Source organism: Cyprinodon tularosa, unplaced genomic scaffold (genome assembly GCF_016077235.1).
Source record: "Cyprinodon tularosa strain WSP-4 unplaced genomic scaffold, ASM1607723v1 ctg2, whole genome shotgun sequence".
NCBI classification, from domain to species: domain Eukaryota; kingdom Metazoa; phylum Chordata; class Actinopteri; order Cyprinodontiformes; family Cyprinodontidae; genus Cyprinodon; species Cyprinodon tularosa.
Window position 1 is genome coordinate 2897852 of NW_024038733.1, and position 265763 is coordinate 3163614.

Genomic DNA, 265763 nt, shown 5'->3' on the forward strand with positions numbered 1-265763 from the left:
GAACCAAGACAAAGACCAAGACTCATAATAGTGTTATTTCATGCAAACAATCTTAGGACAGATGATAGTCGACTATTGTGTTCCTTGGGCATAAAAACATAGTCACTTTTTTAAGTATTTCTGCAGTAGAAACTAGCCAACTCACCATCACTCGGAACAATGTCAGAGACAGGTAGGGGACTAGAAGTATCTAAACTGAATATCTAACGGTGCATCTTAACTTTGTCACAACTTTGTAGATAAATATAAAGATACCGACCTTAAAAAGAAACCTAAGCTTTTCTTGTGATGAGCAGAATTGGTTTTGAAATCCCCACTAAACCACCTTTTTGTTGCAATTATATGACAACCAAACTTAACTTTTAAAAGTCAAAATAATAAACATAATGAAGACCTATTTATTCTTGAACCTTCATCAATTTTATACTCTCTTCTTTGTGTCATATTTATTACCCAAAAAAGAAGAACTGGTCAAAATTAGATTTGACTGATCAGTAAGGATGGGTTATCTGGAGCTTTAGATGTTGCAATTTGTCAAGCCCATTTTGTCCAAAAAGTAAGGTAACCCACATCTGTCTTGCTTTGTTTAGCCTGTTTCAGGTAAGCTTTTAATGCAAACTAAAGGCATGAATGAATGAGAGCAAAGTGTGTACTGTAGAGTAAAGGCAATTTGGAGATGCAAATCCTTTGCCTAGCAGAGTTTTATCCGGTGCCGTAGATTTGTTTCTGGAGGTGAGCATACTGTGATCTTTACTTCTTACTTTCAAGTCTGTACCATGTCTTATATCCTACTCTTATATTTGCACAGTACTCGGTATCCCTTTTTAATTGCAACAGAATGTTATCAATAAATTAGGAATTTTTTTTGTAATCCAAAATCCAAAAAGTATCCTCGATCTGATGGGATTACCTCTAGCTGAGTGGTGCAACATCTTCACCTAACAAACTGAAAAACAAAGGGTGGTCCATAGTTCTACCTAGCTGTGCCAAGGCCAGAAAACAACATAGTCAGCTTGGGTCATTGCAAACAGAAGAAACAGCCATATATTGATGGCAAACTTGCATAGCTGGGTGAGTAACGGTATTGAAGCAAACCATAATCTGTACCAACAAAAGACAATATATTATTAACCTTAGGTCACTTGGTAAGAAGTGTGTCTGTTATCCAGAGCCGTCTAGGGCTTTGCTTTTAACCAGAGCTACCATAGTATTTTTTGTCTGGCAATGGCAGCAGGTATGGTATGAAACTTCTAATTGCCTGTACTCTGCTGATTCCAAAAACAAAACAATATGCTAATTTAACCTCCTATGCCTTTCGTCTCTAAAAGTTGGAGACATGCAGCACATGCTCCACAACAACCCTGTAAGGATAAGGAGGTGTAAACAATGGATGGATAGAAATTATTCAAAAGTTTTAAGGGGTTTAGAATTTTCACTATGCACTACATTATGAAAATGTATTTTATAGTGTCTTCCACTATTGTCTGGAAAACTAAAGATTTTAAGATGTTTTCCTAGTTGAAGGAAGTTTAAATAAATAAAAAAGAAAACAGAAAATATAAATATTTAACAGCATATTGAGACAAAAAATTTTTTTTTTTAATCTGTAAGTTTTGTTGTTTTTTTTCAGCACTTTTCTGCAGTGACTGATAAAAAGGCTCCCCAAGCTTTGGTTTCTACACCCCTGCCTTGGCTGTCAGAGCAAACAAGGCTCCTCTGATGGTCTGCTGCAGCGGCTGCTACAACTGATGATGCTAGAATGTCACCAATGCTCTATTACATGAAGAAAGCTGTATTGTTAGGACAGATTGGTGAGACCTAGCTTTATTTTAATGATTAGAATGCAGTCTTAGGCTGTTTTCACATTCATTGCACTGTGGGGATTTATGCTCTATCAACCGCTACTTTATACTGAACAAAATGGAAGAGGGTTCATTTGTGTGAGTCTATCCACAGATCATAGGTCATCATCTAGAGCACAATGAGAATGAGAAGTCATTCACAACATGTATTTCCTTGACAAATTTAAGACACAGGGGTAGTGGATCATTTATGAAAAGATGAGTCAAAAGAGCATCTTTTCATCTCTGATTTAAACAACCTCTATTTTCCCGTAGAGTACAGCCCTGGGTTCGGTTATGTTCAGGATCATTTTTTGAGTTTTGGTGTGTGTTTGAGGCAGAGGTAATACAGTGGTGTTGAATCCTACTGTCATAATCTTGGCGCTGATGACTGGCTGGATTACTCTTTTCGTTCACCTTCCTAACTCCACCCGTTTACGCATCGCTGTTCATTTGTGTTACCTGCTCCAGTCTCTATTTAACCTGCCTTCTTCCAGTTATCAGTGCCAGATTATTCTTGAACCAGTGGTGAGAGTGATTCAACGTTACCTTAGAATTTCTAATGACCTGATCCTGACCTGTTATGTCTTTCAACCACTGAGCCTGCCTGTTCCCGTCTGATCTGTGTGCCTGACCTGTCTTTGGACTCCTGCTGGATTCTGCCTGTTTGCTGAACTTGAAGCTGCTTCCTGTCTGGGTTTCCCTTCGGTACCTCTTCGGACTACTGATCTCGTGGTTCTGAATCCTTAACATGTCCTCCACACCAGCTTTGGCTTCAGCCTCTGGATTATCCTGCCTTCCTTTGTTTTCTCAGATCTGATCTCCTGCTTGTTATCCTTCCTCTGCTACTACAGCATCTGGGACTCTATCGGCAGCCCCACTTTTTTGACAGCTGACCAGCTGCAATCAACCTTGTTCTCAGGGCACGGACTGAACTATAAAACCAGGTTGGTGACTCACATGTTCATAATCATCCTTCATCAGTATAACGTGATCAGTAACCTGAGGTTTCCTCCTGCAGAGGTTCCTGCCTTAGACATCCTTACTGTTACTGCAGATCTGCTGTTTTTAAATAAACGCTTATGAGATATCTGACTGTCTGTTTGCCTTTAAAAACAGCGTCCCCTGTTCCGAGCCTTGACACCTACAGACTGTGTGGATGCAGATTTAAAATAATAGAGTAAAGAAAATATAAATTCTAAAAAAAATATTGAGTATTGTAGCCATGGACCAAAGGTAAAACATTTAATGTCACGGTAAAGGTAACTTTGTCCTTATTTCAAGTCCACACTTGTTTTTTTTGTGCGATGCGATATATGCATCATAAATGACACACAAACTTGACTGATGCAACAGAACTTAATCTTTCACTAAATGTTCTTCATGGCAAACATAAGAGAATGGTAAACTTCTTTAGGTTGGTGTGTTTTCCCCCAGAATAGTATCTCTGTTTCAGAGTTTTCCTTTTGGTAATGACAAACCTTCAACATACCAATTTGTGGAATAGAACTGAGCTGTTTCCACATTTGTAGTCTCGAGCATAGTGCCCTCAGCAAAAATGTGTGCATACTGTATAGGTGCTATTTTCCCTTAAGTGGTGATTAAATTCCTGATTACCACAGACATGGGACCATTTAACCATTTCCTAGTGTATTGAAAAGCAAAATGTTTGCAAGTTTTTTTTTCTACAGGGAGAAGTAATATTAAATCGAGTTACAAAAGTATTTTCCAGTTTAAGTTTTGGGTTACCAAGAGGGTAATTATAGCAAGGACACTGACAGGCTAAAGAGAGAGTGACTTTAGAGCATGTGCACAGCATCTAGCCTGAAAAGGGAGAGGGGACCAACCTGACGTTGTTACCATAGCAACCTTGAATTCAAAAGTTGGGATCCGTGTAGAGCGAAGAGGGGGGAAGAGGCGTGCAAAAGAGAGAGTGTTAGGGAATAGCAGGGATGAGAGATGGAAATGAAGCAGAAAAGGGAGCATTTTCAGTCACAAACAGTTGCTGGCTTAGTTTTAAAGACAGATCAAGACATCAAAGCTGAGTTGGGAAAAGTCAGCTACTACTATAGCCCAGATGCTACCAAATACATATTAGTTGAAAATGTGATTTGCAATGAAAAAAAACTCAGTTAATGCAAATGCAAGACAAAAATGTCTTGCAATCTGATCCCATCTGATCTAGAAAGACCTACCACCAAGATAAAGGATCAGAAGCAGCAGCACAGGGCATTCGATAAACAGTATTTAGAAGACATAATGCAGTTCAGTCAAGTCTGTTAATATTTAACGATGCAATATGGCACCGTGATCAAAATAGGTTACATCCTGTTTGCATTGTAAGACCCAAAGCAAAGCTGCCTCTGAGACAGAAGGAGAGCCAGTGTGTTTTGTGTGTGTCTGTTTTTGTGTGAGCATATCCTCCTCAGTGTATCTGAAGATGGGTCTACTCCAATCTTTTTGAATCCCAGTAATATTTCACTCAGTTCTCTATGTTAGTCACTTAGCCTCATATCTCTGCATCCAGACTCTATATTATGTAAACTGTCACTGCTGCGTGACTTATTTATTATACACAGGGCACCCATATGTTTAAGCAATGACACAGAAACAGTTTTGTGTTTTTTTTTTTCTTTTAGGTGTTTTTACCAAATTAACATACTGTCTTTCCAAGTGGAAGAAAACAAAATGGATTATACTTCAGTCATGCCTAGTGTGTGAGCTTTTTTGTGTGTGTATTTATCAAATGGCCTTAAGAATAACATAATATTTCATTCCTCAGAGCAAAACTCCTCTGAGAAGCAGACCATAACTGTAATTTAATTATCTGTAAATTCTACTGTTCTTTAATAACTTAAAGTATGGGGGAGGATCATTTATTTCTGGGTGGATCCTCTAAATAAGTGGTCCTTCTAAATGTCAATTATTCTGGTGATATGTTTACGTCGTACATGCTCGTCCCGTTAGCTATATTTTTCTGTGCATACTTTATATCTGTGGTGGGCTACGGTTTCAGACAGTCATTGAAGCTCACCTTTTTTACTGCGCTTCTTTAAAAAAGGCCTGAGGGTCATAAGAGAAAAAGTGTCTACGAACTGTATGAGAAGAAAAGAAAGGCCTCAGAAGAGGCAGATATATCCTGGAATGCATTGCGCAGAGAGCTCTCCTCGCAAAGCATTATGGGATTTGCTGTCACAGCGGCCTGCTGTCGCCACAGGCTGCTGCTACCCAACAGCGACAACTAATAACAAAGACGGTGCAGGCACCGCCCAGTGTAGGAGGAGTTATCTGACCAACAAGGACCAATAGCAGTGATCATCTGTCCAAACGTTAAGTAAACAAAATTTACTATATAGTCCCCGCTCTATAGGGATTTAGTGGTTACGGTGGACTTTCAGGCACAGTAAGCTTGTATGAACTATGAGAACAGCAACTTTTAAACAGAGCATGCACAAGGAGAAATGGGTTTGTGCATGCTCTGACATGCTTTTTTTTTTTTTTTAGTGGAGAATCTTTTACAAAATTCGAGAAAATCCTCCACAATACCTTTAAGAAAGAGAAGGAAATGAACACTGTTAACATGACAAAAGGAGCATGAAAGATCAACGAGGCAAAAAGAAATGAGTTCATAATACCCCTTTCCCAGAGGTCAAAAAAACAGTTTAAACTATTGAGCAATCAGCTTTTATTGGGAGTGGGAAAGGCTCACTGACCTGCATCGTCCCACATCAAACAGCAAGCAATGCGGGTTAAATTGACTTTATACAACTCAGCTCTGATTAGCGTACATTGGGAACGCCAGACCTGCGCTGACCTGCTAATTAACACGATATCCTTGAGTATGGACGTCACATCATCTCACCATCTGATATGACAGCCCAAACAACTCTTCTGGCATTTGATCAACATAGTGCATCACTGGCAAGAGAGATTCGAATGGATAAAAGATGAAGACAACAAAGTACACTGGCTATGCCCTGGCTCCCTTCCATGTTGCTCTCCATTGTTTACCTTGCTGATTTCTGTTGCGTTGATGAAATCTTTAACGCATTTGAAAAACCCACTTTAACTTGCTAATTTCAGTGGGAAATCAGTTTATGCGATGGGCAAAGCAAGGAGAAGGCTGTAACAATGTCATATCTTAGGGTACTCTAAGTATCAATGGGCAGCATATATATACGTTTTGTGTAAGAATGACTACATTTTCTCATTGGAATACCACCCAATGGATCTTTAAGTATATTCTATCCTGGTTTGCTGAAATTTTGGAAACCTTCATTCTTAGTGATTGTTTTCTGGCCATCAAAGCTAAATGCAATGGATTAATTAATTTCACAAACTTAATTTCACAAACTTAGCAGCTTTACCTAAATTATTGGCAAAGATAATTTCAGGGCTTCTCTGTGACTATATGTCACACTTTACAATAAAAGCAAGGGCAAAACATCCAAAGGTTGGTAACCCATCAAATAGACTAAAGGTATATGCACAATTTAGAGCTACGCATGCTTTTCCCAATACAGCTTAGGGCCCAAGCAAATTTAACAAGCAATCATCTACAAAATGTTCTTTTTACATTTTTTTTCATTATGTGGGGAGCAAAAGTGTGATTATTTTATGTGCTTGGTGAGATGCTTTCTTTTGCCCAGAGCACATGGCACTTAGCTCCTGCAGTTCCAAAAGCCTAACAATAAATAACTTATAACACTCAGATCAAAATGTGGTTACACTGACTTTAAGTTAATGTGATCATTTTTTTCTCAAGGGTCCTCAATGCTGTACCAAAGACCCAGATATGCGGTGATCATAATGAATCATCATACTCTCCTCACAGAAGTTTTGTGTACGCTTGGAACAGCTGGGGAATACCCAATTTACTGAAAATGTACTATTTATTAAGGGAAGATACATGGAAATTACACTTTATTGCTGTACCTGTGCCATTTTTGGATTAGCATTTTGAAAATGCTTAATCGATGTTGGTCCGAGTCTTTGACGGGTTATTTTTAATCTTCCAAAGGTACTGTATACATAAAATGTTTACAGGTTTACTGGTAATACATAAACCAGGAGTCGGAGCAAACATGTCTCATAGAAATTAGTTTTACACAGAAATTTGCACCCATTGTTATGACTAAAAAAAAAAAAAGTAAGTAAAAGCAAAAGTAAAAGCTCTCTCTTTTTCTTTTAGATTAGAACAAAATGCACAATGATGGATAATTTCATCCATCAAACCAAGGCCCTTAAATGTATGGTGGAACAACATTTTTCTGCTCACAGTTCCAGGAGGATCATTTTCTATCATAGTTGTCTCAATTTTAGTGTTTTTTAGGTACAATTTTAGCCATTCAATGTAGCTCTCCTCACAAACTTGCTGAGAAACACAAGAAGCAAACTGTCTTAAAACTTAATGAAAAAGAGAAGGTGTCAGAAGAAAGAAATAACACCAGGGTGTGATGGCAGAGGACAGTCTCATGGAAAGCAGGGCCGAACTCAATTTGTGGCATAGTTTTCTGGTAGTGGCACCTCCGGTGGCAGCTGGAAAATAGAGGCACTTCTGGTTGCACACTCACTGGCATGCGACTGCCAAAAAAAGTGCCACAGCTATTGCAGAAACACCTCTTAGTCTATAACTACTTCCAAATAATCATATTTTATTTATACTATTTCTAATAAAATTTTGTGGAACTTTTCCCAGCTGCCTGCCACAAGGTGTCACAACGCCGGCCGTCCAGGTGCCGTAACTAATGGCAGGTCCTCTGGCACCCTGTGGCAGCTGCATGCCACTGCAGCTGCCACAGGGTGTCACTAACCTGGCTGCCCATCTGCCGCACTTCCATTGCTGTTCATTGGCAAACGGTTTTATTTTGGGGTTATTTAATGCCTGGTCTATATTTACTTTCAATTAATGATGTGCTAAATTGACATAATTTAATAAACATTTTTAAACGATTAAATAAAAAAGTTATAAGGTAACCGTTTGTGTGAGTGGTTTGACTCGTAATAAGAAAAACTAATGTGGTGATATGAAAAAATCTAGTGAAAATACACTGGTGAACTTATAAAGTCAGCGGCCGTTGGGTGCTATGAAGATGCCCCGATAATGCCAGAGGATGCCAGGCCGGCTGTAAAATCCTGCAACACCCCATGGCAGCTGGTGCTGTTTTCACGGATGCTAATAATTGGAAAAGAGGGTGTCAGGATAGTTATGAGCTACTATTAGTAAACAAGGACTTTCAATTGATGAAAAAAAGATTTAGACCCAAAACATAAAGTGACTGTACAGGCCTACTTCAGATGTAAACTATATATCCTAATAGCACTGTTTGTATATGACAACAAACAACAGTCAGTTTATTATACAGTGGGAGAGCTTACTTTAGGTTGCTACATAAAAAAAGAAAAAATCATTTAAAAACACGCTGGTACTCAGTAGAATTCCTTGGCCACGAAGACACCGCAGGATGCCAGAAGATGCCGTGGTTCTGTGGTACACACAGAAAGTGTTTTCAGTTACATTGGCTGCAATCACTTTATTATTGACAAACCTGCCACTAAGAGTAATTATTGTTTCTAAAATCACACAATGCTCGTGAAAGAGTTTTCAGTTTTGGTCGATTTTAGCTCCCCCAGTGGACAAAAGCTGTATTAATTTGCCTGAAGAAGACAACATTTCCAAGGAGGAGCAGCGCATAGAAAATCTTGATCTCTTTGTTGTCTGCAGTTAGATTTAACTACATTTCTGTCTCAGGTGGCTGTTTGAAATATGAATAGCGACGAGGTAATGAATATCACTGTGGCTAAACAATGCCTTATGACGACGTTGAAAATCAGAAACTTTTAACTTTGTATTGTACCGTGTTCCTGCACCGCCTCCACTAACTACCCCCAAAACTGAACCGATTCATTGGCAACTGATGTGTTTTGTTGTCAAAATAATCAATGTCGGTATCAGACTTAAAAAAAAAAAACCTGCATTGGTTGATCATTAATGTTAGCATCACACAGTCTTATGTTACACTTGGATGTTTCCGTCAAACTAAAATGCAAATTTTAAGGGAACTTTTCAAAGTCTGAAAAAAAGAAATACAAATTTGTGGTGTTTCCATTTGGTTTAAAGCGAATTAAACAAGTACCGTAAAAACGTAATACAGTCTGTCTTCATGCATGCTTTAATAAAATGAAAGTAGAGGCTGTAATCGGACCACAGATCAGTAATAGAGGACATTTATAAAGAATGTGTTGCTATCAGGCAAGTTGTTCTTACATCAACATGTCAGCTAGTAATGGCAATGTTGCTTCAAGCCATGCCTATGTGCATATAATTATATTATTGGATGCAGTAATAGAACACTGAACTTTAATTTCAGAGTCAGTTGAACCTTTAATATATCAACATTCAAAAAGAAGCAGAACATTTGTGATTTTTTCCATACCCTTGATCCCGCTGTACTTGGTTTATTCAGAAGAAAACTATTTCATGAAACAACACGCATACTTTGAAGATGTGAGAGGACTGGATTTTCCATAGAATATACACCATTTCCAAATTTTAGACACATCAGCATATGTGAAAACATAGAAAACAACAGCTTTCATACTCTTGTGCCGAATTACTCATGAACAGACTGGAGCTCATAGCATGCCTTCCAGGTTTGACATCACACCTTTGATGTTAAAAGCCAGTTGTGAGCCTCTTTTGCAGCCTGCAACCTTTTGTATCTTTGCTTCTTTTTCTATGTCTGCTTCTGTCTCCTCGAACCCCAGTAGGCCTTGGCAGATGGCCACTCACACTGAGCCTGGTTCTGCTGGAGGTTTCCTCCTCTTAAAAGGGAGTTTTTCTCTCCACTGTCGCTAATAGCATGCTTGGTGTGAGGGATTAATGAGAGCTAATGAGCCGCTGCAATCAGCTGGTTTTATTTAAAAAACTTTGAACCAATTTGATGACATGATCTGGCTGAATTTTCTATGTAAAGTACCTTGAGAGGACGTGTTGTGAATTGACACTAGCTTAATTGAATTGAATTAGTGTTTCTTCTTTTGTTAGTTTTGAGTTGTATCTATGTAGTAGTATTGGAGTACTTGCTTGTAACAAGGAGTTCATTGTGTTTTATAAATGTAAGCATTGATAAAGTGGATATGTCTGGTTATTCTTATATCAGTGATCTGCTATTCTATAGGCTAGTGCTGAATTACCTCTTTTGTAACAACATAATAATATGATGGAGACAATTGCTATTGTTAGATAAATAATTGATAAATGCCAATTGCAGTTATAGATTAAAATTGTCAACATTTTCTAGTGGTTAAGCAAAATGTAAGTCCACAACTGATTTTGATAACCACATTTGCTAATCAAGTTAATAATTGTTAATTGATCATCCAAATTGTTAATTGTAATCAGTAAAGGCTGATTAACATGTAATCACAATTATCCAAAATATACATTCTTTGTGGACAAATGTTGATAAGAATGACAAGCTATTAATTATACTTAATAATAATATTCATAATCACGTAAAAATTATAAAACTATACACTTAGGTATTTTTGCTTTGTTGAATATGCAGTAATTCAATTCAATTCAGATTATTTATATAGCACCAATTTACCACTTATCTCATCTCAAGGCACTTTGCAATTCAACCAGATTATACAGTCAAATTGATTCAAAGTTTTCTAAGGAAAACCAGTTGACTGCATCGACTCATTGACTCAAAGGCCATCCCTCACACTAAGCAAGCGTGTAGCGAAAGTGGAGAGGAAAAAATCCCTTTGAACAGGAAGAAACCTCCAGCAGAACCAGACTCAGTGTGAGCAGGGGTTCAAGGAGACAGAAGCAGACAAGGAAATAGAAGCAGAGATACAAAATGCAGCTGTAAAACAGCTCCACAGGCGGCCCCGTCCAGGTAACACACAGCCGGGCAGCAAGCTCAGAGCCAGCTCCCATGTCAGAGGATGGAGAGAACACATCCAGCCAGCCACAGCCAGAGAAACAGGACTACTCTGAAAAACAGACCAATCTCGGACAACTATAAACAAAGGTGTTGATGGCAGCAGCACAACTGATATTTCTCTCCAGGATGGTGTCACAGCCAAACAGGAACAGACCAGATGAATCTACTATGAGAAAAAGTGGAGAGAGCAGATAGATACGATTTAAACCAATCTAACGCTGTTCCTTTAATTTCTAGGAAAATATTCAAGTCTTTCTGAATACTATGATCCACTGTGTCAAATGCAACACTGAGATCTAACAGGACAAGTACAGATACAGTCCATTATCTAAGGCAATGAGAATGCCATTAGTGACTTTCACCAGAGCTGCTTCACTGCTATGATGAACTCTGAAGCCAGACTGAAACTCTTCAAAATGTTCATTATTTGTTTGGCAACTACTCTCTTAAGAATTTTAGATAAGAAAGGAAGATTGGATACAGGTCTATAATTGACCAAGTCATCTGGGTCAAGAGATGGTTTCCTACGTAAATGTTTAATTACAGCAACCTTTGGTACGTATCTCTGTAACAGGGAGTGAGTATTCAGAAGCCAATGTTTAATTTCTCTAATTCCTTTAACTCTAATGAACTGTATTATGTTTATTAGCAGTGTTTACCATAACATAATCCTATACTAGTTTAGAATGAGTCAAATGGTATGCCTAAAATGAATGTAACTTCCCAGATGTAAAAACAAATTGAAATTTCCCTAATCCTAGGCCAAGCTGACTGCCTATTTGGTGTGGAAAGAAATCCTGGCGATGCTATAGGTGTGTGTATAAAATGTAGCTGAATGGGTTGATTTTAGCTTGTGTTGGGAATAAGAGAAAGTAAGCAGAATTACAATCTCAAGGGATTTTGGACTTCTTCCTAATATTCTGCACAAAAAATCAGTTAACAGTCCAAGATAAAGTTATCTAAGTCACATGAAACTCATCTGATATCACTGTAACCCAATTTTATTACATTTTGACCCCAAAATGTGCTCATCCTCTTGAATACTAAATGTAGCATATTTTATTTGAATCCCAGGCTAAATAAATTACCCATAATGTTATGTTTTTAAGGAGAAAAGTGTATGAAGGTAGGTTTTATAGAATACTCCATGTTGCATTCAGGGTGCTTAAGGTGATGCTTTTTATAGTACATCTGTTTCACCTAGAGTAGAACAAGCAGGCCAGAGGCCTATTAGGTGCAGCAGGACAACTGCAGCACCAAACGCCAAAAGCCAAGCTTTGGAAGGCAGTGACCGCAGAGCCTATTACAAAACCAGGTGCTCTCTTGTCAGAAAACTTCAGATGAAATCACATCTACATGCATGAGTCATTCCAAGCATGACAGCACACTATGTTGTTTTTGGGTACCATAAGCCAACCCAATGTGTTGTTACTCTTATATCAGAGAAAAAATCCCAGAGGAGATTTGAGTCTTGTAGCAGCAGCTCTATATTAGCTATTCATTGCATAAATCAACCACCAAACTGCTTGTTAAATAAATGATCACAGTGAATAAGTCTTACACATATGTTAAAGACATCGGTCTTCTGTTAGAATTTGCATAAAGAAGTTACATCAGCCAGGAAAATGCAGGGAAAGTTGAAGAAAAAATTATTTTTTTTGAAATATTACAAGTCTCATTTACAGCTGCTGAAAAATACAAAAGGTTTTACTGAATGCTTGAACAAAAAGAAATAAATGTGCTAAGCCTACCTAAGATAAAAGTTTCTAAAAATATGAACTGTATTCTATTCTGAGATGGCAGCAGAGGGAAGATTTGCAACTACATTAATAAACATCACAATTACTCTGAGCAAAAGTAATTTCCCATACACCTGAGCTCACCGCTGAAACGCTGCATTAATTCTATTGCAACACCTGTATTCATGTCAGCAGAAACACACATGTGCAGGTGCACAGCACCGTATGTATAAGCAAGCAAATCTTTAGGATGCAAGTGCACACCCATCCTTAAACCCCCACAACTGTAAAAATAAAACAATGGAAATCAAAAATAGGTCATACTTAAAAGCTGCTTCAAAGAACAGAACACTAAGCCAGAGTGAAGAGTCCGCTAAGGTCCTGACACTACATGTAACCTAGCATTTTCCTCAGTATTAACAATTCTGCCTGTGAAAGCAGTGGCAGGGACACCTTGGACTAAAAGGTTCTCAAAATAAAGTGTTTCAGAATGACCTGATGCTCATAAACCCATGGGCCTGCGCTTAAAAACAGTAACCAGAGCAATCATGCACATGAAGTACCCTCACTATTTGCTATCTGTGGTGAGATGGGGCATTAAATGAATATATTTTATGCAGCAGGAAAAATGTTAAATCAAAAGTTTTTACACTCTATAGTGCAACTTTCCAAACTGATCAAAATCAAATTGTAGTTCTTCATCCCAGAAGATCTACAAAAATATATAGAATTTTGTAGTGATTTTTCTTTATTCTCTGTCTAGCAGTACACTTAAAACACAATATTACAACCAAACTAGTCTTATTATTGCTGTAAATGGATCTGTAATTAATTAATATGTTAATATTATTTCTAAACTATTTGGTTGCTTTACAGGTAAATCAAAAAAAGAAAAAAAAAGAGTATTTTGTCACTCTATTAAAAATAGAACATCAGATATTATATGGCTCAATCAACATATTGAAAATATTTCAAAGATTACAGATAAGGAAAAGCCTAAATTCTGTGTCTCTGTGAATTATGTCACATGAAATCCATAAGATGTATATTTTAACAGAAACAACCAGCACCTGAGACAATATTCATTTCCATACTTCTAATGTTTGGCCTCCTTTAGCATAAATTCCTGCATTAATGCAGCATAGCATGAAGTCAGTCAGCGTGAGGTTAACAGAGGTGTAATGAAGGCAGCGATTGCTTTGATTGTGGCCAAAGCAGGTCATCTGCATTGTCGGGTCTGGTGTCTCTTCTCTTCCTCTTGACAATCCTTCATAGACTGTCCATGAGGTTCAGGTCAGACCACTTTGCCGATCAATCTAGTACAGTAACACTATGGTGACTGAGACAACTTGTGATACCTTTGACAGAGTGGACAGGTGCCAAATCATGCTGAAAAAATTAATATGTATCTCCATACAATATTTCAGTATAAGGGTACATAAAGTGCTCTAAAATTTCCTAGCATTGAACATGGATTTAATAAAACACAGTTGCCCACAAACAACAGATGACAGGGCACCCATAATCATAACTGGCAGTGGAAACTTCACACTGGATTTCAGCAGCTTTCAGCTGCATTTCTTCCTCAAGACCCTGAGACCTTCATTTACAAATAGAAGGCCAACTTTACATTCATTTGAAATGAGCCCTTTGGACCAAGGAAAGATACTTCAATCCCTTGCATCCCTTTGCACTGTTTATCATGGCTTGAACATTACTTATATGTTTGTTTGTCCAAAATGAAAGAATTTTGTCTGACAATCACCTGGAAGCTGAGATCATCCCTGATGTTGTGTACCTTTCCCTGCGGTATTTGATCTATACACTTGCATACAGTAATCTGTAAAAAAAAAAAAAATAAAATAAAAAATTACTGCTTGTGGTTTATGCTCCTTGTTGATCTATCAAGTCAGCTGTCTCCCCTATGGTTATGAGGGTCATAAAATGGTTATTATAGAACATTTATACATTAAAAATGTCTTTAAAAAATATTTTAAATATTACATCAACAATTAATCATAATCTTACATATGTGTTTACCTTTTTGAAATGACTGAAGAAAGAAATTTTAACTTTATAACGATATACATTATTTTAGATGCACCTGTATAGATAGAAGGAATAAAATGTCAAAAATGTTTAGGGTTGACAGTTTTTTTTCTCCCCTTATTTTTGGGGCTAAAAGAAAACACCATTACACTCAAAGAAAACTATTTTTTTTAGCAAAAGCAAATGAATACGGGTTATTGTCTTTTACAGCTAAAAACATAAAATGAAAGCAAATAATACGGTAAATAAAAGACACATGCTTATCAAAAAATTTCAGTTTTTAAAGGATGTTAACTGGTTAAGTGACATTAATAATGATCAGTAATGATTTTGTCCTAAAATATGTTTAAACCTTTCTATCAATTGTCTCTGTGTGCCAAATATTTGGGCAACCTAATTATTTGTCATATAAGCACAATATCTTTTTTAGCGGCACAAATGTGGCTAGCACTTAGGACATCCCTGTAATAGTGATTTCAAGGTATTACTGTTAGTGTAGCAAATACACAGCATATAATCTTCCTTTTTTAAATATTTTTTCTACTACCAGCGCTACAAACACACATAGTATGGGAAAAATATCCGTCATCAACAGAAAGAAGTCTACTGGAACTGAGTAAAAATGTGTTTATAAGATATATTATGTCCCTATGGCAAAGCATCCAAAATGTAGACAAATTTTTTTTTAGAAATTGTTACATCTTTTCAAGTGTGATTGTTCGCTGATTGTTGATTAAGAATCACGTTTATGGTAAAGAATTTTCAGGCCTTCCTGTACCTGGAAACCGGTATCTTAAGGATACATTAAAATACTTTATACTAAATGCATTGTAAATAATGTATTGTGCAAGAAATATGAAAGGAGTTTAAATGCATACAAAGTCATGTGCAAGTTCTTAACTGCTTTAATATGAGGTGGTCCTCCTTAGTTCTACAGTATCAGCACAGTGGTGTAATTTTGCTCCTAACTGAGTAGGCTGTTTTCTTCAATAGCTTTACAAGGTTGTTAACTTTATGAGAATACCCCGAATCCTGGGAAATATCGCTTGAATCCTAAAATGCTTACTAGACACTAAAGAGTGATAACTACAATGAAAGTATCTTGGTAATATAAAGGATACCTTTAGATGCATAATGGTGATAGAAATAAATAAACTGCAAGTTAACACTTTTTAGACAATTTCTAGAGCTTAACATTGACATCAGGGCTATATGTCATTACAATACATAATCTAATTAGTTTTCTTCATACTGAGACAAGGCAATTATATATATGCACATATGATGGCTGATGGTAGGAAGTTATTCTAAAGCTAACGGAAATATTTCTGTTGAAAAAGTCAATTATGTCTAAAATTTGTTGGATTAAAACAATTATCATCTTTTTTCCCAATTTCCTAATGTATTTAATTCATGTCGATGTTTGGTTAAAAAACAAACCTATTTTTAAAAAATAGGATTTATATGTCAAAGCCATTACTGCACATGGGTCTCCTCAGATTAGCAAGCTGATAGTGAAACACATTGGTGAAGGCAGTAGCTATGAGGCCTTCATAAAAAAAACAAAAAACAAAATTCTATGTGTTTCTGAATTCCCTTCAGCAAAGTCTGTGAGCTCTAACCTCTCCAGACTCGTATGGGTTCGCCTCAAGGCTTTCTCTGGATTATGTCAATTGGAAGGCCTTTTTAGCTTATTTTCACCAACCCATCTCAAATAATATCTTTCATTGCAAAACTTTCAACATGACTGGACATTACGTATATTTTGAAAACACGTTATTATAGTATAGTGCTTCTAATCATGAATATGTCTATAGTATATGCATATAGTCAAATTCAGTAAATTGGAATATAGGTTTTGATGAAATGTTCTTGTGAGATTAAAAATGTTGTTTAACAATAATCTTTAAATAAACCTTTCATTAACCCTACATTTTTGTGTTGAAAATGTACATTTTGAAAAGGTTTTAAGAGGAACATTTTGCGTCTTCTTTGTTAAATGATAATGACATGAGGGGATCTGTTGGCTTAAGGTTTGCACACTTGCAGTTATTGTAGCATGTAAGCTAACCTAACAACAGTTTTTGGGACAATATGTAATCTGTAACTATGGTGAACTTTATTTAAAAAAAAATACTTGACTAGCTGCTACTTCAGAGACATTTACTTCTTGAGATTGCTTGGTTTGATCAGGCCCAAACGGTGACTTTTCAGTTCAAATTCTGATATCAGTGAATGTATCACCCTGAGAGCTAAATTTTAACGGTGACAGAAACACTGTTTAAGTATTCAATGGGGGATAAAGCCTCAATGTTACTTCTTTTTATTGTTAGTGATGTGGTTGAAATGGAGTCAAAGGGTGTGCAGATAAAACAAAAAAATCTTTAAAAGGAGGGGGAGAAATCTTGTTTTTATTTCCTACAAGATTTAAAGATATGTATGCCATTTTTTTTCCGACAGCCAGAGAGAACAAAACTTTCAGAAGATAATAAGATGGCTAAATTCTTGTGAAGTCATGTGGAATATGCTAAAACGGGAAATGATCGCAGCTTTTGGGAAACTCAGAGTTTAAACGGAGATCAAAAGCTTACAGAATATACGAGTCTAGACAGCTGCTTCAGAAATACTTGCTGTGCTAACAGGCTAATATTTAACAAAAGATGCTAAAGTCATTTAAGATGCTTTGTTGTATTTCATTATATCTGTCAGTGTTATACGTCCCAATTAGACGTATATAATCAGGATCAATTACAATCAGGACAGGCAGGTCTAAACTGAATGAAAGCAAGGTTCTGCATGGAAGGTTTTTTTTTTCTTTACAACCGATATATTAAAAATGGTATTAGAGACTAAAATATGATCTGTCTACTTTCACAGAGTAATGTAGCAAAATGTCCTGAGCAATGTCAGAATGCAATTTGGAATAAGTGTCTTTAAAATATCATAATTTCAATCAAGTAGTACCATATTTCAACACTTGATATCTTGTAACATAGTCCTGGTAAAATAGCTGCCTTCCTGCAAAAAATCAGAAAACTTGTACAATGATGCACAAGTCCTGAACTTCTGAAGTAATGGGTCATACATTGGGTTTTGAATTGCTCCTTTCTAACTTTCCATAGCATCTAGCTACAGTGCAAAAACGAACTTGAATTTCAACACTGAGTGAAGAGGGGAGGTCCAATTTCAGCTGTTTATTCTTATTTCGCCTCCCTCTCTAACAGCTCAACCATGGCGTATCTACCAGTGCCCATCTGCTCACTGTCTATGCTTAAATATACTGTAAGCAAGCTAAGGTAGCTGCCGTGTCCTGAACACATCCTCACACTTATTCTTGCCCCTTAGGGTCTGTTGGCACTCACCACTTTGGCGGCATTTTCTAAAATGTGTCTAGCGGCCGGGTTATGTTCTTCAATCTGGGTGAGTTACACTTTGAGGTCACTTGGTCATTCAAGTTTGATTGCAGTGTCTTTTTTGTGGGAGGCCATAATTTAACAGGGACACCAACATCGAAAAATAAATGCGGAGATATTTCCCTCTGAAGTGAATTAGAAAACCTAAATAGAAAAAAAAAAGTTCCTTCTTTGAGCAAATATCAATTTTGTTTTCTAATTCATGAATTGGATTCCTGAGAGTTAATCAAACTTATACTCAAAACATCATGTTTACCTGATAGGTACACGCCTAAGTTGGATTATTTCAATATTTTGGATTGCTTAATTTGTTTGAGATCTTGAAATATACTTAATTGAAACACACAGTGCTGTCATACAGCAGAGAATGGCTTTTCTCTTGAGTCTCTGCTTGACTAAAGAGTGAGAGAGTGGAACAACTCTGAAACCTTAGACTACCAGGAAAATTGCAACAAAGGCATTGATCCTCTGAACAATAGCTACATGACAGATCTGATGATGGCTGCAGAATTGTTTCCCTGCAGAGGGGAGCAGAGAGTAACAAAAAGACCTGACCACCCAAACGGTTATATTAGAGCAAAAAAAGCTCAGTAAAGCAAGTCAAAACATCCAGAGAGATTATTTCCGTTTGCTGGAAACCACTCGAGTAATAGATGATTATGATTTGGCAATCATTAACGCAAAACATAACCCCGAGTGGGCTACGCATCACTACAGTCTGTAGTGAGTCACCTCACAGTGTAAGCAGCAGTTCTCTGAGCCAACTGAGAGGTTTCGGTGTAATCCAACATCCACAGAGATGATCATCAAGGCCTCATGGATCACACTGAACTCACATGGCAGAGAGAAACACACAAGCCTACCTCTCTTTCTCCACACAGGGTAGATTGGACTGTTTGATATAACTATGGTAAAGAGAAAAATTACAAGCAGTCATGAAGTGGAAATAAAATGCGTGCAACTTATTAGGTTTATTAGTTTGTAGCATTGTGGCACTATTAGCCAAAGACTGAGTCAACACCCTGAGTAATAAACAAGCTATTATCGGCTTGTTATACTCTATGAGCCCTAATAAAAAACTCCCCTGTTGTTCAACAGTCCAGTAGGGTGCAAAGCCCATATGCAGCAAAATGAAGTCAGCTATACTGTACCTATCCAACACAGTTGACTTGGACTGCTGGCAGATGTTGAGATCCATCCCACACCTTTGTGATCATGCTGACTTTACACACAGACAGTGACAATAATACTCCAATTCAAATAGACACACAGGATACACAGCAGACAAAGAAAACTGTAAGCCAGTTCAGAAATGGAGGAAAAGACAAAAAAACAAAAAAAAAACGGTTGTATAGAGAGGGGAGATATGCTGCTTTCCCCATGCCAATAATTAATCTTCCATGGACCACAAAGATGCAAAAAACTGAATTGATTTCCTGTTAAAGACTGTCTAAACGAGGGCATGATTACCCTATGTAGTTAAAATTATTCCTATTCGAATGGAAGGAAGTGATTTAGCTTATCCAAAAATAGTATGAATAGCAGAGTGCGTGCTGGTGAGATCTCGCTTACAGACAAGGACAGGTAATAAACAGCAAAAAATATCATATTCTATGCAGTAGTTGAACACATTGTTTTTTCTTATGTCTCTTTACCAAAATCAGGAGAACGGTGAAATAAGAAATGTGCCTACTAAAATGTCTATGCATTTAATTTGCTTGCTTGTTTCTTTCTCTGTTTTAAAAACAATTTATGTAATTTTTCTTAAATTTTTTTGGCCTATATGATAATAATGATACCAAGTGTTTCATTCAAGATTATGTTAGCTTGAGAATCCCATCCCAGTCTGTCTTGCCTTCTGACATTACTTGAGGTCTTTTGAGTAAGTAAAAAAAACAATGTTTGTCAAGAACATATATAGGCCTATCAACCAGGTGGATTGGTACTTAAAGTGCAGATTCTGATGGACACCTATTTAAACTACAGAACTTTGTGGTTAGATCTCCTTAAAACAGAGTGAAATGAATTTGTTTGCACATAAAATGACAGGTTCCAATCACATTAAATATTGGAATAACTAGCTGATTTTGCTGACAGAGCATAGATACAAACTCTTCACTGCAGCAGCACATTTCTCCATTTAATCAGCTGCATACATGTGAATACTGATAGTAGTCTGGCATGCATACATTTCCAGGATGCATCAGATGGCACGATGTGTTCCATCGGTTGGAGTTATAAAATATTTTGCCCTGCAATGGACTGATTGGAGCAAGCAGTGCAGACCTGTGATTAAATCAAACACCTTTACGAGTTCAGAGCTACTGCGCTGACAGCGTGCATAGAGCTAAGTTCTAGTCATGCAGACTGCGGTGCATTTATTAAAGGAGGAAGGCGCACACATCACCATGCATGCAGAGGCTAGACGGTGGAAAATGGATGCCAGCATCAAACCTCAGAGCAGACAGAGAGACAAATCACATGTTAGGACACGGATTTAATTAAACCATCCACCGCAAAAAAAGTAGCTGTGCATTTGTTTTGCAGAACCAACAGATATTTCAGCATCATACCTGCAGTGTGAACGCAAAATGGGAATGCTCCATCCAAGCGTGCAGATGGGGTTAAATCTGCATAAAATACGCTGTAATCGCTAATTATAGACCCGCGCAAACAGACGGAAACATTTCTCAACAGCGTCTAATTAGAGCATTCGCAGAAGTCTGAGGATTACTATTATTATTTGTCTGCGGCTGTCACACTGTAGCACTGTTAATAAAGGTGAGTGAAGCAGATTAATGCTACATGTTAACTACATGGGATGAACTTGTAATCCGCAACACTGCAAAGTCAAAAACAAACGCTGTCACAGTGAGACCATTAAAAGAAGCATGCAGATTTCTTACCTTCAGTTCTCTCTTATTGGGAAATTTCACAGCATCGTTTAACTCTCCAAGAGAAAGAGATGGAGGGAGTGGAAGAAGGGGGTGGGGGGTGTACTGTGGAAATAAATAATCGAAGCAATAAATAAATAAATAAAAAATATTGATATAGGTATGTATTTTAAAGGGATTGTAGAAAGACACAATGGAAAATAAAAGCACCCAAGGATGGGTTGCAGCAATTTAAATGATTCTCTGGTGGGAAAGGGTTGAACATGCATATAAAAAAGGCTAATACAGGACACGTCACTGACCACGGATTTGTCTGCCGTGGCTGTGGCCGCTGCTTGTGTGTACTGGGGAGAATGCGTCTCTCCCGCCCCTCCGGTTGGTTGGAGGAGCGCTCTGAGCTGAAGTTGGTTTACGATTTGTACCTTTACTGAAGGGCCATTTTGTTGCCTTTACCTTTAGAAAACCCACAGTTAATCCTCTATCCTATTTCTCATAACATTTTTACATTGAAATATTTTATACTCTTTTTGTTAAACAAATTTGTTACTTTTATCTTTAAAACTAGACCACACTGAATAAATAAACTTGGCATATCCTCAATGGCAAACAATGGAAAAAAAAATAAAACTTTTTTGTTTTCAAAACACCCATTTCTAATGTGAATAATAATTATTTTTTTATACAGTTTTCTTTGGTTTTGAGCAACATCAGAAGAAGCTTGAAAAATATAGGTATACTGAAAAAAAAATAATGCAAACATTTTTGGCATTTACTTAATCATATTTCATTACTTAAATGCAATTGTTTCATGTTAGCAGGGTAGAACATACACAATTGTGTAACTAAGTGACTAAATATGATTAAGTAAATGCCAAACACGGCTTTATCTTATAGGCCTCCTTGCTTTCTTTGGCTTGTTATACTTGTGTTACTTGTGTTAACGCCACGATGCAACAATCTGATTGACCTAAACCCATTTCATGACCTTACAGAAAATTACTTCTGTATAATCCTCAATAATTCACTGAGTCCCTTTCTGAAGACTCTATTTTTCTTGTTTAGCAATTCCATCAGAATACTGAGGATCCATGGTTTATTATTAGGCAAGCATTTCACTGTTCCAGTGGGCGCAGTGTTATTCAATTAATTTCAGTTTATTTATATAGCTCCTATTCACAACACATGTCATCTCAAGGCACTTTACAGTTCAACCAGATCATACAGTCAAATTGATTCTGTTTTCTATCTAAGGAAAACCAGTTGATTGCATTGACTCATTGACTCAAATGCAATCCCTCACACTAAGCATACTTGTAGCGACAGTGGAGAGGAAAAACTCCCTTTTAACAGGAAGAAACCTCCAGCAGAACCAGGCTCAGTGTGAGTGGCCATCTGCCGAGGCCGACTGGGGTTCAAGGAGACAGAAGCAGAGACACAAAAAGCAGCTGTAAAAGGCGACCCCATCCAGGAAACACAAAGCCAGGTAGACGAGCTCCGGGCCAGATCCCATGTCAGAGGATGAAGAGAGCACATCCAGCCAGTCACGGTCAGAGAAACAGGACTACACTGGAAAACAGGCCGATCTCCAGCATCTATAAACAAGGGTGTTGATGGAAGCAGGACAGCTGATATTTCTCTCCAGGATGGTGTCACATCCAAACAGGAACAGATGAGGCAAAGCTACATGAGAAAAAGCAGAGAGAGCATAATGTTAGAGATTGAACTAACAGATTCTGCAGATTGAGAGAATAGAGACAGAATGAAGCAGGATGATGAAATAGGGGTCTCTATGTCCTCTAGAAGTCTAAACCTATAGCAACATAACTATAGAGATAGCTCAGGATAACATGTGCCACTCTAACTATAAGCTTTATCAAAAAGGAAAGTTTTAAGCCTAGCCTTAAGAGTAGACAGGGTGTCTGCCTCACAGACTAAAACTGGTAGTTGGTTCCACAGGAGAGGAGCCTGATAACTAAAAGATCTGCCTCCTATTGTTTTTTGTTGAAATTCTATTAACCACTAGTAAACCTGCAGATTGAGAGTGAAGTGCTCTGTTAGAAACACAAGGAACAATCAGATCTTTGATATAAGATGAAGCTTTGCCATTTAAGGCGGATTTGATGTGAGAAGGAGGATTTTAAATTATTTTCTGGATTTAACAGGAAGCCAGTGAGGAGAAGCCAGGATAGGAGAGATATGATCTCTCTTTTTAATTTTCATCAGAACTCTGGCTGCAGCATTTTGGATCAGCTGAATGCTTTTAACTACAGTTTGTGGACTTCCTGATAGTAAAAAATTACAATGGTTAAGCACTGAAGTAATAAATGCATAAACTAGTTTTTCAGCATCACCTCTGGACAGGATATTTCTAATTTTTGCAATTTTCCCCAGATGAAAGAAAGAAATTCTAGAAACCTCTTTGAAATGGGATCTAAATGTCAGATCCTGATCAAAAATAACGCCAAGATTTTATATTTAATTATCTGAGATCAATTTAATCCCATCCAAATAAAGTGACTGACCAGTTTATTTTTTAAAGACTCTGGTCGAAAGACGTTAGCTTATGTTTGTTCTGCACTGGAGCAGAAAGTTAAAAGTCATCCAGGTTTTTATGTCTTCAAGACATGCCTGTAGTCTATGTAATGGGTTAGCTTCATCTGGATTTATAGACAGATATAGCTGAGTATCATCAGCATAACTGGAAATTAATCCCATGCTGTCTAATAATTCTACCAATTGGGAGCATATATATATTAAAGAGAATTTGCCCTAGCACTGAACCCTGGGGTTACTTCACACGATACTCTGGAAGATGAGGTAAGTTTGGTGTTTTAAATTGCCACTATGCTTGTCCTAAGTTCCTGTCAAGAATTAGGTTCAATTCAATATCCTCAAAACTTGGTCTTTGTGTTATTTTTATTTGTCCTGGCTCTGAAACAGTTTCTTAAGTGCCATTGTTGTGTAGTCTCTTGCTTTTTGTTGAATTAGATTTTCTGCTTGGGTCTATTTTGATCTCATAGATAAGTTGTTAATAATTAACTTCTCGGAAGGTTCCACTGTTCTATGTTTTCTCCATCTGTAGATACTGTCCCCTGTTCTCTCAAACCCCTATAAATGGCATTGTAAAATTGAAAGACTGGTTAATCAAAAGGAATTTGTTTCTCATCAGTTTTAAAAATTCTTTGAAATAGAGCATATGTTCCTTTTGAAAATCTTTAGGCCTAATTTTTGTTTGTCAGACAATTTTTAATTGAAATAGCATGCAGGTCCGGCTGTGAGGAGACTTGGTTGTTGCTGATGAAAATTTCATTTTCAAGGAAATTTGTTTAAAACAAAATGATTTATGATTACTTTTACATAAAAAAGCAACATTGGTTTGGAAAGCATTTTCCTCATGGAGTTATTCACCACTTTAAAAATGTCCTTTGTACATAAAGTCAGAATACCTCTGTTTCTTTAATTAACATATTTTTGGAGGACATAAGGCAGATTGTTGTGTCTGTAATGTTTCTTCCTGTTAAATGTGAGTTTTCCTCTCCATTGTCACTACATGCATGGTCGGTGTGAGGGATTGTTAAAAAGTCACCAACAAAATGGGAATCTGAATGCATTGTCTCTGCAAAGTGCCTTGGGATGACATGTGTTGTGAATTGGCTTTATATAAATTAATTGAATTGAATGACATGCCAATATACTTTTTTAAAAATGATTCCCATAATTGTGGGTTTGATTCAGTGTGTGACCCTGAAGGTCTCGCATCATGAACATGCTCTTTTTACTATGTATAATGTAAGGTTAGGTCATTACAAGCAAAAACAAAAGAGTTAATAACTGCTCATTTGAGCTGCACAAATTGAATAATATCATGAATTACAAACCATATTCTCTGAACATACCACATAAGACTACACCCATAAAATAACATGGTTTAACGTGTTAGAGCAGGAGTCTTCAACGTTTTCCAGGCTAAAGACCCCCAAACTGATGGAGAGATGGAGCAGGCACCCCCTAATTTTATATATTGTGTTATATCAAACTGGTCCTATAGTCACTCTATTACAGCTGTATTCATGTAACGAAAGTAATTTCACCCTGGGATAATGAAAGTATTTCTGATTCTGATTCCTGGTTGATGGGACAGGTGTTGTAAATGAAACGGTGCCCAGTTTCAAAGAGCTCCTGTGTGTCACTGAATGTGTGCTATGATGACTGAAAGACATCTTCTGCCTCTGTCGTGATTTTTATTTAAGGTCTGACCCCAAGATGCAGAAGACCAAACAGAGAGACCAGGGAAAAGTTTAACAGGTTTATTTAAGAATGGAGATGAAACCAGTGCTGCTCAGAGTAGGAGGGAATTAGTCCAGTGTTGCTCTGAACACTGCTCAACAGGGACTGAAATGTGAGGGGAAGACACTGCGGTTAGTTCAGTCTCAGTGGGAAATCTGAATCTTAGAATTGGAGGAACAGGTTGCAGACTCACTTCTCCAGGGAAAGGTGTCCTTTATGGAATCCAGACTGAGAGGAATGTACCAGAGAGTGTCTTGCTTGGAGATGGGTGGACTGAGTTACTCAGACTGCGGTTGTTCCTTGGTGAATGAATAAGCTGACTGCCACTCAGATTTCCTGCAGTACCTGAACGGGCTGTAGTGCTGAAGAAATCTTTGATTGGTGTGAAGCTCAAACGACCTCTTGGGGAAAGTTGATCCAAACTTCCTGTTTGGAGTGAACGGAGAAGCTGACTGCCACTCTGATTTCCTGCGGTACTTGAACGGGCTGCGGTGTTGATGAAACCTTTGCTTGATGAGAAGCTCAAACGACCTCTTGGAGAAAGTGAGTCCAAACTTCCTGTTTGGGATCCCAGCTCAGTTAGAAGCTCAGTACCTCTTGGGGAAAGTGGGTTCTGCCAAGAGGCAAAGACAAAAACAAAGTTAAGACTCAGGTTGACAAAAACTCAGCTTGGCTAGAGAATCCAAAACTGGCAAACCAAAACTCAGGTTAGACTCTGCTAAACTAAGCATGGCTAGAGTGCACAGTATTGGCAAACACTCTGGCCTCGAGGTAGTGGCAGTCAGCAGCTTAAGAACACACCACAGGTAATGAGGCAATGAGCTGCAGGTGTGCAGGGAGAACCAATGAGGACGGGGCACCACCTGGTGGAGGAGAAAAGGAAACACAAAAACAGCCCACACAAACTGGATTCCTGACAGCCTCCATTTATCTGTTTACTACAGTGTGTTGACGTCATGTAAATATGTGTTTAAAAACATTTCAATTAACTGAAAAAAAATTGCAGGGTGAAATATATAAAAAAAAGTCTAATCAACCAAATCTTTCGCGACCCCCATACAGTACCTCTGTGGCCCCCCAAGGGGTCCCGGACCCCCAGTTGAAGACCAACTTGTTACAAATAAATAGAGCGGAATAGCCCTTTACTCAGCATGAGCGTCCTACACTATAAATCGGATACTAACTTCTAGTTGTGTCTTCCTGCCTGTATGCGCCTCTATTTATTTTAACCACATCTCTCCAGACGCGAAGGAATTGGTCGCACTCAGAAAAACAATCCAATCCTATTAAATTATTAAAAATAATAAATAGGCTAAATTTGGAAGGGTAGTGTGAGATTTAACACAGGTTAGTAACTCCAACAGTCTGCGGACATCAGCAGGCAGGTTTAAACCCTTTCATTTCTCTGTCATTCTGAGGGAACTGCAGTCTGGATGTGCTTACTGGGGCATGTGCTGTGCGCGCAGGGCTTAGTAAATAGGCCTACCGTTAGACCAGGTTCGGTGTGCGTGTGTGTGTTTACTGTCATATTGTGTTACTAGAACGCCACTGCGGGACACTTGTCCTGCGTGGGAACGATGCTGATCATTGGCGATCTGGGAGATGGAGCAAGAGCGCAGCCCTGCAGAGAGATGCTGAAACATGGCAGCACATCCACAGGTTAAGATGTGGAAGTGACTTAGACAGGGATACTAATGTAGCTAATTAATAGCAGTTTACTAATAATTCCACTAATAAAGCTTAACACTGATGTATCATGTTATTTCATCATGGGTTGGATCAATTCATAAGTCACTTAAAAATAACTAGCAGTTTTGGGGCATTTGGTTGTTATGACCTTCAATTGGCATAAAATGGGTTTTGCTACTCAGTCCACCCCCTCTTAACCCCCTCCACACACACAAACACCCACAGCACAGTCACACACAAAACCCCACTACTGCACACTAATACGCACACACACACATAATTGGAAAAGGGGAGAGGCCAAGCTTGATAGAGCTAATCCAGAGTGACAGGTCTTTCATGCAGTAATGGTGAGGGTGAAAAGAGAGATCCACTCAACCCACACACATATAGTGGAGAGGCTTCACACTCACATGGCTAAACAAAGGAAAGGGACAGTAGAAAACCCACAGATAGAGAATGTGTTATTAAAAAAAAAGTGTATCAGTAACAAACCTATTGACACAACCACCAATGTTGAAGCTTTGCAGAGCACTCACGCTTTTTTATTGACCTGTGGATGTTTGATGTGTTTGACTTTAAGTCCGCAACACACATAAATGTCTCCACAAGGCTTTTGATTTTCACTTACATAATAGTTCAAATCAGGTGACAGCATCTTCTTCCTTCATGACTCCCCTAAAACAGGAAAAATATCTTTTTTTAAGATATCGTTTAACCTTCATTTACTCTTTAATTTTAGGGTAACCATTTAAATAAACAAATAACCTTTGCACAAATGCATAGTGGCAGTTGGACTCATGCAGTCATACCCAACTCTGATCAATTGTTGGCTCAGGGCTGTGGTAGCTTGGCGTGACTGAAGAGGAAAGCTGGTATACACCCTGTGGTTCACTGCAGTGCACCAATTACAGAGATCCCTTTATTAAAGGGAAAAAGCCAGAAAATAACTATTCTTTTGCTTTCTTATGCCAAACACCATTAAAATAAAACTCATTCTGATTTGCATTTTGTCAGTACTTTTCAGACAGTAAATATAATTTTAAGCTCTGTACAAAATGTCAAACAAATTCAGTCACCTGCATACTATATATATATATATATATACATATATGTATTTGAAAATCAATAAAGATGAATAGGGTATAACATATATAAAATAGAACATAAAAACATTAATTTAAACTATTTACTTATGATATTACTATAACTATTTAAAACGCTGAAAATTGTTTATTTTCACTTGTTTTGCGATTATAAATGATTCTCCATGGCAAATTAACATTGGGTTGATTTCTGAGGCAACCATAAACTCCTTTGAGTATACACATAAAAAAAAAGTGAATGTCCAGATAAAGAAAGAGCAAAGACATTGAGAAGAGTAAAACATTATTAAAAGCTTTTTATATATATAAAATCTGAAATACCAACAAATTATTAGAAAAAAAGTGTTTATTTAAAGCAAGAACAAAGCAGTTATCATCCACTGGTTATGATCGAGGTTGTGGGAACCCAGAAGTTACAGGACAACTGGATAGCACAGTTTAATTTAAATTTTTGCAAATCCAATGACTGGAGAAATTATTTTTTTTAACAAAAACTGTACAAGTGCTCGTGGCTAAGGCAATGAACTGCATAAGGAAAATAACAATCAAAAACCTGGGGCTGGAGTCATGCCAACTGCCTAAACAGAAAACAGGCAAAATAAATACAAAAATAAAAACTGCAGGACTTTGTGATACAATATTAATCTCACTTCGTACTCATCTTTGAGTTTTAAAAAAAATCAGTTTTCCCTAAACTTTTATAGTAGGAGTCGCTTTTTATCTCAGAAGCATTTCAGTGACAATTCAAACCAATTAGTCCCAGGCGGCAAATTGTTCTTTATTTCACGTTACAATAACAAACCTTTACACCAGGCATCTCCAAAGTCTGTCCTAGAGGGCCGCTGTCCTGCTGGTTTTAGAGGTTTCTCAGCTTCAACACAGCTGATTCTGATTATTGCAGTTCAGCAAAAGCCTGTTAATCAGCTATCAATGGAAATCAGCTGTGCTGAAGCAGGGAAACCTCTAAAATCTGCAGGACAGCGGCCCTTTAGGACTGACTTTGGGGATGCCTGCTTTACACTCACACGCACCCACACACCCAGACACACATAAACATTTTTTTAAAGAAAAAAATCCAGTAATTTTCCAAACTAAATCCGACTCTTGGTGTGCAGGTAAATAAGTAACTCTCAAACGTTTCAGTTAAAAAGTTAAAGTTTATTTCACATGTCTTCCTCTTTTTAAAGAACATGTTAAAGTGTGGTATTCAGGAATTGAGTTTAAGTGTTACTTTCAATTGGAAGTAATTTGCAGTCAAAATTCCTTATGTAACATGAAGTCTTGAAGTGCCAAACAAACATATTGATACTACTGCAATGTATTTTAGATGTATTCTGTATGATAGAGCAAAATTAATTATATAATTGCGAAGTAGAAGTGTGTATTAACAACATTTTCAAACTGAATTGTCAAAAACTGAATTGAGAAGTAGTATTAGGAAACAGGACTGATTTTTGCGAATAAGTTGACAGCATAACTGTTGGTCTCTCACTCGAAAAGCCTTGACTTAATACAGCTGTGGTAGAAAAACAATTAATTGTCCAAAGAAAGCCAAAATATACTTGGTTTGTATTTTGCCATAACTTATACTTTGTAGTGGATAAGGTACATGTGGTGGAAGATGCTCTGTTCAGATAATAAAAAAAAATCATACTTTTACTGTACATGCCAAAGTTTGTGTGTAGTAAAACGCTAGCCATTAACACATTATCCATGCAAAAAGTTTTAGATTTGTAAAAAAAAAATACTTTGTGTTGGCCTATTATATTTACCCACAATACATAAATACAATTATTTAGGTGTATTGTGACAAAATATATGCTAAATTTTTGCAAGCCACTGTGGCTTATGATTTAGTGTGATAGAGAGAAGTTGCTCAAAACTCTGAGAAAAAGAAAAAAAACATTCACTATTTTCTAAATCCTCATAATTGAAGAGATTGAAGTTAAGATTTATGTTAGTGCTATAAAAATGTTTAGCTAGTTAAAATATATATATCTCAGCCAAACACTGTTTGATATGGATGCATCATTAAAAAAGGCTGTGAAACTTTTAAGAGAAAATTGAGTCTGACATATGTGGCTATAGGTAATTTTACAGTTTATTTTAAAACTATAAAGATTGCTTAACACATGTGCTGCACAGTCCTCATTTGTGTGTCCACTAATACTGGCATTTTCTGGGTTCAAAAGTTGAAGTTTACAAACATTCAATCATACAAAGTAGAAGCCAGAAGAAAAGAAAAAGTGGAGGAAGAATTGTGATCCAGAAACGTCTCATCCAGGGATTGTTCACAGCTGAGACCAGTAGAGGGCACGGTACTCCCGTAAAACCGGAGAAAATAAACATGCTCGGCAACCTTTTGCATCCGCTTCTCTTAAATCCAAAGCAGAATGAGCAAAGACAGTTTCTCATTGTGACATGTGTAAAAGCTTCGTTTGCAATTTCATAACACAAATCCTGACGTGCAGCTATGTACAAGAAACACAAATCTGAGTCTTAAATATGTAAAACAAGAAGTTGTTTGAATGATATTTCTTAATATTATCTGTGCATGTTAAAAAGCCCAACAACATTCATTCTGTGCAATTTAATTTAACCATTATTGTATGAACTAATACTTAATAACACTGGGGGCACTATTATGGCATTGTAGGTGATGGAATCCAACTGATGATGTCATAAATTCAGACAAGAATAGAATATATTTAACCACACTTCACCATTTGGTAAAAACATTAAATAGTCCATATCTCGTTTGACTTATAGTTTAAAAAATCTATGTGCAGTCAGATTTTTCAGATCAGTGTTTTGCATTGCACATTTTCCAGTGTATACACAGTCCTGCAGCACTGCAGCATCTTTGTATAATACTGCAGCCTCTCTGCCTCACTCTCCCTCCCTTATACCTACTGTCATTCAATCTAACCTCTAATGTCTTTCTGAAGAACAGTTTCTCTCATTGTAACGTCACAAAATTACTTTCTATTTAGCTGCTTTGCTTTATTTTTTTTGTTACGTTTTGTCTGTTAGTTTCCTTAGCTTTGTCTCTCTTTATTCATAAAGTATCAAGCTACATTTTCTGCTTCATTGAAAGCCTGATCAAAGCTCAGCCTCTACTCTGATCCAGATCTAAATGTTCAGCTTATTTGATAATGAAAAGTCAGTGGGTCGTATTCCCGTCCTGAAGCTCCCGTTTCCTAACAGGGGGAGGCGCTCATGTGCACATGTGTGTGATAGTGAGGGGGAGGTACAGGCGATGGGGGCATGGCCATGGGAAGAGCCTGGCCCTGAGGGTGTGAGGAGTGGGACCTGGGTAGGGTGTGTGTAGTGGGGTAACCACCGGACTGTGGCTGCATCTGGTAGCTTCCTGCAGAAGAAGACACAGAGGGAGGACTTCCATGGCTGCCGACTTGGAGGGTACATTTTTGTGGTGCTTGTGATGTCTGGTTAAGCTGGATCGAAATGTCGCTTGAGGCCTCTGAGGTGCTGCGGCCTCTCTTTGGCGGGGGCCAGGAGGACTCGGGGTGGAGGTACTGGCCACTGTAGTCGCTACCCTCAGACAAGCGGGGGCGGTATATAGCAGGGTGGGGGCGGTACATCTCTTCCTCTGCATAGCGTTTCATGAATAGATAGACTGACAGAACTCCAGCCCCCTAAGAGAAAATCAATTACAAGTCAGGATTAGAACGTATTAGGAGCACAATTAGGAGTTAATTATGATTTGCTATGTTGGGCCTGAGATTGTGAGAATAAGTAAGAAAGCATAAAATTCCTCTATTTTGATTTCCAGGTTGTTTTTCATGTTAACATCAAGGGAAAAGGGGCAAAGGAAAGGTGACCAAATCCCTTTAAATAGATTTAATTGATAAACTTTACATAAAAGGCTGTACAAATGTTAGTTTCTGCTGCCATATCAACCATTGCAGTTTAGGTTTAAGTTGACTTGGAAGTGTTATGCTTGGGACTATTTAATAATTTTTTTAAGCACAGAATTTTCAAAAAAAGGTATTTTTTAAGACATTTCATTTAGCAATGAACAATTTCTTAATTCTGATATATTAAATTTTCTTTAATTAATACATTAATAAATATAACAAATTTTGTATGTAGAATGTCTTCAGTCAAAGGCTTTCCCAGATCCAGTGCAAAACAGACCTTTATAGAAGATCATTTCTGTGTAAAGCTATTTACATCTACAATTCATTGAAGCATTTATTTTAATGTTCCCTTGGGGATCAATAAAGTATTTCTCTATTGAATTGAATAAAACCATAGCCATTTAAAACTTTTATTAAAGGTATTATTGGCCTCCTTCTGGAGTTAAGAAAAGAATATGGTGAAACAAGAACAAACTTAATATTTTTGAAAGTGCGGAAACATCCATTGAACCAAATCAGACAATCAGGGGTAAGAAGACAAAAGATAGTACCTATAGTTGGTCACAAAAGACTGGTTACTTTTCAGGGTCACTCATATTCCTGCCCCATGGCTCTCAGTTCCTCTCCCAGCCAAAGAGGGATTAGCTTCCAGCTCTAAAAGTAGTTCTGTTTGCAGCTAAAAGGCCTCTCCTAAAAAGGCAAGCCACATTGGTCTCTTATTGTTCACAGGTTTGGGATTTGGGATGATGGGTTTTTTGAAAGCCACTGAGGGATGTAGAGAATGTCCGAGAGAAAAACAAACTTAACAGGAACTTTACACAAAAAAATTACAAAGAAAGTAGCAAATCATATGCTACAGAGGAACATTTATCTCATCCATATTTGGCAAGTTAGTTTGGTTGGTTCTTTGTGTCGCAGACTTCAGCTGCCTCTGTAGCAGACAGGTGATGGAAAGGATCAGGTCGGATCAGCCAGTCTGCCAGACTTGGAAAACATGTAGCCACACATCTCCAGTCAGCCAAATATGATAAATGGAGTGTCCTATTTTTTTTTTTTTGTCTGCAACATTTCTTCCTCTTCTGAAGTTGGAATATCAAAATATTAAAATTCTCATAATTGATGAAAGGCTTTTATTAGACTGAAGCTGCTTTATTCAAGGTTTTGAACATAAAGTTGTTTCATTGCATAAAGAAAATTTGACTCATTAAACTCCTTATAGCTTATCATTTATGGAATATGTAAGAAACTTGTCGGAAATACTAGATTACCAAAATAAGATAATTATTATTAGACATAAAACACCAGTCAGAAAAACATGATAGATGCTGGGATTTTGGCAAATATAAAACTTAAATCAAGAATATTTGAAAGCACATTTAAAGGAGAAGCTGAGTTTTTGTGACTGACAGGTCCATTACGTTGTATTCTTTAACACTTCATCTGGATTATTGACTTTCCACATCAACACACACTCTGATACATACAGACATTTTGTGTCAAACACAAACCTAAGACCACGCTGAAAACTATACTGATATTAAACAGGGGTAAATCTCATTTGTGCTACGCAGTTATGTTTTCTGTCATGTTGCTTCTTTATTTGTTTTTTTAGAGACTCAATTTCATCAAGGCAGCTGCAGAAGCTAAGGATAAAACAATGATACAGATTTAATCAAACAAGCAATAGCAGAACAAACTATACTTCCAAACAGAAATCCTTGCACGCAGTCATAACCCACACTGACCTCTTTGAGTAAGAAGGAAGAGGCAGCGAAAGCGAAAGACCAGCCGTAGTGGTAATTGAAGAACTGCTCAGGCTCTCTAGGCCGGTTCATCACCTCGTCATTAATGCTGGAGATGTAGAGTACAAGGCCCACCACCAGACTTAGGCCTGCATGTAACACATTCACAATGACAGGGGGAGAGGAATACAGAGTCAGATACATGAAGGTCCTTTATATCATGATGGAGACAGACAGACCAGTCTGGCCAGAGAAAAAGAGAAATATATGAGTGGACTAGGGCTGGGCGATATAGAAAAAAAGCTTATCGATAAAAAAAAATGCATATTGATCGATATCGATAATTATTGAAAAGATTTGAAACCATATTTTATGTGCAGCTCTGCCTGGACTTTTTATAATATTGCTAAATGATTTAATTTTAATAAAAAACACAAACACAGACTTCGAATTAAATCTTTATTTAACCAACTTTTTTAACCATAACAGAATTGTTTTAAAGAAAAATAACTTAAGAGACCTGAGTTATGTTATTAAATACTGACAAAGAATAAACTAAAGTGACCAGAAAAGTGACCAAAATAAATATAACAAATAAATAAATGCCCCCCCACCGCCGCCGCCCCCGTTTCCTGCTTTAACCTGAGTTATTACTTTGAAGTTTCTGGTCCCTCAGCATTTTTATCTCAATTGTTAGAACTACGTGGGAAACTGCCCAGAACTGAAAATATATATATATTTTCCGAAGATTCCTCGGAGGGGAGCCGCACCGGGGCCTACACAGCTCTTACTCCTGCGGTTGTGAGCGGCTGAGATGATAAAAAAAAGTTGGTTGTGTTATCAGACTTCGTTTTCTCTGGTTCCCTACACATTTTCCAGATGACTGTGGTTTGTTTTTGGTCCGACTTGCCATGACCGAAATACTGACAGACTGCCGAACTACAGAAACCTTTCTTTGAAACAATTTCCTCCACCTCTCCTTGCTGCATCTTCATGTGCTCTGTGTTGTGGTTTGAGAGGGCGGCGCTTGGTGACAACATGCCTGGGTCCGCGATTGTGATTGGTTGGGAGGAAGCAGTGACTAGCATAAACCTACATGCTAGGCTACAATGAGAAGGAAGGAAAACTGCGTTTCTTTTTTATCGAACTTTTATCGACCCTCTTTTTTTCTATTGCGCCACACGTCTATCGATCGATATATATCGTTATTGAATTATCGCCCAGCCCTAGAGTGGACCATGAAAATTGTTTAGTCTTTAATGTGATAATGATTAAATAAGGAATCAGAGAGATGGAAGATCACTGTGTAAGAAAAAGGTCTTCAGAGTAAATTTTGATTTTTGAAATCCAGCTACATTCAAATTTCTTTTAATTTTATTTTAGTATCATATGTTTGAAAGCAGGGCTGAACAGTTGTGCAGTGGGTAGCACTGTTGCTTTGCAGCAAGAAGGTTCTGGGTTAGATTCCTGGCCCGGGTTCATTCTGCATGGAGTTTGCATATACTCCCAGTGCATGTTGGGTTCTCTCCGGGTACTCCGGCTTCCTCTCGCAGTCCAAAAACATGATGGTTAGTTTAATTGGCCTCTCTAAATAGTCCTTAGGTGTGATAGTGTGTGCATGGTTGTGCGTCTTTGTGTGTCTCTGTGTTGCCCTGCGACAGAGTGGTGACCTGTCCAGGGTGGACCCCGACCGTCGCCCATAGACAGCCGGACATAGGCAGCAGCCCCACCTTGACCCTGACAGGACTTAGCAGGATAAGATGGATGGATGTATGAAAGATAAAAAAAAATGCTTGAAAGGTTTAAGGAGTTTTCACAGTGTGATGCAAGAATAGTTTTTAGATTTTATAACCTTCGCATATATTCTTTCTATGAGCAGAATTTACATGCACAAAGCAAAGTAAATTTTGTTTTTGTGCCAAAAGGGGGACGATACTTTTCTAAAGCACTCAGGTGTTATGTTCTATTTGAGTTTTGGCAGTAAAAACCTTTTACTCATGGGAAACAAATGATGGTGCTCTTGGCTAAAGGAACAGTTGTGATAGATATATACAAAATGTTTTGTGCAGCAGGAGGCATTTAGAGACATTCAAGAGTGTGTTTGCATGGGAGTCTTTTATTCTTCAGATTGACAATGATTATAAGCAGGGTTCATTTTGAGTTTTTTGAAAATATAATAAAAGCCACAGCCTTTGCTTCAACTTGACCCACTGCTTTTGATGTTTTATGATATAAAGAGAGCCGAAATGCTTTATTTTATCTGGATGTACTGCAATCAAAACACCTTGATAGTTATGCTATACATATATAATGACAAACCTTATTTTACTTTCATATATCATAAATGTACAGATATCTATAGTGTAGTCCTGCTTTTGTAAATCAGCTTACTTTTAAAGCATTTTAAGAACTTTAAGGTGACATTTTGAAATAAAATCATATAATATAAAGGAAAGATATATTACATAAAGGACAAAAAAAGTATTTTCTTAATGATGCTGTATGTTTTATAGTTGTGGTTGGATTGAATTTGAACTAATATTGTATCGCAAGAAGCTAGATAAGATATAGAATGGAATTAAAATAAAATCTTTGAAGGAATTTCATAATTTAGATAGGAGAATGGGGAACTAATACTTAGATTGCTTAGAAAAAAATGTATCTATTCTTTAATTGATAAAAGATTAGTAGGATAGTCAAAAAGATGCTGAGGTTGGCCACATTTTATTCCTGTAAAATGTGTGACAGTGCTATAATACCATACTTAAAATAAAAATAAAAACATTTAAGCTTGTATCCAAGAACATGTTAATTGCACTTAATTGCTCCCAATTAAACAGTTGAAATTACGAACAGTGATCTCAAAATGCTTAGCATATGTTTTTTACTAAATTCTGCAGAGTAGCAAAACCAAAGATAAAGATTTGGTAAAGCATGTCATGCAAACTGCTTAAGAATGGTGGAGGATCTGTGATGCTGTGGGATATTTCTTCTACTTTACACACTGGAAAGCATGTTAGATTGTATGTCACTTTGGATTTTCTATCTTTGGATAGACATCTCTTGACTATGCAAAAAAAAGAAAAAAAAGTCAACTTATTTGTTACTTTGGTTGGATAATGATGTAGTACGATTTAATTTATGAACACAGAAACAGCGCAGATATCCTCTGGAGTGAGATGAAGAAAGCTTAAGAAAAGACCCAGGAATTAGTAGAAAATTTGTTCAGAGAGGAACTACCAAGGACTTCTCTATCGCTATGCTTCAATGTTGTAAAAAGACATGCTACATGCCTTATTTTATCGGTTGCTGTTATTTTCAGTATTTATTTTTTTTTATTCAACTAAATTCATGCTCCTAAATTAATATCTATATAACATATAATACATTCCTTTGATTGTATTTTACCAGGTTTGCCAAAAAATGTGCCTGTCGCCATATAATATTTTTAATCCAGATGTAGTCCATCCATCATTAAAACCCTTCCATCAAGAAACACAGACATGCACTCTTCACTGCCATTAAAATGTTAAATGCATGAGGTAAAACATATGGCACCCATCAAAGAATCAATATTCAAAGACAGCAGCCCCACTGTAAGAACCAGATGTGAATAATATTAGATTTGACATGGACGTTCAAATGTGGCGCAGCGCTGTCAGGAGTGTTTTTTTTTTACACAAACAGCAGGTCTAAGAGGTTTTCTTGTCAACTTAAAGTTTGAAGGCATGAGAAATGCAGAAACCATGCTACTGTCAACTCTGAGGTGACATCACATCTTTATTCAGGCATCACAAGTGATATGAAGAGAGAAAACATTCCCAACAAAAGAAGATGGCAGAGGAGACATAAGAAAACTAAGGTGATTTTTCCAAGGTGACATGCATGACTGACTTAAACGGTATTTTTAAATCTCTCTGCCTGTATTATGTTCTAATAATTGGAGCTTAGATTTGATCAATGCAAATTGCAACAAACCACCGCCTCAGGAATACAAACAGAATATTCTGAATAAAACATATGAACCACTGAAGCTGCTAAAACCATGGAAACCAAGGAATGCATGAAGTGATAATTTACTGCAACATCATAATCAAGCAGCTGAGTGTAATTACTAATTACTATTATCATCTTACAAACTCTCTACTCTATAACTCTTTACATTTTAAAATCCCCATTTCACCCTGGTCCCTGGATGTTAAAGCTGTTGTTCCAGAATCTGTGTCATAATCCTTTCATCTTCTGTGTCTCCTCTTACAAAGAATGTCAAAGAGAAAAACTAAAGCTGCAGTGAGCCTCCTAACAGGTTTTACTCTTTACTCCAAAGGGGAGCATTAGAGCCACCTGCTGCTCAAGAAACATCACTACAGCACTGTGGAGAAACCATATGCTAAATATTTTTGAGGATCAAAGATTCTGAGGCAACTTTAAAAGTCTATTTTAAAAGAGAAGAAAATCTGAAACCCTTAAAAAAATGAACCCTGTCACTGTTTCTAATGACATCTTCTACACCTGTATTCCATTCCAAAAATAGCCATTTACAAAGCATCTCCAATGTTTGACACAGGAAACAGCAGGCTGCTCCAATCGATCATAATAAGATGTAGCGATGACAGCACAACATGAGTAATGGGTCCAACCTGAGAGAATGAAGAATATGCCGGACACAAAGGCCAGGATGGTTCGCTGAGGCCGGATGTGCCCAATGTTGCTGATGACGAACGCTGTGAAGACGAAGAGCAGTGACACCATGGGGAAGGGTGTGGCTGTGCGAACCATCTCTGTGGGAACAAAAGGTCGCAGCGTTAAAAATAGCTCATTGGATTTCCCTTGGAAGTCTTGACTGAAAGGATATTGCTATGGAATAAACTTTATTTATTCAAAGGCTGTAAAACACAAAACCTTATAAAAGTATTAACTATTTTATGAGATAGATTAACATGCAACAGCATAGGTTTATAGTGAGTTAAGTGCTACTTCTTTGCCATACAGTTGAGCTGTTGATCTCTGCAGCTCCTCCGGAGTGATCACTAGCCTCTTGGTTTTATCTCTTATTAATGCTCTCCTTGCTTGTCCAGTACGTTAGAGGAAAACTATGTATTGGGACGTTTGCAAACGCGGAATTCATCTGTCATGTTCTAATGTTGATTTGAACAGTGCACCATAAAATTTTTGATGTTTTTTAACCTAACTAGCCTAACTTTTGATGGCAAGTGGTTGTGTCAGACTTTATCGAAGGGTATCAGATTAAAAATAGCTGTATACGAATTTCTGCTTAACTTTACAGTTTTTCTGTTGTAAATATCCTTAAAAATTGTGTCATCTTTACCTTCTATTTTAAAACTTTATGCACCTTTTTGTTGGTTTATTACACAAAGATGTGATACAATACAGTAAAATCTTTATGACAAAATATAGATAAAAAGTTAGGGTTGATAAATGATTTTATGAGGGAACATTTTTATCTAAGAAGAAAACTAAAAGTTGTACAGTAACAGATAGATTGATATGCAATTTTTTCCCCCTCTCTTTGTAAAAACGTCTAGTTATCTTTTATTGACAGTCCAAGAAAAAAAAAAAGAATGCACCAAACTATACGTTTCAAACTGGTTAGAATGATTAAGCATCAGTTTTTAAAACAAAAAAACACATTGAACATTTGAACTTAGGGTAAAAAGCAAGCTGCAGATATTAATTCCCTTCTAACTTGTTTCTATTAACCTTTTTTTCTGCTATGACATCTCACAGGTAAAGCTGGAAAACTCCTCTTTGAAAGACCTCCAACTCCTTAAGTTTCACTGCATCTAAACCTATTTCTTCTTTCTGCACCTTTCACTTCAGATCCTTCACCCTTTCCTTTCTCCAGTCCCATTTATCAGAGCAAGTCAACAGGCCATAACTCAATATAATATCTTTTTCATAACAAATAGCAGATATGTAATATCACATCCATCTTTTACTTACTTAGGATGTTTGCAGTGTTTTCAGTGGTTATCTCTATTTCCGGCTCAGTGAAGTACTCCGACGCAACACACCTTCCATTCTCTGATCCTGGGAGGAAGCAGAAATTGAGCAATACTAGGTTTGCTTTTAGGATCTGAGTTGGTCATGCATTAAGAAGCACGGGTCTCTGTGGCCTCTCTTGCTGTTAATGATCATGTTTTGTGACAGATTTGATTCCAGAAGCCACAGGCTCCCCTCTTTCTGTCCTCTCTGCAGCCTGGATATCTCTCTACTTGCAAATCTTTAGCATTTGTTCATACTTGTTTGTTACTTTTTTGCCCTTGGATATGGTGCATGTGAGTAAGTGTGAACATATGCGCACAAGTTAATGAAATATTCCTACCAGCCACAAAGCAAACTCTCCAGAGGCCAGAATGCAGAGCCATCTTCACCTCCATGCTCTGGTTCTGCTGCAGGATGATTCCCTCTACCATTATCAGCCAGTAGTCAGTGGACACAGCCACCCCCACCAGCAGCAGTCCGCAGGCTCCAAATACTGTGGACAGGATGGTCAATGCACGGCTGCTGCATGAACTCATCTGGAAAGCAGAGGGAGAGGCAGAGCAGTAATCAAACATCAGAACTATGGAAATAAAGAGAAGAAAGAATAAGGGATCACAAAAAACAGAGAAATACTTTTGTTATGTGAATCTTATCCATAAAGACTCAAGGCAACTGGCCATTCTTCTTGTCTGGCCTTGTTTTGCTGGAGATGATTTAGCTACAAACATGCTGGCAGCCAATCACATTAAAGGTCGGAGTGGAGCCAGTGTAACAGATGCTGACCTCCCAGACTAAGTTAGACAAGGATTTTGAAAACCCAGCTTTGGAGGGAACAGAAGCATAAAGAAGACGGTGACTCAGACATAGGCTTTCTGTGGCTTAGTTCTGGCTGAACTGCACATGCACATTTGAGCGAGCTGTCTGTTTAGATTCATGTGTCTCAGTGCACGTGTGCTGCATGTGGTTGCTCTGCTTCTGGCATCGACTTAATTTGGACATGCTATTTAGTTATTTCTGCACAACAAATAAGTGAAACGTATAATAAGTAGACATGTTGTTTACTGTAACTACAGTGTCTTGTAAAAGTAATCAGACCAAGTATTCAGACTTTTTTGCAAGAACAAAGCTTTTATGTATCTTACTTTTTTGGTTTTCTGTGGTAGATAGAAAGAACACAGCACATAACTGAAATAAAAGTAAAATAGTCTTTTTTCGTCTAACAAATAAATATCTGAAAAATGTGCTATTAATTATTATCATACTCATACAAGTCAATACTTTGCACGGGGTGGGTGGGGTTTAACCAGCTTTTCAGATCTAGTGTATGACTTTTCAGCAAATTCTTCTTGACCTCATAGCTTTCCTTCTAGAAGGAACATTCCCTCCTGTCTCACATCAATTGCCGATTATTCTTCTAGGATAGCCCCGCCTAAAGCTACATTCATCCTCCCATAAAATCTGTGAGGAAAGCACCCCAATAGCACGATGCTGCCATCCTCATATTTAATGGATTTAGTGTGCATTGTTAATTTTTCATCATCAACTGGTTTTGCATATTGGCCAATAATTGATATTATGAACTGATTAAATTGCACTCAAATCCAATATCTCAGTTTAGATGCATTTAATTCTGCAGTTTCTGCATATTTAATCCCCATACCTTCTTTGTGCATGTCAGCTTCAAATTATCCTTCTTTTTTTTTTAAGAATACCAATGGGTATTCAGGCTTGTCCGCCGTAAATTCTTCCCCAAAAGCCAGCCAAAAATCTTCAAAGTCACTATTAGCCATTCAATTTTGGTGTCATTTGACCGTATTCAGATTAACTTATTTACAAATGGACAAATATAGTGTTTTACGCATTGGCCAGAAGTTCTTTAACAAGTCTTTGATGCTTTCACAGAACATAATTTGAAATCAGACACAAGCAGATGCTATTTTGCAATTAGGATATGTCCGAAGGCAGCTGTTTGCAGTAAAATACATTTGTAAGCACCAAAGTAAAGAGTTATAAATTTGAATGCACATTGTATTTTCTTGTTTTTATTTTTTGTTCATGAAAAAAGGTTAAATTCCAATTTTTTTTTTCTTCAGTTTACAGTTAGGCGCAACTTACCGGTAGTATTGGTCTGTAATTTCAATTCCCAATAAAATACATTACAGTTTTTGACTGCAGGAGGACAGATAGGAAAAATGGCAAAGGAGTATGCATATTATATCTTACATGTAATGTTACTGAATTTCGGAAATATATTACTGTGAAAAATCTACAATTATCATTCTTGTGGTTTCTTTTTTCAATTTCTTCAGGGCATGTTTCTTCCTTAAATATCTTGTAATGTGGTAAAGGAAGGAAGAAAGATCCCAGCTCATCTGAACTTGCCTTCACTTATTACACTGCATTACACACAGCAATAAGCCCAACAAACAGGAGGGAGTGCGCAGCAGACTTCATCTTCATCTGGTTTTGCCTCTCAGGCAGCATAATGGCTGTCTCACCTTATTAAAGCAGATTTTTTTAAGGAAGGTAGAGAGGCTGAATCACCGAAACCAACAGACTTTCTTTCTAATTGTGTGTCTCATCTGTAATAATTACTTTTTTCCCCCTACATATACAAAAAGTGGCTTGTCTTTTTATAAAAATAACAGCTTATAGAGTTTTCAGGGTGATACACTTGACAGTGATTTAACTGGACATAATTAGCACTGGCTTAATGAGCAGCTTGTTTGTATTTGACCTCAGTCCGTAATATAGCATTTGAATGCTGATGTCCATGATTCTCCAAACTTGGTCAAAATTGATGGTAATCCTGTTTCATAAAAGAAGAATCCACAATGGTCACAGAAATAACATAAGATTGACAGATGTAATAATGAATAAAAATTCTATCAACTGAATAAATAAAAGTTACACATAGCTTTTGAACCTAACAGCATTTCAACAGATATAATTGAAATAATATATTCATGACCACATAAGAGTCATTAGCTATAGATGGAGAAAGCATAGTAGAGGAGTTATATCTTCCAAAGACCAAATTTACTATTAAAAAAAATGCTCAAAATAAAATTGCTGTTGTTGATGAAAAATGTATTTCTGCTTTCTAGTACAAATCCTGAAAGAGTCAGTTTATAAACTTAAACTTATGTGCTCTTGGATTATGCAGAACGATGATAAAAAAAAAAGAAAACAAAAACTGTCGAGTCCACATTTAAATGTCTCAAAAAGAAAGTTTTGGAGTTGTCTAGTTAAAGTGTCACTGCCTTCAAATACAGTTGGATCATTAGGGTTCTTATTCTACACAAAGAAATGTCTCTGAAATGCCTGAAACGTTTAAAGTTCTATTTGAAAGCGAAAAATGATGCATGATTTTTAGCTCATAACTTGCCTGTAAGCTGACATGATAGGAAGAAAACGGTGCTCCCTCCTGCTTCTATTGAGAGTCATAACTGTCCCCCAAGTGCTGTATTCAATTATCATTTCTCAATTTTTTTTTTTAATAAAAGCTGAGAACAGCTTTATGGTATCACTGCTGTTTAGAAGAACAATTAAGTTTTATTTTTAAAAGTTTTACTCAAGGAAGGAAGGTGATCCGCAGAAGGAAATCAGAGAATGAAGAAGAATGTTCACGTTGTTCTCATGAGAAGAAAACAAAACAACAATTTTTAATGTTCTGTAAATTTCTTTGCTGTTAATAGTTTATCTTTTTTATCAAATGAAAAGAGAAATTTAACAAACATTTTTTAATGGGCAGTCTTCGAATGTACAAAAGCTGTTTTTTTCTATTTAACACTTCCCTTAGTATTCTGTTCCTAAAATGTCAATATCGATGAAGTAATATATTGTCAAAATCGACATACTTACAATAAATATTACAAACTCTCTGTCACAGGACCAATCTTTGTGTTATGAGGAAGAAGGCAAAATATATGCTTGTTCAAGTCATCTATGAGTCTTTTCCATAATTACATTTAAAAATGAACCCCTATTTAATCCATTCATTAAATATATCAGGGGTCACCAACCTTCTTAAGGCTGAAGGTTACTTCATGAGTATTGTGTCTTAGGAAGGGCAACTAATAGTGAACAATGAACTGGAGGGGTCAGAGTTCACCTGAACTAAACATAAAAAAATATATTTGTTTTGTTTCTTGTAATTTCTAATTTTCTTTAAGATATTGTCATTTTTTTTTTAATAAATGCCTAAATGCCCTACATGATGATATGCTCTATAAATTATTAGAAAAGAAGAGCAACAGCATAAAATAAAATTTCAAACTTAGGCCATTGCAGAGTTTTTCTGTTTTGAGAAGATGCTGAGGGCACCCCACTTAACCTTTGAGGGCCACTTGGTGCCTGCATGCACCGCTATGGCCACCATTATGCAAAACTATTTATGATTTATTGAGACAGCATAAAAACATAAATATATGCATACATCTTTCTTAAGCTTTTCTGAATTATTTTATTAAGTTGTGCTTAAGTTTCCTATGAGTGCAATGTAGTCTGTAGATTGACTGTGAACTGCCCCCTGCCTCTATCAATTTTTGGAAAATTCTCATAACACATTTGTCACTGTCTGATCACTTTTATAAAGTTTCACCAACATTTTATTAATAAGAAAATCTTCTTATATGACCACAATAAACAATTTCTACAAATAGGAAGCTACTTAGAGTGAGACTTTCATGCAAATTTGTCATAAAATACCATGCATGAAATTGAATATAAAAAATCTGTATGATTTCTACCCTTCTTTTTATATATCTCCACATTTTAAGGGAGCAATAAACCACAGAGTAAAAATTAAACTATTCATGAGTTAAGCTTTTTTTTTTATAAACTGTAGTAGGAAAATGCAAATCAGCAGAGGGAGAATTGTTCAGCTACTGACTGTGCAGAGAAACATTCTATAAAAATGAGCTACAAAACATCAGGTAAATCTTAATGATGCCTTTAACCATTTATTAGTAATCTTCAAAACTGCAAAAAACAACAACCCTACAACACATAAAAAAGCCGCTTCTTCATTCTCTCTCATCTTTATGTGGTTAATACTCGAAGCCTTTACAATTGAAACTATGACAGAAACAGTTGTCCAACAGGGGAATAAACCCTGAAAGGCTAAGCACGGTCTCATCTTATCTGAACAGCCATTGTGGGATCTGTGACTGCAGGAGTTATTTCCCTTTCTATGTTGCTGCAACATGGTTGAATATTATTTCTTTATCTCTGAGCAGTAAGAATGAAAAGTATAAAGAGAAGTAAACGGTGCACTTCAGAAAAAGAAACAAAGCACCTGAGAGTTTACAGTTTTAATTAATCAATTCTGGAATCAATTCTAGAATTAATTTATGCAATTCTAGAGTAGGAATCAAGAAAAGTCCAGTAATAAATAAGACAGACTTTAAACAAAAACGTATTGACAAAATATACTTAAGAAAGTATAATCAGGTATATAAAGAAGAAATGTCATTCAAATAAAACAAACTTATGAGTGCTTGATAGCAAATTGGTTCTGTCATCTAAGGCACCAGGGCTTAAGAATTGAATAAATAGTTAGCTACACATCGGTTTGTGTCATACCTGTTCTTGTATAGCTATCTTCTACTTCTTCATCTTCATTTTTGTATTTTTTAATCATCCAAATCATCCAGATTTATAGAGCCAAACTATGTCAGAGGAGGTTATTAGAATAATACTTCAAAGTTCACATAAATGACAAGGCATGACCATGTGCACAAATAGAGTACACAGAAAATATTATCAGCACACATATAACGCTCAGAAATGAATGGTGATATGAATAAATAATCTGAAAAAAGTCAGAAGGAGGCAGAGACGGAGAAGTGTCTCTGAGTGAAACGTTTTTCAGCACCACGGACAGCACCTTCCCCATCAGCTTCAGAAAACTAAACCAGGTTTGGTTTTGGCTTATTTTAAATACAATTTTTATTTATTTCTTTTTTTAAATAAGAACTATCAATCAATAGGTCATTGAAATACTTTTTGTTCTGCAAGACATGGTGCTTTTCTATATATATGTTTTTTTAAATAAATAAATAAAAAGACATGGTGCTTAAGAAGATAAAAACAAAGCTCTGCGTTCCTACTACAAACACAATAAACAGGTCCAGAAGATTATTCATAAAATAGTGATCTAGAAAGCCAAAATACCTGGACAGAGCCTATCCAGAATTAATAGAACATGAAACTTCATGCAGAGAGGCCGCAGTTCGGGAATCAAACCAAAATCTTTTTCTCTGCACATGCTACCAGTCACTACACTGTGCAGTGTCACATTGTAAACTTTGCAATACGCAAATAGAAAATGAAGTTCCAAAATACAAATACCAATAAGTAAGACAGTACTCATAGAACAAGGATAAAAAAGCCAAAGAAAAAAAAAACAATTCTACAATTAAAATCTTTTTCAAACTTGTCTACAATTGGTTTTGATATCAAGAAGATAATATAAAATTATATATATTAAAAAAATAAAACATTTAGAAATTCCAGGTAGACTCCACAAGCAGTAAAGGAAAACAATTACCTTCACAGAAGTGCGATAGCAATCCCATTTTAAGGCTCTGACACTTCAGCCTTCTCTGTCTCTTTCTCCAAGAAAGCAATGAACCAATTTAACTGGTTAGATAGGAGCCACAAGGGGACAAAGGGTTTAATTCACTCTAATCTATCTCAATCTACAGATTGGCAGGACTTTTTAACTTACAGGACAAAGAGATGCCAAGCAAAAGGAGAGTGAAAGTGTGTTGGATAACAGGGAAGGATAAGGACAGTAGCAGGTTTTGATATGGAGAGATAAATAGTTTTCTGCTCATGGAGGCAAGATGGGGTGCTAAAAGAAAAAAAAACTACCTTTCAGGAAACTGATTTTCTATTGCTTACAATGATCCCCTCCTGCAATAGAGTTATTAGTGCACATAACTGATGATTGATGATGCTGATGTTAATATATGATTTGGAGATTCGGTTATTGTGTGATTTAGGACATGTGGAAGTATAGCACAGAACAAAAAATGTGGTAGTGGTTGCCTCTAGACAAAAAAAAATGTTTGGGAAACACTAATGCCCCCTCCTCTGTAATGTGCATGGTGTAAGAAACTGGAGTCCTCTGTGTAATAAACCCTAAAACAACTTTTCTGTCACTTATCCCGTCATTGGAGAGCAGCTGCCCCCTTTATTGTGCCAGGAGAAAATACTGTCAGAAAATATGACTGCACTTTGCATTCCATTAAAAAACAACAACTTACATCTGATTTATGATTTTTATGCAGATATAAATGACTGCTTCACTGTCATTTATTTTGTGAGCTATGTTTGATTAGCTGATTTGGAATGAGAATAAGACAATTCTAGATTACACATGAATCATTTGAGACATAATCATGAAGTTGCTATTGTATTTGAGGGAAAAAAAATACATTTCAATGCGTATCTGAGAACCATTAGAATTGAGTCAGGCATAACACCTCCAGTAGGCCAGAACTAATCATTGACACCACCTGACATTAGCTAGTGATGGACTGGACTGAATTGAAGTGATACATTTCTCTATTTCTTTTGTAAAGATAAGAATAGGGGAATAAAACATGAGAAACCATGAACCTTCATTTTATGAAGATGTGAAAATATTCTGAGAACATAGGAAGATCAAAAAAAGAAAAAAAAAACTTGAAAAAGTCAAGAAGATATAAGACAGAATCCAACATGGGCGCGCACGGCAGGAGTGCGTCCAACTATATGCTGAACTAATTATCCCTCTGAGCAGCGTCTCAAAAATCCGGCTCGGAGAAAAATCTTTGAAATCACTCATTGGGAAATAAACGACTTCACGTGGACTAAACGCAGACGGACTGGATCAGAGAATTGGATCCTGGTAAACGTTTCCTCTGTGCGGCAACACGCGTGGCAAAGCATTTCCACACAGCAGAGAGAACGACAGCTGTACATTCCCACTGAGCCACCAGAACCTGAGGCAGAGACTGCGCACAGAGTTTGTGAGGATGTTAAAGGCAGAGCGAGAAACATGTGAACGCCGTGAAACTGCAGTGGAGTTATTTGAGGATGACTTGGCTGTCGGAATAAAACCGTTTCCCTGTGCGCCCTGAAACGAGCTGCTGTCTGTCTTTATTAACACGACGCCAATACGCGTCATGAATCCTGCTCTTTTCACAGCTGCCTCACACACACGCGCGCCTACAATTCAAATGACTCAGTAAGCATCGTGATTACTGCCAAGGAAACACAGGAATCCAGAAGGAAAAATACTCACAGTGTCTCTAAGAGTCGTGCGCACACGTCAGAAGCCAAGAAACCCCACTCCAGGGGAGGCTGTGCCGTGCTAGGGTTTGGGTCCCTTTTCCTCCTCCTCTCTGTCTATTCCTCCTCCGTTTACTCCTAAGTTCTCCTTTCCATCCCTGAAATCCCCCTTCTTTCTCTACGTCTTACACGCAGTCAGTCCCAGGCACTGCGGTGGATCGTTCACTGAGCCACTTTGGCTACAAACACGGAGAGATGCTCTAGCGGGGGCATGAGAGAGGAGGAGAGAGAGAGAGAGAGAGGGAGGAGGAGAGAGAGCTTTACATATACTCTATTCTGATTATTGGGTTTATTATTCTTCAGCCAACCACGTCTTCTAACAAATATTACCATTAAGAGCGACTTTGTTAGTTTGAGTGTTTTATGCAACTTGTGCAATTTGCACTGTAAAAGTGTCAAAATTGCTTTTGTTAAGAGAAATTATGGTTTTCTGCTTCATGCTTCTGTCTTTTGCTGAACAATTACTAATTGCACTATTGGTTTAATGCAGCTGGCTGGGTTAAAATTATCTTCTTCCAAAAAATATGATTAAGTGATTCAATTCAAAAGCAAAGACGTATAACTTATAACAAATGGAAAAGAATGAACACAAACCTTTTTATCCATCCATCCATCCATCCATCCACTGAAAAGGCACAATACCAAAAATCTTTGCATGCCAATTTCCACACCCAAAGAATTTCATACTTTTGTTGTAGGGGGCAGCAGAGTCTATGGTAAATCTTTAAACTTGCAATCTTTGGCATTTTCACTGTATCTATTTATTTAATTTTGTTGATTTTTGTATTTCACCCTGCCCCAAGAATATGTTTCTTAAACAGCTGTGCCTCGTGCTTTACTGCTAAAGAGATGTCTATACCTTTCATGCACACAGTAATACCTTGAGAATGAACTTAAAGGAAAAATAATCATGGAAAGCATCGTCTTCTGCTTACTTGCAGTAAAGATTGTAAGATTCAGACTGAGGAATTTGTCAAAAACTGCACTATAGCACATGAAAAAAATGTATATTTTGCATTTAACTTGTATGTTTATCAAGATATTTTGGATAAACAATTAAATTTTGATAGAAGTAAAATACTCATTATGCTGCTCTGAAAAGTTCTGTAATCAAAGTTTAAATAGTAAACAAAGGTAGCACTAACTTCCTAGAACTTTTTAGCAATTGAAAACCACTGAATTGCTGATCCAACTCTTTTCATCAGCGTGAACCAAAGTTAACACAATTTATTGATATTACCTTAATGATAGGGCACAAACAATTCTTACCAGTCTTACCTAATCCTCCAGAAAAAGTTCAATGACATTGGTCCAGTTGGTTCAAAATGGCAGAATCTGAAGGATGATGAGGCTCCTTCTAATCCAGTCCTTTATGTTACCCAAGAAGCCTGGCCCTGATGTTAGGTTCAAACCACACATCTGTCCCTACAGGATGAACAGAGCATTTACTTTAAGGGGAAAAAAAACAATGGTCTTTACATAGTTGTTTACAGTGCTTTTTTTTCCCGCATCATTTATCATAGAAATGTTGATATCCTTTAAAATGCTTCCTTTTTATGATATTTGCAAGCAGTGTTTTATGATTATAGTATACATGTAGAAGAATGCTTCATCTTTTGAAATCTTTGAAATTACTTTCATATAAAGGATTTCGTTTTAAATATATAACATGGTTAAGCATAACTTTTTGTTCAGGATGGGCATTCTCTCTGGTCTGATGTAGAAAACAGTGTATTTTCTATTTTGACACCTAACACTACCATTGTGAACTAAAGTTGCTGACATTCATTGAAACTGTTAGATTTACACAATAAAAGTTGTAATATTGCTTTATTTATATCTAATATGCGTACACATTATTATTTATTTCTTAATGACTATGCTGCTTTGTGGAATGCCTTTGTAAAAAGGGATGTTCATCCCCAATGATGCATTTTCTGCAATACTAAACATTAAGTAAGCATAACAATGACCCATTATTAAATAGTGAAAACAAAAAAACAGATTGGTGTGTTTGTCTGTCACTGTTAAAGGTCGATTCAAGAAATACACCAAGTAAATAAAAGGCATGGTTTGAATATATATTTTTATTGCAATTTAATGGAATAACTTTTATTCAGCTTGACATTGTGTTAAATAGATGAATGCTTGACTCTATAGGACCAACATCCTTCTCTCCTTCTGCCCCCCTTCTCCTTTGTCCCCTGTGAGCCGTGTCCCTTTATTCTATTTATAACTTGGCTGGTGGAGAAATCCTATATTTTTAGTAACGATATCAATAGTCTACAGCACACTCTGACCTCAGGGCATGGGAGACTCAGAGAGTTAGATAGGAAGAGGAAGAGGAGGAGGAGGAGAGATGAAGGATAGATAGAAGTAAAGGAAGGAGGCTGCAGTACTGAAGAAGCGGGACAATATAATCTCACAGCAATTGACAGTGATAGGGCAGGAGTTCGTATCGCTCCAGTTAGAGATCAGGGTTTGGTTTCATGGATTATGATTTTTTTCAAAGAGACAATTTTAGATACATTTTCTTTCAAAGTTTGACTTACTTTGGGCTAATGGTCAAATAACTCTTCTAAGATTGAATAACTGACAGGATAAAGGAACAAGATCTGCAAAGTAAGATATTAGTTCTAATTATGCATCTCAATACATTTTATTAGGGTTTTAAGTAATATACAACCATAAAGAACGCAGCATTAGTTGAGGGAAAGGAAAATAACCAATAGTTTTTTTTTAAATATTATACAAAGAATAATCTGAAAAGTGAGGCATATCTTTGTTTTTAGCTGTCTGAATACAATGCAATAAAACCTCTTCAGAAAACAGCTATTAAACAAATTACTTCTGTGTATTTTAATCTAAGTAGAGAGCTATAATATCTTGGTGTGGATTAGATCAAACCATATTATCATGTTAAAAGGGCTTAACTCTCAATCTTATCAAGGATATGTGACATTAATTTAACATGTATGTTGACAGAAGCTCTATTCAGTCCAACTGAGCCCTTATTCTACACAGAATAATAATGAAATCATTCTGTCAATAGAGGTGAATGCTGGTAGGGACATTCCCCAAAAGACTTTTAGCCACAGTAGCAAAAAACATTGCTTCGCTACAATATTTTAACCCATAGGGGCTGACTTATGTCACAGCGTTTCTAATTTTCTTCAGAAGGAAACAATGAATTAGGTGACCACGTACCATTTACTTTAATCGTTGCAAACATGAATGACCCGTTTTGGTGCATTGTATAAAAATTAACTAAAATCCTGTAGGTTTGTGGTTGAAACATGACAGCATGAAAGGAAAATGAGAAGATCTTGAATTTTTATTTAAAGAAGCGGGAAAAGTAGGAACCTTTCCCATTTCTATGCTAATTTCCTCTTAACAGTAGAGAATGACATATAAAGTGTTAGTTCTTAAAGGTATGTATTTGACAGTAACATTCGTCTTGAGATTGACATCAGTTTATTTTTCAGAACATTATTGATTTCTAAAGGAGAAAAAATTCTATATCAACAGTTGATTCAAGATCAATGCAATTCTTTGACCAAAAATGTGTTTGACTATACAGTTAGCAGAGCATGACTTACAGTAGAAATGAGCAGGAAAGCACGAGCTGTGCAAATCCGTCAGAAAAGTATAAAAGAGCCATGAAGGACGTGCAGAGAAAAAGAGGGAGAGGTACAGAGGGAGATTGGAAGTTGATGAGATTTTAATGTGAAGGTCAACTTGTTATAACTTTGGATCTCTACAGGGATATTAGTCTCTGCTTGGTGCTGGAGGGGCTGAAGAGACGGGGGCGGGTGTGGGGCAGTTGAGTGAGAGGAGGAGGAGGAAGAGAAAGTGAGGTTGCCTCAGAGGAGAAGGGAGTGAAACTATGATGCCGAGCAGGGCTGGTTTTGCTGACAACTCCAGCCTCACAACAAACAGAGCGGTCAGCATCTTCTCTCCCAGCATGTGTGTGTTTGATAGAGAAAGTTAACATGCTGGAGATTGCCCTTTTTTGTTGTGTTTTGTGTGTGAGTATGTGTGAAAATGAAGGAGTGAAAGAGAGGCGTGTTGGAGAACACAAAGCAGGAGGCATTTCTCTGCAACTTCACAGGATAACAGAATGGGACACGTCACTGTGACTTTCTCAGTTGGTTTATTTTAAAGTTATTTTTCCTGCTCATAAAATCAAAAACTTTACTCAACTGGCAAATAAATCAGCTAAACATGATAGACTGCTGATTATTACATGTTTATATTGTCTGTATTGTATAGTAGCCTGTCTGGTGTGACAGAAATTTATAATTAACTACAAGCTCTGCTAACAATGTATTTCCATTTGCAAGATTCTGATGGAGATGTTAGAGCCACCTGCTTTGATCATATTTAAATAAACATACTGTTTGAATAATTTTTTTCCATGTATTGAACAGTCTCACTGAGCCTCCCTTTTAATTACTCCCAATCAATGCTGTGTGCTGTATTTCATTACACAGCAAAAAGCTTTCTGGTAAATGCAGATGAAAACACAGGTTTTTGTACTTTGTAAGCTGAAAAGCTCGTTTGTAAAAGACAAGTTGCAATAGTGAGTTTTCGTAATCTGCAGTGAAATAAAAGTTCTGAATGACGAGCCTTGAAAAAATATTTAAACCTGTTAAACTTTTTTACACTTTTTTCTTATGTGACTGACTGATATAAAGTAATGCATAATTGCAAAGTGGTAGAAAGAGGATACATAGTTTTCATAGATTTTTGAAATTAGGAATTAAAATGTCATCAAATAGTACTCATTCTGATAACTGTAAATGACATCCAGTACAAACAAAGGCCTTCAGAGGCCATTTAAGTAAGGATTAAAGCCCCTTGTGTTTAGTTTAACCTCTATATAAATGCAGCAGTTTCATGAAAGCCTTAGATATTTCCTTGAGGAATTTATTGACATTATATAGACCGAGGAATACACCATGAACATAACTGGGCATGCAAGGGGTAAAGTATTCAGAAAAGCAAAGTTTCTGATAATACAATCAAAGCAATGATGGTACACCAAGGCATACTAAGGCGTCGGAATAGCCTACTCAAAGTCCAGATCTATGGTAACCGTTTATTCATTTTTATGTTCTTATTTGGTAAAATTGTGCTTTAGCTTATTTTATTAAAAAGGAGAAAAAAAAGGTATGGACCAAATATGCAGTCTCTAGATGTGCATATCTGGTAAGGACATATTTCAAAAAGTTGTAATTGGAGCAAAAAGAGGTTCCAAGTATTGATGCAATAGAGGTTAATACATATGCCACACTTTTTTGCGAATCATTTGTCTTCATACTACTTTGTATCGGTCTCTCACTTTAAGTTGCAAACAAACACCATAACATTTGTGGTTATGACAAATAAAACTGCAAAAAAAAAGGGCTTACAGAGTATAAATACTTTTGTAAAGGGACTGTGATAATGTGATCAGTGATATAAATTAATGCCCCTCAAAGTCCAGCAGTTTTAGTGCAGCTTTGCCATCTGTTACTGTCACATTGTGCCCACTGTCACCGGTGTACCTTCATGAATTGGCTAAGGTCACGCTTTTGACAGTGAACTGAGACATTGAAGCAGCCAAAAAGGGTAAATTAGTCTTTCAAAAATGTATAGCAATTCGCTTTGGAGGCCCTCTATGATGTTAACACCTTTGATCTGAATAGACATGTAAAGAAATGTTATTTATTTATTTATTATGAAAAGAAAAATTGCTTTGCATATTATATTGTCTGTATAGCTGTAACAATAAAGACGTCACTGGTAAATTGCCCATTCAGACAACTGAGGACTTTTTATCTTCTCTCTACCTCTATAAAAAACTAGCTGCATGCAGTTTTTTGTGCTTCCATTTATCTGTCTGACAGTACAATAATCTTACAGCAGGTTAATACAGACTTTAAGAAAAAAAAAAACTCTATTGCAGCAAACTATAACACTGACTTGGTTAAAACACATCCTGTAATAGAACATACATATGTCATAGAGTGTAAAGGAATAAAACAGGATCTTGGCAGTTTAATGTAAACGTTAGAATTTTAGAATTTGGTTACAAGAGGTGAAATGTTTGTTGCTAGTGATCATGTGTGACTCTCAGCTATAAAACTACTGTCTGATAAATAACATGGGGGGGATGGAGGGGGTGGTTATCAAATAGCTGTGAGAGGTGAAGGAGCATAGTCTGGGTTGAGGAAGGAGAACCCCTCGAAGTCATCCTGGTTGATGGCTGCGAGCACATCTGGATCCGATGGAGTGAGGACGGATGGGGCTCCTGTGAAGAACTTGTCAAAGTTTTCACCTTTTCTTCCTCCCTGATGAAAAAACGCAGGAAAACGGACATCAATCATCTCGGCAACCCTAAAATGTTACGGTTAAACACTAAAAAGAGCCCCAGCCTTCTCAAAAAAACTGTTACCACGGTCTGCCAACATGTCTCTCCTGCCCACCCACACCCATCTAAGGATGAAAGTCAGCCACATATCTTCTCCACCCCCTTAACCTCGCATGACAGCCATTCTTCTAGATGAAATGAATCTCATTTGGCTAATGGGCCTGGCCTCTAACCTCTGAGCACAGTCAGCTTCCTCCTGCAATGCTTCACCATTGGCCAATGGGATGGCAGACTAGCATGCAGCGAGCTAATGATGACATACATTTGCATATGGAGGAGTAAAAACAGCTCTGGGTTCAAAGGTCCTGTCTGTTATGTCCTGAACTTTCTGAGTGTGAGCACTCTGAGTTAGGGACCAAGAACCTGCTCAGGTTATGAGAGATGGAACAATGGTGAGCAGAACTGACATAGAGGAGAGTCAGAGAGTGAGCATTCAGATAGAAGAATGGGGTAAAAGAAGAGGAGTTCAGAAGAAAGGGGAATAAAAATAGAAGGTTACAAAAAAAAGAAAAAAAATGAAAATTTTCAGCTTACAGTCCTGGGTTTAAATGGTGGCTGTATCTCCAGTCTCTCCAGACGGTCCCAGTCTATCCAGCGGAAGAATGGATGCTCCTTTATCTCCCTTTCAGCATCCTCTCCTCCACCTAGACGCTTGGCGGGGTGCTTCGTCAGTAGCTGAAGTGAGAGGAGTTTGATAGAACATTTCAGACTTTCGAGGATTTCACCTTGTATACTAAAATCTACTGTTTTTAGAGGAAAATTATCTTCCATTTAGTTAAAAAATATTTGATAAAAAGTTCCCTTAACTAAGAATGCAGAAGGCTAGCCCCTGGAGCTGACAACCAATCTTACTGAGTCTGGTTCTCTTGGAGGTTTCTTCCTGTTAAAAGAGAGCTGTTCCCTTCCATGGATGCTCAGTAGGTCAACAACTTTATGCAATCAGCAAGACTTCATTGTAAAGACAAATTTAAGAAAAATGACATAATAAACTACTGCTATGTCTTAGGTGAAACTATACCTGAGTTTTAATCTGTGTTTGGGATTGGAGTGTGCAGGCTTGATGTGATCAAATATTTCTGACTGCATTAAATACTTGATTAAATATTTCTGGGTCTAAACATACAGTAAATGTGTGTAATTTGACATAATGTGATAAAATAATAAAAATAACATAAAATAATAGATCTATAAGGATCTGGTTGACCTGAGCTGAACTGGTTTAAAATAAATCAAATGCATTTAAATGTAACTACATGGAATTAAAGTGAATAGATTTAAAATAAACTGAACTCAACAGAATTTAATTTAACTTAATTGAGGAAGTGAATGAAATACAGCTGACCTGAACTGAATGTATATTAGTTATGTTCAAAATAATCTTGACTTGTCAGTCTTTGATATTAAATAGTAATAAAAGAATCCATAATTTGGATTTGTGACATGTCGCAATAAATGCATGTTCAGTGAGTGAGAGAACATAAAAATAAGCAAACAGTAGAAGCTTGGTGTCTAAATGCATAAACATAAACATTTAGTTAATCTTATTTTATTTTTTTCCCTTTAATTATTTTTTGTTTTGTTAGTCTTTTACTGTGTCTTGTTTTATTGAGTCTTCCACTGTTTGTCTAAGCTGGCAAAACAGAAAAACAGAAATCACTCAGGCGTGAAAGATGCTTAAACAAACACAGCTCAGGGTTCTTCCTTGAATCAAAGGTCTGAAAGCTCATCCAACCTGCTGCACTTTGTCAACACATTTCTTTGCCCCCTCCTTTCAGCTTTACATATGAAACAGAGGACATGACAGTTTCACTGATACAACATGTGGTTGTCAATGAATGGTGAAATGGTGCAGAAAGGAGACCAGCTAGGCAGCCAGATATATGTGGGTAGATATATATGTGGATGTGTTGAAGGATTCAGGGAACAAGTCTATGCACTATATAAAATCAGCTTGGCCTGAGAATATTTACAGTGAAAGAAAGAGACTTTAAATAAGCGTAATCTGTGGTGATGAGGGATTTTTACTGCTGGGACAGAGCAGACTTACTCAGACTTACACAGACTGAGGAGAGTTGATGCAAAATTATTCCACGGATTCGATTAAAGTAAAGGCTAAAATTCCTGGGATTTGCCCTTAATGTTTTGGAGAAAACTCTTTTTCCACATCACTTAAACTCTAATCCTAATAAGTTCTTCATCGTCTCACTATCAGCAACACTAACTTACCACTGACTGATTGCCTGCCTTAGTTTAAAAGATACGGTTAATCATATATCACAGTATAATTGATCAAATATTGATCTTTATTTTCTCAGTGTACTGAATATATACAGTTTTTACTGTTTTACACCGAAATACTAGGCAAACAGTCTTGCTTTTCTTGTTTGTTTGTTTCAAAAATAGTGTTTCTCTTTTCATTTCTATTACTTATATTTTGATTTTCTTTAACTGCATCAACTCCCTGTAGTGGTCTGGAGCACTTCCTTTTTTTAGAACAAGTTTACTGCTGTTTTTACTATTTGCATCGTCTTTTCTATAATTGCAGCATTTCATTTTTGCCGTGACATTTGTAGATAGCACCTTCTTTTGTTGCATTTTTTTTGTGTGTTTGCGTGTTTTGGACTTTGCCTCATACCTGTGCTTGCATCTTGTTTCATTGTTTTCATTTTTTTACTGAGCATTTATACCAGTTGTGTATCACACAATAATGGTGTAGAATAGTTGGCAATGTTTTAAGATATTTAGTCAATTAAATTATTGTATGAATAAATTATTTCATTTATTTATCAATACTAAACATTTTTTTATTTTATAAATACACTCATTGTATTTATAATTCCAGATTCATTTCCATTTTAAATCAGTAAAAGTCATTATATAGTCACTTTGATTGTGCATTAACTGAGTTACTAATTCACTATTTCCTGGGAGAAGTAACTATCGACTATGACTACCTACTTTTTAAAGTAACTTTTCACCAATCTTTACATTTGAAAAAGCAGAACGCTTCTGTTTAAATCTGGCAAAACATTGGTTCTTGTAACAATAAGGTGTTAAAGATTATCTGGTCTGCAGTATATCTCTTATCTCTGCAAATAGAGCAGCATAAAGACCATAACACAGTCCAGGAAGGAATAAGACGCAAAAGGTGCTTGAGGTGAGTCAACACCATATTCAGAAGAGAGTCCTCGACCCAGAGGAAGAAGTGAAACTGCTTCATTAAGGTGTAGAGCCCTTCAATATCTCTGCTGACAAAGAAGAACAGGTAGAAGGGTCTTCCCTTCGTTGATCTGCCTTATCCTTAAAAAGCTCTACTGTGAAGCAGTAGATCAGATCCCAGCAGGAAACTGAAGTGAGTTGAGTCAAAGAGCTTCAGCAGAAACAGCAGCAATAGATCAGGAAACTTAAGAGGCAAGACACTAAGCTGGGGCAACTCTCACACAGAAGAACACAATGATTTTTTTCTGCACAAGTAACCCTTACTGTCAGCACTCAAACATCAATAACTGTCTTCTGAGGTACTCTAAGGACGTGGTAGCAGCTGTGTCTGAGCTCAGAGATAAACTACAGGACATCCTGAAAGACATATTTATCTAGATCTCAATGACAGTCATTGAATGCAATGTTTTACTGTCGGGAACAGAACAAAAGAGCCAATATTTGGGAGAAATCGCACTGCAGATTATAGTGTATAAGTAGAGTATAACTTATACTCTATAGAGAGTATAAGTTTAAGTTTGTGTTTAAGATGTTCTCAGGCACCAATAGCTTGTTTACTACTCTTTTGTATGTAGCATTCATTAACCAAACTTTGGTTTTCTTATTTGGAAAGCATTCTCCTGAATACTTAAGCTGGCCAGATGGATTTTGCAGTTTAACAATAATGAACCCTTAGCCTGGACAATAGAACCACCTCAGCAAGAAAAGCTGGTCTTGCCAACAAACAAATGTTTTCTTTCAGTCCTTCTAAAAAATGTTTTGTACTAATTTGTTTGCATGAAATCCATCATTATGTGATTAAGGCACTATACAGCTGTCTTCATAATGCTGCAAAGAAAGTCCAAATTTTGCAATCTAAACCTGCACAGCTGCAAGGCTTTAGTCTGTTGGAAAATGCACAGAAAGAGCTACACTCATTTTTTTCCTACTAAGAAGACATTCACACAACACTGCCACCAAGACTGGGTGGATTATTCTTAAGGGTGACTTTGAATTTTTCTTTTTTCTCACCCTTTTCAAACAAGTAGTCATAACACTGAGTTAGAGCCTTAAAATGATCATGTTCTTTGAAGACTCTTGCTGACTTGTAAGTTTTTATTAAACTTAAGTTTTTCAAGAAAATACCAGCTCATTTAACATTTCTACACGAATAGAGGGAAATAAAATAAGGGAAATAAAATGGTCTCGGAAATTAATAGCTTCCATCCATCCAGGTTTTCTTTTTTATGTTCTATTAGTTCACCAACTGAAACCAAAATGGTTTCAGTTCTTTGAAGACTCTTGCTGACTTGTAAGTTTTTATTAAACTTAAGTTTTTCAAGAAAATACCAGCTCATTTAACGTTTCTACATGAATAGAGGGAAATAAAATAAGGGAAATAAAATGGTCTCGGAAATTGATAGTTTCCATCCATCCAGGTTTTCTTTTTTATGTTCTATTAGTTCAGCAACTGAAACCAAAATGGTTCCTTCATAATCTGAAATATTCTAATTAAGTAAACTATGGTAAATAGTCTGTTAGTGCATAGCATTTTATTAAGTCCAGGGACTCCATTGTGGCCATACGCCAGCCTGGCGACCTGTCCCGGCTGGACCCTGCCTCTGGCCCATAGACCGCCGGAGATAGGCACCGGCCCCTGACGGAATAAGCAACATAAGATGGATGGATGGACTCCAGTGTGCTTCACACTACATTGAGTCATTCACACACTGATGGTGGAAGTCTACATACATGAAGCCACAGCTGCCCTGGGGCAGACTGATAGAAGTGAGGCTCAGATACAATCACTTGGTGATATGACGATCAATAGCAGATAAAGTCAGTGGAGTGTTTTCCCCCTGGACACAAAAACTGAGAAAGAAGGAGTCGGGGCTCACACTCGCAATCCACTCCACTTCCTGACCCACAGTACCCCCAGTACTCAAAATTAGCCCACCAATACAGTCCGAAAAACAGACTGGAACCAGTGTTATGAATTGATTATATATTACGCCCATTCAAAGTCCAGGCCAAAATCCAATCAATAATCTTGTATCCTAGTTCTCACTCTAGGTAATCTAAATAAACTTCAGCTATTGTGCAAAGAAAAATAAGTATAGGTTTCAGTCTCTTGATATGTAAGGCCTGTAAAGACACTTATAAAAAACAAACACTACCATGATCAAGTTTTTATTCTTAATAGATTTGTAATCTTCCATTGGCTTCTCAATTATGCAGCACAAAAGATCTCAATAATACACATTGGAGTTTGTAAGTGCTATATGACAAAATGTAAAGAGTTAAGCTAAAATTATTCCACTGTATGCCTTTGCCTGGCCCTGTGATTTTAACAATTTGTATTCACAGCGAGCTAGGTTTCGTTAATATCAGTCTAGGTCCGCATTTTCTCTTTCTCATATTTTAAACTGCTTAGAGGAAATAAAAGCTTCTGGCTGTTGCATAACATTTTGCAGAGAGTGCGGACCGCCTGCCTCTAGGATAAACACAAAAGCTAACTTTAAAAAATGTATGCTGGATTAATATCAGTATTCTAATGCACATTATTACATTTTATGATATAAATCTATCCTTAAATTTCTAAAGGCTCAAAGTAAAAGGAGAGGAGAAATGAACTTACCCCTTTGCATACAGCAACAGCTTCCCAGGAAAGACTCTTGGGGTATGAGACACTCTGCTCCATGATGGACTGAAACAGCTCCTCTTCATCAATGCCATCAAATGGCGGCTTGAAGGAGAAAGGGTTGAAAAAAAAGAGTTTAACCCCAGATCAGCATTGCTTCTATCTTTTGAAGTGATTACAAAGCACTGAATTATTTTGAGTGGTACCTGTCCTGCACACATTTCATAAAGTAGCACTCCGTAAGACCACCAATCCACTGCTTTATTATAGGGCTGATATGCCACAATCTACAAAGAACAAGAGAGGGAATTAATTAGAAGAGCAGCAGGGTGAAGATAGGAAAAAATGAAGTGGAAGCAAACAGAATTGTCACAGTAAAAATAGCTGGAAAAGAACTGACAGACATTGGAGGACAAAAATCAGAGTAGAGAAATAAAAATCAGCAAGGAAAAGAATTGAATGATTAAGACAAGACTTTGGATGTATGCGTCAGTGTTTGCCTTATTATGCATTTTCCCCAGTGATTGTGTGAGAGAGCGCACACAGCGAAGAGGGGTACGGGCGAACAATTCCCAGCCCCCGGGGAATTTTTTTGTATCCATTCCAAAATGGCAGATGCAAGAGAATCAATAGGTGTTTACATAAGAGAGTCAATACGTAGTGGTTCCACAGCGAGGTTTATCATATCAAAGACAAGTATAACAGTCAGGTCCTCGCTCTGTCTCTGTCACCCTTCTCTATCTCTCAACAAGTCCAAACATGCTGCTTTAGGTTTATTCACATCTATGCATGCACATATATTTCAGAAATGTCATTTAGCATAAGAAAACACATTGTTGTGCTTCCAAATATTTGGGTTTCACTGAAGTTCTTAAAGAACTCCTCCGCCATTTCAATTGTCTCATTTAAATCAGTACATTTTTAACAGATATACCCCAATATTTTAAAGGAGTTAGTGTAAAAATAAATACTTATAGGTTTAACATGATGTTTTTCACCAAACATTCATTAATTTATTCATTTTTTTTGTTATACAAATATTATTCAGCAGTTATATAGTCAAGACAATAAGAAATATAAAAATTTTACTTTTTCATTTGCAATGTTAACTGAAAACTTTTTCTTTTTTTAATAAAATCTGGTGCCTAAACTGGATGTTCCACAAAAATGCAGATGCAAAAGAGGGTTACACTTACTTTGCTGTTTGCAAAATTAAAAACAAATATTGAAAAGATGTACTTTAGCTGCATTGATATTGAATTGCTTGCTATAGGAATCCCGGCCCTTTAGTGCATATCCTTTGTATTTCTATGCAAACTGTATGATGATATGCGGCAATAAGTTGTACGTAAGCAGAATAGGTAATACATCCAAAATAGGAAAAGTCTGCAACAATATTTTATACATGAAAAAACCTGATATGGGCAGCCTAACTCTGAAAAAAAAAAAAAAAGTCACACACTGTACAGAACTACTCTTTTGAACATTCTCACTGGTATTTTCAATCTCAACATCTTTAAAGAAGGAAAAGTCCTCTTGACATCAACCTAATCTTTAGCTATTTTTTAAAGATCCTCAGACAGATTCGAATGGGACTTTAGTTGGAATTACTCTGAAACAGTGATTTACCCCAAGCAAGAAGAAAGATGTTTTTGTGAAATTAAAATGCGATTTAAAACCTTAATCTGACAGAGTTATTAAAAGTATATGACCTAAAGGTGTGCAACACACATGCTGTACACCTTAATATCATATTTTTCTACTGCACATTTATCTACCCATTGTGATTACACAATAACTGAGATTTCTCTGACGAGCTGTCCCTGATTTAAGGTGACACCTCCTCCCTCTGGTGAAAATTTTGCCCTCCGTTTCAGAAAGAAGTCTCCTTTGCTGCATGTCATCACTTTTTCCTGATTCATATGTCGGCTGGCAGTTAACAAATGCACCAACTAACTCACAACCAGCTTGGTTTCCTTAGATAGACATGATTATTACATCTAGGTGCAGAATTTGACCTTTTAAGTTTGGGCATTTAAAAAGATTGGGCATTTACAAGCAGTTTAAGACCAGAATTGGTCAAAAAAAGCGGTTTAAAACAGATTTGTCTAATCCTACATATATCTAATTTTCTAATCCTATATAACAAAAGAAAAAGTCTAGTCCTCTTTCTTAAACAGAAGACAGAATATAATATGTGAGTTTTATATTGTTACACTTAACTTGTCCCACTGGGACAGCTATGACCTAAATTCAAGTTAAATGGAAATGTTATCAAGGCAGAATCTTTAGAGTTTAGTGTTTGTAATTTCGAACAATAAAGGGTACAAATCCCAGCAAATTAATTTAGCAATTGTAAATATTATCTATTTAAATAACTAATTAAAAATTACTGGCTACATTATAATAGTGAAGCTGGTTTAAGAAGGTCTCTGAAGGGCAATGGCATGATCTGTACAACATTGTAAGGAAACGGGTCCACTGCTAATTGAATCATGTGAGGTTAATTATAAAAAAAAATGCCGACAAGGTCAGGGAGGACAGATCAGATGAGAAGAGCTGCTGTGATGCATCTGGATGTCTAAAAGTGATGCAAAACAAGTCATGCATGCAAAGAGGGGTGAAAGGATGGATCTGATACTATAGGATGAGCCCAGGGACTCAGAAAACCTCAGGGGCGATGTAGTCGGGAGTGCCGCAAAATGTGCGAGTGGTCTCGCCCCCGAACATGCCCTCCCTGCACATCCCGAAGTCAGCAATCTTTATGTGGCCCTCACTGTCGAGCAGCACATTATCCAGCTTTAGATCTCTGAGAAAAGAGAGAGATAAGTTAGCCCACTATAAATCATCTTGATACATTGCATCTTCATCAGTCAGTGGCTCTAAAAAGGCACGATAAATCTGTGTCAGGTCTGTGTTGTACTGTGACAACCTGGCCACGTCTTTACCTGTAGATGATGCCTTTGCTGTGAAGAAAGAAGAGGCCAACTGCAATCTCTGCTGCATAAAACCTAGAGGGAGAGAGGAGGAGGAGGAGGAGTAAAGCACTCTGGCTACTTTATCTTTCAGGAAATTGATCAAGGTTTCTTTTATGGGGTGGAAACATATAGAAGGATGATCAGAAGAGGGGGTTGAGAGAGTGATGAAAGAGGAGAGCAACCAAACAAACATGAAAGGAATCTTAATAACAAAAAAGGAAATAGGGAACAGGGTAAAAAAATTTGTTTTAGTTGACTGATCAAAGATTATAGATTGGATGAAGAGCCAGAGGGAGGAAAACTGTGATAAGAAGAATAGATTAGAGTAAGGAAATAAGAGAGGGGTGCTACTTGAGCTGATGGCTTTTTTATGAGTCACCAGATATAATGAATAAAGCTAAGAGATGACTGAGCAGGTAAGTGAATATGGAGATAAAAGAGAGAAATGTAATGAGACTCATGTAGATGAAGGCGGAGATCAAAGCTAGACTTTATCGGACTACGTACGCTGCATGCGGCTCTTTGAACTTCCCGACTTGCTGAATGTGAAACATCAGATCTCCACCATTGACATATTCCATAACATAATATAGACGGTCCTGCAGAAACAGAACACACATACTGAACACAGGCCACCAAAAAGTTTCCCACACCTTGTACTTTTAAAATTTGGTTACTTTATAATTTAATCACAGATTTTCAAAGACAAGTTGTTTCTCTCTGAGTTTTATACAACAGAAAAACAGGAAGATGTGCATAGACGTGACATGGAAAATTTATAGTTTTTAAAGTTAATTTTAGACCCTTCTATCAATAAGATTAAAGCAAGTGTGATGCATTTTGATTGATTTGTCAAGACCTCAGCAAGTTGTTCCTGATCATTACTAAACAAACACCTTCAAAGAGACAATGGAATGCATCTGATAGTTCAGGAAGTTTTTTTTTTTAGGTTGCATCCTAAGTGTTGAAAATATTAAATATCAATCATCAATCTAACTTCTGATAATTGAAAGAGTGCGGCACAACCACAAACATACCAGGATATGACCATCAACCTAAACTGACAGGCTGAGGAAGGAGAGAATTAATCAGAAAAGCAGGCAAGATGATAGTAGCAATTTTGAAAGACCTACAGAAATCGACAACCCAAGGGTGGACAAACTTTTTAGATCTTTTTTTTTTGGGAAAACAATGAATATTTTTTCTTCATTTACTTCATATTGGTCTTTCACACCAAATCCCCTTAAATTCAAATAAAGACTGTTTTTGTATTGTGACAAAATGTGAAAAGGGGCACTTTTGCAAAATGTCAAATTCCCCAAATTTAAAAAGCACTCTGCTAAATACAGTCCTTCAGGGACAAGGGCTATGTTAAAGACATTGATTTAACTATTTCATTTAATAAAAGCAAAAGCAGCCAGTCTGCACTGTAACAACTCCTTAGAGCCTAAATGTCAAATCTCTTCATGGACCATTTAAGAACACTAATATGGTTCAGATACATGCACACATACCTCGGTCTGAAAGGCGCAATAGAGTGATGTGAGGAAGTGAGGACGAGAGGGGAGGGCCAGAACTCTCCTCTCCACCAGGGCACTCTCTGTGTCCTCGTCCTGGAAGAGAACGTCTTTTTTAAGGACCTTCACTGCAAAAAGACGCTCGCTGCCTCGCTCCTCTGCCAGCAGCACCTAACCAGGAAAAAAAAAGGAAGAGAAATCATGTCAGATATTATAACTGAAGAATAATGAAAAAAAAAAAACTGGTTTGACATCTCAAATTGTGCAAATCCAAAACCTTATATTACATTTAACATGTTAAGACATTTCTGATTCAAGAATTATCCCAAACTCAAAACAACCGTGGTCTTCTCAACTATTTTCTGTGTGAGTGTCTCCAGGTTGAAACTGACTTACATTTATTTTCTTGTAAGAGGGGAAATCTAAAAAATGAAGTAATCTGCAAGAAGTAACAATTTACAATGAATCGCTTGCAATTGAAGAATACCACAAGACATTAAATTCATGCTTTATTTCTGGCCACCACAAGTTCATTGCAAAAACATCTTAAAAGTTGCATACTTGGTTTATTTAGCTAGGTTTTAAATTGCTTTGAGTTGATTTTCTTTTTTTTCTTGCAGTCTTAATAGCCATCAAATGTCTCCTTGAACCCTGTACCTCACATCTTATTGTGTTTCTGTACATCCTTTCCAGATCCCTGGCTTCTTTAGTTTATTGTTATATCCTGTTTTATTCTTTTATAGTCTCCCATAGTTTCATTTTATTATTACTATTATTATTATTGTTATTATTAGTAATATTATTATTTTTAGCTTAGTTGCTACTATTTAACACAGACTTTTTTTTGCTCACCACTCCTTCTGCCTGAGTTCTACTTTGCATTTGAATTTGGATTCTTCCATAAAATCTTAGGGGTCACTTTATGGACAAATCTTGACAGCGTAACAAATTTGATCGTATGAAAACCTAACTGAAGAAACAGTACCCTCAAGGTGGGTGTCCCATGTAGTAAGGTGTTGTATAAATTCAGTGTGCTCCTAAATGTATTGATGAAAGGTTAAATGGCTTTTGATTTTAAATGCAGTGTCCTGCAGCTTGCAGGAATAAAAATACCATCATCTAAAAAGGCATTTTGGGATTTCCCCAGTGATCTAAAAATCTAAAAAGGCATCTTGGGAACATGAGAAGAAAACAGAACATATGCAGCTGGTTTTACTAATGATTTTAAAGAAAATGTATCCAGACTCATAAAGGACATAATGCATCTTTTTTCCAATGATGAAAAAATGATGTTTGAGTATTTTCTAAAAAATAGTCCTTAAAAAATAATGTGTCTTCTTTAATTACAGATTGTGAAACTGTGGTGAATTCCAATAAATATTCACCTGGAAAGTTGAGTAAGTAGAACAAATGTAAATCATTTATGTATCATAATACTGTTCATATTGCAATGCACAGCCAGCCTTTAAAAACATAAACCCGCAACCCCTCTTTAACGCAGTTGGTGATATTCTTTTTTTTGGCAAGTTAGAAAAACATATTTGTGTGAATTACACTTAATAAATTTAAACCCTATGATCTTAACTTTAATCACTGCTCCCTGAATATATAACATAAATAATCAGTTAAAGGAAGAGATCCGGCTGTCTATAACAGTCTAAGAGATTGCTTTTATAATAATGCAATTTCAACAGAGAGATGCTTTAAAGAGTGTTTCATCTCTGGAGCTTAAGCCATTTTTAAGAGAAACAAAATCAAATATGTCTTTCTTTGGTCACTTCTGCATCTTCTGCGTTTGAGGCTCAAAGGAGGGACAAGTGCAGGATAGGTAATATTGCTCCTTTTTGCAGGACTTCAAAGTGTTTGTTCCAGTGTTCCTGTGTGTTCAGAGCAATCTTCTTTTTAAATCCAGTGGAAAAAATAACCATGGTTGTTTAAGCAAAATGGTTTCAAAACAAAACAGTTTGCACTGCTACATAGTAAGCATTAATATGCTGCTGCTGGCTGTCGCTTGCTCACTGCTTCCATTCCTTAAAGAGGTCAAGGTTCATAAATACTCCTAACACTCAAGCATGGCTACTCTGTATAGCTGCCTGGGACTGTGAAACGTAAGATAATTGAGTCCCATAAAATGGAAGATGATAGTATTTTCATAGAGCAGTTCCCCTGCTTTATAATGTGATTAAAAAACACAGAAGCGGACGAAAACTGTTGAGGTCAAATTGAGGCCAGAATAATAAAAGACACTTTTCACAAGGCTTTTAGGAAGATTAGCAGGAAATAGAACTGGGCCCAAATGTTCTAGTATGCTGCTGTATAAATTCAGTCTCCTAAGAAAAATTCAGCAGAAGAAAACTATTCATTAATGGACATTTTCAAAGCAAATATTACCAGATTATATCAATTTCTTAGTAAACACAGGCTGTACAGTTTATACTGTTGCCTCGTAACAAAAAGGTATTTTCTGTGTGAATTTCGATTGTTTGCCTTCTCATGCATGGATTCTTTACAGGTACTACAACTTTTGCTTAAAATGTAAAAAATGCATGCATTCTGGGTTAATTGGCCAATTTAAACTACTATTAAGTGTGAGTGAGTATAGTTGTGCTTCTCTCAAACTGACCTCAGGATATACAACTATAAGGAAGTAGAAGAGATTAATTCTCTGTATTATACAACTCTTCAGCAGTTTATCACAAAATTTGATTTGACAGTTTTTTAATTTTGTAACAGCGACATGTAGAACATCTCCCTGGAAGGAAAGAGTTCAATAAAACATTAATGAAAATACAAGAATGAAACATTTTCAAAAACACAGAAAATGAAGAAAGGATGACTTCAACAGCAAGGTAGAAAAAGAAATTTACAAAATTTTAGCCTTTTGCTCATAGCGGCAAAAAGCAAAAAACAAAATCAATTAATCTGAAAACAAATGCAGATTGCAATAACTGCCAAAGAAGATCTAAAGAGGTGTCTTCCAACTTTTTAGATATAATGAGTTTGCTTTATGATTTTATGTTTTTTAACAAATGCAACCAAATGCAATGCTGTCCATAAAGTTTAAATTTAACTGTGATATGTTTGGATTTAAGATTGATCAATTGAGTGAAGATTACTACACTTTACCTTGATTCATCAGTTCATGAGAAGAGGTCAAAACTATCTTTGGATTTTATTTGCATTTCATGATTCAGTCCGACACAAAGTAGTACTAAATTGAAAGTTAAATGTCTTTTACATAAAATATCAATATACAGGCAGAGATTTGAGATTGTTATAAGAAAACATGTGAAAAAGCTCACTGTGTACTATTAGATAAAAGGCTCTGTATTAGTTTTGAGATAAATGCATCTAAAGACGGAACTTGCTCAAGTTTTATTTAAATGTGTAAATAAAAAGTGTAAAAAGTGATAACTTTGTCAAGACAGAAGTACGCTCAGTCTGGCATAATGAAGTGTTTAATCAAAGAGAAATCGAGCCTGAAGATTTCCAGACACATTAATGTCATAAATGAAAAAAAGCAAAGCAACTCTTTGGTTATTACCAAACATTAAAAATACATTGAGAAGAGAATTGAAATTGGCTGCTTGTGGGCAGCTCTGACTGTTAATGACGCTATAATTTTCCCCATTGAGAAACCCCCATACTGCTTTTAGTAAAAATTATATGGTCAGGATCAGTGAAATACACTGACATCCCTGTTCAAAACTGTTCTACCAATTCTGCAAAACTGCACTATAAGGGGTTCCTGGTTATTGGAGATAAAGTATCTCATTTCAAATTGAATGGAGGCGAAAATTACACTTGTTCCTATTTTATAAATATGAAAATGCAGATTCAAAAAAATGCTTCTTGCAGAAAATGATGTGAGCAGCCACTGTGAGAAACATTGCGGTCCCTCTTTGATTGTGTCTCCTGCTTTGTCTCATGACTTCACTCATATTCCCCAAAAAACTGGACTCATCATCTTTCATACTTTTACCAATCAGAGCAACACATACTTTTTCTCATTTCCGGTGTGATCCAATTTTCTTTCGGTCATTTTGCTACTTTCTGCAGCTCAGTAATCCTCCTCTGTTTCTTTCCATCTCTGTCAGTTTCATTCTCATTTTTCCTCACTCAGCAGCCCCGGGGTCCGTCTCTCCTCTTTCTTTTTTTTCCTCACTCATCTTACGTAAGTTTAGACTATTTCTCCTGTCCTCTGAGGACTCTCTGATAGTTATGAAACAGCACTGGGGGATTTCGTGAAGAGGGGAAAGGACTCAAAACAGAAATGTAATTTTTCTTCTTCATCTACATGGGAATTAGGGAGAGAACAGACCATCCCTTGAAATGAACACCTCGATGAAAGCAAACTTTGAAGCATGTACCAGTTTGAAGGAAGACTCAGGGTCAAGTGAAACATTTAGCAATTCTAGAAGCAGCTTTAGTGATCTAAATGAAATGCTAGCCAAAGGTCAAAAACCAAAGCAGAAATTCTTAAAGCCAGGAAAATATGTTTTTGTTCTCAGCACAGTTGGCCACCTTGACATCATTGGCAGCTGCTGGATGAGAGGCAGCAATTGCGAACTGAGAGGATGACATTTCCTCTCTGAATCTGCTGGGATTACTGTACCTTGCCAAAGCTGCCTTTGCCCAGCACCATGAGGAAATTGAAGTCATGGATTCCCACTCTGACTTTTCCAGGACCTGGAGAGTGTATGGGTGGGCAGGACGGGACAGGGGTTGGAGACAGGACCACGGGAAAAGGCTCAGGCACCGGGGCAGCCAAAACCTGAGGCAGAGAGGGTGTTGTGACATCTGGCTGAGGTTCCTGGAGGATCATAAGGAGAAATATTATAGCAAAACCGAATGGTTAAGTCTAATTGTACTAAAACTAACCCATAAAAAGGAAAACAAAAAACTATTGTACCCCTTATCATTCAAAACAGCCCTGCAACCTTCTGGAAGCAAATTCTAACAAGGAAGTTAATTTTTTATGTGACAAAAATGTATAAATAATTTAGAAAAATGGAAATTTGTAAACCAAAATCTGAAGGGTGGAATGCATATGAATTATTGACCCTTAAGCCAACAACTAAACACAATTAAAAACATCCAAATAGCACAGGTCACAAAATAAGAAATAGAGTCTAACCTTTCTGAGGAAAAGTAAATAAAGTAAAGTACATTTTAATTATATATCATCTGTCTCAGATAGTAGTAAACTATACAACAATTAGAAACTCTCAATGTAGGAGAACTCTAATGAAAAAAACAACAACATAAAAGTTGAGGTTGTAAAGACTTGAAACCTGTGAGTTCACCCTCCAAACATACTCTATCTATATATGCAAACTTAGTATATTGCTAGGAAGACTGACCATACACTAAAAAAACTAAATTTACAGGTTTGTAAAGCTAGTAGAAAGATATATAAACGGATATATAATATACAAATTAAATAAAAATACATACAAAATAAAAGACATATACGTTTTTGATGTTAATTGGACAAAAGGAATGTAAATATTCTAAGATGTGCTAGAGAAAAATATGCTAAAATAACTCATAATTCATATTTTTATTGAATTAATTTTAAAAAGGAGAACAATGATCGAAATGATGAAAAATCTACAAAAAACAATCTATTATCTAGATAATTGTTGGCCCATGATGGTTAAGCAAAAAAAAAAAAAAAAAGGGGGGGGGGGGGGTTGCTCCATCCAAGCATATTTATTATATGCTACATACTTCATGTACATGCTTCTACAGACGTCCTCCTACCTGCAGATCTGGATCCGGTACTGGGATGTTATAGTACTCCCCCTCATCCTGTGCAAGCAGTTTAAACCAGCCACAGATAGGACGTCTGAAGATCTCACTGACGCCGAATGACAGCGCTCCCATAAAATCATTCCTGGACGTCCGGTCCCAGTCCCACACCTCCACAGACAGACGCCTGTCCCACTGGTTGCCACGAACTGAGCTGAGGAAACCCAAAACTCAAGCTCAAGTGGGGTATCTTACACCAGGGCATGTAAGTGTCTATCATACAATGGTACAGAAAGTATTCAGACTCCTTTACCTTTTCCCGTTTCATTGCAGCCATTTGCTGAAATCAAAAAGGTTAATCTTATTTCTCATTAATGTACACGCAGCACCCCATCTTGACAGAAAAACAGAAATGTAAAGCATTTTGTAAACTTATTAAAAACGAAAAACTAAAATATCAGATGGTAGTAAGTATTCAGACCCTTTGCTGTGACACTCATATGTCACATGGTGTCCATTTCTTCTGATCCTCCTTGAGATGGTTCTACTCCTTCATTGGAGTCCAGCTGTGTTTAATTAAACTGCTTGGACTTGATTAGAAAAGGCACACACCTGTCTATATAAGAGCTTACAGCTAACAGTGCATGTCAGAGCAAACGAGAATCATGAGGTGGAAGGAGCGCAGAGACAGAAGGTTACAAGGTTACAAAAGCATTTCTGTAGCATTCAAGGCCCCTAAGAGCACAGTGGTCTATATAATCCTTAAATGGAAGAGGTTTGGGATGACCAGAACTCCTCCTAGACCTGGCCGCCCAGCCAAACTGAGCAATTGCGGGAGAACAGTCTTTGTGAAAGAGGTAAAGAAGAACCCGAAGAACACTGAGACTGAGCTCCAGAGATGCAGTAGGGAGATGGGAGGAAGTTGCATAAAGTCAACTATCATTGCAGCCCTCCACCAGTCAGGGCTTTATGGCAGAGTGGCCCAGGGGAGCCTCCCCTCAGTGCAACACATAGGAAAGCCTGCATATAAAACACATGAAGGAATCCTATACTAAGAGACAATATTATCTGGTCTGATGAGACCAAGATTTACGTTTTTGGCTTCAATTCTAAGCAGTATGTTTGGAGAAAACCAGGAACTACTCATCACCTGCCCAGTACATCCCAACAGTGAAACATGGGGAGCGGCATCATGCTGTGGGGCTGTTTTTCAGCTGCAGGGACAGGTCCACTGGTTGCAATTGAAGGAAAGATGAATGCGGCCAAGTACAGAGATATATCCCAGAAGTAAACCTCTTCCAGGGTGCTTAGGACCTCAGACTGGGCCGAAGGTTCACTTCCAACAAGACAATGACCGTAAGCACACAGCTAAAATAATAAAGGACCGGATTGGGAACAACTCTGCGACCGTTCTTGACTGGCCCAGCCAGAGCCCTAACCTTAACCCAATTGAGCACCTCTGCAGACCTAAAAATGGCTGTCCACCAACGCTCACCATCCAACCTGAACTGGAGAGGATCTGCATGAAGAATTGCAGAAGATGCCTAAATCCAGGTGTGAAAAACTTGTTGCATCATTCCCAAGAAGACTCATGGCTGCACCAGCTCAAAAGGGTGCTTCTGCTCAATATTGAGCAAAGGGTCTGAATACTTGTGACGATGTGATACTTCAGTTTTTTTCTTCTAAATAAATTTGCAAAAAATGTAACATTTCTGCTTTTTTTTTGTCAAGATGGGGTGCTGAGCGTACATTAATTAACATAAAATTAACTTTATTGATTTTAGAAAATGTAATGTAAACAAAGAGGGAAAAATTTAAAGGGGTCTGAATACTTTCCGTACCCACTATAAAAGATACTAAAAAGTACAGAAACTCTAACAATAAAGGATGCCCAAAAACAAGCATATTTTAAGGTTAGAATCATCCATCTCGGTATTTTCATATTCTCTATAGGATTTTTATCCTTAATGGATTGCATTTTAGTTCCTATCTTGGATTAAATTTCACAGGGACTCACAAGGTAAAACTCTCGTTCCAGACCGGATTAAGTGTTGAGCGGATGGTCTTAGTCTTCTGTTTGCTGTGACTCTTTGGGTCTGGAATCAGTTTAAGTTTTACATATGGATCTGACAAACCATTCGGATCCATTGGCATCAGATTGCGAGCCTCCCGGACTTCAGGTTTTTAACAGAATAAATAGACAACAAAAAGAAAAAAAAAAAACATTTAATTATCTGGATATAAGGTGTTTTTTGATCCATATCCCCAAGGATCTCACCAGTGACGTAGATATCCTCTTTGTCTCCTCTAATGGTCAGATGGATTCTTCCTCTTTTCTCAGTGTGATCCTGACCACAAAGACTGGGAACACTGGTTTCACATCGCCGATGGACGTTCATGTCACAACCTTATTGTGCAAAACATACAAGCAAAGCACTTCGTCTAAGATAAAAAAACATATTAAGACAAAGAATATAAAAAAAATATATGTATAAAAAAATAAAATGAACTACTTAGATTGCCATATTTTCTTTAGGGATAGTTGAATACAAGTATTTGAAGGCCAATGCAGATGCTGGTTATTTTTGACAGTCTAACCAATACCTAAAATTTGCTGCTAATATTATGAGGCTAATTCTTAGGTCCAGTTTTGAATTTTCTTCCGCCATTCAAATTATAAAAATGTCACAATGACAAAAAATGTAACGTCAGTCTAGAACTAGAAAATCCCTTTATTGTCCTACATCCCTTTATTTTCACTACGTGTTTCACTTCTTAAAGGTAAATTTCCCATATTATTCCCATGCTTTGTAGTCTTTTTACTGAGATTCTTAACAAACAGCCTAGTCAGAGTCTCTCATAACGTCTACCAGGCCTGTTGCTGTGTACCATCTATCAGTGCAGATCAAATAGTAAGACTATTATACTTTTCCCTTACTGACAAAAAAGGGGGGAAAAAGTTTTTCTTAAATACATGTACAGTATATGTGGTTGGGCAAAACTTAGTCCTGAATTAGAGCTAAATGAGAAGCAAAAAAAACTCTTAATGAAGCTATATTGCTTTAAAACTACAGTTGGTAAAATATATTGTTTCTGAGGCAGCTGGCTCTCCTGGAACAGATAACCAATATACCAAATCAGCTAATATCAATGTGCTCTACTTCTGTTATTCTACAAAGAGTGAAGTAACTTTTAGGCTGACGTCTGCTTTAGAACCAATATAACTATTACAGAATACCTGTAATCTATGCACAAGTTCCATTATTTAGCTTAAAGAGGAAAAAGGATAAAAAAAAAAGATTCTCATCTCAGTTTGAGATAGTTATATCAGCATTATACCATCCCTTATTTAAAAGATGCAGAGGTGAATTTTATGTTTTCTTCAAGCCAAAATGAAACTAAACTCTCCAGTTTGCGGGTCAACACTGTGGGCTGCTGTGTACAGGGTCAAAATGAAAGATGGAACTTACTGGTACATTTCATGCCCTGGTGTATGAGTCCATACAGAAGTGATCCACAGTGGTCACAGAATGTGGGGCTCGAGTAAGTATGGATCTTAAATGTGTGCTGACTCTTTAAGTCCTGAAATGAGAAAACAAACAAAACAAAAAATGAACAAACTGAGAATTCACACATAACACATTATGTCTACAAGCAAATGTTTTCACTCTTATGATAGGTGAATGGCGACTGAAGATATATGCAAATTGGATTTCCCCACCGGGAAAGGAAATTCTGTGCATCCAGGCAAGGCCAGTGTATATTTACCATGCAGGAAGGAATGAATCATTTTTATCTCTTAATAACCGCCCCGCCACCCTCTCTCCCAAACTGTATTCCCTCCATTGTTGCTATTAATAACTGCTGTCACCCCACTTCTCCTGAGGAAAAGACAAATCTCCCAAATATCCTCAAGATGCCACACACAGGAGGGCTGAGGAGTCGGCTGCTCTTGCTATCGTCTAATTCTCACTCTTATCAGTCTTTCTCACCCCCCTTCTGCATCTCCCCCCTCCGTCCCTATCTCAACCTCTCTGCATCCCCTTGCAGGATGACATGACATGAGCATTGATGTCACTGATGAGATGCAGGAGAAGCCTGGATTGACAAATGAGTCACGCATACTTGCCTTGGGCAATAAGGGGAATGGCTTAATGTGTAGATGAGGGTGTGCACTTTACTGTAAGTCCTGACAAAGGTGGGAAACTTGATGATACAAATGGAAGTGCAGCAGGCGATAACAGGAACACTCACATCGGGCCTTGGGGCAGCCACAGAGCCGGGACATGTGAAGGTAACAAACTCGTGGCATCTTTTATGGACCACGAAGCTGCAAACTGGGGAAAACAGGAAGTATGAGCATGAAAATTTTTTATCAGTTTTGCAGAGAGATATATCAGAAAAATAAAAACAAAAGATAAACAGAAAAATACAGGTTAATTTCTACCTTGACACTGGAATCCCTGCTTGCCAATACCCCTAGATGAGAATAAAATATGGATTAGGACACAGAAACAATCTACTGTGATTCCGTTTTCAAAGTCATTGTTCAGCCCCATATAAAGAATTTTTATTAAGGAAAAGAAAGCAGAAACACTGTAGAAACTCGATAACAAAAAACTCATCTTGTGACTTGTTCAAACAGAAGCACACAGTAACTTAATTCTAGAGACCTGGCCTGCTCACAGTGTCTCCTCAAAGGTTTAATTGAATAATTAAAATCATTGATTGGCCAAAGCTTCCATTCAGCAGCTGGCCCGGTTTGAATCAAATTGAACTGGTTGTTCAGAAAGTCAAACACTTGAGACATGGTAGAAAGCTTGGCTACAATCATCCGATATGTTTAAACTGACCATACTGTAATGACTGATCTGCAATCAGTTTCCCATGATTAAATATGAGGTTGCGGAAGGTGATCTGATCCTTGATCAGCATAAAGAGTGAGCTTTCCTTGGCCCTGGTATTATCATAATACATATGTTTTACCAGCAGGGGGCGATAAATAACAAGATATGTATTATATGCAGAGAACTGCATCCCATGAAGAGCAAATATTTAAATATAGTGCAGTACTTCTTTATAAAAAAAAAATGCTGGGAAACTATATTTGCTCTTTTTGTAAAAGTGTTTTCATAAATTTACAAATGCAAAAAAAGTCCAGTTATTCAGAGACACGTTTAAAAGTTTTAAATCTATTAAGCATTGGAGGTGACAGAGCATGAATGTAGTTCATGAATGTAGTTGTTCTATTTGTATAAGACTTCACTGCATAGTTTGTTGACCGCATTTTAAGTCATAGTTAATTATTTCCACTCAAGATTTAAAGAACAATTATCTTTCTTGAATGATCTCTTCTCCAATTTAGTCAGAAAAGATGACAGCATTTGAAAAAAAAAAGTATCACTTCTCTGTAAATTGACCATTTGACTAATCAATTGTCAGATCCCTTTTTTTTTTTTTTTTTTTTTTTTTGCTTTGTTTTGATGCTGATATACTTTTTTTTTTTATATATACATTTTTTGTTATTCTTTCCTTTTCTAAGGCCTTGAAAAAAGCATTAACAACCCTTGGACTTTTCTACTGCTTGTCAATTTTACACACTTTTTTTTTTCACCTTTGTATTATCATTACACTGTCACAAGTACAGAGCAATGAAATTATCTTTCTGCATTAAACCCATCCCCTTGGGTAGCAGTGGGCTGCCATTGTGCGGTGCCCAGGGCAGTGTGGGGTTAAGGGACTTTGTTCAGGGACCCAGAGTGGCAGTCTAATAGATTGGGGCTCCAACTCAGAACCTCTGGATTCCATGCACAATGTCCTAACAACTAGGCCGCCACTCCTGTAATGCACTGCACACGTGAAGAAAGGGTTGAAGGAAAATAATTAATAATTTCCACATTGTGTACAAACAGAAATATGAAAATAGTGTGCATTTACTTTTGATTCATTTTATTTGGTACTTTTTAGTTAAATGCGTTAGCATTTACAGTTGCAACTATATAGGTGCTTTGCTTTAACAGTTCTATGTCAATCAGCTCATGCTCAGTCAAACTGGATTGACAGCATCTGTAAAACATAAGTTTTCAAGTCTTGCCCCAGAAAGATCCATGTATTTGGTTTGATCTTTAATTACGTGACATCTAAAAAGCAGATGATTGCAAGTTTTATTTTTGATTATTAGGGGGCTAAAAATGGATCAATATCATACTTCAGTTTTCTTTTTAAAATCTTAAGTTATGCACTACTTTGTGCACTCTACCCTTTTCCGGCTCAAGACCATGGTCTCGGATTTGGAGGCACTGATCCTTATCCTGGCCGCTTCACATTCGGCTGCGAACCGCTCCAGTGAGAGCTGTCCTGATAAAGCCAATAGAACCACATCATCTGCGAAGAACTGAGATGCAATCCTAAAGCCACCAAAACAGATCCCCTCAACATCTTGGCTGCGCCTAGAAATTCGATCCATAAAAGTTATGAACAGAATCTGTGACAAAAGGCAGCCTTGGTGGAGACCAACCCTCAACGGAAACGAGTCCGACTTACTGCCGGCAATGCGGACCAGGCTCTAACACGTCGTAGAGAGACCTAACAGCCCTTATTAAAGTGCTTGGTACTTCATACTCCCGGAGCACCCCCCATAGGACCCCCCAAGGGACACGGTCGAATGCCTTCTGCAGATCCACAAAACACATGTAGACTGGTTGGGCAAACTCCCACGCACCCTCCAGAATCCTACTGATGGTATAGAGCTGATCCAGTGTTCCACAGACAGGGCAAAAACCACACTGCTCCTCCTGAATCCAAGATTCGACTATCTGACGGACCCTCCTTTCCAGAACCCCTGAATAGGCCTTAACAGGATGGCTTAACAGTGTGATTCCTCTGTAGTTGGAGCACACCCTCCGGTCCTGTTTTTTAAATAGAGGGACTACCAACCCAGTATGTCAGTCCAGGGGAACTGCCCCTGATGTCCACGCAATGTTGCAGAGCTGCGTTAACCAACAAAGCCCCACAACATCCAGAGCCTTAAGGTAATCAGGGCGTATCTTATCCACCCCTGGGGCCCTGCCACCGAGGAGCTTTTTAACCATCTCAGTGACTTCAGCACCAAAGATCGGAGAACCGGACCCCGAGCCCCCATTCTCTGCTTCCTCAATGGATTTGAGTTTGTGGGATTAAGGAGGTCTAAGAAATAGTCCGCCCACAGACATATGGCGTCCTGAGTTGAGGTCATTAATATTATGTTAAATATAAACAGTTTATCAAATATTTTATATATAGGCAACATTTTCTAACTTGCTTTCTTGGCTTTTATCCCAGTTGCTCCAGGTTTGCTGCTCACTTCACGTGTAACATGTAGATCCTCATCCCACCTCAGTTTAAATACTTCTTAGTTTCTTTGTTCTATGTGAGAGCCTTTGCATTTGTTTCACCTTGTACTACTCATCGCCATGTCAGATTTTATTCCTGTTCTCTTTAGTTCTTGATTCCTCCATTTGTGACTTCCTGCCTTCCAGCACATTCAGCTTTCTTTTTGCTAAATAAAAGTTTTATAGCTCACCTGTCTGCCTTGTGACTGTCAGACTGAATTTGGGAGCTCATTCACACAGTGCCTTTAAAGATATTGTAGCTTGGGGATTCAGTGAAGCGAGCTTGCATTTAAGAGTTCCTCTAACTCAGTTATTGTTGTTAGGGTTGCTGTTTTCAAAGACAGCACACTCCTTACAAAGCATTTGCAAAACAACTGAACTGGAGAGGATCAAACCCCCAGAGGGAGATATTGAAATCATTTTTCAATTGATGTAGTTTATTATTACAAATATATGCATGGACAAGTCTTAAACTTGACACAAAAGCTAAACATGGTTGTTGAAATCTATAACCATTAGAGATGTTCTTTTTTCAGTTTGGAGAGTGTATGACAAAATGTAGTATTAGGATTAAATAGCAATCTACTAGCTGTAGGAGAAATGAATGTGTTTTACTGTCAGATTGAAAACACTATGTTTGTTTGCAAAACACAAAGTAGGAAAACAAGCAAAAAGATTTAAATGTCAACAAATATGAGAGTAGTATCTTTAAAATGAATGCATTTTAGCGCTTACTGATATTCTTTGCTAATAACACGCATAAAAAAGGGTTTGTGAAACTGGTGTTATCTGTCTCATCTGACTATTTTACCACTGGTAATTCTAGAAACAACTGGAACTTAATAGATCTAATGCTTCCTTTAGGGAATATGCTTAAATAAGCGCTCCACCTCTTTTCCACCATCTGCCCTTGTCATGCTGTCAGCAGGATGTAAATGTGTGTTAAGCATTTAACTGAAGGCAACTTAAACCACAGGTGAAAATATTTTGTATATAAAGGCATTTATCTAATAGCAGAACAGGTTCTTGCTCTTTACCTCATGTTTTTTTTAAATCCTAGAATATTTTAGTAATTTGTTTTTGGTTTGGTGTGTACTAAAACACTGTAAATTTGAATATATAAAATTATTTTTATCACGTTCTTTGTATTCGAATGTTGGTCTAATGGGAAAAAGGTTACTTAAGGCTGAAATTAAAAAAGGCAGCATTCAACAATAAAAATGCGGATCTCTTGTAACGATGTTTAGAAAATGAGCAAATACTGCAGTCCTTCATTGTTTGATAGCACTTTAAACATTTTTGGAAGCTCTAACTTATAATTCAAACATATTTATTAGTTGTTTAAAACACAAAAATTACAATAACAATTTTTAAGGAAACCATCATAGCCGTAATTACTCCTGCTTTTAATATTTGTATAGAGGTGACAGACTGGAATTAAATGTTGATTCAGTCTTTTTTTGTAATCACGATGCTGTCTAAAGGCCCACTGATTGCTCATTTTAAACAGATATCCTAAAACTATGATTGTTGTCTTAAATATACTGTGTTTTAAAAAGTTTCAATGTCTCAATGAGTTGTGTAAGAAAGAATTGCTGTAAGTAACCATTTAACAAGTAGCAACCTCCATTCTTGGATTCTGGTTGAGTGGTGTTGAATTGTGTACCACATTTTGGACACAAGAATTAAAATCTCTGGCTTTAGCAGCAATCCCTTTCTGTGTGGAGATTGACAAATCTCCTGGTATAGATGTCTTAGGTAGCTCGATTTTTCTCCTGAACAGTAGAGATTCTCACTTAATTGGGGAGCTGGCCAACCCTTTCCTTTTCCTGTTACTCAAAATAAAATTATGGAGAAAATGTTAAGATTCTGGGTCAGGATAAACAGAGCAACATCCTGCAAATAGCATGTCGACCCCTTCTTAGCAGCAAGCAGAGAACTTCTACTCAACATATGGCATGCCCTGACTCATCCACGGACATCACATACATAAAGTGGGCTGCTGTGACAACAAATCCCATAATGTGTTGTGAGGCGAGCTCTTGCAAAGCATTCTGGGATATATCTTCCCTTCTAGTGACCATGGATGATCACTACTTTCAAAGGTTCAGTGTCGGGAACTTCGAGTTAACTACTTTTTCATCCACTAGATATTTGGACACTTATCCCAAATGGCATAACCAATATATAGTGCCCTATATAGTGATTAGGGTGAACATTCAGAGATAGCATTTCTGTCCACAAAGCTCCAGCCCTTAGCTGATTCTCAAGTGTTATCTAAACTAACAATCCTGTTGCAGTGCTGTATTGTTTAGTGCATTTGTGACCCATCATCATTATCCACTGTAAGCCGACTGAAACAACACTGTTACTTGCATTTAAGATCTCTGCATTAATTTTTACTCATATATACCTGCTGCTGTTTTGAACAGACATCAGCGAATGCATTAATACACGTAACTTTACTTGGACATTCCCTTAAAAATTCTTTGAACTGACTTTTAGACCCCCTTTAACCTCTTTCCAAATTATTTGTGTTATCTACCTAGTGTTGTATTTCCAGTAGTTTGTAGTGTTTGCATAGATGTTAAATTTGCTTTAATCCTGGGTTATTAGAAATAAAGACATCAATATTTTAACCTGTAGTAGTTTAACTCCTCTTAGTAACATTTGAATAAACAGGGACAGATTTCTTTAGTTGTTGATTAATAACTCTGCTGATAACCACAGTCTAATTTACTAAATCGGTGGAGACAAATGGAGTTTAAACAGCCGATCCAGGAATCTACCCTTGGATGACAAAAACCAAGAATCCTGGTGACTAAGCAAGTTACAGTAATAATCATTTAACTAATAATGTTTACTTGGTTCTACCCTTGGTTTTGAATGACCTATAAATTAACTACAACTTCAAGTTCTAGTTAATAATATATTTATAATCTACTGGTAAAATATTACAACAAATTCTAATGACCAATCATGCAACTTTATGGGGGGAGGATACAAATGTAAACATTTACCATTTTTAAAGTAATTCCCCAAATCAGAAACTCAACTTTTTCCAGCTTTCAACATTTTCAATGCTTCTGAAAGTGAAGTGTGAACATTACTGAAAAAAAAATATCTGTGGTCAATGTTGCCAAAGGTGGAATTGGCGCAATGCCAGAGAATGAAGAGAGATTCCTTTTGCTTGTAAACATATTTGGACCATGAAAAAAAAATAATACAAAAATACTATTTCAGTAAAAAAATGAATAATTACTTAACTTTAGTATTGTTTGCATGTTTATTAAAGGTATAGTGGAGGATTTTCGTGAATTTCTGAAAAGACGTGCCCTCTCCACGTTTTAAAATAAATGCACATGCACAACCCTTTTCCCACTCCCGAGAGGGAACGCCTATTGAACCGGTGTGAGAGCATGCACAAGCCCATTTCTCCTCGTGCATGCTCTGTTTAAAAGTTGCTGTTTGCATCGCTCATGCAAACCTACTTTCCAAAAGGAGATTTGCAATTTTTCCATTATGTCAGACTCACCACCGGTAAGAGAAAATGGGGATGAGCACATAGTATGGCCTTACTTATACATATCACCAGAATGATTGACAATTAGGATGACCACTTATTTTGATGATCCCCCAAGAAAAAGAACATCCTCCACTATACCATTAGAAATACAATATCAAGCCTGCAAAGAGAGATAAAATCAATGGAAGTCAAAGGTAGTCAACAGATGGTCCTTACTACATAACAGACCAAATTGGTTATTTTTAATCATATTAGTATCGTTTGATAAGTAAAACCGGACCAATAAAAGCGATCCATATGAGCGACCGATATGAGCAACCAATTTAAGCGACCAATATGACTGACATGAGCTGTGTCACAGTAACTGTGATGCAGTTCAGCATTGTCGGTGTTTATCTGAACCTAGGAAGCAATGGGAGCACTGCAGTCAGTTTTTCATGGTTCCCAAAGCATGGGGCAATGTATGATTAATGACATATAAATATTGTATATTGATATTGACTTAGATGTGATATAGTGTATTCATATATTTTTTCTTTTTACTTGGTTTAGTTAAATGTTGCTAGAATAAATATATAGTTTACTGCATCGCTGATTTTGTCTATAAAGCGAACAAATTTTGTTACGAAATTATTATGTCTTGGAGAGAAGATGTTTCTATTGATTCTGTTTATTTGTGACATGGTGCACAAATTCACTCCTTTACTTTTCACTCCATAGGGCCATGAGATCATGCAGGAATTTACAGAACAATATCCTGAAAGAGAGTAGGTTGTTTGGCTAATAATTCTTGATAACAGACTGATGTGTTTTTGATTTTATTTGGGTATAAGTTGGTTCATATTTTATTTTTTTATCCCACCTGTATATTTGTATTGAAATGACTTTAAACTTTAAACCCACAATGTACCTGCAGTGCTCAACATAGACTGCTGGGCTTAATGTGCTTTACTTAAAAGAAAACCCTAATCTGTAATTGTTTATTGGGATTTTTTCTCCTTCATGTTTTCAACCTCTGCTAGACTTCCCCAATAACATTCAGGATTTTTGTGATGCATTGGCAAAATATATACTATAACCAGAATCTTTTAATTAATCAGAAAACACACTCTATGGTCACCAGATAGCCAGTTGAGAGCTGTTGTACTGACATCTTGTTAAAAATGAGATGCTTTCACCCTGAAATAGGTTTGTCTTCTGCTAGTAAAGACAGCAGCCAGTTGGGGAGAAGTCTTGAGAAATACCCAGGGGCTGCTGGCAGAGTTAGCGCCCTGCATCGACATATGGTACATCCCCACCATATGTCCACACATACGAGCACTTCTAACACAAATGGCCACAATGAAGTCTCCCGCTTGCTGAACACGCTTGCATAGTAGAGGTTAGCTGTAAATTGTTTGGTGGTTATTTACCTCACAGCACCTACTTTTCAAGATCCCTTTTTTTAAGTTGCAGCATTGTTTTTGGTTACCACAAAAATCACGTTATTACTGGTATGCTCTTCTTTATCAGCAAAAATACAGTTTTTCAACTTTATAGCAGTGTTGATTACATAATGCAATTTCTTGTCAAGTTCTTCTCAAGGAAAACACATTTTAAAAACTTGTAGACATTTTTAAATGCACAATTTTATTTCAAAGATAATTAACATTTTCATGTTTAGGGTTTAAAACTGCATCTTGTCATTCCTTGAAATATTTGAAAAATTATCTTAAGAAATATTTGAGGAGCCCAAATGAGAATTCATAGTTTGAAGGTTTAAGCTTGGTTTTGTTCCGAGTTTAATAAAAAAAAAATTTAAAGTTGTGACAAATTTTACTCTAAACTACTCCTGCTGTTTAAACTCTGATTAATGCGATGCCAGAAAACAACTGACCAGAGTTTTTGAAGCTTTTTAAGGCACAGAGGAGCACAGCCCTTCTCCATCCTGACCTATCACCAGCAGAAAGAAGATTGCTATACTGTGTTAGTTTTTACTGACAAAAAAAACAAAATGAAAATTGGATGTTTTGTAAAAACTTTGTCATAAGAAGTAACATATTTGTCAACTGGATTGACTAATTAATCTCAGTTCCCTATACTGTACTTTAAAAAAAAAATCACATTATGAGAAGAACAACAACAAGGGATTACATTAAGGGGTTTGTGTTCGCGATAAGAAAATATCTATATGAATACATATATACATAGGTATGTGGATGGATGGATGGATGGATGGATGGATGGATGGATGGATGGATGGATGGATGGAGCGAAAGAAATGCACCTAATACATTTAACACCCGTTCTATAGAACCATCAACAGCAGTAACTGCAAAAACATATTTTTTTGTTAAATTATGAAGCCACATGCTTTGCTGTAATATCTAGGTCAAAAAGATGATGCAAGCAACATAGTTTGCTTGTGAAGAATTTTTCTCAAAAAACGTTAAGAACTATGGTAAAGTACTTGATTTCTTTTCTACTGTATGTGACAGCTTATCATTGTGTAAAGTTTTAAGCACAAAAGAAAGCAAAATATCAGATACTAATAGGAGCAAAAAAAAAGATTTCCTCACTAGGTGGGCTGTTGAGCACTATCTGTAAACTAAAATATGTGAAAAAGTGATGGCCCTCTCTACATAACTCCACCATTTACAAAGGATAAATCAGAATCACTTTCTAGAAAAACATGTCTTGAGAAGAAGTAAGCAACTCATAATTTTATCAGGGAACTTAATTTTGGGAAATTATTATCTTCAGTTGAGTTTTCAATCCAATTTAGTTTTTCACATCACTGTTTATTTATTTAATTCTACCTAAAATAATAAATCATTGCTTCAATCTCATTTAAGTTTAAGAATTCCTTACAAAGAGCTGAATGAGAGATGAATAGGATAGGTTCATTCAAACAGCACCAGCTAGTTACAGTCAAGTAGAGTAATGTTTCCCTTAAAAACTGAAAAATACTAGAAAATGGTAAAATGTTTTTGTACATAAGTTTAAAAGCAATATTTTACAGTATTTTAGTCTACATTCAGTAAATGTTATCATCATTTTTTTAGGGGATGTTTATTTATTTATTTTTAGGGGAGTGGCGCACTAGTGGTTAGGGCATGGCTTGAATCCTGAGGTTCTGAGTTCAAGCCCAACTCCAACAGACTGCCACTCTGGGTCCCTGAGCAAGACCCTTAACCCCACGCTGCATCCCACACTGATTTTGTTCAGTTGGGAGGACTGTGAAAGTAGGATGAGTACGGATGAGTCCCAAATTGTTCATAACCATGTATGATTAAATTTAAAATTAATCTAATTTGACCAACAAGTTTATTTTTGATTTAACATAGCAAGTAACCAATTAAAAAATATATATTAACCTGTTTTTATTCACATAAAATTAATCCTAAAATACCTCTACACTAACAAATACATAGGAGATTTTGTTTTTATGCCATTTTGGCATTCAAACCTTTCATGTAATCGCTGACTACTATTTGACAGACTATTTTGAAAGTCTTCATGGTTGGAAGAAATTTTTGAGGTTCCAGAGGTTGTCTACCTAAGTCTACAAGGGGTATGAATAACTTTGGGCTAAACTGTATATCATTATGTTTTTATACACATACCTAAAATTAATCGGTGCTCATCTTAAAAGGAAAATGTTTTCAGTTTGAAATTATGTTTTAAAAAAATATATTTGATGATCTAAGATGATTGGAAATACCTTTAGAAAAAATACTGAGTGAGTTAATTGTTACTGAAGCATCAAAGTATACCATTAACTGTACACTGAAATACCACGATACTGTGAAACCATGAGGTTTTAAGACCATGAACATCTCATATCGGTTTATACTCATTCCTGACAGATATTTTTTTTGGTTTGTGTGTGTGCTTATTATGTGAGACAGAGCATGAAGTTCCCAAACTGACTCCTGCATGGTGTGGGCAGCAGTGTGGAGATGAGGTTATGTGATCACATCAGGTCAGTGTGGGCAGTATCTCAAGCTGGCAGCTGGAATTCAAGAAAGAGTGAAAAAAAATGGTGAAAGCCTGCACTAGATTGAGAGTTGGGAAGCCTGAAGAGGCAGCATATGATCTGCTGGGGTGGTTCCGGTATGAATGTGCAACAGCGTATGAATTTGTGTGTGCGTGATTTACCATATAAAGTCGGTGCAGTGGCTGCAGAAGGTGGGCTGCTTGAAGAAGCGTGCTGTGAACTGATGGTCTTTCACCTCTACAATCCTCTTGTGTTTGAGTGCTCCCTTCCTTTGAAACACGGGTACCCTGGGTGGAGGGGAGAGGGGTGACGGCAGTGCGGAGGATGGTGATGTTGGGGAGGTCAGTGATAGGGGGGAGAGGGATGGGGAAGGGGACACTGGGGTGGACATGATGCCTGTAGAATATGTCAAGAGAAGGCTAAGAGATGTGTGTTGGAGAATGTGGGGGGGCGGGAGCAAGGAGGACAATGGACATAATAGGTCACACAAAGACAGGAAGTGATAATAATGCAAGACAGATTGTAGGGTTGGGAGCAGAGAAAGAGTGGCATGATGAAGGGAAAGATCGAGAAGGAGATGGAGGGAGTACAGAAAGCGACAGGTAGGAAGCAAAAGAAAAAAAAAAGAGAGTCATAATGAAGAAGACAGGGAGGTTAATTCAAATACAGAGAAAAAGGTCTCTTGAGAAACTCTAAGAAGCTAAACAATTAGCTCAACTAGCTGTGTGTCCCAAATACTGGCTGTCCATCCTGCTGCAACCCTCATATGCTATGAATACCCACACCCAACCCACCCCTCAGACGTTATGTCAACTACCTCCTGTTGCCATGTCAACAACACCCCACCAGCTGCTCCAGTACTGGAGCCTGCATCCTCTCGTCGTCTTCCTGCCTGCCCTTATTAGCAATTAGTTCTATTTCTGCAGAAAGTTTGGGCCAGAATAACATTTGCTCATCTGCAGGGAATGGAACATTCAGAGAAGAAGTTCAAAAAGGCAAATATTGGATGGAGGAAGTGAGTTACACGCTGCTGAAATCCATATAAATGCCTTTTGGCAATTTGATGAATAAATAAATGCAACTAGCAAATTTTGATGGTAAATTGATCATCTCAGCATTAAAGCAAAAACTTAAAAAGAATGCATATACAATGGCTTATAATTAGCCTGATTAAAAATACTTAAGAGACGTGTACCAACCTGTACTACAGAGATGGAAAACACTAAATACAGTACCTCAGTTTTTGGTAACTTTGAAGAGAGCTTGCCAAAGACCGTCTATCCTTTTTCTTCTGCTTCACTCTTCGTCTCAATGTCTTCAATTGAAAATGTGGGGTGGACCTGTAGCTGATCAACTCAAATAAGGAAAGTATACAAAATAAAAAAACAAACCCCAAAAAAGCATAAGGAACCAGGAAAAAGCAGCGTCTAGGAGCAAAAAAGCAGCTCAAAAAGTGAAAAAGAACAACATAACTTCAAATGCACGCAACAGGCAATTTTTGTGGTTGAAGTTTTCAAAGAAGCAAACATAGAGCACTAAAATGGAATAAATCCGTTATCCCAGAGGCAGGGTAAGTAGGAGTACGGGATGGAGAGGTGGTATTCTCTTTCCAAGACTGATTCTGTTTTACAAGGAAGAGGATGAGAGATGGAGAGAGGATAAGAGAGAAAGAGAGAGTGGCAAAAAATAGAGAAAGAGAGAGAGGAGAAAGATCGAGGGGAATAGGCAGCGATTCATTTTGAAATCTGGGTTACTTCTCTCAGGAGAGTGTGAGGGAACCACAGCAAGGAGGACAGAGGAAGGAGAATCTGCCATTTTGCCATAGTCAGTACAGTATGGACTATCCAGTGCCAAATGGTCCCCACTTCAATTGTGCCAAAAAAAAAAAAAAAAAAAAAAAAAAAAAAAAAAAAAAAACGAGAAATGGGGAATGAGAAAGAATATTCTACTAAGAACCAAAATGATTCAAGAACAGCATGTCCAAGAAACATTCAGTAACAAAGCAATCATAAGACCTGATATATGAGCAGTGGCACTATGTCCAATGCATATTAATGATCATGAGATCAGAAGAAGTTGTGACATGGCAACAGGGTCCCACACTGCCCTGAAAACAGGTCAACTAAGCCTGATGGGAATGGTATTTTACTTCAATAAGGGGGCGTCGAGCTATCGATTGCAAACATATACATTTACAAAGCAAAATGTCATATATAAGGTCTTCACTTAAGTTTAAAGAGTCCAGTTTTGATGTCTGAAACAGCATACTTTAACTTGGATAATGAAAAATAGGACTCATGGATACGATATGTAGAAACAGTTGGCCAAGGGGCTTAAACATTTAAACATATTGTCCAAGCAAAAATCATGACTGGAGTGGGAATATATCTGTTCAGTAGGGAAAAAGACAAAATAAGAAGTAAACATTTTAAACAAATAATTGATAACATATTTGTTGGCAAATAGAATAGCTGTGATTAAAAGCTCAATTAAAGCATTTTTGTTTCTTTAAATGGCCTTTTGCTCTTCATTTTGAAATTTATTAGTTACTGTTTTTTTTTTTTTTGGATATCTATAAAACAAAATGTTACGATGTATTGACAACAGGTGACTGAATTACTACTGATAACGTCAGAGAGCTAACAATTTAAAACATCAAAGTGCAAACTTTGCATTCATACTGTACAACTGCAGACATGTAATTTAAGCTAAGGTTCTCCTTATCTTTAGTCAGAGAAGTAAATATAAAAGCCTAAAAGAACTGAAACTGCTATAAAAAAGGTAAGATGACCCAAGATTTTCTCTTGCACCAAGGGTGAGGGAAGTTGTTGCAACAATATCATCAGTCATTAAGTCTCTATAAAAGAAAAGAAAAAAAAACGATTCTATATATATTTATATATAATTTTTTTTGCATTTTTTTTTTTTTTTTTTTATGAAGTTCAGGAAGAACGTTAAGCTAGGTGAATAACTTTCACCCATGACTGGTATAAAAAAAGACTTGATGATCAAACAAACAGGCTGTTACTGCTGTGGGATAACAGACTGTGGGATTTTTCAGATCAACTGTAGCCAACTCTGCACCAAACTCACAGGGAAAATGTTCAAGAGCACACAGATTTTTGATGGTTTATATTTCTGGAATACTCTCCCACAAACATGTAACTTTTTACCCATATGTGCATATGACTTAGACAGCTTTCCCATTGGTCTTTGATATAGTCATGTTAAGAGGTTGAAAAGTGTTTGTGGTTGTGAGGCAGTCTGTGAGTTTGTTTTAGATGATTGTCAATTTCAGCTTTATTGTAAAACTTAAATTAAATCTTAATAGTCAATTATTTGTTTGGACAGAAACTAAACATAGAAATTGATCATAAAAAAAATCTATTTGCTTTATAGGTGAAAATATATTTTTTTAAATGTTTTTTTTTTAATTAGGCCAATTACACTTATATTTATCATGTGAATAGTTTGTTTAATTTAAATAAAATCCTTTGTCGATTATCACTTAATTATAATTAGTGAAGTTTCTTTAATGCTGTTTTGCACTAATGTTCATAGGGGAAATAAAAAAAGTTATTTTTCAGCTATTATTCTATATCTTAGTTTCTCTTTTTGGTTGACGGTCTCCACTTCTCAACACTTGCTTGTAGTTGGGTCCGACTCCAGTTTACACTACTTGACTACATCCAGATGCACAGAAAAAAACATGTTTTTTTCTAAATGTGTTTTTCCCCCTCCTACACTTGCAGTCTTCACCTTCTTTCTCATTACCAGAATCTGTCTCTCCCTTTTGACTGACTGAAATTGCTGCAGACTGATTTAGACTTTTCAGGACAGGGAATCAGATAAAGTATTCTGTAGTGGTCTTTAAAAACCCTCTTTCTTTAAAAAAAAAAAAAAAAAAAAAAAAAAAAAAAAAAAAAATAAAAACCCTCTTTCTGTCCCACTATCACAGATTTAGGATTGTGTATTTTTCCTAATTGCAAGTGGGACATTACCAGCATCCACGTAGGCAACAAACCCACTATGAAATAGGAGATTAATAACATATATTTTTTTTTACACAAACCACATATTGATTACTGTTAAGTATGGTGGATTATCTGTTATGTTGCTGGTCTGTTTCTCCCAGAAAAATCTTGTGAGTCTTGTTGAAATGCATGGTCGGAGATTTTGAATAAGCATCTCTGTGTGATAGTTGAAACTGGGTCATTAGATCTTTCAGGAGGATAATGATCCAAAATTTAAGATCAACACAAAAATAGTTTGACAGATTTTAAACCTTCTGAAATGTAAATGCTAAATGCTATGCTGCTGATAAAAGGGGGCACTTCAAAGTATTAACATGCAACATATTAATAATTGCAGCATTTTTTTTTACATTATTAAACCTGACTTCACTGTTATAATTTTACTTTTTACCAGGATAACACTGCTATTTAACTTTATAGCTCCTGTTAGCCATTAAAATGTTTAATGTGTATATTTATGTTTACCTTTTTTGAGTGTTTTCTGAAGCATATTGACTAAAATCACTGAATCAATTTCATAAGAAGAGCAGAAAAAATGGGGATGAATTAACAAAGCCATTGAAGTACAAGTATGGGGTGAAGTATACCTATTAACATCTAATATGTATAGAGGAAATTGCTGACAAATTTATACTAAAATAAAAATGTAATTATTGTAACCTTGGGCAAAATAAAGAAAATATTTAGCAACAGATGTTTAAATTTGATTATTTTTGGAGTGAAGAGCAGATCATTGTGCCAACAAAAGTACCTTGAGACCTCAACAAAAATCTGCATTGCCAGGAAAGCATATATGAATCTGACGAAGGCTTAAATGTTCTTCGAATACAGATGCTTATGGGCAAACTGGTAAGGATAGTTTTTTTTATTTTATTTTTTGTCCATACTTTCAAGGTCAAGGTCTTTCAAAACTACTAAATTCCTTCATATGTTCTATGTAGTTTGGGAGATTTTATGTAATAGACCAAACCCAGCAGTGCATTATTTTGAAGCTGCAGGAGCAGAGAGCATTGCAAAACTAGCTAAGTTATTATATATTTATATACAGTCCTGAAATGTAAAAAACTACAAAAAAAAACAACTAAGAGAAATAAATAAATGCCACTCCCCAATAAATAAATAATCTAAGACTTAAGATTGAATAATGTATCGGTGTCTTAGTCAAAATGTTTTTTTTTAAAGTAATCAAAACTTATTTAACATCACAAAAACAGTATTTAAAATCACACAGCATAATTATAGTGGTTAAGACTGAACTGCAATTATTAACTGCAAACCTGCTGATTCTTTCAGATGCTTGGGGCAACAAATAAGATGATTTTGACAGTAACCTTTTACTATCGCAGCTCTTTTAGCAGTGATTGTACTTTCAAGCAGTTCTGTAATGTATTTCAGTCCAAAAGTGTGAACAAATGCTTGCCCTCTAAATGTCAGTAATACAAAGACACGCACAGATGCCTAATCACTGTACAATGCACAGATGTGGTCTTTAGTAGATCCTGTGAGATGGGAGCAAAGAAGCAGGCGAACAGGGGATGATGGGGTGGATTGGTGTGGGACGAAGAGACTGAGAGAGGGAGCAAGGGGTTGAAGGTCTAATTAATGGAAATGTAGGTTATTAGTCTCCTGATGAGGACACAGGCAGAGAATTAATTAACAATTATAATTAGCAAGATTGTTAGAGAGCAAAATGGTGTCATCCAGAAAGATAAGGATGAGTTTGTCTGCGTGCGTGTGCATCAGAGGCCATTGTTGAGTGCCTTTGCAGGAAAAAAATGAAACAGCTGTGTGAACATGCCGTGTCTGACAATGATATGTTATTTCAGCATTAGTCATGCAGAAACAGGAGCTGATTGGGTATGATAGGGGGCTTTCCTGCACACAGACCGTTACCAGACGAGCTGCCTTTACTGACATAATTTTCTGGCTCATAAGACTCTCACTTTCCATCAGCCTTATCTTAGTCATGCTCTTTTTCTTTTGTCACAGACAAATTAGGAGAATGCATATGCATAGTGGTACAGAAAGAGAGAAAGAGACAGTGAGTGAAACATTACCACAAAAACACAAGCCTGGATACTGAAAATTAAGCATTTAAGAACTAAACATAAAAAGCTTCCATTTCTTCTCCAGGCAAGATGAGTCAGCACTTGTGGCCCCAAAGCTTTTCTATTAGGGTGCTTTTGCATGCAATGAAGCATGGTTTCCAGTGTTTGATCATAAAAACAAGTGGAGGGCTGGTGTGCTGCCAGCCAGCGATGCATTAAACAACCAAAAGCACAAACTCAACAAAAACTCACTAATTGAGACTGTACAATTAAAAGCCTTGACATAGGCCTTTAGAAAAAAATAAGGATGGATGAATTAATGAAACACTATTAAAACTAAACTCTCTATAAATGATTCTTCCCCATCAGCCTCTATTCTCTCCTTTTTGTTTCAGTCTACAGATGGCTATCAAATTTGTTCTGACCATGGCTTAATGAAACAGAAAATTCTGCACTGATAGAATCTTTTTTTTTCAGGGGGAGCAATCATTACTTTAGCAATTAAATGCATCTATTATCATGTAACGAGTGCTCGTTTGCATCGAGCTTCAACCCAAAAGGGTTGAATCTTCAAAAAGGAATTAAGGTAAATTGACTTATCCAACTGTTTTTCTTAGAACCAGGGGGAAAATGGTGTCTGTGGTATATTTCCATTAAATTTGGGTGGTCATTACCAAACTGGCTCCTTTTCCCAGTTGATCATTTTGTTTTTGGGTGGGAGTGCTTCTATTTATTTTGCAAATGAAAAGTGGGGTCTGTTGTGTTTTTGGAAGAGAGCAACCAACCTCAAAGCCAGTCAGATGAGACATTTGGCACACGATAAGGCTCTTTCAACATGGGATACAAACTCTCAACGTAAAAGCAAATAAGCCTGCATTTCCTGTTGGGTTTACTGCTGACCTGCCTCCCAGTGCCACAGCAAATAAGACTGACATCTAAAGCACAAATAGAAAGAGAAACAATTGTGAAATTTTAATCAGTTCTACAAAGAAATAGCTGTTTAACAATTTCCAGTTAGTTGCTGCAAAAACAATTTTGGATTTAATTTAATTAAGCTATCTGTAATGTAGGGATATCTTAATTTGAACCCAGGTATATGATGTGATTGCGTTGCCTCTGCCTCCAGTACAATACATTGCTATATTCTGTTTGACTGTTTGAATGTATTGATTAATCGCAAATCAATAGAGCAAAGTTAGAAATAGGGGTGCTATTGCAAACTCCTGTTGCAGGAGTTTGTCAGTGTGCCCAGGGCAGCCACAAGATTGTCATTGTTAGTGTATAAATTTGGTCGTGAATGACTGTAGCCTGACCAGCCAGACTGGCTTACACAAGACGTCAGACTAGTAAGGCTCTGACTCTTTAGACTTAAACAGACCAGACCGACCACAGCAGGGGACACTGGGGTTTTCTCTTAATTTTAAAAAAGGAATCTTGTCTAACATCAATAGTTAGGTCTTAGCTGTTTCTGCTGACTCTGTTAGTTCCGTTCTAATTCCTCCTTGGAAATCAGGCTCTACCCACACTTAGGCTTATGGTGTGTGTCTCTATAGCCAGGCGAGAATGACCAAACGTAGTGTAAAGCATTTGAAGTCCTCTGATTTGAAAAACTGCTGAAAAGTACAGGCCATAACTGTCTCTTCTAAATAATCAGTTCACATATGCAATGCAGGTAATTGACATCTCTCAATTAGACACTTTCTATAATGAGACAATGGCAACAATTCCCCTTGTGTTCAGGTATACCAACAGTTTTTAGTGAAAGAGAGAGCTTTACAGAGAAGCTTCAGTACTGACCAATAATCTGCTGAACAGTAAGACCAAAGCACAAAGAATATGAGGCATGAGAGCAACTTCTTCTGAAGTGTTATCTAGCCAACACTTAAAAACTGAAATCAGGTGTTAAGAATCAATTCCATGTTCACAGATGTCTAAAATGATGCAGTACTATATGTGGACTGTTTCTACACACACATTTGAATTGGTCACTTGGTACTGTTATAGGACACCATCAATCCAGTTCTATTGGGTTATTTTCTTGTTCCTAAAAATACGACCATTAACTGGCAGCAAAGAGGAAGGAGTGTAAGTAAGAGCCACTTAACAACAAAGGTAAGCCTTATAAACTGACAAGGCTGGTACAGTGGATGCTGTTGCACAGTGCAAGAAGTCAAACCATTTTTGAACAGTCAATTGCCAAAGACCTCAATACTTAATGTGGCCTGCTTATTAGCTAAAGATTATGGCCTAGAGAGCTTCATGTCTAACTGTACTCTGTAAAGTGTAAAGTATAGAGTAGGTGGGATTCAAAGGACCTCTAAGTGTTTCAATAGGATGAGAGATTTTGGACAATTTAATGCTTCCAGCAGTTTTGTGATGGCCCTTTACTCTTCCAAATTACAAAGCAAGGTCCATTAAGATATGAATGAGAGAATTTGGTATGGATGACCTTGACTGGCCCGCTGCATCCTGACCTCAACCTGATAGAACACCTCAGGGGTAATTTAGAGCTGAGACTGAGAGCCAGATCTTGTTGTCTAATATTAGTCTCTGACCTTACATATATACTTCTAAGGACTAGTCAGATTCTTAGAAGAGTTGCAGATGAATACTGTCGGTATAGCCTGTGTATGCAAGTCAGATATACCCTTCGGAATATAAAATAATTTAATCAATAAATAAGAAGGAATGATGGAAGAACCTAAGCACAGATTTTTCAATTATGTAAATTCTATGATGGAACAGCATATTGAAGTAGGAAGGAACAAAGTGTTGCTCTGAAAAGAAAGAATATGGATAACTTGTCAGTGGGGAGTGAGCTTAGTGTAATACCGATTAAATGTAATGTCTTATGTCATTGCACTGTAAAGCTCATGTGCTTTTAAGCATATATGGCATTGATGGTACTCAGGGTACAAAATTTACACTCGTGACTTGCCAAATGCAACTACATTTTTGCAAGCTCTCAATTCATCAACTCTGCTTTGACATAGATAGATTTTTTTTGTGAGGTTTTAGTCTCCAGCAAATAAAATAAATAATCCTATGTCACTATTTACCTTTCACTGTATTAATTAGACTAACTTAGATCACTAATGAATGTGACTTGCTGTGGGTAGTTCAAAGTCGGTGGTGTCATTAGTTGGTTTTCCTCATGAATAATATAGCTCTTGAAATGTCCTGCAATGTATAGACCTTGTTTTGTTTAGAAATTCCACACCAAGTTGTCCTTATCTCATTTTGCCTTGTCCTGCTATGCTTTCCTCTAATAGTACATTCATTGTATATTCTGGCACATAAAGATATCCTCTTAGCTCCACAGAAAATGCAACTCTTCATTACTGTTGTAATTACTTTTTTATTGTCTCACATTCGCTTTAAATTGGATCAGTGAAAACACACTCTCATTTGATCAGCCGGGCTGACTCCATTTGCCTTAGCCCATGTAAGGTTAGGACTTTGACTTCTATGCATTCACGTAACAACCAGTTAATAGCTTTTTAACATTGTTATTAAAATTGGAATTTCTGATAAGCTTAAAAACTGTAATAAATTGTCAGCCAAATACCAATTATTGCTAGGTACAGTATAACATTCTCTACCTTAGATATATTTTTGGTTCCTATCTAACCTTCGAAAGGTGATGAATTCGCAGCGCCACAGGTGAAAGAGCCCAAATTATACAGTTAATGTAAAAAGAAACTAAGTCAGGAATTTTAGAAGCATTTATTGATGTCTGATTTATATGAACTTTTGAAAATTCACATCTAGCTATGAGGATGGGGCAAATAGGCAGGCTGTTGGTACCAAAACCACAAATCTTTTATTATTAATCTGGGATACAGGAGATCTAAAGGCAAGATTAAAGCAAAGAAAGTCATAATGGAGTCAGTAACAGAGGATCTGAGAAAATGCTAAGAAGAAAAGAGAACAGAGAGGGTAACTGGTGAAAGGAAAGAGGTTAACTGATTTAGAATATTAAGCCTATACTGGAAATTTAGAACAAGAAGACTCCGAGAAAAAAGGAAAAGAAAATCAAAAAAGACAACAAAACCAAAATATAAGATACAGCATTCCCGAATATTAACTTGATGGTGATTTCTTTCTCCCCTTAGTAGTTTTTTCGTTGTTTGTTGTATATTTTTGCCCTGACTTTTTATCATCTTAATTGTCTTTTATTGGCTTGTTGATAGAAGACTTTAGGCATGCACAAAGAGGACTAGTTTCATAAAAAAAAAAAAAAATTGGTACATATAAATTATGAACCTAATTTTAATTTTTATTAATGTTATGACCACATTCGAGTTGAACAATTCTTTAAGTGTTGAGGTGTATGGAATTTGTTCTTATGAAACACTAAGTGTTAAATTTAACACCAATCTGACTGCATTTGGTTCCACTTTGAATTAGTTGTTGTTGTAATAAGTCTAAAAGGGTCAATATCCTTTAACACTGCATATTTAACACTGTGGAAAAGAAAACATAATATGGAAAGATGTTTATCTATGTTTTCAGTCGTGTGTGTGAAGCAGAAAAAGGGGCTCTTTGGGGCACTATCCATGCAAACCTTAGAGAAATGATCATAAATGGTAATTTGCATGAAGCCAATGAAGTTGCTGAATAAATCATTTAGATATGTTAGTCATTTTGAATGTATGACACTAAAAGAAATTTCAAAGCATTAACTGTGGGCTGCCGAAGCCTCTGCTGCAGGAAGGAAGAGGAGGTTATGTACAAACTGCTCGAGGGGAAGGATGAAAACGAGAGGGCAGGGGGATTCAGGATAAGGTGCGCGATTGGATAATGAGGCGAGAGGAGAACAAGGTAAAGTCTGTGGATATCTTAATCTTCATCCTAGTTTTCTTGGATGAATTCCCAGTGGGCAGGTGACACACACTCAGGCATAGTTTTAAAGCACATAACAGTTAGATAAAAAAAATCAGGTTAGCATAAGCATATTATTCACTGTGTGTACCCTATTTGTTTTTCTCTCCTGTGGAAAAGACTCCAGGCTTAGTGCGTCCATGTTTAGTTTAGACTACTTCCTGAATCAGTTGGGGCAATTTAACAGGTGTACTGTTTTTGTTTTTACATATAAATAAAGAAACCCAGCCCCAGTGCTTGTATGTGTGGTTGTGTTTCTTTACAAGAGGGGGTGACTAACTGTGCATATGTACCATGTAGATTCCCCTTTGTTTTTAGTTCTGCTTATGCTCCTTGCTTAATGCTTAACTGTGTCTGTTTCCTGGACGGAGCCATTCGCTCCAAGTTTTTTTTTCATATTCAGCACTGTAGAAAGAGCGAGTTACAGACTTTGAACTCAACAACAACCGTTTCACGTAACCCCAACATAGTTCCAAAACATCTGAGCACTGTCAGTTTCACTGGCTGCTAGCGGTACAGAGCTTAAAAATACATCTATTTTCTAATTTCGCCTGCAATTATCGGTAACTATTGACCAATAATGTTTATTGATTACTTCACTGACTGGATTTTATCATAACATTGTATAAGGAACAGCAGGAAAATCAAGCACTGTTCTAAAACTTTAAGGGGAAACCATAATTTGATTATTGTAGAATAGAATACAGAACATATTTATAGATAAAAGTGTTAATGCAATATACTAATAAAAAAAAAATCTACAATGGTTTATGATAAAGTTATGTAGGTAAAGAAGAAAATCAAATGGGAGTTATATAATTTCAAATGTCTTACAGATGTTTTCTGCATGCCATCATAACCTAGTCCTCCTATTTACTTAATGATATCTGATTTACTAAACCCTTCAAAGCGTCAATATTACCATTTTCAGGATTTTCTACTTTAGTATTTAAAAATCTAATGTATAGCAAATGTTTTCAATATGTTCTCTGCTTGGTATCAGATACAAAATGATCTAAATAGTAGAGATGAACTAAATGATTTTAAAGAAGTTTTAAATGAGTTGAAAGAAAATATGTCATTGCAATTGCTTAGACGGATGATCCAGGGTTAATTAATCTATTCTGTAGGAAGCAGTCATTCTTTGATTTGGTACCAATCCTCTATGCCCCTCAAAGTGGTTACTTTGAAATGTGCCACCTGGTGCAACTGCATTGAGAAAAATGCTTATCCTTTTATCATGAAAATGTAACTTGATGTTAAGTATGTATGGATTTCTTGTAATATGGCTGCTACCCGGCTCCCTCCTGTCTCTATCGTAAAAGAGATTCTGAATCTCAATGGGACTTCCTGGTTAAATAAAGTTTAAACAAATAAAATAAAAATTCCGTTTCATTTGTAGATACTTTAGATTATAAGTGTGCAAACACAAATAACCACACATTTTATTATACAGTGTTATGTGAAATGTAAAAAATAACTTTTTTTACAGGAGTACTTTTACTACCATTTAAGTCATATCTTCAACAAAAAACTGTTGAAACTAAACAAAAATTGAACCGTGTTTAAATGTCCTCCCTGAAGAACAGAATAGAGTAACATGTCAGAGGACTCACAAGGAAATATCCCAGCTTCAAAGTCATAAAGAAAAAAGTGGTAAAATGCACTGCTTCGAAGGAAATGAAGGAAAATTACAATCTAAACTTGATCACCGCTACAAATGGTAAATTAATCATATAAAGAAATACACCTTAACAGCTCTAGAATAAAATCGAACTTTGTGAAGGTTATACCGTTAAAATGCTGTGGTTCAAATATTCTTTCAAATATTTAGGACAGAAATCTACATCCTCTTACATGGCGATGTATGTAACAAGTTTGAGCAGTTTGTTGATGTCAGGTCAATGTGGTTAAACAGCTCCATGACTAACATGACATCTGCATCATTCCTGTCATAACTCTCGTTCTACGCTGCTCCTATCATATCACCAGTTATGTGTTTGCATTAAAAAAAAAAAAATCTTTTTCTCCAAGACTATTTTCTTCAGACAGAAGTCCCTCATTGGAATTCATAGTAAGGTTCTGGGTTGATTTGAATTGATTTTTGACCAAACTGGGTTCTATACAGTAGGGTATGAATTGTACCAACTCTTCAAACTGAACGTTGAGCTTTTTTCAGTGCTATGTAAATTAAACTAAACTGACTCATTCAGTCAAACTCTATCATTTAAACACACTGGAATGAAATAGTCAAAGCACTATAGTGTACTATATGTGTATATAACATAAATACATATTGTATTTGAACACAAAATGCTTGTTTCTAATACAGATATATGTTTTGTGTCAGCTATGGCTCTTTTCGGTCAGGCTGGGGCCCAGCAAGGCTGGTATGAAAATAGAGGAAACAAGGGATTTGATGTGTAGCCTATAAAAAATGAGATAAAAGGATGCTAGGATTTATTCTTCAACTGTAGAGATCAACTTGATGAGCTGTATGCCTGCAGCTCTACAGACATGATGAAAATGAAACAGAACATCCTTTTTCACATGCGTTGAGTGCATGGGACTGAACTTTAAATCAATATATACTTACATTGATATAGAATTGAGATATTTTAAGGAAAATAAACATTTTCAATGCTGTGTGTGTAGAAATGTCCAAATCTAACAAAGAAAATTATTAAAAGAATCAGAAGGGGAAAAAAGTAATCAAAAGAATGAAAGACCTTAGCCTGTGAAATAGCAAAGACTTAAGTAACAAACTATTAAACAAAAAATAGACAAGTAAAAAGAAAAAATTGAAAGACACAAATGTAACTTGAAAGATGAAGGGTGTGTGTTATCAGATTCCTTAAACAGATGGACGATGCAGAGGTGCAGAAGGATGAAGCCACAACACTGCATAGCAAGAGACAATCCATAAGATGAAGTTAGAGAGACAGAGAAAAGAGTAACAGTGTTAAGTCCTGTGCTGTAGGCATGTGTTACAAATCCGCAGAGAACCAGATAACTACAGAATCAATCTACTGCATCTCGGCAGGAATATAGCGGACACTGGTCACAAGGGTGTGACCCTGTACTTTATGGGCTTTAATGCACAATGCTTTGTATGTGCATGCATGTGTGTGTAAAAGAGAGAGAGAGGTGTTGGAAGAGAAATGAAAGCGCTCTTGAGGGTACTGCAGCAAAGAGGAGAGGTGGAGAATAAAATAACCACAGAAAATGTGGAACACGTCATTCTTGCAATCACCGTCAATTAACATGTAAAAAAACTGAAACGTATCTGAAAGGGCAATAGCATATTCTCAAACCCAAAAAACATGGAAAATAAGCATTTTAGTAAAATATCTGGTGTCTTACATCAACTTCTCCAAACTAGTCCTGAAAAACAGATGAAACTGCAAGTTATTATTATTTCTTATGAATCAAACTTTGTTATCATTTGCCGTTCTGGACTTTTTGTTTCTGTCTAAGTTTTTATTTTGTGTACTTAGTTATGCTTTGATTTGTGGTATTCTGTGTTGTTGTCCAGAATTTCATCATTTTTGAATTTTCTGTTGAACTTTTCCTTGTTATTAATTTCTCTTTTCAGCGTTTTTGGTATTATACATTTTTGCTACAGCTTTTCTGTTATCTTTAGTTTATTTTTCACCCATGGCAAATTAGTTTTCTACTTTATGAAGTCTGTTACCAATACTAGTTTCCTTTTGGTCATTGATTTTTTTACCCTTTTGTATCATCTTGGTTCCGAGCTCTATTGTATTTCCGAGTTACTCTCCATTGCCCCCTAGTGTTACCTTGCTTCTGGTGCTTTCCTTCTAGTCCTTTTTCTGCACATCTGCTCCCACGTAGATCCTATACATATATCTATATATATATATATATATATATATATATATATATATATATATATATATATATATATATATATATATATATATATATATAGAGAGAGAGAGAGAGAGATAGATATATAGATATATATATATGTATATATATTTCTTTCATCTAACCTCCTAAAAAACCTAACCTCCTGAAAAAAGTTAAAATAAATATTTAATCCATATAAAAAGACACAACCCACTTCTCCCATTGCATATAATCACATCAGATACCCAAAACTGTTGTAGGCATGAAGGAATACAAAAAAGAATTATAATTCTCAAATATGGAAAAAAAAATTAGCAAGGTACAGGGGATCTAGCTTTTACTTTTTTTTTTTTTTGCTAATGCCTAACTTTTGGTGTCATGCAGAAGTGTCAAGTAATGAAGTACAAATACTTCATTACTGTACTTAAGTACACTTTGTAGGTATCTATACTTTACTCCATTACTTGTTTTTCTTCCTACTTCTGACTTCTAGTCATTAGTTTCATACAAGTATCTGTACTTTCTTTTCCTTACACTTTAAAAACAAACGTTACTCGTTACTCTTGGCTTCAGTTTAATGTTTAAAAATATTTATTTCACGCCATGTGCTCCATCCAATGCAGACCATTGGCGCTATCCACATTTAGTGAAAACTAGTGTGATTGGATGAGTCATATAACGCAAACACTCATTGGTTAGCTAAAGGAAATCATCAGAAGCAAGCAAGTGTTCTTCAAACTGCAAAAGTCAATTGTCTATGCCATGCTACAATGAAGGATTCAGAAAAAGATGTTGAAATGTCTGAAAGGTGGGACACAGGTGAGAGCGTATCGGGAGATGGAGACAGAGACCAACAAGACCTCTCTCATCCTTGGCCCAACCTCAAATAAATATTTCGAAATAGTGGAAGATTTGAGCTTTCAATTCATATAGTGGCATCTGGCTGTTTTTTTTAAAAGTTACTTTATACTTTTATACTTTAAGTAGTTTTTGGAGCACATACTTTTTCCACTTTTACTTGAGTAAAGAGGTGAAGTTGATACTTCAACTTTTACCAGAGTGTTTTTCAGTATCTACATGTATACTTCTACTTAAGTTACAAATGTGTGTAATTTTGACACCACTGGTCTCATGGTATTTTAATGCATGATTTGTGTTAATTGGAGGGAAATCTGTAAATTACTCTTAATACAGCATCTGAGATGCCCTGTTTCTTTGTGTAACATGGAAGAATAAGTCAAGTACCGGTAATTAGGATGAGAATTATGGACCATCAAAAATCTGGTGCATCCTTGGCTAAGATGTTCAGAAACTCTGAGACTAAAGATTCATCTAAACAAAGGAATATAGAAATATCCAGCCATAAAAGCATTCATGTAGGAGATGGAATTATATCCTAAAGATCAACATTTCCAGGGCGAAATATGTTTATAATCCCGAGAACAAAAGCAAAGCACCTTGTCAAAGGCTAGCTGAAAATGGTTAGAAAATTTGGTGAAAAAAGACCTGATCGTTGACTACATGGCTGAAAGGCAATTTAGAAAAAAAGAAGACATTACTCCAAGAAGCAGCAACAAAGTTTCTAGCTTTCAGTCCCAGAAACAAACCTTTAAGGTTGCAAGCCTGAGAACAAAATCTCATCTGTGAAGTAAGAGGGAGACGTAATGATGTTGTGTGAGTGTTTTGCTGCAGAGCAGACTCGTACATTTCACAAACTAAATGGTATTATTAAATATTTCAGTGTGGTGAAACAAAACCAATATTTATAAAAAGATCTTAAAAACAGTTAGGTATGGTGGAGATTAAATGATAATATGGGCTAAAATTAATTTATGAATGCTGAGATAATTTTATTAAGACTTAATTTCATCATTGGCTTGATGCCTGCTCCAAACTAAATAATGGCTAATCATTAGGTTTTTAGTTGGATATTGATCAAAAAGAAATGGCAAAGAAAGAAATTATGCACCATTTACAAAATCCACCTTTTTAGTTTCTCAGTCAGGGAACTGGCAATGGCCAGGGAACCCTAAGAGGTTCCCACAGAGAAAGCCTAAGAGAAAAAATAAATTAATTTATTTTCTCAATTTTTTCAGTGGTAGTTCATGCATCTGCTGTTAAATATGCATTTATTTTAAGACACCTTAACCTGGGGGTACAGGCACCATATTCAAATCAAATCACATTCAAATGGAAACACCACATTCATTTCAGATTACCTTAAAGATTCATGATGGATCTTAATGAAAATTATTTAAATCCCCCATAGGAGATCAAAGATCAGCTCATCTCCCACATTCGTATATGATTATCAATAGAGAAAAAGCATAGTGCTGACCTCAGATCAGTGTTTGGGGAGAACGCGATCCAGCTGCCTGTAACTCAATCTTATTAGAGCGTTAAATCATTACTGCATGTACACACAGAGGCCTCACAATGCAATTAGCTAGTCACCCATCACACTAACAAAGCATAGCTAATTAGTAGATCGCAGGCGCAAAGGGAGAAGAACAAAACACATTTAAGATCCCCTTAGCAATCTGGTCAATTATCAAGTGTCAGGTACATATTAGACGCATTTTTGTTTATAACTGAGCTTTTTGTAGAAAGACTTTTATATTTAGGAAAAAATATGACAGTAAATTTAGAATAGATAAATAAATTTCTACAATAAAGTAAAAACCAAATGTTTATGGTCACTCAAGAGAACTTTGTGCTCTTTGAGGAATAAAGCAATAGATTTTCTTTTGTCCACTCTTGCGAGATCAAAGAAAAAAAGCCTTTTAAGAACCTGAAAACATCTGAAAAATCTTGCTAAAAATGTGCAAGCATACACAGAGACACAGGCACACTATCATATCACCACATAAACAACTTTGATTCACCGACATTCTTTTTTTTTGACAACTAAAAGCTTGCAGAACAAAAACAAACAAACAAAAAAACTCACCACATTGAGGTGGATACAGCCACACATTGCAAAAAAACAAACAAAAAAAACATTCACACAGCTTCTCTCTCATACTTGCATGAGACACGAGAAATGGAATGAGACACAACACCACTGCCAATCATTAGAGAGAATCATATTTTATGAAGCAATTCTCAGGAAGTAAGTGCAGCACTGACCCTCCAGCCCACCCCAGACAGACAATGTCAAATAAACTAACACATTGGAATTAGGGCAAAGACCAGACCAGTCTGGGCTAGGAGCGACATCACCCTTTCAGCAACCTGCTGTAGCAACCTGTAAATAGGCCTGTGGTGTTGGCAAGGTTACTACAGCAAAGCTGGGCCTTTTACTGTATGACAGGGATCACACACTGCTTTCTGTGTTTATATATGTGTGCTGCAGTCACAGCACCTGCAACAAAGTAAGCTGACTGTGGTGCAACATGGACCTAATAGCCGCCACATGTGATGCCCCAATGTTTCCTTGATATAGTTCATGGCCAGTTAAGCCAATGAGGACCCTGTTTGAGTTCTGGAGCACCACACATTTTGTTTACCAGGCCAAGGTTTGTTGGAGAGATTGGGGTAAGCTTAAGGCTGTATTAGGATCTCTTAAGACTCAGATTCTACTCAGGCCTGGAGCAAACTGTTCTAGACTGGACTGGACTTTTCAAATCACAGAAAAGGAAAGCAAAAAAAGGAAAACAAATTAATGTTGACAGCTTTAACAGAAACTGATAAATGACGAACAGCAAGACAAGACAATAAATATAATATGAATTATGGTCATAGCTTGAGAGAAAACTCAAAACAAGTGGGACGTTTATAATGATGGGCTTCAGCTCCCTCAGGTGGGCTAGATGTCGCTCTGTGGATACTTACAAAAAAAAAACAACAAAAAAAAACAACTAGAAATCCTATAAAATGACTTTGTATTGTTTGCAGAGTTCATATGGGGTTATCACAACATGAAACTGATTTCAGTTGAACCAGAGTTAACACAGAATGAGTAACACTGCCTGGTTCTTTTCGGTGCATTATGTGGAAAAATGCATGCGCAGCAGATGTGATATGTGGTAGATGAAAAAGCAAGGAAAGGAGAGCGTTACAAAGTAAACCTGTAGTTGAAAGCAGCATTAACTAGTGAATTTAATCAAACTTGACGAGTTGCCAACAGTATAACACATTCCATGTAAACCAGTTCAGTCTAGATTTGCGTGTGCAACAAAGATCATGCTGCTACACTGTCTTGCAAAAGTATTCTTATCCTCTGAACCACGTTTTGTCATGCTACAACCACAAACTATATCAGATCATATTTGGATTTGAACAGCAAAGGATAGTTACAAGAATCAATCTGAAAAGTGTGGCTTGCATTTGTATTTTGCCCACTTAATTCTGAGGCAAGCTTCTAAGGTCTGTAAGAGAATATCAAAGGACACACAACATCAGCAATGCCAAAAAGCAGGCTTATTTATTTGTGTACATGGCCCAGTTAAAGCGCAAATCTGACTCAAGTTGTGAACAGACTTAAAAAAGTATGTTAATAGATGCTATCCATCCAATCTGGCTGATATGAAGGTATTTTTAAAAGGATAATGTGCATATATATATATATATATATATATATATAGTTTTAGAAAACTTATATCAGGGCATCCGATTACTTGGGCTAAGGGAAAATGCATAGGACACTTTACATAGGTCTTATTTGTAAAATCAAATTAGAAACCATTTATCACTTTTCATTCAACTCACCTTTTTGTTGGACCATTGTCTACAAATTAACCAACATATATAGATGTTTGTTGTTGTAAGTGCCAAAATGTGAAGATATTCAATAGGTAGGAATATTTTTGCAACTCACTTTTGTATACTGCCTCTTTATACTCCTTAATTTTCTTTATTTTTCTATTTTCCAAATTACTAATATCAAAAATGCTCAAATATATTTTGTTTGGACAATGTGCTGGATAATGTGATACATGACCTAGAACTGAGGCCCTGCTTGCTTGCTGGTGGTGTGGTACAGCCCAGACTTGCTACAGTGGTGTGGTCATCAAATACACACTTCAGTCACATCAGTACTAGTAACATTGTTCATGAATTGTTTTATCAATCAGTAAACTGATCATCATTATCATCACCATCATCAACAATCAGTCAAAAAGGAGCAAGAACACAGTATCTACTGGTCTCTGTTATTTTTTTTTTTGCTAAGTGAGACAGACAGAGGGATGATCAAGTTTTAAAAAGAGAGGATCAAAAACAAGAAAAAGGTAAAGGTTGAGTTGATGAGGTAATTTCAGTCACATGTAACAATGTGAACGAAATAAAAAAAGGAGTAGATGGACCATTGGCTGTAAATGAAAAAAAACAAAGAGAAGAGGAAAAAATAAAGTAAAAAGAGACATTCTAATGTGTGAAAAAGAAGAAAATGTAATGTTAGGTAGTACTAGAGGTGTGACAGACTGATAGCCATAGTAGATACAGATGAATAGAAAGTTTTTGACTTTTACTTGTCTTTTTTGTCACAGGCACTAATGTCTTCACAGTCATATAGGAGGAATCAAAATTCAAAAAAGGATTTTAGTGTCTAGAATTGCTACAAAGCTAAAACATTAAAACTATTTAATCTAACACTTCCTCCAAATATACCAAACTTAACTAATATAGGGTATATATATATATATATATATATATATATATATATATATATATACCTGTTTGTATATATATGTATATATTTATTTGTACATATATATTTCTTTATAGATAAATGATAGAATTCAAATGATGATTGAATACAATAAATTATCTCAGTTAAATCACAGTATAACATGGTACATTCTCAAAAACATAGTATATTTCAATATATTCTTTTTTTTCTCAGCATAAAATTAAATAAATAAAATTAAGCCAGAGGGTTTTTAAGAGTCATTTGTGTTCATGCAGTCACAGACTTAAGTATTAGTGCCCCAATAAAAATAGATAATGCTCAATGATAGACCTTGTTGAAGCCCTGTTAATTAGTTGGAAATGTGTTTGATTAAACAGGAAACAGTTGGACTGTTGCAGTGGTTTCTGCTTCTGGGGTGCAAAGCAGAGCAAGGTTATTTCCTCAGCAAAATGTGTCTGTCCTGGTTCACTAATAAAACTTATAAACAAACCTAAACTAACCATTAAAATTATAACTCTTGGAAATTTCATTCAGGGAAACATGCAGTGAGTCTAAGACTTTTTCCAAATTATGTGAAACAGCAAAAGCATTTCTCTAAAGACACATACCCACATGGAGGTACAAAAGAAAATCAATCCACCTGCGGATAAAAGGTATAGTCTGGCCTCTACAAGGGCAAAGGAGTGGAAAAAAGGGAAAGTGAAAAGGTCGACTAACCCTCCAATCTGTGACGACATGCACAAACACGATGCACAACCCCTCGCAGGGCAGGTCATTTCCCTCCCCGTCTGTCCTGTCCTTTGAGCCTTTATACAGCATCCAAAAACAAAAGCTACAGAGTAAGTAGGTGCTCTTTTTGCTACATCGGTTCAACGCTACATTCAACTAAAATAGTCAAATGGCTGGGCTGTGGCTGGTCTTAGTGTGAGACATGAATTAAATATGCTTAAGTTATGAAAATAGTGTTGGCACAACTAAAATGTGGATGGCTTTCAGTACAAAATGTACTATGCTACATATCACTACCCTGTGTCTAACATGTAGCAATCATAATTTCAATTTCTCACCTAAAGTCAAATGCTGTGAATTTCAGCTATAGCTATCCTAATTCATATACCTTACAAACAGATATTTTTCTTCAGTTTAAAGAAAAAAAAATGCATCCATGGGAATCCAATCAAAAACACTGTGGTAACAATGCATTGCTAGCCGGAGGCAATATATTCAAGGTTGACTACAATATAATTCAAAATATATACATCCTGAGCATGGCTATAGAAGGGCTAGCCTGAAGATAAACAATTGTAGGTCATGTTTTCTCTGAAATGTTTTTGTTGTCCCTCTCAACAATCTAACTATGGGTTTACTACTGATGTATAATGGAAACAGTGTGAAAGAATAAATGAGAAAGAAGTATTTATAAATGAAATATCCTATTAAAAAAAAATTATCCACAGTTTTTAGTGGGTTTTAGCACAGAGAGCCAGAGTGGGCAGGCACAAACTGGGCCCATCGCATTGCGCAAACTGTTTTCAATATCACCTTTTTTCACAGAAACCTCTCTTTGCACATAAACTGGAAATGCCGAAGCAGAACAACATTTACTGTTCTGCAAAAACACAGTTTAGTCAGAAGAGGAACTGAACTAGTATTAAACAATTACAACTAAAGGTATGGATCGTCCAGCCCCAGCTCAAAGAGCTGATACTTAAAATCAGATTAAAATCTACTAGAATGATGTGCCACCCCATCCCTGTCACAAGTTGGAAATATTGCTCAAAGTCAAACAGCCATCTGAAAATCTTGACAATGCAAGTTTTCAGTGACTGCATACAGTGAAGGCTCAGCAACTGAATATGCACCTGGAAACATTCACAGTCATTCTGTCTTATTTGGTAAAAAGGAATAAGACAAAGCAAATAATTATATAGTATTATGAATCTTCATGTTTCACCCCTTCAGTGTTGGTTACACTGAAATTTATTGTTCATATAATTTACATTTATTATCTTTATGTGAAAAGCTGTATTGGAAAAGTGTGTTACCTTGAGATTGTACAATTACAACTGCGGCAACACATCATGAAAAAATACATTGACAAATTGTGCTTTTGAAAAATCCATGATATACCAGCTCAGTCAGTACACAATATGGTGTCAACATATAATTAAATCTAAAGGGGGCTTTAAAATATGCTGAACTGTGAATAAACCCTTGCTTGAAACTTTCATAGAAACAATTATATTCAAAGCTACAGCGTCTTTGTTCATTTATATGCATTAAAGACTTATGAGACTGATCTTAAGTTTCCTGCACCAATATATTCAAATATTATGCAGCCATCTAGTGCCAATTATAGATATTACACTAATCATATCCTAAATTCACTTCTAAGACTCATAATTCAGTCTGGGCTGAATTATAAGTTATTTACATGTGAGGAGAAAGAAATGGGAATTTAAGTTCAATTACTAGCGTGAAATTTTGGCCCTTCTTTGGAATCATTCCCACTCCCAACACTAGCCACATCCAGCCTCCTACTTAATAAGACACTAACACAGTCTGATAAATATATATCGACAAAAGAAAACAAAGGGATGGGGAAAAAGGTCTAAAGAAAAAGCAAAAGACAGACATTAAAAGAATATCTGCTACATGTCTTTTTTCTTCATTTTGTTATTCTTCTTTTGTTAAGAAGTGTTTTGTTCAAATTCTTTGTTACTTGATAATATTTTCCACTTGGCCCAGATGTGTCATAACAAGCTCCAAAGAGGTGGAAAAAAACAAGGTCCTGCTCAGTCTGACTGTTTAAAAGGGATTCTAATAAAAAGTGACATCATATAGATGGTCCTGGGGTAGAGCTAGATGGGTCTGATAGAGTCATGACGCCAAAGGGCAAATAAGTAGCACTGTGCTCACTGTCCATTGAAATGTGAGCGGGCAGATGGTGAATGAGAGAGGTGACTGCATTGCTTTTTCTTAAAAAAGGGAAGAAGAGGGAATAGTCTCTTTGACACTGGGAAGCAGTCCACCAGTCCAGGTCAAAAGCCATCGAGCAATGAGGATAGGAAGCCAGAAGATGACCAAACACTGGCATCTTTAGAGAGTAAGTGGGTCTCTCCTCATCCCACTCAAAGCCAGAGGGAAGGAGACGTGAGATAATTTTGTGTTTGTGTGCATTTGTGTGTGCATGCTTGTGTTTGTGTGCAAACATGACATCATTACTCACAAGTTGAAGACTACTGTTATCCACAGTTCTGATTTGGGGAGGGGAGAAGGACCGAAGATGACATCACAAAGCTCAGTTCAGAGCATAAGAGAAGTTCTGGGGTCGAAGTCCCTGGTGATGCAGCCTCAACTTCACTCTCTTCATCATAGGAACCATCCAGATTGATATAGCTCACCCTGGTGTGGCACCTCACTGTCGCCCTCATAAGAACGCGTACAATTGAGCGGGTGGCAGTAGTGTTGCTCTCACCGAGAGTACTATTAACAATAGAGCCTCTGTCCATGTTTGTTCCTGTTGTGATGCTTGTTAACCGATTACCTAAGGTCACCAAGGCAGCCATATCTCTGGTGTTGTGCCTGGTTCTAGCTGCCATGGCACCATGGTTTTCAGTGGCACTGGTTCTTGTTCCCACGTCTCCCTCTCTCGTCTCCCCCTGTCATACCTCGCTCTCCAGACTAGAAAAGTGGGCTGATCCTCGACGTGAGCACAGGCTCTTGGCTTTGAGTGGTAGATGGGGAGAGTAAAATCTCTGTGGCTGAGGCACAGAGCGCAGTCTCTGGTATTGGAGTTTGGCACTGGCTGATGCCTGAGCCTGACCTGCCATCCCTACCCCTGCTGGTGGTGACACAGAGGCTGAGGAGGGTGGAGGTGCAATGGGCATGGGGAGTGAGGTGGGTGACAGGGATGGCTGTTGTGGTGGTGACGGCAAGGGCTGTGGCATATGGTCTGTAGGCTGTGTGTTGAGGCTGAGGTTAGACTGGCTGCCTGATTTGGCTTGACTGGAATCTGGCTTGGGAGGCAAAGGTTTCGGACGAGAACCCCCACTGAAGCTGTGGCAGTGGGGAAGAAGCTCTTCTTGGCTATGGGAAAGTGTTGAGGGTCTTCTCTTGGAGTTAGAGGTGTGTGACTGTCCATGGGGATGTGGATAAGGATGCGGTTGGGGGTAAAGACTACAGGAACACAGAGTTGCCCGTCCTGCCTGATCCAGTCTTTCCCTGCTTCGTCTTCTTCTCTTTCCACCTCCACTCTTCCACTTTTTTTCTCCCTTTGCAGGAATTTTGTCCATTGACCAATATCTTCTTGGTGGAGGGAAAGCAGTCGGGGCTGGTGGCCATTGTGAGCCCAGCCCTCCACTTCCTCCACCAGATGTCCATCCAATACCTGGTCCAGATCCCCAGAAATCTGTACCAATCCAACCCTCTGCCGGAGTTCCCAGTAAGGAATCATCTCTACTATTGATGCTACCCCCTTTCTCTCTAGAGGGATAGGTGCCAAAAAACCAGCCTCCTCCGCCTATGCCTCCGATTCCAGTGCCAGCGCCTCCTGCACTTTCTTCCCAATATCTTTCAAAACGACCAAATTCCCCTGAGGAACCCTCATCTGAGTAGCTGTCAACCCTTCCCCTGTCTCTCTCAGACTCAGAGACAGCCCCTCTACCAACCCTCCTTCCTCTGTCCTCTCCCCGTTCCCTCACTCTTTCCCTGTCTTCCTCTTCCTCATCATCATCGTCATCCTCATCATCTTCATCTGAGTCCCAGTCATGGAAAGACAGTCCTTCTCTTGTTTGGGTTTTTTCTTTTTCATAATGCATCAACAAGGGACGCCTCTCCCCAACTCTGCTGTTATCTTCTCTGTCAATCCCTCCACTTTTTCGCCTCTTAGAGGATGGGAGAAGTGGGTGGAGAGATACTGGGGTAGCATCGCTGTTATCTCCTCTTCCATTCATCCAAAATTTAACAGAGGCAGGGAACTTATTGGAGTTGGAGTAGCGTTTATTAGGAATTCGCCGTCTAGAATGAGCATGCGAGGATTTGGAATGCCTTTCCCTGCTTCTTCCACTGTCATCTTCATCTCTGTCATTGCCATCTTCCCCTCTGCCTCTTTCTCTCTCACCTTCCCATGAATCTCTTCCTTTTTCTCCAAACGTGCTCCCATATTGGGCAGAAAAAGAAGAATAGTCTTGTATTCCTTCATCTCTTTCTCTCCCAGCTTCTCCCTCCCTCTCTTGTTCAACATCTCCTTCTTCAGGTTCAGACCGCTTTCCACCAATAGACTTTTTCCTTTTCTTTGTTTTTAATGCCTTTTTCTTCTTCTTTTTTACCTTCCTTCGCTTCCTCTCTCTCTCCCTTTCTCTTTCCCTCTCCTCTCTCTTTTTCCTCTTTTTGTTCTTTTTCTTTTTCTTCTTTTCCTTCTCCTTTTCTTTCCTCCTCTTCTTTTCCCTTTTCTGCCTTTCAGTTTCCCCACCTGCTCCACTTCTCTCCCTTTCACTCCAGCTTGCCCACCACTCTTGGAGTTGAGACAGTTGGCTACCCCCTCTTTCTCTTTCCCGTTCTCTTTCTCTGTCACCCCATGATGTGCGTGGTTTCCTTGGGGGTATTGGTGGTGGCAAACGGCCATGGCTTAGGGAACGTGGGCGAATGATTGAGCGCTCCCTTTCTCTTCCTCTCCCAAGGAGAAGACTTGACTCTTCTGTCAGATCTTCATCATCATCATCGTCCTCTCCTTCTATTCCGCCAGTCCTGTCTCGTGTGCTCCTAGAAGAGCTGTAAGAGTAGGTAGGAGAGGTGGAGCGAGACGATGAGGCAGATGAAGACGTTGACGTTGTTGAGGTGGTTGATGTAGAGGACGAGGACGTACAGTGCAAAGATGCAGAAGGAGAAGGAGGAGTATAGGAGGGGCTGAGTGGAACTGGTATGGGGAGTGAGAGTGGAGGAGAAAGTGGGCGGGTCCTTCTCACTCCTGCTTCCCTCATTCCATCTCTTGCTCCTCCCCTTCGCCTCAGAGGCAAAATGTTCTCATACAGTGGTCCTCCAGGCTCTTTAGGCTTCTTAGGCCTCCGCTTTCTCCAAAAGGATGAAGGAAGAGGGGGCGAGGGATGTGGCAGTGGAGGTGTAGGAGGCAGAGGGGCCTGACTCTTAGGAGGCAGCCTTGGGGTGCCCACAGGTTTAACAGGCCCTTTCCCCTGACTTCCACCGCCACCTCCCACCACCTTCTTCACCACCCCGTGGTCCATGCTCTTCTCTGAATAGAAGGCCACACTTGCTGGAGGGGGTTGGGGGTGGCCCCTTGGCATAGTCTTGGGGGTCTGGGACCCTGCTTGCTGATCAATACAGGACCCCAGTCCCTCAGGGTCAATGGGACCATAATATCTCTTATAGCCATCGAGTCCCCCACTCCCTCCAGCAGTTGTAGTCCAGTTTTGTGGAACTTTCTGAGCAAACGGCCCCATGTCAGTGATGCCCCCTCTTACAGCCATCGGATTGGTGGCTGTAGCAGTTTTAGGCAACCTCCACCGATCCACTACTGCTAACCTGCGATCTGGCCTGGGCAGGAAAGTGGAGCAAGGGAGGGGGGCACCAGCAATTGGGGGGTTAGAAGAACCCAGGGTTGACCCAGAATGCACCACAGTGGGAGGAGAGCCTGGTAGAGGTGTTTTGAAGACAGGTGGTGGTTGCTGCTGTTGTGGTTGTTGCTGCTGTTGCGCCATTGCAATTGCTGGGTTGGTCACAGTAGTTGAGACCACATGTGGCTGTGATGGAACAGTAACTATTGCTGTGTGGTGGTGTGAAGGCAAAGATTTAGAGCCACCTGGTGCTGTTTCATCCTCAAAGCTGCAGCAGCTGTACATGCCCTAAGAGATGAAAATAAAAAACAAAATGATGAGTTATTTATTGAAAAATGGATGCTCCAGAGACCTTTATAATACAAATCAACTAACTCTTTTGCCTTGCATGAATTACGCAATTCTATAGTGAGGACGTTAAAGGAGTTGAACTTCTATATTTGATCAGAAACTGACCAGCTTAAGCTAGAGTAAGTATTTTCTTGACTTTTCTAATCATAAACTTTTCCTAACAGATGACAAACAAAAACTACAGTATCACAACAGTTCCATACCTACAGTGCCTTTAAAGACATTTATTGATTTCTTAAACCTTTCCACATTTTCTAACAAATCATCTACACACCTTTGAGCATTTTATTGGGATTTTATGTAAAAACAAAAATAACACAAAGTTGTTGATAACTGTAAAGTAAAAAAGGAAGGATACATGTTTTCTATAACATATTGTGAATAAAATTGGAAATGTGTGACATACATTTGTATTCAGTCATATTTACACTGTTACTCTTAATTAAATAAAAGGTTATACAGGTTAAGAAGTTTGCAGCATAGTTATGTTATTAAATAGTATTCCAAGCTTAAAAAATCTCTCAGATCACTGTTCATTTTTTTTCTTTTTTAATGAAAACATAAAGAATATGGTAGAAGAGATGCAAGCCTATCAACACACAGACTGATAGACTGGGCGGAGAGGACAGTGTTAATTTAAGAGGCAGCCATGAGACACAAGGTAATTTTTGAGTAGCTGCAGGAAACTTCAGCTCGGGTCACAGAATCTATTAATGAAACAGCTATTGGGTGTGCACTTCACTAATCTGGCCTTTATGAGTAATTGGCAAGAAGAAAGCCAAGACTCATGTCAGAAACACGGGAAACAGTAAAAATAAAAAAAACTTTGGTTTTTAGAAAGAACAAAATTGAAACTTTTGACCTGTATAAACAAGTATGTGGACAATTTACATGCACCACACCCTGAATCAATTAACAAAGTTAATATAATGGTGACAATACCAAACATTGGGAATGCTTTTCTTAACCATGGCCATTGAAGTTGGCTAGAGTTAACAAAATGATCTGTACAGCTAGATACAACAACCCAAAAGAAAACATTTTGGGTCTAAAATTAGAGCTCAAATAACTCTACAGCTATAGCTACAATCACAAACATAGGATCAGTCTGTATTTATGTCTTTAAAGAGCACAGTGAAATACCAGACATAAATACAGAAATAGGCTTTGTTGATAAAGTGAAAATTAATGTTTATAGATGCTCTATATGACTGACTGAGCTTTAGCATTTTTCACATACAGTAGATGACTGAAAACAAAGTCTTTAGATCTGCTAAGCTGGTAAAGACTGCATGTTGCTGGGAGAAATGGTTATTTGAAAAATTGATGGGGTAATCCAATACAAATGTAGACCTTACTTTTCTGGGTTCTATTTGCAAAATGTTGAAAAACAATCCTTTTCATCTCAAAGCTGCCTAAAATCTATGTAAAAGCAGTTTTTAAATAATGATTTTATTCATTAGGGGAAAAAAAAAAACCTGCTTTGCTGCTTAAGAGCCTCAAAAACTGTTAAAGAAGAAATGCCACATAACCATAACCAGTAACAGTAACAGATATTGCCATTAAGGGAGGCCTAACCACTTAGGTTTAACAGGAGGTTATTTTCACCTACAGTAAGTCAATGTGTTTTGGGTAAGTTTTTTCCCCTGATTAATTGAATCATTATCTGGAAATACACTGATACAGAAATCGGTTTGATAGTGTCAACCATAATGAGTGTCAAAAAAGCAACACAAGATGCGAGTTGCAAAAAGGCATCTACCGTTTCACAGCACTGTAAATAATCTAAATTTATGGTTTGTTTTTATCCAGATGTAGCTGTCACAAGTCAGTGTGGCTGGCAAAAATGGGTATTAATGGTAAAGCTAAGGTATTAGCAGCAGACATATTCCAAACAGAGTTTTTGAAAAAAATACTTACCCTGCTTATTGCTAAGAGAAAGTCCAATTTGCCGGAACTAGTTGCCATGCAGTGGCGGAGTTTCCAATAGACTAAATGTTCCCAGGCAAACACCAGCAAACTGAGGCCCATAGCCACCAGCAACATGTAGAAGACCCCAGCCATGTTGTCAATGTCCAGTTTACTGCTCATCACCTCAATTTTGTCATTGTGGCAGATACCTGATAGCCAGAGGCGCTCCAGCATTTCAATCTCATCTGGGGAAAAAAGGTAAAGAATAGAAGTTTAACATGACATTGGAGAGATAAACTAAGAACGAGAAAAAATACATGAGAAAATGTTGAAGAAAGTGCTCAGTAAAGATATAGGAAGCGTAAAATTGGAAAAAAAAAATTAATCAATTCAAAAATTCACCAGAAAAGCATACGTTTTTAAGAAAACACTAATACAAAGTAAAGTCCAGCTATACAGTCATAGTTGTTCAGAGCTATATGTTATTGCTGTAATGATTCTTGATATGCAGAGTACAGAAAAAAAGAGAAATAGACAAAATCACATCTGAAATATAACTATCTAAAACTAGAAATAGACAGACCTCTGCCAAGCAGCAAATGTTGCCCCATATTGTGAAGTACACCTATGCTAAACTTGCACATGATCTGGATCACTACCAAATTTAAATTCATTATTATTTGGCATGAGGTGCACCTCTGGTAAAAAAAAATCCATAAAATCTGCTCATAAATGTTAAATTGATCATGCTACCAAAGCAACGACATTCCCTTTTTTTGTGTTTTTGTCTTCAGTAAAATACTTTCTGTGTTTTTGAGTCTGATGCTGAACCCTGTGGTCTAGTGGGGAACTGCGTGTTTCACCAGATATTCCCATCTCACAACGTTAGACAATCTTTAAAAAGTTCTTGTGTCCAGATTATGATCTGGATCATTAGCAAAATGTAATAGATTGTTCCTTGGCATGAGGGATACCAATGATAAAAATGTCATCAAAATCATCTAAAACTTCTGAAGTTATCCTCTAAACCAGGGGTGTCAAACATATGGCCCACAAGGAGGTTCGATCAGGCCCGCAGGATAATTTGAAAGTGGAAAAAATGCATAAAAGACATGGAATTAATATTTTTAATTCGCTGCAATTCATGGATTATCCGCTAAGGGGCGCACTCTTTCCATCAGAGTAGAAGACAAGCCGCATCACTGAGACAGACTGAAAACAGCAGACGGTATCAATGCGCCATCTGCTGCTTGTTACGACGTCGTTAATACCTTGGTCTCTACCTCTCCGCTACACACTTATTAGCCAAAATGTCTTTATCCAAACGGAGAAAAGTAGATAAGGAGTGTAGAATTTTCAAAGAAAAATGGACCACGTCCTATTTATTTACAGAGATGCACGGAAAACCTTTGTGCTTGGTGTGTTTGCAACAAGTTTCGGTATTGAAGGAATATAATATTCGACGCCACTACGAGACTCATCACAGCGAAAAATATGACGGGTTGCAAGGACAACTGAGAAGAGAAAAGATTAACGAATTGCTGGCGGGTCTGAGGAAACAGCAGTCAACTTTCATCCGGAGCCGAGAAGTCAGTGAAGCAGCGGTAAAAGCCAGCTACCTAATTGCTAGCGAAATAGCATTAGCATCGAAGCCCTATTCCGACGGTGACTTTGTTAAACGATGCATGATGAAGGCGGCTGAACTTGTATGTCCGGAGAAGCGACAAGCTTTTGCCAATATTAGCCTGACGAGGAATACTATAGCAGAGAGGATTTCGGAACTATCGGCAGATTTAGACAGTCAATTGAAACAGAGAGTCAAGTCATTTATTGCATTTTCCGTGGCAATTGACGAGAGCACTGACATATCAGACGTGGCCCAACTGGCCATATTTATTCGAGGAGTTGATGAGACATTGACTGTTACTGAAGAGTTTCTTGAGTTGGTGCCAATGATGGACACCACAACAGCCGAGGACATTTTCGGCTCTGTCGTTGCTGCATTGGACAGAGTTGGAGTGGACTGGTCCCGCGCTGTCAGCCTGGCTACAGACGGTGCGCCATCCATGGTCGGAAAGAAAGCAGGTGTCGCGACAAAGTTCAAAGACAAAGTACAAGCCCTTAATGGAGGAGATCGTTTCTGGACATTTCACTGTATTTTGCACCAGGAGGCATTGTGTTGCAAGTCGCTGAAAATGGACCACGTCATGGAGGTGGTTGTTCGCACTGTAAATTTCTTCCGGTCCAGAGGTCTGAACCATCGTCAGTTTGACAAACTTCTCAGCGACAGCAACATTACCCACAGCCTGCCATACCACACTGAAGTGAGATGGTTAAGCCGAGGCGCTGTGCTGAGGCATTTCTTTGATCTACGAGAGGAAATCGGACAGTTCATGGAGAAAAAAGGAAAACCGGTGTTGGAATTACAATCTCAGGAATGGCTACGGGACCTTGCATTCTTGGTTGATATTACTGAACACTTGAACAATCTGAACAAAATGTTGCAAGGCCGCAAAAAAGTTGTCACACAGTTTTCTGACAACATACATGCATTTAAGTTGAAGCTGACTTTGTGGGAGATGCAACTGGCAAATGGCAACCCTGCTCATTTCCCCTGTCTGAGAGATGTGTGTGTGACCAGACCTGATGCGGACATGAAACGGTACAAAGACAAAATTGCAGGACTACTGCGGGAGTTTGAGAAACGTTTTCAGGTATTTGGTGAACTTGATACAGAATTTTCAGTTTTTCGCTCACCTTTCACAGTTAAAGCTTCTGATCTGCCGGTCGAAATTCAGCTAGAGATAATTGATTTGCAGTGTGATGCAGATTTGAAGGGCAAATTTGCCTCTGTAGGTCTGGACAGATTTTATCAGTATCTACTACCAGGGTACCCCAAATTAACAGCCCTGGCTGCAAAAATTTTGTGCATGTTTGGGACAACCTACCTTTGTGAACAAATTTTCTCAGTGATGAATATCAATAAAACAAAAATGCGTTCAAGGCTCACAAACAAGCACTTAAATGACATTCTGAAAGTGACAGCTAGTCAGGACATGACACCTGGTGTTGATGCACTTGTACAGGCCAAAAGATGCCAAGTTTCAGGAACAAATACAAGTCCAGACTAGACTAACACCTTTAAAATGCTGCCTCAGATACTGTTTGCATTGAAAGAATACAGTTCTGTGAAGATGAATCCTTACTGTGGTGATTTAAAAAATGTGCACTTTAATGTTAGTCAGCAGCTTCAAAACAAAAGTTGTGTGATGGAATTCTACTGTTCATACGACTCCATAAATTTTCAGTATGTATTGTATGTGTATGTATGTTTCATGTATGAAGTTTACAGATTTACAGGACAGGCGAACACTTTCTTCATTACACATTTAAAATCACTCTCCTTAGTTTGTAAGGTGTACGCAGGGATTACATTTAGATTTTATATGCGTATGTGTAAGTGGTTTAAAAATTTCTTTCTTTAAAAGTCTCATTTAATCTTAAAGTGCATTACTATATTTTTCAGTACCAATTAAAGTTTTGTGCCTTTGTACAATCAGTGGGATCAGTTGCAATGCATATTTGTGAATGATAAAAGTAAATTGCACATTTGTCTAAGGAAATATGAGGTGTTTCATGAAATGTTTTGTAAAAGGATAGTTCATTAAATTTCAATATTTTCCTGATGTTCTTGTGCTTCTTTACACCAAAACAAAGGAAAGACATGATATTTTTGTTATTTTTAGCAGAGTATGGTTTAATTTTAATGGTCCGGCCCACTTGACATCTCCCTAGGCCGTATGTGGCCCACGATGCGAAATGAGTTTGACACCCCTTCTCTAAACAGACAGACAAACACACACAAACTTCCTTAAAAATATAACCTCCTTGGCAAAGGTAATAATTAAATGTGATGTGTAAGACTGTTTTTCTTTTCAAGTTTAAGTTTCAATAGATATTTGGAGTCAACAAGGCAATCCAGTAAAACGCCAGTATCATACTTACAGTAGATATGTGGTTTCAGGCATAAAGGACATTAGGAGCTTGTGAGTCAAAATTTTTTTTATTTCTTAGAAGTAGAGCTTTGAAATATACCATCAGACTCACAGATACTGCAATACGGGATTTGTTTTCATATATTAAACATATCTAGCTTAGTCCATCAACACATTTTAGAAAAATTCAAAAGGCCCAATACAAACCTGAAGAACAGCAGTTTTTCAAGTTTGTATTTAGTATATTATGCTTTAAAGTTTTTATTTTATTTTATATCTTTTTTTTTTTTTATGGAAACATTCAGATAAAGAAATGCCTATATACTAAAATGTGGAGGAGAATAAAAGAAACAAAAGAAAATCGAAAGGAAATGCAGAACTAGTCTCCGACTGTTGCATATTGTTTATTCAAGGTGACTCTCATGGTCGTAGGTTGGCATTATAAAAACGGTTTGTTCGATGTAATAAAGACAAAAAAGACTTAGAAAAAGACGATGGAGAGTCTAAAACAATCAAGAAGAATCAAGAACTAAAATGGCATTGACAACCTAATCTCAACATTGTAACGGAGAGCAAATGAGGAAAGCAGCAGAAAGACAGACCAGGAGCAACAGCGATACTTGGATAAGTGGAACAAGCATAGACAAGTAGGTGAAGAGTAATGAGAGAGTTGGGAAGAATGCCTTGTAAAGACGGCAAGGGAGTAGCATTCTTTCTCTGTCCATGGAGGTGTCAGGGGAAATGAGACAGAGAGCGTTAGACGTTACTGAAAGAAGCAGAACATGGATGGAGGATGAAGGGCTGAATTTTTGTCAATGTGACAGAGTATGCAGTACTCCTCACCCTAAAATTATAAGTGGGAAGAAAAATGAGAGAGAGAACTCACTGATGAATGACAGACAAACAGTAGAGAGTAGAGTTAAACATTTAATGTTTTTTTACACCTGGAATCTCCATCCAGGTGGTAAGTTATAGGAAGAATTGTGATTCCAATCTTTAGAGCTACAGGGAATGAAGCATAGCCTCTTTAAAACCCTGCACTTTTACATTACTATATTACTGCCAAATTAAACCTGGTCTTCCTTGTTAGAACCTATTGGCTGCACGGACTGCTGGTGTAACCATAGTGACAGACACCCAAAGGATGCTGCATATGATTCATATTTGAATCAAAGAGGCACATTCTCTAAGAGAACTAGTAATGAGCGCTTTACGGTACACCATTAACTATGGTAGCATGAGCTGCACTGCAAAAATGAGGTCTGAAGGCTGCTTTTACTGCATGTTGCTTTTTCTGAACTATATCATGTTTTACTGGCTATAGTGGGCTTTAAAAGCTGACAGGTCATAGATTTACTCACAACACTACACTGCTCCATAAAAAAGGTCTTGCCTTTATATTTCAGCCATCATTAGCTCTGCTTGCAAGGCTTTGCTGAAGCCGATTCAGTCATCTGTGTGATCTGGCTAATATGTCTCCTGTAGAACATCATTAACCAATCAGCCGTGGCCTCAAGCTACAGCAACAGATGGTTATAATGCTGCTGCAGCCCACTGGCAGATTCAGGTAACAGCCTCCTGCCTCTGGTTCAACCAAACAAACATACAATGCCAAACACATTTATTAGCATCCTGTAAATGATGTGTGAAAACCTTAATCTGTTCTGCAGAAACAGATAACAAAACAACTTTTTTATTAAGTAGGGGAAAAAATACATGTTAAGTAGTAATTCCATTCGCAAAATCACTTTGGACTCAATTATTGTTACTCAATTATTGTTAAAAATCTTTATACCAACACCTTTTGCAAACAGGATCGCATTCAGTTCTCTTCTGATCAAGCTGTGAAACAAGGATCAATGTTGGCATCTAGGCTGCCTTTAAGGGTAAACATTTATTTATTTTCTTTTTTATATTGGTTTCTTTATACTAACTAAAACAGAACACAAATAAACAGTAGTGTTTTAGGGGGAAATGTCACAGCACCAGATCATTCCTACACAGTACTCTGTGCTGTGCAGAGGTGGAAAGATTGCAAAGAGAATCCTATGTAAGTAAAATTACATAGTTTTTACAAGTTTTGTACTAGTGCAAAATATTGCTAAAACAAAAAATAAGATCTATGTAAGCAATGCTTAATTTTCAGTAAAATCTTCTTAGCCATTTCTTTCCTAGATTTGTGGTTTTCCTCTTTCTCAGAATCTTCATGTCATATTTTTTCCAATATACCCTGCTGATAGGAGGCCCAAAATTTATACTCTGGCCATTAAAAATACAGGCAGAAGTATTTTTTCAGAAAATATTTGTGATCAAATATTTATTATTAGAGTAACTAAATATGTAAATATATCTGCATTAGGTATATGTAACATGTTTTCTTTAAATAAGGGGTCATTAGAACTCCCCCCACCCAACATAAAATGGTTTGACCAGGAAAGCGGCGGGCTGAAATTTTTTAAGTTTTTTTCACTGCAAACTAAGAATGTCAGATTTTCAGAAGTCTGGTACACAGAGAAGAAAATAGAAAAATGGAAGATTGACACTAAATGTTTGAGGGATTTTAGGAGTAAATATTAAAAATACACTTGGGGTGAGCCAGGAACAGGTCCAGGAACAAAACTGCAGAAGAATGATGTCCATCAGAGCCAGGTAAGAAGCAATGCGCTTATGAATGTGAAGTATAGCATCCGCTAGCTAGTGTAAGGGAGAAAACATCTTCTCTTTTACAGAAATACCAAAAGAGCAGAAGGATGGCAGAGGTCCAGGTGCAGTCTGAAAGACAGAGCGGAGTGGGAGAGCCAGCTGAGGCATCGCAGCTTCAGGGAGTGGGGGGAGCGTGAGCGAGAGTAGGGGATGCAAATATCTTTATTAATCAGATATTATTCAGATTGTTATATATTGTTTTTGGAACGCACGCCCTATTGGCTGTGTGTGAGAACATAAATGGACGTGTAAATTGAGCTCAAATCATGGTCAAACTGATAATTCTGTACATACATGAAATAGTAATGGTCAGCAAAACTGCATCTCTTCTCCAGGGATAATGTAAAGATGAAACATGGACATTGGTTCTCAATGTCCAAAATTATTATCATGGTTTATGGCACAACAAGGTAGAGGGGCGGGCTGCCTGATAGGAGAGACTCAGCATAGTGGCTCAGAGACTGATTAATTTTAATGTTCCCGCATTGTGGAAAACAAAAATGACTGATTCTGATAGAGTTCATGTTGTGCTTTTAATGGCATAAGTGAAGTCTTTCTCAAAAATGGCAAATGAACTGCCAGCAAATTCAGAGGGCAGAGAATTCCCAACGTATTTGCACTGCAAAAAATGGAAATCTAAATAAGTCATTTTTTCTTAAAATAAGTGCATTTGTTTTTGAATTGAGGAGATAAGTGAGATACTTTGCCAATGGAACAAGACGATTTACATTTAAAATGAGAAAAAGCAACCGCATTGTCTTATTTCAAGTGCATATTATCTAATAATCTTATTTTAAGAGTAAAAATACTCATTCCATTGGAAAATCATCCCATTTACCTACTAAAATGAAGGGTAAATACGCTTGATTTAAGACATTTTTACTTATTTCTAGACCATTTTTGCAGTGTGGCCTATTCTACCTCCCACAATGGAAGGAAAAAAATTTTAGGGACTGGCTATTAAACAGCAGGTCAAAAAAGGCCATATTTTGCCATGCTTGCTGTTTGGATTGGTAGATGGGGTGCCCAATAATACTGTGTTGTCCCAGGCCCTAGCAAAGCTGGCAGCTGGCCTGATACCCACTATCCCCATTATCAATTAGTTTTAGATAACATGCTCTGAGATAAACCCCAAATAAAATGTTTTCAGCTTCAGTGAATATGAAATATATTCACAAGCAGCAGATAGGACTAATATTATTCACATTTGCTGTAAAAATATTTTTTACATAGTCATGGTCGTACATGCAACTAGTCACTTCCCACCTCCAGTTTTATGGAATTAAAAGGGTTGCAATTAATTATCACCCACCAGAGGGAGAACTTTACAGTGCATATTAGCAAGTAAGTGAGGAGCATTATCAATCAAAAACAAAGAAAGGGTACCAGAAAATAAGAAGCAAAAAGGAATGGAAAGATTAATTACAAGACCCCAATAAAAACCTGAAAAGTGGAAAATGTTATTTATAAATGGTACTAATATATCACCTAATTTTGCACCTCTGTTTTCAAGATATTTAATCAACTATTCATAAACACTCTGACTAGCTGACATATGCAAAGTTGTGTTTTTTATTTCTTTTTTTCTGGTAAATTTTTATAAGTGACAAATCCAACACAAAAATCATATCCTCTTTGTGCCTAACATGTGCTTTAATGTATAAAATTCTCATAGTCTGTGGAACTCTGACAAATCCTTCCCCCAAAGGATATCCTGAGAAGAGCCTATGGCTACTCAGTCTACTGTATGCTCAATTTACCTCTGAAATGAAAATCCAAACTGGGAATATCACCAAATCCCATCTTAAACCAGTTCTTTTCATGTTTAGCCCTAAGGGTGGCTACCTCCAGCAGTCTATGGGTGAAAGGCGGGGTATGCCCTGGACAAGTTGACAGTCTCCGACAGGCTGTCACAGGGCAACACAGAGAGAGACAGAGATGTACAACCATGCACATATACACTAACAACTAATGGCAATTTAGGTTTGATTAATTGAAATTAGTTATGTATTTCGAGTGTGTCGAGGAAACCAGAGTATCCGGGAAAGAACACACATGTATGGGGAGGGCAAGGCGACTCAATGCAGAAAGACCCCAGACCAGGAATTGCAGCCAGGTCCTTGTTGCAGCCCCACTGAAATGGTCATGGAGCAAAATAGATTTGCAACTGGGTAAATTTTAATTGCTGTTCGGGCCACATTTGGGGTCAGGGTTTAGTTGAAATACTGGTAATATTTTCTTACACAACACCTAATCTTTTTTTTTATGAGGAAGGTTCTTGAAAGAGTTTGTGATTCTTTGTACTTCTGACTTTAAAAGAGCCAATGGTTTCACAACCCTTGATAGGATTAAACAGAAGGCATAGGGGACTTTTCCACAATTAATCTTTTGTTTAATCCTAAACATACTGTATTAAATAGATTGCTGTTTAAAAAACAACTGTTGAGTTTAATCTGGGCAACGTACACTCCCAACGTACTAAGTCACAACTGAAGTATTCTACAGACCAATGTTTGATGGTCTCATCTTGCGTTTGACTGCATATTCACTGTCGTGTCTCGGATATTGAGGATTCAGGAATTTAATTCAGGAACACAGAAAACAAAGTGTGGAAAGGTCATTTGATTCACCTGTTAATATCCTTGATTTTATTTCTGATGTAAAATGCAATAAATCAAATCCAAACAATAATTAAACCATTTACTTATTATGTTACTGTGATAATTAATCCACAACCAAGCTCCCGCTAATTTTCATCCTTGATCCCCGCTGGGCAAGTTTATTAAGCTGCTGCGACAAAGTCACTACAAAATGCTTGGGGGACTACAGGTAGAGACAGGAATATATGGAGCTTGTGTGTCAGATATCCATTCCTTTACTTAGATAAAGAAACAGTACCATGACTCTGAGGAGCACACCTCTAAATGCAGATACAGCTCACCTTCAGTTTGATTTCACTTGCGGACAGCCTGCTCTCTGTGCCTTTGTTCTTATATGGTTAAAAACTATGAAATTCTTTCATGGACATGTTGAGTATCTTTACTAGATGCAATACAATAGGTACTTCTAACTTCATCTAACAGTGCAGTAGGTTTGCACTATTTCTATTTTGAGGTATGTGACTACCAGGCACATCCCCTGTTGGATCAGCCTTGGGTTGAACTCCTGTGAATAAATAACCCTATTCCGGCAATAGAACCTTAACACCTAAAGAAATTTCTGACTACAACAATCTAAAATCAAATCTGAACATGTCACACAAGTAGAAGCAGCAGCAGTTGTATGAGAAGTCAAAAGTGCCACTGTCACAATAGGGTGGAGGTTTTTAGGCCCAAATGCAGAAATCAGGAGGCTCAGGTGACTCTTATAGATTTAATGAGAAACAGAGGCAAAATACAAAAATACAAAGAAACAAATGACCAGAAAACATCAAGAGAAACTCACGTGGGGAGCCGGAGATGAGGAAGCAACAAACAACAACAAGGAACCAGCACTGAGAGGCTGCAGAGGTGGAGAATATAAGGGGAACAGAACAAAGGATGGGCTACTGAGCTGAATATGGAGCAGGTATGAGTGGAACTAACTAGAAGGAAGCCAAGGGGAAAGGAAACAAGCACAAGGGGGCAACATAGAGTAACTAAAGACTTCTTGAATATAATGGAAAATAAACCAAAAATCAAAAAAACAGAACAACTGATTACTGAAAACTAAAAACTCAGTCACAAATGGGGAGAACCATAACAACCACACATTAAATGTATTAGAAATGAAGAATATTTCAACAAAAAAAAAGACTTACGATGCATGCATCAATTAATGAGACCTTTATCCTAAATAAATGAATATTTAAATTCAAGTTTTTAGTTTTATTATAACATATTTTTACTTTATGATCATGTGCTGGAGACATTAATTTGTTTTTATTTCTCGGCCTTTCAAATTAAAGGTATTATTGCTAGAATGATTGCTTAATGATTTGGCTTTGTAAGGGGATCCACAGCTGACTTTTATTAGGTGCTTTAGCATTGTGTCCTATGCCAGTCATTTTAACTCTTCTCTTGCATTGGCAGCTGTTTGACTTTTGGTTGTTCATCATTTAAATCTGACAGTAGCCTCATCACTTAGTGTTTTTAAGACAGATGAACAGTTGCTTAGGGGAGCATTAGAAACGGAACACTTGATCTGTTAAAAAATATTTACAAAAATTGCATCTCTAAGTTATGGCCGTAGCAAGTTTTCAATTCCTTTAATGCATGTGGTGTCAATGCGAACTTTGCCGTTGCCATGGGTTGAGTAAGTGGCCCATGCTTGCTGCAATAAGTAGTGTGATCTGCACTGCACTGCAATTTATCCTGCACCTCAACCTTTTAGATGGCAGTTGTTTCTACGTCTCAGTCACAGCCAACTAAAGCCTGCCAAATCTGGCAGGTGTGTCACATTCTTTTTCCACCTATTTTGTTTCTGGCGGACCAGCTCAGGTAGAGCTGGCAACACTAATACAAAGCGAGCCGTTTACCGATGTTCAATAAAGGACACTGTATCACAGTGTTTGTGGCACAGTTGCATATGTAAATGTGCAGGCACCAGCAAGCTTGTTTGCATTTTGCGGTATGCCAGATGAGGCTGGATGTCACACACATCCAAAGACACTGAGCCTCACAGTTGCTAAGCAGTAAACCATGACTGGTACAATGCCGTACTTTTATCTCACGGTAACAAACCTCCCTTTATTCATCGCAAGATATATAAAAAATACAAATAAAAAATCTGCTGGCCAAGAGATGAAACTCCAGCTTCTCATATTTTAAAATATACACTCTGAATAATATAATCATGGAATCAAAGTAAAGATATGGTACAGCAAAAAAAAAAAAAAAAAGATTGGATCTGATAAGATAGGGAAGGTAAAATCTTACAACTCTACAGCTCTTTAGCAGGACAAGAAGAAAAGATGTAGTAAGATCAATCACCATCATTTAAAGCTGAGGTGTTAATCACCAAAGGCAACAACAAGGAGAGAGATAGATTCACAGGGGTATTAAAAGTCTGCTAATATCATCTAATTCAGTAGGAAAATGATACAATTCCACAAGGCAGGGAAGAAAAATGATGTAACTCAGTGACACAGCTTGGCCCAGTGAAAGGTGCGACGCGCGAGATCTTCAGATGTCTTTAAAAAGATGCAGCTTCGAGGGTATGATGAATGTAAGCCCATTTCTTTATACTTTCCATCTCTAGAAAAGCAATCTTTCTTTTCTTTAGTACGCCACTCTAAAATCTAGAGCCATATTCACAGACGGATATGGCACACAGAACGAAAGAAATGAGAACAGGTACAGAAATACAGTATATCAGGGCGATTGGGCCCTCTAATTTTCCTTCCCGCACACAAAAACACAAGCACACATTTCGGGGTCGAGCAATTTAGCTCCAGATGCCAGTCTTATTTAATAGATCTTGGCACCAAATTGGCATTATCAGTGGGTAAGCAGCTAAAGTATCAGCATGCCAGAAACAGCTAAAGGGCTTTGTCTGCCACGCCATAAGCAAAGCTGATTTAAAGCATGAGGAGAAACCAAACAAGATCCATCCAATGGAGACAATAAATGTGTGTGGCAGACTGTGTGATATGATAATCAAGCATTAGTGTACTGACAACCATTGCTAAAAACAGATTCCCTCTGTCAAACACAAATGGTCCCCTCTTAGATACAATTAAAAAAACAACATACTCAAGGGCTGTCAACTCTCATCCATTTGGTGCAAGACTCACTCACCTCAGTGTCTTCACATGCATACACTCCATCTCACCAATTTTTCCAGCTAAAAACTGACGGACATTAAAACTTAACTCCATCCCACTTATTTATACATTAAAATATCATGCTGATAAAAATCATGTCCGCATTTTCAACACAACCTTAGTGCTAACACATGAGGACATACCAGGTTCCTACACAGTCCTTATTTTTGCACCAGTCCACCTATTCAATCCGCTGACAGCAGCAAAGCTGAAAGACCTGCGCTAGATATAAAAAAATAACGGGAATTCTGAGCAGTTATACGAGGCATGTCATTTGAATTTCCTCTTATCTTATTTGGACTAAGATAATTGTCTTTGTAAATGAATGAAGATTTTAAGCAATCTAGCACTTGAGTAAATCTGAATAAAATATACAACAGCTAGCTTAAATTATAGATGTGGAGGCTGATTGTAGGATTACATCAAATTGACATAAAATGGTTTGTTTTCTCTACATCTAGTGCTTTTTTTTGTGAGCTTTACTCCTTGTTTGCTATAGTTTAGCCACCTGATTTAGTCCCAGTTTTAGTCCATGTTTTGCTCACAAGTTAAATCATTATTACTCACTCTAGCTGAATAATCTCCCATTAGAATTTAGGACTCATTAAACCAACACAAATATCGAAATTCTTAAAGCTTTCAGGTTTGCCTCACAAACCCATAGGAGGTCCAAAATAAAAGAAAAAGAACCATTGCATTTAATTCTTTAAAAGATCAGCCACCCAAGAAAAGACCTACCACATAAGACACAATGAGGATGTGCAGAACAACTTAGTTATCCAAGATTCATAGAGGGATGTTCTCGTTTTATCATTACTTATCTTATTCATTTATCCTTATTTTGGTCCATTGAATGTGTTTAAAAGCTTAATTTCCATCACTACTTCCAAAATTAAATGGAAAGTTTATATAGAATCTACAGTTTCCTAGTAGGATTATATTCTTTAGCTGTTTTGTAAATAAAAACAAACAAACAATTATTTCACTATCTAATAAGATAATGAGTTAAGATTTTTAATCATTAGCCTATTACCAAATATTAATACACAGTGTTGTTTGCACGGGATTCAATTTCAGTGGTTCCTGTATTAGTGTCAGTAATCCAGTAATAAGTTATTTGCTCCCTGTTGTTTATTTTACTTGTACAGCATAGAATATTTAATAAACACAGTTTTGAAATTCTTGGCTTACAGTATATTTAAGATGCAAGTATTTAAGTAGGGCCCATTCTTCTTTACTTCAGTTCTCTGAAAATCACCAGAATATAGTAAATAATGTAAATGCTTTGAAAATGTTTCCACATAAGTATAGATTACTTATTGCTACTCATTAAAATTCACTGTGCTATAAAATTTCCACATTTTAGTTTCAGTTAAATCCTCTGAAAACCTACAACCTACAGCTGCACCTATCCACACAGGCTTTCAATCTAACATTGATAAGGGCTGACTGTCCAAACTATTTCAAAATCTCACTCCAAGGTTTGGTGAAACATTCACAGCCCTTCATACTCTGATGTTCTAATCCATCAGAGTATCCATTAGTAACCCCACCCCGTGAATGGCATCACTACTTTCACATTACAGCTACAAATTCTTATCACAATATCTTTTAAACCAGTTGGGAGGCAGTTCAGTTCCTGAGGGCCAGCATCCTGCAACTTTTGCATGTGTCCTTGATCCAACACACTTGAATCAAGTAATTAGATGATGAAAAGGAAAATGAGAAACTGACTGCATGCAGATGAGGTAATTCCACCCTTTGATTAAGGTGTGTTGGACTAAGGATGAATCTAAATCTGTATGGTTTAATCTTAATTTAAATCCATCTTCTGTGAAAGCCTTAGAGGTTCGTTAGAGAGGAAATAACAATGTGAAGGCCAAGGAAGGCAGCAGAGATTTCACAGAGCACCGTTGAATCTATTACCTAAAAATAAAAGAGTATGACAACTGTAAAAGCAAGCCAAGAGGCTTATGGTAACTCTGGAGGAGATCCACAGCTCAGATGGGAAAAGCTGTTGACAGCACAGCAATTAGTCATGCATGTCACACATCTGGACTTTATAGAACAACAAAACCATTGCTGTAGGAAAGCCATAGCAAATCTTTTGTAGAGTTAGTTACAGGCCACGTAGGAATCACAGAAACCATGTGCTTTGATGGGAAAATCGATGGAGGCTGGCCTTCCAAAATGAAAACTACATTGGACACAAAGCTAGAGCATCAGTGACACAATTTAAATCAAAGTTTATTGATCTCATAGGAAGGTTCCCTCATTAATCCGACTAATAGACTATCAAGGCTGGAAAAAAAGGGAAGAGGAATAATTAATTTGAGGTGTATAGGTCATATAAAACCGAAATACACTAAACACATATGAAAACCTTTGCAAAGTGTTGCAGCTTTTAACTATCTACAGTCCATCCATCGTCCATCCAATTGTCCTACCTCGGTCCTGCATGAGATTAGAATATATTCGTGTATTTCTATTTTCCTCAGTCCTTTGTCCGTCTTAAATAATCTTTACTTTTATAAATCTGTCAACAAACAAGATGTCACAGTCTTGGTTTTGTTATGTTTATTTAGAGTATTCAGTTTTACTTTGCTCCTTGTTTTAGTGTTTAATTATTATTTTGTTGTTTTCTTGTTAGTTCCTGTCTTCCAGGTTTTCCATTTGTTGTCCTCTGCTGCCCTCTTGTGTCCTCTAACCCTAGCTCTGTTTTCTGCTCTGTCCTCACCTGTTTCCAATCCTCTCGTTAGCTCTCTCTTTGTCTCTGTCCCCTTTAAAAGCCCTCCCTCTTCAGTTCCTGTGTGCTGGATCCTCGTCTAACGTCTGTCTGCTTACCTCGTCTCTCCCTGGCTCCTAGAGTTTGGTTTCCCCTGATGTCTCCTTGGTTCTGGTTTGTTTGTTATTTTTTGTTGGATTTTTTTATTCCTGCCTCTGTACCTGTGAACCTCATTAAACTCACCTAAATTCACCTCTGCCTACTTGCCTCTGCTTTTGGGTCCTCAATCCGACACCAAATCTTGACACAAGAAGTGACTTTTAAAACTGAGACTCGCACAAGTAAATCCTTTTTTTAGTTTTTTGCATAGCAAAAAGATGAAAAAAGTGAACGCACAACATATTAAAGCCAAACCTTTAAAACGAAACCAATGATATTCTCCTCCCTCTTTTATTTATCATTTTCTCTTCTACCCAATAAGAATACTCACAAACATTTTTAAAAGTCCCATCAGAACTTCCCTTGTCTCCCACAATCAAAATACCTTTCAGTTGACACATGCCCCATATTCTCCCCTTGACATCTTCTCATTCAGCTACCACCTGTGTCCTCTATCTACCCCCTACCCACACACTATGTTGTCACTGTATTCTCATCCTTATTGGGTTACATATAACCTTTTTCAGGTCATAGTACTCATTATTTTTGCAAAGACCCTCCCATTTTCCTATTGATCTTACCATCTCCAACTAGCTGCAGCAGGGCCAGATCAAGAGGACGTTTCCAACGTGAGTTTTTGTGCAGGGCGATACCGTAGCCTGTGGTGGCAAAAACCTTCCCCGAGCCTATGGTCATCACCTTGGAGAAAGGACAACACGCAGATACTGTGAAAAAAACCTAATGTCAAGCAAAAAATAAAAAAAATGTGCATGTACCTCTACCTCAGTGCTCACCTTACATCCTTCGTCCTTCCTGGCCATATAATTTAACACTGCAGCATCATAAATAAAAGCATCCAGCTTCCTGTAAAAGATTAAAGACAGAATTCATTTTTTCATTGAATAGAGGAGAGACAGGACCAGCGTGGAGAAAATGACAGTGGCAGGGGAGAATGTATAAAGGTATATCTGCAATGTACTTCGAAAGACAGCTGGGTGCAGAAATATACAGCAGACAAGACAGGGGAAATGATGGAGGGGGCATAAAAAGTTAAATAACAACAGCAGAGGCAGAAAAGGGTGGAATAGTAAATCAGTTTTGGCAGCGAGGGTGAAAACAATAGAAGAATAAAATAAGGGAGAGATCAGGTGAGGATCTGTGAGTAAGAGGAAGACAGTGGAGGGGGCTGAAGGGATTTACGGAACGAAGGGTGTAGTGACAGGGAGAAACAGCGAAAAGGGGAAAGATTTACACACTTCTGTGTAGAAATAGAGGCAGAGAGTGATGAGGATTATAAAGTTTAAATACACACACACAGAGAAAGCACACTAGGGTGGGAAAGAATGGATCCAAAATAAGAGACGGAGAAAGGAACTGTAACATAAAAAAGGGCAGCTAAGGAGCAAAAAATGGAAATCTAAGCATTAGGCAGCAGAAGAAAACGCTCCAGGAGAAAAGCATGAGTTTCATATATTCAGTGCATGTTAATGCTGAGTTATAATTGTGGTGTCAAAGTGATGTGGATCGCAACAGAGGCTTAGGATCAAGTAAATTGGGATTAACCAACAATGATGAGTGAGGGAGATTTTGTGAGAAAACTGGGGAAGGAAAGCACTGCTCACACTGCATGTGTGGAAAGATAGCTGTGAAGGTGGAGAGGGAAAGAACAAAGGTGGGAGAATTTGTGCAGCAAAGCATGATGTGTGACAAAAGATGTGAAATGTTAGTTGGAGTTGAAAAGAATGCCTTTCTGGGTAATGGTCTGCCCTTGTGAATAGGAGAACATAAAAGATTAAAAAAAAAAGGAAAATAAAAGCATGTTATATCTGCTGAATCTGGTTGCTGTGATCATCAACTCTCTGTACCATGAAATTAACAAAGTTTAACCAGTCATACTGAATACAAATGTTTTAAAATCATATCATTATTCTGAAAATGATAGATTTTTTACTTAAACTTTAGAGTAAAAATGCATTGAGTTGTAATCATTAATAAAGTATGGAAGCAGAGATTGGCCGTATCCCTTCATGCTTTTTAACGCCGTTTTTTTCGAGAAAATAAGTTAATATTGTCATTATTTAAAGATAACGAAAGCCGTTTTCTCGTGATAAGGATTTATGAGTATAAATCATGGCAGCCTGTGTAATTCTTTAAATAATCCTGTGTGTAACTTTTAGGTAACGAGACAACATTGTTGGTTTGATGATTTGCTCCCACTTCTGATTCATAAGTAATTAGACCAGGGGTCTGCAACCTGCGGCTCCAGAGCCACATATGGCTCTTTGGACCCTCTCCAGTGGCTCGTAACAGTAGCTAAAATGTATATAAAGAGCTAAATAATTTACTATAATATATACCGGTATCAATAGCTTTAGCGTTTTTTATAAGATGGAAAAGAATGAGATTAAAAGAACCAGAAATATGTTTTAGGAGACATTTTTCTATGAATTAGCTTGAAAATGATATGTTTTAACATTAAAAATACATGATTTGTTGATTGTTTGAGATGGCAGCAACTAATTTCCTATACAAGATTTAAAAAAAAAAAGGTTTTCTAGAAAAAGTCATGTTATATTTTGCGGCTCTAAACAACTTTTACTTGGTCGAACTCTGGGCAAAACGGCTCTTTGGATATGAAAGGTTGCAGACCCCTGAATTAGACCTATGCCTTCGGCTTATTAGCGCCGTGTGTTTTATGAATCCAAACATTGATTAATAGATTAATTTCGTCAAGATACATCTTTACTTTGAAATTCAGAGAACACAAGAGAATTAAACAGCTAATTTAGGAACAATTTTAATTGTTCTATAATTAGTGTTGGGTCAAGCTATACATAAACAAACTGTAACTGCACACTGCACACTGACATCACACCACAGGTGATAATGCTGCCTTCATGTGGTAAAGATGACCCTTACCACTTGTAAAGTGGAAATTACCAGTGCATTGTGTTCAAATGTTTTTATTGTGGTAGAGAAGAGAAACATGTTGGATGCAAAGATTATCCTGATCTGCTACATTGGCAAGACAGTAATGGATTCCTAATTCCTCTGCTACAGAAGAAATGCATAAAATGCATGGGTTGACTTTAGACGAGCATCTGATAAAATCAAACAATAACAGTAATTTCAACAATGACACATTTAAATGGTGTTAAAAAAAAAAAAAAAAAAAAAATATATATATATATATATATATATATATATATATATATATATATATATATGTCACAGCATTGTGTAGGATGAAAGCACAATAGGAGAAAACACTTAATGATGCCGTATTCACCATACAGAATCGTTTCTCCACCATGTTGAAAGGTAAAAGTTGACCTCACCTCAGCTACTCTGATATTGTTGGTGAAAGCCCTGCCCTGCCTCTTTTGCAGCTGATGTCTGCATCACGTTTTGTAAATGTTTCCTATTTTACTTTGTTTTTTTTTTTAAATGTAAATAAACTTTTTACGTGGATCTAAACGTGGGAAAAGCAATGAGATTTAGCAGAGCATAAATGCCCATGATTTCTTTAAAGTTTGCATTATCTTTTTGATGACTTCACATTTTGAAATAATCAGCTATACGTTATAGTAAGCGTTGTCTAACTCTGAGTGTCCTACTGTGATGACTAAGAGGTCACAATTTTTTTCATTATTGCTTTTCATAATAACAGTAACACATAAGCACGTGGGAATGGAACCTTTTAAATTAGTGGTGAAGGATTAAAATCCACCAACACTTCCCCAGTTTCATGACCAACAGTTGAGTGAAGCACTGGCATAGCATAAAGGAGAGATTAAGTGATGTTTTTGGATTAATGCTGCCTAAGTGGGTTATAGCGATTGTCTAATTTCCTCTTCAAATGTTTTAACAACAGGGGTTCAAATCTCTGATATACATTATATGTTAAAAGTGCAGGTGATCAGGTGACAGTGATTTTCATCATTTGGAAAAATCTATGCCACTGTGGTTAATCTGGTGATGCAATTATATACGCTTCACTGTTAAAATAGTGGAAAGGCGATGATTGAGTGTAAAGGTAACTTTACACAGGGTAGAATGTTGTGCTAAGGTGCATAGACAGACTGGACAGATCAATTGGACTTCAGGCTTAAATTTTTTTTTTTTGGGCAGAAGCGTATAAATACAAAATCTTCAAAAGGATTAAAGGAAGCCACATCTAAGAGCACTGACTGTCGACTTTATCTAGCTTGGAGAATTAAAAAAGAAAATGAAAGTGGTGTTTTTCTTATCCACCTCTGAAGCCCCTGATGTTCCTTGTCCTTAATTATCCCATTACGTTAAGCATCTGTACACTAGCTTTCTCCATCACAAGACAATATTTTAATGGCTTATATGCCTATTGTATTTTCAATTTCAATTCTCGGTTTCTACGGACTTGCACTACACTGGTAAAGTTAAATATTCATTGATGAATGAATTATTCTGTGTCGTAGGGCACTTATTAAAATCTAACTAAGTGCTGTGAGCCCCTGAAAACAGACAAGCTGTCAGAAGTTACAATTATTCTTACTGGGAATCACTGATCTTTGGGTGCCATAGAAGCTGCTCTCTCATTTGAATGTTGTGCAATGGTATCTAACCTGCCTTATAAACTGTGAGCAGTTTGCAGCACTGTTTCCTTGCAGCAAGAATGTCATGTTCAGATGTTCTCCCTGTGCATGTTTTGGTTCTCTCTGGCTTCCTCCCACAGTCCAGAAACATGACTTTTAGGCTAATTGGTGTAGCTAAATTACCCTTTGTTTGTCTCTGTGTACCTTGAGACCAAGTATACTTTACTATTTTTATCACAGTTTGATTTTAGTTTAATTTATTATACACATTTTTTCCAGCTAATTTTTTTCTCTTACATCCCATGTGTCCTGTCTTAAGATATTTCTCCACAAACTCACTCAGTGTTAAATTTGTGGTTTATTTGCTATGAGTGCCAAAATGTCTGTGGATGCTGGTAACTAATTATAGACTTCGAAACTGATCTGTTGGAGGACTTTGTTCTGAATGATGCGCAAAGTGAAATTGTAAGTAGTCCTGATAATAAATTAACAATACATTAATCTATTTTGTAAAGGCTGTGCTGTTGTTTGGTATTTTTAGGCTGTTGGCTTTTAATTCTCTGTCCTTTGCCAACCAACCTCTGCTGTTTGAACCAATAGTGTTTTTGATTAAAGAAGTTTTCTCTCAGTAAATACGGAATTACGGTATAATTGTACACACAAATCCTTAAATTTGGATGTAAAATGAGGTTTTTCTGACTTAGGAAAAGGCTAGAGGCTGACAGAACATATGAAGTTGGGCTGATGATTGAAATATGTGGAACTTCACAGAGTTAGAGGTGTTGGAGACACTTGGCTGAAAAGCACAGCTTCATGTTTGATTCTGGATGGTTAAACATTCTGAATGCACTGGCTGTAACCTAAAAATTATAGAGATTTTTTTTAAATTCTGATTTACCGAAATATAAATAGCATAAACATAAAAAAACAAAAACAAATAAAATCTGTGAAAGTAATTTGTCACAAGAAAAATTAAAAGTGGTTACACTCTTTAAAAATGCTATTTAGGGCATAATATTACTACTACTACTACTGATAATAATAATAATAATAATAATAATAATAATAATAATAATAATAATAATAATAATAATAATAATAATAATAATAATAATAATAATAATAATAATAATAATAATAATAATAATAATAAGTGTTGGCCCAGTGGGTTAGAGCAGTGCGCTTGTGATCTGAGAAGGTTCTAAGTATCGGGTTCAATTCCCACTGCCTCCACTCTGGGTTCCTGAGCAAAGCCCTTAACCCCATGCTACTCCCAGGGCACCACACAATGGCAACCCACTGCTCCCCTAGGGGATGGGTTAAATGCAAGGATAAATTTCCCCAATGTGAGATCCATAAATTTTAAATAATAATTTGAAATTATATAATAATAATAATAATAATAGATCATTATAATTATAAAAATAATAGCTAGATTATTATCATCATTATTAAATTGATGTTTTGAAGGTTTTTACGGTAATTAAAACATTAAATCTACAAAATACACTGAAATGATTTATAAGAGACACTTAACACCATACAATCCACGATTCAAAGACTTCCAAAAAACCTTTAACCTAATTGGGCCTAGTTGTTTTCTGCATGAACCTATCACTATGTTGAATCAATATGGGGGAATGTAGATTCATCTCTTGTCTCATTTGGTTACTCTTTCACAGCTCTGTTAAGCATTTAAGTGAGGTTAGGGCCTGGAGTTATGGCAGGAAACTGCAGTTTGTTGGAATAGCCACCTGCAGCACCAGTAAAGTGCAGAAACTGCCACTTTAACAGGGGTGTTCACAATGAGACTACCTTTAGATGCTTTAGATCGGCCACATTTGGCCCCACCATTACATTTTAACTCATACGGAAGCTGGGAGGCTTTCAATTTAGCTTCTTCTGTGTTTGGTATTGAATTGTTTTGTTATATCATTTGAGCTTAGATTGAAATATTTTTGAAAAACCTTAAAAGAGTGAAGCATTTTCTTTTCATTCAGGATGAAACTTCTTTATGATCACAATAAATTGCATTTTTTAAGTAAAAATGAAAGTCATTGCATTTCTTAAATTATGAGTTGCACACAATACATAAACTGAAATGAAATAGTTAAAAATGGGGTTATGTAAAAAAGAAGATGGCTTAGCTATGGCAAACATACCCTGTCTTTAGGTTCAGGATGGCGTCCTCCACCCCCCTCTGGTTGTATTTTCCCATGTACTGGTGCATGTCTGGATAGTTTGAGCGAATGTTTTTCTCTGTGCTCCCGTTGGGCACTGTGCCAAACTTCAGAGGTGGGTACTGCTCCTCTGGATGCTGAAACTATCAGAGGAAAAGAGGGTGAGGAAGGAAAAAGAAGGGGCATGAGACACACCAGCATGTGCACCAATCTGTCTGACCTACTTCTGTCCACTCTCCAGACTTACTTACAGCAATCCTTACCCACTTACAATGAAAAGAGAGCAGTCTGTGGACTTAAAGTAACATTTAAAATCATCTTTTGTGTGTCCAGGAAAAGTAGTAATCAAATTATGATACAAGAGGTTCTATTCATTTCTTAATTCCCATGCGTTAATCAATTTAACATTCAAATGCATGGGATTTGGCTCACTTCAAGACATTGATTCTCCCTCTGCTTTTTCCACCTAATCAGTATTCAAGTGCAGAAGTACCTTCTTGTCCGAGAGACCTGAAACTGTGTCGATGTACTCCTCCTGGATCATGAAGGCAGCCAGGTTAGCAGTGTAGGAGGCCAGAAAAATGACCGCAAAGAAGGCCCAAATCAGCACCATGATCTTGCTTGTGGTTCCTCTTGGGTTTTCCACTGGTACAGAGTTGTTAAAAACAATGGCCCATAAAAGCCATACAGATTTTCCAATGGTGAAAGTGGACCCTCCAGCCTCTAATTAGAACAATAATGGAGAAAAAAAGATTAGAATGATTAGAAGCAGGGATGTTCAGGTACAGTACAGTATATATATATATATAGCTAAAACACAGCCCCCAACATTCACTGTGAATACTAGTAAAAATGGGGGGGAAAGTCCCTAAAGGGTTTTAGCAAAATAATAAAGGTCGATTTATATATTTTTCACTCCCATGCATACCTTTACAATTGCCTGCTTTGTAAAATTTGTTTTTCTGCATTTACTACAATACCCTCTATTGACTCCATTAGTCAGTTAATAAGAGTGATTTGGGTTTTATTCTCTGGGTGTGGGCGTGCTCTTGTTCATCTGGCTTCAGCCTCTGCAGCCATTGATGCATTAGAGATTAAACATCAGTGAGCGTTTCTGAAGTCTGACCACAAAAGATTAGCTACATAGAAGTGCACCTCAAACTCCATCAAATACTCTACACAAATGTAAGAAAAACAAAATAAGTCAAATGGCGATGAAGTTCGATTCCTCTAATGTGTGGGGTCATTTGAACTTGTCACCAGAGGGGCAAATCTTTGCAAAAACTTTAGAAGTTGCGCTATGCTCCTTAAAATAAAATGCATATTTTACTTTTGGCTAAAAATTAACTTCGGTGGGAGATTATGCAAAAGAAATATATGTTTAACATATGTATATTTAGTCATTTTTGTGAGGGAGGGCATTGGACTGTATGGGACTGTTAATTAAATTCCTCAGTGAATGGTTTCAACAAAATTTTTATGTAAAAATCGAATTGTTTTCCAGACTGAATAGGATCACCAATATACAACACGAATGACCAAATAACTGAAAAAGAAAGCAAGGAAGAAAGCATCAGATAGACATGGGGAAGGAGGTAGAACCCAACAAATGAATTGAAAGACTTGAAAAAAGTTCAAATTTAACTCAAGAATATTCCTGAAGGTGTCCAGACTCTGTTAATCTTTACTCTATTCAACAGCTTAGTATATTGTAACACACCTAAACATTCAGTTTTTTAGTAATCGAAATGTATACTGTATTAAACATCAATTTTCAGTACTGTAAGTTGCCATGGGAGATTGGACTAGAAGAGATGAGAGTTACTGAGTGGGGATATGGTGGAGGATGACAGAGAGGTGAAATTAGGTACACCACTGCACTCATGTAGTAAAGGATATGAATCCAGTGAGCTGCTGAACCAAGGCATCAAGCACATGGAAAATCAGAACAGTACAAAATATGCTGCTGAATAATAAATGGCTGTTTTAATACGGATAACTTTTGGATCCTGCTCAGTATACTGCATGTATAAAAAGGAAATATTGGAATCATTTTATAGACCAACAGATATTCTAAACTTTTATTTCATTAAATTAGCCACCTTTGGCTGGTGTAACAGCGGGACAGCTGACTACCGTTTCAAAACTTATAATCTTGTTCCCTTTTCCTGAGATAGTCCAGAATAGCTTACACTTATGTTTGGTAATGATTTGAATCATGGTATATTCCAGAGGGCATTCCAGTTGCAGAATGCCGTGGTACCAGTTTGGTTGAGTTTACCTCTTACTTTGTACAAACCACTTCCCCTGGATCCAGCAAAACAGCCCTAGAATACCACACTTCCTTATTTAAGTCTGACAGTTGATTTCCCATACTGGGAAACATCCTCTCACCTCTTTGGTGATGTAGAGACATCTTTTGGGATGAATCACAGATTTAAAACTTTGATTAAGTCCATAATAGTTTCATTCATTCTTCAGTTGTCCAATGGCAGCATTTCATGTCCCAGGCAAGCCTCTTTGTTCTATTCTGGCATCTTAGTAATGGCTTTCTCGCTCATTTGTCCTGTCAAATCTGCAATTCAGTCATCTCTTCACAGTTGAGACAAATCCTGCTTATGAATTTATTATTAAGCTGTTCTTAAAGTTGTTGTCCTGTGAGCCATCTATCACACAAGCTACAGTATTATCTTTTAGAAACTTGATCTCCAATTCAGATGTACTTTTGGGTCTGCAAGACCTCTTCCTGTCAGTTTCTGAGTACCCTTTTATGGTGGAAAACTGATACCAGTTGACACATCAATTTTATTTACCATTTTTGTTTAGAAGAGACTTACTGTAAATTTTTTAGTGTTATGATGGTCTGTCTCTCTTTTATTGTTATTTGCCTATTCCTGGACAAACTGAGCTCACAAGGGTATGATACCACAATGTGTTGTGGTAACATAATAAGTTACCATAACAGTTGCAGGAATTAGGAGCACTGAGTTTCATAGATTGATCCACATAACAGAGTTTCCTGAGCACATTAAAGTTGTTGTCAGAGATAGTGTTAAAAATAAAAAACGCCATTTAATGAAAGGGTGAATTGAAAATATTGGCTGGTAGTTTACATTTGCGCATTTCTTGTTTTTCTTCCAGTTTTGCCAGAGAATGTTCATTATCTAATGATTCGATACATGAGGCATCAGTGATGGACTGTACTCAGACAAATTCATCTATCACGGACATATAGACAGGTTAGACTCATCACTCACTTTTTCCTGTCTGCAGACTGCGATTATAGCCCACAGGGCTGAAAAATTCAAAAATAAAGACAGTCACTGCCACGACAGTGAGGCACATGACGAACATCATCACCCACACTGCTGGACTGTAAGGCTCTGTGAAAAAATAAAAAAGAACAAACAAAAAAACAAAATAGTTAATTAATTGAATAAAGTACAGAAGATTGTGTTATATAATTTGTACATAAATCAATCTCCTTAAACAAAAGCATTGGAGCAAACACAGTCCTTAGTAGATAAACACTGTTTAATGTTTCTAAGCTCTGCTCGATTCATTTAAGTCAGTAACATTGATCTCCCTCTGGGGCCTCGAGTATGCTGACAGAGTAAAAAAAGACATTAAGAAGACATGAGAAGCTAAAAAAATCTAGATGTAGGGGCCAGCAACCAAAGATCAAGGGTTTTTCTGCAAACTCAACACTTTACATCTACATTAGATGCTGTTCATCAGCAAATGCCTTGCAGTGGGCTAACGGTCTCACCTAAGAAAGCTGATGGTGAAACAGTTCCATTGCTACGGGAGACCATGACACTGATCCCTGTTTCCACAAAGGGAACAGAGAAATCCACAACCTCGGACCTCTCTTCATTGATAGTCAGTGAGCCGATGGCCATGTCCGCCCGCTTGTACACCACCTGAGGAGAACAACAGCAGTGATAGGAAAGAGTTCTAATTATGGAAAATCAAGTAACTGCTCTGAATAGACAAAGCCAATTTTTTACAGTCCACCATACACTTTTTTTTCCAGTTCACATCCTGACATTTCTGCACCTTGACCCTTTGTACAGCCAAACATGAGGGGAGTCAGTGTTTCGGCTCAGTGCAATTACTGAACACATGTCTCCTGCGCATCTCTTTAGCATGCAGAATGAGCCGGAGACCCGTCTACTCTCTGCAACCATTAAGTAAAACCTCAAAACCGCTGTGTCTGCTGATTGTACAAGCAAAATGTTAATCTACATTAGACATGGCACATCTGCTCTTCAAAACAAATCAGCAGAAAACTGAATCGAAGCGGAACGCAAACCCCCCCCCCTCCACCCAGCTTTGCCTAGTCTTTGGATTACCTGATCAAAGAATGGCAGGCTTGGGAGGAGTTGATGAAAATGACAGGAATTAGCTTTAGAAAACAAAATAGGTTTGGTTTCTTCTTTTTTTTTTCATCTTGCAAAAATAGATCTGACAGTCAGCTCTGACCTGGGGTCAAGTTATAAATGATAAGAGCACGAGAGCAGTGAGGAACTGTTTTAGAAACGCGAGACTGGGTGTGCGACAAGTTCCCTCTGTGAGAATGAAACAGTGGAGAGCTTCAATGAAGTCACAAACACTGTGTTGATCTCAATATACGAGTTAGTACTATGCGAGTGCATGATTGTTTCTTTGAGACTTTTCCCACTCCTCCTTTCACCAGCACATCTGTCTTGATTTTACAGGACTGATAACCTATATGACCAAGAAAATATCAAGGACTGACCTTAAATATGTGGGGGTATCTAGTATGCTTTATGCTTATTCTAAAACAGTATAAACTGAAACTTTCCACAGAAGTATACAGTGTGAACATAGTGTGGAGAAAAACATATTTTCCGTGTTTTTAACCTTTTTATCGCCCTTTAATATTTCCAATTAAATGTCAGACTACTTAAGTCACATTGAACCATACAAACGATTATAAATGCATTCTGCTGACACTGGGAGCCAAGTACAATCCAAAGTCTTGGTTGTGTATATGATACACAAATTGATGCTGCAGCCAACAGATTTTTTTTCTAACCTTCTCCAAAGCTGCTGTTTGAATGGTAAATTGGGTTATAAATGGGGAAATTAAAACAGGTACAATGTAAATGACAGAAAAAAATTATGATGGTTTATCTGACCTCTTTTATAGCAAGCAGAATACAATAAAAAAAAGCCAACAATCAGTTGTCATAATCTGTGCAATAACTCAACAAGAAATAAAAGCAGTGGGATAATATTAATGTCTTATGTGTTGATTAAGTTCAACCCCAATTTCCAACCATGTTTTTTTTTACACAAGTATGACCCAGATGTGTGAACTGTCTTAATTACCAGACCCAAGGCAAAGTCCAATCAAATATTTAACTAATTCAGAATTAACCATTAAATTAAAAGATATAAAAAACAAAAAGACAGTATCAACAATGACTGATAGTGACTTGAAGTTTAAACAAAAGGACTTGTTCTGCACTTAACATTAACCGTAGTCTTGATGTAAGACTTGAAACTTGACAATAATGATGTGAGACTAAGTTGTGAAGATTTGGTCCCACGTCTTTATTACCTGCCTTACATTCATCACACAGTGTATAGGAAGGAAGGCAGAGAGAACAAGCATTACAACACAATCAAAGACTAACCTCTCCAATCATGCCATTCCAAACGCCATCGATTTTCTTCCCATGCTTCCCATTGGTCACCAAGTAGAGGTCATAGGTAAAACCAACAATCTTAGCTAGGCGCTTTAGGATGTCAATGCAGAAACCTTTGCAGCACTGCTTTAGAGGAGCCAAACCCTCATGAATAGCACTGGGAAAGAAAAGGCAAAAGAAAAAAATACAGAAAATAAATAAAAAGTCTACAGAACATAAATAATACAGCAGGGGCCATTGTGATAGGTTTTATGATATAGTATAGGATAGGGATTGCCATTACACATTTTATCTAAATTGAAACTGCAGTACTTTACAACAGAAAAAGGTTGCATGATTTAAACCTGGCATTGAGGGGTCGTCTGCAGGGAACAGAGTCTCGGATGCAAGTTCCTGAAGCAGCATCTGCAAGCTCCACAATGACAAATGGCCTTTCCTCCAGTGTTACGACGCGTAGGTGCTGGGCATCGTCAGGTGGCTTCAGGAAGGGCCCATAGCGGGACCATGCTGGGTAACGAAGCCTCAGCACACCATTCTCCCACCAGCCTACCTAGGGGAACAGAAGAGAGAAACATTAGAGAAGGATGCACTTTTTATTCCCTCTCTTTGTACTGATAAATCAACACTGTATTCTTTCCTAACAGAAATGAACAGAAAGCATCAAAAACAATCAACTGTAACTCTGTTGACTTTCTGTCTGCATCTTGAAGGCAGTTTCTGTAAAAGGGAAAGGTGCTCAATTATTTCTCGAATAGGTTATTAAAACAAAGGATTTTTAATTTGAAAATATTGACAGATCTAGTTCATGGTACAATTTTTGAACTCACACGCATTCCAAATTTAGAAAAAAAAGTTCTCAAATTGCTTACCTGTTATGTGTCATTTTATTTAAATGGAGATAAAAAAAAAAATTATTTTTCATAGTGGCCTTTGACTGTGCAATGTAAATATTATTAGTTATATTTCCAAACTTTTTCATTTGTTTTCTTTTACTAAATAATATCTTTTCAAAACACTCATTATATATATACTATACCACTTATCTTAATGTGTAACTTGTATTCTCTTTAACTGTTTGTTTTGTTTTTCATGAACACTTTCAATTGTCTCACCCTTGAAAGTTTTAAATAAACTCATTAATTGTATAAATAAATTTACGTTCCCATTATCCCCAGCATCTTTTCTTTCCCAAGGCAATACACTCAGCAGCTCTTGGATATTTGTCTTGGCCTTATGAGCAATAAGTTTGTCTTTTCTTTCACAAACACATCATACTATTTTAATGATCATACAATTTTATGAATTTTATAGGTTAAATAGCATCTGTTGCTGATTAGTGATGTTCTTTGTCTTCTCTGTCATCTAATAAGTTGCTTTTAAGCTTACTGGTCTGAATTTAAGCCATTTGTATCACTTTATTATTGAATAACTGAAACATCCTGGGAAATGAAATAATATACTGTAAGTCACTACTTTCCCCTTATTCAAGTTGCAGACACAAAGAAATAATCAGCTTTTTGCTCGTGTTCACAACTTATTATTTTTTTATCAGAGAGCTGGGCTAAAACAAAGAGGAACATTGTGATTAAGTGGCTTTGGAAGTGTAACCATGTGAGGAATAAGGTCATCGATCCCTTTGCGCCTACGCCTGGTAACATTAGCTGTTCCTTTGGAGTGGCGGTCCTTGTGATCAGATGGTTTAAATCTCCTGCGGGTTAAGAATCAATTGACTTGAATCATTTAGTGATTGTGTTCCTGCACGAGTGAATTAGGACCGTACAGAGCTGTGAGGAGAATAGGTAATTTCTGGACTTACAGTTTGGCTTGTATACCAATAGTTAGCTATTCTGTTGTTGTGAAATACTTAACAATCCTTTGTATCTCTCGAACTTGGATTCTGAGGTGACACCATCTAAATGCAGTTTTCTGAGGGAGTTGTTTAGCTAGAATATTTTAATTAACCACAACAAAATCACTGAAATTGATTTTGAAAGAGCTGCTGTTCTTTAACCCGAGACAGTATGTAGGTAGGTTGAAAATTTGATAGCTGCATACATCCTGTGGGCAAGGGTGAAAAACAAAAATGTTCTATATTTAGGCATAGTGGTTAGACACAAATAGGAAAATAGGGCGAAACTGGCAACCCAAGTGAAATTTTGATATGACATTCTTTTTTATAATGCATTTTACTGTTTATATTATACTGCAGTTGATGGTTTTCAACTACACATGAGCCACTACCAGATTATCAATTTATCATAATATGGAATAAAACTATCATTGCTGCTCAGTATTCACATAATGATATATATTGATATTTTTTTAATACAAATGAATAATTAATTAATAACTCAATAATTGATTAACTCATATTGTCCTGAATGATGCAGTAAATGTTACTTGATAATCGACTTAAGAAATTTTTTTTAAGTAAACACCTTAATTCAGGATTCATTTTTCAATTGAACATGTATGCCTATATGGTTACATACATATATCCTGCATTGCATTATCTTAGTTTTATACTTTTTTCTGATGTGTGTTCTTTGTTTTAGTCTGTCATTGAATTTCAACAAACTGCCCTCCCTCATTTGGTTGTTCTCTCTCTTTTGTGTTACTCCAGTAAACACCTATTATATCTTCTGAGTTCAGTGATTTGTTTTCCAGTTTACCTGTTGTTGTCTGTTGTCATCCAGACCCATTTTAGTATTGCTTATTGTCGCAGATTAATTATTAAAAGAATGAGGTTTAATCTGCAGCATGAATCTGCAACAAGTTGAATTTGTTAAAGAATCTGTCAAATTTTAATCCACTATCTTAAAATCATAAAACCCTTTATGTTTGTTCATTAGTTTCAAACAGTTCAATATGTATTTTTCTTCTGATGAAATACATTTTCCAGTGGTGCCGAGTGGAAGAAAGTTTGTTTGTTTTGTAATTTACGGCAAAGGACTGTAGAAAAAGCAGACTAGATCTCAATAATGCAAGAACTGCCTCTGCTTAAACTGATATCAGCTGGTTAGTCAAGATATCCAGTCGGATGTTTTACGGACATATTAGTTGTAGCTAGTCAAAGGTAGTTTTCCACAGTTACATTAATAGCAGTGATGGATCGATGGATTAATCAATTGATTGATGGCATTTCACTTGATGGATGGTATTTCACAGAAACAAACTGTGATCATTCTAAAACATAAACCAATAGAATAGTATGACAGAACTTTTTTAAACCTTGGTAAACATATCTGTAAAAATCTAACTAATGTAATGCATGTTCATAAGTTATGCTTCAAATCTTCAACTAGGTTCTGCAGTCTGTTCTCCTGCATCGCAGGGAAAAGGTTTAAAAAAGACAACCCCTATTGAACCTAATATCTTGCGAGAATGTCAGTAAGTTATTCGTTAAATTTATCCTTCTCTATTATGTGTGAATAAAGTGTAATAATTTTGTCATTCTTTTTATTGCGGAAAGAGAGAAGCATAGACATTAAAAATATGAAAAACCAGCATTGCCATAGATGAGAGACCCCAAACAACACAATAAACAAGCTTAAAGAGTACAGGCCTCATAAAGCCAGAACACACACAGAGATAGAGTTATATTTGATTATGCTGCACATGTACTGCTTAACATATTGTGCTTCTATCATGTTTTTTTTTCACTTGGCCAAAATAATAACTATGTTGAAAGGAAGCAGTAACTAGACAGATATTTACATGACAAAATGCATCAGAACATGCAAATACAGTCTTTATATTAGCCCTTCATATACTGGTAAATTGGAGAAATAACACAATTATCAGACAAATTTAAATGATTAAATAAGAAACCCCAGATGCACTTGGTTTCTAGAGTAAAAAGGTCTGTTGAAGGCTTAAATACACCTCTTTAACCTCAAAGACCACCATGCACCCTGCAGCCTACTTTTAATTGAATTTAACCAGCTTAAATAATTCAAAAGGGTCCAATTTAGAAGCACTGAGTTACTAACAGACATTACAAAAAGACATGCCTGAGTAACATAAGCCATCATTTTTGCATGAATAGAAAAAATAATTACAGGTTTAGAACTCTGTCTATCACTGACCTGAAAATAAATGTATTTCATTAATCTTTCAATATCTAGGTGTAAGTCTTAAAATGTCCCATTTTTAAGTTTGCAGAAAGGTGGAACATTAAAAAAATGTATCCTGTATATTTAGTATATTTAGTTATTGACAAGCATAAACACTGAGATACATAAACACACACATATACATATACTGTATATATATAAATATTTAAAAGAAAGACCAAAATAAAAATCTGATTGCTTAGGCAGGCCAGAACAGTAAAGTATGGCAGCTTTTGTGCAGCCTGTCTGTCAGTGCAGTGTAAGCGCTGGCAGAGAGGAGGAGGAGGTGGAGACCATGACAGTGTCTCTACTGCACTACGACCGCAGCTCGGCAAAAGACATTCAATCAAAACACTGGTAGGGAACATAGACAGGAAACAGACAAAGCTTACTGAGGAGAATGCTGCACTCTATGAGACAAATACTCAGAAAGAAGCAGACACACATGTCAGGAAAAGAAGAAAAAGAAAATAGCAGAGCAAAGTCTTGAATATCGTGCGGCAGAGAAAGGATTTTCCCTTAAAGCAAAGTTTTAGGACCGGGAGTCACTTTAAGGTAAAGTTTTACTCCTCAGCCACTAAGAGTAGCTTTTATAAATGGTTATTAAATTCTGTTAATATCACATCCCTGTGCTGTGTCTATAGCTGAAAGACACCCCGCCTAATGCTGAACAACCTCAAGCACTCGTCTGCAGAGGTTCAGTCCGCTAGGTCTTGGGGCGCCCAAGCTCTAAGTGATGGTACAGTCATTGTAAAAATAATATCAAATATTCAACAGCATGGATGTGTATAATAGGCAGATAGAGGCAGTGCATTTATGCAAGAAGGGGAGTGGGCATATTTGTCTTTGCAAACAGTAGTCTCCTTTGTGTCCACACTGGATGTCTGTGGAAGTTGTGAGCATGATTTTCTGTGTGTGGGGGCAGCTTTCACAACCTAGGTTTGCAGTTAGTGGAAGGATCGGCACAGGAGTCTCTAATTGAAAGGAATTTGAAGAAAATGGCAGAAGTCAATGTAATACGACATGCTGAGACTGGACGTTGGTGGGCTGTTAAAACCAGCAGGGAACTAAGAACCACTGATGTGTGTTGCATACTTGTGTGCGCCTATTTCTGTCATTGCTGGAGCGAATGATCTAAGCATGTTGTGCGTCTTTATGCATGTACAGGGAGGCATTATAGAAGCTGGTATGGAGCTGAGAAAATTAGCACCACACACAATCTTCTGATACTGACTAGGGTTGAAATCTATCTATATAAAAAACGGAAACCATCTCAAACAGGTGACAAGACTTCCTGGCAAGAATGCGAAGGAAGAAAAATAGTTTAACAGAATATGCATGACAGATGAAAGCTGGTGATTCTTGAGAGGCATGCGTAAAGTACTTTATATAGTATGTCTGTCCCCGAGCAGAAAGTTTTGACATCTAGAAATCATAATCATTTGAGTATGTTTTTATCAAGCAAGAACCTAAAACAGAAAAATCAAAACTACCGACTAGATAAAACAACAGGATATTGATGTTGAATGTCTAATGACAAAATATGAGAACAATTATGCTTTTATGTTAAAGAAGGTTGATACATTATAACACTGATATAAAATTTTCCAATTTTGTTTATCATGTTTTTGAAAGGGTAATTGACACCTTTGCAACTTTGTTTTAATTAAAGAATGAATATAAAGTTCAACAGTTGTACTTTACATTTTTTTTTACTAAACACCTATTGATGCTTTATGCATAACATTTGCTACATATATGATGTTTATTATCATCATTTTGATGATTAGATGATTGCTTGCCAGTAGCATCAACACTGGTTAATTACTAACTGTTCTGTCTGTGGCAATGTAGTCCAAAATTAAGCCTCTGCTAACACAAAGATTTAATCTAAGGTTTAAATTCAAGTGATATTTTGCTGCAATTCTTTAAAATGCCTCTTTTTTACTGCTGTTCCTTTCTAATCCCAGCCATAAAAAAGCATTTAAAGGCAGAGTTTCTTCCATAAATGTCTTCAATTGCTAGAATCTCCTGGACATGATATATAAAGCAACTCTGAACACAGAAATTTCTGAATTTATCATTACTATCAAATGCACTAGAGTGGTTTTATTTTCTTATGATTATGGGTTTATTCTTGCTCTCAAATTAATAGGTCAAGTAAAACATAAATATTTCAGAGTTTGCAGAGCTTTTAAGCCAAAAATCAACCAAACTGGAATGAAGAAGTTTTTTTTTAAGTATCCTTGATAGTGGAATAATGTCTGTAGAGCACAGAACTTAAATATTTTTCCTCATCTGATTGATTGCCTCAAAGCTACAACGCTCAGTTCCTAGAACATATAGAAGCAATGAACAGCATATACAGAGCCTCTAAATAAAACAACTCATGACAAATATAAAATTTACTCTGCAAACAGGAATATAGCTGCTGTTCTTTTCTAGTAACCCTGGCTCCATGTTTGCCCATCTGAAGAGTTATGAAAATTTGTTTAATCCATAACTAATTGTTTCTCTTTTTGCCTTATGTCAGACTAACATACTTCAAATGATCAGTTCATAAAAATTTTGTCATTTAGGTCATCTGTGTTTTTTGCCTTGAATCTCCTAAGAATGCCATTTTTTTAATCTTTCTATTAAATCAGAAATACTATGAACCTGAAATACTTTTTTTATTTTATTTTGTTGTGAGCTTGTGGATGAGCTGTTGGTGTGCTTTTGGTGTAAAGCCAGCCTTCCAGATACTACTTCACTTTTCTGCTATGTAATTCTGCTCGAAATGTTTCCATGCAGCAGTCCAAACTTGATGCATGCAGGACCTGTCCATGCATCGCCTCCTTGTGACTGACTCCAGGTGGCTCATTTGGGTTTTAGATGTTGACATATTTAACTGTCATCTATTACAAATTGATTCAAACTGCATAACGGATGAACAACGGGGGGGAGCTGTGCATCATAGTGCAGCTCAATAGAGTCAGTAGGGATTACCACAATAACTAAAAAAGCTTCTATTTGTGAAGGAAAAGTAAACACACAGATGAAGGGGTCTGTGTGAATATGGGGTAATTAATTGTGGCGGTTTGGCTATTCCTATAAAAGGTTCAACAGTTTTCTACATGTACACAATATGTGGATAACTTCCTAATTATTTTTGCCCTTTATCCTTAAGTTTATATAAATTATCAGGAGGATCAGTCTACTTTATTGTATGTTGTCAGAAATGTTCTTTTTAAAGGATTCATTTATTTTATATTATAGTAATCAAGCATACTGTAGCAATTTGAAACTAAACTAAAAAAAAAATGGGTTAATTACATAACAATGGGGGAGACAGTGGCATAGAATGCAAAAGTGTACAATTTACTTATTTCTTACATCATTAAATAGACAATAATTAAAGAGGTATTATAGAGTTTTCCAATGCTGTACTCCTCTGTTCATTCTCGTAGCTTGAGCTTGTACTTGACAAGTTTTTTTTCTTTTCTTTTTTTACAATAAACGAAGCTGCAAACGGTGTCTCAGGTGAACTAGATGCAAGTTGCTTCTGAATATTCACGGAATCCTTCTTGAACGCAACACTTTGATTGTTTTCTAGAACATTCTCATTTAAGATGGATGTGCTGAACGTCATAGCATCATTACCGAACAGAGCCGGAACTTCCGATCCAAAGTACATTAAGGAAAGTTGGCAACAGGCTTATAGATGAATTGGTGCTGAAGTACTGAGCAGTCAACCTGCTCAACAAATAATATTTTAGTCATAAAGGGTAAACAAAAACCTATTTTATAGATATATTTCAGTAAACACTTGCATACCGTATCTTTAAACCTTTTGACAGCACTATATGCTCCACCTGTTGCTGCGTAATATGCTCTGCTTCCCCTGTACCTGCTATGACAGAGTCAAAGACGGAACAGATGCAAGGAGGTGTTTCCTTCCATAGCCATTATAAAGGTGTTTGCAATAAAGAAAAGAGTATAAAGCTTCTGTGTACAGGGTTACCCAAATAAAGCTTTAGTATCACTCACCAAAACTCTGCACAATAACAACGATATCTGCAGCTTTACTGGCATTTTGAAACATGAGCAGAAAAAGGCTGTCTATAGGCCATCTCTTTTTAATTGCAGGTCTGGAGACATTTACACGAGATCTGCCAGTAGTTATGTGAGGGGAAAGGGGCAGTTGCAATCTGTTTCTTTTGTTTTGGCACATAGGCCAGGTTCAAAAAGCCCTATGATTGAGACACCAAAAAATTGCATTCCTTAAAAAACAAAAAAAACAAAACCCAAACATTTTCAAATGTTAAATAGGCTTTTGCCTTTTTCTTCAAACTCCCACTCCTGTCAGTTGACTCTAACATGTCAGTTAGCAATGTATTCCATGTTCATGGTGGTTAATATCAATTGTTTCAATAAAATGTCACTATCCTATTGCTTTAAGCAAGGATTAATAATTATTATGCTGAAATTGTGAGGGTTTATTTTAATGGGGTTTCATGGTGGATTTCTGCACGGGGGGTCGGAACAAACCAAAATATATTAAATGTGTATCCAGGATACTATGCATATTGTATTAGTGTTTGAGTTTTGTACTAATTAGACAAAGTCTAGAGCAAAAAAGGGCAGCATTCACTTCTTTTCTTTGATTCAAATGTCTATCTTCATTAAAGATGCTGCAGCAAATGTTTCTTCTTTTTTGTTATGTTATTCACTATGAATTAAAAAGCAGGAAAATTGAAATATAGATTATCAATAGCAGCTTAACAAAAGCACCAAATCCCATGTACAGTTAATTGGTCAACACAAATCATCTGCCTTGGAGCCCTGACAGTCTGAATAAAACCTTACTACCTGACTGTCCTCCTTGCTCACTTCAAGTCCTATTTTCCAGATGCCAATGTAGAACAGAGCTTCTGTTCAAGCTTGGACAGAATAATTAAGAATTCAGTGTTGTTTAAAATAGGAAAAGCAATGCATATGCTTTTATCTCCACGCTTTCAAACCAAGCATATTTGCTATAAAGTTTCGGAAATGATTTGTGATATTACTGAGTTTTAAAGCAAATAAGATTTCAAAGCAAATAAGTTTGATGGTAGACTCATTAGAAAAAAATAAAAAATATCTATAATCAACATGAGCAAACATATGAAATGAAAAACATAATTAAACTGTTATTTGTCTGCCAAATTACAGATTCTCAAACATCTTAATATTTATATTTTTATAAAGCACAATTGCTGTATGTGACACAACTCTTTCCTCGTTTGATAGTCATTGATAGTCATGCAATCCCATGCAATTCCCAGCACACGGTTATATTTAAGTAGTTATTTCATGTCCTTACATCTTCCCATCCTCTGCCAGGTGTCCACGAGATGACGTCCAGGAATGGGTTGGCCAGGTAACCGTCACTATTGAAGGAGTAGTCTCGACCACCCAGTGTTATGTTGCTGAAATACCTGCAGGTTTGCGAGAATTAAGTGGAAGAAAGGGAGAAGTGTTAAATACGTCAAATGCACCACCAGTCTCTTAAATATAAGTTTCTGAATACTTGAAGAAGTCAGCTCCGGTTTTTACTCAATTGTTGCACTCCATGGAAGTTCAAAAATTGGACCTCGAACACCCGAGCAACCTTATTTTAGATGCATGTCTTATAAAACTGTGGAGTTGATGCACAGAGATCAGCTATTAGAAAGTCATGCTACATGGTAGTTAAAGGACAACTAACCCCTAAATTAACATTTTCTTTTTTTTCTAATAAACTGCATACACAGAAATATATGCTATCTATGTCATGGGCATTATTCAACAATTTGCTCTACATTTGTTGCAGTCCTGCTTTTGTGTCTAAAACTGTGTGGTGCCCTCCTCGGTATATAACTAAGTTTACTGCTACTGATTTTGAATCAGTGTTAGAGTTGCCTTTCCTGTTACTACAATATTATCCTGAAAAATGCTTACATCCCTGGTTCTGCCATATGGGTTACTCTTGGTCCACAGATTCATTGATGTCATTCCCCTGTTTGAATACCACTTTTAAACTCAGCATATTGCATATATTTATGGTGAAAACACATCCATATTTATGTGTATGTGTGTACACCACAACCATAGCAGATTAATCATCATCATTCAAAAACAGAATAGTTATTGTTATGCAAATTGCCTTGTAAACAAAGCTGGTGGTTGTGTTGGTGCAGATTTACACAGCTGCTAAGGGTTCTGTGCAGAGAGCAGCTGAAACAAATTTTTAAATATTAGGGTGTTCAAAGCTAATTGCTTAGTTTAAGCAACAGTTGAAAAACGTTTTTCTATTTTATTTGTGTCTAAATAAAAACCTACCCCTACCCTTACCCTACCTTAGAACTTATCAAGAGCATAATCATTATTGTTAAAAGGGTAATTATAAAAGAGAAAAAATCTAACTTTAGTGTAGAACATTTGCAAACTGATCCCTTTTAGAACACCATCGATATGAGTAAGATGCACATCTTTTGAAGATTGTAGGTGTTTAGTGAGTTGCATCTTTAGAAACAATTGATAAATCTGTTACAGGTGATACATTGCCCGGATAGTGTCAATTTTCTACCAGAGTTAAAGAAGAGAATTTCATTCAGGCCAAAATATCTGTGGCTGCAAAGAAAGAAAAAACGGATAATGCAAATGATAGGGCTTGGAAAATCTTTGATGAATTTTATCAGGCAAAAATCACTACAAGTACTTTCATAGACAATTGTTAATCTGATTAATTATATTTGTATCATATCATACACATTACAAAACAGAACACCTATTACATACTTTATTTGTTTGAAGCTAAATCTATGAGGACACAGTGGGATCGTCTGTTAATCCAATCAATAAAAAGGATCGGACACACTAAAATGTGAGTATCTTTAATATCAAACAATTGCTGCAGGAGACAGGATAGAACTTTAAAAGGCTCTTCTTTTGTCTAGTCATTGGCTTCAAAAAATGGAGGAACTCTTAAAACTGGTTCTTGTTAAATGACAGAAACTGGTTGTTGCAGAATGTAAACAGTATGTAGCAGTGCAAAAAGATGGTGCAGCTTTCCACTCTGTTGCTGAACATACTTAATACACAAACTGTAAATAATCCATTAATCATTTTAGCATAATTTCCACACTGATGGCACTGTGCTTCATTTAATGGAATGACTACAAAAATACTAATTAATTATACATTTGAGTCACTTAGAGCTTCCCCAATATCAACTCTGATCCACATGCAGTGCATACCTGTTGTTAGAATAAACAATGCTAATGATAATCCAGGAAGATAACAAGAATAACATAAACAACCTGTTAAAGTCTGCTGCTGTGTGTTTTTACAGCCTATGAGGGATATATTAAAAGCAGCTCATTAATATACATGAGACATGGTCCGCTTGCTACAGATGCTACGGTAATTTTGCCAACTCACAACTACAAGCACCAGCATCATCTATTTTGCATGGATGATAGCCAGCCCCAAATTCAGATATCCCCCCTGCTCCTGCTCGCTGACACTGAATCTGCTAATTCAACCCATATATCTCTTGGCTAATTCTGGCCATGATCCAAATTTCCTCTCTAAAACTTTTACCTCATGCTACCTCTATTTTTGTTTCCTCCCATGAAGCACATTTTGTCTGGTGCCAGTGAGCTATCATAAAAATGAAAATTATTCAAATTCCTTGTTGGTTCCAATTTCTTCAGGTTACAACCAGAAAAAATAATTGTATTCTGGTGCAGTGCATGAGATAGGGCAACAGAAAGTAGTTCAGCATTGTGAAATGAGGAAAAAAAACATTATTTTTTTTACAAATAAACATTTAAAATGGGTAATGTGTTTTAGATTCAGCTCTCTTACTTTGATGCAACTAAAAACGAGTCAATCAATCTTTTTATTAGCTGTTACAAATCAGTAAATAGAATTGATCTGCATAATCTTATCATAATGTTATTGGAACCAGTTCAGGGCCAATCAATAGAAAATGAACAAGCACAACATCCATATTTTCTAGATTAAGATACATTTTCCCGAAACCCTTGCTAATAAATGAACACAAACGTATCATGTTCTGCAAATTAAAGGTACTGTGGATGATCTTTAAGCTTTAAATTCTGGGGCAAAATCTTATCTATTGGCCTGCTCTTGCTGTGCATGTACAATTCTAGTGTTTATGTATTGAGCTAGCTGTGGTTCTGCTGACTTAAGCTCTCACTGTATAGTTAGAAAATGACTAATAATTGCATGAAGCAGTCTTGCAAGTTTATGAGATGAAGAGGAAGGCTTTAGAAAAATGTATATATATATATATATATATATATATATATATATATATATATATATATATATATATATATATATATATATATATATATATATATATATGATAATACATCTTTACTGTGCTCCAGGGTTACCTGTGGAGTACCACAGGGTTCAGTAGTAGGACCAATTTATATGCTCCCAATCAGTAGAATTATTAGACAGCATGGGATTAATTTCCAAAGTTATGCTGATGATACCCAGCTATATCCGTCTACAGTATAAATCCAGATGAAGCTAACCCATTACATAGATTACAGGCATGTCTTGAAGAAATAAAAACTGATGACTCTTTACTTTCTGCTCCTGAATGCAGACAAAACAGAAGTTATAGTCTTTGGACCAGAGTCTTTGAAAAAGAAGCTGATTAGTCAGTCACTTCATTTGGATGGGATTAAACTGATTTCAGACAATAAAGTAAAAAAAAAAACCTTGTTGTTATTTTTGATCAGGATCTGACATTTAGATCCCATATCAAAGAGGTTTCTAGAATTTCCTTCTTTCATCTGGGGAAAATTGCAAAAATTAGAAATATCCTGTCCAGGGTTGATGCTGAGAAACTAGTCCATGCATTAGTTACTTAAAGGCTGGACTGTTGTAATTCTTTACTATCAGGAAGTCCACAAACTGTAGTTAAAAGTCTTCTGCTGATCCAAAGTGCTGCAGCCAGAGTTCTGATGAAAATTAAAAAGAGAGATCATATCTCTCCTATCCTGGCTTCTCTTCATTGGCTTCCTGTTAAATCCAGAATAGAATTTTAAATCCTCTTTCTCACATTTAAAGCCTTAAATGGCCAAGCTCCATCTTATATCAGAGATCTGATTGTTCCTTATGTTCCTAACAGAGCACTTTGTTCTCAGTCTACAGGTTTACTAGTGGTTCCTAGAATTTCTAAAAGTAGAATGGGAGGCATATCTTTTAGTTATCAGGCTCCTCTCCAGTAAAACCAACTTCCAGTTTTAGTTTGTGAGGCAGACACCGTATCTATTATTTAAGGGTAGGCTTAAAATTTTCCTTTTTAATAAAGTTTATAGTTAGAGTGGCTCAGGTTATCCTGAGCATCTCTATAGTTATGTTGCTATAGGCTTAGACTGCTGGAGGACACAAGGACCCCTTTTTCATCATTCTGCTTCATTCTATCTCTATTCTCCCACACTGCAGAATTTATAGTTCAATCTCTAACATTCTGCTCTCTCTGCTTTTTCTCATAGTAGCTTCATCTGGTCTGTTCCTGCTTGGCTGTGACACCATCCTGGAGAGAAATATCAGCTCTGCTGCTGCCATCGACACCTTTGTTTATAGATGCTGGAGATCTGGCTGTTTTTCAGAGTAGTCCTGTTTCTCTGGCTGTGGCTGGTTGTGCTCTCTTCATACTCTGACATGGGAGCTGGCTCGGAGCTCGTCTGAGTTGATGTGTGTTTCCTGGACGTAGCCGCCTTTGGAGCTGGCTTACAGTTGTCTTTTGTATCTCTGCTTCTTTCCCTATGTCTACTTCTGTCTCCTTGAACCCCAGTCGGCCTCGGCAGATGGTCGCTCCTACTTAGTCTGGTTCTGCTGGAGGTTTCTTCCTGTTAAAAGGGAGTTTCTCCTCTCCACTGTCCCTACAAGTATGCTTAGTGTGAGGAATTGCCTTCTAGTTAATGAGTTGATGCAATCAACTGGTTATGGTTAGATAGAACATTTATGTAAAGAATTGTAAAGTGCCTCGAGATGACATGTGTTGTGAATTAGTGCTATAAAAATAAACTGAAATAAATAGAATTGAATATACATATATGGGTTTAAAAGACTCCTAGATGGCTTTCAGAGGCATAACTTTTTCTTCTCTCACATAAAACACACAAACTAGTTCCGAAAAATTGAGAGGAGTTATGTATTTATCATTTTAATTTTGAAAACACCTAACCTTTACCTGGACTACTGTATTTTTGTTGTCTGTTTATTGTTAATATACAAACAATTCTGATCTAAAATTTGTGGAAATGTTCCACCTGAGAATATTGTTATGCTTCCACCCTCTGTTTTAGAGGGCAACTGCAGGTGAATGATGTCTATATGGGATCACCTGGTAGAGGTGGCCACAGGGATGGCTAATCAATGTCTAAGGGTGGTCATGGCCACTCCTGGCCCCCCATCTATTTCTGTCCTGCAGGAAGACCAAAGAATAAAGCAGATAGGTAGGCTCAGTGGAGTCCAAGCTTTTTATTGCAATTACAATGAAACTACTGTATATTTGTATTGACTTTGATCTGTCTCCTACAGTGTCCCTTATTTTGACATCCCCTAGGGTTGTCAAAAATAATCAATACTTTTATATAATTGATTGCAAAAAAGGTTAATTATTTAAAGATAGTCATCTGCATGGAAATCAATATAAATTGACCCATTCATGTTAATTAACCAATGGGATGCAAACTGTTCCATCACGAATGTCCAATACACAGGATAGCAACTATGGACACATAAGAACACACGATTACAAGCATCAGTCCTACATACTCCATCCATCTCCGGAGACTGACATGGTATCACATTTCATGATTACTCTGGTTCTATTGATTATATGCGGTAGTATTAGCCCATATAAATGACCATTTAAAGATTAAATCATGCTAACAGTTAACTAATAATACAAACAAGCATTTCCCTAATGTCTTAGTATTAAAATACTTTGCTTTATTTGTCATAATGTTGACAAATAAACAACATTGTGACAAATAATGTTTGCTTTATGTCATAATGTTGATACTTTTGAGGAATCGGTATTCAGTGGTTGAAATGGACATACATACAGTGGTTGAAATGGACATACAGAGAAGTTCAAACCCCATTGACACCTCCTTTCTCTGCAAAACTCACAATTCTAAACTTCCACCATAAAATTGGCAAAACGAAGAGTCGAATTGACGTTAATTCAGGGACGTTGCCTTATTTGGTTCTGGCCTGTACTTTTGTCACGCCCCGATATTGACATACAGACCAGCCCACTGGTCACTGGCCCAAGAGCATGAATAGAGGTAGATGTAAGACACCAGTTTAGCTGTTTAGCCTACAGTTGGGTTTACTTCTACAAGAATTACAAAGCAGGCAGTTTCTCTATTGAAAATGAGCCAGAACCACAGGCGTAAATGTAGTGTTCAAGGCTGCACGGAGAAAGAAGACATTTTTCACAGTCTTCCCAAGGATCTGAAGACCCGACAGGCATGGATTATTTTTGTGTATCAGAAGATCCCTGCAAAGTTTGATGCTCAGCATTTCATTTGTTCATTTAAGCATTTTAACAATGACAGCTTTCAAAATCTTGGAGAGTTCAAAGTAGGATTTGCTAAACTTCTTTGACTGCAACGAGGGCCTTTTCCGACCTTAAAGCCATCATAACCGCAAGCTCTAAGTATGACTTTGTCGTTAAGCTGTTAATAGTAATGCTAGCATATCTATGTTGACCAGATTTGGGTTTCTGAGAAGGAAGACACTTTATTTTTTATTTTTTGGAATACGACACAGTTATGGCTGGTGATTGTTGTTCCAGGCAAACAGGAGTTTCATGATGTATGTCTAGCTTTGACTAAGTAGGCCGGTTACCAACACCAGTTACCAACAATGGTAATTGGTGTACTTCATGATTTTAAATAATTATTCAACAGTGGTGTCAAAAGTACACAAATTTGTTACTTAAGTAGAAGTATAGATACTGCAGTTTGAAAACACTCTGGTAAAAGTTGAAGTATCAACTTGAGCTCTTTACTCAAGTAAAAGTGAAAAAGTATGAGCTCCAAAAACTACTCAAAGTATAAAAGTATAAAGTAACCTTTGAAAAAAACAGCCAGATGCCACTATATGAATTGAAAGCTAAATTATTCAACTATTTAAAAAAATTTAAAGGATGATGGAGGTCTTGTTGGTCTCCGTCTCTAGATACGCTCTCGCCTGTGTCCGACCTTTCAGACATTTCAACATCTTTTTCTGATTCAGACATTGTAGCATGGCATAGACAATAGGGGGTTTTCAGTGACGTCACTGGCCAGCTTTCGGTCCGCCATCTTGGGTGGCATATTACCGTATATCAAATATATCATGTCGCGAATGGATAAGTACCCCAGCACGCTAGAGCCCCCAGATCATGGAACATATCTGAGGAAATGTTCCGTGATCGACCATATGGACCCCTATGCCCTCCACGGTGCCTTGTTTAGCACTAATCCAGATGATTGGCCAAATGTAGAGCACGGTAACATAGTTCATTACCCGGTGTTCAGTGAAAACCCTCTGCACACTCTTGAGGAAATGAGAGCGTACAAGGGTCTAGAGGCTAACAACTAGTTCACATCTGGTTGGGTAGGAGATGTCGAAGTGATGTACATGAGGGAAATCGCCATCATACGTGGACGGGTGAGTTTTAATAAGATGGTAAAAACGTAAACAATCCGATGCAGGGCTCGCTATGCTAGGTGGCTAACGGCCGGCGGTGCGCGAACAGTTCCAAAGCTACAACTCCTTGGAGTCTCATGTGCAGTTTACGAATGGATGGGTTCAGGAGCTGCAGCTCATAAAGCCAGCAAACAGTGCTAACCGTTAGTGCTAACAACCACTCAGGCATGTAATGTACTTATAACTAGCTGCTATGTGTTTCAAAGGTTTGGTTAGTAACGTTAACTGCCAAACCTCCCTAAACCCTCCGGGTTTCTCACATATTTGAGCCTTTTCCCGCTGGTTGAAATCAAGTTAAGGTGAAATTAATCAAATTAAAACACGGCTGAGAGAGGGAGTCCAGTACGCGGTGGTCATAGGCAGTAGTCTCAGTAGCGGCGGCGGAGGCAGTCAACATTGCGGCCACGGAAAGTAATACGTCATGACGCCCAAGCCCTATTATTAATATATTCTTACATGTTTTAAATGCTTGACAGTTAATTACCTGTGACAAAGTGAGCACTGCAGACTCTGGCGTATTCCAACTTAACACCGTCCAAATCGGACCTGGATATCCGTGTCAGCCATAGGTGACGGCATTGTTCAGATAGCTGTTTTGTTTTTTCACATTGATTCACGATTACGGCTGGTATGCGATAGAAAGAGCGTTGATCTCCACCTCCACGGGCCGTGCAACCAACAATTACACACGATTTCACCATTTTTCACTGTTAATACTACCTAAGGCTACCACCCAATATGGCAGCGCGCTGAGTAGTCACATGAGCGTGATGTCACCTGAAAACCCCCTATTCACGTTTGCAGTTTGAAGAACACCTGCTTGCTTCTGATGAATTCCTTTAGCTAACCAATGAGTGTTTGCGTTATATGACTCATCCAATTACACTAGTTTTTACTAGGTGTGGATGGAGCGATTAATTGCATTGGATGGCGCACATGACATGAAATAAATATTTATAAACATTAAACCGAAGCCAAGAGTAACGAGTAACCTTTGTTTTAAAAATGTAAGGAATAGAAAGTACAGATACTTGTGTGAAAATGTAATGAGTAGAAGTCAGAAGTAGGAAGAAAAATGAGTAATGGAGTAAAGTATAGATACTTAAAAAGTGTACTTAAGTACAGTAACGAAGTATTTGTACTTCGTTACTTGACACCTCTGTTATTCAATACGTTTTAAGTACAAACTATTGGCCAATAGGCCATCATGAAAGTTATTACTTAACCACTGGGTAAAGCCCAAACTGCACAAAATTATCTTATTTGCTCTAAATCTTTTGCAGACAGCTTTGTCCTGCTTATTCAGCACCCCCGTGTAAAGAAACTGAAGTCTTGCCATTTCTATATATCCATTCAATCTATTTCATACTATTTGAAGAGTCTCTGAAGAGCAATTTTCAAGTCTTGACTCAGAGATGTGAAGGGAGCGGTCTCATACTCTGGTCCTAAAGGTACAGGGGGAACTTTAACTGTTCCCTGGTTTTACACACCTAAATTATAGCGGAAGTACATTCTTACTTCATCTCTTCAAGTTTACACTGTGCTGTTAAGGACATGATTTAAGTGCAATGAAGTAAAAAAACACTACGAACTTCCAGGGCATACAGTAGGTTATTGAGGACTGGAGATTGAGGAAAAAGATTGATATGACTTGCAACCTAACATGCTAACATATTAAAATGGCCTGTATTTATACGCACCTTTTTAAATCAGGGGTCTGCAAACCTCTTTACATTAAATTTAATCCCTCACACACACACATTGATCACACGTTGTTCATTACCTGTATACCTTCCCTTCCGCCTGAAAGTCTTGTGGTACATTTTGTTGTACATATCATAGGGATCTCAAACTACAATTCCCCCGGGCCAGTGTCTTGTTACTTTAAGCTGTGTTCCTGGTCTAAACACCAACCATAAATGGCTCATCTGCTTCCTCAGCACAGAAACAGCATCTGTTGTTCCTGATAATGACTCAATTATTTGATTCAGTTGTTTTAAGTAGATACACATCTAAAAGCAAAAGGATATTAGCCCTTGAGGACTGGTGCTAAAGACCCCGGTCTATGAAATGCATTGTTTTTTGCTATTTCAACTTGATAAAATGTGGAAAAGTTCTGGGTGCAGAAATCTCTGAGATTATAATATACAGTGTATTTAAAACTTTCTCTCTTACCTCATCCTGCTTCGCAGTCTCTGTGTCTGATTTGCATCTGTCATGCAAGTAGTGACAAAGTTTGGCCCGCCGGTGCTTCCATATTCCTTCCGCATTGCCACTGCCCCATGAGTGAGCACAGACACACCCCGAGCGATCCTTCGGCGAGGCTCGTCCCTCCAGCCCTGGGGCCGTACTGCGAATAATGCCCGAGGCAGGCTCTCCATGCCCAAACCTGAGAGTGCAGAGCCTACTGCGAACCACATATGAGAGGCCCCAGCCTGACCAGCGGCCCAGGCAGCACGGAAGACCAGCTCGGCCTCCTCCTGAGAGCAGTACAGTAGACGCACCTGAAGGAGAGAAGGGAGGCCAGGAGGGAATGGGGAAAGACACACACACACACATACACTCCAGTGAGATAAGGAGGGGAAAGGGGAGCAAGACAGAGGATGGGAAAAGCAAGGACACAAATCAAGAAGTGGAAAGGAGGTGCATCTCAGCAGGAGAGGATGAAGATGAATAGAAAAAGCCATAACAACCAATAACAAGAATGCTGCAGAAGGTATAGGGAGAGATAGCAGTAAGTCTGTGATAAGGTTTATGGAAGTCGAGTGAATGACTTCAAATGAAAAGCAAACACACAAGTAATTTTGACTGTGTAGCTGTGTTTGCTAACCTGAAGGTATAAGAGGCAATGGAGGTCAGGGCTTAATGAGCTTAGACTTGATGAAACAAGTTACTGTAATGAATAATGAAAATGGGATCATAACAGGAAAGAGAAAATGAAACAAGTGGTAGAGCAAAGAAATATTAAGCAAAAGGAGAAGAGAGAGACAGGGAAATGGCTAATAACAAGGGCGGGGAAGATGAAGGCGGAGAGGTTAAACTGTAAAATATGTTTTTAAAAGCATATTGGAAGAGAGATCTGGGAATAACAGAAGCAAGAGGAGCAAAATGAAGAGAGTGAGGGAAGAAATCAGAGATGAGAATACCATTCCTTAGAGATAGGGAAGGGGGAAATATGGGTAGTGAAGAAAAGCAAAGGAATGCATATTTTGTGAATTTGGCACCTGGAGATATAGAAAGTAGTTTTAAGAGAGGAGGGAGAATGGTTGGGTTCTAGAGGTAAAATGAGAAAAAATATTAAGAGACTAGTCTCTACTACAAGGAAAAATATATCAAATTACATTTAGATGCATTGGATATTGTTTGGTTATAATACTGCATTGCTGTTTATAACTAAAGATACATATCCTAGTTTAACACATAGGTGCTTGAAGTAGGGTTCGATAAGTTTTGACCCCAGGATTAGCTTAATCAGACATATATTGAAGGATTTTCCAGCATAATTTTTAGCACCTGTAGTGTACCCATGCTCTATGCAGGCTTCCCTTCTCAAAAACTCACCCTTGTAACTTCAGAGGGTCGGATCCATCATTGAATGGTTTATGTGACCTAGAGCACCGCTTTAAGACAGTATGAGCTCCCCTTAAGCAAAGACAGCTAAAAAGTTGTTGTTAGATAACCAAACATATATGACACAGACATGAATGCTCGGTTAGTGGTTGTGTGCCTCTGTGCTACTCTGAAACTCTGACTGACTTTAGGAAGTATTTAGTTTCTGTGCTGTCAGAGTCAACAGCTGTGTATCCTTCTGTTTTGTTGTTCACTCCTTTATTTATGCAGTGCAAAAGACAGGATCTATAAGTTTTCCTTTTCATTCCAAGTCTGAGTATTTTTCTGATATGAATATGCAATTTAATTTATGTGTATAAAAACTAAACAGTAAACATATACAGTATTTCTGAATGATTAGCATGATATGCTTTTACTGTAAAGAACATTTTTTGTAATCAAATGTGTCTAAAAATGACAGAATAGGTAAGAAATTCAGCTTATTTGTAAGTTTGTTCTTATATGTCACAGTTTATTCTATCATTATTTTTGTTAATTATGAGAGTTATCTCTGTTTTCGTTATAAAGGAGCTACAGTTAAGAGCAGAACATTATTAAAAGCAAATAACAGCCCATTGCAAAAAAATTTATACAGGAAAAATATGCGTAGCACCTGCAAAACCTGCAGTCTGACTTATCATGAGATTCGAGTTCTAGACCATACCGATTACCAACTCCTTCAAGTTCTAGTCAAGTCACATTTCAAGTCTTTGTTTTTTTCCCATTTAGGTGGGATTAAATAAAAGGAGTAATGCACAGAACTGCCAGTTCATATTTAACAGTTGAGGCATTTTAAACATTTGGAAGCAGCTTGATGAAATGTGCAGGAACAAACCACATTTGTGGATTCAAAAACATTAACTTTGGTGAAAAAGCATGTTTGACAAGGAAATATATGGTTCCTTGCTTGTTACAGCAACACCACTGGGGTTTTTTTTTTGTTCTTATATATTTTTTTTCATATAAGATAGGGATATCTGTTTCCTCCTCATGTACATTCCCTTTAAGCTGAGGCTTGAGTCATAATCTCTGCATTATGCCATGGAATACACAAAAGGACAAAGGGAGGAACTTAACAAAAATAAGGAGTGATAGAAAAGTACAAAGGAGGATGGAAGGACAAAAAGAGAAAGACAACTATTTTAAGCACTGGAAAGAAAGGATAAAGATGGAAAGCAATTTCTGAGAATTGTACCTTCAATGAATTTTGAACTATAATGCCTTGGCAAAACAATTCAGCCTGTGTGCCAATAAACCTCCAGTGAATTAGGCATGGACCGAGAGTGACAGAGTGGGAGGAGGGAGGAGGAAGAAAGATGGGGAGAGACCAGAAGAGAGAAGAGACTGGAGGGAGGAATGTAAGAGGGAATCAGACTTATAAACAGACACACGCACTACTGAAAGATGGGAAATGGAAAAAGAGACAGAGAGAAAAACAGAAGAAATACAAACAAGCAGACACTGGAAAAGAAATGGAACACAGAGAGTGAAGGAGTTGAGTACAAAAAGACCTGCATCAGGTCATCTACAATCTAGAAAATGCAGCCCAGAAAGCTTTAGTATGAGATAATCAAATATGCAGCATCACTACTGTATCACAAGTATTTGTATGCCCTGTGGGAGGAGGGCGGCTTCAAAAGCAAGTAAGTTTCATAATTAGATCTTTGTATGGTCAAATCACTGCAGGCTTTATGTCATTTAAACAACGATCTGCCACAGTGGAGGCTTCAAAATCCAATACACGTGCACACACAAACACAATGACAAGCAGCGCTGCGGTAGTCATGCTGGGACATTAGCGTTGACATTGAGACCCAGACTAAAGCAGGCAAACAGAGAGCAGAGCCTGTCGCAGGGAAGACATGCGGAGTGTGTGCAGTGAATGAGTGGACTGGAAGAATGAAAGATGGCCATGCTGCGATAAAGGTGTAAAGCAAAGCAGCTGAGGTTCCTGAGGCTTGTCTCTAGGCAGAGAAATGCAGGAAGGGGAGCAGTTGAGACATGGTAAGGTGGAAGGGTTGGAGTCTCCAGGAAGAAAGACACCGAAACAGACAATGTAACTGAAATTCTGAACACCATAAACATTTTGAAAGGAAATTGCAAAACTGTACCTTAAAAATTGGTAAGAAGTAAGGAAGAGGTAAACATGCAAGGACATAGCTGAAAGGAGTTTGAGAATTTTAAGTAAAAACCAAAGCCCCTCATTTAATTCTAACCAAATTTTATCAATCATTAACCTATATGGATCGTTTGGGCTCAAATCTACCATAATTGTATGAACGTTGATTAAAAAAAGCTATATTAAATTTGGAAGCTAAATCAACTAAGTAACTGCAAACAAACTGAGGTATTTTTTTCCCACTTGGTTCATTACTGGATTGGCCAAAGAGGTCACATGGGGTCATTAGGGAGTTCTGGTTGGTCGTGATTTTGAACACATGCTTCTTTGCAGTGGGAATCAGATAAGGGCAGGTGAGAGGTGAATCTTCTGGGTGTTGTTCCTAAAAGTGCTCTTTAAGCAGGTGATAGGTTGTGTCTAAGACCACATCCTCTGTTGAGATATGTTAGCTTGAGCTCTCTCTCAAGCCATGGCCATTTCTCAATATGTGTACTTGTTAGGGCTGAACGATTTTGGAAAATAATGTAATTGCAATTTTTTTTCTTTATTTTGCGATTTAATGCATTTTTCCCCAGTTTAATTGGTCATGTCTTTTTTTAAACATATACAAACAACAAATCAATCTGTTTCATCGCTGTGCAGATTAGGTGCTAAAAGACACGCTGTGTCCTAATTAATGATCGCGTTCTGCCTACGATATATTTCAACCAAAATTGCAATTTAATTTTGACTTTTCTCTACATAACCACAAGCAACAAAAATAGCCTCTAAATAAAGACAATTGTAAACAAGGACTATTTAAATCAAGAACTTTTAATGTTTTTATTACACTGCAAAAAATAGAAATCTCAATAAGTTATTTTTTCTTAAAATAAGTGTGTTTTTCCTTGATTTGAGGAGGTAAGTAAGACACTTTGCCAATGGAACAAGACAATTTCCTTTTAAAATAAGAAAAAACTATTTTATCCTCTTATTTCAAGTAAATATTATCTAACTATCTTATTTTAAGAGTAAAAATACTCATTCCATTGGCAAATCATCTTATTTATCTACTCAAATTAAGGCTAAATATACTTAATTTAAGCCATTTTTTACTTATTTCTGGATTGTTTTTGCAGTGAGAATATTATTCAAGAGAACAGCTTTTAACTGATTTGGACATCAGTCCTTGTTGAACATGAAGTCCAAAGTGCAACCAACAAACCAGTCTATGTATTAAACTGATTAACTGGTACTTAGTGCTATGTATGAATATATAAACTCTAAAACAAGTAATAAAATTAGATTACCTCACTGCTGCAACTGTCTTCCCTTCCATGTGGAGGCAAATCCACTTTAAACATTTTACTGACACCTAAAGAACGCGTCTGATTCACTAATTGTTACATAGCCAAAAATTGCAGACATCCGCGATTTGGAAGTTGCATTTTTTTCAATCGCGATTATATTGAAAATGCGATTAATTGTTCAGCCCTAGTACTTGTGTGTTCTTATGTGCTTGTGTACTCATGAAACGTCATCAGCCTCAGCCCTAATAATGTTCCAATTCACAAGAACAGCAGACCGAGAATGGACAAAGTCCCCGGATGCTGTTCTCGCCCCTCCCTACTTATTGAGTATGCATCAGAGCAGACTTGTCCATTTTTCAGATTCACAGCTGTCCCAGCATGCACTGCGGAAGCAGCAGCTTTCAATTCAACGCTCACAGAGCTCAGAGTATTAAGTTAAAGTATTCTTTTATGTTGCTGTTGCTCAATAAAAGTAAATTTTAAGATAATTTGAGGCGAGAACATTCTACTTTGCCTCAGAGGTTAATTTGATGATTGCTGTACAGTAGTAGCCATTCTACTGTCATGATTTCTTTCTGTCTTGATTTGTGGACATTAAGATCGCGCGGGGGGTGGGGTCACTCCAGTGGCTGGAAGCTGGAAGGGACTGAATTTGGAGGGAGGTGGGCTGCCATTTAGCTGGCTTTTGACTGGGAAGGGCCCTTTTGAATTAGCCTCGTGAGACCATCCTGATCTCGCGAGCTTTCAAGGTTTCACTCGCAGAACAGTCTGGCTACACCCCGTTGAAGAAAATTTGGAGCCGTTCACCAAACGAACGTCCAATCACCTATGGCTTTGAGGAGGGTTGAGGTGTGACGCAACGAGAAGCGCGACAGTTCAGTCTAAAGAACATGGCGGCTTCAGCCGATGAAACTAGCGTTAGTGTGGCTATCGAGCAAGTTTTATCGGAATTACAGAGTATTTCTTCACTGAAAGAAGAGCAAAACACTGCTCTGGAGGCTTTTCTCAGAGGAAAAGATGTTTTTGCTCTTCTGCTGACTGGCTTGTGGTTGTGTTTTCATCGTTGCTCTGTTAGTACGTTATATGCTTCGTTGATCTGATTGGTTTATTTGGCCCGTCTATCACCAACATAGGCCAATCAGCTAACCAGTATTTTCGCCACTTCCCCAAATTACTTCAACGGATGGTTTCCAGATGGATATGCGGAGCAAATCCAGCAAATCCATCTGGCGGAGTCAGGTTACTTTTGAATGGCTGCTACTGTATGTTAAAGTATGGATCAGGTTCTTCTTTATGTATGTATAATGTATTTGCCTCTGTTTGAAGCACCTACCGACAAATAATGCTTTATTAATAATAATCAAAGTCATCCTGCTGCTGGAAGGGAAGAAGTGCAGCTGTGGGTTTGTTGGTACAGCAGGGAGGAGCAGAAGAATACACCTGTCGTCTAACGGAGACTATTATTTCTAAAATTGTTCTCCATCATACAGGGAAGTATAGCTGAGAAAATGTGCTGCCATCTTTAATTTACCTTAATAACTATTTTGACAGCTAAAGTGTTTGAACACAATCATGATGTTCATCAAATCCGAAACCCATTATATTGCCTAAACCTCCTCCCTTGACCTCAATTGCACTTAAATGTACATATAAAGGCTTATTTGCACTTTATTTATATATGAGAGCAACTTTTTTGGGAAGTAGGACCAATTAGATTACAGTTCTGTTTGGGAAGAGACCAGGAAATACAAAATATAAAGACAAATATAATCTGGCAAATCCATGGTTTCAGACTGCATAAAAACCGACGGGTATGAATAATGTCTAGACCTTGTTTTTTTTTTTTACATTAGACAGTAAATTCAGTTCAGAATGTTCATTTGGTTCACTATAACAATGAATTTCTTATTCTTGAAGAAAAACTTGGAATCAGATGGCCAATTGTATGAAAGATTCTGAGATAAGGAATGGACTGCAAAGCAATGATAGGTACATCTGTTCCTTCAAATAAATGTCCAAAACATAAATAAATAATTGTTTCAGTATACTGGAATGTGTGCAGGGAATCTCTTTACAGCCGCTGTTAACATTAAAAAGTGAAAAATCAAAAAGGAAGGAGAATGGAGTAGAAGATTGATATGCGGATCAGTGCTGCTGCTGCTATGAGGTGGACTCGGCACCGGTCTGTTGTGGTGAAGAGAGAGTTGAGCGAAAAAGCAAAGCTCTTGTTGTATCAGTTGTTCTACGTTTCTAACCTGATCTATGGTCATGAAATCTCCATTGTAGCTGAAAGAACAAGACCGTGGATACAAGTGGCTAAAACAAGCTATTTCCGCAGGGTGCCTGGTTACTCCTGAGATAGGAGGAGGAACTCAGGAGAGGCTCAGAGTAGAGCCGCTTCCCCTTCACATCAAAAGGTCTGCAGAGGCTTGGACATCTTTTTCGGGAGCCCTCTTATGCCTCCATTGGTAGTGTTTCCAGGCATATCCCACCAGGAGGGGCCAAGGGGACCACCAGAACACGCTGGAGGGACTTTTTATATGAATGTCTCAGGCTTTCCCCCAGCAGAGCTGCAGGAGGTTAACCTGACTCCGCCAGATGGATTTGCTCCGCATATCCATCTGGAAAGCTTCCGTTGAAGTAATTTTGGGAAGGGGCGAAAATACTGGTTTGCTGATTGGCCTATGTTGGTGATTGATGGGCCAAATAAATCAGATCAACGAAGCATATGACGTACTAACAGCCAGGCTACTTTTGCCGAAGCCAGTCGGGAGAAGAGTAAAAACATCTTTTCCTCTGAGAAAAGCCTCCAGAGCAGTGTTTTGCTCTTCTTTCAGTGAAGAAATACTCTGTAATTCCGATAAAACTTGCTCGATAGCCACGCTAACACTAGTTTCATCGGCTGAAGCCGGCATGTTCTTTAGACTGAACTGTCGCGCTTCTCGTTGCGTCACACCTCAACCCGCTAGCAGGAGGTGTGCAGGGAGAAGGAATTCTAAGAGTCTCTGGTAAGACTGCCGTACCCTCAACCTAATCCTAGATACAGTGGAAGAACACAAGGATGACCATGAAATAAATAATAATCAACTGTTCTAGAGGAACTTTTTTGGTGTTTGTTTGCTTTTTTGTTGTTTTTTTGTTATCTTTGGAGATATCTGGAAGACCAAATCATATCTGGGAAACATGTTAGTGTCTCTTCAAACCTGAAACAGTAAGTGAGTCACATCATATCAGGTCAGATGTTAGAATAAAACATTTTATCCATGTCCCTATGGAGCATTAGGTCTCCTACAAAAAAAGCATTGAAAAAAAATACCTCAGAATGTATGAGCTTTGTTAACATTAGAGAGAGTATCCTATATTACTTTCATTCATCTTTCTTTATCTGTATCTTCAGGAAATGAAAAGTGACCAGTTTGCAAGATAATGATATACGACTAAGGATATATTTTTTCATTATCTCTAAAACTAACTTGATAGCAAACAAGGGGAACCTGGGGATGTGCGAGTGACTCATGGTTTGATTGTTCTGTTGAATCCTTAGTGTCATGGGGGATGGATATAGAAGAACAGAGGGATAGAGGAGAGAGGGGAGAGAGAGAGATGGAGAGGCAGAGGGAGAGACGAAGAAGGAAGGAAAAAGCTGGAAAGCCACCTGTCCGAAAGGGGGCCCCAATGATTGTGGCAGCACTTCCTCCCCTTTCCTCCCTCTATTTCTCCTCCCTCCCCCCTGTCTCACCTGCGCCTCGTTCTCCTTCAGCAGCCTGCGAGTGCGTGCCCCCCCTGGGTCATCGGTCACGTTCAGGATCACAACACTCTTCTTCTCCCAGCCGATGAACGAGCCATCCGTAAGGCCCTCCACCACGGACAAGAAGTCCTGGTAACCATGGTGGCGAGTGGACACCACAGAAAAGGCGGTCCAGTCGTACTCCTCCAGTACCTCGAAGATGACCTCTAACTGTAGCGCAGTGGAGGAACTGAACTGGAGAAAGATGGAACCTGATTCCTGATTTTGGGAGGAGAGCAGCATATGTGGTTAAATATGTCAATGCAAAATGTATTCTCTGTGTCAGAGCTGAGAAATTAAAAACATGTTAACTACAAGGAAATACAATGCTCTGAGCTGCTCTGTCTTTTTGCACAATTAATCACAGGCATCATGAGGCTTAAAGTTTTAATGCAGCAGCAACACTTGTGCAGCCGTGGGGCTAAAAAAGCCCAGCCCGTTGAGTTAAATTTCTTCTGACGTTCAGAAGGGAGTGTTTCTAAAGTCTGCTCAGGGTGGGAGGGGATGAGAGAGATGCTGGAGTATAACTTCAAAGGAAGTTTATGAAAGTGCTACAACTTAATTCCTCAAGAGTAAATGGTTATTCTAAAAGTACGAATAGGAAGCTTTTTGTTTCCTCTTCTCTCGCGTTTGGTAATGCAATAAAGTATGCATTTTCTCTGGTATACATATAAATACATCCCCGAACATGTACAAGTATACACAGCATCCTTGTCCATTCATATACACCTTCATATCTGCTCATTGCCTCCCAACCTGGAACATCAGAGGAAGTGTGACAGCCCCATTTGGTACCATTTAAAGATCAAACACAGGAGCGTTTCTGCAGATCAGTGGTTGGCAGTGACCTACAGCATCCCCCTCTGTCCTATTGGAAGTCATTCTTCACATATGGTGTACAAAATATGATTACTTTGCTAACTGTTGTAGCAACATAAGCTGTTCTTTTCTTATGCTTCTTTCATTCGGCTGTTTGTGTTTGCAAAGTAGACACTAACCAGTTAGTTTATCCTTAAAATCCAAACTTTATTGTAAAGTTAATTGGAGCCACCTGTGCTTGCGTTGTTTGTCCATATTTAAAATTAACCTCATATAAAATATGCTCCCACATTTAAGCAACATTATATAATGTGTGTTATTTATTTGATTAAACAGATATTGAAAAAGCAGAAGAGGATTGGAAAATCTTCCTAGCCTTATAAATGTCAACATTCCTAGTCTTTTTTTTGTTTGTTTGTTTTGTTTTTTTTTCTTTGCTTTTTAATTAAAAGACACTTTATTAATCCCAAAGTGAAATTAACGATTTGTTGTATGTTTAAAGTTTGAAATATTATTTTTACCCTAACCATAACTTTGAGTCTATGGCTTTCTCTATGACCTACCTTTGTGTTCCTTTATTTTCTGCTCAAAAAATAAAGGAAACACTCAAATAAAACGTTACAGATGTGAATGAATGAAATATTCTTGGTGATTACTTTGTTTTGTACAAAATTGAATGTGCTGAAAACAAAATCACACAAAAATCAAAAACGGAAATCAAATGCAACAACCAATGTCACACACAAAATTTAAGTGGAAAGCATACTACAAGCGGATCCAATTTTGATCTAATGTCCCTAAAACATGTCAAGGTGAGGCTATATATTGTTTTTGGCTTCCAGATGCCTACATGACCTCGCTACAATGCCTGGGCATGATCCTAACAAGGTGGTGGATTGTGGATCTCCTCCCAAAGCTGGACTAAAGCATCCACCAACTCCTGGACAGTCTGTGGTGCAACTTGGCATTGGTGGATGTTGGGCCAGTCCATAAAATCAATGCTGTCGTCTTGCAGTAACTGCTGACACACTCCGGACACATGAAGTATAGCATTGTCCTGCGTTAGGAGGAACCGAGGGTCAACAGTACCAGTATATGGACTAAGAGGGGGTCTAAGGAACTCATCTCAGTACCTAATGGCAGTCATGCTACCTCTTGCAAGAACATGGGGGGCTTTGTGGCACTACAAAGAAATGCCACCAAACACCATTACTGACCCACTGCCAAGCCGTTCATGCTGAAGGATGTTGCAGGTAGCAGATTGCTCTCCACGGTGTCTCCAGACTCTGTTCTGTCTGTCACATGTGCTCAGTGTCAACCTGCTTTCATCTGTGATGAACACAGGGTGCCAGTGGCAAATTTGCCAATCCCACATTTGTAGCCTCCTGGAGGTTGTTTTGCAGGGCTCTGGAAGAGCTCCTCCTGGTCCTCCTTGCACAAAGGCAGAGGTAGTGGTCCTGCTACTGTTTTGTTTCCCTCCTACTGCCTGCTCTACGTCTCCTGGTGTACTGGCAACGACACAGCAAACTTTCTTGCTACAGCTAGAATTGATTGTTAATTGGTGTTGCGTCCTTAGTGGACAGTTTGATTTCACAGAAGTTTGATTTGTTAGAAGTTATATTGCGTTGTTTACAACTTCCCTTAATGTTTTGAGCAGTGTATTTTCCCAAAGTTCTCTAATAAGGTACTTTCTCAGTATAGCCTAATATAAGGATAATCCTAATTTGAAAAGAGATTGATTAATTACCTCTGAATTAACATTCTGTTTAGTGTATCAGAGCAAAAAGTGCTTCAATACAAACCTTTGACAGATGTTTTACTTTTTAGGAAAAAAAAACTAACAACTAATATGCCTTATTTTGTATTAATTCATCTAAAAAAAAACAACAAATAGGTGTAAATTGTTTGCTGGTATGTCTTAGTAATGAGAGTCCTGGACTGAGAAAAGTAGAAGTATAAAGTAAACTTTTACTTTTAGAATATATTGCAATACCAGATGCAACACAAATTTTGTGGATCAGACCCAGTGTTTCAAGAAGTCAGACTGTGGGAGACCAATTAGTGGATCTCATACTTCGTGGATCGCCAAACCACAGCATTACAAACTATGCACAGACCTGGCAGAGTTTTTACACAGAAGGCTTTCCCCGGTGCAACCAGGATTTTGAACTTAGATTCAGTCATCTTTTTAAAACAGTGGTTCCCAACACTTTTTTACTTATGTACCCCTATGGGACTTTTTGTCTTACCATGAGTACCCCCTCAGTCAAAAGTATTGATGACTGCCCAAAGTGGAATGTACAATAATTAATTATGAAATAAAAAGTATTTTTTATTTTTGTCTTTTTAAAAAAAAAACAAACAAAAAAAAAAACACAAATTTGTTGCCCGGAAGCTATTAAAGAATTTAAAATAAACTCATACTATAAATCTGCCTTTATAAAACTGGAGCTCCCCTGAGTTACACCTCTATAATTACATTTAAACTTGAGGAATTGGGGACAAAACACTAAAAAAAGATTCAAACTCACCCTGCTACAACAACTAGGATCAGAGCACTTTTTACACCTAAATTTGCTAGCTGGAAGATTTAAATGCAAATACTACAGTTGAAAAATGTGTGTCTGTTTTATTCCAGACTGACAAAAACATTTTTTCCTTGGAACTTCGCCAACTCATTACCAACCACCCTCCTCCTACCTGTGGCATCCTCCCCAGTCCTGCTCCCCCGCCTACAGCCACTATAGGCAGTCCTGTTTGTGCAGACACAAACTCCAGCATAGGGGCCAAGGGACCCCAAGCTGTAGGAGGGGGCCTCTCCTCTTCATAGACCAGACCCTGCAGGGGCCTCGCCGCTAACAGATCACACAGCTGGGACAGCACCGTTTTAGGGCTGCTGTCATTCACCTGAAAAATGAAGGGATGGATAAAGAACAGTAAAGAGGAAACATATAGTGTTGGCCATCTAGCACAGGGAGTGTTGACAGTGTGCCATTTATGTTGAAGGTATCTGTAGTATGTATGACATACTTCATTTACAATACAAGATACAGTCAGGATAAAGGCTGACACCTGCTTATTCAGCGAGGCTTATACAACAGCAATGTGCTGCTCATTCAGCTCAATAAGTATGAATAATGGATTGTTATTCTCCACCTTCAAGTTAGGCTGAGTGAGCAGAGGACACAGTGTCTAACCTGAAGCCAGATGACGTTGGCAGAGCCCCACTGGGTGACCACGCTCTCCCCGAGGGAGCCGTAGACCCGTCCGAAGCCAGGGTAGAGCACCCTTCCCCCAGGCCCTGCAACCGCCGCTTCCGCCTGCACTGTGGCACCGGCGTGGATCACGGCAATGTTGAAGTTCATCATGGCCCCTGCATCACGTTCCCGTGGGCTTGGCCGGAGCAGGAGGTGGGGGGATGCGTCCACCAGACCTGCCCACTCTGCCAGGACCAATAGGAGAGAGAGAGTAGGTATGGCGACCATGGCAACCTGCCGAGGGGGGGAGGCGGATATGTAATGCACTTAGGGAGGGTGCCTGAAAACAGAGGAAAGAAAAGAGAGGAATGTGATAAACAGGGGAAAATTCAAAAGAAGAAAATTTTAATGTCCTTTTTTTTCTCCATCACTGGCTTTACAACGGACCTCATATCAGAGAAAACAGATGTCCAAAAAAGGAAGCAGAAAGATACAGTAACAAAGATATCTTTAAGAGGAAAAAAAACTGATGAGAGGTTGCATCCTGACCAAACTCTTAATGTAATCATGAAAAAAAAAATATTATAAACATTGGCTAGGGAGAAAAAAACTGATAAGGAATAATGGAAGCAGAGGGGAACAAATAATTGGGGGACTGAAAGAAGGCAAGTCAGGGAGAGGATGAAATTGTTGCTATTTAGGCTGCAGGGTGAGACGCAACAAGATAAGGAAATATAGAAAAAGACTGATAGAGTAAAGGAGGGAGAGGAATTTACCAGTAGACAAAGATGGGGCACAAGTAGTTATTGTTCTGCATAAACATGAACAATTAAGATCGTTAAGGACACCATAATTCTCAAACTGATGCATCAAGACACAAATGTGAACATAAATACACCCATATATATACAAACACCAGAGAAAATGTCCTCACTTTGCAACAACTGGTCCTCAATTTGATGGTGAAATCGGAAAGATGGTCCTCACTCTGACGCCCAGACAGAAGCACGCACACAGTTGTGTTTCCATATTTTATGATTAATCTTTATTATCATCCATTCATTCGTATGGCCTAATCCAGACCTAACCCAAACCCTAACCATTATCAACATATACTTACTCAACCCTGGCTAAAACTGAATTCACACCTTAGATGTAAACCTAACTCAAACCAAAGAGAGAATGTTTTCTCATGGGGAAAAATTGAGTGGTCCTCACAAGTACCTCTAAATCCCCACACTGTAGCATATTTAACAAATAATTGGCCTTACACTGTCCCCACAAGGAAACAAAAACAAGTCCACAAAACACACATGCACACACAGTATCACATAAAAACACTTGTTGATAGTCAAACAGATCATCTGCTCATTTTGGACTGGATAGGCACTAGCTTCACATACTACCGTGCACACTGCTGAGGTTTTATTGTGATTTTAAAATTACAATAAAGATATTTGATTCTGAATGTTTCTTGAGTCAGTCTAACGTACCCCATTGTAATGGATGTAATGACAACATTATACTTAAGTGCTTCAATTTCTGAATAAAGATAGAGGGGGCGGTCAGATTTAAAGTGTGAGAACAAAAAAGAGAAAAGAGACCCATAAGAAGAAACAGGTTAAGGTGGAAAAAAAAAACGGTTTCAGGATATTATAGTTTAAGCCGGCAAAGATTTTTACAGAAAAATTTGATAACACATTATTTTCCTTCCCCTTGAAATTTAACTTTTTTTTTTTTAAGTTCTATCACATACAATCTAAAAAAAGACAGTGAAATTTGTGACTTTAAATGAAAAAATGGGAAAATGTTTAAGAGGTATAAATAATTTTGCCCATCACAAATCCTTATTAAGCATGGCCTGTTCTATACCTTCTCTTCTATATAAATAAGTGTTTATCTCCAAAACTCTAGCAGGGAAATCCATGCCATTTTGTTTTTTACAAAACTACATTTCTGACAATGCATTCTAAAACCCAGAAGAGCTTTTTTGCACTGGAGAGAAACATTTTCAGAGTGAGAGAAATCAGCGAAATCTGCACATTTGCATTTTAAGAAAATTATTCATTTATGATTATAACTCAAATAAAACATTAATCTCTTACTCCCACTCTTTGCTTTTCACATTGTCTAAGATCTCAATCTACATGCTCTCATTATTTACTTAGCAGAAGTTTCCCACTCTGGAACACACAGCAAACATCACAGTAATATTTTTTTTAAAGACTATTTAATCATAATATAGTTTTCCTTTAGTTGTCCCTCAATTGAATCCTTCTGATAAAAGGTATGGGGCACAATACAGGAGAAAGAAGTATACTGTATACTGCTGACATTTCTAAAATGACTAACTTTTATGGTATAGCTCCCACTAGATGAGCGAGGGAAAAAGAAACGCCACATGAGAGAGACACTGACAAGCCTAACAGGTAATGGCTCAGAGCTTGTTTCAGCGAGAAATATCTTCACGAATCCAGACACATTTCTGTAGCATAATCTCTGGCTACCTTATTTATTTTTGTAATTGTCTTATTCATTGATGTGACATCTTTCTGTCAGGATCTCTGGGTTCTTGCTGTTTTTTCTGGTGAGAGTGAGCTTTCTGTTGCAGAGAAGATCTTTACTGGTGACTGGGCCGAACCCTGTGTTGCAGAAAACCTGAGAACATTTTCCCAATCAATATAACTAGCATGGGTATAAGATGGCGACTGATCATCGCTCTTTGCCGGATGTTTACCCCTGATGGTTTTCCAGCCACCAGAAATATCTTTCTTCTTGAATTTGTCCTCTTGTGTCCTCTTCAACTTGGACTCTATTATTGTTCCAGACTACAAGTGAACCTCAGTTTGTCCCCAATCTTCATGGAAAAGGTCTCACCTAAGTGAAGAGGTTCTCAGTCTTTGCTGGAAAGCCTACCCGCTCTACAGAGCATCTCTTGAAAGTACGAACGCTATCGGATCTCACTCACATTCTCCTGGACCTCTACGGTACAGTCTGCAAAGCCCGCTGAATCAAATACTTACAGATCCAAGCAACCTCCCTTTCACTTCTCAAGTTAGCATAATCAATCAGTCATCAGTCAACTCTTTCCTGGCCAGACTGCTTAATTTTTTATAATTGTATCCCTTTTCCTTATTTATTAGTTACAATTCTTTATCTCTGTCTATGTCCCCATGTGTTTTTCATTCTTGTGTTAATCATCCTTGTTTGTCACTTTTGCCTTTTATCACAGACACACAAAAAGGTATGCACAAAATTCCCCTTGGACCTGTCACTCAAAGCGGTCGATTAGATACTGTATTTGTTTAGGCCAAACACGTATACACATCCCACTAATCAATATTTTCTCTCCTTCTGCTCCTCAACAATATTTTACACTACCTACCGCTCCCTTTCCCCACTTCCTTTCCCTCTGCTCATTCAGTCCATCTAAACTCACAGTCTTTATTTACAGTACTTTTCATTTGTATTCACTCCACGATTTCTTCTTGTCCCTATCACTCATTCCTCCAGCCAGTTTTCGGTCTAGCTTCAGTCACCACCCTTTCCCTTTTGTTTCCCCTTTTTCTGTCTTATTTTCTGTCCAAAAGACTGATCAGGGTCAAAGAATCGGCTAACTGTGAAACAGTGAGAGACAGTCAGATGAAGACAGAGTGTAAAACACAGAAAAGAGGAAGGATAGGCAAAATTCAAGAGACTGACTTTGTAGGGAACATTATATCAGTGGGAATCTGTTAATCAATACAATTGTATCTGGTACCTGAAGCCATGAAAATTGGGAGAAGAGATGTGGGATATAGAGAGCCAGAGGGAGCAGGGAGGAAAGTGAGGAAAACATGGGAAAAGGGAGGGAGGCCTGTTCGCACAAAAAATAAATTGAAAATGATGTTTTGTGTCTGCGTGCATGTGTGTCTCACATATGAACCTTGCCATCTCTCAGGTAGTCATTATCCCTGTGAAGACATTAGGGGTTGTTTGTGCATACAGCATAACCTGTACAATTCTCTCTTGTTCCACTGCTTTCTAGACTTCATGTAGCCACGGAACCTGACTTGTGAATCTCTTTGATTATCCACAGTGTCTTCATGTGGGTATTTCAGGATTTTTGAAGAGAGGTTATGATGAAAGGTTACATACAGTTAATGTCTCAGTAGCACTAGATAACACCTGGAATCCTCATTTACCAGGTTCCTTGGTCCTACTTTATAACTTATAGGAAAGCAAGATAATCAAAAAAGTTCTGATGTATACCTATCCTACACAGTAATAGTTAGTCATGATCTGTAAGGAGCAAATTTCCCTATCATCCACTTTTGATTTTAAAAAATACCACTTTTCCTCCAGTCAACAGTCAGTAAACTGGCTTAAATCTATCTATCTATCTATCTATCTATCTATCTATCTATCTATCTATCTATCTATCTATCTATCTATCTATCTATCTATCTATCTATCTATCTATCTATCTATCTATCTAATACAGCAACAGTAACATAATGGCTTCTGTTGGTCAAGACAGCAAGGAAGGGGTTTTCACCAGCAGTAATTCTGAATACCTAAATATCTATATGAGAACAAACTAGGAGCTATAAAGACGGTGTAGTCATTGTTGAAAGTATTGTCTAGGTAGGATATGTTATTAATGAACTTTATTCTAAATTGATTATTCAAATGAATCAATGTAACTTTATGAAAATGATGTCATGGGATGGATGTGGCCATCGCAACAGTGCAATAAAAACTAAAAAGAATGGGCTGAAATTTATTTTTCCCTTAGTAGGCCATTGTTTGATGAACAAGGCTGAACAAAGTGAGAAAAAAAAAACATGAGGTTCAGCATAGAACCAAGAGGGCTTTTTTTATGGTAATGTTGCATCGGGTCACTTCACACCCCTATTCTTCTGTACTTTAATGTTCACCCTGAAGATAAAAGGGTGGATTGTTTACACCTGCAGGTATGCTGGCAGCGTGCATAGTTGTGTAACATGGATTTTTGGCACATCACCGTGTCAAAACTAGAAGTGACACAGAAAGCAGAGGGTTACTGCTTGGCAGCAGGAGATGTGACAGATACTGTTTGGTTTGTGTATACTCTAACATCCTTTAGAGTTCCCACACAACCCATCTGCACTTTTTACCCTCCTAAAACGATAAATAAAAACAAGCAAGAAAATACCAACATGGCTTTGGTAATAAAACAACAAATATCAGCTCCTTCTCACACTGACCTGTGCTTATAGGTTAACATTTATAACATTTGCGTAATGAGAATTCCGCTTTTGCACATATGTGTTTGCTCAAGCTAATCAAAACTCCTCGAGAAATATTCATATTTTTGATAATGTTCTTTTGCATTAGTATTTTCATAAAAAACAGGTGGAAAAATCACTATTCAGTTTGAGCATAATGTTGTGCCCATTAAACCAGATGTACTGTAAAATCTTTTGAGCTTTAATGTCACACATCGGCTGTTGTCTTTGTCGGGACAAATAAAAGCTGCTGTTACTGTGTTGAAGGACCTTGTTGATCTTGCAGTCATACAGCTAACACACTATGAAGCTTCAGAAATAATTTAATTCCATTGCTAAATGGTCACCATTTTTTAAATCTGAGAACACAATAATCGTATGATGTTCCTCTGTGGTATTTTGAGAAGCAGTCAAGAAAGGTGGGGGTGTCATGTAAAATTAAACATGATCTGCTCCAAGCAGTCCTTATGAGAAGGTCACACCTGAAACACAACGTTAGGTTAAAATTTTTTAACACACTGTAGAAATTTACCTCTTCATTTAACCCATCCCCTTGGGGAGCAGCGGGCTGCCACTGTGCGGCGCCGGGGGAGCAGTGTGGGATTAAGGGTCTTGCTCAGGAACCCAAAATGCAGCCTGTGGGGATCAAACCGGGTACTTGCAACCTTCTTGGAGCACAAGCACCCTGCTCTATCCACCAGGCCAACACTCCTCATAACACTCCCCATTTGACATTTGTTTTTAAAACACTAAATGATCAAACCCACTCCTGTCAAGGCTGTAATGTGTGTTATCTGTCTCCAAAAAAGAATCATGAGGCTTAGTGCTACCTCATGTCATCCATAGGTCCAAACTTAAAGATCCTGGTACCAGAGCCTATTAGAATATTTATTAGATTTAAACTCCAATTTTAACCTAAATATTGGATCTGCACACACACTGATGCACTAAATATCTCAACTGCAAACATTTTTTTGGCTTTTAGGATATGTAACACAAATTGTTTTTCATCATCTCTCACAGCAGTTTTATTGCCCTTTTGTTTTATTTTAATTTTTTATATCTAAACACTCCAATATCATGATTTAGCTTAATTTAATTGATTTTAACTTATAAAGGTCTTTGTGCAGGATGAGCTATTGGAAATGTTTTATAAAGATCACTTTGAGCTTAACTTTAAACAGTAAACATGATTAGAAATCACAATAAACCTCTATACTGCTACTTGCCTAGCTTACTGTAATGAGCAACTGCACTCATCCTACAGCATAATTGCCAGGAATATATAGGATCATTCCAGGATAGCTGGTACAAATGCAGAAGCAAAAGGCTAGTTCAGAAGAGCTAGTGATTATCCAAGGAGTGAAGGTATTAGGAAGTGCACAATCAAAAAATCTTCCAACATCAAACAAATGCCAACACGAAGCAATGGTACAATGGTTTGTGAGAGGGTATTTTTGGCAACTCTAAGCAACTAGCTTTTTATGGTTCCGAACTGGCTATAACTGTATTTTGTATAACTTGGATCCTACTATGTTTGCCTATTTTCATTATTCATAATGTTGCCATACGTTAAGCCAAGAGGGTTTCAGAAGCTATTTCTGCCTAAATATACACAAGTGCAATAAATCAAGTTTAGTTATCAGATCTATATGTAACCTCTTAGTACCAGTCTAAAGGTATAAGTTAAAAAAGAAAATTAATTGGAACAAGTATCACAGCAGTTAGTAGGCCATTATTATTAATATCAGATTAGACACAGAAAAAACAAAACATTTTTTGAGCCAAGCCTTTGTTTTTTAAATGTGCAGTGCAAAACACCACAAAATTCCTTTTGAAAACCTAGGAGAAGCTGACCAATTAAAGAACTGCTAAGCACGCAATATTAGATCTCAAAAATAATGAAAAAACACCTGATTTCTCTGGCCTGATATGCTAAACGGGATCCACTGGAATGCACTGCAAGCACACCCACATGTAAACTTTCCCAAGTAGATGTTTAGAACACATTTACAACAATACATTTATGACATTTACAATGTCTTTAAAAGAAAATGGAAAATCCCTTTACATGGTCTTTAACTTCATTTTTACCTTACCTACAAAAAAAATTAGGACTGAATCATTGGATCATATTTAATCCACAAAGGTTTAAGAGTGTCGCCATGACACTTGGAGCTGTCATTTTGACACAATTTGCCAAATGTGCCACAACTGTTCCTTAATGAGTTTTTCACCTCCTAAAAGGGAATCTGGTCAAACCAAAGTGCCTATTTCCATTCTAGGATTCATTCTGCATATTGCAGAGTCTTTGGCCATGACATTGACAGTGTTTATCATCCACTGTGTTTAGAAGATAATTAAAAGCTGACTGTAAAGTATGAGGATTATAAAAATTAATATTACTTGTATAACATTCATTTTAATCTGAAAAACTCACACAAAGAAAAAAGACAATTAGGAGAAATGTATTGATACAATTACTTTGTCTTTGGTGCTCAGATCTCGGCAGGAAACACAGCGCTTAATTTTGATAGATATACATGAACAGGAGCAAAGAATAGGGCTGTTTCCCTGTTTCTGAATGAAGTCACAGCGCATCCGCTGCCTGCGCACAGGCGCAGACAGGTGCGTATCGGAGGCCTTTTAAGATGAACTTTGGATGCAGATTGGCTTTCATGGAGGTGTGGTTCAAAGTTGATTGGATTGTTTGCAGGTGGATGTAGGAAAGCAAACTTCCATCTATGCTCCATTACACTTAAAAATACTAATTACAAATTCATTATATGGATAGATATACAAACGTTGTGTGGGGTGTTGTGTGTATAGGTGTGTGCAAGTGTGTGTGTGCGCATGGCCATGTTTGTATTACCTTGTGGGGACGATTTAACAGGAATATGCTCCTCTTTTGGTAAAGGTGGGTACAGTAGATGTGGGGACCAACCACTGCTTCCTTTCCCATCAGGAGAAGGTCTGTTCTTGGGGTGGGATTTAGGTTTAGGACTAAGGAGTGGATTGAGTTTAGGTTAGGTTTAGAAGTTGGGTATGTGTTGGTAATGGTTAGGTGAAGAACACTCTGAATGATTCTCCCCACCCTATCAAATGACTAAGGTAGTCTCGGAGATCCAAGAGCAATACACTGGCCATCGTAAACTCATTGGAATCTCCAGTTTCCATAGCTGAACCAAGAGTATTATTTATCAAGAAGAGTTGAATAGATCTTTAATTTAAAATGAAAAAAGGTATTTGGAAAGGTATATTAAGGTACAATAGATAAGTGGTTGGTATGTAGGTTCTGTTTTAGCAAAGGCTTCTATTGTTGGGTAAGCTCCTAAGTTGGAATAAGTTAGGACAAGGGTCTATTAGGCCATAGAAATGAATGGAAAATTAGTTAAATTCAGTGGAAAGATGATGAGATAAACCTCTGAGGTCTACAAATTGAGTCCAGATGGACAATATTTACTAATTAACTATTTGGCATATTTGTTCCTTTATCACATACCGAGTATGAATACTGTATGTCATATCAAATAATTGTATTGCTTGATGATAGTTTAAATGGTAAATGGTAAATGGCATGTACTTATATAGTGCCTTTATTCAAGTTAGGAGACTTGACCAAGGCGCTTTACACTACATTCATTCACCCATTCACACACACTGATAGTGGGAAGCTACATTGTAGCCACAGCTGCCCTGGGGCTCACTGACAGAAGCGAGGCTGCCGTACACTGGCGCCACCGGGCCCTCTGACCACCATCAGTAGACAAGGCAGGTGAAGTGTCTTGCCCAAGGACACGACACTGAAAGTCGGAGTCGGGGCTTGAACCGTCAACCCTTCGATTTCAGGGCAAACTCCTACATCCAACGCCACTGTCGCCCTAGTTTAAATATGCCTTGTTTTTTTTACTTTAAATCATTTGCAAACAGGTTTATTTTATGTTGTTTGAAAAAAACAGACCTTTGACTTATCTTTTAATCTGTAAAGTAGCTGTAATTATGACTTACTGTATACATAGATATACATAAATATCCCTTTGAACTGTATCCTGTCATTGAATTGACTTCTAAAATTACACAAACATTGTTGTAATCTTATTATGGTTTTACGTCATGATTTGTGACATTTTTTCTAAGAGACAGCACATGCTTTTAGAGTTAAGTTAAATTTGTCTTCTGCAATGTTGACTTTAGTACTCGGGAGCTGGAATATTCTTAGTCTGAGAGAGAGAACTAATCAATGATCAAGAGGAGCCGCATGGGCAAGTCAGTCTCCTATTTCCATCACAGAACTGCCAGCCACCACTTGACAATCATCATGCATCTTATCATCTCCCCAATTTACTCTGCATAATGTGCTCACTTTGATTACAAATGATTACATATAGAAGGTAATGATCAGACTGTGTGACTTATGCAAAAGCTCTGCTACTGGTCTGAGAAATAATAAAACAAGCTTGCAGCTTGGCAGTATTCTGTATGCAAATGAATCAGTTAAATCAATGCAGCTAAAGGTATTCCATCGCTGTCCAGGAATGCTTATCCATGGATATTTGGAAATGAAACATATAAGAATATGGAACAAGGTATTACATGCAAATAAAAGCATAATTTTGCATATTTCTAAAATTGTTTGAACTATAGCTTAGTCTTTATCTTTTCAATACCCATGCAAAAAAAAAAAAATACAACAGGCAGAAGTCACTGCAATCAGTGTTGATAGAAGTGGATCGAGGGTGTGCAGAATTATTTTGCGTAAAACAAAGACAAGTTTATCAAATTTTCGGATCCATCTTTGTGTGCATGCATGTTTACTGGGAGCACACCAGCACCACTCAACAACTGATTTAAACACAGATGGAGCAAAGATGAACCAGCTGTTGTAAATACAAAGCAAAGAAAAAAGCCTTGTCAGGTAAAAGCTCTCTTTTGTTATGCTGCCAGCTTTCCACTATTATCTTTTGTATAATTATGGGTAATTGCAAAGAATATGGGGGTTAGTTAACTGCATGCTTGTGTGTATTATTTGTTGAACTAGGTTAAGGGAAAAAAACTGAGTATGCATTGGTGTAAGGAAGAGATAACTCCCACTGCCCTGCAGAAATTGGTTAAAGTTATACTTCATAAATTGTAAAAAGGTTTCATTTCGTTTTGATTAGTCAATCATTTCACATGAGGGTTTCATTTACTATGGTCTACTATTCAATCTTTCACATACCAGGCTCTGTGTGGAAAGGTACTTCCTCTATTTCTAAAATCCTAAATAAACATAACTTAGCTTTTCAGACAAGTTCAATTTCTTAGCCACAACCCGGTCACATTAGTGTTACAGAAAGTAGGATAATGTGAGCATCGTAATGTGCCCTGATCTAAAAACTGATGGGGAAAAAAGTCAATGATACTTATCTATTGGATCAGGATTATGACAAAAGTGAACCATGAGTGTTTAATATGTTCCACAGACACGATGGGGTTACCTGTTTTTACCACAAGCTTAAGCTTACCACAAGCTTATACAGTATATGGCTAGACAAGGGTATTTTACAGGCACCAGTAACCATGAGAGCTGAATGAAGCTAATACCCCACCCACGTGAAAAAACTTGGCAAATGGTTAGTGCTTTGTTAGTACAGGTTGTGCAGTTACAGTTAGTTACCAGACATTATTGCTGTCTGAAACCTAACAGTACAGACTGCTGCTTAATTGTTCCCTCTACATAGCTTTTAAATTTGTTTAGGAAGACAATTGCTGTGATACAAACACTGCTGGACCACATGACTACAGCCTGAGAAAGCCAAATGACTGTGATGCACGTCCCTTTAGGACAGATACTGCCAGCAAATTGATAGGGCATGTACCTTTAATACGGGTGCAGTTGGATCCGATGGCTGCAGTGCATATCTCTTCTAGAAACATACAGTTGGCTCGGATGATGTGGATGCGAACAGATGAAACCATCAGAGATCACGTCTATATGACATACCCTCTGCTGGGGGACTGTGATTCAAGCAGACCAAACCCACCAACGTCATGCTGCTTTAAAACCAAACGCGGCTATCGGATCAGGCTCTTTCACTCAGGGCACCCAGAAAGGGAGAGGGACCAACCTTGACATGAAGTCCTTTAAACTGTCTGTCTGCTGAAGACATAGAAAACTGCAAAGTTCTCACCATTGGTCGACCACACTATCCTGCTACTGCTACTGAGATTGGGCAATTCTCCTGTTGTGAGGACCCATTGTTGCAGAGCTGATCCAGCCCCCAGTTTCATCATCGGCAGAGACGTCCTTGAAAGGAACTGGCTGTAAGTTTGTAAGCCAATTAAAGGCCATCAAAATCCCTTTGTTGTTGCATCAGACTGATTCAAATCCCTCCGAAAGCTACCTGGGACTAAAGACTGGATTCTGGATCTGGTCAGACCGATGAAATCACATGCTCCACTCCACTGAGTCACACATAGTAAAACTTTATTTTTTGTTTCCTTTTGATGCTCAATTAAGGTGCTTTATCCTTGGGTGAACATAGTTAGGTTTCACACGTGTTTTATTGAAACTCTTGATCTTATAGTTGATGTTTTCATATGAAAAGGTTTTGAACTGAACACTGACTTCATGAAGTGTGTGAGTCTGAATGAGAGTGTGAGTTGCTGCATATGTGCTGCTTTCTCTTTCCCTCCTTTGTGCTGTAGGTTAATGTGCTAAAGGTGAGCAGCCAGCATTGTTAGTTCCTGGCTACCTCATTCTGGGCCACGTGATATGGAGGTGGCCATTTTGTGAGCTTTTATGATGTATTGTCACAGCTGAACCCCGCCTTGTAGTGGGATCCCAAGCATTATCTGAGCTAACTCATTTTGCTTCAATGCTGCTACTGTTTAATGCATTTTGAATCACTGTAATTATTAACTGTAAACTTTTAAAGGGTTATAACCAAATGCATTAATGCACCTGCCTTTAAACTGGGACATTCCATTTGGAATCTTTGAATAAACTCTTAAAACCTTTTCCTTTTTATTAGCTTCTATTTACCTTGTGTTTATTTTCAGTAGTGTAGCTATAGGATTTGCATAAATATCAGATATTATATAATTGGGATTAGTAACAAAATCAAGATGTCAATATTTTAACCTGTAGTAGTTTGTAGTTATTTGTACAGTGAACGATATGTCACTCAGAGCCAGATTCCCCATTTTTGGTTAACAACTTCAATAGGCAGAGACAAATATTTTCTTGGTCGTTAATGATTAATAACTCTGCTTCAATTACAAACCAAGTTATTGACATTTACGGTTGGTAAAGACATTTTGAATCTTTTACAGCCAGTTCAAGACATAAAGTCACAAAGGTAAGCCGTTAGAACCACCTGGTAATTAAATAAATAATAATAAAAATAATAATATAATAATTTATTTCACTTATTAGATTTATAATCTACTGGTAAAATGTCAACAAAAAAAACATACATTTTTAGAAAAGTCCCAAAGCACTGAAAAAGTACTCCACTTTGTGTTTTAGTTTATATTTAGTTTCTTTGTGTAGATGATTTCTACCTGGTCTGAATTCGTTAGTTACCCTCTGTTGCCTCCTTGTGCTTGTTTCCTTTCCCTTTGACTTCTTCTAAGTCGGTCTTTCCCATATCTGCTCCCAATCTGCTGATTAGCCTGTCTTGGTTTAGTCTCCCAATATACACCACCTCTGCAGTCACTCAGTGCTGGTTTGTTGTTTTGTTCCTTCCTCATCTCTCGCTGCCCACTTAAGTTTCCCTGATGTTTGCCTATTTAGTTTTATTCTTTGTATTGTGGTGCTTTGGATTTTTTGGATTTAACCTCAGTTGCATCATCAAATCAGCAAGACTCACCACTGCCTCTTTGTCTCTGCATTTTAGGTCTTCCAGGAAAACACAATGAGAGCTACAGTATCATTCAGAATTTGAGAAGATGCAGATTGAGGATGAACTTTCCATTGAGCCAATCAAACTACTGCAAAACCAAATCTACTGAAATTGTAGTTACTTTTCATCCAGAATGTCACAAAAGAACCCAGATGATTTCAGTACTCATGATTCCACAACAAGAATATTCTTGATTTGAATGACCTACTTCATCAACAACAAGAACCCCCCGAGCTACAAGAACTGTTCAATATTTTCAATCTTATTACTCAGCTGCAGCACAAACTGTAGGAAGTAGAATTCCCTTGTTTGCATATGCACAGTGAAAAGAAATTCAGGTAAATTGGCTTGTAGACGCTTGTAGCTCTGCTTCAACAGCAGGATATGCTCTTTAACACCTCACGTGGGCCGACTGAATTTCAAACATGTTTGAATTATGATTCCGGATTATAAGATGGTCATGAGAGACTGATTGCCCCTTGATGTGTGTACTATACAATGCAGAAAGAACGATGAGGCTAAAACTCGGCCCTATCGAAAAAATTTTCGCACGACTGGAGAATCGGCTGGTAAAACTCGTACAGAGTATGCCCGGTTTTAAGCAGTGGTCTAATAACGGAAAGCCCAAATATGATTTAAAAAGGTTCCAGAGTGTTCAAAAGAAAGTATTTACTTAAAGTATATCTTGTTGAGATGCTACAAATCTTAAACCTCCAGCATGTCTGTACTGGAACATTTCTGTACTGAAAGTTGGGCCAAAACTTGTTAATGGCAGTTTGAAACAAAGACTCACAGCAAGTAAGCAATTGCTTGTTGGCAGTTGTTTTAGTGTTGTCTTTGTTTCAACTTTTCTGATCTCCTGAGGCAACTCTTTCCTTCGCCTTCTCCGGTCCATGTTGAGTCTGGTACGCACCATGTCACCAAACAGTACAGTGACTATCTGTTGTGCCGAATGACTGAATATAAGATTGTACACACCTTGATTTAGCATGTCCATGTCACATTAATTTCAGGGTTTTCTAGGGGAACCCCCATTTTTCTCCAGGCTTGTCAATCTGTTGAAGCGTGTTTAAAAAGCATTATCTGACTTTTATTAGCTCATTTTCATAATATTTTTATCATAATTTTTGCCATTTTCAAGTTATTTCTGTTACTATAATGGGTTTATCTTAAATTAACAAGGGGTACCAATAATTATTTCCATTTGTGTAAATGGTGTCCAGCCTTTGATGATAATTAGGTATAGAAAGCAAGATAATGCAGCCACTGCAAAGAGTAAGGTATTACAGCCTGGAGGAGTCTAGCAATTTTTTTTTTCTGAATAGAGGTATGTCATCGAGTTACATCATAATTGACACACACACTTCATAGATATGATAGGACTTAAAGTTCTTTTTCATCATTTTGAGTAAAGATCCACATAGAAACCATCTCTAGATACACTGACAAAAGTGTATCAAAATCAAAATCTGTCACAGCAGTGTTAGAATCCTAACGGAAATTATGTGTGAAATGCTTATCTAAAATAACATACAGCCAGAAGAATGATGCAATAAAGAGTTGGCTTTTAATCCAACAGATTCCAGTTTGGTACTTTGCTTGTGTGAGCTAATTACTCTGTCAAAATCCTAAATCAAACCTGTCAGGGCTTTAGGAATCAATCCTACCAACCTGCAAAGTAGTGGTAACAATTTGAGGCTTGTGTTTTGGAATTAATATCTTCTAATGGTGGTTTCTCTATAATGCAACGTGTCAGCCACAAGACTGTCTTTTAAGAATATTCATATGATTAGCTTTTGTGGGTTTTTTTTCAGTTCACCCTAAAAGACCAAACAACTGCTCTCCGTCTGGACCATTTTTGCTTTTCTCATCTGTCTTAATGATCACAAGCTCACCCTCCAGTCTATCTGTTCTGCTCCAGGCCACAATACCTCTGCATCCGATGTCTGCCATGAATCGAGTCTAATTTAGCCTAGATCATCTGGGCCAAAGCGTTTTCTCTTTAAATGTTGCCCAATACACTTGGGGAAGGCAGAACGCAGAAAACACAATATAGCAAAGCAAGGAGAAGGTTATTGCAGATAATGATCATGGTAGCCAGAGATGGGGACTCGAGTTTGTGACTCGTACTCGAGTCGCACTTAAGTCGCATATTTAATGACTTCAGACTCGACTTAGACTTGCATTTTAAGGACTTCAGACTCGACTGAGACTCGTGATTTCCGACTTGTGAACAATATTTTATTCCAGTGTAAAAACACTTAAAGTGTTTTTTTTGTTTTACTAACTTGACTGATCGCCGCTCGCCTTAACCGCACACAGAAGAGGTAAAAAAAAAAAAAAAAAAAAAACTCAAAGACCCAAACCGTGAAGCACTCAAGTTCAAGTGTTTTATTTATACAAAAAGCCACAGCAAAAGTGGCATAATAAAACAGTCCTTTTCTTCTCCTGATAAAACCTAAAAATCAAGAGTTTTCCTTAAAAATCAGAGGCTGGAAGTTGGGCTCCGCTCGTTATGCTGCTTCTGGTGCGAGTGATCAGCCTGGAGCACCCACTGGCTGATCCACAGCTGACTCTGCGGCCCTCCAGCACTGTTCCACTCCCTGGCGTGCCAAACCCCTTTCCAGACCGATCAAGCTAAAAAGAGAAGCAAGGAGAACGCCAGCATCCACGCGCATCCAGCATCCACGCGCCAAAACCCCGTCGGAAGATATATGCCTGTCACCTGCAGATTCCGTTCTCCTTCTCCTTTCCTTCAGACTCCTTTTATGTCGGCTTTAATCAGCCCTTGCTCACACCTGAGCGCAGCAATTACGCAGCGCAATTAATGCACTCCGCCTCCTCAGACAACTATTTCAGTCCAGTGCGCATGGATTGTCACAAGGGAAAAACAAACCAAAACAACCCAACATGCAGGAAAAATTCAAAAGTCTAAAATAAAGGAAAACAATCATATAAAAAAGAAACATCAAAACATGCAAAGCTCAAGAAGAAAATACAAAGAAAAACAAATCATATCTTCCTCTCCAAACATGCAAAGCATAAAACTAACATTAAAATGAAAGAAAACCATAAACCATATTTTTCCCTGTGCAACACACTGACGTCACTGACGCAACAGTACGTGGACGGCAGGATTGTGATTGTTTTTTTTTCCACAGTCCTCATTTTCAATAAAAGAGCAGACATTTACTGCTAAAACTAGAAAAAGTTGTAACCACAAATGTCAGGTAAATACTGTAAGAAAATGCAAAATTTATCTGGAAAAAATTTTGCGTGTGCTTTTTTAATTGTATTTTTCATTTAGCAGTTCAAGATAATGATAATTCCATAGATATAATAGCGACCTTTAAGCTATACCGTCTCAGTGACGGAGATGAAAACACAAGGAGAAACAAGCAAGCATGAAAATTATTGCACTTTTTTAAATGAATCAAGTGATTAGAATTTTTTGTGCGATTAATTGATTATTGCGGCAGGCCTTCTCAAGACTTGAGACTTGACTTGGACTTGAGCTCTCAAGACTTGAGACTTGACTTGGACTTGAGCTCTCAAGACTTGAGACTTGACTTGGACTTGCAAAAAATGACTTGTGAACATGTCTGATGGTAGCTCATCACATAACTGCAGACACAATCTTTCCAAAGAGAAATTTCCTCCAACTCCAAACAGCTTGAATCTGTCCAATCTGTGTTGTAGAATTTCCATTCATCCACAAACTACTGTAACCAAGCATTTTGCTTTCTGGCTAAAAAGACAGGAAACAGAGAGTTTAACAGGGTTTTTTTTCACACCAACTTATGCCTGTTGCAGGAAGGACAGCTGTTTAGCATCCCGAGCAACAGGTGGGATTAAGAGGATAAAGAGACAGAACCATAAAAGATTAAAGTTTGGAAACACTAACACAAGAAGCTACCAATTTCACACTCAGAGGCTTGTGTTCCACATGATAAATGCCTCATCAAGTAAAATTTAAAAACAAAGGGTTGTTTTTAGCAGTTAAATGTCAAAAAGGCTGTTTTTCAAATATTAAAAGTGTAATTCTTGCACACAAAGTAAAGGTCACATTCAGTAGGATTGATCAACCTGAAATAAACCCTCAACATTGCTTCTCTCAGTGAGGATTTTTTGGTAAAAAAAAAAAAACATATGGCAATGAGAAATAAAATAAATGATGCAACTTTTAATTGTAGCTGTTAAAACCATGTTTAGAGTGTACTTTGATAGTTATTCAGTTTTGATAGTGCAGGTTGACAGATTTAGGTTGTTACAGTCAAGCATAAATCCTGCTAAGTATTCCAGATTAAACTTTTGAGCTTTTGCTATTTGCCGTTTTAGTCTATTTGCATTGCAATAATATTTATTACCCTGCATTTCTTTTTTGGTTTTGTTTATACATTTAGTCAAATAATAATCACAACAGTTTTTTTTTCTGGATAGAGGATTATTTCATAGAGTAAAATAAGCCAATGGTATCTGTGAATTGTATAGATATGATACATGGTTTCCATATTATCTATAAAATTTAAAATAAAGGATCCCCTGCAGCTTGCTTATCATTGTGTAGGTGAAAGCCATCACAATCCTGCTTCAACATAACAACTGTTTGTTGAAGCAGAAGGAAAAAAGCACAGTGAGGATCATGTTCTTGGATTTGTCTATTGTTTTAACACAGTTTAACATGATTTGCTTTGTCAGAAAACTCAAGAAGACAAAGTTGGAGGCCCTCGCCTGGATCTGAATGTTGTGTGTCAAAATCAACCTGTGATCTGTACAAGCTTCATGTAGAATATACAGTTTTACAATAATAAACCCTTCTAATAAACATCTTTCTTCCTTGCTTTCTTACCCCCCGCCCCCAAACACTTAAATAATTTGGTCAGAAAAATATTTTTTGGGGAATGACTGTATCAGTAGAAACAAGGGCAGGTCAAACACTATTACCTCAATGGGAAAGAGAGGTGGAGGTGAAGGAGTAGTATATTACCATAATGTTACCCTAGACTATAAAGCTTTCTACAAAAAGGGACAGAGCAGACTGTACTTTTTAAGGAAGGTTTTGCATTTCAGTGCTTGCAGCAAGATGCTGCATTTCTTCAATACATGTTTTGTAGACAGCTTGATCTCTTCTACCATCGTCTGTTGTGGTAACAGCATCAGAACAAATGACTTGAAAAAAGCTTAAAAAGCTCACAAACGCTGGCTCATCTGTGAACGCCTCTGGAACCTCCAGAGATGATATTTGGGAGAAAATTTGTTAAAAAAAATAAGAACATCACAATTAACTCAGAGCATCAACTTTATCAGACTGTGTTGAGAATGTCTTAAGTCAGAGGCTTCTCCAGACCTACTGTAAGACAGGCCATTACAGATAACTGCTTATTGGAGCTTGTTGTGACAACAACTTTATTTAAAAAATCCTTGTTATATGAGTTCCAACATAATTTTTTTTCCCAATAGATTAAGTAATCTTCAATTTAAACTGAAGTGAACTCAGAAAAGTTTGATGTGCATATATATTCAGTCCCCTTTGGGTCAATACCTCTCGGAATCAACTTTCACTGCAATTACATTTGGAAAACAGAATCATGTCTGATCTGTTTCTCTGGCTTTGCTGAAGAACAGCATCTTCACCACAGCATCATGCTGCCACTTCCATTAGGGTCAAAGTTTCTTTTAACATGAAATGGCTTTCCCCCAAGCTTTGAAACACAAATCTAATTTAAAAAAACATAGATTTTTGGTAAGATGTGACAAGATGTGGAAAAGTACAAAAGTCTTTTATGATGCAATATGAATCTTTTATAGAGGTGACACCAGCAGCTTGGCCAGGAGACTTTAACAAATATGTAACAGGTTATTGTACAAAACACTAAATGCCTGGAGTAATCACACCAATATGATCCTGTTACAGATAGAAGGCAATGCTGTTTTTCTAATATAAACTAAGGTTGCTTATCGAAATGGTAAACTTAGTCTATGTCTGAATGTCCGCCCCAATCCCTATATAGGGCACTATATAGTGGTTACACCATTTTAAATGCGTGTCTGAACTTCTAGTGGATGAAAAAGTAGTGGACATGAAATTTCCCACAAAGGACCTTGAAAAGTAGTGATGATCCACTGTCAATAGACAAGCAGATATATCCCGGAAGGCTGTAAGCGGAGAGCTCTCTGCGCAAAGCATTATGGGAGTTCCTGTCACAGTGGCCCGCTATCGGGTAGCGACAAAGTCGACTAATAACAAAGATGGCGCAGACACCGGGCGGTGGAGGCGGAGTTACGTGACCAATATAAAGTTCAGTATAAAGTCCACTATATAGTCCCCGCTTTATATAGCATATAAGGGATTAAGGGTTTAGGACGGACATTCATACACAGCTTAATTCTGGGTAAGCACAGAATGGAAAGTTTAGTGACAGAGCTTTACCACCAAAATCCATGAGCTCTGTGCTATTGGCTCTTAAAACATGTGTTGAGAACACGGCCTGAGCTTTTAAATTATTTTCATCTGAAAACTAAAATATGCTTAATTATCTTTGCAGTACTTTACCAAAAAAGCACAAACCAATGAATGTGGCAGTAGATCAATATATTTATTCTTCAATGATCATAATACATTCCAAAGTAAAGCAAAATTCAGTATGGGGCAAAGAATGTGCAATAGTTGTTTCATGGAAAGTGTTTTTGTTCTTCTTTTAGTTAAGAGAATATGTATAAAATGGATGGGAAGTCGTATCCATTATCCTGCTCTCCTCATGCAGGCTGCATAATTGCTCCAGGCTCAATGGTTTTCTCAAATAATCCAACAAATCCAGCACAGTCATTGTGTTTTGTATTTATTTATTTTGCCTTTATTGTGTTGGACCTGTTTAATTATGGCCTGTTCAGGGTAGAGCCATCCTCTAAGGCAGCGGTCCCCAACCTTTTTTGCACCACGGACCGCTATATGTCAGACAATATTTTCACCGACCGACCGGGGGGGGGATACGATCAAGTAAAATGATACGACTGGCATAAAATCAAATACAAACAGCATAAAAATAAAACAACCAGCCGGTCCAATCTAGGCTTAATCGGAGAAAATGTAAGACGAAGTGTGCTCCTGATGTCCAGTCTGCTCCGTAGCTTTGTTTTGGTCGCTGTAACCGCAGAAAATCCAGCTTCACAAAGATAGGATGTTATAGATCGTCTGAGTCTGATCGTCGATAAATTATATATGTATATATATATATTAGTGCTGTCAAAATTATCGTGTTATTATCGCGTTAACGCAACGCCATTTTAACGGCGATAATTTTTTTAACGTGAGATTAACGCTATGTGGTTTTATGGTACAATTTTCCAAGTACATCCCACTGCAGACTGCGGGAAGGCGGGGCTATTTTCCCCCAGTGTATGCATTTCTCATAGGCTTCGAGAGCGGAGCTCCTCAAGGGAGAAAGACGCTCATACACTGGGTGACGCTAGTGCCTTTTCTTTAAGCCCCACCACCAACAAACAAGTTGAGTGTCTGGTAACTATTAGCAACCTGAAATACGCTGAGAAAACAGATTACTGAGGTGAAATGGAATCTGCTACGGCACTCTTGCTGTCTGTGTACGCCACAGGTCAGTATCGCGTGTGTGTGTGTGTGTGTGTGTGTGTGTGTGTGTGTGTGTGTGTGTGTGTGTGGGTGGGTGTGTCTGTGTGTGGGTGGGTGGGTGTGTGTTCTCATTTTTGTTAAGAGGCTGAAAAGTAACTTTCTAGAGCATAGACTACCTCTAGTGATGTCGGTCTATTGATTTTGATGTATTGATTGAAAATTGTTCATTATTATCTTGGTTAATTAACATCTAATGTTAACTGTACTACATTTTATAGCAGTAGGGTAAAATGCTTGTCTTTGTTCAAAAGACTGTATTAACTGTAAAGACTGTCTTTTACATCAGCCTGTTTTCAGGGCCTTTTTTTTGGCTACATATTTGTTATTTTTTGCTACATGCCTCCCCATCTTCTTGCCATATGTTTCTATGGCATAAATCAGTGTCTGTGACCTGTTTTGATTTTAAAAAAAGAACATTGGCACAAACCTAGCCTGTATGTATTTTTTGTATGTCATCGAGAGTATTTAAATGATTTTCAGAAAAAAAAATTGCAATTAAAATGCGATTAATCGCGAGTTAACTCAGGCATTGATGCGATTAATCGCGATTAAAAAAATTTAATCGATTGACAGCACTAATATATATATATATATATATATATATATATATATATATATATATATATATATATATATAATTTTTTCATTTATTTTTTTGTGCGGCCCGGTACCAAATGACCCACGGACTGGTACCAGTCCACGATCCGGTGGTTGGGGACCACTGCTCTAAGGCAAGTATGTCACATGCAGTTTTTCAATGTTATGTTCGGTTTTTGGCACAGTTCTCATGAATCTAGGATGGAGAGGGTAAGTTACACACTTCCTTGAATTATAATGTAATTTATTTATACTCCTAACATTAGGATATATCCTGAAAATAAACTGTGTTCTTTGTCCTAATCATTTGTAATTTCATTATTATTCACCATACCACGCTGCAAGAGACGTTCTGATAGCAGATTCATCCTTTTATGTTGTCAAAAATGACTAGAGGTTCAAGTTCTGAGCATTGTTTTTGATGTTTTAACATTCATTATAAAGTAAATTATGTTTGAAAGGTGAAAATACTTAAGATACAAACTGTCCATTGAAACAACTTAAATTTGTATTCAGAGGTTCCATTTCAGAACCATAGCCACCATTGTTAATTGTTTAGAGCTGAAGCTGCCTGTGGGTAAAGGGATGGTGATGTGTCGCAATATTTCTCTTTCAGCCAAACACATAGCTTGGAGCATCAGAAGATTGGTTGCTTTATGGTTTTATTAATATTTTTTAGTTATTTTTCAAAGAGTACGAGAAAATATTCCTGTTTTATCAAAAGTTAATGTATTGTTATATATGGTGAATGAGTTGTAAACCTCAGTTACAGTATTGAATTTTTTAATTCTGGATTTAATTTGAACCAATTTGTAAGTTTACTTTCTGTTTCACCAGCTCTTCTAACAGAAGCAATCTAATACTTGCATTCAGGATGCTGACAGTGGAAACAGTTGATCAGCAATGTGAGTTAAATGTTTTCTACATCATAATCTATTTGCCAAATGTGTTTACATCTCATCATTTAGCACACTTACTCTCTTTTGTTAAAGTAAAAAAAATCCTCAAGCAAGGGTAAACATTATTTACAAAAGACGGTTAGTGATTTGAATTTTGTAGTTTCCATCAAGCTCTCTTAATGTCATACTTCAAAATGTGCATAAAGCATTTATGGAAACACATCTTTATGATGTGATAGTGATTCCAGCTGTGAAACCCTCTAACTGTAGCTGTCATGAAAGCACTATAATAATTTGCAATCCCTCCAAGGCGGGGTCAAACGTTAGTAATAAGATAAATATTTTATATAATTATGAAGCTAAAAGAAAATTAACCTAATGTCCGTTTTAAATTGTGTAAAAATACCCAGCTTAAAACAAATAATACAAAATGGATCAGAAGCACGTATTCTCTAGCCTGTTTATAAAAGTTCAAGGGACTCCCACCTGACTAGCCTACCACACCCCCACAAAATGACTCTGTTGTGTAAGAACATGCCTGTCCAGATTGAGAATAGGGGATGAATTTAAAGTTCTATGATTTTGGATAATCAAATATCCAATATTTTTAGATTAACAAATAACTTCAATGTCCCATACTGTATATAAGTATACTAATCTGTATAGTTTTTTCTTTTTGTATGAGAAGTTTCTGGGAACGTCATACAAGATACTGTACTTTACCCAGCATAGAGATGAGGGGTAATTTGAACAAGCAGTTATTTTTCCTGGGCATTTATATTTGGTATTAAATACTATATCCATCCATTTCATGTTCCAAAGCTGGGGACCATCCAGTAACCTGTGCCAGAAGTAACTATATCAGCTGCCACAATCAGGTTAAACTCCTGACCGATCAGGTGTGTGATGAAACCAAGCAGTCATCTCAGTTTAGGGACAGGTGTTTGGATCAACACATCCCAAAAGACCCACCATGGCTTCCATGTGAGGATGAAACAACCCCGTTCATACCCAGTGGTGGCTGGTGGAGTTTTCTCCAGGGGGGCTACAAATTCTTTATAGATGTATACCAAAAAACAATCAAACATATACTAAGTTATCACACCAGTATATTTATGAATGCCAGTAACAGAAAACATTAAAAACAATGTATAAAAACAAAACATAATTTCATGTAAGGGTTTACGTTTTGTACATAAATCTTGCTGATTATTTGCCTTTAATAATTTTTTATTCTATTCATTTAGTTGAACCCAATTAAATTAATTTCAACTTGCTTCTTTTTCTTTTTAGTTAATTAATTGTCATTTCATATTGGTTGGCTGGTAATAAATGTAATTCTTGATTTTATTCAATATTTTCATTTTTCGTTAAAGGGCTATTAATCTCTGCATTGATCTGAACCAGCAGTAATATACTGGGACATCCTCAAGTGAGAGGGCTTCCTAGAAAGGAAGCATCAATACTTTGGTTTGATTTAGAGAGGCTGTGATTATGACTGACCTCATTTAACATGTTTAAGACATCCATGTTTTGATATGTAATTCAAAACACGGAACATGGTTCAAAGACATGTGAGAACCACTCAACTCTTGCAATCAAAATTGTATTGCAACTTGTGGACAGATCATGGTGGTTCATTGTTATGGTGACAACATATTGTTCCTGGCCGGGCAGCTTGTTGGAACAGAACTAGCACTGTCAGCTTGTTCATGATATGTGGCCACAGACAGTTTAAAGTCGACTGGCCTTGTGCCAATGCTACAACATCACCACATGCATATAGGGCTGGCAGTGGCTTAAGTAATTTATTATAAGGCATTTGCTGACACTGCTTTTTTATGGACTGTATCCTGCCTTTGCTCTGGCTTTTACTACAAGCATCTCCACAATCAACAGCATCAAGCAATCTTCATGTCAACAAATGGCTAAAATTAGACCCCTCTCAAAGAGAGTGGGGCCTAAACCTAGTTAGAATTACACACACCTCCAAATTGCATATACTGTGGAGTATAGGCATGTTGCCTGAATATATAATTTTTTCAGGATTTCAGGTTTCAGCTCAAAATACTAAATGTTGATGTGCTGTCAAAAAGAAACCCTGGCATTTTATCTAGAGTGAGGCAAAAGAGTAGAACATTGTCATCTTATTTCCTTGATTAAAGCATTGTGGTGTCAGGGCCCAGTGACTGAGGTGTAGTTTTATTTCTGTTTGAGTTGGGTTTTACCATAACATAATAATTTATATATGTAATATTATTTTATTTTAAAAGAAGTTACAAAGGCATAGATCCTACTATTATCTTTGAGATTTCCTAATAACTTTTGGGTAAAACTCTTTAGCTTTTCATTTTATCCTCACAAGAGCTGAGTAGACTAACCCTCAAAACATTACTGTAGATGTTTTTGGTTGTTTGTTTTTTTGTAAAACTAGTGAAGAGATTTAATTCGGTTCTTTTGTCTGATATCAAAATTTGTTTAAGGATCTGATATAAGAAAAGGCAAAAAAAAAAGAAAAACCTGATAAATCTCATAAGGACCAATACTTTTTCAAAGCAATCTATATAAATTATGACTATGCTGAAAAATGTGTTCTGACCAGAAAACCACAGCGATTGTCATCTGAATGCTAAGTAGCTAATATTTGGCATTTAAAGTTTAGGGAGGAGCTGGAATCCCACGCTCTATGTGTTACTCATATTAAAACAAAACCTATGCTGCAGTCTTTTAGTTGTGCTTTGTTTGCAGACATTCAATTATGCTCAGTCATAATCAGTATTAAGCCATATAAATGACACATGAAGAAACATGTTCAGTTTTTATTGTTTAGTTTGTAAATGTAAATGTTCTTCCACTCTTTTCTCTTCTCACCTAAAAGAACTGTTGTTACTTCAAGCTGTGAAACACTAAAAACAATGTTATTATAAAACCACCAAAGAGACCCAACTCCTGCAGGTAGAACCACTAAGGACAAAATGAAATTGATTCTGGCTGGCAGTATGGTGTTAGGAAAAACAATCAGATCACCTGTATTGGCTTTGCTGTACATGCTTGAGCACAATGAGGACCTGGGGTGACTGAGCAGGAGCAACTCTCAAAAGGCTGATAAAAACAAAACAGAAAAAAAAAAAAATTCTGGGGTAGAGATCAGTTGCTGGCATCCATGGTTGTCTGAGCTCCCTTTATACTAAGCTCCAGTGGAGGCAGGGCAACAGGGTTTTGCAGTGCATCAAGTGTGTTGAAGAAGTATGAATGGGGAAAAGGGTTTGGGCCATTTGCAGTGAGTGTAGTTGCAGAGGTGCAGTCTTCAGCATTGTGTTTAGCCCCTGTCCAGGCTCTGCTGCTTCATTCCATGCTGTCATGCAGAGTAATGGACCTGTTCCCAGCTGCCTGTGGCACGAGTAGCACTGAATCAGCCCGGGCAGCTTTACACACCAACACAAAACCACTGAAAAATGCCGCATTTTAATGTATAGTATGCTGTAAACTATTAGACAAAATGACAGTGATCCGAATATTATATTCTCCCATCTTTTTATTTTTCCATTTTAATGACTACAGTAAACTTGACAAAACCACCATAAACACACAAAAATTTTTGGGGGACTACACTAAAAGGTAAGATAAAGTGCTAGCGCAGTGTGGGGCTTACTGTGCACAGATGAGCGAGTGAATGGCTGTAAGTGTCTGACATGAGGAGTAAGATGGCAGTGTACAGGGGTGAGGAACGAATAGAAGAGTGCAGCTGGAGCTCAATGCTCCTCGTGTTAATTGGCCCATACTTCAATCACAGCCACTGGAGTGTGTCCTCTCTGACGGAACAGATCCTCTTTCTCCCTCTCCCAATCTTTCTCCCTCTCTGTCATGCTACACTTGTTCATCTACTCTTCCACATGGACACACTGGCGGGCACACTCCCTCACACGCTTAAGTTTGATTTGTGTATTTTTTCTCATCTTTGATTCACCCTTGCACTCATTTATTCATTCCTTCATTCCATCACCTTTCTCTGCAGCGTCTTAGACTCACAACTCCTCCCATGTTTTCTTCCTTGCCCTCTTCATTCAATCCCTCCACAGAGGTCTTTGTCATGTGCCTCTTTTGCTCCTAACTTCCTCCTATCCCTCGTTTCCTCCCCAACTTACTTCCCCTCTTTCATTTCTCCCTCCCTATCAAGTTCTTCTCCCTCTTTGATCCCTGTTGAGTAGAAGAGCCACCAGGCAGGCAAGCAGCATTTGTTCCCATTGTGCATAGTGTGCAAAGTGATCGGCAAGAAGCACAGCGTGCAGCAGGCAATTTGGGGCTCTGTGGGCTTCTGCTGCATGGCTGTAAATACCAGTAGTAAAGCTTGCCACCGCAGCCACCACCTCCCCCGAACTTGATGGCTGTGGTCATCATAAGCCATTTAAATGACAAATGTTCGAGCCATCTATCAAAGCAAGTGGCACCGGACAAAGCGGGAAGAGGAAATGCACAATATTTTAAAATTACACATGCCACAGGCAGATAATCAGATTATAGCCTGATGGTTTTGCTGGAGCAAATTCTCTAGATCATAATAAATTGTATGAGAAAGAAAAACTGCGGCTCACAAGTTTAACGGCATTTTGTTTTACAAATTATTGCTGTGTTCCATTTGAACTAAAACATCCATCAAAGTTGGAATTCTGAGTCAAAAACTGTCCTTTTGTTAATTAAATTTACTTTATTAACTGCAAGTCAGTCATTAAGTCATTACTATCAATATCCATTTCATGGGTTGGTAAAATACAGGAGTTAAAGGAGTTCCCATCAATTCACAAAAGGATCAAAAGTTGATTAGTCTCTTCTCTTATTTCTCTTTAAAAATTTTCTTATATCAAGAGATTCGTTCCATAAAATTGAGGGCTAAATATTTTTCATGCAGTACTAAATTGAAAACAAACATTTCATCTTTATTGAATACTGGTTGATTAAACAAAACTTTCTTTTTCTTTACATTATTAAACTTATTTATAAGATGTCAGGTTGAGTGGAGGTTTGAGGGATCCAAACAAGAAATATATAAGAACTCATATACAATGAAAAAATAACACAAAATAGAAATAAAAACAATGAAAACTCAAAGAGAAAACTTAAACAGAACCAAAACCATGACTTAATATATTGCAAAACAAAAAACAATTTGGTTATTGAAACAAAAATCAATCAAACGATTGATTTCCAAAACTATGGAGTTATGGTCTCAATTTTAACAAATACACATATGTGATTCATACATGCACAGAACAAGATCCACACATGCACAGCACGATTCACACAAGCACAAAATAATCCACACACACAAAGAACAAGATTCACAGACGCACAGAACGATTGACGCAAGCAGAAAGGATCCACACATGCACAGAACAAGATTCAATAAAATATTTCTGGTCCATAAACAATTATTCATGACAAAGTACCAGTGTTCTTTAAACTTCACTGCATCTGTGTGTGGATTTTTCAGAATCCCTTGACATGCCTCGATAAACAAATGCATTTTTTAAGCATGGGATGGTTCGCCTCCAATCACAAAGCTCCTTTGTATAAGCCAATCACAAGAAAGTACACCACGGGGGATGACTTACTTCCAGATTCCACATACTCCCCTCTGCTCCGCCCCCCTCTTGTACTCTTGTTAATCAATGAGAACTGCTCCACATCCACCACTACTCCTTTCAACATCACTGTCCACGTATGTTTTCTCCGTCCTTCACTGTCAAAATACGGAGCTGAGCTATTTTTTAGCTCCACTCTGATCCAGCAAGGTCAAGACTTAAAAGGTCAAAGTCAGGCTTAAAAGTTTAATCAAACCCAGTCACAACAGCTTCCAAGAGTGCCTATCAAAACTTCAAAACAAACTTCTTATCACAGGCATGGATGAAGAGATGCTGAGTTTGGAGGTGAGAGAGCCAACCAAATTTGTATGATTATTCCTATGACAAAGACCCAAAACAAAAAAAAATTATATGGGCAGAAATGTGTGTAATTGGTGTTGCTGGTGAGATTTAATTATGTCTTATTAAGTTAATCATTACTGCGTGTTTTTCTCCTATAAATTAAATAATAATGCGGCGCGTGCTTTCCTCAAGCTCCGAGGAAGTCGGAGCGGAGCAGAATGGGAGGAACCTTGGAGGATGTAGGCTATGCTTTGCACAGACTGTCTAGAACGGAGCAGGGTGGATACGGAGGATGTGGGATCTGGGGGTGTCATCCCATATAAAGTACTTTCTTGTGATTGGCTTATAAAATGGAGTTTTGTGATTGGTAGCAAACCATCCCTTGTTTTGTCTATATTTGTGTATCAAGGCACGTCAAGAGAATCCCAAAAATCACACACAGATGCATTGAAGTTTAAAGACCGCTGGCACTTTGTAGTATAATTTATAATTGTTTATGTACCAGAAATACTTTGATGAATATTGTTCTATGCATGTGTGGATCTTGTATGCTTACGTCAACCGGGCTGTGCATCTGGGAATCTTGTCCTTTGTGTTAGTGGATTTTTGCTCTGGTTTTGCTCTAAGTGGAATTTCAACATTTTGTTTAAGTCCTTTTATTTTTCTGTCACCACATCCTTGCCAGCTGAGCACACAGAAAAGTTAAAATGCTCCACCATGCAGCACAGGTAATATGCGCTATTTTGTTAATAACTTGATGAGCATATTAAGTGTTTATCTTAATAAACAGAACCCCATGAAGTGTATTTTGCATCCTTATTGCCATTAAACAGTGTAAATAATCCTTAACTGGACTTTGGATTGATTTTGCATGTCTGCTCTTTCATGCCTCTGCTCTTGCATTACTACCGTACTTCTCTTGCAAATACAAGCGAGGCTCTGCCTAGGAATGAACAATGGTAAAGTTACAACACTGAAATAAATTCCTAGTTTATCAATTAATCAGATAAAACCAATTTGAATCTAATAAAGCAATAATCGATGATTAATTATAAGTTGATAATTTGTTTACATCCCTTGACGGTAATGATTTTTGTTTACTGAGACAAAAAACTGGCTCTGAGGACAACTTATCATGTCGTTTTGATTAAACCCACTCAAGTAACAGCTGTAAAAGCACTTCCATTTGAAGTCTGTGAGGCGCAATTGGCATTTTTGTGTGAATTTGCATTGTTACTTGAAAAAGCAAAAGCAGAAACTTGCTTCTCCAGTTGTCCTTTTTTCTGCGTTTCGCAAACCTTCCACAGGAACAAAATGAAACGTTCACTGTGACACCTCACTTTGGTGTTTTAACACAGCAAACCAGCATTTTATTCTGACGCTTTAAGCTCCTTTTACTTCTATATGATAAAATGAAATGTGTCCCACTCTTTGTATGTTCAGGATAGGGTATGTATTTTTCTTTCATTCAGGATTACAGGATTCTGCCAAGAGACAGTGCCAATTAATTGAACATTTCTTCTATACATAGAGATGAATACTCACGCTGCTCTCTCTTCTCTTTGGATTGATTGAAATTAATTAAAGAGACACACTTAGCCCTCCGCACAATATAGGATTGAAATACATTTTTTTCCCCCCATAAATGAATCATCGTGTCACTCAAAGGTTTTTCTAGCACATAAGACACAAAAATCAATGTGATACCAATTAGTCATGATTATTACCTAAATATTTGACTTTATCCTTAACTCTTTCTTCTAACTCTCAGCCGCAAACACAGACTATAATTATCCAAATGGATGTTTGAGAGTTTAATTTTGCACCATTATCTACTCTGCACTGTCCAGTAATTGCAGTAATGCTCAAGAATGAACTCATCTGATGCCTTTAGAAAATTTACTCATTAAAAATGAACAACTGTCAGTTGCTTCCCCCTTCTTTAACCTACAGTTCAGGCCTCTCCAACGATTTTACAAATATATACACCTGTGTGCATGCTTTGTCCTCTAAGCCTCTATCACTCATTGAACCCTCAGGACACTGGTACTGAGCACACACAGAGACTGCATGAATAAAATCTATTTATGTATGAATGATGCACAGGAATATTTCCCTGCTGCATCTGTTTTATCTTCTCTCTCTCATCTCACACACAGAAACATAAACATATCCATTCAGTCGACATCTACTACAAATGGCTTACTACCTTCATGAATGTTCTCACATAAATATCCGTGAGGTCAAGCTTTCATGTAGAAAGGTCAGTCTGGGAATCACACAGCACTGAAATAACAGAGTAGAAGGTTTTATTTCAGTTGGCCAAATGGGCCTGTACTAATTTGACTTGAGTAAATGAAAACAGCTTTGTAAGGAGGGTTTACAGTTTTCCTGCATACTGCCAATTCTAGAATAAATGCAGCTATGAAGCCAGCCAAGGAGCAAGAATATTTAATTTTCTCACTTTGGCACCTGACATGTTGTACAGTGGAGACTGCAGCACTCCTCGCAGGCTGTCTCCAATGCCTTTAGACTGGAAATTGTACCAAATTATCTGCTCAGCGTAAATTATTTTCTGTAGTTTTCCCCCAATGCTCTGTTGAAATCTTCTCTCAATGCGCAGCCGGAGGGATTATTTTCTTAGATTTATTTTGCAAGAAGAATAAACTCCTGCTCAACCTTTACAGGAACCCAGAAAATCTTGACGATTTTGGTATGAGAAAAACTGCTTTGGCATTGAACCAGTATCAATGAGGCTTAGTCATATAGGAATGAGCCACGCGTTCCATTTACATAACATACAGTACAGTCATGAATCAAATGCTTGGCTGATTTAACAAGCTCTGAGATTGAAAGAAGAAGCAAATTAGTTGAAAATGTCTCAGCAGATCTGATGAGCCAGAGGAAGTACATCTCACAATAATAAAAATTCATTGGAAGCATGTTAAAGTACTGAGGAAAAAAATACTACTTTCCCTCCTTCCCATGTTTAACTGATACCAGCAAAGCTGCTGGTGTTTCTATAATGTTTCCACCACAGCTTGCATTAATTCCCTCATTGATTGGTCAGACACTGGGATCACCTAGCCAGATCTAAATCAGTCACTAATTAAAAGAGCAAGATGAAAAGCAGCAATAGTGTGGCCCGTCAGGACCTATAAGGTGAAACATTCTGTAACAACTCAAAACGAAGATGCTTAAGACTCTCCCAGCAAGCTCCGCATAATAATGATTTGCAATCTTATTCTGAGGATAAACAGATTAAACTGGTGGAAAACCTCAGCTGATAACTGCTGTCTTTGTGCAGCCAGGTGCACACACAAACAAGCTTTTATTTATGTTCAGTAAAGATTGAAAAATAAAGCCTTCATTTACACAAATAGAAAAACCTCTGGTTTTTAGAGGGAATGCTCAGTTCTAGCTACACTGAGTAACAACAATAGTGTAAAGTTTCTGAGCTGCATTCACAGCACATCTGGCTCAGCCCCCGCTCATAACTGAAGGTGTTAGAGACATTTCTGTCAGCTCGTCCTATAAACACTGGCTTTAACTTTGGCACACTACTTCCAGGCTGACAGGATCCCACTGGATGGAGATGATACTTAGGACTCAGATCAGGGAAGGATTATTTTGGATCCTTAGATCAAGCACATGAGCTGGTGAGGGGTTGGTAAAGGGAAGGGAGTCTGATCTTCTCTGAGTCGTCCTTACATCACTGAATCAATTAGCTTATTAATCTCAGGATATTTGTTTCAAAGCACAGAATTTCAAATGTCTATTTTTTCCCCCTCTTTTTATAGAAGTAACACATTAGCTGCAGCATCTTATCAAACCGCCACCGGGCAGCAAGTGACAGCCACAACGTTCCACCCTGATACCATGTAAAAGTTAAATCATGGAAAGAAATGGCTCCTGCCAGGAGATATGAAATATTCTTGACAGCTATAATTTTGCTTTTTTAGACAAAACAATAGCACAAAAAGAACCACCACTGCTGACAGATACGTATGTCAAATTAATAATGCATGCAAACAACCATCCAGGTTATTAAAAGCAAACCTTTCACTGTTTGTCAGCATCTAATTTGTCTGTTTACTAAATCAATAAATGATAAATGATTAGGTCTAATGTGATTCATCTGGATGGCATTAGGAGTTAACTAAGGCATGAACGATGACTCAACAGTAAAAGTGATTCTCCTAAGCTGTACTGAAAGCTCTTACAAACAATAAGCTTAACATTCCTTTAAAAAAAACATGCATACTCCTTCAAATTTTCTAAATATTAAACGCCCAAACCTCATAGTCTTTTCATTTCATTTTGTCTTTCAGACCAGTTCCGCGCAGTTCATGTTGTATAAGGACATTAATAGACGGGTTGCAGCACTTCTTACAAAAAATGTAAATGTGTGGCCCAGATTTTTAATTCAGTGCCCTTTACTTCAATACACCTACATGAAATCCAGTGCAACCAAGTGTCAGAAGTTCCCCACTGTTCAATGCAATCTAAGTGAAATAGAGCTATTATAGCAATACCTTAATGATTTGCAATGGAACCAAAAAGCATAATTAAGAAGTTTAGAGCATGTTTCAGTATTTGGGTTATCATCTGAAATTTGAATATCTGGCACAACTGTTAACCTGTCAAAATATGACTATCTAGACAAACTGTCACGGTCAGTTAAGAGAACGTTAATCAGATTGGCATTTAAGAGGTCAACAATGAGGGAGGAGATTTTAATTATTTATAAACAGAAAACAGTTTTTTATGCAAAACCAGTAAGAAGCTGCCAAAGTCATCAAATCTCCAAAGTCATAAAGCATCTAAGAGACAGAAAACATCTGAAGGAGGAAGCTTTGGTCAGATGAGAAAGAAATTACATGGTTGAGCCTACAGGCCAAGTGCTATATGTGGAGGTAAACTAATATCGCCTATTGGCCTGAAAACACCATCCACCAGATTAAACATAGTGTTAGTGGCACCATCCGGTGTTTTTTTTTTTTTTTTTTTTCCTCATATAGGAAGGGAACATGGTCAGAACTGATAGGAAAAAGGTTGCAGATATATACAATAAAATGAAGCCTGCCAAAGGGCGCTGACTGGGGTGAAGTTCAACCACGACAATACACCTAAATGTACATTCACTGTTAAAGGAATAAAAAATGTAAGCAAATGTATGTGTTAAAATGGCTGATTTAAAGTTTAGACTTCAATGCAATTGTGAATCTGTGTCAAGATGTAAAAAAGATTGGTCTGAGATCCCAGATCTCTGTTAAGATCAAAAGAGATATCTTTTTATGAAACTTGCTCTTTTTTAGCTCATTTTATTAGCTTATTTAAACTTAGTCAACCCTTTCAATTGTTTTTTTTTTTTATTGCTGTGTTTGCATTTTTTTTTTTTTACGGTACTCTCTTGTAAATGAGATCTCTATGAATCAACCTGTATGAATAAACGTAAATTTAAACAAATTCATCTGATCTGAAAAAGTAGCTACTTTGTGATTATATATCCACTAAAATACACTGGTGTTTGTGGTGGTATTGTAACAAATATGGAAAGCCTTCATGGTAGGAATACTTTTGCAAAGCACTGTACACTGGCAGAGCTACAAACAGCTGACTTAATATTTGGATAAACATGAGATGAACATCCTGTGCCAACAACTGTTTTCCGTGCTGTTTCCCATCACCTCTCCATGTAAATGTGTGAATAAGTATCTCTGTTTCCCAAAGTGAGTACCGATAGCACTCTACTGTAACAAAAAGCATGCGATGGCTAACTATGACTAGATTACATATAAATCAGCCAGATGAGGGTGACCAGCATTGGATTAAGGTCAGGATGATTTATTGGCACATTTGGACACATTGCTATGAAACTGTCAAGATTTTGCATTAAAAGTGAGCTTCCATGGAATTATATGCGGTGACAAAAGGAGCGCTTTCATTTGTAATAAGCATCTCAAATGAATCTTAAACAAATTAATCAAACGTTACATATGAGCCTGTTACTCTTTTTCCTCAGCAGGAAGTTCAGAGGCTGATTAACTGAGATTGAGCTGAAAAAAATCAAGCCAGCAACCATCAAACTACCTCTATCATATACACGGAGGTAGTTCGATCTACCCCAGTACTACTTTCCTTATCTAAGTGTAGGATTTGGAACCAGTGCCTTTATCAATATATTTACATTTTTCTACATTGAATTCAAAGGTTCTGTTTATTTTATATGACAAACAAATGGATATGAAAATAACTATGAAGTGGCTGAAAAAGATACATTAACAGATACAACTTTGAAAAGTGCAGTGTTCCTTTTTATGAAGGCTCGTGACTCTTCTTCTTTAGGCCTTTCTGCAAGAGTCAAAAAGTTTTTTTTTCAATTATTATTGATTATCAAATAGTCTTACTTAGGCCATGCGAAGACATGGAATTTATTTTTCCTAAATCATTTTTTCTTGTAACTCTTACTGTATGTTTAGTGTTGTTTTCTGTCTAGAAGGCGAATCCCTATCCAAGTCTAGATATATATTAATTAAATTAGATTTTTTAATACAAATACTAGATATTCAGATCCACACATATTTTAATGTTCTGCGAACATATTCCGTATTCCTACAAGGTAATATGGACGTTGCTGTATTTAAACATATGACAAAAATGCATTGAGGTTTTTGGTTTTAATTTCACAAAATGTAGAAGAAAGTTCAAGAGGTAAGGCACTGTAATTACGGCAAACTCACTGCATATCAAAACAAGCATTGAGTTTCTTTAAGACTGATGTAGGGTTAACAAAAACGGCTGAGCATGCATCACAAACAAGTCCCACAGATCCACGGTATGATGACACACCAGCTCAATATGGCATGTGACATGGGATGCATGTCACACAGAAATTCCCCCATTTCCTCTTGTTAATAAATCCACTCATGGTATCATTTCCTTCTCCATCAATCATGAGTGACCATGCATGCCATGAACGATGTTGTTGCCCTCAAGAAAATCCTGCACCTCTTTTCATCTTCTTTCCTTGCTTCTCTGAATTCTGATTTCCCTCTTGTGCTTGCATATGTCAGTGTCGTTGCAGTATGAATGTGTACTGTGAATACAGTGTGTGAGAGTGACTCCCATTGGGACAGTCCCAGGGTCGTCTCTCATCCAAAATGGTGACTTGTGTGTATTTCTGTGAAGTAGTCTTTGTTTGTGCATATCTCGCTCTTGTTGCGTTAGTACTTGTGCTTCTTTTCATACCCATGGGGCTCTCCCCTGAAAGTACATTCTATGAGTTTGTGTGACTGTCTGTTGCATGCAGCCATGTGAAGCTGCATGCCTTCTAGCTGCTTCCAGACTTGTATTCCCCAAACGCGCCACAGGGCTTTGGCTCAGGTTTGTGCGTGTGGATTTGTGTCTGTGTGTCAGTGTGTGTTTGAGCATGCACCTGTTTGATTGTAAGTGTGGGTAAGGACTGCTTGCTAAATTGTCCCATAGTTTTGTGTTTGATTTTACCTTTCTGTTTTATTCTGTTTATCAGTCTATCTGCCAGATCCTCCAATTACCTGTCCTGTCTATCTCCACCTGTTTGTTAAGGAGCTCTCATCATTTCATTTCAGTTTATGTTAAAATGTCAATTTTTTAGATTTGTTTGTTTTAGCAAATGCTCAAATAAAGACAAACATCTATATCTGATCACTGGACTGTTGTTTGACACATTTTGCTTGAAAACTAATTTGAAACTAGAAGCAGGTTCAGTAAATATGTCCAGAGAACAGGTTCTGTAACAACATGAAGGTTGAAAAAGCAGCAGAAAATGTACTTTTATTATTTTTCTTCTAGCTGTTTTGTTTTAAATTACTTTGCTGATGCTATTTTGACACATCAATATCCGTCAGGAGATCAATAACCTACCTGTTTTTTGGAGTTTTTTTTTTTTTTTTTTTTAACACATGATAATCAGAGATCCATTAGAAACTAGCGTATGAGCAGAATAGGTTGAATTTTAAGTATTGGTAACCTGCTGGTGGCTGTTGAATTGGAAAATCTGAAAATCTTTTTTCCATCAATAAACACAACACATTTAAGGTCTGACAGGTCGTGATGACAACAACACTCTTAACCATAGGTGTTGTTTGAAAACAAAGGAGTACTGTTTGAGATATTTCCAAAGACAAATATTTGAGACAACAAATCTGTTATCTATTAGGATGTGTGAGAGCAAGACCCTAGGTAGATAACAGGATGGCCAAATACAATCCAGGGATCTAAATGTCATGAAAAGTTCTGGATTTGAAAATGCTGGAATACCTTAAGGGTAGAGATCTTCATTTAAAAAAGAAATACAGAACAACTGAGAGTGTGCATTATGGTAATGGCAACTGTGTCAACCATAAAGAACCCTAATAACATTTAAAATGTGAACCCCATAATTAATGTGTCTTCATTTTAAGAAAAAACTTCAGCAACTGTATTAAATGAATGCTCACTGTATGAAGACTGTAAAAATTATTATTTTTTTTTATATATATATCTCATATATTGGCGTCAATTCCTTCAATGAACTATAAGAAATCATCATCCCAAAAATTATGACCACTGTCAGGCTACTATGTCCTCATTCTGCACAATAAAAACTAATTGCAAACTAAATTTCAATTTCAACTGGGTATCTAAATAATGTCAACAGAACAGCAATAAAACATTTTTTCCATATAAATGTATATTCTTATTTTGCTCTTAAGGGTGCACTAAATGCAACATAAAAACAATCATTAGAATTTCAGAATTAACAAAAAGTACCTGTGATTTTAAACCCATCCCTTCAGTATGTCTACAATTCAGTCACAATTAAACCCCTTAGCAGGACAGCAGACAGCCCTGAACTTGAGATTAATATTAGTTCTGTGTCATCATCAAGATACCAACAAATGTCCAAAAACTACTGAACATGCTCCTTTACTTACCATTTCAACCATTTTAGAACTGTTAAAAGACATGATAGAGAAAGTGAAAGTTATTAGCAGAATATAGGACAGATTGTGGCACTTTTCTACCACCAGCTGCTGCACACTGTCAGTCAGATGGTCTAAAGAGTATAACTTTAAGTCACTGAAAAAAAAAGCAATTAATTTTTTTATCAAAATATTTCCATTCGCAATTATTAGGGACAGCCATGAGATGAAAACTAAATAAATATCTGCATATAATAGCTTTTACAGTAGCTTTATAGAGCAGGGCTGTTTTAACTCTGAATATTAACATGCTTAATGATTTAATAGCAGTAGAACTATAGATCAAGTAATTTAAGCTCAGAATATTAAGAAAAAGGTCGATTCAACTTGACATCTGAGTAATGTGTGTAGTAGAATAATGATTCTCATGTTAGTCATTTTGAATAGGGCTTTAAAACATATCTTTAATCAGCATTTAGTTAATTAAGTTCTTAATTTTATTGCTTTAGGTTATGATGTATGATGTAAAAGAAAAAAAAAATAAACCAACCTCGTCACTCATTTCATGTAATATCTTTTATAATTTATATTTTCTAAGCATTGTATCAGTAACTTTAATTGTATTCTTTTGTGTCATTGTTTGCCTCTTTCATTTGAATAATCATTCATTTTACCGTAATTGTTTCTGCTACAGGTTTTTAGACCAGACAAATCATGGTGTTAGTTGTAATAACCACGCATTTAGGTTAAGGTAAAAATGATGAACCAGGGAAAAGCTGACATGAAAGACGCTACCGAACTGTGGATATCTGGTAAACTAATTATCTGAGTTTTAACTGCAAGACTGCACATACACAGTTCTTTCTTAGAAGGCTCTCTGCCTAGATCTTATGAATATCAGGTATTCACTATTTAATTTAACATGTTGGACTGCAATGACTATCTAAGCATTGTTGAAAGGGTTAACTGGACACACTCAGCATGTTTGGGTAACAAAAGTGCTAGCTTCAATATAGACTTAGTCATGGATAACTGTCTGCCAATCTGTGTCCCAAGCTGCTTTCAAAGGAGGGCAGTCTTTTCCAAAATGATGCAGATTTATTTAATGAGTTCAAGTGAGAGATGGTATCAGAGGAAATAAAAGGTTTGTAGTTAAAATGTTTGACATCTGTTGCTGTGTCTTCCAAGCTAACTGCGGGGAAATAATTGCTGAAATACATTCTTGTCACACAACTCTTCACTAAGAACTCCATAGTTCCAACAGTCTGCAGAAGAGTCCAGAGATGCACCCTGGGAGAAGAAAGTATTGTAATCGCTCCAAAACAGACGCCTCTGATCTTGTTAAAGGCTAATTGATGTTCTATGTTAACGAGCTTTACCTTAATTAGTGGTATTAAAAGAACACTGTGTGGCACATGTGGAGAGGGTGAGGAATGGAAAAGAGGGGGTCTGGGTGGGCTGATGCGGATTGAGGAAACAACCCACTGATGTTGCATCAAACCTACGATGAAAGGGGGAGGAGGCGGGAGAATAAAACGGTGCAGAGGAAGTCACAGGTTGGGGCTGGGGAGAAGATATAAAAGACTTGGGCCAGAAAAAGCAGGAACAAGGAAATAAGAGGAAGTGGAGTGGATTGGGCTATGAACTCGAGGCTTTTCTGGACTGAAGTCAGAGAATCAATGAGATGAAATTGATGAGGAGCATAGAGTTGGAGAAAACAAGCTCACAAATGTTCCTCTCTTCCTCATATCTCTCTTTCCAGGTGTATCCCTTTGAGACCCAGTTCAAGCCATCTTTACTTTGCCACCCTCTGCATGCCTTCCATCCAAGTCCTCGTTATCCTCACACCATCTGACTGATTTTCTATTCTCACCTCCATTCCCACCACCTCTTCTTACAACAGCTGGTACAGTACAGATCTCTGGGTGACCGTTCAGCAAGGAAGGGGACACTGAAGGCAGCACTTCAGGGGCAGCAGTGCATGCAGTGCACTACTGCAGTATGCCTGCATGTGCGCACACATTTCAAAAGAGGGGGGCTTGTAGAGGGAAATGATGAAGTGAATAGATCATCTGGGAGTAAAGCAGATAATGCAATTCAGACAGAAATAAGGAAGGGAATAGAAACATATTTATTTCAATTACAACTAGATCAAATGGCCTCCCAGTGCAGGCCCATAAATTTGACATTATCATTCTGAAGCACTGCAGTAAATCTGAGAGAGTAGCAAACATTGTGCCTCTCCATTTTACAGGTCAACATAATCATGTTCTCCCTTGGTGGTCTTTACAGTCCAAGGCCACCCCTCCTCTGTTTTATACCAGAAAACAAATTCAAATTACTGTCTGGCAATCAAAACTTATCATGGACAACCAAATTAATTAAGATCTTTATCTCAAAGAGACACACACACTCGTTAACAAAATAAATAAATAAGTAAAACTGCGTCGGTTCCAGATGTCTGAAGATTCTTAGGTGGCAACAGAGGGGATAACCATTGGCCGCCATACATACAAATATTCGGGATATAAATAGATAGGAAGCAGGAAAAACTGGTCATAATATCATGATGTTTTTTTTTTTTCTTAACGAAACACACATTAGCGCAACAAGCAAGAATGAAGAGAAAATGAACATCAATTAAAACATCCGCAGCAAAGTAAAACCTGAAAACTGTTGCCTATTTCCCTCTTAAACTCTGTCTTTATTTCCAAACATTCCCCGAAAGACTGGGTCGGTGCAGCCTCAAGGTCCTTGCATGACTAATTGAACTGCCGGTAAACTGTGTGCATGAGCCTCTATCCCATCTGCGCCCGTGAGTTTTTCGGGCGCAGCAATGACAGAGGGGTCAAAGCCCCGGCGAGCCGGCTGCTTCCGACCTCCTTCTCTCCATCACCAGCGTCCCTACACACGGACGCTGACATCCGTCTGCTCATCTATTCCATGTCAATGACGCGCAGCATCCTCTCACTGCCCAAGCCGCAATTAATCCCAAGCAGCAGCAGCGGAGAGTCTGTGTGCGTGTTTGGATAAAAAATGCGCACTGCAAATATGAACCAAATCAAACAAAAATCTACTTACTGAATTTCACCAGCCTTTCCCCCCTCTCTTCCTGCGTCCCTCCATCCTTTTTCACATCCTTGCTTTTTGAGGTATCCGTTTTGCGGGTGTCCCTCGCCACAAACACCGCCGCCGCCACACACGCGCGCGCACACGCACACAGACACGCACGCTGTGAAAATATATATCTGTATAAATATATGTGTTCTACATGTATTCAATTTCTCCTGATCTCTCTCTTCACCTCTCTCGCTCCCTCTCTCCTCTCTCTCACGCACTCTCTCTAGCTCTCCCTCTTTCCCTCTTCTTTTGTTAAAATTCAGTATATGCGCCCCGTCACCTAGCAACCGTCAACCTCCCTCTCTCCCCTGTATCTCTCCCCTCCTCCCCCTTACTCCCTCCCTGCCTCTCCATCTGAGGCGACACGTGTTGAATGCTAAACTTAGCGGTCCGGAATAAAATTAATAAAGGGATGGGACGCTCTCACTATCTCCCCACCTTTCTCAGTCTCCCTCTCTGTATTATCATACAAATATAAATATTTACCAGAACCACTCAGCTCTCTCGCTCCTTTCCCTCCGCATTTTCCCATCCATCCATCCATCCATCCATCCATCCATCCCCTCCCTCGTTGTCCTGCCTTCTTTTTACCCCTCTTTTTCATTTCTCCCTCATATCGCCTCTTTCTGCTTCTTCAAGCAAAACGGAGGCGCAACACCAGCGTCTGTGGATCCACATGTGAGTGTCACCCCGCTGCCTGGTGCGTCTTAGCACGGAGAACAACATTTTGTAGCATTGCTTTTGGTGCGTGCATGTAGATCAATGACTCTTAACTGCATGTCAGCGTGCCATGCGTGCGCAGCTTGCAGTCAGTGCAGGTGGCATGCAGTGTCAGAGCCAAAGCTCAGATTCTAAATTCTGGTCTTGGCTGCAGAGTAATAATTAGATTTGACATATAGTAACTTTTTCTGTCTGTTTGTGAGAGAAATGCAACAAGGGGCTTATTTCTAGGGGTGTACTTTAGATTTTTTTCATCCAAGAATTTCTGCAGAGGCAGGAAGACGTGTTTGGTCTATGTGGTAATGTGGCCTTTTTGTTAAGTTGTTGCATGTTTTCTAATTTTGGATTTTCTTTATTTTTGAACTTGTTTGCTTGTTTTCAATTTTGTGTGTTGCATGTTTTTTTGGATTTTGTTTGGAGGCCACATTGCCACACACACCTGGACACGCCCACAACGGCACAGGTGTTCCCAATCAACTAAGCAGCGTGCCGACTGGGACGCTGATTTAAAAAAGGCAGCTGCTTGGTTGGAGGGACAGACACCGGACATGGGAAGGTTTGGTTGGGGAAGGCCGATCTTGGAGGGAGCCGGACGGAGCGAGTGAGAGGGAAGCAGCGGGAGAGCCTTGGGGACTGACGGCAGGAGGCCCGCCGGAGCGACGCGCACCGGAGAGAGGGACGCGCACCGGAGAGAGAGACGCGCACCGGAGAGAGAGACGCGCACCGGAGAGGGAGACGCGCGCCGGAGAGGAGCGCGCCGGAGAGGAGCGCGCCGGAGAGAGAGACGCGCACCGGACAGAGAGACGCGCACCGGACAGAGAGACGCGCACCGGACAGAGAGACGCGCACCGGAGAGGAGCGCGCCGGAGAGACGCGCACCGGAGCGAGCGAGGTGCAGGGACGCGCACCGGAGCAAGGTGCAAGGACGCACGCCGGAGAGACGCTCACCGGAGCGGGATGCAGAGAGGCCCGTCATGGAGCGAGGCGCAGAGGCACGCTGGCGAGAGGCGCGTGTTGGAGGAGACCTCGCAGGCCAGCTACGCTGGAGAGGCCCACACGCGCAGCGTGCCGAAACGAGGACCCAGCGCTGGGGTGGACGGTGCCCTCCATTATACCCGCCAAGTGCGCGTCTTTTAACAGACTTCCCCATTGACTCTGCTGCTCTCCACCATCTGGATTTTTATCTTTCTTTTTAATCTTTTCTCTTTTATCTATCTTTTTTTTTTATCTTTTTCCTTTTAACGTATTTTATTGAACACTTTTAGCGAGCTCGTCTTTTTACGTAAATTATTGAACTTTTAATCTATTAAACTTTTTAAGGCCCTGCTCACAATCGCCGCAGTCTGTTTGGTTTTTATGTTTTTTTTAAAGATGATCGCACCTCTCGGGTGCCACATCTATTTGCTAACTTTTTCCTCTGCATCAGTGGTTCTCAGAATATATTTTAGGAAAAAGTATTTGAAAGGTACTATTAAGCCAAAATTTATTCATACCCCTGGAAGATAAAGTTTTTTAAAAGTTTTGTTGTTAATGGCCAACTTCTCACTTCCTCACGTGATAAACCCTCTCAAAAGAAAACCTTTTTCTTGTATTAGAATTAATATTTCAAATGTACACTGGTTTTAGATAAACAACACAGTACAGTTAAAGCAATTAAAAAAGTTTTAAATAACATCACTGAAGCATTTGATGCTATTTACTACTGTGTTGCTCTTTCCTTTGACATGTCAAGCATTTTGCACAGTTGATTAAACTATCCCTCACTAAAAGCTATTACATATTGGTTTATCAAACAATGCAAAGAGTTGCAGATTATCAAATATTAAGCAGTGTTTGCAACACAGTGATCTGCTATCAGATTTCATAAACACCACTAAAGTTGTGCCACAGAAGTTCCATTTACTCGGGCGAAAATAATAATTACTGATGCTTGTAGAGTTTTATGCTAAAGGCTTTGAAGGTTTTTTGCCATGCAAAAAATGGTAACTAATATGATTGGGTGCTGACTGTCTTAAACAGTATTCTTATGGTATACTTCATCTGAGTCTTGAAATCTCTTAAGATAAAGGCCATGATGTTTGCTATCAGAAGTAAAGTCATCAAGCTCATCATCAATTCAAATTATTAAAAAAAAAATTTCAAAGGAAACTTTACCTGATTGTTTTAATAAGTTGTTATATATGTTGATAGCTGTAAGCAGCAAATATCTCCTGTAGAATTCTGTCTTACATATGATCTGGATAAGCCTCTTACCAAAGTTACAGTTCTTATTTAACAGTCTGATGAAGAGGATGGTCAAGGTTGTCAGTAATTCTCTGATGATTTTACCCCAGCAGATTATGGCAGAATAGATCACACTCTCCATAACAAAGCAATATGAAGCATCTTATAGTAAATACTAAGTAAGTCTGGTCTAAACTGTCCCTTATTGTAAATGGCTTCACAGTTGGGTTTCAAGTTAAGTTTATTTTCCAGGTGAACACCAGGGTATGTGTACCCCTCCAGTACCTTCACTTAATGTCTTATGATGTCAATAGTATTTGACTTGTTCCTCCTCTAAAATCTACCATCAACTCTCTTGCTTTGTTCACATCCAGGAAAAGATTTTCCCATACCATGCCACAAAATGAGTCCATAGCTCCCTGTCCTCAGCCTCTTTTACATCTCTAATTCACCCAGTGATTGAAGAGTTATTCAAGTATTTCTGCATATAACAGAACTCTATCTTGTACTGTAGGTCAGAGCTCAACAGAGTACAACAGAATGGTGAGAGTACTGTTCCCTCTGGTGCACCGGTGTTGTTGACTACCTGGTTAGACAGTTACCCCCTTCAAGTTCATAAACTGAGGTCTGTATGTGAGGTAATCTTTAATCCATGCCACTGTTGATGCCTCTACTTGACTCTTCTTGATTTAAGTAAATCATGCTCTTGTTAAAGGCACTGGAGAAATCATTGAACACGATCCTCACAGTGTTGTCTGCCTTGTCGATTTGTCAGTCGTTTATTTAGGCAGGTGATGGCATTTCAACTCCATCTTCACAGCGTTGAGCAAACCAGTGGGGTACTGATAGCCAGTTTTTTGCTTGCTCAAGTGGTCATGCACAAGTCTCTCAAAGACCTTTATGGTGTGGGTTGTCAAGACAGCAGGTCTATGATCATTGAGGACTGATGGTTGAGTTTTCTTTGGTACTGGAACAAGGCAGGAATTCTTTCACAGCACTGGAACCACCTCCTGGGTCAGGCAAAGGTAGGGATGGTGCTGTAAAATCCCCCAGAGCTTTCCTGCGCAGGTTTTGAGTACTCTGGGGCCATCACACATCACACCATCTGGATCTCCATATACCCCAATAGATCTTTTCCTCCTTTTCACCCTATTCTTTTTGACTATCTAGCCAAGAAGAAAATTTATCCACAGTGAGATCAATAAAGTCAATCAATCAGTCTGATGCCCTATGTATCTCCATTTCATTCTCTCCAGTTGCCTCTTCTTCTAGAGAAAGACAGATCAAATTCAAAGAGAGGGGCACATCTTCTGATTTGTTTGACAACAAATGCATAGACTATTTCAGATTTGAAGGGGAAGCGTATGGTCACAGGATGGTGGAATGTCCTTATTTTCGTCAACGATGAGGATGAAGAAATCATTTCGTTTACGGCCCTTTTTTTCATGACGATAACAAAAACTGATGTCCTAAACAGGGATATTTGATGACTAAAACATGACTAGTCATAGGTTATAGATTTTATCAACGAGAGTAAATGAAAATTAGTGGGTCAATAGTCAGACGTTTAAAATGCATCATTGTGCTGTAATCTGCTAAGCACTATCAGCCGTGCAGTTGAATCTGGTTTGATCCTGCCGCACAGCATTGCACTTTCTGCAGGAGCACAGATGTATCATAGAAACAGCGACAGAGTCTAAAGAAATAACCCGGATTAGTTCGGTACTGCAAGCACAACTCTGACAAACTCAGCTCTGACCTTTCCTCTGTGCTTGTGCAGAAATGCGTCTTTGCGCGCGGAGCTCCGAGTCTGCACTTCATGCTTCACTCTAATGGTTCGCTCTCAGCAGCATGGCTCTTTCTTTGCTACTTTATAAACTATGTGGCTGATCACCCTTTGCCAAGCAGAAAAAAACCATTTGTCTAACAAATCAAGATTTTACTTCTTCAAGCTCACAACAGCTGATACTTAACATTCTACAATTTCTGCTTAAAGGAATCCCTAAATTATATCCAAATAAGATATTTCATTTATTTCTGTTTAATTTTTGGATAAAGAGCCTGATGAAAAGGTACATAGATCTTTGAACATTTCTCTCTCATTTTTCTCATTTCCATCTATTTAAATATGATGTAAATGTTTCCTTGTATAGTCATTAAAACATTTTCTGTTTACTTTAAATATGTCAACATTTTAGTTAGCATAATAATTCAATTTAGGCCTGGATTGCCATGGCATTTCAAGGAAATTATGTAGGTTCTCTCTGTATTTTTTTGTATATCAAAACCCTGTGAATTTAAATCTACTTTGACCCATGAGCAGTGGTAAATAAGGGAAAAATTCTCAGAAATAAAGCCAAAATTGCCAAAGTAGAAAAAATAATGTTTTGTTCATTGCTTTTTTGGAGCAATGAAGATTTTATTGATCTGTGTCTAATGCATCATTCATAGTAGAGAAGGAAATGTTTGCTTTATGATGGAAGCTTTATATGTATAGATCTGCTATTTTCACAACTTTTGTGAGACACCTTTTTATAAAGTACTGCATTTATACATAAAAACGTTTATTTGAATTCTATAAATCAAAGTTTTCTGTCCAACAGCACTGAACAACTGCACGGCAGCATTTACCCAGCTATTGTATTGTTGTTTCGACTACGTGTTGCACTATAGTTGACCAAAATGCCAGACGATTTTGAAATTCCACCCGGAAATTTTTTTTTTTAGCTATGAAATGTTGGACATGTCCGGGAAAAGGAGGATGTCGGGTCACCCTACCATATGAACAATTTCGATGTTTCAGTGAGTGAGTGCTTGTTGCTATTATGCGTCTTTACTCAGCAGTCTTTAATCAGCAGCTTCTCTCGTTGTAAACCAACCAATCAGCGCACAGCTCATCTAAATATTCATGAGCATACCATAAAAGGAAAACCTGTTGTTTCATCCTAGGGCTTATAACCAGGCTTGCATTAGGGCTCATAGAACAGCGTCTATATGCCATTTTCAGCCCAACCAATGTTACACACCCCATTCAGAGACCTTAAGGACCAGCACCAAATACCCTATATAATCATAGTATGACCCCTTTAAGAATAATTGATAGTTTTATATGTGGATATTGCCAGTGTTTGATTTGTTTTTAAAGACAGCAGCTTTGACAGAAAAAGCTTTAATAGACTATTATTGTGTTGCAGGGATTAGAGAAATGCCAATATTTAAATTTTTCCCCGATAGTTATCTGCATGAGCTACCTGTGCAGACTGGGTCCCAATTCAGCTCTGCACAGAGCAGAACCATGTTTTTACCGTTACACGGATTATCTGTTATTTTCAGCTCTTGGTATATTTCTGTATGCAATAGAAAATACTGGAAATCTTAGCAAAGACACAATTTTATGCACCATCAGAGGTGTGTAATTGGCATTAAAAAGATAATATGCACAACACAACTCCATAATCTTTGCGTTCCACAGACGAATAAACTACATCAATGAGGGATTCTACAATACTGCACTTAACATGAGATTGGCTACAACGCTTGGACTGCTTTTTTAATTTTTTGATACAGGATTCCCTAGTGTTATTGTTAAGATATAATTCTAGGTAAAAGAGAATGTTCTCACCAAAAAGTGAAAAAAAATCATATTTGGTGTTAAATGAAGTTTTTCCACATTTGATTACTCTCATGAACTATTCGGGATTTAATCCCCAGTGTCCATAACTGAAGGCAAAGACTTAAACCACTGTACCACAGAAGTACTTAGGTACAAGACAGAAATATCAAATCAGTCTATAATCTGTGAGTTCTGCACACATTGCCTTCCATTCGTTTTAGGTTAATAGCTGTGCATTATTGCACTGGCGTCAGCGAGGAGCAGGCAGCCTGTTTCAGCAGCTCCCTTTATTTCCCTGAGTTTTTCCTACTTTCATCTATATTTTTTTTATTGTTTTTAGTGTAACTTTGTAGCTTTCTCATACTATTTCCAAAATAATGGGTGCAGTGCTACCGTGTTTGACCAGGCTCCCATGGTTTTCCCCCAAGGCTGTGCTGCTGCCCAAATATCCGTCGCGAGCTAACGAGTAAGAGATGTGGCAGTCAGGGGCGTCTCTAGGTTTAAGAGACAAGGGTGGCTCAGCCCCTAGAAGATAATGCGCGCGCATAGCGCGCGCCGAATTTTTTCAGTGCACCTGCTAAGGCGTTGTCTAAGACAAGGGTGTAACTTTGTGTTGAAAGTTGGTGGGGACTGCTCATAAGGAAAGGGAGGTCCCTGCGCGACGCCTTTTTTTTTTATGTTGGAAAGGATAAAGCCAAAAAAATGCGAATAACATTTATCAATTTAATGCTTACAGTTGAAAGCATAACTGTTACAATATTCACTTATATATTTTGTGCAAAAAATAGCACATAAATCTAAACAGACAGTACAAATCAAAGAAATCAAATAAATATATCAATTTTGTAGAACATTTATTGACAGTCAATTTTGGGTCACTTTTTAAAATTAATTTACTTTTAAACCAGGACTCGGACAAGATCTTATGGGACCTTAAGCAGAATATGATTAAGCAACTCCGTCTTTCTGTCAAGAACATCCACCAGCAGGGTATCCAGGGGGGGATTTACCATTAGGCAATACTAGGCAGTTGCCTAGGGTCCCAAGTTCTGGGGGCCCCATAAAACTCTGTTTCCATGTATGGTTAATAGAACTAATCCTTATTTGTGCACATTAATTATGTTTTTGATAAAAATCCTTTGGCTAAAATGCCATCAGAACGCTGATAAATAGAGAGGAAAAAGGGACAAGAAGAGAGGGACAAAACCTAGAACAAATAATGGATGTCTATTCTATTAACATTTCTCTATCTGTAGAATGGGTCTGTTTTATGGGTTTACTTCTCAGGGGGCCCCCTGCCTGTCTTTTCTTTGCCTAGGGCCCCAAATTTCCTAAATCCGCCCCTGAGGGTATCAATAATGATTTGATAGAATCTGGGAGAGTGGACCATGTTCAACCATCCATTTTCTTTAACCTTATCCCTCAGTGGGATCAGGAGGTGCTGGTGCATATCTCTAGCCACGTTCTGGGTGAGAGGTGGGATCACCCTGGACAGGTCACCAGTCTGTCGCAGTATGTTCAACCAGCTTAAAAGTAATCGGTAATCAGATTTATTATTTGCACTTTTACTAAGTGAACTTTCTAACTCCCTTAAATCTGAAATTCCAATGCCAAAATTGTTTAAATCTTTTATCTTTGGACCCCCTGCAGAGTGACGTCACACCTGCAAGATCCTATCCTTACCTTCCTGCTAGATTGCAAAAAGCAGCTTGCTCATGAGTTGTCAACATAACACGCTAAATCTTAAATGTACGTGGACATATAAAAGAAAAAGGGGCGCAGTGCTTGCTACTGAATGGCAACACTATCAAAGTCAGGAAAAAGTTTTAAGTAAAGCCGGGATTAAAACAGTAGCTACAAGAAGCTTCAAATAAAAGGTGTTCTTTATGTTCAACCTGAACACCAACTCCGATAGACCATCAGTAGAGCAGGTGTTTAAATTAATCAATCACTGCTGCGAAAGCTTATAGCAGTGAAAGCTAATATACCACAGCCATCACTTAATAAACGCAAAATAAACAACCCTCTAAAAACGGAAAACTGTAATGGACTGAATGTCCTGTTTTTTATGTGGGAAATTATTTGCGTGTGTTTTAGTATAATTCTGATATATTGGCGCTGTTGTCTGTTTCTATGGCAACGATACTGAATGTAGTGTAGCTTAGAGACCTGCATGGGTCGAGTTTTACCAACCCGCACCCGCCCGAACCCGTTAGGATGACTACCGAACCCGACCCGTCACCCGCGGATATCTTCAATTCAAATGTTATGGGGAGAGGTTGGAGGGGGGTGATGGGGAGAAAGCTAGAGGCAACAGATTCTTTTTTCTGAGTTTTTTTGTCGGGTTTGTGGACGGTGAGCAGCGGGGAGAACTTTTTTAATTTTCTTTCTGAGGAGCGGCATGAATGGGGTTTTAAGATATACACAGCACCGAAAGCAAAATACGTGTACAAAATATTGGTGGGGACATGTCCACACCAGTCCTTAAGGAAGTTACGCCTATGATTGTTCAGATTAACTTGTCTTCTTTATGGCTTTTATTCTGTGCTTTACTGCATTTGTTTTGGGAAAATATGAGGAAAAAATAAATACAGAAAAAAAAATTTTTTTTTTTTTAAATCGCAAAATAATTATAGGGTGGCTAATGCCAAAGAAAGGGTGACTGAAGCCACCCTTAAATAGGTCTAACGACGCTTATGGTGGCAGTCATGCAGGAGTCGGGCGATACCAGCAGGGAAGGAGGGGCAGACCAACTAGCCCCTTGGTCAACATGGGCAACGTCAGCTCTATCTTTAACAAGGTGGATGAGCTGGCGGCTTTAACTCACCATGAAAGCCGCTACCAAAAGGCTTACAGCGCTAACCCCAGACTCTCATGTAAACATGGTGGATTTCATCTACTTCAGGCCAACAGAACAGGGAGAGTGGTAGGAGAAAAGTGGGGGTCTGGCTGTGTTTTTAAGCAATAGATGGTGTATCTCTGAAGACCTAGCCATTAAAGAGACCCTCTGCAGCAAGGACAGTGAGCTGCTAGCAGTTAGCATGAGGTCAAATTATCTATCCCGGTAATTTACACACATTATTGTGATAGCTGTGTACGTCCCCCTCACTGCTAATGCAGCAACAGTCTGTGATATCCTGCACACTACCACCAGCAGACTCCAAACACAGCACCGATAGGCTTTTTTTCCCTGATCTCTGGAGAGTTCAACCATGTCTCTCTGTCTTCCATCCTTCCCATATTCACACAGCTTGCTAACTGCCAAACCAGAGACAAAAAAACCCTGGACCTACTGTATACCAACACTAAGGAGGCATACAGCTCATCACATCTCTGTGCCTGTGTACAAACCCATGGTGCGCAGAGAACCAGCTGTGAAACGCACAGTGATGAGATGATCTGTGGAAGAAGAACAAGTTCTCGGGACTGCTTCTCCAGTAGCCTACTGTGTGGGTAGAGTATTGTACTCCCCTAATCAACAGGATATCAATAGTATCACAGACTGCAACACCGATTACATTAACTTCTGTGTGGACAACACTGTGCCTATCAGAATGATTTGTCACTTCTCCAATAACAAACCATGGATCAACCCTGAGATAAAGGCACTTCTGAAAGAAAAGAGGAAATCCTTTAGATTGGGGAACAAGGGGGAGCTGAGAGCAGTGCAGAAAGAACTGAGGACGAAAATTAGGGATGGGAAGAACTGCTACAAGAATAAGATGGAGGGTCAGCTGCAAAAGAACAACATTAGAGGGATCTGGAAAAGCCTGAAGACAATCTCAGGCCAAAATCAGAATACCCATGCTGCTGGAGACTTGGCCCCGTCCACACGAAGATGAACCCTGGCCTAAACGCACAAATTTTTCACCAAACCAGCCTCTCATCCACACGAAGCCGGCGTTTCGGGGGTCTGTAAACGATCTTTTTTTTATTCAGCCTTCAGAGTGGGAAGATTTCGAAAGGCCGTTTTCGCGTTTCCATCTTTACACTCTAACCGCATATTTTTTTTTACACGCATGCGTCATAGCGTCGCCTCTAAACACGCATGCGCGACACATCACAACAACAATGGCGCCGTTGCTGCTAATGCTACTCACCCTGCTGTCGGGCTTACAACAGAATCTTCTTCTTCTGGAATATCTCCAGGAAGAACAGAGCAATATCGACGACATAGTTCAGCACCTGAATTTGACTTAACCACGAAAATGGACCCGCAGGGCAACCATGTATAAATATTAGTGCCATGCCCAACATTTCGTCGCTTATTTTTGCTTTGGCACCACAGCGCCACTTACAGGCCTGGCATACATTTTGCAACGTTTTCATGCATTCGTGTGGACGCTCACATTTATTTTACGTCTCCGTCTTTACGGCAAACGTTTTGGAAAATATCAGCGTTTCGTGTTCGTTTTGACTTCGTGTGGACGGGGCCTTGAAGTAGGTTAACGATATGAACCAATGCTTTAACAGGTTTGACCAGCCATCCACTTCTCCCCCCGCCCTGAACCCCCTGCTGTTGCCTTCACCTTCTTTAATGACTGCTGACTACTTCACACCTCCCAGCTCCCAACCATCATCCAACCCCCCTACTCCAAAGAATTCCATCACACACCCCACCCCCTCTCCGCCATCTTGTTGCTTTCAACAACACAAATGAGGAATGAGCTGCGAAAGATCAAGGTGCAAAAGGCTGCAGGTCCAGATGGCATCAGCTCCAGTCTTCTGAGATGTTATGCAGATGAACTGTGTGGCATGTTGTGCTGCATGTTCAACTTAAGCCTGAGGCTTGGAGAAGTACCTAACTGTGGAAAACCTCTTGTGTGGTGCAAGTGCCACAGACAAAACATCCAAAGGACCTCAGCAGCTACAGGCCAGTAGCGCTGACTTCACACCTGATTAAGCCCCTCAAACAGTTGTTCTTACACCATCTACGCCACCTGGTGAAGACTTCATTGGATCCATTGCAGTTTGCCTACAGTCCTGGGATTGGGACAGATGATGCCATCATCTTCCTCTTGCACAAAGCTCTGACTCACCAAGAGAATCCTGGAAGTACTGTGAGGATCACATTCTTTGATTTCTCCAGGGATTCAACATCATCCAGCCATTCAGAATTACTTACACTGTCTTAGTTTTTAACTATGCTGTATTTGCCAAGTCTGGTTTATTTTGTTGTAATTGGAGCTTCATAAAGCCTGCTTACTCTTAGACTGACTCTGTAACCATTGCAACTGCCCCAGTCAATTTCACCTGGTTGGAACCAGGGTATAGCCTACTTAGTTTAAACTATGCATCTTCTTTGTTGAATCCACCACCAGGGGTTAACAGGGAGAAAGGGCATTTGCATCATCATTCGGCACAAATGCATAGTGCCAGTAAATAGGGCACCAGTTAATAGCTGCATATCATGAAACTATTTTCATTTAATAAAATCTTAAAACATGCTACTTTTATTACTTAAGAAAATATATATGCCTATGTGATATTCTAAGTAATATATACAGTACATCATGTATACAAATTCTTAAAATATTCTCGTTTTTGCTTTTTGAAAGGAAATTTGGAGTGATTGGGCTGTGGTTAACCAGCATCTAAGTTATTTATGGATCAGAATGGTCTTGTTACTGTTCCAGTTTGTGTGGGTTGTTTTTCTGTGTTTTTTCCTCTCCTCACCACCAGGCGGTGCCTTGTTCTCATTGGGCCTCTCTGCACACCTGCGGCTCATTGGGTCATTACCAGAGGAGTACTTGAGCTTCGGACTGTCACCACCTCTACGCCAGAGCATTTGCCAGTATTGGGTACTATAGCCTTGCTGAGATTAACTGAGTCTAACCTTTGCCTTGTCTCTCTGAGTCCTAGCCTTGCCTTTGTCTTTGTTCTCCGGTAGGATGCCCTCCTGATCCACTGGATAAGCCTGGTCCTTCTCCCCCCCTTGGAAGGAATCAATCGAGTCACACTGAGCAAGGGGAAACCTTCACCAGATCTGTTCAAACCCACTTCAGGAAAACCCGGTGACAGTCCGTTCCATTGCTCCTCTGGACCCAACGCAAGTCTGCCTGTCTGCCCTCCAACGTCTTCATTCATCTTTGGATTAAACCCCCCACAAACTGGACCCAAGGGAAGCCAAGAATCTCCGTAACGTGAGTGAATAGTCTTCTCCAGCTATTCACCAGTCATTTTCCCTACGGACCTTGAACTGATCTTTGTGATCTCCCCTAAAAGTTTCCGGTTCCGGTTCACCAGACCTCTGAAGTCCCACTGCAATAACCCTGCATATAATCTCTCTCTCTGTTTTTGTCAACCTCTCAATAAACCTGTTAACTTTTCCCCTGGCTCTCTGAGTGAATCTCTGCATGTGGGTGAGTTCTTTAAAACCCATCATGACAGATCCTTTTATCTTCCCTTACAAACATCTGCATTAACTTTACAATTTCTTGAGATGGGTTAATGTACTTAAACACCTGAATTGGACCCTAGCTCTCCCACAGAACAGCTGTAACATGTATCATGTATCATATCCTAACTTTTCCCCAGACACTTTACAGAGGTCTGTGCATTTTGGATAGGGGTGTAGAGTTGGGCACACTCCCAGCCTTTGTTTAATCCTCTTTTTTTGTGTCTGTGGCTGCATTTTATATAAAATGAATATGCTTATTTGAAAATCTGTTCCAGATGTCAAATGCTTGGATCTTTTTGCAGCTTTGTTGAAATAAAGACAGTGGAATCAATCAGAGCTTACCATTTTGGATTAGTTTTGTGTACTTAATTTCCAACTGTTAAAAGTGCAGCTCTCACTACTGGTGTTAATACTGAAAGAAGTTAAAGTACAAAATAACTATTAATTTCTTGAATTTCAATTTTTTTTTTTTATTTATTACATCTAAGTCTGACTTATATGAGCAAGTTTTATGAAAAACCACTTAGATACATTTCTGGCTCCCAATGTTAATTCTCACTGGTGTTGCACTGATACCGATACCAGTACTGGGCGGGGCCCTGATCCAGCACTAAAATGGTGGTATTGGTATTGGCGAGTACAAACAAATACGGCACCCATACCATTTTGAGAGACAAAAGTTTATTCAACTATTGTCACCCATTCCAGGTAGGCAATAAATAGTTCCACTGGATTCATTTTATATTAGTCTTTTTCCTGCTTCACAAAGGTAGGCAACAGCTTGAAAAAGCCATGACGGCAATTATTTTACATCCAAGTACAGTAGTATGTAGTTCTTCATATATACACACAGACACACATCAATTTCAAACAGATGGTATTGGTATAGTATCGGTATGGGCCAATACTGCACAGCCAGGTATCGGGTATCAGGGCCAAAAAATTGCATTGGCGCAACACCAATTTTCACAGATAATTACTGGTGAAGATTCTCAGTCATCCAGGTCATAGTCATTCCAAAAAAAGTAAAAAAAAAAAAAAAAAAAATCCACTGGACTTTGTTTCCACGTTTTCGCTTCCCATCCAGGAAGGTTTTTTAATTAAAAAAAATGGCAGAAATAGCATTGAGTCCGAGGCCTTATGCAGTAGCCCTACAAAGCCTTGTTTTTGTTCAGAAAACTTGAATCGGACTATGGGTACATCCCTTTGGAACGGGGGTTGGTTGTCTTCTTTTTTTAGCCTGCAATGCCTCATACCTGTCTATGTCTCTCAAAGGGGTGTCATTAAAGGGAATTGTTGGCCATGCTGAATAGGCGAGGTGTTCTGTTCCCCTATAAAGGGGTCCGGGTTGGGATGATAGCAGGAAGGGATCAACTCAATTGCTGCATTGTAGGTTTTTGAAAGCTGAAATCTGAGTTCACCCCCTCTGTTAATTTTACCCTCTTTACTGCTCCATTGTAGGGCTGCAACTAACGATTATTTTGAAAATCGATGAATCGGCCGATTATTTTTTCGATTAATCGATGAATCGGACACAAAATATTTTTTTTATATTAACCTCTTCATTCCAAAATAAACATTTTAGACAGAACAAACAAGCACGCAAGTACAGGTTGCTCATTAACTGTACTGGTGCAATATGAAAAATAAATGTTTGTGTTAAAACTACGCAAACTTACATGAGAAATGTAGCTGTACATCCACAAAATATAGGGTATTTTGTTTCATAAAGCGCAAAAAGAGACAGGCATTTTTGTTTTTTAAAGCCCCTAAGGGGTTCAAACAATAGGTCCCCCCATTTCAACAAATGAGGTTTTTATAGACTAGAAGAGTTCTGCCTTTTAAGACAGGAAAGTATAGCAGTTAAAGTTGCTACTTGAGAAAATACTGAACCATATAGATAAAAATAGCCCTGTGATTCAAATTATAAATTGTATTTGGAATAAAAATGAGAGAACTAGGGGTGCTAAAAAACACATCCTCCAAAGACAGATATTTACATGGGAATGTGGCAGATAATTAATTGACATATTACTGATGTTGCTGGATTTTATTCTGCTTTACTTCCATAAATTGCAGGATCTTCTTTACTTTATTTTTGCCAGAAGATTTAAACTTTAAAAGCCTTGCCCTCATAATTTGCAAATTCATTTATTTATAAAGAAAATATAAACGCTGCTTAAGCTAATTCAAATGAAATTAAAAGTAAAATAAGTAGCCAACCTTATCACTGTCTGTAACCTACTAACAAGCTAAGGAAAGCATCAGATGAGCTACCTGAGAAACTAACGTTACGTTTCCCCACTTTAAAATGAAACAAACATGGTTACTCATCCTGCTGATGAGCTCTCTTCACTGCCATCAAAGGCTCCAACGTGTTTTCTTTTCAGGTGCTGCATCATAACAGTGGTGCGTCCGTGCCATGTTCATTTGTTTTGACAAAAGTTGCATGTTACGACTTTTTTCGCTTTACAAAGCGCAGGCTATTTTAATTATTGTGATCAATTTGCGCCGTCAATCCCGGGCGCGCTTCATTTGCAGTCTGGACGCTGAGGGTAAACTCCTCACTAAAATCCTGCGGCTCTGACTGCCCCGCTGAGAGGGATTCCTGTGGGAGAGGGAGAAAGGCGTTGGGATGGGGGAGGCGCCCCACGGCAGCAGCTGCCGCTGGAGGAGAAGAGTAGGAACGATACATGCTTTCACGTAAGAGTCTCCAAAAGCCGCCAGTAACACCGTAAAAAGTCGCCAGATTTGTCGCTAGTAGCTTTTTAAAGAAATAGTCGCTGGAGGGGTCTGAAAATTCGCTGAGTTGTCAACACTGCAACTACGGCGCTGACTCGTTCCGCCATATTTTTTTTTCTTCCCCGGGATGACGGCGGCGGCGGATGACGCATTAATCGCGCGACACAACTAATCGATGATTAAATTCGTTGCCAACGCTTTTAAAAGTCAATTTTTATCGATTTTATCGATTCGTTGTTGCAGCCCTACTCCATTGTGTGATTTCATTTGACTGTAAACCCAAACAAGTCAAAAATACTCAACATTTCTCATTACTTCATCAGATCTTCTTAATTTTTTTAATATTTTGAGATACACTTAAATATGTGGGTTCCTGTGCAAATATTTCTTTTAATTTATAGTTATTCCATTGATTTAAATTCACACATCAAAACATATGAGTGAGTCAGTTAAGAAAAAAGGTTTGGGTTTTCAGTGTATTTCTGGTTTTAAGAAATTGCTTTGACAACTGGGCTGTGTTGCCTTGTCTTGCAAAACAAAGCTGATTGAACACAAAATGAGCCACATGTTTTTGAAGAACAAATACTTGAACACTTGACCATGAATCTGAATAGTAAGAGGCTGTAGGAAACATTTTTCAAACCATGACAGCTCCTGTTTTACCTTTCACTGACTTTGTTCATACTTTGGTATCGGTCACTCCCCTGTTTGACAAGGAACGTAATGTTTAATGTCTGACCCAAATATATCAAACTGGCTTTCATCACTAACATTAACCTTGGACCAAGACACTGCTGTCCATTTATGTGCAACTTTGTACAGCTTAGTCTTTTAATTCTTTTTTTATAGGGTTGGAAACTGCAGTGAGCAACTTTCAGTGCACTCACTCTTTAACATCAAGACTGCATCAGGATATGGATTCTTATCCGTTCAATGCTGATATAGTCAATAATCAAAGCTGCAGAGTTGAATCAATAAGATCTTATACATGATCCTATCTTGCTTTGAATGTGTGATTTGGTGGGCATCCAACAATGTAAAGCATATAAATGATTTTGTGAATTTATAATGTTGAAGTATTTGGTAAATCCAACCTGCTGGCAGAGGGTTTTATTCTTTATGGCTTACATGTAAATAGTTTTTCATCAGTCACTGTGAGGTCACTAAAATAGGTATATTAGTTTTCTTTTATAAGATATAATTTAAGTTTTAAATACTTAATTTTGTGATATATCTAGAGAAATAAACACACTTAAAATCTTGAAGAATAAAACAAAACTGACTCCGATGTGAAAATGCAACAGTATAAGAATGTAAGACCATCAAGTTTTCTTAAGGGCTCACAGTAAAGAATATATGTGTACATTTTTTGATAAATATAACATTAGCCTTTTACCTACCCGGTAGTTAGTGCAAACAAGAGCTATCTCTTTATTGATGAGTGAAGAGGGCTCTCCATCATGTTGCAGTGCCACAGGACCAATCAAATTAACACACATCTCACACAAATTTGGCCTGAATACAAGAGAAAAATCTACTTATCCCAGAGTTGGAGTTAGTATTTTCTCTGTCTGTGCATCTGTAGCTTGGGTATTTTGAATGTCTTTCACAGTACAAAAATGTTCAACCAAACAGGGATTTTAGCATATATATGGAAGAATAATTCCTGTTAACCCCAATATTACCTCTTAATATTTTCAGGTCTTTAACATTTAACATTTAAGTCTTTGATAATCTTGTTTGTATTTGACTTTATGTTTGGAATTTAATTCCTAGCACATTATGCTGAGTCAAACCAATAATAACTTGAAATAACTTTAATTATTAAGTTTTTACTTAACAGTTAGAGAGTGCATGTGAAATATGTCATTTCTCGTATCCAGCAGGATATAGATGGCTCACAATGAAAGTACAAATGGCAGATAAGAATATATCTCAGTGCTGTGTAAATATTCTAAGACAAATTGCACCAGCTATTCTAGAGCAGCTGACAAGACAAGCTGAAAAGTAAAAATAAAACTTTAAATCTAATTAGTGTATCCATTATATATTCTCCTATTTTTAAGCAGCATTTAGAAAGTAAGGCTACCCATGATGATCAGGCTTTGATTAAGTTAAGGCTATCGCTTGTGTACAATTACTATGGAAGACAGAGTGAAGAAAATTCAAAGCAATAAAAACAAAAACTGTGCCAACAATCACTAATCATGGGCTTCTTTAATTAGATATTTAGTGTTCTGCTAATTATATAATGACCATCAAGCAGAAAGATGCAAGTCTTGTCAGGGTAGCTGATTTAGCAGTTTACAAGGACAAAAAATAAATAAACTGTCAGGAGGATTTTTTTTAAGGCTAATCAGAACCCCAATTTAACTGTAAAAAGCTGTCAGCAAGATTTAGCAGATTTACCCATCTGAGCTGTGGTGCAATGTTTACCTGTGCAGCAGTACCTGTCAGAAGATAAAAACACCATCTGCAGTCTTAGAGCAAAAATTACCTACAATCGACTGCTTTAAGAAAAAACACTTAATTTCTAAGTAAATAAATAAACTCTCACACAAATGGTCTTTGGATTTTCTTTGTGTTTGCAAAAAAATAGAATGATATAGAAAGAAGTATCTGGAAACAAAGTGTCTTTTTCACTTTTTTAAATACTTTTTTGTTTTCAACTATAGATTGCTAACTCGGTAGATAAAACAAATCACTGTCAAAGTAACTACTAGTTACAACTCATTGGAGGTAAACAAACTTCCAAGTACAAACAACAGAACAAAAAAGCCTTTGTTCCATGCACACCTTATTATGCGTTTCCAAATCTACAACTGGTTAATCAATAGTCAACATCACAAATGTTATTCATTTGAAAATAGAAATTTATTATAATAAGAGATGGCTTTGATTAATATTAAATGAAAATTATATTACTCAATTCAAACATCCTACAATTTTTTTTTTTCAAAACTTTTGTTTAAAAAAAATCTAATAAGTGTATTATAAATAATTAGTAATCAGTTGATTTGAACCCCCTGCAATTAGGCTTTGAACTTGAATTCCTTTAACCACAAAATTTATAGATGTATGTACAGTAGCACACAGATATACTTGGGGAATCTTTGTAAAACTGCTATTATTTAAAATAATTTCCCCAGTTTACAGCAAAAGTTTCTCCCAATCTCTCACAGGTGGTTTTACTACTCTTTGTTATACAAGAAAATACACACTTATTTCTGCTGCTGACTTAACCAAAAAAAGATATCTGCATCTCTAATTTTTTTCTTGAAGGTGTTCTCATTATGGATAACCTGAAATAAAAACTGTCAACGATTTCCACACACAAACATTATTAGGCTTTGTCAAACCTTGGAAATAAAACCTAATAAAAACTATTGCTGGTATTTAAAGGGCTCTGTTTATTGTGGGGCTGTCATGGTTGTCACACCTCTTCAATGTTGCATGGAGGACTATGACAGTACCAGTGTACTGGCAAACAGAGTGGGTGCTCTGAAATTTTAAAATAGGGGATTGGAGAGTGTGTTCCAATGCGTCCCTTGTAATCCCAAATTCCGGGGGAGGCTGGAGACATGGAGTCTGAGTGGGCCATGTTGTTTGCCTCCATTGACAATGGGGCTGCCTGTGGCTGTGGCCGTAAAGTCTGCCATGCCTGTCGCAGTGGCAATCCCTGAACCCACCAGTAAGGGAAGGCTTATCAAGCCTGGCTGGCTTCTGGGACTCTTGAAGTCACATGCAGGGATTGTGAGGCCAAGCGTCCGGGCAGTGGGTGAAGCAGTTAACACTGTTTTCAGTGGGAGTGGAGAGCTGCTAACCTTGAAAGAGGACAACGCTGGACAGTGGAAGGAATATTTTCAGGATCTCCTCGATGCGACTGACACGCCTTCCATGGTGGAAGAGGAGATGATGTTCTCAGGGCTGGATTTATTCATCATCCAGGCCGAAATCAGCAAGGTGGTCAAAAAACTCTTCAGTGGCAAGGATATGGGGGGTGGATGAGATCCACGTTGAAAACCTCGGAGCTCTGGATGTTGTCGGGCTGTCGTGGCTGTAATGCTTCTACAACATTGTGTCAAGGTCTTGCACAGTGGTTCCCCTGCAAGGAACCACTAGGGGGACAGAAGGATGGGGGTAAGACTGAAGGACCTGTCCTAGTTATACTGTAGAGGGATCAAACTTCTCAGCCTCCCCAAGAAAGGTCTATGCCAGGATCCCAGAGAGAATAGTCCAGCTGATTGTCAAACCTCGGCTTCAGGAGAAGCAGTACATACTGTTTGTGGAACAATGGACCAGCTCTACACTCTGCAGGGTTTTCGAGTCCCTCCAGTCCCTCGTGGTACCCTGTGGTGGGCACTTCAGGAGTATGGAGCCGAGGGCCCTTTACTAGGGGCCATCTGGTCTATGTATAAGCGGAGCACATTGCAGGCATTTAATTGGACTTGTTCCCTGTTCATATTTTTGGAAGCCCTTGGAAGACTTTCAAAAAATGTTCAAGGCATGTCCCACTTAGAGAAGGCCCAGGCTATGACCCAGCACACCCTGGAAGGACTATGGCTCTGTTCGAAAACCTGGGCTGCATTCTCCAAGGACGCGGTCTACCTAGACTGGATCCTTCGAAGTCCTTGAAAATAAGGAGACAGGAAGAGTTTTGGCTGTGAATTCGAACAGGTCTACCCTTCGGCGGGTTTTACCGCCGTAAGCTCTGTTGCTTAGCAACCATGAAAGTTGACACACAAAGCAGGAAAAGAATGAAAACCGAAGTTTTCAAAACTGTTTGTTTATTTATTTATTTATTTTTTATTGTAGAGTGAACAAAGACTAAACTCACAAGAATCCAGAGTGGAATAAAGGTTCCAACCACTGGGAGCAGGAACAAATAAAATCAAATGTAATGATAGAAACCTTAGTCAGTTAAATAACATGCTGCTGTCATTCTGCACATCTCTGATGCTGCTGCTATTTTCAAATATCCATTACTGTAAAAATGTCCATAGCTGCATATTGGTTATTTATTCTCCAGTTTTATATTGTTAAAGCACTTTACAGTATTTTATTGTTTATATTTTAACTCTTCCCTACTATGTCATTCTTATACATTTTTCTAAGGTCCTCATTTGTGTGACCATTTTCAATAATCTTTCTGCTGCTGTAAATTTGCCCATTGTGGGACAATAAAGGGATTTTCTATTCTATTCTAAAAAAGGAGTTGAAATATATAAGTAAATCTAAACAATGTATGTGTAAAAAATCTATCTGCAAAATCTCTAATATTCAACAACAAAAAATACTTAGTTAAGCATATTGTGCAAAACAGCAATAAAAAGATAAAAATCCTATCAGATTTATATTCCCCACACTGCAGATATATTAGAATCTGTCCTTAAATTACAGCCAAACTCATTTACACAGTAACAGATAAAAAACCTTTAGATAAATCAAACATTACCGCCACATATCTGACTCAATAACCGTTAAAACAACTATTTTCATTCATTTCAGACGAAATGATTCACAGACTGCATTATATTAAACTGAACTTCCAATTTAACCACTGTTCAGCGCCAGTTAACCTTTCCTCTGATCACGGCTTGCCTGGTCTCGCAATGAATCCTGGGATATCTAAGGATAGCGAAGATATATCGGACCCGTCCTTCAAATTGGGCAAAAAGAAGGACGCGTTTTAAGGCCGCATAACGAGGACTCTTGGAATCCAACCAGACCTCGGCGCCGCACTATGACGTAATCGGCCTTCGAATCTGGCCTTCTAAGGACGCGTCCTAGGTTTTCGAACAGAGCATTCGTCTGTCAGCTGGCCTGGGAGCGTCTCTAACTTTCCCCAGCAGAGCTGGGGTAGGTGTCTGAGGAAGAGGAAGGTCCGTCAGTCTCTGAAAAGACTGCTGTAACCACTACCTGGTCCAAGATAAATCAGAAGACGATGAGACAAGTTTGGAGAGGAGGTTCTGACTGACAGTCTGACCTTGGATCTAGAAAGAGCAGTGTGGCTTTTTTCTGATCATGGAAAAGTGGACAAGATGATTGGCCTCATCTGTCTTCTGACAGCTCTAACGTTACCTGGGTTAATCCTTACTCCTGTGTCCGTTCCTCTGCTCCACCTCCCCGGTCTGCTTTCTGAGTTCTGTGGTAAGCTTACCCCCCCTCTCTGAAATGCTGCCCTTCCTCAGTGCGCTGTCTAACCTCTCTCTTCCTTTCCTAGATTGAGCGAATCCTGATCTTGTATCTCACCCTGGTGCTGACCTGCCGTGATTTATCCCTCATGTATCTATGTTCATTAGTGTGCTTAAATAAATACCTTAATCTGCTCCCAGTCTCCCAATTGTGATCTGCATGTTGAACAAATACGTTAAAAACCCAACACTTATTTACAGGGAAACTGTTTATATACAAATATGGATAAGATGAGATCCATCCTAGCAACCCTCTTATCATTGGGTCCCCGCACATTTTCGAGGAGAAATGGGCTTGTACATGCTCTCATGCATGTGTTCCCTCTTGGGAGCGGGTACTGGGTTGTGCATGTGCATTTTTTCTAAGTGGAGAGGGCAAGTCTTTTCAAAAACTTGCGAAAATCCTCCATTATACCTTTAAGTAAATATCTTTACTTTTGTCTAGAAGTAAAAAACAGGTAAATAGTTTATTGTGGTTCTTCACAGAAGAACATAAAAGTTTAAAAGACTGATTAATGATTAAAAACTGAAAGCAAGAAAATGATTTATTTCTAAATAACCCCCAACTCCCCACAAGCACCATTTCATGTACCTGGTGAATGTTTTGCGATGAAGTGGCAATACCCTGAGGACAAGCATAAACAGCAGCTCGTTACTCTACTTGTGCACTGATATATGATCAGTTTTTGGACTCAGTGCACATGGCAATACAAGTTAGGACGTAAGGCACTGGGGCTAGTCCCACTTTCTCTGTACCCATGATTTAGTTCCAGGTGGTACAAAGGTGCCCAGCGGTTCCTGTGTCAAATGATTTGTGATAAGGGAGACGCATTTGGTTTAATGATGTGTTTGCTGTAGCTGTGGTGGTATTAATATGCCAGATACACATCAGCTTTTCATATTTCTGCCACAGTGAAATGGTGATACCAGCTGCTGTGCTGTTGATATTCCTCTTGTTATCTGTATTTGCCACATGCATTCATCATCATTTGCATTCATCAATCATCATCACACACTCTTCTGCCTTCCCTCCTGTCTCCGCTTGGCCTGGAACCTATGGAAATTCTGGAGTGGTGACATTAGACTTTATAAGGCATGTGATGGTATGCGTCATCACTCAATTTATTTCAAAGTTCATATTGACATGTTTTTGTAGTTCATTAAGGCTTGGATCATCCAAAAAGCTTACTTGATATTTACAGTAAGTAAGCATTTCTCGTCCTGTGATTAGGAAAAGCTTGATGTGGGATTTAGGCACATGTAGCTGTATTTTGTGTCTCATGGTGCTTAATGTTTTTTGCGGAGCTTTTTAGCTCTATCAGCTACCAACATAAATATTTCTTTTCACTGTCTTGCACATAAACATGCAATTAAACCAAAATCTGGGAGCTCACAGGGTTCCGCTTTCCTGCCTGTGGATACTTGGATTCTCTTTTCTTTCTATATGGCCATTTGGCCACTATAGACACTTTTAAAACAATGCCAATGAAAAAAATACTGCTCTATGAGGCATTCCTATTTCCAAATACTAATTGAACACACAATAAAAACCTTCTGATTTAGATAAATGACACTATAAAAAAGTCAGAAGTTTTAATTGCAAACAAAGCAATTGTAGATAGAGATTTCATAGATGAGCACTTTATTACCTATTCTTCAGAATATTACTTTAAGCATTTTACTATTATATTGTATTCACTGTCACATTTCCTTGTTCTGACCACATCCGTGCTTCTCGCTCTCCTCCTCAAAGTTGGTCATGTTTTAGTATGATGGAAGTTTTCAAAATTTGTCTGGGGACGACATTTATAAATCAGTTTTTGTTGCTTGTTGATGTACAGTTTTATATTGCAAAAAGTTAAACATTTTACAATTGGTGTAATACGAAGGTCCAGCAGGACTTAGAACTGAAAAAGGGCAACCAGAAGACAAAGCATATGTACAAACAGCACATTGAGAAGCGTTTCTTGACCTCTTCCTGGGAGACTGAGTGGAGGGTGCTTGAGCAGCTGGTGTGAAAGGAACAGAAGGGCGTGCTGGTGTGGATGGCATCGGCGTTGGTGGGGTTGCTGGGCTGGAAGATGGACTCCTCCATGGTTGTTTCAACAATGCCCTTGAGTTGGGGAGGAAACAACAGCAACTAAGTATAGACCTTCATGCTCTGCGATACAGGTTACTGTGTCCGCATGAGCTGCTAGCAGTGGTGGACGACCGAGCTGTTTGTAGTGTACCCGCCAATTCTTGATAAAGTTTTGACCCAGTTGGGTTACTGTGCAACTTTGTTGGTGTGTTTGAGTAAACACAAGAACAGAAAGAACAAGGATAAAACAAGTGTTGCTGCTTTTAGCTGCTGCCAAAACGAGCTGCACGCTGCTCCCTGAGGAACAGCTGAGAGACACTGCTCCCTAAGGGAGCCGCTGAGACACACTGGCTGAAATCGAAGAAGTGCCTCGATCTGATCAACCTTCACGTTGACCCAGCGGAGCTTGAATATCCACTAACCAACTTCTAACCAACTTCACTGCGGTCATAATCATCCTACTTTACGTATCAAAAAATAAAATCTCTCGGTAGATGTGTGTGTTACAATAAATAACAATTTTGCTGTACTCATGTTATAACACCTCATGTTATAACACAACAGTACAGAATTCGGTTGTATTTAGATCTTACTAAGATATTCCGACATATTTAAAAAAAAAAGATGCATGGTTAATTGTAAAAATATACTTGCGCACATTGTTTCTACTGAGGGACGCGATTTCGCCTCTCGCTGAATGAGTTGGCAAAGTATTCTGGGAGGCCACTTCGTTCACAAGTCAGCTCCCACATCACTCGGTCTTAAGGGATGATTTTAAGGGTGGGAGGGCACTTCCCCCTAGCTCTTATAATTATTGGGATACACTAAACTTACACATTCAAAAAATGAGTGCTAGGGACCAAACCGGGTGCAAGTGAGAGAAATGGGACTGGGCTGTTATCTTTGCAAAGAGAGAACAGTTCATCACATGGCCCTTATTGCACAGTAATCAACCCTGTTCTTCCTGGTCAGCATTCGTTCCCCCTTACTTACAATAATGGAAAATTGTCAGTCAAAACAAATTACAGACACTTTGGTTAAGCAGTAACATGTTACCGTAAATCCTCTAATATTGGCCTGTATTCCATCCGGTCTCGCTGTCGGCGGAGGTAAATCATGGCCGGACTCGTATACAGGCTATAATTAGAACCAACGATGTTCCTGGGCAGTCCTCAACAACTTGTGATAGTAACATTAGTACCACAGGGGGGTAATGTCTGCTAACAAATCCAAGCCATTAGCATGGGAAGTCTCATCCTTAGTGATGTAGTGACCTTACAAAATTGTTCTGATCTGAAAGACAAATGTGATTACCGGTAGGTCTGGTGGTAACCAGGCAGTGTTAAAATGACAGAATTTCATTGGCCTTCGTTGTTCTGAATTTCCCTTGAAATATATGATACTGGTAGCCTACTTCCACTTAGCCTGCCTCAAATAAAATTTTGCTGTGATGGCAGAACAGTTTCCATTAATTTCTTTTTTTTTTACTTTGTTTCGTAAGTCAGTTTGGCCAAGATTCCATTCTGTGTCTTTTTTATTTTTCGTATTGCCGTGCAGAAAAATTGCAGCTGCTGGAAGATGTCTGAATAATGTTCTGTATACCGTTATGGTAACTGTACTTTTTCAATAAACGAACCTAGTATTTTTTAGGTTCAAAGAGACACAAAATCTTTTGTTTTGATCAAATAGAAATAGAGGCTGCCTCTAATTCTGGCCTCCTTCCAATAATGGCCTGGACCAAGATGTACCTGAGCGAAATAAAGGCCCCGTCCTATATTAGAGGAATTACGGTATGAATAAACTTTGAAAAATAATGTTTTTTTGTTTTTTTTATGGGAAGAGGGTATGTCTTGTCTACAAACACCCTCACGCATGGGAGTTATGTGGCCTTGCAACTGAAACTGGCTGAGTGAAAACTTTTATAGTGAGTAAATAGCATAAATCAATACATGAAATTAGGCTACGTTCACACTGCAGCCTGAAGTGACCCAATTCCGATTTTTTTGCCCATATGTGACCAGTATCAGATCTTTTTATGACAGTCTGAACGACACAGATCGGATTTTTTCAAATGCGACCCAGGCCACTTGGATATGTGGTCCTGAATCCGATACGTATCTGATCTTTTCAAATGCGACCTGTGTCTGTACGGCCAGGTCGCATTCATCCGACCTACACGTCATTGATACTTGACAAATGTTACTAAACGTTACTAATCTGCGTCCTACTAAGCGGAGGCGGGAAAAACTAACAACCATTGCGGAAGATAACACAGAGAGCAGTCAATGGAGAGAAAGTGAGGTTGCTGACTTAATTCATATTTGGAAAGATAGCTTGATTCAGATCAAACTCGAAGGGTCTTACCGGAACCTGGCTCTCTTTCTTTTTGATCTTCTTAAAAAGATTTCGTTCGTAATGTGCCTGCTCCTGTTGGAGAAGAACTTAAAGAACGCAATATACGCTGCGGTATTACGAGTCATGTTTACTTCCGCAAACACTGAGGACGCTTGCTACATGTGACGTCATCGCGTCCTCGAGTGCACATGCGGGACACTTCGGTTGAACGCTTTCAGTTCACACAGTAGATCACATACAAGTCGCATATACTTGGAAGTGTGAACGGACACGCAAAAAAATCCGATTTCACAAAAAAATCGGAATTGAGCATTAAGGCCTGCAGTGTGAACGTAGCCTAAGAAATTTTTAGACCACATAGATTTTTCTTTTAGTTGCATTGTTTATGAATGGCAAATTACATACACAAATCCTATCTCCTTTGCATATACTTAAATATAAATTATGGGGTCCAAAGACTTTGAAAGTGTCTGTGGATCTCATAATTACATTTAAGTACATGTTATATTTTAGATTATTCTGTTACTGAACCTGTACGGCTCAGTGAAATGATTCCAAAAAAGAAAGTCTGGGTGGACATTGCAGTGGCTTCCGCATCAAGCTCCTGAATTTTATAAGCAAATAGTAAATTTCAGGCACCAGACAGGGAGAGTCCCAGCAAACTTACCATAAAATCTACCCACTACCCTATGGTAACCTGACTACTAAAAATTGTGGATTTCAGTTCAGTTTCAGTGCTGTCATTCAGGACATACTGGGCCTGAATCTCCACGATCTGGAATTATCTGCAACAGTTTGCTCCTGGATCAGCAACTTCATCACCAACATGTCTTTGGTAGTGATGATAGGGAAGCTCACATTTGCCCCCCTGATCCTCAACACTGGTAAGCATCAGGATGGTGCAAAGCCCTGCTATCGTATCTCTCTTCAACCATGATTGCTCTGCTATCTGCCCCTAAAAATAAAATGAAATTTTCGTACAATTCCACTATAGTGGTTGTCATATCTGACAATGAAGAGTCCCACTACAGAGAAAAGGTCCACAATCTAACAATGTGCTGCTCCAGGGGGGAAAAAAAGAATATCCTGAACACCAGCAACAGCTAGGAGAACATTTGACTCTTTTCCATTGGTAACTCATCAACTCTGGTCGGTACAGGTCCGGTCCCATTCATTTGGGTTGATTCATTTTCCATTAAAATGGAGACATATCTCAATGGGGTAGGAATCTCTAAGCAAGGCAGCCCTATATGTGATGTGCGTTGCAAAGACACCCCAACAACAACTCACTCTGTTTGTCAGAATCAGAGAGACGTGCCAATGAAGGCTGTGGAAAGCTTTAGCACAGCTGATTATAATGATTGCAGTAGAGCAAAAGCCTCTTAGTCAGCTTTCAATTAAAATCAACTGTGCTGGAGCAAGGAAACCTCTAAAACCTGCAGGACAGCGGCCCTCGATGACCGAGTTTGGGGATGTCTGATCTACATGGTAGAGAGAAAATCAATGTGGTATCAAATGAAAGGATACAAGTTACGGTACATACAAAGGTAAGCTAACACTACCATCTGCTTACACTACCTATTGCTAGCTTGCTATAATTCTGCTAATATTAAGTGCAGTATAAAGTATCTAACAGTTAAAATATAAGTTATTAAAAAAATAAGCTGTGATGAATGACCTTGCTCCCTTAAGTCCTTGTCACACCTTGATGATTTAGCCAGCGAATGCCTGACGTATGAAAAACCTGCCAAAAACGTTGGCCTACATATGGCAAGAACATTTGAGCATGCTCAAAATTTGTTGAGGTATGCCAGCGTATGCTCATAGGTGGGCCAGGTAAGTTATTTGATTGTTGACATACGTTAATAGTAAGTGACTCATAAGTTGTGGTGTCTAGCTTATCCAAAACCTATGAGTAACTTCTACATAACTTATGCGTAACTTATCAAGAACTTATTTCCAACGCAAATCAATGAAGTGTTCCAGACTAGGGTGACCAGACGTCCCCGATTTCCGGGGACTGTCCCCGTTTTGGACCACCTGTCCCCGGCTAAAGCTGTCCCCGGAAATGTCCCCGATTTTACCGAGGCGAAAAATGTTGCGTGTAGACTGTTATTACGGTAGAGCTGTTGCGCGCAAAAATAGGTATTACGGTAGCTGGTTGCGCTGCTGATAACATAAAGATAAGGAACAGAGCGCACCACTAGAAGGGAGGTAATGATCCTTTTGGATGTCAGCTGCCATTAAAACACAAAGAAGAAGAAGAGCGCATCACTTTTAAAACAGAAGAAGAAGAAGAAGTGGAAGTTCGTTTTTTACAACCTGTGGCAACTGATGGGGAGCTACGCTGAGTGATGGTAAGTGTGTTAATCAATTAATTTTATTCTGATCGGGCTGATCTTGTGATAAATGTTTGGTTTGTGTCCAGGTTAAAACAATAATAAAAAGTAAGACAAGACCACGAGTTGAGCATGAGTAAAAGACGCTGGGTTAAAATGTAGCAAAATGATTGAAAACTCCTTGTAAGGCGCTAATCTGGTACGCTGGTTCTCCAGGGATCAACAAGGGTCTGTATAAAGATGTTTTAGAATGGATAGGTGACCTTTAGTTTATATTTCAGATAGTTATTATAAGTAGAGTTATTTCAATTTGTTTTGATGATTTATGGTTGTGATTTATGAGCATACACTTCCAGTTTTTGGTGTGCTTTTTTACTGCTCAGTTTGGATATATATGAAAGTTCCTTGTGAAAAAATAGGAGTCAGTAACAGGAGAACTGAATAAGACAAGATCTACATGATCTGAGAATGATGGAGGAAGAGATAACCACCTGTTTAATGTTAATTTATTATGTGGTTTTTGCTTGTAGCTCCTAATATTGTGGTAATTAGCATTTTTAGTATTTAGATGAGATATTAATAATAATAAGTTTTCATGTTGCACATCCTAATTTTTTTGGAGGTGATTTTGATTATATAATGTCTCTGTTTTAGAATAATGTAAGATTGATGCTGGAGGAGTGAGGAAGAAGATAGAAAGACAGAAAGGAGATTGAATGAGAGAGGAGGAAACTAGGAACTCTGATAGAAAAAACGGTTGACAAGAAGGGAGAAAAATTTACTTTGAGGAGTAAAGCAGAGAGCAGGCAGAAGTCAAAAGAGGGCTAGAAACAAAAGCGAAGGTGGAGAGGGAAGAAAACAGACAAGACTGAATGACCAGATGGCTCTTTCAAAGAAGAGGAAGTGTCATTTTATGGAGAAATTACAATCAGAATTTCCATTGGGAAATTATATATGTATATGTTATTGCTGTTTATAAATATGGACTATTCTTGGATTATATACATTGTGTTGATGTTAAGCCTATTCTGCTGTTCAATGGTTAAACTTGTTTAAGAAGGTTAAAAAGGTTATTTTGCTTTTTACTTGGTATGTCTTCTCTTATATTATTTTACCCAAATTACCAGGGCCACTGCCTCAGACCCTGTTCAGTTAATATTTCTGTTTCAAACATTTCATACATAATATTCATACATAATATGTATTAATAAAGTTCAAGTGATTAAGCGTTGACATGATTTGAGTGATAAACTAACATATTGAGTGATGTAGTGTGCAAAGTATGCTGTGGAACACAGAGTGGCTGTATACTCAGGTTAGTAGGAAAAATGAACCTGCTACTTTGAGACACACAGGCCCCTGATGTGTCTAGGTGACAGTAAGAAACATATATGAACCTTTACCTGCAGGCTTGACTACTACTTGTTTTTTTTTATGTTAATGAAGAAAAAAAATATTTCTTATAGGTATGTACAGTAGATGTAAACAGAATAAGTATTTGTTGCACTTTTTTGAAGAGGTGGGGGAAGACAGTCACAGGCATAGAATAAATGTTTGTATTTACTTTTCTAAATTTCTTTTCCTCATGTCACTCTCCCCTTAGGAGGCTGCAGAGCTCTTTGGGCCCGACAAAATTGGAAAGCCCTGCTAATGACCCCTGACCCCTCCGCTCCCACCCCCACCACTTTGCCCCAACCCAGAGACACAGTTCTAGTTTTCTACTAATAACACTATTCATGTTATTAATCTTAGGATACACTAAACGTTTGGAAAGGCACATTCCTGGCTTTTACACTTGATTTTTGTTGTTTAAATATTAATAAATATGTAAAAATATATGAAACCATTACTGTCCCCGTTTCCTAATTTCATCTCGATAAGATGTATTGATTTTTATCCACGAGCAAGAAATGTCCCCAGATTTGATTTCAGAAATCTGGTCACCTTATTCCAGACGACCACTGAACGTGTTTGTAACTCACACCTAGTGTATAAAGGCTTATTGGCGGCATTTTGGTATAAAAGGGGGTTCACAGGAGGAAACCGTCAGTACTACACCAGACTTCATCGCTGTGTGAGCATAGTGTGATACTGCAAACGCTCTTTTTTTTTAAATGTATTTATTTATTCATTTCTTTTGGCACATGGTAAACAGCAGCTAGGTCAACACCGCAATCAAATAAATCTTTTTATGTAGATTATATATATATATATATATATATATATATATATATATATATATATATAGGGGGTTGAAGAAACAGGGGCTGCTGGTGGATCATCTGTTCACATGATGACAGAGGGACAAAGACAATTATTTAGTGTAAATATCCTGCTAAACATCTACAAGCGTTTAGCTGATCTTAACCCTTTGATGACTATGATGTTTTCCTGTTGCATGGTCTGGTTGGTGAACTCTCAACCCTGTGTGCCTCTGTGTTATTTACAGACACACAATAGGCTAAATAAATGCTGAATTAATCCTGGTTTATTTTTTGTTGAAAACGAAGCAACAAAGTAATAAAAATTTGCAATCATACTCCGTTTCAGACAGCACCCAGCTGGGCAGCATCTTTAATGATGTGATTCCCCTCCGACACTGAGGAAGAATAACTGAGTAGTTGTATCCAGCAGATAGCTATCTTGTTTTATTCAGCAGGTTAATAATCTAATGTTAATTTGAATTATTCAGTTATCAAACCTTTCTGAAAAAAATGAGAGGGGGGAAAAACTGGGTCACAGTATTGGTTGTCTTCTCCCCCTCTCCTCTTTTTCTTACCTTTCCATTCCTTTTTGAATCCCAGACTTTGGTGCACTGCATTTTTCCGCCACAGACGTTTTTACAACACTGCTGCTTATTTAAACATTTTCTTGTCAATTTCTTTCTTTCGTTATCACTACGCCAAATGAGGTGCGCATGGCAATTAAGCCACAGTACCAGCAAACTTCAGGTGACGGACAGGGAGACCTGATGCTATGCAGCCAGGATCCAAGGACCAAACAATTTATTGCAATTTCACGGCAATTTCACTGTTTATTGCTGAAAAGTGAGGGAGAACATGAAGATTATTTATTTTACAGATGGATTTTCTGTTTGTATTTGAAAAATATAGCAGGACAAATCTTTTCTTCTTCTTCTGTGCCCCCTCACAGTCAAGGGCCCTTAGAATCGTCCTAACTTTTCCCCAAATATGGCGCCGCTGGTTGGAACCACAAGCACGGAAGGGTTAATTCTTTGTGAATCTCCCAGAGTTTTTACTAGGGAAAAAGGGGCACTAGTGGACTATAGAACATCCAATTAAAGACTGAGCATGCATCTTACTAAATACAGGGGGAGGCAGTGCATGAAGTTTCAGGGGATTTCCATACCCTCTGAGCTCTCCTTGTACTGTAAACACCTCCGTTCTCATGAAGAAGACCAAACAACGTTTTTTCTTTCTTAATGTTGAAACGGACTGGACTCTATACTTAACAGTTCACAAACTTCTACAATCCCACAAAAGAAAGCTTTTATTTTACAATTTTATATTCAGAACAGACAACATGTATTGAATAAAAGGAATACAACAATTAAGAAATTAAAAAGTTGAACCAATTATGAAGCATGGACATAAAGCTCTCAGAGTTCTGCAGTATTTGCTTCAATAGTGCCTGCCCAGCTCATCATAACATAAACCACCATGAATTCTAACATATATAGAGTGCTTGAGGAAAATGCAAGACCATCTATGCAAGATAGGTCCAGTATGGTCCAGTACTGCATACCATTAATTAGTACTGGAAAGAGGGAAGAGCAATGTGTGTGCTAAAGTCCTCATTCAGAATTACTCATGGTTGCAAACTGAGTCTGAAAATAGAACTCCTGCAAACAAGATACTATTATTTTTTTGAAAAAGACAAAAATACAGTATGAAATTGTTAAATGCATGGGTCTTCAACTCCACTCCTTGAGATTTAGTCACTCTAAAATAATAAATTTTTTAATGCTTTGAATAACCATAGATTTTGAAAAACCATTTGTGCCCAAGCTCTGACTATATGGCGATTGATTTAAAATTTGGTTTCAAAAATTTATATATTCTGTGATGTAGGTTTATCATAATGGTCTACATTGATAAGAGCATCAATCCCTTCTATAGTATAACTCAACAGTATGATGTTACCACTACCATGCTTCACCGCAGATATGGCACATTATAGCCAAATACATAGATTTTTGTTTTTAACCGCAGACTATTTCTAAAAAAAATCTATTCTATCTATTTTTGGATTTGCTAAATTAAATATCTTGTTTTTTTTTTATCCTACATTTGGGGCAAGGTTTTGAAGTGGCCTTGAAGTCTATGCCAATACAGGGCTAATTTCATTGTAATTTTTTTTTAAGCTTCAGGCTCTTGGTTAATAAAGTTGTTGAATTTGCACATTTTAAACTAATTTGTTTATGTCTTCCTAAACAGTAAGATTAATAAGAATAGTTTTAGATTAGATCAGTAAATTATGTCAAGGATATTTTGTTGGCTGTGGAAAATATGCATCTTACCATTATGTTGGCTGTATTTTAATTTAGTTAAATATCAAATTAAATTAAAAAAATAAAATAATATAGCTGAAACATAATATATAAACTTTTTATACAAATTATTAAAAGCCAACGTTTAATATAACGGTCTTACCCTTGATAAGCATGCAAACCTGTATTGCATTTAATCATTTTTACATAATCTAACTACTGTACTGCATTGAATTACATGCTTAGAAATATAGCCAAACTCATCTTGAAAGTAATTGGAGAATGCAACCCATGAGACAATCCATGTGATATAAAACATGGCTAAAAACCAGTTTCAGCATGTATTATAAGTTATAAATGCATGCTCAAATAGGATTTGTTTTTGCTTTTCCCGTGGGTTTATTACTGGTTTAGTAACATGTTCAACTGCCGTTGTTCTAATAGAGGAGGTGTATGTATTTCCAGGAAATGGTTTGAGTTTTCAGAAAACAGAAACTGGCATGCAGGGAGTGGCTCGAAAAACAGGTTTGGGAAAAAATGTTTGTTACCTAGGGCCTCAGGTTGTGATTGTTCATGGTGTGAAAGTGTGATTTTGACCGTTTGTAACCTTCCAGCAGTCTTACAACCATCAGAAAATATTAGAGAATAGTCAGAAACCAACTTTAAATGTTAGAATTTAAAAAATGCTGACTATGAGAAACTAATGATCTATTAGTGGTTCAAAGTAATGGTGTCAAACTTGAAGGATATCTGAAAAAGAACTTGGCTTCCTCATTGCTTTTTAGGCTGGTCTGCTTAAAAATGTATCTCCATGTCAAGGCGTTCCTTTACAGATAACACTCTGTTGTTAAACAGTGTGGGTTTTGTTACTAACAGCCATTAATAAGTTACAAATGCAGTTATTAATCAAAATTAACTAGGAGGAGTCATGCTTCAACTTGCACTAAGAGTTGTTAGCTGAAGCATTACATAATGATCTAGAAAACAGAATGTTTTTGATCAGAAGGATGATAAATGAACAAAGAAAAATGTAATTGCTGCTTAACTTGGTTCACAGGGTCTAGATTCAGAACTAAATGAATGAATACATTTAGTCGTAACAAAACTGATGTCTAAAATAAAACTACAACAAGTTGTTTATTAATTGAAGAGGTGGAACCCATCTGCCATTTTAACTTTAGGTGACCATGTATCTTGAATACAGACTAGGAGTTACACTTAATATCAGATTCTTGTTCCCCTGCTGTGCTGCTGTCATGAGATGAGAAAGGGGATCATTACCTTCTACAATTGCTGTTTGATATTACAATTTTAAAGGATATATCTCATTCATCAGCACCCTACTGCAAAAAAACCCCACCATATTGTTTCATTTACATTTTAATTTTTAATGTACATTTTCTTAGAAGTATATCGTTATTTGCTTTTCCCTTGACTCTTGAATTCAAGTGATCATTTAGGAGTTATATTTATCTTTGAACTGTAAATTATTCTATCTTCCATTCAGTTTGCATTTAGGGACTGAGTCATTCTCTTCTTTTTCTTTCTCATCAGACTTTTTGGTTCGGAAACAGTTAAGGGAGAGTGGCAATTGAATTTCCTCTCAGCGTGTTGATTAGAATGTGAAAAGGTGCAGGGCTGCACTGAATGCAACCTTGATTCATTCGCCAGCGCCTCCCCACACCGTCTCCAGTACCGCTCCACTCCATTCCGGGGGAAAATAATTATTTAATTTCTGTTAGGCCAACAGAATTTTTATTCGCCTCTGTAGTGCTCAGCAGAGAGAAGCCTGATGAATGTGTTGGGGGCACACCCTGTGATCATCCTAGCACTGAACCCTTTTTATATATATCCTTGCTTTTTCGGCATGAAAAACCTATTTGTTCTCCCCTTGCACTATGTATATTCCTCTAAACACAAACAAATAATGCAAGCTGTAATAAAGACTTGAATCTCCTTTTCCTCGTGCACAAAAGCTCTTCAAAAACAAAACCACAGTTAAACTGTATTCTCCCCTTTGGAAATAAGCTGGTGTGTTTCTACTACTTTAGATTAATGATGACATTTAGGGACAGTGAACAATTTCAAACAACACTCATTATTCATTCAGAAACATAATTTTAGCAAACGTTGTGATGTACAAAATTCAGTGTGATAATGATTATAGTGAAAATGTTAAAATGATGTAAGCTCAGTTATATCGCCTTGGAGCTGAGTATCATGCTGTTGCTAATTGGACCAACTCCTTTTTTTATAATTGGAGCCCTATGAGTTGATAACAGGAGGAAGAAAGTTGACATTTGTCCGTGTGTATGCAGTGTGCCTGCATGTATGTGGGTGTGAATGAGTTTGGAAGAATTAATGATTGCAGTTGTTGCTTCTCTCGTGCCAAGTTATGTCAGGGTGTTGTGATGATTGGCGTGTCCTGAAGCACTGTCTGGAGTCCCCTAACGATGTTGGATAAGCGCTCGGACTGGTGTGCATGTGTTTTCAAGATTGGGGTTCGATAAAGATAAGCGAACGCTCTGTTTTCATTCAGGTCACCTGGGAATTTACTGAAAGCTTTTAATACAGCAGGAAACATATGTGCACACACACACTCACGCACACCCCCACACACATAGGCACACACTCTCAAAGAGCAGTCACGTTCCCCCATGGCAGGTTGTCCACCAGCTGTATCAATTAAGGAGTTGGTCCAATCAATGTATTAATGCCAGCATGATACTCAGCTCCAAGGCGATTAAAACTAAGCTTACATCTTACAAGAATGTAGGAAGCCCACAACAACCAGCCTGAACTCTGTATGTGGGTTGGCATCTAGCTGCCCATTTTTTTTTTTTTTTTTTTTTGAATACATTTACAGAACAGGGGATAAGAAATGCACATGTACTTTCTTTCTTTTATTTTTTCCTCTTATTTTTTTATTTGCCAGGCTGACCCAAATACTTCAGTTTTTTTTATGATTGGACCAAAGCAAAGATCAGGGGCCTCCAGCTGCTTTGTCATAGATCACAAGGAGAAGACAGAGAACCAAGGGATCAGGATATACTAAGAGAGATTCTGGTGCTTAGTACTGCTGATGAATGTACACCACTGAGCTCCAAAAACAGTCAAACCTTATCCTTCAAGAATGCTTAGTTCATCATCTTAAATCTCACTCTAAAGCTTTGTCCTTTTCTCCACTAAGAGATAAAAAATCTTCAGTGTATCATCTCTGTGCCCTCCCCTTAGTCACTGCCAGCGTGAGCAAAAGGGCTCCATCCCTCATAGGAGAGGGTTTATCAGTGATACCATTGGCGTAGAGGAGTAAACACAGCACTGGCTTCAATGACCTGCACATCCAGGTCAATAGAGTTCAATTCAATTATATGTGAAACTTATCTATTTCATAGCTGTGAACCCCCTTAATATTGGTTATTAATAATATGTCAGAAGATTGATATAACCTGAGCCTCAAGAGTCAGATTGGACATGAAATTGCTAATCTTGATTAAGAACCTGTACCAGACTGTATGTTTTACATTCTGTTATTTGAGTTTTCCATTGATTCATCAACTTATAAGAAAAATAAGGCTTGTATTGTTAAACCTGAGGGTATAAAAGGGTTTCAAAGCTTTGATACCATGCCAACATTGTCACCAATGACGCTTAAGTGACGTCTATTGTTCCAGGTGTGTAAGTGAACCTTTACCCTTGACTTAAGACCCTACCTTAAGATTGAAGAGTTGGTAAGGCAGAAATGGCAGCGGGCCGTCCAGTTAATGATCTGCTTCTTCCTTTTTTCTACTTTATACAGATCCATACTGCACCTTGATGTCATTGAATTGACATATAGCCACATTTACTCATGCACACACAGTGTGAGCTGCAGGCATGGAGGTCAAAGAACACCTCACCAGTTTTTAAGAGAGCAACCATTCATCTTTCATTGAATGACATGAGGAGGTGAACAGCATAAGCACCAATCATGAAGCCCCTGCAGCTTAATCAACACCTGTTCCTTATCCTGCAGGACAGGATATTAGGACAATTAGTTCTGAGCTGCAGGAACAGCATCAAAGGGTTTAACCACATACTCAGATAAATTACACCTATAGGCAATATGACTGATATTAAAAGCAAGATATTTGCTTTTGAAGCTTAAATAAAAACAATATTTTTGACTTAACAAAAAATAAAAAGAAATGACACTCAGAAGAATGAGGTCATTTATAGACATCCTTGTGTTACTCTTTAAAGATTAAATGCAAACTCCTGCAAGAAAAACGGTTCTGGAGACTAATTGATAGTGACAATTCATTGGGGAACTTTCCCAAGAACTAAATAAGATTAATGCCTTTTTATTCTTGCATTTGCACAACTTAGGAGAACTCTCAAGTGATGTAACCACTTGCAAGAAAGTGGCATAAAGTCACACTTGAGCTGTGTTTGCTTCATCTCATAGAGGTTCAGCAGAGGCTGGATCTTAGTGTCAGTTCATTACCCTTATAAATGGCAGTTCCAAAGGACTGTCCTCCTTTGTGTGGCCAAGCTGTGTACATGTATGTTCAGACTATTACTGCATACTCACCTTGAGATGAGAGCTATATTGCGAACAACAGTTTTCTAATTCTCAGCAGTTTTCACATTTAATAGCGAGTTTTTATTGAAAGACATTTAAATACATTTTTTCACGTCTAAATTTACTTTATTCACTAACTTTGTAAGGTATAAATACATAAAGACCTCATGTGGAGAATGAGTATGTATCCCTATGAAGAGGAAATGTTGCTGAACTTCATCACCTCTTCATGCTTGAGCTTTAGTCTGTTCTCGCAAGAAAAGATAATATAAGCAGCATGACTTCTCAAACCCACATTATGGGGTGAAGGCTTGTACAGTAAGGTGTTATTATATGTCATTGCTAAAGGAATAAACAAGCTTTCCTCATGCACTTTGTTACCAGACTAAGGAAGTTGTCAGAATCAAGAGTGAAAATGTACCTATTTTATTTTAATCACATAAATCTTGGCATAAAAATTCACACCAGGAATCTTTTTTGATTTCTTACTTCAGATGAACGGGTGTCTTTACATTGTACTTTTTACAGGTGAACTTTTAATTATGACAAAACCACAAAAATGTGCCTGTTGGAGTAAGACTTAAATGTGAAATCTCTATAATAAAAGTAACCCAAGACGTAATGGTGCAAATGATTTAAAACATGCAGGTACAGTAAAACAGGGAAAAGATAGGCTTGGAATCACTGGAAAAGCATGATAGACTTGATTGGGCTGTCACAGAATATGGTAGATAAGATGAATCAGATTAGTTTGATTGCAGGAGTGCAAAAGGAATGTGAGAGATAATGTAAACAGTTGGGCTAAAATCATAACAGAAAAGACTGGGGCAAGACAAACTACTTCAGGACTTGTGCTTGCAGCACCATAGCTCTGCAAAGTTGTGCTGTTATTGAGGAGACAAAATTATTGTGAGTGTCAAGACCAGGTTTAGTGCAGGTTTTTAAATTTCCTATTTCTTTTTTTTTTTGCAGAAAAACAGAAGAAGAAAAGGGAAAAAAAATAAATAAATAAAAAAAGAGAAAAGATGAAAGAAAGAACAGATAGAAAGGAGACAATGACAAAACATTTTCAGTCTGCTTCATCACCTGTAATGAGATGAAAAAAGAACAGCACAACAGAAAGACATGGTACGAGATATACAATAAAGCAACACCTTGAAACTATCGCTAAGGTAATGTTATTAACTCTGACATGTACTCTGTGTTACCTGAAGATGCGGATGTGGGCTTTCTGTATGGAAGTGAATCTCTGAGTACCTAGAGCCAAGCACCTGTAGTTGTTTGTGAGGGTGCACTTGTGCATGTAAAATGCTCAATAGTGGTTGTGGAGAGCTGAACAGGCACACCCCCCAGAGCACTGAGTCCAGCGCCGGGAGACCCAAAGCCCCAGGCGCCCAAAGGTAAACCAAGAGCGAAGGCACCAAGGAGGGGCCAGCATCGGAAATCAGACCCTCACCAAGGGAGGAGGAGAGACAGCCCCGAAGAAGCCCCCCAGCCACCGCCATGCCGGCGCCCCGGGGAGCCGCGGGGACGAGTCCGCGGGCTCCGCCGGCAGCCTGCCACCCCAAAGTAGGGCCAAGGCACCAAACACCGGCCCCCCCACAGCACCGACCGAAACGCCCCAGCCCCACAGAGCACCGAAACACGCCCCGCCCCCCGGCACCAAGCCCTGCCGACCGGCCGCGACACCCAACATGACCGCACCATCCAGGAAAAACACACAGGCGGCCCCGCCCGCAGCCGGGGCCCACGCGCATCCGCCGCGAACCTGCCGCGAGCGCCACGGAACCCACCCAAAACGTCCTGCAGGCCAAAAGCGCGGCCCCACCCCAGCAGCCCGCAGGCAGCACAAAGCCAGCGCGGAGCGTCCCCCACCGGACGAAGCCAGAGCAGCACTGACGCCTCCACACAACCCCCCCTCCCGCTGCCCGCACCAGCCCCCGACGCGCAGCCACGTTGCAGGCAGCCACGTTGCTAAGTATATGACAGCTGATCAGGTATGATTGCAGTACTAGGTGCACTGCAACAATGACTTGTTAAATCTGAACAAGGTTAAATTATTTTCTTTTCTTCTTTTGCATCATGTTTTGCAGTGTACTACCAAGGTGAAACCCAAGAGATTTACTTTCACAAGTGGAGCATTACAGCGTTCATTAAAATACTACAGTTGATATTTTTTTATCCTATATAAATATTAGTGGTGGGCTCTTATCTAGCGTTAACCTGCTGCATTAATGCAGTCTGATGTCATCAACCTTAGCACAGGCTCTGCTCACGGCTGCGTCCTGAGCCCCCTGCCTTTCACTCTAATGACACACGACTGCGTCCCCAGGTTCACCACCAATGACATTGTTAAGTTTGCAGACGACACCACGTGGTGGGCCTCATCAAAGATGAAAACGACCAGGACTACAGAGAGGAGGTGGAGCAGCTGGTGGGTTGGTATAGAGATAACAACCTGATCCTAAGCTAGAAAAAGAAGAAGAAGAAGAAGAAGGAGATCATCGTTGACTTACAGTAAGGAAGAACCAGCCTAACCATGCTCCACTACTCATCAACAGCTGAGCTGTAGTGGTCAGCAGCACCAAATTCTGAGGGGTGCACATCACAGAAACCCTCACCTGGACTGTAAACACCACCTCGTTGGTCAAAAGGGCACAGAAGCGCTTGTACTTCCTGCAGAGGATGAAAAGAGCCCACATCCCCCAAACCCATCCTCACAACCTTCTACAGAATCACCATAGACAGCATTGTGACCAGCTGTTTCACTGTGTGGTATGGAGGGTGCAGCCTAGAAGAATATGAGAAGATTTGTGATAACAGCAGAGAAGATCATTGGGGCCCCCTTCCGTCCATTTAAGACATTTCATCCCAGCACAGCGTGTCCCGAGCCCGTAACGTCATCAATGACCCCTCACACCCCCACCAGGGACTGTTCTCCCTGCTCTCTGGGAAGAGGCTGGGCAGCATTCGATGCAAGACTAGCAGGTTCTGTAACAGCTTTTTCCCCACTGCCATCAGACTGTTGAACTGTTGAAAAAACTCTAAATCAAGTCACAGACTCTGCATCACACTGGTTACATCAAACCAAAATACAGCATATTTGCACCATATATATTTGTCTTTAAATGCTCTGACCTTGCATATCAGTACATTTTACACCATGTTTTTCTCCCACACTGTTGACATCTGATCACTGCTGCCCTTAATGGAATGGAAATGTTCATTTCACAGCTAAGCTGCTGCTAAAGTCCTTACACTGGCTCCCTGTATCTCAGAGAATAGACTTTAAAATACTTATGTTAGTCTATAAATCTCTGAATGGCTTAGCACCTAAATACATCACAGACTTGCCATCAGTGTATCAACCCTCCAGACCACTCAGGTCTTCTGGCTCCATCCTGCTCTGCATACCTACATTAGAACCAGAACTAAACATGGAGAGGCAGCATTTAGTTCCTATGCTCCACTTATCTGGAACAAACTTCCAGAAAACTGTAAAAGTGCAGAAAGCCTGAGTTCCTTTAAATCAAGACAAAAAACACATTTGTTTAGGATTGCCTTCGACTGTTCTAGTTAAACAGTTCAACTAAAACATATTTTCTTTAGTCCAACTGTTTTTAATATTCTTTTTTGTTTCTGCATTTTTTATTTAATTTATTTTTTTTATTTTTTCCTACTTGCTTTGATTCTGTTTTATCTTCCTGTATTTTAATCATGTAAAGCACTTTGCATTGTCTTTGTACTGAATTGTGCTATACAAATAAATTTGCCTTGCCTTTGCCTTGCCTAATCACTCTCATTTACGTGATGGTGATGGAAACCCAAAGGCAATTTCTTTTTTTTTTTTGTATTTGAGTAAGACTGGTCCATTTCTACACAAGAAGCAAACCTCATTAAAATTTGTTTCACGGCGGACCAAGAAAATACCTCAAAACCTGTCTTATTCCTGGTAATGTGGTAATGACCAGTTTTTGATTACAATAAGTACATTTACACCTAAAGGTCCAGATGGGTTGGGGTTGGGGGTTGGGCAGGTATAGACTAGTTCATGTAAATAATACCACACATGCCAGATATAAATAAAGGAATCTTTTTAAGCCAAACAAAGATTTTTTTTTTTTTTTTACCCCTGACAAAACACAAGCTGAGTGCAAAATAGACATACAATAAGCAAATCAGACTGTGCTGAATTTGAATCTGACAGCATTCAAAGGCAAAATTGGTTTGGCTTTGGAACCCAAACATTTTCTATGCAAATTTGAAAGAAAATAAAAGTAAAGGACAACTTTGCCTCCAATCTAAACATATAAAAATGGTTTATGTACGTGATGCGATTTTAAAAAACATATACAAGATTATTTCTATTAAAGTATTGATGTTGATAAAAATGTGTTTGTATTGAGGCATTAGAAGATACTGTACATGAAATGATAGTCACCTGATAACACTTTAGATTATCTGCTGGTCCTGGTCCGGAACCAGCAGGGGACAGAGCGAGCTAACCCGACTGTATGCTTCCCCCTGCACGGTAGCATAAATATACAAAGGCTTGAAATGGAATAAAAATGAGGGTTCCTCATCAGGCTAAAGTAATAGAACCATTTGACATAGATTTGGATTCAGTGGGTCACAGGACCTGGAAGCTATTGAAGAAAGATCACATTTTTTTACTATAAAAAATCTTTAAAAATGAGCCAAGGCTTAAACTGGAATAAAATGAGGTTTCCTCATCAGGCTAAAGTAGTAAAACAAGTTCAAAGAATTTGAGTCAGTAGGTCACATGACCTGGAAGCTATTGAAGAAAAGTCCCAACACTTGTCTTTAAAAATATCTTAAAAATTTAAAATAGCTTAGAATGTGTGACAAGTGTGCCTTAAATATGTGGTTTCGTCTTGACTGGTCATAAGATAAGGAATTTTTTGATTTTTGTTTCTCAAGAGTGCTTGGATCAAAGTTTTGTTGACAGTCTCTAACTGCCCCACCACGTGTGGGAGGAGGGAGCAGCTGAGAGACGCTGGCCGACATCGGAGTGCCTCAGTCGGATCAGCTGTAAGCTAGATTCTGCTGACTTTGTGGGGCTTGAACATCCAATATCCAACTTCAAACCAACTTCACCGCGGTGCTGATGGCTCGGTTCTGCTGCACTGTTTAAAACAAGCTGGGAAAGCTAGCTTTGTCTGTTGCCAAATTACTTTGCACTGCTACATACATGATGGCTGTTAGAGATCTCCTTATTCCTAAAACAGAGGATTGGATGGACATGTTGGCCTATTACAGATACATATGTATATTTCGGGCGGATGACAACATAGAGACTAGGTCTCTTGCTTTGATATAACTTATTTTATTTTGGGTTTTAATATTGACAATTTCCAAACAGAATCTAGAACTCAATTTTAATGTGATATTATTTTGCATAGTTAATCCAGATTTATATAGTTGTAGATTGGAGCAAAATGGACATGAATCTTTATAGATGTCATTTATACACTATTGTCTGTTTGTAAAATATATCTTTTTGGATGTTATTTGATTTCTGCATATTTGTGATCTTTAAGAAGGGAGGTATAGATTATGTAATTTTCTATATCTTGATTAATATCTTTTACACTTCCCTGAAACATGGATTTTAGTGCTCTGTGACTACCTGCATTAAATTATTTTATGAGCAATTAAACCATTGCTCTGTCACTTTCACTCCATAGCATGTGCTGAGTAATAATTCACTTACCGATTTTCTTTTCTCCAACCAAATGTGCCATATTCAGGTTTGTCATATGGCCTGAGTGGTTTGGCTACTTACCCTGTAGATGTCAGAAGTTCAGTTTGACAGCTCAAAAAGAGATTATAGCTAAAACTTTTAATTTTCAGTTTAATTAGCCAACACCAGTCTTCTGCTGTATTGTTGCTGTAAAATAATATGACTTAATAAGCTTTGATTTGGAATTGATACTTATTACAAAAATCTCATTTTCACTGTGATACGTGTGCTGGACACAATTACTGACTGACAAACTTCAAAAACTCTCTTGAAAAAGTATCCATACCCCTTTGAGCTTTTTCACTTTTGTTTTATGCTAAATCCTTACATTTAATTGGATTTCATTTGATTACCCAACTAAATAAATTTCGTATTTTGAGGAAGACTGTGTTTCATATGATTTTAAGCAAAAATCTAAACAACTTCTAGTTTCTGATGCAAATTATTAAGGCTATGTTGTCATCAAACTTTTAAGTCCTACCACAGATTTCTCCATTTAACTTAGGTATAAAGTTTTATTTGGGGAATTGTGGCTTGTAAATATAGAATGACAAAATATATATATATATATATATATATATATATATATATATATATATATATATATATATATATATATATATATATATATGGTAGTTCGTTATTTTTCTTTTCAGTTTCTTGATAAAAAAAAATTAAATACACTGGTTTGTATATGTCAATCTTATACAAAAAAAGTTTACGCCAACAAAGCAACCAACACATTTTTATTGCCCTTTTCTTTTGCATTTTTTACTTTTAGTTTTAACATTTTATTAGATTATAATTTGAGGGCAAAGTTTAGAAAATTTGTAACATGACCCTTTTCCCAATTGTTAGACTGTTATCTGCTTAGAAAAGCATAAAGCCTTTAATTATGAAGAGAAAAAATGCCTATTTTTTTTTATATCTGTTCTGTTGTTCTTTTGCTTTGTGCAAACTAAAGGAGAGCCATTTCCATGTTTTGCATCTCTATGTAAATTGTTTTGCATTTTGTCTATTGCAGTGTAGACCGATCCCATGTGATTTCTCGAGGTTATTTATCCAGACACAAATCACTTAACTAACAGAGGTCAATATGCTGCATATGATACCTGCCAATACCTATCAATTCACCTATTTTTGTAAATTTTTTAAAAATAGTTCATGCAGTCACTTTTCAACCAGGCAGGCAGATAAAGTTCATACTGTAATGGAAATCTGCTCTATCTCTGAAAGAAATCAGTTTCATGTTCAGCCCAACAAGTCATCTGTGAATCTTGCCATTTTCCCCCCAGCCAACCTTTTAACCACAATGAAATTAAGAAAGAAATCACTGATTCTTTGTTGAATGAGCATCTGAGTCTCAGCCAAACGTCCTTTGAACAGCGCTGCCATGTGTGCCGTCAGTGTGAGTATGTGGAAAATTTCAGGCTGAGATGAGCAAAGCACACCTCAGCTCTTTAAAGTGGCCTCCCTTCTCCAAACACTGATCTGATAAGATAGCAGCAAACCCCACAAGGAATTTATTTTCCTCGCTATTTCAGCTGATGATAGGAAAGACACATGGAAAAAAGAAGAGCTCCTTCAGCTGTCTTAACACACAGCAAGAGATATCAGTCAGAGGGCAGGAAACTTGACTGTCTGTTGGTTTTGGGCCACCAGCCTGAGTCAGAGTTTAAAGCATCTGCTTCTCCTATTTGATGAGGAAATAACAACATGGGACGGGCAGCAGCTGAGCACCCCATGACCCAAAGACAGACACGAGTAAGATATTAAGAATGCTTCGATTCCACTACTCGTTGACTTAGAGTGGATTCAATTAAACCCTGCTGAAGGTCAGGAGGGAATACAATGTGCGCAAGTCCAGAGCTTTGCTTCACGGCAGCTCTCTTGGCTCGGGTAATGTTTAATCCAGTGGACCACTCTGCCTACCCCAGTGTGACGGCTATTCATACACTCAAAGTGAGCTGAAGCGAACTGAGAAAGAGGGGAAAGGAGGGGGCTGCTCAAGCAGGCAGCTGCCAATCTGGACAACAATGACGTAAATCAGTGGTTGTCAAACATTTTATTCCTCTGAGTAACAAGACTATAATCCAAGGCTTCAAAGCTGATGATGACTTTCAAACTAGTTCAATTGGAATTTTAGGACTATTTGTTTTTTGTAATTAGAGTAAAGACATGAAAAAAGTGTAAATGCATTATTAGTTAAAATATATAGTTTAAGTTTAAGTATGAAAAAAAATAGTTGTACTTTGAGGTTAACTTAAAGATACAATTTTAAGTAGGAAATCTAGGTATTTTATTATGTTTTTATTATAAACAAGGTTAAATTACAAATCTGATACCTTAAATGTCTTTAGCAACTTATTGTAGCCCTTTAAAATAAGCTGTCTCCAGGTACATATTCTAGGGCTTTGGTTCCTCACATGGGGTCCTTGATCAGCCAGTGTGGTTTCTTTAGATTCACTACAGAAATTAAAATAAAACAATGAACATTCATATTAAATTGCACTCAGATAGATAAGTCAGTTAAAAATGGACAATCCCAACTACTTTAATTGTTGATATGCTTTGGACTATTGTTACTCCTGTGATTACTTGATTTTTGTAGAAATATTTATTTACTCAAACAACAGCTTGGGTCAGTCAACTCTGGTACCATTTTGTAGGTAAGAAGCTTTTAGTTTGTATTATAACATTCAGAGCATTTCCTTAACTGAGATTTTCCAGCTACAGTTTGAGATGTAAAAAACCTCAGGAAAAGCACATATAAACATATAAACACAAGAAACATTTCAGCAAAGTGTTATATCAGAGGCTGGAACCACATGAAAGTCAATCTGAAGTTGTGAGCATCTTTTGTGTTTGTATGATGAAATGCGTTTAATTTGTCCATGAAAGCTGTCCACGGGCCATTGTCCATGATAAGATGGAAGTTTATCAACCGACACAACAGTTCTGGAAGCATCCACAGATGTTCACGGGTAGGGTATGGGTGGGGGAAGAGTTGGATCGGGTGGGGGGTGTATGTGGCGGGTGAGCCGGCAGTTCTGGGCCATTCTGCCATAACATTCAGAGGAGGTTTGATAAGGGGGAGGCTGAATCCAAAACAACACTTATTGTTTTAAGAGCAGGCTAGACAGGAATTTGAGTCTTCGAGTCAGTCTTCGAGCCTTTTCTTGCTGGCTCCACATGGCAAATCCAATATTCAGAATTTGTTGGGCTTTTCCGCCATGAAGCAAGCGCCCACGTTTAGTTGTACCCAGCATATTGCTTATCTCATGGTCCTGCTCGATCACAGCCTTTGTGAGAGCGTCAATCATTGCTGGCAGCCTGATCAATGCCCCAATCGCTGCCGACATCCTCTGTAATTAGACTAGATCAGGCATCCTCGAAATCCAGACAGAAGGAATCCGAGTATTATCAAATCTGAGTATTATAAATCCATACATCTTTGATATCCTCCACTGACATCAATGTAAAACATACCATCCTCCAAGCCTTCCAGGAGTCCATGGTGTATCCCATGAAGTATGTCCTGACAGACTGGACGGGTCCCCTTTTCCGTGTCTTCCAGTTGATCAAATTTGATCACTTGCATTGAGAGACCAGCTGACCAGATCCATTGTTTGAATTTGGGCGATAAGAAGAGAGGGCTCAGGAAAGAAAAGACAGAAAAGCAGGGACAGAGCAGGGAGTTGCAGAGCAGCAGGAAAATGTGACAGCCTCCTTCAAGAGATCTGACAGAGATCACTCCTCTGAAATAGTTTATTAATGCCTAAATTAACTTAACCTGTTGAGAAAATATGTTCACTTTCATTATGCGTGTGTCTGCAGTTTGGATTACGTACATGAAAATCGTTAACATCTTCTTCCAGCCGCCACAAACAGCGGAAAACACACAAGAGGTGACCGGGCCAGAGGCTGCTGTTGAAGGGGATTTCCAGTGACAGACCACCGCAGGTGTATGGGGGTTTTGTGCTGGTCCGACAAAGAAATAACATTCGAAGTCAGGATCGTAATCCTGATGAACTGACTGCATAGATGATGTTTAGTGGTGGACTCTCTCTTTAAAAGACATATTAAAACTACTTTTTACCCACTCATAATAGCAAATAAAGCAAAGCTGCTCTCTGCCATTGAACATGGGTGTAGCAGCTGCATCAGATGCATCTAGAAACAATTTACTGGGTGCACTTCAAGAGCATGAAAGATGCTCTTGAGGCGCATTGGACCTTAATGTGTACAAGCATAAAAAAATAAAGAAGCAAGTGCTTTTTTGCTGCGCCTACAGCATGCGATATTGTTGTAGCATTACAGTCTAAATGAACTGCAGACGTTTCTCAACATTCTTTAAAAAATAGTGTTAACTGTGATTTAATTTTAGATCAAATCTAATATTAATTTCCTTTGTATTTCTTATTTGTTAAAACTACTGAGAATCTAAGAGCTAGGTTGACAATTCTTTAATCAGTGCATCACAACCACAGATCTTTGCCTTCACAATCTGATAACCATCGTATTACTTTATGTTGTACTTACCAGTTGTGAAAATACACACTTGTTTCTTAGTTCTTTGTGATCATGCTAAAAGTAATCTTTCTTGACATCCTCCAGTCATTAATAATGATTAACTAGCCCACAATAGTTTATGTTTACTAAATGCCAGAATAATGCTTAAGAATTTCCAATAAATTTTCCATTACTTTTCTTAAAAGTAAGATGGTAAGTATGGCCCCTCTGGTGTGTTGAGATAATCCACATCTTTGTTTTTGGGGATGTTGATTTGAATCTTATTTGAATCAGTAGGGAGATCTTGCAGAAACACTAAACTGCAAATTGTATGATGATAGTTGGATAAAGGAGCCAATGAAAGGACCCACAAAGTGATAGTTAGATAATAACATTTTAAAAAGCTCAATTAATTATGTAAGTGCTCAGTGAGTTTCTAATTAATTCATCAGTAGCTACAGAGTTTAAATGCTGTAAGGTGCAACTTTGATCCTGGCCTGAATAGACCAAACAAGAATGTCCTGAAGTGCATGGGTGAAAAAGCAAAATACATTTTAATGATGCTGGCTTAACCTTGTAAAAGAGTGACTTTATGTGTGAAATAAAATTTTACTAAAATGATAGTCAGAGATGAAGTAGCAATTTAAAACAATATAGATTACAGGTGTCAAATGCACTGCCCATTGTTTTATTGCGGGAAAAAAGAGCAAGCCTTAAAGGCTTTTTACGGTGATCAAAACTTCAGCATCTTGTTGCCAAGGTGTTTTGGCGTCATTAGTAAAAACAGCTTATTTGGAAGTTATTGAAGCAAGGCTGCAAGACATGCAGTGAGGTTAATGCTTATGCTGAAATTGTTCATCTCGATCGACAATGTAAGGGAACATAGAACAGCCACATTATATACAATTATTATGAACTCTTTTTGGTGTAAGAAAATATTAGCTCGTTAGAACCAAGGAAACTATTTGGTCAAAACATGAACCTCCTCAGATGTACTTGTACCTTTGGATTCCCAATAGGCTGGTTCTAACAGTACAGAGCTGTAGACTTGGGACATTGGTGAATAACGGGGAGCAGCTTCTTTTATCTTGTTTTCTGCTCGGATTTCCTTTCTTATTGGATTAGAGAAAAAGCTTTAAGGTGCTTTTGTTGGGAGCTGGAGTAGTACCATCTTTCTCCAGCAGAGTCCGCCGTGGATCCTCCTGAGCAGAGCCTCCTGCACAGCTGCTGCTCATTACCATCATCAGAGAATCCACTATATAAGCTGTCTTCAGACCTTGCCTCAATGTCGCAGTGTTGATCCAGTTGGTCAGTGCCTAAGCCTAGACTCTAAGTGTATCTTTGTGACTTTGAATCCAGCCAGGATTCTAACCGTTGTCTCTATCTTCCAGGAAACCTGTGTCTCCTCTGTGAAGCTCTGGAAGAGCTAACCTGCCGAGCCGACCCTCAGAGCCAAACCTGAAGAACCATAGAGAACTTCCATGCAGCTCAGGACTAAGAGCTGGAAAACCCAAAGCCAAGGTCTGTTCATTTCTAGACGTGAGACGCTGAAGCAGCAAGCGGACTCTGCTGAGCAACTCCTCTCCATATCCAACAGTGACTCTCCCAAAGCTAACCTCAAGAACCCTCAAGGTACAATCAGTTATCATCAAGAGATCAAGCTCCAACGTGCTAAGCTAACTGAACTGTCTCCCACGCAGACTCCAGTGAACCGGTTTCCCAGGCCTGAACCCGAACCTGTCATAATCTCAGTGCTTGTCTAAATAAACTCTGTTAAAACCTTTACTCCTGTTTCCGCCTCAGTGGTGTTCTGCATAATTGGGTCCCCCTTGAGAGCCCATCATGACAGCTTTGAGGCAAACTACAATCATTACACAATTCCTTACAGTTTTTTTTGGCACTTTTATTTCAAAATGTTTGACTTGTTTTTACTTGAAAGCATTCTTGTTGTAACCACATTGTTTTCTTATTTTAGTGAGGTAAAGTTTTGCCATATTTCAATCTCATTATCAGCTTTATGCTTCCTGAGGGCCCTGTCACAGCTTGTCGATTTAGCCAGCGTATGAACTGTCTATGTATTTTTTTCAATTTTGGGCGTATAGCTAGCTATTCCAGAGCGTATGTCAAACGATAGCCTAACTTATGCATAAAGCACGGCAATGTGTAATGCCCATGAAATCTCACAAGCCAGTGTCCTGAGGGGGGCAGCGATGCGCCCAGAGGCGCCCAGCCTGCAGCAGATTCAGCGTCATATCTGCTAGGAAGTTTTTTTGGTTATTGCCGTGAACGCAGGGATGATTAATCACACTCATCTTCACGCTCACCCTATGATGCAGATGAAGTCTAGAGGAGAACAGATGGTTTCCTCCTGTGAACTCCAAAACTGCCAAAATCCTGTCAATACGCCATTATACGGTAGCTGTAAGTTAGAAACTCATTCAGCTGTTTGTCTGGAACCCGTCAGATACATTGATATGCTTTGGAGATAAGTTCTTAATAAGTTTCGCACAAGTTACTCATAGGTTTTGAATAAGCTTGACCACACGACTTATGAGTAACTTACATCTAACGTATGTCCACAATCAAATAACTTACCTGTAACTTATGCCCCATTTATGGCATACGCTCGTGTATGTTGGGGAATTTTGAGCATGCTCAAAATTTCTCGACATACTTGCCGTATGCCGACTTGTTTCAGTGTGCTTCAGTATACTTCAGTGTGCTCAAAACTTATACAAAACATACCCATAACTTATCCTACGTATGCTAGCGTTTCTAACAGATTTTTCGTACGTCAGCCATATGCTGGTCTAAATCGTCAAGGTGTGACAGGGGTTTTATCCTATGCATATTGTAAAATTTGTGACAACATAACTAATATATGAAGTGGCTATTATTGTGCTAAAATTTAGCAAACATTTTTGAGAAGCCTAAGAAAGGATACTCACTGTTTGACCTAGAATAAGACCAACAATTCATGAGACAGCAAACTTCTGTAAAGTTTTGAATTTGAAAAAAGTTGAAAAAGGTATTTTGGCATTTAGACAAGATTATGGTTATTATAAGTTAGCTAAACCAAAAAAGTTCAGATTTATGTCAGGCAGGATAAAAATGAATACATCATTTTATACAGTACCTATAAATATCTGATTCAACTGCAAGTAGCAATTGAAAATGATCTGTGGTTAACTTTACCGGAAGTTCTCAGTTTTATCTACTCCACTTCTCTTTTGAAAAGTACAGTACAGAACAGTACTTTGACATAATGCCTGTCAGTGTTTATATGATCTAAATAACAGTCCATGCATTTGTACGCTGAAAAAATGCATACCAACAAGTAAGTCCAA

At 37.8% G+C, this 265763-nt stretch overlaps 3 protein-coding genes across 7 annotated transcripts; all 3 read right to left on the bottom strand.

The window, feature by feature from the left end:
• Positions 1-28300: 28300 nt before the first annotated feature.
• Positions 28301-48140, bottom strand: cacng7b (calcium channel, voltage-dependent, gamma subunit 7b). Its single transcript, XM_038284200.1, has 6 exons — positions 47898-48140; positions 39942-40137; positions 39560-39646; positions 38236-38376; positions 33599-33744; positions 28301-31628 (listed from the first exon to the last, which is right to left on the bottom strand). Exons 2-6 carry the CDS (start codon positions 40135-40137, stop codon positions 31173-31175), a joined length of 1026 nt encoding a protein of 341 aa, XP_038140128.1. The 5' UTR covers positions 47898-48140; the 3' UTR covers positions 28301-31172.
• Positions 48141-54012: 5872 nt separating this feature from the next.
• On the bottom strand, positions 54013-109139 carry prkcg (protein kinase C, gamma). Of its 4 annotated transcripts, none has more exons than XM_038284172.1 (17): positions 109023-109139; positions 85484-85741; positions 74895-74926; positions 74702-74784; positions 73918-74029; positions 72726-72854; positions 72465-72621; positions 70460-70661; positions 69309-69506; positions 64691-64864; positions 63684-63775; positions 63147-63209; positions 62869-63007; positions 60405-60485; positions 60196-60303; positions 54894-55034; positions 54013-54279 (listed from the first exon to the last, which is right to left on the bottom strand). In XM_038284172.1, exons 2-17 carry the CDS (start codon positions 85711-85713, stop codon positions 54118-54120), a joined length of 2103 nt encoding a protein of 700 aa, XP_038140100.1. In that variant the 5' UTR covers positions 85714-85741; positions 109023-109139; the 3' UTR covers positions 54013-54117. The 4 variants fall into 4 exon arrangements, with proteins under 4 accessions (XP_038140100.1, XP_038140099.1, XP_038140101.1 ...); XM_038284171.1 differs by lacking the exon at positions 109023-109139 and adding an exon at positions 86558-87206; XM_038284173.1 differs by lacking the exon at positions 109023-109139 and adding an exon at positions 85256-85337 and having other exon boundaries at positions 85484-85609.
• Positions 109140-109426: 287 nt separating this feature from the next.
• LOC119782955 (glutamate receptor ionotropic, NMDA 2D) lies at positions 109427-214644 on the bottom strand. Of its 2 annotated transcripts, XM_038284169.1 has the most exons (17): positions 214585-214607; positions 214362-214512; positions 174139-174478; positions 173642-173848; positions 170075-170341; positions 161494-161822; positions 151901-152015; positions 142786-142991; positions 142430-142598; positions 140533-140686; positions 140021-140146; positions 137257-137486; positions 136746-136906; positions 130807-130876; positions 130594-130711; positions 114637-114872; positions 109427-112653 (listed from the first exon to the last, which is right to left on the bottom strand). In XM_038284169.1, exons 3-17 carry the CDS (start codon positions 174424-174426, stop codon positions 109459-109461), a joined length of 5871 nt encoding a protein of 1956 aa, XP_038140097.1. In that variant the 5' UTR covers positions 174427-174478; positions 214362-214512; positions 214585-214607; the 3' UTR covers positions 109427-109458. The 2 variants fall into 2 exon arrangements, with proteins under 2 accessions (XP_038140097.1, XP_038140096.1); XM_038284168.1 differs by having other exon boundaries at positions 214362-214644.
• Positions 214645-265763: the final 51119 nt, after the last annotated feature.

What these genes read in the sequence shown, in the direction of transcription:
- LOC119782955 (XM_038284168.1), bottom strand. Translation starts at nt 174,426, where the DNA reads ATGGTCGCCATACCTACTCTCTCTCTCCTATTGGTCCTGGCAGAGTGG. An exon ending in GACTGGGGAGGATGCCACAG is followed by an intron (nt 170,342 to 173,641) that starts GTAGGAGGAGGG and finishes TCCCAAAATCAG; the next exon opens with GAATCAGGTTCCATCTTTCT. An exon ending in AGACGACCCCTCAATGCCAG is followed by an intron (nt 142,599 to 142,785) that starts GTTTAAATCATG and finishes TTTCTTTCCCAG; the next exon opens with TGCTATTCATGAGGGTTTGG.
- cacng7b (XM_038284200.1), bottom strand. Translation starts at nt 40,137, where the DNA reads ATGAGTTCATGCAGCAGCCGTGCATTGACCATCCTGTCCACAGTATTT. An exon ending in AAACACTGCAAACATCCTAA is followed by an intron (nt 38,377 to 39,559) that starts GTAAGTAAAAGA and finishes TTGTTCCCACAG; the next exon opens with AGATGGTTCGCACAGCCACA. An exon ending in CTTCCTTCTTACTCAAAGAG is followed by an intron (nt 31,629 to 33,598) that starts GTCAGTGTGGGT and finishes ATTTTCTCTTAG; the next exon opens with GGGGCTGGAGTTCTGTCAGT.
- prkcg (XM_038284172.1), bottom strand. Translation starts at nt 85,713, where the DNA reads ATGTCCACCCCAGTGTCCCCTTCCCCATCCCTCTCCCCCCTATCACTG. An exon ending in TGGCTGCCCCAAGGCCCGAT is followed by an intron (nt 74,030 to 74,701) that starts GTGAGTGTTCCT and finishes TTCTCATTTCAG; the next exon opens with GACTTAAAGAGTCAGCACAC. An exon ending in CCAGGGCATGAAATGTACCA is followed by an intron (nt 72,855 to 73,917) that starts GTAAGTTCCATC and finishes TTGCACAATAAG; the next exon opens with GTTGTGACATGAACGTCCAT.